At 43.6% G+C, this 288,358-nt stretch overlaps 9 protein-coding genes and 1 pseudogene across 11 annotated transcripts in view; 5 read left to right on the forward strand and 5 right to left on the reverse strand.

Annotated features, from left to right (window-relative positions):
- Positions 1-11,306, reverse strand: part of ciz1b (cdkn1a interacting zinc finger protein 1b) — a 14,470-nt gene extending 3,164 nt beyond the window's left edge. For both annotated transcript variants that reach the window (XM_079516360.1, XM_079516361.1), the window contains exons 1-9: positions 11,225-11,306; positions 2,430-2,560; positions 2,134-2,216; positions 1,625-1,716; positions 1,095-1,250; positions 859-950; positions 680-773; positions 255-359; positions 1-37 (exon numbers count right to left, since the gene is read on the reverse strand). The exon at positions 1-37 is cut by the window's left edge and continues 80 nt beyond it. In XM_079516360.1, coding sequence (XP_079372486.1) covers positions 1-37; positions 255-359; positions 680-773; positions 859-950; positions 1,095-1,250; positions 1,625-1,716; positions 2,134-2,216; positions 2,430-2,560 — 790 coding nt within the window. In that variant the 5' untranslated portion in view covers positions 11,225-11,306. The remainder of the gene's footprint in view (positions 38-254; positions 360-679; positions 774-858; positions 951-1,094; positions 1,251-1,624; positions 1,717-2,133; positions 2,217-2,429; positions 2,561-11,224) is intronic.
- A 249-nt stretch (positions 11,307-11,555) lies between these two features.
- Positions 11,556-14,698, forward strand: LOC306934594 (polyubiquitin-C). The gene is made up of 2 exons (XM_079517231.1): positions 11,556-11,678; positions 12,884-14,698. The coding sequence occupies exon 2, from the start codon at positions 12,891-12,893 to the stop codon at positions 14,490-14,492; it is 1,602 nt and encodes a 533-aa protein (XP_079373357.1). The 5' UTR covers positions 11,556-11,678; positions 12,884-12,890; the 3' UTR covers positions 14,493-14,698.
- A 1,648-nt stretch (positions 14,699-16,346) lies between these two features.
- Positions 16,347-76,439, reverse strand: LOC306934024 (rapamycin-insensitive companion of mTOR-like). Its single transcript, XM_079516437.1, has 37 exons — positions 76,331-76,439; positions 75,967-76,014; positions 72,320-72,417; positions 67,995-68,059; positions 66,486-66,617; positions 65,649-65,712; positions 63,668-63,794; positions 61,990-62,159; positions 59,916-59,983; positions 59,478-59,545; positions 58,841-58,923; positions 58,191-58,278; positions 57,621-57,711; positions 56,170-56,236; positions 55,654-55,734; positions 55,385-55,485; positions 54,586-54,754; positions 53,144-53,245; positions 52,952-52,998; positions 52,304-52,439; positions 51,155-51,354; positions 45,782-45,908; positions 45,040-45,204; positions 43,930-44,006; positions 42,760-42,838; positions 41,705-41,814; positions 41,413-41,500; positions 40,949-41,041; positions 40,739-40,845; positions 40,210-40,439; positions 37,945-39,088; positions 23,825-24,084; positions 22,797-23,009; positions 20,980-21,135; positions 20,450-20,573; positions 19,314-19,452; positions 16,347-18,894 (listed from the first exon to the last, which is right to left on the reverse strand). Exons 1-37 carry the CDS (start codon positions 76,377-76,379, stop codon positions 18,814-18,816), a joined length of 5,247 nt encoding a protein of 1,748 aa, XP_079372563.1. The 5' UTR covers positions 76,380-76,439; the 3' UTR covers positions 16,347-18,813.
- A 1,250-nt stretch (positions 76,440-77,689) lies between these two features.
- On the reverse strand, positions 77,690-91,648 carry LOC306933803 (FYN-binding protein 1-like). The gene is made up of 18 exons (XM_079516128.1): positions 91,553-91,648; positions 88,352-89,195; positions 87,770-87,833; positions 85,880-85,974; positions 85,644-85,693; positions 85,464-85,510; positions 85,197-85,329; positions 84,455-84,620; positions 83,867-83,978; positions 83,705-83,724; positions 83,550-83,592; positions 83,138-83,241; positions 82,929-82,989; positions 81,438-81,537; positions 78,765-78,927; positions 78,640-78,670; positions 78,478-78,512; positions 77,690-78,345 (listed from the first exon to the last, which is right to left on the reverse strand). The coding sequence occupies exons 1-18, from the start codon at positions 91,553-91,555 to the stop codon at positions 78,326-78,328; spliced, it is 2,091 nt and encodes a 696-aa protein (XP_079372254.1). The 5' UTR covers positions 91,556-91,648; the 3' UTR covers positions 77,690-78,325.
- Positions 91,649-93,221: 1,573 nt separating this feature from the next.
- Positions 93,222-102,787, reverse strand: cUnh5orf34 (chromosome Un C5orf34 homolog). The gene is made up of 11 exons (XM_079516421.1): positions 102,457-102,787; positions 101,650-101,739; positions 100,668-101,066; positions 99,671-99,921; positions 97,589-97,684; positions 97,189-97,309; positions 96,678-96,769; positions 95,775-95,844; positions 94,795-94,892; positions 94,300-94,346; positions 93,222-94,123 (listed from the first exon to the last, which is right to left on the reverse strand). The coding sequence occupies exons 1-11, from the start codon at positions 102,670-102,672 to the stop codon at positions 93,939-93,941; spliced, it is 1,665 nt and encodes a 554-aa protein (XP_079372547.1). The 5' UTR covers positions 102,673-102,787; the 3' UTR covers positions 93,222-93,938.
- On the forward strand, positions 101,981-164,939 carry LOC306934443 (rabphilin-3A-like). Its single transcript, XM_079517012.1, has 19 exons — positions 101,981-102,059; positions 143,570-143,673; positions 143,882-143,896; positions 144,813-144,950; positions 146,794-146,923; positions 149,009-149,092; positions 149,748-149,901; positions 150,454-150,495; positions 151,395-151,610; positions 154,973-155,125; positions 160,201-160,280; positions 160,715-160,786; positions 162,902-163,011; positions 163,166-163,292; positions 163,748-163,804; positions 163,969-164,114; positions 164,213-164,294; positions 164,408-164,504; positions 164,620-164,939. The coding sequence occupies exons 2-19, from the start codon at positions 143,597-143,599 to the stop codon at positions 164,748-164,750; spliced, it is 1,911 nt and encodes a 636-aa protein (XP_079373138.1). The 5' UTR covers positions 101,981-102,059; positions 143,570-143,596; the 3' UTR covers positions 164,751-164,939.
- LOC306933231 (kinetochore protein Nuf2-like) lies at positions 107,965-109,181 on the forward strand (annotated as a pseudogene). The gene has a single exon. The product of its transcript is annotated as a kinetochore protein Nuf2-like (transcript).
- Positions 109,204-122,448, reverse strand: vps33a (VPS33A core subunit of CORVET and HOPS complexes). The gene is made up of 13 exons (XM_079515368.1): positions 122,312-122,448; positions 121,954-122,019; positions 121,642-121,769; positions 120,760-120,946; positions 119,220-119,336; positions 118,384-118,558; positions 118,031-118,224; positions 115,572-115,698; positions 114,983-115,050; positions 114,298-114,435; positions 113,930-114,067; positions 112,339-112,507; positions 109,204-110,636 (listed from the first exon to the last, which is right to left on the reverse strand). Exons 1-13 carry the CDS (start codon positions 122,411-122,413, stop codon positions 110,440-110,442), a joined length of 1,806 nt encoding a protein of 601 aa, XP_079371494.1. The 5' UTR covers positions 122,414-122,448; the 3' UTR covers positions 109,204-110,439.
- Positions 164,940-171,822: 6,883 nt separating the features above from the next.
- On the forward strand, positions 171,823-179,993 carry LOC306934444 (group 3 secretory phospholipase A2-like; the record flags this gene model as incomplete). Its single annotated transcript, XM_079517013.1, has 8 exons — positions 171,823-172,156; positions 172,622-172,754; positions 174,481-174,615; positions 176,687-176,853; positions 177,559-177,645; positions 178,912-179,041; positions 179,592-179,711; positions 179,819-179,993. 8 exons carry the CDS (start codon positions 171,823-171,825, stop codon positions 179,991-179,993), a joined length of 1,281 nt encoding a protein of 426 aa, XP_079373139.1.
- A 1,206-nt stretch (positions 179,994-181,199) lies between these two features.
- The window catches only part of LOC306934468 (putative E3 ubiquitin-protein ligase HECTD4), a 109,361-nt gene continuing 2,202 nt past the window's right edge, over positions 181,200-288,358 (forward strand). Inside the window, 79 exon segments of the mRNA XM_079517037.1 lie at positions 181,200-181,356; positions 182,146-182,333; positions 188,634-189,196; positions 192,089-192,178; positions 192,655-192,782; positions 195,906-196,014; positions 197,846-197,984; positions 198,536-198,706; positions 200,431-200,623; positions 201,301-201,462; positions 201,861-201,974; positions 202,111-202,251; positions 205,783-206,018; positions 206,350-206,492; positions 207,841-207,911; positions 208,251-208,356; positions 209,363-209,483; positions 211,742-211,870; positions 213,384-213,508; positions 213,897-214,050; positions 215,758-215,861; positions 216,472-216,676; positions 217,878-217,997; positions 218,783-218,887; positions 224,708-224,871; positions 226,741-226,986; positions 227,669-227,861; positions 228,008-228,112; positions 228,245-228,333; positions 228,478-228,650; positions 229,681-229,816; positions 231,210-231,357; positions 232,069-232,235; positions 233,026-233,172; positions 234,645-234,829; positions 235,399-235,552; positions 237,896-238,179; positions 238,923-239,112; positions 239,671-239,752; positions 240,768-240,970; positions 241,602-241,737; positions 242,416-242,418; positions 242,420-242,443; positions 242,445-242,600; positions 242,805-242,969; positions 243,084-243,253; positions 244,394-244,509; positions 246,272-246,375; positions 246,536-246,697; positions 246,867-247,015; positions 247,277-247,356; positions 248,898-249,061; positions 249,770-250,007; positions 250,824-250,960; positions 252,463-252,589; positions 256,090-256,227; positions 256,923-257,059; positions 257,617-257,777; positions 258,190-258,371; positions 258,929-259,134; positions 259,507-259,637; positions 260,108-260,313; positions 260,840-261,019; positions 262,747-264,188; positions 264,717-264,924; positions 265,090-265,313; positions 265,963-266,108; positions 267,101-267,204; positions 274,061-274,184; positions 275,021-275,211; positions 275,907-276,053; positions 277,711-277,830; positions 278,376-278,531; positions 279,025-279,128; positions 281,602-281,823; positions 282,758-282,924; positions 283,224-283,419; positions 284,946-285,168; positions 288,090-288,358. The exon segment at positions 288,090-288,358 is cut by the window's right edge and continues 2,202 nt beyond it. Of these exon segments, the coding sequence (XP_079373163.1) occupies positions 181,302-181,356; positions 182,146-182,333; positions 188,634-189,196; positions 192,089-192,178; positions 192,655-192,782; positions 195,906-196,014; positions 197,846-197,984; positions 198,536-198,706; positions 200,431-200,623; positions 201,301-201,462; positions 201,861-201,974; positions 202,111-202,251; positions 205,783-206,018; positions 206,350-206,492; positions 207,841-207,911; positions 208,251-208,356; positions 209,363-209,483; positions 211,742-211,870; positions 213,384-213,508; positions 213,897-214,050; positions 215,758-215,861; positions 216,472-216,676; positions 217,878-217,997; positions 218,783-218,887; positions 224,708-224,871; positions 226,741-226,986; positions 227,669-227,861; positions 228,008-228,112; positions 228,245-228,333; positions 228,478-228,650; positions 229,681-229,816; positions 231,210-231,357; positions 232,069-232,235; positions 233,026-233,172; positions 234,645-234,829; positions 235,399-235,552; positions 237,896-238,179; positions 238,923-239,112; positions 239,671-239,752; positions 240,768-240,970; positions 241,602-241,737; positions 242,416-242,418; positions 242,420-242,443; positions 242,445-242,600; positions 242,805-242,969; positions 243,084-243,253; positions 244,394-244,509; positions 246,272-246,375; positions 246,536-246,697; positions 246,867-247,015; positions 247,277-247,356; positions 248,898-249,061; positions 249,770-250,007; positions 250,824-250,960; positions 252,463-252,589; positions 256,090-256,227; positions 256,923-257,059; positions 257,617-257,777; positions 258,190-258,371; positions 258,929-259,134; positions 259,507-259,637; positions 260,108-260,313; positions 260,840-261,019; positions 262,747-264,188; positions 264,717-264,924; positions 265,090-265,313; positions 265,963-266,108; positions 267,101-267,204; positions 274,061-274,184; positions 275,021-275,211; positions 275,907-276,053; positions 277,711-277,830; positions 278,376-278,531; positions 279,025-279,128; positions 281,602-281,823; positions 282,758-282,924; positions 283,224-283,419; positions 284,946-285,168; positions 288,090-288,226 (13,521 nt within the window). The 5' untranslated portion in view covers positions 181,200-181,301 and the 3' untranslated portion in view covers positions 288,227-288,358.

Consider the following 288,358-nt stretch of genomic DNA (forward strand, 5'->3'; position numbering starts at 1 on the left):
TGATAAGCTCCTCCTCCAGAGGCTCCTCCTGAAGAACCTGGAGGAGACGGAGAGTAAATCAAACACCCTCACAGTGCGTTTTAACAGCGGGCGACAGCCAGACGAAATTTCCGAAGTGCATTATTTGTCAATGGGACCCGGCAACTACTGGCGATGTGTGCGCGCACGCACGCACGCACGCACGCACGCACGCACGCACGCACGCACACGCACACACGCACACACACACACACACACACACACAGGGAACTGACCTGCTGCTTGTGTTCTGGTGACTTCATGTGTTCAACAAACTTTCTGGGAGTCCTGAAATGTCTCTGACAAACTGAACAGAATGGACGAGACGACTGCTTACATAGCTGCACGCAGGCAGGCAGGCAGGCAGGCAGGCAGGCAGGAAGGCAGGCAGGCAGGCAGGCAGGCAGGCACGCAGGCACGCACACACACACACACACACGCACACGCACACGCACACACATGGGTCATAATTAGACAGTGGCAGAGGCTCGTCTATAATGCAAGAAATATAATGTATGCAATGCATCACATGAAAACATTAAACCAACCAAGTGAAGATATGAGTATGTGGGAGTTAAATGTTACAGTCAGCCTAAAATAACTTTGTATTTACTATGTTCTTGGACGCATCCAATCAGATCAGTGTTGTCATCAGAATTACCTTGTGTTGTTTGGTCTGTCGATGGATGATGACATCACCGCTGAAATGTGACTGGCAGGTGTCACACCAGCGCTGCATAGCTGGCCGACGCCCCCTGTAACACAGACAACCAATAAGATGTGACATCAGTTACCGTGGACACACCATGTGTGTGTGTGTGTGTGTGTGTGTGTGTGTACCTGCTATGCAGTGCGTGTGATGTGTTGTTGAGGTCTGTGATCTTAGCCAGTCTCTTCTGATGCTCCTGTCCTGACATATGACACTGGAACGCCTGCACGCATATACGCACGCACGCGCACGCACACACACCACACACACACACACACACACACACACACACACACACACTACAAATGATGCTACAAAAGAGTAGAATTGATCACTACAGCATTGACCAGTCGGCGGTGCGTTCTACCTGTAGACTGGGACAGCTACTGTGGCAGACGTGACAGTAATAGCCACCCGTCTGCGTGTCCGTCAACCTGTCTGTCTGCTCATCCGTCTGTCTGAATGCTCGGCTCTCACTTTTCTGTTGAATGATGACCTTCAAACATGACCCCACAGCCTGGATCTACACTCACACGCACGCACACGCACACGCACACACACACACACACACACACACACACACTACATTACCAAATTTGTCTTCCTAAATACTGCATGAGTATACTAAGTTTATCATGTTAACATCGGTCTAGTAAGTAGGAAGGGAAGCCTCCACACTCTACAGAGGGCATTCTTTTTTATGGGATGGCTCTATAGGACGCTAGCCATCTAGAACAGTGGTTCTCAACCTGTGATCGTGCATCCAACATGATTTTTTAGGCTGGGGTTTCCCAGATGGCAGTGAAGTGAACAATTTAAGGACTGTCAGACAATCAGAGATGAGTACAAAAATATGACCTCCTTGGTGGAGGTAGCAAAGTTCAGAGGTGTTCTCACCTCTGCTCCCTTAATCTCCTCACAGCACTCTGCTGACATCTGCTGACCTGGTGACGGTACTGCACCCACCCTGGACAACACCATAGCAATATCTGAAAGACACGCACGCATGTACACACGCACGCACACACGTTACACACGTTATAAAGGAAGATTGTAAACAGTAAACAGTATTCTAATGCTGCGTTCACACAGGCAGATGCAAAGCTAGTCTAGCATTCATTGTCAAAGGAAACCAGTGAGATGAAGATGCAAAGATGCATCCAACGTTTGTAGCTGCTGCAAAAGCTACAACAGCTACAAATACACTGTGCAGCTTTGCATCTTTTGCATCTGCCCATGTGAACGCAGCATAAGGGTGCGTTCAGATATAGCGCACTGTACAATACAACAAATACATGAGTGTGCTCCCGGTGTACATATCCAGGAGTGCAATGTCACTGTGGCTGCAGTTAAGATTGAGAAAAAAATCAATCTTTCAAATTGAACCTGACAACATGACAGATTACCTCCTGACAAGGAGTACCCACTTCCTGGTTGGTCACATGACCCCAACAGGCCTTCATCATCGGCCAATGATCTCTCATCTAGACTGCGAGAGAGACAGAAACAATAATGCAACCTTAGGAAGAGATACAACCCCTAGGACAAGACACAAGTCTTAGCAATAAGGTCTTAGGAGTCACTCAGGACACAAGCCTTAGGACAAGACACAAAAATGTCCAAATGTAAAGCTGTGCAGGATTGAGAATGTTTGTTCATGCTGTCTGCAGAATGCGTCATACACCTCATAATGCTAACTAACCTAGTCATTCTGTGTCTCTTCAGCTCCAATCCTCCCAGGCTGGACTTGTCTTGAGGCTGCTCTTCTTCAGTGGTAGCGAAACATGACTGGCCTCCGGCACTTCCTGTCCCCTGACGCTTCTTGCTGGACATCTGATGAATTGGGGAAAAACACTCAGGGCTATTACCTGGGGCTGTAACACAAGTGAATTTCACAACCCGCATAAGACTTACAATGTGCAAACCATAGGCCAGTCCACACCAATGAGTGTGTGATGCAACTCAGTCCTTGCAACATGCAACTACTTGGAACGACTTGCAACCATTATCCTCAATGGCAGTTACAAGGAGGTGTGTCACAGATAATTGGTGTGGACTGGCCAGTTGCAAGGAGTTGCATCAGTACTGTATACTGGCCTTAAAACGGCTTTGTTGCAAGGAGTTGCGACTTATGCAATGCTTAGTTGCACTCTGAACCCCTAATTGCTCCCGATGTGCAGGTGCCTTGCATGGTTTCCGCAATTTCTTCCATGACCATCACAAAGAGTACAGTATAATACAGACCCTCTGACTGTCTTGGCTGCCGCCACCCTGCTGAGACAGAAACTCCCTAGCCCCTCCTAGTCCCTATGAGGCCCAGCAGGGTCTCATAACAAACAATAGGTGTGACATGGTCTTTTACATAGTGCTTACAAGGTTGATTGGATTAAGACAGGCCTTCAGGCCAAGGTGTCGTTGCTCACAGACACGACCAGACAGAAACAGCATGAAACAATACAATATAGCCTACTATATAGATTAAAGTATTCATATTTCCCAAGCTCCAGGAGGAACTATCAACACCATGCATGTACTGCTAGATTTATTTATTGCTGCGTTTTAGCCCTCTTTTTAGAGTATACTCTTATTTTGCTTAGTTGCATTGGTGTGGACTGGCCTTTAAGATGAAGTTGTGGTCAGTGGGACCTGACTGCTACACTAGGCATGCAAACACTGTATGTAGTCAAGGAGCATAGGGAGAGAGAATGGTGATGTTGCGCTAATTTGTCTAAAAGTGTCAAATTTTGCACACATGTAGCCCAGGGCCTGCTCTACTGATTTAGCTAGGGTGCCCGAGCCACAGTGGCCAAACTTTGTATTGAGTTGTGCTGTCCTGCTTTAGTATGCGAGTCCTGTGTTTACTTTCATCATGCTAGGCTAGCTATAGCGGCTAGCCCACGTGTTACACCGCCATTTGTGACCAATTCAATTCTGTCAATCTAATTTGGAGGGTAGCCGTCAGACTAGCGATTTCATTTGACACTAATTTTTGATGTCAACTTAAATGGGTGCATCACTGTGCATTTGTTTAGTAATAGTTAGACATACCAACAGTCAGACACCCTCCCCAAACCGTTTCATGGTGAAACTTTAACCACGACGTTAAACACCAAACTGTATTTTGTTCGTGTCATAAAACAAATAACTGTAGTCGCATAATTGGATAGGCAACCACTTTCCGTGTAACATACAGAACATCCACTCATGTGGGCAAGTGGCTATGGCTGAATTTAGCCCAAGGAGAGTTTTTCGTGCAAAACTAATGCTTGGAATGGATTCAGAATCATGAAAACCCTCTAGTTTGACATGTCACATGCTACTTAAAGATAAATGAAATTTAGAAAATGTTGCCTTATATCGGTTGTCAATGGTGGCCATATGGATTTGGCCGCTGTGGTGACCCCTGAAGGTCGCCGGCTCGGGCGCCCTAGCTAAATCATTAGAGCATGCCCTGGGCTACATCTGTGCAAAATGTGGTGCTTTTAGACGAATTAGTGCGAAATATCCCTAACCTCCTCAACTAATGAGGGTAGGTACTAGGTTGTAAAATACAATTCAAGTATATTTCATTAGCATGTCATATTTGTGCAAAAACATGAATGACAGTGTGGCATAAGCTTCCAATTATGTCAAATAAAACATGAATAGCTTATTAATGAAAAAAGCAGAAAGCACTTCATCAGGGTTCAGACAGTAAACAGATACTGGATACTGGACACTGACAGACATTTTAACTACCGTATTTATGTTCCCCTCACTGTATATGTTTTTTCCCTTTTTACCTCCTCTTATGATGTCATGATTTGATTGATTTCCTGTTTTTGGTTATATTGAAGTATATATTTGTACGTCTCTAAATTATGAATTGAAAATGGTGGACCCTATTGTATACACGTGTAATGCAATGGTAACAGCTGAGGAGGTACTTAAAAAACTGAGTGTCCTTCAAGTTGAAGGACCATCTCCCACCTCAAGAAGACAGCAGCACTGGCTGCATTTCATCTTTAAATGCATTCACTTCAATTATCCACAGTATTTGAAACAGCTTATGATACCATACACTTCTACACATCAACTTAGACATTGCTCACAGATTTACTTTAATATACCCACATCAGCTGGCAAAAAATAATTTATGTTCAAAGCTCCTTGTGACTGGGATAATCTACCTGTCCATATTCGTTCAATAACATCTTTTCATTTGTTTAAAACTGTGCTGTCCTCTCATTTCGAGACTACCTGTTCATGTTTTCACTAATCATCACTGTAACAGATATCCATGTGTTATGTCTACGTTATGTCCATGTTATGTGAAATGTTGTTTTGTTGCAGTTTTCTTTTTTTTCTTTTTTGTTTGTTTTTTGTTTATCTACCAACCATTATCCTCAATGGCAGTTACAAGGAGGTGTGTCACAGATCATTGGTGTGGACTGGCCAGTTGCAAGGAGTTGCATCAGTACTGTATACTGGCCTTAAAACGGCTTTGTTGCAAGGAGTTGCGACTTATGCAATGCTTAGTTGCACTCTGAACCCCTAATTGCTCCCGATGTGCAGGTGCCTTGCATGGTTTCCGCAATTTCTTCCATGACCATCACAAAGAGTACAGTATAATACAGACCCTCTGACTGTCTTGGCTGCCGCCACCCTGCTGAGACAGAAACTCCCTAGCCCCTCCTAGTCCCTATGAGGCCCAGCAGGGTCTCATAACAAACAATAGGTGTGACATGGTCTTTTACATAGTGCTTACAAGGTTGATTGGATTAAGACAGGCCTTCAGGCCAAGGTGTCGTTGCTCACAGACACGACCAGACAGAAACAGCATGAAACAATACAATATAGCCTACTATATAGATTAAAGTATTCATATTTCCCAAGCTCCAGGAGGAACTATCAACACCATGCATGTACTGCTAGATTTATTTATTGCTGCGTTTTAGCCCTCTTTTTAGAGTATACTCTTATTTTGCTTAGTTGCATTGGTGTGGACTGGCCTTTAAGATGAAGTTGTGGTCAGTGGGACCTGACTGCTACACTAGGCATGCAAACACTGTATGTAGTCAAGGAGCATAGGGAGAGAGAATGGTGATTTTGCGCTAATTTGTCTAAAAGTGTCAAATTTTGCACACATGTAGCCCAGGGCCTGCTCTACTGATTTAGCTAGGGTGCCCGAGCCACAGTGGCCAAACTTTGTATTGAGTTGTGCTGTCCTGCTTTAGTATGCGAGTCCTGTGTTTACTTTCATCATGCTAGGCTAGCTATAGCGGCTAGCCCACGTGTTACACCGCCATTTGTGACCAATTCAATTCTGTCAATCTAATTTGGAGGGTAGCCGTCAGACTAGCGATTTCGTTCAATTTCATTTGACACTAATTTTTGATGTCAACTTAAATGGGTGCATCACTGTGCATTTGTTTAGTAATAGTTAGACATACCAACAGTCAGACACCCTCCCCAAACCGTTTCATGGTGAAACTTTAACCACGACGTTAAACACCAAACTGTATTTTGTTCGTGTCGTAAAACAAATAACTGTAGTCGCATAATTGGATAGGCAACCACTTTCCGTGTAACATACAGAACATCCACTCATGTGGGCAAGTGGCTATGGCTGAATTTAGCCCAAGGAGAGTTTTTCGTGCAAAACTAATGCTTGGAATGGATTCAGAATCATGAAAACCCTCTAGTTTGACATGTCACATGCTACTTAAAGATAAATGAAATTTAGAAAATGTTGCCTTATATCGGTTGTCAATGGTGGCCATATGGATTTGGCCGCTGTGGTGACCCCTGAAGGTCGCCGGCTTGGGCGCCCTAGCTAAATCATTAGAGCATGCCCTGGGCTACATCTGTGCAAAATGTGGTGCTTTTAGACGAATTAGTGCGAAATATCCCTAACCTCCTCAACTAATGAGGGTAGGTACTAGGTTGTAAAATACAATTCAAGTATATTTCATTAGCATGTCATATTTGTGCAAAAACATGAATGACAGTGTGGCATAAGCTTCCAATTATGTCAAATAAAACATGAATAGCTTATTAATGAAAAAAGCAGAAAGCACTTCATCAGGGTTCAGACAGTAAACAGATACTGGATACTGGACACTGACAGACATTTGAACTACCGTATTTATGTTCCCCTCACTGTATATGTTTTTTCCCTTTTTACCTCCTCTTATGATGTCATGATTTGATTGATTTCCTGTTTTTGGTTATATTGAAGTATATATTTGTACGTCTCTAAATTATGAATTGAAAATGGTGGACCCTATTGTATACACGTGTAATGCAATGGTAACAGCTGAGGAGGTACTTAAAAAACTGAGTGTCCTTCAAGTTGAAGGACCATCTCCCACCTCAAGAAGACAGCAGCACTGGCTGCATTTCATCTTTAAATGCATTCACTTCAATTATCCACAGTATTTGAAACAGCTTATGATACCATACACTTCTACACATCAACTTAGACATTGCTCACAGATTTACTTTAATATACCCACATCAGCTGGCAAAAAATAATTTATGTTCAAAGCTCCTTGTGACTGGAATAATCTACCTGTCCATATTCGTTCAATAACATCTTTTCATTTGTTTAAAACTGTGCTGTCCTCTCATTTCGAGACTACCTGTTCATGTTTTCACTAATCATCACTGTAACAGATATCCATGTGTTATGTCTACGTTATGTCCATGTTATGTGAAATGTTGTTTTGTTGCAGTTTTATTTTTTGTTTGTTTTTTGTTTATCTATGAATTGTATTGTTTTGTCTTGTCTTGTTTTGTCTGGTTGAACTGTCTGTAAAAAACGTGTCTTTATGTATGAAGTGTATTTTGTGAATCGCGGACCCCCTTGAAAACGAGATGGTTCATCTCAAGGGACTGTTCCTAATAAAGACATTTCAGACAACATCACAGTAGGCTACAAAACAACATTGGATAGGGCCACTATATTTCAAACTCACTCCAGAGGGCCACAATGCATATAGTCAAAAGTAGCTGATCTACAAGCTCAAAACGTGTCACAGTGAGATGCATTTTGAGCTTGTAGATCTGCTTTTTTGCTATTTTTTAAATTGGAATCCTGAATTATTTTCACCTATTTTTTAATTGGAATCCAGAAAAGTCATATTTTTTATTTAATTTCAATACATTTATGATTATGAACTGAAATGCAAATATTGGACATAAAAAAGGCTAGTACTAGTCATTAAGCTACTAATATAGACTGAAGTAATTAAAGTGGGTCATGTTTGCATGTTTGTAATTGTAACAGCTGAAATCAATAACATATCAGTATTCTGATATTAACCTGCAGACCGCATTAAGTGAACTGAGTCTGTGCTCAGAGAATACATTCTTCAGCGTGTTCACAATAGTCCACCGCCCACTTGCTCTGATCCACTGCATCAATAGCACCCCTCCCCCAATGGCAGACAATCATATGTCAGACACATACTTTCAGTTGATCTGAATTAACATGTGTTAAATTCCTGTGCCGAAGGAATGTCGTACTTCCTGTTCTTTCCAGATGGGAGATGGCCATGACGCATGTTAGATGTTCCTTGCGTAAGTAAGTAAGTAGCCTTGCCGAGCCATGCGGCCTATGTTCCTTGCATGCCTGTACAATACATGTTTTTGTTTGTAGCAGCATGTTTTGAGTTGTTATAACCAGTGCTGCTAGTGAATATCACTGCCAAATATCACTAGAAAACCAATACAGCACAAAAGGTAGTTTTATATTTTATTATTGACATTATTAATTATTATTATTATTTTTTTGAGCGGTCAAGGGGGTCGGGGCCGGGCCTTCAACCCCACAAGGCCACTGACCATGACAATAGAATATTCCCTCAAAATTTCTGCCATCTCTATAGCTCCAATCATCACAAACCTCTCCATCAAACAGGGACAGGTCCCCCAAGATTTCAAACTGGCCAAAGTAACCCAGCTGCACAAGAAAGGGAGCAAATTAGACCCCGGAAACTACCGCCCTATTTCTATTCTTAGCTCCATCTCGAAAGCATACTAGGGCCTTTACTGTTCCTAATTTATGTAAACGACATGACATCAGCTTGTGACTGCAACTTGTTCCTGTTCGCAGATGACTCAGCAGTCAGCACTGCTGGTCTCGGACAGGAACAAACTGCAGGTTGAAAAGGCCCTCAGCTCTGAACTCGGTAGAATCTGCACCTGGCTCACGGATAACAAATTATCCTTACACCTGGGAAAAACTGAATCCATTCTTTTTGGATCAAGCAGTAATCTCAGCAAGGCAGCTGGTGGCTTCTTGATTAGAGTGGGTGACAGTATTATCATCACACGGAAAGATGAAATGACCTACCTAGGTTCCATCCTGGAGGCAAATCTTCCCGGTGATAAACTGGCCACTAACATAATCAAAAAAGTCAACCAAGGAACAAGATTCCTATACAGTATCTCCTCACTGGTCGACAAAAACACCTTGAAGACCCTAACAGGAGCCCTCGTACAAGGTTTCTTTGACTATGCATGCACCTCTTGGTACCACAGCACCTCAAAGGCCCTTAAAACAAGGCTCCAGACTTCCCAAAACAAGGTCAGGCTTCTACTTGGCCTCTCTCCCCGAACCCACCTCACCCCTGCCCACTTTGACAGGCTGGAATGGCTTATCAGTTGACGACATAGTACATCTTGTAATGGGTCTGGTCTACAAGATTCGATACACTACCAAGATACCCATGTACCTGTCTTACTTCCTTAATGTCAATGAAGTTCTCACCCACAACACCAGAGGGAGCTCAACAAACCATGTGCAACCCAGATTCGGCACTAACAAGTAACAAGGGACTAAATTAATTTCGTTCCTATGCCACCAAAGACATTAAGACATGCGAATCCCTTCAATTTTCAAAACCACTCTCAAAGGGCACCTACGGACGGCTGCAATTCGAAACTGGCTCCGTAAAATCTGAATCCCCCGCCTCACCCACCCCCTTTTTCCCCGGGCCTCACCCTATGTTTTTAAGGTTTGCTAGCCCCTCCTATACACAGGTTCAATGTTTGTTTTGTAAACACCATTGACAATGAAGGGAAATTTTACATCATAATGTACCTGAGTCATTGTCATATTGTCTCTTTATTGTTAATGGCGTTTAATGTTTGTGTTGGCACCTAATCAACATGAGTTAGACTTTAATATATTAGCGCCCCTCACTTCACACAGGTGAGATTTTTTCCCCTTTTTACCCCTATGATGATTTCCTGTTTTAGAAGTGTATATTTGTACGTCTCTAAATGTTTTGATGAATCGAAAACGGTGGGCCCTATTGTAAACAAGTGTAATGCTTTTATGGTCACAGTTAACAGTTTTTGTATTGAGTTGTGCTTGAAATGTATTGTAATTCTGCAAACTATTAATAAATACTTCAATCAATCAATAATGCTTTATGGTGTCGTGACTGTCGTCCACAGTTAACAGTTTTTGTATTGAGTTGTTGTGCTTGAAATGTACTGTAATTCTGCAAACTGTTAATAAATACTTCAATCAATCAATCAATCAAAAATAAATGTTCAGTGATGTCCTGCTGTAGTATGAGTCTATGAGAGTCCTGTGTTTTGTTTTTATCATGCTAGGCTAGCTATAGCGGCTAGCCCACGTGTTACACCGCCATTTGTGACCAATTCAATTCTGTCAATCTAATTTGGAGGGTAGCCGTCAGACTAGCGATTTCGTTCAATTTAATTTGACATTAAAATGTAATGTCAACTTAAATGGGTGCATCACCGTGCATTTGTTTAGTTAGACATACCAACAGTCAGTCACACCGTGAGTCAGACACCCTCCCCAAACCGTTCATGGTGAAACTTTAACCACGACGTTAAACACCAAACACCAAATAGCACTTACCCTACCCCCTTAGACAGCACTTCTTAGACTTATATAGCATTTGAAACAGACTTATAGCATGTCATGTAGACAGCACAATAAGTGCATTGTATGTAGTCATAGCACTTCATAGTATATATGTACAGCATAGTATAGCACATATGTGTAGTTTATATGTATAGTGTCATTATATAGATATGTTCTAGTTATAGTTTATATGTATAGTGTCATTATATAGATATGTTCTAGTCACGGTCTTAGCTTACGCATGTTTCGCGATAAATGCATTTTGTTACATATGTGATGTATTCCCATGCTTTTTGTTCTTGCCTATTGTAAGTCGCTCTGGATTAAGAGCGTCTGCTAAATGCCTAAATTGTAAATTGTAAATTGTAAATTGTAAACTGTATTTTGTTCGTGTCGTAAAACAAACTGTAGTCACATAATTGGATAGGCAACCACTTTCCGTGTAACATACATAACATCCACTCATGTCTGTTGCAGTGAGTATTTGTCCTGCTATAATCCCAGATAGAGCTTTGCTTGCTTGCAGCACGACAGTCGGGTACAAACTGCTGGGAAATGATGTGTTTATTTATATCTTATTAATAATGGTTATATTATCTTTATCTTACCCCTCTAGCAGAACTGATAGCTCAGAGGTTGTTGTGGGTTCCTAGTGCTGCGCCAGTGCGCCACTGACTGCCCCCTGCCGACTGGGAAGGAGACGTGCAGTCATCTACCGAGACAACACACTACTTGTTGGAAATCAATCCGCCGTGAATTATACATAATACATTCAAAATTCCGTACTAATAATAAAGAAAAATATCCGTAAAGACGAGGTATAGTTTTGTACACTGATATTTTCCTACGTTGTTCGTTGTAAAGATTATTTATGTCGGAAAAACAAGTTACTTTAACATCGGAACAGTGAGGACTATTTAGACAAGCGCGGAAGGATATTGACACAGGAGGCGGGACTGCGACGCTCTATAAATACCAGTGCTGTAGCTCTTTCCGCTCAGAATCGTACTTCCTGGCTGCTGAGAGAAGACAATTAATTCCCGAACAGACCTAACTCGAATTGTAAGTATTATTGTCGTAATTGCATTATTGCATAATGTATGTTCGTTTTTTTGTGTTGGTGCTGATCTTTTAAAACGCAGTGGTATTCGTGTTATTTCGAAATTCGAAGGTTTTTGACGACGGTTAATTTGGCTACGCAGACTGACGATAACAACAATAGGGGGAAGTGTTTTTGTCGAGTTCAGCTCTGGTGGTCGATCCATATCAGGAGTTTATTTGTTTACGCCTAAATAATGCCACTGGTACGTGTATTTTCCTGGTTGACCCGGTTCGGTTGCACGGGTGGGTTTCAAAAAATAAAACAACTAAACCATATAGGCCTGCTTTCCCTCGTCACCCGAACAAAGACTGTTGGCCTGTTCTGTAGGTGGCATAATTGCGTGGGGGAAAAAGTATCCGTTTGGTTACAGATTGTTATGTGGTCAAAGTGGATTTTTACACAAAAGGTGAAGTTTCGAGAGCCTTCCCTTCCCACCGTGGAGAAATGCCGAGTTTTTGCTGTACGTGTAACTCCATGAGTCAATGAGAAAATAGTACACGTAGTGACATGGAGGGACCCGGGCTACGGTCGAGTAAAAACCAGAATTTCCTGTTCTATCGTAAATAAACTCATTCGTTCGTGATGGTATTATCACCGTGCATGTATTATGCACACTCGACAGTTGACGCTAACATTGGCTGCAGTGACTAGGCGTTTCTTGTAGACCTCCGGGTAAAAGCCTGCCTTTTCTATTCGACGTAAAAATGTTAGTATATCATTTGAAATATTTTCTACGGGCGTGTAAAACTAAACTAACCGTATCGGTCATGTAATTGTATGTAATGAATTTTTTTCCCCCTTCCCAAAATGGCCGATCTCTTATGATGACATCATCATTGATTAGAACAAACAATGGCTTCTATGTCAGCAGTTCTCTTTCCAGGAAGAGAGTTGATAGTTTCTATTAGCAAGCATATACCAGGAAAGACTGCTTGAAATTACAGCTCAGCATAACCATATCCATCTGTTCAGTATTATTTTTAAGACCATTGCTGAAACATGCCCGTTTCATGTTTTAATATGACTTAACAGGTATTTACTAAAACTACAGACACTTGAGTTTTTAGACTAGCCTTGTCATCATGTAACTAGTCATTGGTGTGACTTGCACTGTTTAGAATTTGATAATTATATTTCCTGACCTGATTTTTTTTTTTTTTTACAGGTACAAAATGCAGATCTTTGTCAAAACCCTCACTGGCAAGACCATCACCCTCGAGGTTGAGCCCAGCGACACCATCGAGAACGTGAAGGCCAAGATCCAAGACAAGGAGGGCATTCCCCCAGACCAGCAGAGGTTGATCTTCGCCGGCAAGCAGCTGGAAGATGGCCGCACCCTGTCTGACTACAACATCCAGAAAGAGTCCACCCTCCACCTTGTGCTGCGTCTGAGGGGAGGCATGCAGATCTTTGTCAAGACCCTCACCGGCAAGACCATCACCCTCGAGGTTGAGCCCAGCGACACCATCGAGAACGTGAAGGCCAAGATCCAAGACAAGGAGGGCATTCCCCCAGACCAGCAGAGGTTGATCTTCGCCGGCAAGCAGCTGGAAGATGGCCGCACCCTGTCTGACTACAACATCCAGAAAGAGTCCACCCTCCACCTTGTGCTGCGTCTGAGGGGAGGCATGCAGATCTTTGTCAAGACCCTCACCGGCAAGACCATCACCCTCGAGGTTGAGCCCAGCGACACCATCGAGAACGTGAAGGCCAAGATCCAAGACAAGGAGGGCATTCCCCCAGACCAGCAGAGGCTGATCTTCGCCGGCAAGCAGCTGGAAGATGGCCGCACCCTGTCTGACTACAACATCCAGAAAGAGTCCACCCTCCACCTTGTGCTGCGTCTGAGGGGAGGCATGCAGATCTTTGTCAAGACCCTCACCGGCAAGACCATCACCCTCGAGGTTGAGCCCAGCGACACCATCGAGAACGTGAAGGCCAAGATCCAAGACAAGGAGGGCATTCCCCCAGACCAGCAGAGGTTGATCTTCGCCGGCAAGCAGCTGGAAGATGGCCGCACCCTGTCTGACTACAACATCCAGAAAGAGTCCACCCTCCACCTTGTGCTGCGTCTGAGGGGAGGCATGCAGATCTTTGTCAAGACCCTCACTGGCAAGACCATCACCCTCGAGGTTGAGCCCAGCGACACCATCGAGAACGTGAAGGCCAAGATCCAAGACAAGGAGGGCATTCCCCCAGACCAGCAGAGGCTGATCTTCGCTGGCAAGCAGCTGGAAGATGGCCGCACCCTGTCTGACTACAACATCCAGAAGGAGTCCACCCTCCACCTTGTGCTGCGTCTGAGGGGAGGCATGCAGATCTTTGTCAAGACCCTCACTGGCAAGACCATCACCCTCGAGGTTGAGCCCAGCGACACCATCGAGAACGTGAAGGCCAAGATCCAAGACAAGGAGGGCATTCCCCCAGACCAGCAGAGGCTGATCTTCGCTGGCAAGCAGCTGGAAGATGGCCGCACCCTGTCTGACTACAACATCCAGAAGGAGTCCACCCTCCACCTTGTGCTGCGTCTGAGGGGAGGCATGCAGATCTTTGTCAAGACCCTCACCGGCAAGACCATCACCCTCGAGGTTGAGCCCAGCGACACCATCGAGAACGTGAAGGCCAAGATCCAAGACAAGGAGGGCATTCCCCCAGACCAGCAGAGGCTGATCTTCGCCGGCAAGCAGCTGGAAGATGGCCGCACCCTGTCTGACTACAACATCCAGAAGGAGTCCACCCTCCACCTTGTGCTCCGTCTGAGGGGAGGGCAGTAAATCATTCCATAATCTTAGATTGTCCATTCCCCATCTTGTTCTGTATCTGAGGGGAGGTCAAGTAAATCATTAAGCTTTTTCCCCCCCACTATAAAAGTATATACATTACTACTCAAAAGTAGTGGTCTTAAGAATCCAACATGAGGGGACCTGAGTAAAGTTTTTGTTTTTACCAAATATTGGCTCAATAAAGATTTGAAACTTTACTTAATGTTGTCGTTATTTTCAAAGTTGTTTGAGAATACTATATGAATCTTTTTTTTTTTTTAAATGTGGTTTCAGTGGAGAGAAATTAGTGACTAGCTGACTACATGTCGGGCTTGAATATTTGCTATTTACTGGGACATTTTTGGTGCAATGTATGTGTGCATAGATAAAAGCGCACGAGTCAGCTGAATTTTGTAACTGAGTCAATATAACTGCATGATCTTAGTGCTGTGACTGACTGGTCTGCATAATGTGAGCAATACCAAAATATACATAAGATGGCAACTAGAGGCATTTTTTTCCTCTCACACAAATGGAACGATGCCTGTCTGAGCTAGGTGAATGCATTTTTCTGAGATTGATTTAAAACATGTATTGCCATACCAAAAATGAGCCAACAACTGGCAGTCTATATACCCCCCCCCCCCCCCCCTCCAACTTGTTTACTCTTTTGAAAGTTTCTCCAGAAAACTCATAATCACAAGGCTTTTTCAGGCTTTATTTTGCAACATAATAATAAAATATCTGCTATTTACCGATACCAATATATCAGGGCCAATATTGTCCGATACCGATGTGTTTGCCGATTAATCTCCCATCACTAGTAACTAACAAACACTAGCAAACAATTGTGTACTAGATATATATATATATTCTAGATCTTCTACATAACATATTTTAACCAAAGAAAATTGTGGGGAAAAAATTAATAGCACCAGTTTGATTTCATATAGTGTTTTTGAACTGTTGAGTTTTCAAAAACCCCTGACCTTATTGCTTGTGCCATGCTGGCATGGGTGATGCAAAGTGTGACCTTACCTTTGTAGAATTTACATGAAGAGTGGAAATGTGCCTAAGGCTGGCTACACGATCGCACTCTGGTTGCAGGCTGATAAATGCAGGTTGTGGGTGTGGGCTGACTGCCTGTTTTGTGCAGCCTAGCTGGTCTGCCATCGTCCCTTCGACTCATCTGACACAGAGGGGGGGGGAAAGCATTCATTTGCTTCAAATAGACCTTTCTACTTCTACGTGTACATAGAATGCAAAAGAAAGCTGCGCCATGCCAACAAAACGATCCATTCCCATTGAAAACCAATGCAAAAAGACAGGCAGACAGGCCTGGATTGGACAGTCTGGCATATGCCAGAAGGGTTGGGCAGTCATGGGGCCAGGACTGAGCCAAAACAATAAGAAAAAGTAATTAAAAAAAAAGCATAGTAGAGTCTTTGGGCCGGAGAAGACCACAAATGCCAGGGCCGATTTTCTGTGCCAGTCCGTGCCTGTAGGCAGACACAAGGATAGGTGTGACTGTAGCATAATGGTGATCTCAAACCCCAACCTTGTGCTTAAAAAAACCCATTGACTGCAGCCCCCTTGCCACAAAAGCAAGGAAGGTGCAACTGAGAACAAAATACTCATTTGGCTGGGGACCCCATGGAACCCCCTCACTCTTGGGGGTCCCTGGACCCCACTTTGAGAACCTCTGACCTAGAGGGGTGGGAGAGAGATTGAATATGATTTCTCTTAATTCGGTCTCGATCTGTAAAAGTTGCAATAGAGCATTTGGTTTCCAGCTAGCAATCAATGTGTGACTTGGTAAAGACAACTTTAGTGCAAGCATACAAATGAGACTGGTACAGGTTATTAAGAGTTTGGGTATTTCATAATTTTTGTTTTTATTAACAAGTGTATCCCTTTGATAGGATTGTATGCTTCTTTAGGTCAGCAATGCCCCCAAAACATACTGTACACATTATACAAGGGAAACCACGATTCAGGCAAAAAAAAAAGAAAAAAAATCTTTTTAAATTATAATACAGTCTTGAGGAAAAAATATAAATAACTTTTTTTTCTTCTCTGGTTGAGCTCACTCTATGGTACAGACATATAATAAATAGATCGGTTCTGACATCACTCAGCTGATCTATGAATCATCTCTCTAAGAGTCCATTTGTGTAGCAGCATTAGAGCAAAAAACAAGCCAATGGAAACGAGACCTCCCGTTTCCCTGGAAAACCTTTTACGAATCCCCAAATCGTCGCATTAGCGCGCCCCCCACCCTCCCCCCCATCTCAGCCAATGATGATAGACAGTGATATTGCATTGTGTGAGAAGAACAATCCAGGGATAATCATATCTCTGCAATGTAAATGGCAACACGTAAATGGCAAATCTATCTCAAGTAATAAAAAATAAAAACGAACAAAAAAAGGTTTATAAGCATTTCTTTTTGAAGGACCATGGGTAAGGTGACTGACGTTGCAGCATTGCCATGCGAGGTGCACATGCAGTGGGGTAAGTGTGAAGCACAGAGGTAAGAAGGCATAAGGACAGGTTCAGTAGCTGCTGGGTTGATACGTAGATTTTTCTAGGGCTAGGCAAGTCTAGGAGCAGAGAAAATGTCAGCACTGTTGTAGGGCTGCGATTATTCTATCGATTAATCGAGAAGTGTATATAATATTAAGCTATACAATCGACTAAATCTATCAGTCGATTATTAGATCATGTGAACCTGTAGATCTGCTATTTGTATTTCATTGATTATTTTATTAAAATCGATTATACCAATATTAACTGTTGCAGCCCTACACCGTTGCCGATTTACACTGGGTTTTGCATCGTGTCCTGTGTGGAAAATGGGGGAATTTACACGCTCACACACATTGTGTGCTTGTAGATCTGCTATTTTCAGCTGGCTCGCAAAGCCAAGAGTAACATGTCTTAGTTTCTTCAGCGAGGCAGCAGCAATTGTTCCTTCAGGGAGACCAGAAGCAAAACGATCTCTGTCGGGTGGAAGTCTCATATGTCCGAAACGATCACTTTTCCGGATCAAAAGCAGCATACCATCAAGCTCAAATTGCGGCACGTGCATCTGCAATTTTTGATGCTTTTGTTTGACGCTGTAGTAGTATGATCAAGTAGGGCATTCATTTTCAGAAAATAAAACGAGAACAAACAAAACACAAAAAGTTAGAATTATGGAGATAATCGGTTTCTGCCCGACAGCAACGATAAGGGAAGCGGCACCTGCACAAGGACCAAGACAAGTCTGCAGAGGAGTCTCCTCTTGCTGGACCTTTGTACAACCGGCAAGCACACTCCTCCTAACGCACTGGCTGAAATCAAGGATAGACCCTTACGGACAAAGAAGTGTAGGCGCAATTTAACGGAAAAGCTTTTTGCGCGCATATGTATCGCGTAAGGGTGGTGGATACAGTGCTTTAATAGAAAACACAATACTACTGGCGCTTGATTGTCTGAGACGGAAATGAGAAAAATACTCGGCTGGCAAGTGCTAAAAAAGGAAGCAGGGAGTAGAAGCGAGAGTTTTAGGGCACAGACCTGGCTATAACAGACTGAAGGGTTGGAGGTGGAGGAATGCACCAGGATAGCCTTGGATAGTTTTAACAACAAGAACAGAAATAACTAAATAAAAACAACAGGACCCTCTGTGTAGTGTTTTGTTTCATTAAGTGGGAAGGGAGGAGACGAGTATGAGGTCCAAGAACATCACTGGGTTGACACAACATGCCTTATTAATTTCGTTACATAAAACACCACCTCTGGAAAGAGATAAGATAAAATGTCGATTTTTTGTTTGTTTTAGGTCATTTTTTTGTCCTGTTATATGTTTATTTTTTTGAACACAGCATCAGTCTTGGTCTTAATGATCCAGCTTGTCTGTAAGCAAAAAGTCCCACGTATTATTCAAGTGTGTTGCTTCTTGAGATTGCCACGTGTCCTTCTGAAGACAGTATTTGGTTAAACCGCTCCCCTCTCCTCTTGTTCCTTTAACAACAGTCTGAAACAGCATTAGGCGTGTTGAGTTACAAAAACAAAAAAAACTAAAACCTTTGTTAATAGACGTGGAGATCATTTGTTTACAGCTCTCGTTTGCTGGAAGAAGAAACGCTAACGAACGACGGGCCACCCTTCCTCTCCTCTTCCTCTTGGCCATGCTGCCGTCTCCCGTTGTTATTCAAGTGACACGAACATGCCCAAATCAATGTCTTCTCTGGTGCCTCCTTGTGGCCTTAATCTATCTGTCAGTCAGTTTGTGGTGGTGAGGTTGGAAGGAGGAGGGTGAAGAGAAGAGGGGAGGGAGGAGGGGTTATCAGGATTCTGCAGGAGGGTCGCTGTCCTCTTCTACGGGGTTTGGGGGCGCCGTCAGGATGATCTCCGCCTCCTCGTACATCTGAAAACACATGACATGGCAGTTAGTGTGACACGCGGCGAAATGGTGCACTCTAGATGAGCAGGGCAGGGTGGACAAAGTATATAATAAAGTAAATACATGTAATTAGGTATACATTATGAAGTACATTTTCAGGAATTGTTTACGTAAGTACAATACTCAAGTAAATGCACTTAACCCATTTAGGACTGAGGCCGATTCTAAAAACGCCTTCTAAAAGTGTTCTGAAAACCTTCAAATATTTATTAAAATAAAATATAAAAATAATAATAACTAGAAATGCACTCTGTGGAGATGCCAACTTGCTCACACAAGTAGGCCATGTATGGCCTACTTGTGTGAGCAAGTTGGCATCTCCTTGTGTGCAAGCAGAGCGCGCCATGAGAGAGAGAGAGAGAAAGAAAGAAAGAATCTCTCACTGGCGTGAAGTGCACATCCTGGAAGAGCTCCTGGATGAAGCGTCTGGAGGCGAGGCGGAACATGCAGTGGGCCAGGAGGTGGGACACCTCCGAGTACAGGCAGATGTCATCGAACGCATAGGGGAACTTCTCCTTTATCCTGGAGGGGGAGGGAGGGAGGGAAGGAAGGAAGGCATGTCAAAATGCACTGTTACATAGGGGAACTTCTCCTTTATCCTGGAGGGAGGGGGGGGGGAAGGCATGTCAAAATGCACTGTTACATAGGGGAACTTCTCCTTTATCCTGGAGGGGGGGGGGGGGGGGAAGGCATGTCAAAATGCACTGTTACATAGGGGAACTTCTCCTTTATCCTGGAGGGGGGGGGGGGGGGGGGAAGGCATGTCAAAATGCACTGTTACATAGGGGAACTTCTCTTTTATCCTGGAGGGGGAGGGAGGCAAGGCATGTCAAAATGCACTATTCATTTCGTCGACCACCTTTTTTTCACAGACGAAAACTAAATAAAACTAAGCTATGATGGACTAAAATGACTAACTAATTGGCTATTTGTCGGTGCATGACACGCTTCCATAGTGGAATCCTAAGTAACTGTTATCAGTCGTGGCACCTGAGAACTTAAATCCATGCATATAGATATAGGATAGGTCATACATGGGCAACTGGAGGCCGGGGGCCACATTCACTTAATGTGGCCCGCAGGTTAATATCCAAATATTGATATATTATTTATTTCAGCTGTTACAATTCCAATTTCCAAACATGACCGCTTTAATTACTTCAGTATTAGTAGCTGAATGACTAGTGTTAGAATTATTTTATGTCCAATGTATTTGCATTTAACTTCATAAAGTTAAGTATTAAAGTAATAAATGCATTTAAAATTAAATAAACATGTTACTTTTCAGGATTCCAATTCAAAAATAGCAAAAAATATACAGAAAAAAAAAAAATCGGGATTTCAATTCAAATATAGCAAAAATATCTACAAGCTGAGCTTGTAGATCTGCTGTCAATGTGGCTGCCAATGTGGCCCTCTGGAGTGAGTGTGGAACTATAGTGGCCCAAAGTTGCCTACCCCTGGGACAGGTAATCAACAGCACACAGGCCATATGTTACAGTGATGTGAGGGCCCTTACGTTAGCAGGCCGGTCTCATGGCCTTTGGTTCCTACAGAGGAGCTGAGGTTGACGATGAGACGAAGCACCTCCTTCCTCAGCAGAATGCGGCAGGCGGGGCCGTCTTCCGATATGGACTTGCTACCTAAACAGCAAACCACACAGATTAGAATAGATTAGAATGGTTTTAAGTGTTTCATTGATTACTTTTCGGTTTGTGATAAACGCACATTCCAATGCATTCTTATTCTTATTAACCCATTAAAAGCGGGAAATCAACCATGTCATTTTAGAGTTTAGTGTACATCTGCTATCTTTCAACGTTTTGGAAAAATCTTGAAAGTGTGAGAAACTACTGGTTTAGAATGCATTTTGTAAATGTTCAACGTTTGCCTGTTATCTCTCCTAATGGTACCACATCAATACAGCAATAAGACAAATTTGTATCCAACGACAACAAAATATTGAGGCAAAATCTCATCAAATGGTGGTCCGTGGACCCTTCTTGATATGAAAAGGGTTGAAGATGAATTACTACGTGCTGTCCTCACCTATGACCATGTCACTGGGCATGGGCGTGCTGCACACTGAGCCCTGTGACACGGCTGCGTCGCTGCAGCCCGACACCCCGGAGAACTTGGACTGAGGCATCACCTCCAGCCGATGGCCGCTCTGCCCCCCCCACGACGACGGGAAATCAACGTAGTCTAGAGGAAAGCACACAGGTTAAGGTTTAGACTTCATCACACGACCGTTTGGCAAAAATCTGTGGTTTTCAAGTCTACAGAATTGGCATGGAATTGTGGACAAAATGTCATCAAATGGTGGTCCGTGGCTCAAATACCCAATAAATAATGGGCCTTGATATGAAAAGGGTTGAAAACCACTGTCACCAATGACAACCTTTTTCAGTTGAAAATCCAGCGACACTGTAAAGGCCTGACATTGGTGCAGGAACAGGATAAGTGATTAGGACTAATAATATTTTTCTTTACTTTTAAAAACCAAGGGTCTGAAATTAAAATAAACGATGAATCATGATTTTGCAAAGCATCATGCTATAGGTTCCAGATAGGGCGGACAGAGGCATTAACCCATTCAGGCCTGACGTCGAAATTTAAAAAAAAAAAGGTTTTCTAAATCATGACAATTTTCGGAAAGATTTGAGGCACATTTTAACGATTTTTCAAAAATAGCAGACCTACAAGTTCATAGCGCGCCACTCGGTGGCGCGCTATGAGCTTGTAGATCTGCTATTTTTCAATAGCTAAATTATAACAATGTTTAAAACACCAAAAGGGGTTCCCGCCCCAAAATGGGTTAATGGTTAATGTGGTTAAACGCTAACGTGACATGGATGCGTTCCAGGTCTCAATGGATTAAGAGAATGTTACGACAGGCCCGTAGACTTGCATCGTAAATGCCAACTTCTTATAATGTTTTTATGGCACGATTCTGCCCATCTTTTCACCCAGTGTCAATTATCCAATCCTGGGCGCTCTCTGCCAACCTGGGGAGAGCAACAGACTGATCTCATGCTTCCTTCTGTGCATGACGAGTCCAAGCCGCTTCTTTTCACCTGACAGGGGGGAGTTTCCCTGGTTGGACGTAGCGCATGGATTCAGGAACACGTTATTCCAACCAGTTCCTTTCCCCTCCATCAGGCGCCCCGGCTGGCCAGGGGGAGGCAGTTTAGAGACCAGGATTACTGCATGTTTTTTGTGAGGGTACCTACCCTAGGGGACACGGGGAGAACATGCACTCGGCTACATTGAAAATGAGGGCTCAACTGTATTTCCGAGTATAAATAAAGGTGATGATGATGATGATGATGATGCAAAGAAAGGCCCTTTTGTGGGGTATGGGCACTGATGCCGTGGAGGAGAGAACACGCCCCCAGCGGGAATCGCATCCAGGACCTTCTAGCTGTGAGGCGACAGCACTACTGACTGCGCCACTGACGCCGTGCCCCCTCGTAATAGGCAACGAGAAGAATGTGGAAGTAACGCTTGCCATGGGGGAAGCAATAGTTCCAAACAGCCGTTTAGTTCCAGCGTTCCTGGAACTGTTTAGTACGCTCATTACACAAATCATGTGATCACGGCGTGGGTCCAGCTCAAGCTACCTACATTGAGTTTTTTAATTATTATTATTTCAAAAATGTTTCATGAATTCAAAACAAATTCAAAGATTCTTTTCAGTAATCCATAAATTAGAAAACAAATGTTTAAGAATTAGTGTAAGCTCGTCGTGCGCTTGTGGATGTGCTATTCTCACTAGTTTGGGTGCCACCGGGCAAACGTCTAATTTCTCTTTAGGATCTCTCGACCTGAACAGTTTGGAAACCAAACCACGTGCGTCGTCTTACCTGTGTTGCTGCGAGTGTGCGTGCTGTTGATCTGTGGCTGCGTGGGGTATCCCAGGACCATGGCTCCCACACAGTAGAGGCAGTTCTCGTCGGTGTGCTCCTGCAGGCCCGTCTCCTCTGGGCCCAGAGCGTGGTTCGGGCCCTCCCCCCGGCTGCCCATCAACTCCGATATGCTGAACTGCTGCCTCAGCACTGGGACAGAGGGACGGTCACCTATAGGGAGCGGGGACAGTTTTGATTAGTTCTTCATCAATATTCACATATTTTTGTTTTATTTTTTATTTATAATGTATGCACTTTGCGTCCAGGTAGCTCAAGATTCTGGGTTCAAGCCCAGGCACCTCAACGTATGAGTAGCACGGCTTGTAGCCTGCCCTGTGATTTCTGGTCTAGAGGGGTTCAAAATGATTCAAATTTGCAGGCGAAAACAGCCAGTTGGATCCTATTGGTTCACCGATCTGTGCGCCCGCCCCTAGCTCTAGCGCATTGAAAAGGGGATAGACACCCCTGTTCTTAGCCAATCATGACAATAAGCCACTCCAGACTTCTTACTTCATTCAATAATGTAGCATACGATTTTAAATACAATGGAGACGTCCAACATATTGAAAAATAGCAGATCTACAAGCTCATAACGCGGTACCAAGTGCCCCGCTACGAGCTTGTAGATCTGCTATTGTTTTTAAATCGTGAAAATGTGGCGCAAATCTTTGAATATATATTATTTCAGAATCTTTGCTTCTGGGGGGGTCCCTGGAACAACATATTTTCAGATGGGGGTCGGCTGCCAATTACATATATTTATGGGGGTCCTTGACATGAAAATGTTTGAGAGCGACTATAGAAACATCAGGATTTAAAAGACATTTGTAGAATCGTCCTCAGGTCTAAATGGGTTAAGGATGTTTAAGCATCCTGGCAGCAATCTAGTGAGCACACCATTTACTTCTAATACCTCCGAGTAGTATACTATCTTTAAAGAGTACTTTTTGCTTTCAAAATGTCCGATTCGACGTAGCCTTTTATACCGTCTCCGTCGCCAAACAGGAATTGCTTCCTCTCGTCCGATGGCGGGCTGACCCTCTGCTGAAAGTAGGGCGTGTCGCGGATGTGGAACATGTCGCTAATGTCCATGGGCAGCGCTAGTCCGATGTAGTCGTCGTTGCACCCGTAGGTGGCGCTGGAGACCATGGAGCGTACCGAGGAGCAGCGCTGCAGCGTGCTGTGGTTGATGGGAGACAGCAGCTCCTCCTTGTCCAGGGAGGCGAAGCTCAGCGCCTTCAGGAACCTAGGGAGGGAGAGAGGAGAGGCCGGTGACGAGAGGAACCAGGGGGAGAGACTGGTGGAGGGGAGGGAATGCATGGGGAGAGCGGTGGGTACACAGGATGGAGATGGAGACTTGTTGAGAAGAGAGTTGAAAAGTAAGGCAACGGCTGGCACTCTACTTATAAAGGAGAATTCCGGATGAACTGTTTTCCTATACCTTAGTCGTTTGTTATTAATTATATATCCAATAATGAGCGGTACAGGTGAACACCATCCAGAGTGCAGCTCAGCTCCAACCGCACGCGCTGGGGCTTAGGCTAAATCGCTTCTTTTGATCACTAAAACCTTTATTTAATTTCTATAGATCTGTCTTTCATAATGACCAAAGACGTGCAGACGTGTTTTGTCCCAATGGGGCTTCTGACCCAGCGCTCATGCTCTGAGCTGCAGTCCTCTCTCTGAATGTCTTTTTTTTACCACTCCTTATTGGATATAATAACGTCACACTAAGGTAAGAAAGCGGTTCATCTGTAATTCTCCTTTAAACATTGCGTTTGTTCCAGTGTGCCAGTGAATATTAATTAACCTGTGTACAATTAATCAGAGTACAAGTGCATTGTTTCAATGCTAAGATAAACTTGTATTGATTCCCAAAAGGGAAATTCAGGTGTCAGGGAAATTCAGGCACGAACAGCAGTAGGAGCGAAAAACACAGGAGACACTGTAGTACGATCAAGTAGGGCATTAATTAACAAAAAGAAAAAAAAGGAAAACACAAAAAGTTAAAATATGGATATTAGATTAGTTTAGTTTCTTTGCACATATATTTAAAACATAATATATGAGAAAAATAATATTTTTAAATGATTTTTATTTTTTAACAAAATCAAAACAAGACAAAAAAAAGAGAAAAACATAGGGGCATGTCGAGAGAGTGGCCTTCCTAAAACTATAATTATGCTTGAATTATGTTGTCAATAAATATATATGGGGACTATGTGACATTTATCAACGCGGCGTACTCCCAAATATGGGTGCACGCTGGAATTACCGCAGTTTTCGGCATTTATCATTCCCGCATGAACTTGAACGTGCGCCCGGCCAGATATCACGTCAGGTCGGGAGAGGTCGTAGGCTTTGTCCTCACCTGTTTTTCTGTCGTAGAAAAGGGGAGCAGCATTGTCTGACCAGCTGACAGGCTGTCACAGGCATCTAAACATATGTTTTCACTTCTAAAATGTATATAAAACTAATAGGCTACATATTAATTTATACATGTGAAAAAAAATTTTTTTGTAAAGGCATGTCATATGAAATTGGTAGGATATTTCCAAGTGTACAAGCAATTAAAATCGCAATTAAAAACAATGTTGCAATGCAAGTTAGATGCCTTTTAAACAGTGTTTTGCATGAGAACATACATGCGAGGATTTGCGCTGCCTGGGCTGGAATATCTTTATGACTTGGAGGGACGTTGGAGAGTGCAGAGTGGACTGCTGTCTGCTGCAGTCAAGTCTCCCAACGTGGGTAGCCTACTGTAGGCTAATCTACAGCAGGCCCATGTCTTTCTGGAGTTACGGTATGTGGCAATCTCCTCGTCTCGTCCTAGTTTAAGGATAAACCCGACCAGAGCCGGACTTACCGTTGGGCTAGGGTGGGCTGAAGCCCGGGGGCCCCCAAAAAAATAATATATATATATATATATATATATATATATATATATATATATATATATATATATATTTTTTTTTTTTAATTATAAAATTGTAAAGTGAAATCTAATTCAAGTGAAATGTGTGTATTGTTATTGTATTTAGTTGTATTATGGTTAAACCATTGAGAGCTTCTGCCTGCCTGCCTCTCTTTTTAGGGGCCTGGGTACCCCAAAATGAAAACAAAATAGCCCAAATTTTTTCCGGCCTCGCGGCTGCGCTGCTCGGCCAATTCGCGGGACCCAAGGGGGGCCCTCAAATTTGCTCCAGCCCGGGGGCCCTCAGTAAGGTAAATCCGGCTCTGAACCCGACGCGTCGCTCGAATGCCAAATGTGCCGTGCCACACTGCCAGCGCAAGTGGGGACCGCATCGGGGATAGGTAACAGCAGCCTGCAACCCACCACCACCATTAGCCTACCACATAGGCTACATCAAGGTTTAGGCTGTGCATTCATATATTGACACTCGACAGCCCAGCCACTGCCTGCAGCCGTGCAGCGAGGCAATCTAACCCATTCTGGGCGGGAACCCCTTTTGGTGTTATGCTTTAGCTATTGAAAAATAGCAGATCTACAAGCTTGTAGGTCTGCTATTTTTGAAAAATCAAAGAACGACTGACATAGAAACATAGATTTTTCAGAAAACTGTCAGGATTTAGAAGACATTTTTAGAATCTGATCTCAGGTCAAAATGGGTTAATATAGACTGTCATAAACGTGCATGGTCACGGTGTCACGGACGGACGGAGCACCAGACTACCTAACCACAGTGATAGAGACAGACAGGACAGGAGGGAGGAGATGCACCTATTTGCAAAACAGCAGCGTGAGTGTGTGGCCACGGGCTGTGTGTGTCCAGACTGACAGACTCAGCAATGACATGTGAGCTATATATTTCATTCATGGTTCACAGGTTCAGCTTTTCGTTCACTAATATATCTTGTTGTATATTAAATGAATAAAGACTTTAATAATTTAATATACAACTAACAACACACAGTAACAGTTGCTTGCAAGTTGCGCTATGTGCGTACGTGTGTGGGAGGGGGGGGGGGGGTTCGGGTGAGGCGGGCAGCGAGGCGAGCGGGGGAAACCTTTTTATTGGCTTTCCATCATGTAACTATGGTTTCAATATATGTTGTTTGATCGTATTGCAGTTGTTCATGTCGCAAAAACGGGGGCGAAGCTTGATTTCACAGGGCGTGCCAGATTGATTTCAGCCCTCACATTTATCAACTAGGAACGAAATTAAGGAAGGAAGCTAGTCTACATCTCTACAGAGGTACGGGATGATGAAAACTACTTTGGATCACCCACCAGGATGACATTCTGCGGTACGGATTTATCAGGCCGGCCTCTGGACACGTGCCCCTCCTATCATACAACCTGATAGACACAGCACAACATACACATTTGACCCTTCATTTATAACACAAACAAACAGTGAAAAAATATGGACGTTAGATCGTAGTCGTGACAAATTTCCCACAACATGCCCAAAGTTCAACTTTCCCAATGTTACGTCCTGCCTACCTATCCTGTTTCTCTCTGAAATACGTCACAGTATGGAAGTTAGATTATTAAAAAAAAACAAAAAAAAACATCACAGTACTACAGCATACTTTTCTACAGGTTATTGCTTTGGAACAAGGTAGTGGTGGTATGATTAAGTGTTACTATAAGAAATAAGGTGTGCAAACAGAAAACAGAACAAACACCAAATTAAATGGACACTGAAGACAATGCCACAAGTTCTAGCTAAATCATTCAACAGTGCAGCAGCGCAAACCAAAGTTCACAAGCTCACACTAAAGGACAAGCAAGCCACAACTTGAAGTGAATGCCTATCATTCACGTATGCATCATTCTAACACACACTAGACCTGGAACCTAGAGCTTATGGGGAGGTTTTCCATGGGAGGCAACTACTGTATAAGACGACTACAACTGTATTGTGTCTCAATGGGAGAGAGAGGCACTAGTATGGCGTTAAAGTCGAGGTGAAATGAGAAATGCCCTTTAAACCCTTTTAGATCACATCCTGTGATTCCCGTCATATTGTTGTGCACCTATGTATTAGTAAATGTATTTCATGGAGATACAAACTTTGTATCTTTAGATCAAAATCAAATCATGTTTTCTTTCTATAAAACTAAATATGTGTGCTTACAATAGGCCTGCAACTAAAATATATAATATATACACAGGTATATTGTGACGAGGTCGATATCGAGGTGGAAAACCGATTTGTCCAAAACTGTCACATTTCAGGTTACAAATTCAAAACTATCAAAAGTAGCAGATCTACAAGAGCTTGGGATCCACTCCGACGATTAGTCCGACAACGTGGCTTCACGTGCGGTTAGGGACAGTCTGTCAGACCAACATCGGAATAATGCTCCGTCGGAATAATGACGCTGACCCCAAGAGCTTGCGGATATGCTACGTTTGATGCTTTTGTGTGACAATGTAATATGATAAATTAGGGTATTAATTAACAAAAAAAAACACAAAAAGTTAAAACATGGAGATAAGAGATTTCTGCTACTCTTGAAGTGGCGTTTCATCTGGACTTTAAGGGGAAAGGAAGGGAAACAACCAACCGCCTGGCTTTTGTAACACAGGAGGAGTCTACTACATCCACTAAAAGATGGGTCTATTACATCCACTAAACCAAGGATGGGTCTATTAACATCCAACTTATCCATCCAAGATAAGTTGGATAAGCTGCATGTGGAAATCACCAGCGCAGGTAGCTAGTCTACATCTCTACAGAGGACAGAGGTACGGGATGAAAACTAGTTTGGATCACCCACCGCCGCGGTACCAGGATTTGAGACATTCTGCGGTACGGACTTATGGTGCTGGGCTCTGGACACGTGCCCCTCCTATCATATAACCTGATAGAGACAGCACAATTTAGAATACCAACAGACAGTGGGAAAACAGTCAGATGTAAAATGCAAGTAATGTGTGGCTTCTGCTACTAAGCCTCCTGAAGCAGCATACCTGAATGTAAGGTTGTCACCTACTTCAAATGTTATGAACCAGTAGGTTACTTATGATCACTCGAATGCAATCGAGCCAGCAGGCTCACGTGGAGCATACTGGCTCGATTGTGTTCGAGTGATAAGTAACCTACTGCTGATGATTAGAGTTGTTCCGATACTGATAACGGGTACTCGGGCCGATATCACCCTCAAGTACTCGTACTCGGAACCGGCCCCGATACTCTGACAAGAGTATCGGGAAAAAAATGGTATCGGGACAACTAGTGATGATCGGTTGATTTTTATTTGAATCCGCTAGGGTTGTCACAATTGTCATAATCGTGTCCATGTTGAAACATTTTCATATAAAATATAAAAAAGCAATAGCAGATCTACAAGCTTGCAACGTGCAGCTATTTCCGCTATTCGCGTTTCATGTGGACTTTAAGGGAAGGGAAAAGACCAGTCGCCTGGCCGTTGTAGCACAGGGAGGGTTCTACTATCTACAGCCACTAAAGGGTTTTTAATTTGTATCAATCCATGCTGGTGTCCAAAATCTATAAGCAGCAGCAGGGATAAAGCTGCGTGGGATGAAAACTAGTTTGGATCAACCCACCGCGGTGCCAGGCTTTGAGACATTCTGCGGTACGGATTTATCATGCTGTCCTCTGGACACGTGCCCCTCATATCATACAACCTGATAGACACAGCACAATTTAGAACACCAACAGACAGTGGGAAAACAGTCGGAAACCAGATGTAAAAGGCAAGTAATGTGTGGCTTCTGCTTGCGGTTCAGTCTACTAAGCCTCCTGAAGCAGCATACCTACATGTAGGGTTGTCACCTGCTTTGAATGTTAAGAACCGATAATCACCAGTAGCGTTACTTATGATCACTCGAATGCAATCGAGCCAGCAGGCTCACCTGGAGCATAGTAATAAGTAACCTACTGGTGTTGATTAGGGTTGTTCCGATACTGATAACGGGTACTCGGGCCGATATCACCCTCAAGTACTCGTACTCGGAACCGGACCCGATACTCTGACCCGAGTACCGAAACATTCAATTGACACTAGGCTGAACGATCAATGCAACGGGAGCAAGAACATTTTGGAATTAGATATTTTTTCAAAATCGTTTCAATGGTTGATTTTCATTCGAATCCGCTAGGGTTGTCACAATCGTCATAATCGTGTCATGTTGAAAAATGTTCATATAAAATATTTTAAAAAAAGCAACAGCAGATCTACAAGCTTGTAACGCACAGCTATTTCCGCTATTCGCGTTTCATGTGGACTTTAAGGGAAGGGAAAAGACCAGTCGCCTGGCCGTTGTAGCACAGGGAGGGTTCTACTATCTACAGCCACTAAAGGGTTTTTACTTTTTATCAATCCATGCTGGTGTCCAAAATCTATAAGCAGCAGCAGGGATAAAGCTGCGTGGGATGAAAACTAGTTTGGATCAACCCACCGCGGTGCCAGGCTTTGAGACATTCTGCGGTACGCATTTATCATGCTGTCCTCTGGACACGTGTCCGCACGTACCCTCATCTCATACAACCTGATAGACACAGCACAATTTAGAACACCAACAGACAGTGGGAAAACAGTCAGATGTAAAAGGCAAGTAATGTGTGGCTTTGCTTGCGGTTCAGTCTACTAAGCCTCCTGAAGCAGCATACCTACATGTAGGGTTGTCACCCGCTTCGAATGTTATGAACCGATAATCACCAGTAGGTTACTTATGATCACTCGAATGCAATCGAGCCAGCAGGCTCACCTGGAGCATACTGGCTCGATTGTTTTCGAGCGATAATAATAACCTACTGGTGATGATTAGAGTTGTTCCGATACTGATAACGGGTACTCGGGCCGATATCACCCCCAAGTACTCATACTCGGAACCGGCCCTGATACTCTGACCCGAGTACCAAAACATTCAATTGACACTAGGCTGAACGATCAATGCAACGGGAGCAAGAACATTTTGGAATTAGATATTTTTTCAAAATCGTTTCAGGCTATTATTATTATTGTGGTAATTGAACATTACAGTATCATTACAAGTACAAGGAATGACAATTACATTAAATTTGAGAAAAAGGGGGTAAAATAAGTGGTTATTCAACAAAAATAAAAAGTACTCGTATCGGTACTCGGTATCGGCGAGTACTAAAAATTAAGTACTTGGCCTCGGTCTGAACAAAATGGTATCGGGACAACTAGTGATGATCGGTTGATTTTCATTCGAATCCGCTAGGGTTGTCACAATCGTCATAATCGTGTCCATGTTGAAAAATGTTCATATAAAAATAAAAAAATCACACCCGTGTGAAGTGAGTGGTGCAACTCCGTGTGGGGGAGCTCCAGACCCCCAGAAACGTGCCCAGGGGGCCGGGCCGGTGCTGGCGTGCCGCCCCGCGTCCGAAACGGTTGAGAAATTACGGAGTTAAACAACCATGCTGTTTTCGTGCTCATACATACCCACCCAGCCAGCCAGCCAGCCAGCTACCCACACACAAGTCCGTAAGGGAGTTGTTTGCACTTTGCACCACTCAAAAAACAATAGCAGATCTACAAGCTTGCAACGTGCAGCTATTTCCGCTATTCGCGTTTCATGTGGACTTTAAGGGAAGGGAAAAGACCAGTCGCCTGGCCGTTGTAGCACAGGGAGGGTTCTACTATCTACAGCCACTAAAGGGTTTTTATCAATCCATGCTGGTGTCCAAAATCTATAAGCAGCAGCAGGGATAAAGCTGCGTGGGATGAAAACTAGTTTGGATCAACCCACCGCGGTGCCAGGCTTTGAGACATTCTGCGGTACGGATTTATCATGCTGTCCTGGACCTCTGGACACGTGCCCCTCCTATCATACAACCTGATAGACACAGCACAATTTAGAACACCAACAGACAGTGGGAAAACAGTCAGATGTAAAAGGCAAGTAATGTGTGGCTTCTGCTTGCGGTTCAGTCTACAGGGACAGGTTGAAATTTAAATAGGGGTACCCCTGGAGGAAATGTATGTGCCCCGATATAAAATACCATCATCCTCCCTGTGAATGAAAATAAAAATAGAGTCCCCTCCCCAGGTGATTAAAAAAAAGGAATCACCCTCCCCTATTAATTAACATCACATTCACCTCAGTATTATTTATTCCTAACTTTAATCTGGTAGCGTTTTTAATATGTGAGAAAATAAAGTGACCGCAAAAATCGCGAAAAATCACTGTCCGCTGTGAGGTTCAAACTCACGGCCAACACGGACAATGGTCTCGTAGTCTAACGCCTAACACAGAAAGCTATGCAAACTATTGAAAATTGGGGGTTATAGTGTGTACTTGATTGCACGGCTCACTCAAAATAGTGCTGCTCATGACAGACGCTACCCGAAGGACGGCAGCGATCACAACACTTTAGCTTTTACTACGGATATTTGTCCTAACGCTGTTGTGAGACGCCATAACGATACTTGTTTGTTGTTGTTCTCTGACTAGTTTATAATCTCTAGACGAGTGTGTTCCGGTCGTTTCGCGCGGGCGTCACTGATTGGCCAAATTCTGCACAAGACTACTGTCTGGATAGGCCAAGCACAATGATTGACACATAGGGGGAACACTGAAAACCGGTCCTGTTGAGAAGAACCAAGTGAAAGCAACAGAGGGGTATCGTTGAAAAAAGTTGTACTTTATTTCAGAAAAGCTGTAGTATTAGATATATAAAACCCGGACTATTTTATTATCAAAATTGGATCACCCTCCCTTGGACTCGAAGTAAAATTAGCTCACCCTCCCTCTGACTAAAATTAAAAAGACATGGCCCTCCCCTATTTTCCTCCAGGGCCCCCTTTTCTAAATTTCGACTGGTCCCTAAGCCTCCTGAAGCAGCATACCTACATGTAGGGTTGTCACCTGCTTCGAATGTTATGAACCGATAATCACCAGTAGGTTACTTATGATCACTCGAATGCAATCGAGCCAGCAGGCTCACCTGGAGCATACTGGCTAGATTGTATTCGAGTGATAAGTAACCTGCTGGTGATGATTAGAGTTGTTCCGATACTGATAACGGGTACTCGGGCCGATATCACCCTCAAGTACTCGTACTCGGAACCGGCCCTGATACTCTGACCCGAGTACCAAAACATTCAATTGACACTAGGCTGAATGATCAATGCAACGGGAGTAAGAACATTTTGGAATTAGATATTTTTTCAAAATCGTTTCAGGCTATTATTATTATTGTGGTAATTGAACATTACAGTATCATCACAAGTACAAGGAATGACAATTACATTAAATTTGAGAAAAGGGGGTAAAATAAGTGGTTATTCAACAAAAATTAAAATAACTCGTATCCGTACTCGGTATCGGCGAGTACTAAAAATTAAGTACTTGTACTCGGTCTGAACAAAATGGTATCGGGACAATGGTTGATTTTCATTAGAATCCGCTAGGGTTGTCACAATCGTCATAATCGTGTCATGTTGAAAAATGACAACAGCAGATCTACAAGCTTGTAACGCACAGCTATTTCCGCTATTCGCGTTTCATGTGGACTTTAAGGGAAGGGAAAAGACCAGTCGCCTGGCCGTTGTAGCACAGGGAGGGTTCTACTATCTACAGCCACTAAAGGGTTTTTACTTTTTATCAATCCATGCTGGTGTCCAAAATCTATAAGCAGCAGCAGGGATAAAGCTGCGTGGGATGAAAACTAGTTTGGATCAACCCACCGCGGTGCCAGGCTTTGAGACATTCTGCGGTACGGATTTATCATGCTGTCCTCTGGACACGTGCCCCTCCTATCATACAACCTGATAGACACAGCACAATTTAGAACACCAACAGACAGTGGGAAAACAGTCAGATGTAAAAGGCAAGTAATGTGTGGCTTCTGCTTGCGGTTCAGTCTACTAAGCCTCCTGAAGCAGCATACCTACATGTAGGGTTGTCACTTGTCACCTACTTTGAATGTTAAGAACCGATAATCACCAGTAGGTTACTTATGATCACTCGAATGCAATCTAGCCAGCAGGCTCACCTGGAGCATACTGGCTCGATTGTGTTCGAGTGATAAGTAACCTACTGCTGATGATTAGAGTTGTTCCGATACTGATAACGGATACTGAGGCCGATATCACCCTCAAGTACTCGTACTCGGAACAATCGTCATAATCGTGTCATGTTGAAAAATGTTCATATCAAATATTTAAAAAAAAGCAGATCTACAAGCTTGCAACGCGCAGTTATTTCCGCTATTCGCGTTTCATGTGGACTTTAAGGGAAGGGAAAAGACCAGTCGCCTGGCCGTTGTAGCACAGGGAGGGTTCTACTATCTACAGCCACTAAAGGGTTTTTATCAATCCATGCTGGTGTCCAAAATCTATAAGCAGCAGCAGGGATAAAGCTGCGTGGGATGAAAACTAGTTTGGATCAACCCACCGCGGTGCCAGGCTTTGAGACATTCTGCGGTACGGATTTATCATGCTGTCCTCTGGACACGTGCCCCTCCTATCATACAACCTGATAGACACAGCACAATTTAGAACACCAACAGACAGTGGGAAAACAGTCAGATGTAAAAGGCAAGTAATGTGTGGCTTCTGCTTGCGGTTCAGTCTACTAAGCCTCCTGAAGCAGCATACCTACATGTAGGGTTGTCACCTGCTTCGAATGTTAAGAACCGATAATAACCAGTAGGTTACTTATGATCACTCGAATGCAATCGAGCCAGCAGGCTCACCTGGAGCATACTGGCTCGATTGTATTCGAGTGATAAGTAACGTACTGGTGATGATTAGAGTTGTTTTCCGATACTGATAACGGATACTCGGGCCGATATCACCCTCAAGTACTCGTACTCCGAACAATCGTCATAATCGTGTCATGTTGAAAAATGTTCATATAAAATATTTAAAAAAAAGCAACAGCAGATCTACAAGCTTGCAACGCGCAGTTATTTCCGCTATTCGCGTTTCATGTGGACTTTAAGGGAAGGGAAAAGACCAGTCGCCTGGCCGTTGTAGCACAGGGAGGGTTCTACTATTTACAGCCACTAAAGGGTTTTTAACTTTTTATCAATCCATGCTGGTGTCCAAAATCTATAAGCAGCAGCAGGGATAAAGCTGCGTGGGATGAAAACTAGTTTGGATCAACCCACCGCGGTGCCAGGCTTTGAGACATTCTGCGGTACGGATTCATCAGGCTGTCCTCTGGACACGTGCCCGCACGTGCCCTCCTATCATACAACCTGATAGACACAGCACAATTTAGAACACCAACAGACAGTGGGAAAACAGTCAGATGTAAAAGGCAAGTAATGTGTGGCTTCTGCTACTAAGCCTCCTGAAGCAGCATACCTACATGTAGGGTTGTCACTTGTCACCTGCTTCGAATGTTAAGAACCGATAATAACCAGTAGGTTACTTATGATCACTCGAATGCAATCTAGCCAGCAGGCTCACCTGGAGCATACTGGCTCGATTGTATTCGAGTGATAAGTAACCTGCTGGTGATGATTAGAGTTTTTCCGATACTGATAACGGGTACTCGGTGCCGATACCACCCTCAAGTACTCGTACTCGGAACCGGCCCTGATACTCTGACCCGAGTACCAAAACATTCAATTGACACTAGGCTGAACGATCAATGCAACGGGAGAAAGAACATTTTGGAATTAGATACTTTTTCAAAATCGTTTCAGGTTATTATTATTATTGTGGTAATTGAACATTACAGTATCATTACAAGTACAAGGCATGACATGACAATTAAATTAAATTTGAGAAAAAGGGGGTCAAATAAGTGGTTATTCAACAAAAATAAAAAGTACTCGTATCGGTACTCGGTACCGGCAAGTACTAAAACCTAAGTACTTGTACTCGGTCTGAACAAAATGGTATCGGGACAACTAGTGATCGGTTGATTTTTATTCGAATCCGCTAGGGTTGTCACAATCGTCATAATCGTGTCCCATGTTGAAAAATGTTCATATAAAATATAAAAAATAAAAAAGCAATAGCAGATCTACAAGCTTTGAACGTGCAGCTATTTCCGCTATTCGCGTTTCATGTGGACTTTAAGGGAAGGGAAAAGACCAGTCGCCTGGCCGTTGTAGCACAGGGAGGGTTCTACTATCTACAGCCACTAAAGGGTTTTTGAGTGGTGCAACCACTCCAAGGAACAGCAATGTCTGTGTTAACCTATGTTTGTGTGTGACTATGTTTGTGTGTGACTCATGTGTGACTCATGAGTACCAGTAGGGGCGCTGTTGTGCCAGAGAGAGAGAGATAGTGCTGCACTGTTGCCTGCTAATGAGAGAGAGAGAGGGGGGGGGGGGGGGGGGTCGGGGAGTTGCACCACTCAGTGCACACAGGTGTGATTTTATCAATCCATGCTGGTGTCCAAAATCTATAAGCAGCAGCAGGGATAAAGCTGCGTGGGATGAAAACTAGTTTGGATCAACCCACCGCGGTGCCAGGCTTTGAGACGGATTTATCATGCTGTGCTCTGGACACGCGTCCCTTCCATCATACAGCCTGATAGACAGTAGACACAGCACAATTTAGAACACCAACAGATAGTGGGAAAACAGTCAGATGTAAAAGGCAAGTAATGTGTGGCTTCTGCTTGCGGTTCAGTCTACTAAGCCTCCTGAAGCAGCATACCTACATGTAGGGTTGTCACCCGCTTCGAATGTTAAGAACCGATAATCACCAGTAGGTTACTTGTGATCACTCGAATGCAATCGAGCCAGCAGGCTCATCTGGAGCATACTGGCTCGATTGTATTCGAGTGATAAGTAACCTGATTAGGGTTGTTCCGATACTGATAACGGGTACCCGGGCCCGATACTCGGACCCGAGTATCAAAACATTCAATTGACACTAGGCTGAACGATCAATGCAACGGGAGTAAGAACATTTTGGAATTCGATATTTTTTCAAAATCGTTTCAGGCTATTATTATTATTGTGGTAATTGAACATTACAGTATCATTAGAAGTACAAGGCATGACAATTACATACAATTTGAGAAAAAGGGGGTAAAATAAGTGGTTATTCAACAAAAATAAAAAGTACTTGTATCGGTACTCGGTACCGGTGAGTACTAAAAATTATGTACTTTTTCATTCGAATCCGCTAGGGTTGTCACAATCGTCATAATCGTGTGAAAAAAGCAATAGCAGATCTACAAGCGCAGTTATTTCCGCTATTCGTGTTTCATGTGGACTTTAAGGGAAGGGAAAAGACCAGTCGCCTGGCCGTTGTAGCACAGGGAGGGTTCTACTATCTACAGCCACTAAAGGGTTTTTACTTTTTATCAATCCATGCTGGTGTCCAAAATCTATAAGCAGCAGCAGGGATAAAGCTGCGTGGGATGAAAACTAGTTTGGATCAACCCACCGCGGTGCCAGGCTTTGAGACATTCTGCGGTACGGACTTATCATGCTGGGCTCTGGACACGTGCCCCTCCTATCATACAACCTGATAGACATGGACACAGCACAACATACACATATGACCCTTCATTTACATCAGACAATGATTTTTTTTTAAATTAGATACTGTAGTAGAGTCGTTACAAAATGTCCCAACGTTGCGTCATGCCTAGCCTGGCCCAGCCAGCATGATTTCTGGTATAGAGGGGCGGGTGCCACCGAGATCACAGGCTCATATTGGTTCACCGATCTGAGCGCCGCCGCCCCTCCCCTCCCTGGTAGAAAACACTGACATCACCAAATTTGGAGCGACGCCCCTCTGCACTGTAGTTCACTCCCACTCCTAGACCAGGAAATGTGTCTAGTTTCCACCAAGCTCCCAGAGAGGCTCTCCAATGTTGAAGCACTCTGCCCTACTAGTTAGAAAGTGAACTGCAGGCGGAGCCGTGGATTTATGACGAGGAAACCCCGTGCAGCTGGGCTTTAATATCGAGCGCTCGGTTGCACTTTCACATTTGCCAACCAAAATTTGGTTGGCAAATGCGGAAGTAGAGCGTTCTTCCGGGTGCTTCAACACGCCACTGAGCAACTTCCACTGAAATGAATAGGGGGGGCGGGGCTGTCGCTCCAGGTTCGGCCTCTATCCTTTTATTACTCACAATGAAATCGTTAATCGCAATTATTTCGTGTGACAATTAATCCTCAACCTCAACAAAAAATGTGTAATGTTGACAGCCCCATACCTGCGTGGCGTTAGCCTGGAGTCCAGGCTGCCGGTCTTCATGGTGATGGTGTCTGTGAAGAGCACGTCCTTGGCGGGCGACGCCAGTGCGTCGCTGTGCGACAGCGAGGGGTGTATCCTCTGCTGCTGGAGCCGCCGGAGCGTGGCGTAGCCCAGCGCGTCGCGCGGGCTGGTGTACATGAAGCTGCAGTCGGCCAGGCTCTTGATGGTGGTCACCGAGGGCGACTTGAGGGACTGCGCCCGCCGCGGGAGGGTGTGCGAGGAGCCCGGTGGCACCAGGGAGACCGAGTTGGACTTGGGCAGGTGGTTGGCGTGCGCCTGCGGTGTGGCGAGCGAGGAGAGCGTCTTGACGGTGCCGGCCGACACCACGGTGTTGAGGCTCACGCAGTCCGAGGAGTCGGGCTCGGGCTCGGCGTGCTCAGGGTTTCCCACCGTCTCCCGGGAGGGGCTGGAGCTCATGGAGCTGATCCCGCTGGTGGTGGTGTCCGTGTTAAAGCTCTGACTGCGGCTCTTGAACTGAGTCCCGCCCCCTCCCCCCACCCCGCCGCCCCCTCCCACCCCACCGCCGCCCCCGTTCCCCGTCGAGGAGCCGCCGTCCCCGCCGGCAAGACGCTCTCGGCTGCTCTGTTCTCTCTCGCGGCCGTTGGGGGTCTCGGCAGTCCCGTTCCCTCCCAGAACCCCGAGCGCCAGGCCCTCCGACGCCAGGCCCCCGTCCCGGGTCAGGCGCCCCTCGGCCAGCTGCCCCTCGGCCAGCTGCTCGTCGGAGCTGTCTCTGGTCCCCACGAACGACGTCTCCAGGCTGACGGTGGGACTCTTGGGCATGCCCCTGCCGTTGAACACGGGGGTGAAGACGTCCCCCTGGCTCGTGCAGTAGATGGAGGGCTCCGTCACCGTCCTGTTCCGCCGCATGCCCCCCGTCTTGAGCTCCGTCGGGGTGCGGGAACCAGTCGGAGTCTTGGGGTCGCTGGTGGAGCGCAGCTTCTTGCTAGGGAGCGACAGGGAGTTGAGGAAGCGGTTGCGCACAAAGCGCGTGGAGGCGAGGATGGTGAACGGGCTGCGGTCCTTTACGGGCTTGGAGCGATAGTGACCAGTGTCGTCCGACTGGTCCAGGATGTCACATTTGTCATCGTCCAGGATGTACATACCTGAGGACACATGTGTGTGACAGTTACAACGTAGTTATAGGGGTGCAATGATCGAAACACTAAAATTAGCAGATCTACAAGCTCACAATACAACAACGCAATTGCTTTTAGATCGACTTTTCTTTTTTTTGTAACACCGTTGTACAACAAAGTATAAAAAGTGATTAATCATACTAATCAATTTGATAATTTTCTCATTGATTCGCAAGTTATGAAAAAACACGCTTTTCAATTCTCTGAAACTTAAATCAATTGATTAATCACTAAGAAAATAATTTATAATAATTTATAGTTGCAGCCCTTCCAATAGCCGTTAGAAGAGGATCCACATAATATGACGAATCTGAGACAGTCTAAAGTTAGCAGTAGCAGTTGAGTTTGTCCTAGTGGCTGGGAGCTTCCTCTCAATGAACCTACAGCCGATGACATTCATTCATTACTCATGGTTTGTCAATATGTCTGTACAAATGTGTCCTTGTCCATGGCAATTCTTTTTATTTTGTTTTTAACCCATTTTGGGCGGGAACCCCTTTTGGCGTTAGCATTATGTTATGCTTTAGCTATTGAAAAATAGCAGATCTACAAGCTCATAGCGCGCCACCGAGTGGCGCGCTACGAGCTTGTAGGTCTGCTATTTTTGAAAAATCGAAGAACGACTGACATAGAAACATAGCTTTTTCAGAAAACTGTCAGGATGTAGAAGACATTTTTAGAATCTGATGTCAGGTAAAAATGGGTTAAATAACATTATAATGCTCTTATTTTCAGTCTCCAGGTTTTTCTTCAGAATATGTATGACACTGATTCACTATGACACATTATGCCATATGGTCCAGTGCTTCTAAAACCTTTTATTTTCAAGGACCCCCATAAATCGGAGTGTGCACAATCGGAAACCAAATGGACCCATTTGTAGTTGTACACTCTCAGAGTTAGAGACCTGTAATGGTTCATTTGGACCACCTTCAAGCAACCCCGAAGGTCCCTCAACCCACTTTGAGAACCACAACACTAGTAGTATACATTTAGGGCTAGCTAAGTTTCTGGTAATATTAGTATGTCCGTAATATTAGTATGTCCACCACACGCCGACATGGTGACGAACCCCCGGTCCTACTCACTGGGCTGAGACTCGCTCTCGCTGTTGTGTCGGGAGCTGGTGGACTCCGAGTTCAGGCTGAGCGTGCTCGGTACGGAGGAGAGCTCGGAGACCAGCTGCGTGTCCACCTCGTCCGGAGTGACAGGCCACAGCGTCCTGCGACTGTGCCTGACCGCGTCCCAGCCATACTGTTTCAACACCTCAGAGCCCTGCCTCGTCTTGGAGATCACGCCCAGCACGTACACACACGTCCTGGAGAGGACGGGAGGCAAGTGATCATACATACAAACTTCCAACACATGTCAAAGAATTCAAACTCTTAAGTCAAATGAACTCGAGAAAGTACTGATTTAACAGTGCTCAACTAAGAAAAATAGTACAATACAATGTTTTTTCCAGAATATCTCACCAAAAAGTTCTCACCAATTAATCAGCAATAGCTATGTCTACCACAGGCCAGCTAGGCCAGGTTGACCACGATCGCCTGATCAAATGAAACATTGTGAACCGACTTCCATAAATTCCAGAGAGACGGAGCAGAGAGCTCTTACCCTCGTAAGGACAACACGTCGCAGTGCTGCGCCAACGCCAGGATGTCAGGAATCACGTTCTCCTCCTGGAGGAGATTCAGACCCCAGTTCGAAGAGCCGATGTTACCCTGCGAGAATGAAGAGAGAGAGACCCTTTAAAGCCCTTTGCTCGTGTAGAAAGACCCATTACCCGACGTGTCACGTGACAACACAACTGGTGACGCTACTGACCAGGGCCCAAAGTGCAGCCTTCAGTTGTTTGATTCCCTCCCAGGTGTCCAGCATCGGGGAGCGAACCGTATAGCTGAGGTCAGGAACCACGCTCTGGATGTGACACACCACAACACAAAGGAAGACGAGACAGTTAGCCTGGATCTCCACAAGCAAGCCCTATCCCACCCCTTGTGATGGCCGGGCCCACACCCTCTGGAATGCTTTGAGCTGTGCTGTGCAGGGAAGCTCGTCACAAAACACTCAGTCAGTTTTTGTTTTGTCCTTTTAACCTTTTTATAAAGTTTCCGATTATTGTTTGGCCCCAATGTTATATACAATTGTATCAATAAAGTAACTAATGAACTAACAATCTAAATAACTAACTGCTAACTAACGAGTACCGTAACAAATACAATGTAGTATTATTATTAATTAGTGCTGCTTTGTACAGTAGCTGTGTGAAATTAGCCCAAAGCAATTACCTGAGCCTCCAGTAGATGGCAGCCTGTCTTGTCATGGACGAGCTGACCATACAAGTGCACAGGAAGATAGACATTTGGTCTTTGTAACCTAAAAACAACAAGAGATATCAGAAACAGTATCACCAATAAAGAAAACAACAATGACAATAATAAACCTTGTTTCATTTGTCTAACATCATTTGTATAGTATCTTTGAAACGGGGCAGCAGAAATACTGATAAATAAACGTAGCTACACCCAAGTAAAACCTGTCCAGTTGACGACTAATGGTTTACACTACAGTCCAGCTCACCTTTGGTTGCTGCGTCTGACATAGTTGTCTCCGTCAACAGGTTTGCGGTACGTCGTTAGTGCTTCATTTAGCTGTTCCTCTATCAGGTCCACGTACTTCAGGTTATATTCCTGCAATCCAAAAGTTATCAGGATGAGAGAAAACTACCTCTTACACCGGTAGCCAACCGGATAATGTGTTGTCCAATGTCCATATAATAACAATGTCCCCAAGTCGAGTCTGGTTGGAGAATCCGCCCTGTCTTTATCTCCCTTTCTCTACATAATAATAATAATAACCAGTAAGATGCCCTGATAGCGAGACGCAACCTCGCCCTAAACGTGCACGCATCCGCCTGGGTGACGGCAGACTGCTGGGCGAGTGCTGGCGCTTTGGCATGGGGGGGTCAGATCAACATATGTAAGAACATGTCAGAACAGGTCAGCTCCATATATTGAGATCTAAGGGTGGCAGCGGGGGTAGTGTCTTGAGTGTAGAGGGTTTGATGAGGTCTGGCCATATATGGAGCGTGTCTTGAGTGTACAGGGTTGGATGGTATCCATATATGGAGATCTAAGGGTGGCCGGGACTTCATTTTCAGACATGTTGAGAACTCTAGTTTGCGCCGGCTGCCGGACGCGGCTGCACTAACAACTTTGGGGGCGGGCCCGTCTAGAGTTTGAATGGAAAGTTATCAGTCAAAAGGGAGACATCGAAGAGGAAGGACGGGTGGGCCCGGTGGGGGAGATCAACATATGGAATGTCAGAACAGGTCAGCTCCATATATGGCGATCTAAGGGTTTGAGGTCAGATGGAGGTCAGATAGAGTTGCTGGCCAGCGGCATGATGGACTGACGGCCATATATGGTGGCGTGACACGTCACGAGGTGTGAGGGACTGACGGCCATATATGGTGGCGTGACACGTCACGAGGTGTGAGGGACTGACGGCCATATATGGTGGCGTGCTGGATGGAACGACGGATGGAACGACGGACAGAACGACGGACAGATTGCAGATTTTCAGTAATCTGAGACTGCGACCTATGTTCGCAATATTGTTATTATATGCTGTACCTTTTGCCATTTGTCCAGCTGCTTGCTGACATAACCCCTCTCGTTGAGGTAGGAGAAACCCTTAGGAATGGACAGGAATCTAAACAGCAGGGAAAACATTCACAGAGGTGTCAGCGTCATGTACAGTTAACACAGATAATGTGTGCTTTGAAAAGGTGGGCCATGTAAAGGCAGGATGACAACTAGAATTTGCGGGTATCTTGCATAATATATCTGGACTTTCACAACATTTCACCCTGAAGAAATTATTTACCTGGTCATTTATTAGAAGCTATGCTTTTGAGATTGAATTTTTTTTATTGGGACAGTTCAACCTTTTTTTCCTCAAAGCCTAATACATTGGACATATTTCAATCTTTCATTTTAACACAATTCAAGCCACCATTAAGAAACTGCCCCTCAATGTCGTTTCTGAGATACAGAGCTGTGATTGGTTGGCTTAGACTGGAAGTGGATGCGCGCGCATCTTCAAAATGGCCACGGCCACTGTCTCTCTCGGTTTGTTGTGCTAACGAACGGTAGCGAACGATTTGATCGTATTAAAACATTCATTAAAGAATACATCGCTGTTGTTCATTCTACGTGTCTATGTTCCTGGCAGGCCTCGTGTTAACCCAATCTATGCCAGGAACGTCAGGTTACATTCTAAGCAGTAAGATGACCCGTATGCTCCAGCACTCGTCCTGTAATTGTATATATATTGCATAATGTGATGAAGGATCTCTCAATGCTAAAATAACTCAGTTTTCTTTTTTGGGGGGGACCCGTCCAGTGTAAAATTAAACCAAATGGACCCTCTACACAATTAGATAATGTAGAATAATTGTTCTTTTGATCAACACCTGTAATCTCTCCTATGGTACCACATCAATACGGCATGGAATTGTGGACAAAATCCTATCTGTCGACAACAACGTAATGAACTATTCTATGTGTTGGATCTGAGAGATCTCATCAATGAGAAGTTGAGACGAATAACCATATAAGTCCATACCAATTAATCCATAATGTATAAATCATGGATGGATAAGGGATCAGGATAGAAAACGCCTTTTCGAGGAGGGGTCAGAAGAAATGATGGACTTAGATGGTTGTTCGTCTCAACTGCTGCCCAATAAAATAATGGACCTGGAAATGAAAAGGGTTGAAAACCCCCTGATGCAGACCAACCTGAGGAGCAGCAGCAGGCCCTTGTCTCCCAGGTGGGACAGAGCCGGTTTGAGCTGGATCAGAGCGTGGAGGTTGGCCTGAAGAGCAACGGCAGAGCAAAACAAACCGGGTCAGACCAGACCGTGGCGACGAGCCACGATAGGAAACGCCACCATCAACACATTAAAAACAACCGGTCACACCAAGGACTCTGTCGTCAACCAGCGTACACGCCAACGTCACAAAACTCACTAGTCTAGGGTTATGACTGTGTGTGACAAATTATTTTCCCCCTCCATCTGTAAATACTAAACACGCACTCATTATTACGGCATCATGGCTATAGGAGGAGGCTATAGGGTCAATCTGACTGGAGCTAGATCTCACAAAGCGCTGGACAGATATAAGCACATATCTGATTTACATGATTATGTATAATATTTTGTGAAATTCAACTTTTATCAAATACAATAGTAAAAATCACACCCGTGTGAACTGAGTGGTGTAAGGTTTTATATAGCATGATCAGCTGTGGTCTGACGTAATGAAATCACACCCGGATGTGATTTCACAACTGGCTTTTTTTGTGCAGAAAAAATGAGCACGGTTGCTACGGTCATCCAGTTCACCCGGGTGTGATTTAATTACGTCAGAAATTATTTTGAACATAGCAACCATGCTCATTTTTTCTGCACACAAAAGCCAGTCGTAGGAGTGGTTTACACCACTCAAAAACCAGGTAGTACAACTGGGCACTAGTATAACAAAGTGTTATCAACATGTCTCTCCATATTTATGTACCCTGGTCTAATAGGAATGTCATTTATTTTAAAAAATCACACCGTGTGAAGTGAGGGGCGCTCTTATCATCATCTCATTCTGGCCAATCACAATTTGCGTCCTCACTTTTGTCTTCAATGTTTGTGTTTACACACGTTTGTCTTCAATGTTTGTGCTTACACAGACCCTCAAAGCTGGACATAGGAGGGGCTAGCGCCCCTCAAACAACACCTGCCCTATAGTCTTAAAAAGACTCTGTGTTGATTGCATTGATATATTTCTCTTCTACATGGCTACTGACCCTAATCCAGTAACAAGTGAACACAATATTGGATATAATGGAATATGGACCTTGTCCTCGCAGGCCTCGTCCAGTATGTCCAGAGCCTCCATGGACACAGCCTTGCTGTGGTCATGGAGCTGGGTGACCAGCAGCTCCATGCCCCAGCTACTGAAGAACTCCACGCCGGCACGCAGCAACACGCGCAGGTGCTTGGTGGCGTACAGTCTGCATATCTGCTCGGAGGGAGGGAGGGACGCACACAGGCAGGAGAGGAAAAGAATAATAATGCCGTTACATTATTGTTGTCGTAAACTCATTAAAACCGGGAAAGCGTCTGTGTAATTTACTAATTTTAGATTTAAACCACTTTAACCATTATTTTATACTTTGGCTATTCAAAAATAGCAGATATGCAACCTCACAGCGTGTCAGCGATTTTGTTTTACTCAAATCTTTATCTGGTGGTAACCTCTGGAACAAAATATTTTGAGATGAGGTCCACGGCCAAATGCATATCATTTTGGGGGTCCTTGACCTAAAAACGTTTGAGCCACACCGATTAGGCTTTAGGCAGCAACAACAACAACAACAAACAGCTGATCTACAGCCTCACATTGTGAGACTGCAGATTGGCTATTTTAGCTTTTTTGGAAAATAGGGCTTAAGTGGTTGATGAGATCATGGTGGTACTTTGGCAGACGTGTGTGTGTGTGTGTGTGTGTGCGTGCGTGCGTGCGTGCGTGCGTGCGTGCGTGCATGCGTGCGTGCATGCGTGCGTGCGTGCGTGCGTTGCGTGCGTGTCTCTATTACATCAGTAGCAGCAGTGAGGATCTTGGAGAGGATGACTCTGGCGAGGCCGTCTCTGCTGTAGTCCAGTGTGGACACGGCCAGCTTCAACACGGCATCCTGGTTCTTCACCGAGCTCAGGTTCAGCAAGCTGCACCGAGAAGAACACAGAGAGACGCACAGCGGAAAATCAAGCTACTACTGTGACTGTGAGTAACTCAGCGGTTCCCAAACCTATTTGGTCATGCATCCCCCGTTACGTCCCGACCTAGCTGACGCATCCCCCACATGGACATATAAATTGCATAAGCTATATAGAGACATATATTTCCTATTTATCCACATATATGAACCTGGATATGGCATATATGCAGCATAGGCTATATTCTGCATATACTTGCCATATGTTGGCATAATATGTTACAGTTGGAGGCCATCGATATTGTCCTTTTCTTTTTGCTGAGGTTTGCGTGATCTGCGCAAAAGGACAGTTAACCCATTTTGGGCGGGAACCCCTTTTGGTGTTTTAAACATTATGTTATAATTTAGCTATTGAAAAATAGCAGATCTACAAGCTCTTAGCGCGCCACGCTATTTTTTAAAAATCGTGAAAATTTAGAAGGATTTTTTCAGGATTTTTAAAAGTTTTGAGGTCAGGCCTAAATGGGTCAAATGATAAGGGACAATATCGGTGGCACCCAACTGTATATTTAAAATAAAACCATAGCACCACCATTAGCCTTTTCATGTCGCGCACCCCCTAGAAGGCGCTCACGCACCACAGTTTGGGAACCACTGAGTTAGACTAGAGGGTAGCACAGGTCTACCCGAAACACAATACCCGAGAACCGAGCCGGTTCGGGCCCAAAATATTGACTTGTAAACTATTCAATCCATCCATCCATCCATTAACCCATTCTGACCTGAGATCAGATTCTAAAAATGTCTTCTACATCCTGACAAATCCTGAAAAAGCTATGTTTCTATGTCAGTCGTTCTTCGATTTTTCAAAAATAGCAGACCTACAAGCTCGTAGCGCGCCACTCGGTGGCGCGCTATGAGCTTGTAGATCTGCTATTTTTCAATAGCTAAAGCATAACATAATGCTAACACCAAAAGGGGTTCCCGCCCAAAATGGGTTAATGACAGGCAACGCCAGAAGCAGCTGGTTTATTCTGCTCCTCAGTAAAATATCTTACTACTTTTTTAATGTAATGTACGGACACTAATGTATAAAAGATTATATTATCAATAATACTGATCAATTTAATTAACGTTTTCTCGTCTTCGTGACAGAGTCCAAATGTATTTACTTTAAGGAGAAATTGCCAGTACGTAAACTTAAACACATCAAAACAACACTATGCTATGTGGAAGTGGTATTCACTACACTAGTGATTATTAACGCACTTTAAACGGAGAAATGGCAAATTAATCAAAACTGGTTTCATTAACTAACTAGAAAATACTGTTCCTGAAGAAACAGTGTGGGCTCAGGTAGCTCTCTACTATTGACACACACTCACAGCCCCCCCTCTGTCATCCTATTGGTTGATCCACATTTCCATCACAAAAATTATCCTTCACGTGGGCACCAACGACCGTTCTTCAGAACAAACACGAATCCATTATTCCCATCTTTTCAACCTCCTTGTCAACAGTGGAAAGTCGGTGTATATTTCAGGTCCATTGCCTACGCTTAGTAGCCGCGGCGATGTCCGCTACAGTCGGCTGCTGGCGCTGCATCACTGGCTCCAATTTGCATGTCACGTTCATAACATCCACTTCATCCACAATTTCTATCTATTTTGGGAGCGTCCGTCTTTTTATGCCGCCGATGGCCTCCACCTAAGCAAGCTGGGATGCAAAATGCTTGACCAAAATATACATGACTCTATGGCTCCACAGACGCTGCCAAAAGATTTCACACACGTGTTACCTGATCAATGACTACTAGTATTGTTTACTACAGCTGACTCGGGTCATGCTCCTGTGTGCAAGCTCCGCCCCCAAGCCGCGTCAGACACCTCACACAGCCACCAAACCAGTTCACATAGTCACCACAGCCCCACCTTGTGGTCAGGAGGACTTCCACCTCCCTTTGCGCCTAGATCTCTGCCTGTCAACCACTTAGCCCTAGACGCCCCTCCAAACCCCATCTCAACTGTCATTAGAAACAGGAAATATCACCAAAATAAAAACGGCCTAAATCAAAAAAATCTCCACTCCGTGAAAACTGTTAAGACTGTACTACACAGTACAAACAACCTTAACCAGCTCAAAATTGGCTTCCTCAATATAAGATCCCTAAATAATAAATCCCCTATAATTTATGATTATATAATCGACCATAAACTAGACATGATGGGACTCTGTGAAACCTGGCTCACAGCTAATGATGAACAGCCCCTAATCGCTGCATCCCCACCAAATTTTATATTCTCCCACTCAGCCCGCACCACAAAAAAAGGTGGTGGTGTTGCACTAATCCATAACGCAAAGTATCCACTCAACCAAAAACCCAATACTAATTTTTCATCATTTGAGTTGTTATTAATGTCCTCATCATTACCCAGTCAAAATGCCCTCCCCTTTTCCATAGCCATCCTATACCGTCCCCCTGGTGCCTACACCCTTTTTCTAGAGGAATTCTCTCAATTTCTATCAGACCTCATAATCCGTGCTGACCATCTGGCCATAATAGGAGATTTTAACATTCATTATAATAACAAATCCAACCCACTTAATAAAGCCTTTACATCACTTATTGAATCCCTTGATTTTTCCCAAACCGTCACAGAACCCACACACCGAAATGGTAATACCATAGACCTTGTCCTGACCCGTGGAATCAAAATCCAGAATATAACAGTTTCTTCATCTGCCCCATCAGTAACCGACCACTATTTCATCGACTTTACAGCTTTGATCCCCTTACCCTCCATTAACCACTGCCCCTCAAAAAGCCGCTGCATAAACAATACAGTCAAAATAGCACTAGAATCTGCACTGCCAACTGTCATCACTCCTTTCAATAACTATTCTGGATCTCTCGACAATTTCACAAATGGGTTCAATAATGTCCTCCTCAATACTATAGATTCCATCGCCCCCTTCAAAACTATAAAACGCACATCACAAAATATTTCACCATGGTTCAACAATAATACAAGATCACTCAAACGAACATGTCGAAACCTTGAACAAAAGTGGCGTAAAACTAAGCTTGAGGTATTTCATTTGGCATGGGATGAGTCAGTACACACATATAAACGTGCTCTACAAGAAGCTAAAAACACATACTACTCCACATTAATAGCCAACAACAAAAACAACCCCAGATTCCTTTTTGACACAATCGCCAACCTCACCAAAACCACTCCCCCAGCTCCCCCCCCTTCCATCAATCCACTAGATTTCCTTACATTTTTCAACAACAAAGTGGAGTCAATTAGAGAGCAGACTAAGAGCACTGCTACCGCTTCACCCACAACCGCCTCCCAACCTCCATCTTCCACAGCCACTCATTCCAGCATCACCCTATCACATTTTGATATAATCTCCTATGATAATCTCATTAAACTGGTCTCCACATCAAAATCCACCACCTGCCTACTGGATCCAATCCCCACCAAATTATTTAAAGAGCTGCTTTCTACACTGGGCCCCCCGCTTCTTCATATCATAAATGAGTCCCTAATCAGTGGCACCGTTCCAACAGTTTTCAAAACCGCAATAATCAAACCCCTACTAAAAAAACCTAGTCTAGATCCACACACATTAGCGAACTATAGACCAATATCCAATCTCCCATTTATGTCAAAACTGCTAGAAAAAGTTGTTGCCAGTCAGCTTACAGCCTATCTCAGCAATAACAATCTCTTTGACAATTTTCAGTCCGGTTTCAGATCCCACCACTCCACAGAAACCGCTCTGGTTAAAGTGTCAAATGATCTGCTAATGGCAATGGATGCGGACAGGACCTCTCTCCTGCTGCTCCTCGACCTTAGTGCCGCATTTGATACGGTCGATCACTCAATTCTCCTCGATCGTTTAGAACATCTAATTGGTATCAAAGGTCCTGCACTCGATTGGTTCCGCTCCTACCTCTCACATAGATCTCAGCGTGTGCTCTTCAATAACTCAATGTCCGATTTTTCCAGTGTTAACTACGGTGTCCCACAAGGCTCAGTTCTTGGTCCAATCCTCTTCTGTTTATACATGACACCATTAGGCGACATTTTTAGAAAGTCTGGCATAGAATACCACTGCTATGCAGACGACACCCAAATTTACATCCCCATCACAGCAACTGACCCATCCAACATTCACAAACTTGAAATCTGTCTAGCCGAGGTAAAGAAATGGATGAACAGCTCCTTCCTACTCCTGAACTCTGCCAAATCAGAGATGCTACTAGTCGGTCCAGTCAAGCATACTCATCTGTTCAATAACATAACCCTTAACCTCGATGGCTGCCCAATAACCCACAAACCAACAGTCCGTAATCTAGGAGTCATTTTTGACACATCTTTATCTTTCACACACCACATAAAAAGCATTACAAAATCTGCCTTCTTCCATCTGCGCAACGTTGCTAGAATCCGTCCAATACTCTCACTTCCCGACGCCGAAACCCTGGTCCACGCCTTCATCACCTCAAGAATAGACTACTGCAATGCCCTCTTCTCCGGTTTACCATCAACAGCAACAAATGGCCTCAGATTAGTACAAAACGCAGCAGCTAGAGTACTCACCAGAAAAAAGAAATTTGACCACATCACACCAACACTAATAGAACTTCACTGGCTACCCATACAGGCTAGAGCCGACTTCAAGATACTCCTCCTGACCTATAAAACCTTAAATGGACTCGCACCACCTTACATGTCCAGTTTAATAAATATATACATCCCCCCAAGACCACTACGCTCTCAGGATGCTGGAAAACTCACAGTCACAACACATAATAAAATAACGGTTGGGGGCAGAGCTTTCACACACCGTGCCCCCTGTCTCTGGAACGCTCTCCCTCAGGATGTCAGAAATTCACACTCCCTGGAAATTTTTAAGTCAAGGCTAAAAACACACCTTTTCTCTATACATTACAGTTCCGCTTAGTTTTTATGCACATTTTACCATGTTTTACTATGTTTTTATTGCCATTTGTGTTTGATTTGTTTTGTATAAATGCTGTAAAGTGCTCAGAGACCCCCTGGGGTGATTTTGTACTATAAATAAAATAAACTGAAACTGAAACTGACGTCACAGCCCAGACGGAAAACGGCTCCGGGAATAATTACGATAACAATAGTGGACTCGCTAGTGCTCTCAAACCCACGATTAAATTCAGCCGACATTATTGTTTTTCTGCGACTGCGTCGGTAAACAACTCACCACTGGAACAGGCCGCATTTCTCCAGCAGTTTGACCCCATGCGGGTGTGCCGAGAGAGTCCCCAGGAAGAGGAAGTAGTGTTGGCTGAGTGTGGTGAGCAGGCCGTTGCTCTGGAGAGAGCGCTCCGGCTTCAGCCCAGAGGACGAGGACAGCCACGACACCATGTCCTTCACCAGGTCCTCCAGGTAACCTTGGCCATCCTGGTGGAGAGAGAGAGAGTGAGAGCGAGAGTGAGACAGAGAGAGAGAGACAATGGACAAGAGACGACGATAGATGTAGGAGAGAAAGGGGGAGAGACATGCAAAGAGTCAGATGGATGAGTGAGCACGTTTAGCTCAAGACCCAAAAATAGAGATTATATTAAGATGTTTGCCTGTAAAACTAGTAAAATGGCAGATCTAGGTTTTCTAATTTATGGAATTTCTTAGATTTTCTTCATGAAATTACTGGGGGGGGGGAATCATTGAATTTAGTTTTAATTCATGAAAATGTTTGCTGTTTTAAATGTTTTGAAATAATATTAAAAAGAAAGCGTAAGAAACCAAAAAAAAAAAGAGACCCGTAAAAATGTGTCTGCGACCCACAATTGGGTCACTGTTTCCCAAACAGTGGTATAGAGTGTTTAGAAAGAGAAGAAAGCTCAAAGGATCCACCATAATCTGAATGTGTGTGCGCAAGAGAGGTACATGGTTGTGTGACACGGCACGCAATCAAGGATAATTATACAGGTCGTTTCGAGGAAGTAATCTGATTGGTTGAAACAGCCATCTAGCCGTGCTTAAACGAGCATGATGGAACGCCTAATCAAAACATGAAAATCAGATGCTGTTCTCCCAGAGCGGAGCTGACAGGGTTGCTAGGCTAGCGATTTTCTTTTATTTTTAATTTTAGTTTTAATGAAATTGCGTCAACGAACGTGTGTGTGTGTGTGTTTTTAAGGGTAACTGATGTATAATCTCAATATTACACTCAAGGGTGTAATAGATGGTGTTCTGCGCTGCTCACGGAACTCGCCTATACCGGCTCGTTCCTGCAGCAACGCAGGCGTGCCATTAATGACGGTAAAGCACACCGTCGTCTCGTGTAATATTGCTTATATCAGGCATAAGAGGTAGTGTGGTGTTGTCTCTACACGTGTCCTCCTCTAACCTCGTCCGAGTCCATCAGGAACTCCACAAACTGACAGCCGGCCACGGTGAGCTGCCTGGCCTTGGGGTGGTCCAGCTCCAGCCCTGCATACAGCTTACTGCTGGGCTTGTAGAAGTACAGCAACCTGCGCACGAACCTGCACACACACACACAGTCACACACACAGTCACACACACACAGTCACACACACACACACACACACACACACACACACACACACACACACACACACACACACACACACACACACACACACACACACACACACACACACACACACACACACACACACACACACACACACACACACACACACACACACACACACACACACACACACACACACACACACACAAAAAAGGTTTTCTAAATCATGACAATTTTCTGAAAGATTTGAGGCACATTTTAACGATTTAAAAAAAATAGCAGACCTTCAAGTTCATAGCGCGCCACTCGGTGGCGCGCTATGAGCTTGTAGATCTGCTATTTTTCAATAGCTAAATTATAACATAATGTTTAAAACACCAAAAGGGGTTCCCGCCCAAAATGGATTAATAGCCAACGCTAAAATCTAAAATGACACAGATGCTTTCCCGGTTTCAATGGGTTAATGGTTAAGGCGTTTCGGAGTGAATGAAGGGATCTTACTTGTGCATCTGTTCGTCTTTGTTGTTCCTGAGGTTTACATTGGGCCACTAGGAGAGATGTAAATCATTAGCAGAAATGATTAACGAAAAATACATGTGGTGCTTTGTGTTCTTGGCACAGCCACTGTACTGTACATTCATTGAATCCTTCAAGGATTCATTGAATCCTACTACTGACGACGATCGTCTTTACCTTGAGGATGGTGGCGATCAGAACCCAGTTCCATTCCAGGTTCTGCTTGTGGTTGAGAATGTGACTGTCTCTCAGGTTCATCATCAGTGCTTCCTCGGTGTCCTATCAAACACAGACACAAGCACCAGCTTAAGTACCTGCATTTACGCCATCCCCACTTGGGGTTAGGCCCTTCACAGTTATTACATAATCGTCTAATCGCAATTACTTTAACATGTTGTAGATCAACTATTTCCACTATTATACCGCTATTATAATACTAACCCTTTTTTGGAAAGAAAAAATATATATACAAAAATATTAAATGTGTCAGTGATTTCTTTGAATATTTAAGTAATTTGCCATATCTGGCCTGTGCAATTTGTGATTACAAAGCCTAAAAGGCAAACAGAAATACAAATGTTAACGGTCCAATGTTCAATAAAAAAAAACATACACACAAATAAATCGTTAATGGCAATTATTTGTGTGACAATTAATCATCAACTTAAATGTGTATCGTGACAACCCTAATTAGCCCTTCACTAAGCCCCACCCACTCCACTCTGCGATGGCATGCTCTCCTTCTCACCCATTGAGATGCATGTTACAGTAAGTGATAGGATTTGTAATACCAACAAGTCATTGGCATTCTTAAGTCAAAGATTCTTCTTTTGTTCTTCACTTCTGTTATTATGAGTGTTCTTCAGTACTGTAGTGCCACCTGGTATGGATGTTTGTCTGCAGCCCTAAAGTCACTACTGCTGCAACAACTGAACATTTGTTCAAAGATTGTTGGACAACCACTTCAGAGGCTATATACATCCACATACAGTATGATAGCAGCATTCTAAGGTTGGCAAGGAATATCACCTCAAACACTAGCCATGTGTTGTATGGAGAATATAGGTGCTACCTTCAGGAAGGAGATAATGATGTCCCAGCATACAATAAGGTCAGACTAAAGAGGTCCTTTGTCCACCACCAGTCGACTTTGAGGCTTAATCAGGAGTTGTAGCCAGGGGTAGGCTGAGTGGTGAACATTGCTCCTGTCTTCATGTCTTTATGTATTGTATGTAATATTGTTTTGTTCTTTGTGCTATGTCAAATGTGTGTATATGTGTTCTGCATACATGGCAGCGGTGGCCGAACGGATTGCGGAGCGGTCTTGATACCGGAAGGTCGCCAGTTCGAATCAGCGGTCCGACACGTTAAAATTACCACCACTGAAGTGCCCTTGAGCAAGGCATTGAACCACTACCATGAAATGTTCTATGAGCAGGGCCTGGCTGGAAACAAGTTCTTGAGCTTAGCCCAGATACCCTGGGTAAATATAGTAACTTTGCTTTGCTAACTTTGGCTGCTGGGTCGCAAGAGAAATTTCAGTGTGAACTGACAATAAAGTACCATGTCATTATCATATTGTATTGTTGAGGTTGTAGTTCAGTTTTTCGGTGTTGTACCTTAATGACATAGATGTCCCTGTGCGAGCGCGAGTGCGACTCTCTGCTGCGGCCGTGCGCCGACGCCGACTTGCGGATAATGTGGTCCAGGTAGAGGCTGTGTGGCTTCAGCCCACGTCTCTTCTTCTCGTGAAAGCGCTTCAGATGGTTGACCGCCGCACTCGCCCGACTGGAAAAAACACACAACGGTAAACATGGGGGATGTTTGTGTATGCTCAAGTGTGTGTGTGTGTGTGTGTGTGCGTGTGTGTGTGTGTGTGTGTGTGTGTGTGTGTGAAATGTGTGTGCTCTTTGACAGTTTATGTGTATAGAAGCCTTGGATGAACATCAACTGTTTTATTGATGTGGAAAACTCTCACTCATGCGGATTATATTTTGGGTCGATACGAATTCAATTCATGGGAGGGAGAGGGAACAACATCTCTTCAGGGGGCGGGAAAGGACATTAAGGCACGTTTAACACAATGTGAGAGAATTATAAAGAATGCATTTGGATGGAAAGCATTACATCGATGTCCTCAACACCAACAATGTTTCTGTGTAAGTTCGGTTAGTTTGGGTTGTGCGTTAGAAAAATAAAAGGTGTCAACTTGACTTTCTCAAGGATTTTATCTCAAATTCTCGTACTAATTATTTTTACCGCTTTAACCCAATTTAGTCATTATGCCAATTAACTCACCACACATTTCTGTGTTGTCTGTGTTGTCACACACACACACACACACACACACACACGGCCCTTCAGTTTCTCCACAGGGCCCTTCAGTTTCTCCAAGTGTATGCGTGTAGGTGCACTCACAGTCGCTTCTCCTGGGGGATGTCAAAGGAGGCCGCCATGTTGATGAGGGTAGGAAGGCAGTGCAGGTGATGGCTATGGGAATGAGGAAGGATGGTGTTTGCCTAAACAAGAAAAAAGGAGGGCAGAGGGAAAGACAAGCAAACAGGCATCATTAACATTCAGGTGTTCCAAGCTGGTGTTCTTATTAGAGGCAACTTGCAGTAAGTGTGATAGTAGAATTTCTCTCTTTTTTATGTCAAATGATGAAATGTGTCACGGATATACGCTACCATGTGTAGTAGCTCTCCCAAGAGGATAGTGGCTCTCACAGCAAGCTGCTCATCACTGCTGGTCACCACCTCGACAAGACCCTGCCAAAGAAAACATGAAACTCTCATATTTATAACTTAGAACTATCACACATAAATGTAATAAAAAAGAATGCCGAGTGAAGAATGCAAAGAACAAATAAATTATAAGAGCAGGCCCACAGACATTTCTTTTGAAACTCCAGCAAGCCATTATATTTTATCTCGAATATTTCAACAATGTATTGTAGGGAAACACATTTTCTCCTTTCCATCACTGTCCTGTTGCTTTCCTCTTTAACAAGAGTCATTCACAGACTGTCTGATTTCAGTATGCAAAAGAGAAGCTTACCACAGTATATATTGTTCATTTGTGTAACTACATTCTGAGAAAACAGCATCGGTCATACAGAATATTGACATTTGGTGCTTAAATATTAGCTCAAGTCATATCCAACAGCATTAGGCTCAACGCTGTTTCTCTTGATCTCTCCTCACCTCTAACAGTCCACTGGAGATGAAGGCCGACAGGACCAGAGCCAGGTAGTTGTCCATCAGATCAGGTCTGAATGGAAAAACACTGAGATTAATACATCTATAATGTATGTATCTTTGCTGTCGGGCATAAGCCGCCATATATCTCCATATTTTAACTTTGTGTTTTTTTCGTAAAACTCATTGCCTGCCACCAAAGACTCCGGCGCTCTATTTTATTTTGAAAACCCTTCCCTTTCACTTCCCCAAAAGAAAATCAGGAAGCCAAAATCGCCATTACTAAATCCATCTAGCAAACTTTATTTCTCTTCAGAAACGTTATATATTGTAACCGTGAGGCAGCGAAAAATCTGAAATGAGCCAAGAGCATCCACGTTCTGTTCAAACACCGCGGACGCAGCCTAGATTCAGAGAAAGATGGGTTTTAAGATCGCGCATAAATGGCAGCGGACGGCGGGGAAAACCGGAAAACACAGGGCAAAGCCGAAGCAAGAGTTGCCTAGTAACGGGGCCGCTGCTGGATAATAGCGAAATTATTCCGAATAAATAAAGTAAAACACACGTAAAACATGTTCCTGGTGCTCCTGGCTTTCAATAAAAACACGTAAAATATGTTGGAACAAAGGGAGTCTACCAACGCGCCTCAAGCCTGAAACGGCTGATCCGGTGCTTCACAGGTACAGGGACATAAGTTGCAGAAGGAGAGGACACTGGAGCAGCACGGATATTTAGAGCCTTTTATTAGGGGTTAGTATAACAACGACTAACGTTGCGGTCTTCATCAGAGTCATACGTAAAATATGTTCTTGGCAGTACGGCATCATACTACAGCGTCGCACAAAAGCATCAAAAGTAGCCGATCTGGGAGCTCAAAGCGTGACGCGAACGAAGCATGTTGTGTTTTAACCATTGACCTACTGTTGACGGAATTGACGGATTGAATCAATAAATCCAAACCTTCCGTTGACGGAATTGACGGATTTGTTTTATTCCCTATAACCGGGGGATTAATGTAGCAAAATGTAGCAACATTTAATGTAATCTTTGCGTGCACGGCCGCTCACGCACGCGCGCGGTCTTTATGTGCATAGCTGCGTAAAAAGCGATATTCAGGGCTTGATTAGAGCTTAATTTGACTTAGTTATTAAAATAAACGATGATCGCTTAGCATCCCGGACATCTGACTGTGTAGCAGTGGAGAAAACTAGCGGATGTTATTGTCCGTTGAACCGGAAGTGCTATCGTCAGATTCGCTCTATTTGGTCAAAATCGGCATAATGGTGAAGTTACCGCCACCATCAGGACTGGGTATAATACTATACGATTGCCGTGTCAGAATGAGATGTACTGTGTATATCACAGATTTTTCTATTGGCATTAAAATTACGAATAGAGCTGGCAGAAGGCACTGAAAAGCTGCTATTGGAGTGGCAGTCCGAGGGTTAACATCTAACCTGGAGCGGGCCCGATGGGGCAGGATGACTTTGGCCTCAGCAGCAACAAAGCCATCAGATAGCCTCCAACTGTCCTGAAACCTGCTGGGGTCTGAAGGAGACATAACATGGTCCAGTTAATAATTATCATCATTTATCTCATCAGAAACCAATGTGACAAAAAAAAAAGAAAACTAATTAGTAAGTAATACACACAAACAAGCCGTCAGCCTTTACCGCATTATGATTTGTTCACAAACTGCGCACATAGTAACTGAGTAACAATAGCTAAACATTGGACAGGGGAGACATAGCTATGTCTTGTTTAGAGTAGTCTCCAATACCTATTTTCCAAACTACAGAGGTTTATGCCCAAACCACACCAACGATTCGCCATGCAACTCTTTGCAAACAAACGGTTGCGAGTAGTTGCATGAAACCATTATCCCCAATGGCAGTTGCAAGGAGTTGCATTGGTGCGGTTTGGGTCTTACAATACCTTTTACATTCATTAGAGAAATAGACTAATTTAACTAAAAGAAAAGGTCCAGAAAAGAATGGAAATTAGAACCGTCTTGTTTTTCTTCTTACCAACACTGAGAAGTGCTTCTGTGAAGTCTTGAGTTACAATGGGCAGAGGAAGCCTGAATATCTCATATAACACCTCCAGTAAGCCTTTCTGCAGGGGCAAAATACATTATAGGAATCAGAAAATGTATCAGACAGACATATCGTATTGTGGCATTAAAAATAAAGAAATAAATAAAGAAATGCCTAAACGATCCTAGAAGAAACAAAAAACGTAAGTCTGGATCCTGCTTTTGGTTGATTGATTAATTGACTGGTTGATTGATTAACATTTGTATAGACAGATTGAAATGTGCACACATCTGTCAAAAGGGATACAACTACTGTGGTCCTTTGAGCTACACATTTTGTTTAAATGCTTTGATGTTGTTAATGTGTTGCTGAAGGAATTGCGTGCGTGCCGTGGAATACTATTTTATCGAAGTTAAATAATTTCCAAAGAATAATTCTAAACACACAAGCAATTACAGCAGTCGTATTGGTGCTTTGAGAGAGCCAGCTCCTAAATCATCATTTTGACGGCAGACTTTGGGAAAGGTTTTGTCTGATAATAAATTCTTATTATCTTCCTTAGTTCATAGAAATGTTTGAAAACTATGTCATCCACCTGGTCCCTAACAGATTTGGTGCTATGCAGATGTGTCAATACTCACCCTAACTTCCATATTTGGTACGCAGAGTAAGCCAATTAAAGATTGGATTCCAGAATTCCCAGCCTTGCATAGGTTGACAATTCCTGCATCAAAGACAGACATTCATAAACCACACAACAATACAAGAGACCATGAAACAAACAAGAATCAAGTGCCGCCTACAAATGTGACTTGTACAATAGAGCACCGAAGTCTGACGTTAATATTGGTAGAGGGCGCTAAGTCCACGGGTTCATGTACTTTTTTATTTGCATTGTAATCCCCATATGGGGATTTTAGATCGCCTCATGTAAGAACTGTGTTTGAAAAATAAACAATTCATCCTGGATCTGAAGAATCAACTGACTGAGAGACAACGCTGATGTTACTGCTGCTGAATTAGTTATGTTTTCGCTAGAAACAGACAACATCAAATATGACCGAGGTAAACGATACAGACACCTCCCCGACAATATCGCCAAGACAGTTTGTTTATGCTTATATGAGACGTTTTTAAGATGACCCCATGTTATTCTCCATAGAGAAAAACTTCCGTGAACCAGGGGAAGAGCGAGTGACGTCAGGACTTCTGCGCTCTATGGGCCCAATATAACCAGTGTGATCCTCATGGAAAGAACATGGGGCTCTGGATCCTTACCAGACCAAGAACGGAAGGCTGCGACTATGGCCATTCTACTGGACAAGAAACGGGCCTCTCTGTCTTCCCTGAGAACACACACACCAACACAAACATGAACCCATTAACGCACGGCACGCACTAACCCATCCGTACACGTAGCATAAACACTATAAGAACTCCCCGGCTCGTTCAACACATAATATTACCAATAGTGGAACAGAGAAAACAGTAAACACATGGCCTTTTCAGAAGAGAACACTAAACTCTATTTGTTTATACTGCAACACACACACACACACACACACACACACACACACACACACACACACACACACACACACACACACACACACACACACACACACACACACACACACACACACACACACACACACACACACACACACACGCACACACGCACACACGCACACACCCACACACACGTCACACACTCACTTGAGCTGCCCTTCAGCCGTGTCTGCGTTGTGCCGGTAGTGAAAGTCTGTGAAAGGTGCAAGGATTTGCTGGGAAGGCAGACAAGAACACGCAGAACAGATGGATGAGTACAAAATACAGTTGACGTCAAAATACACACATTGCTACAATGTTGAGGGAGAGGAACCGAAACCAAATATTTTTACTCTGTCACCGAGGTGTGTAATTGTATGAGATGTAACAAAAATCCTGAATCTTGGAGAAAAATAAATAACAACTTTGGTTTCCTTTTTTTTTACATAGTCAACTCCCTTATCAGAAACCCAAGACAACAAAGCCATATTTCACACAAAAAACAAGCAAACAAAACAAAACAAGCTTCAAGACAATTGAGCTACTATAGATATTACATGACCGAGTGGCTATTATGGCTATTATGATTGCAAGTACTGTATATGAGGTGCCACTGTTCTTCTTCCAGGTATCCGTTTACAGAGAGGATGTGTCGAAGGAAGACAGAAAAAGAGAGAGGGGGGAGGCAGAGGGAGGGAGAGAGAGAGGGGGGGAGGCAGAGGGAGAGAGAGGGGGGAGGCAGACGGAGGGAGAGAGAGGGGGGGGCAGAAGGAGAGAGAGGGGGAGGCAGAGGGAGGGAGAGAGAGAGAGAGCGAGGGGGGAGGCAGAGGTAGAGAGAGGGGGGAGGCAGAGGGAGGGAGAGAGAGAGAGGGGGGGAGGCAGAGGGAGAGAGAGGGGGAGGCATAGGGAGGGAGAGAGAGAGGGGGGAGGCAGAGGGAGAGAGAGAGGGGGGAGGCAGAAGGAGAGAGAGGGGGGAGGCAGAGGGAGGGAGAGAGAGGGGGGGGAGGCAGAGGGAGAGAGAGAGGGGGGGGCAGAGGGAGGGAGAGAGAGAGAGAGGGGGGGAGGCAGAGGGAGAGAGAGGGGGGAGGCAGAGGGAGAGAGAGGGGGGAGGCAGAGGGAGGGAGAGAGAGGGGGGGAGGCAGAGGGAGAGAGAGGGGGAGGCAGAGGGAGGGAGAGAGAGAGAGAGAGGGGGAGGCAGAGGGAGAGAGAGGGGGGGGCAGAAGGAGAGAGAGGGGGGAGGCAGAGGGAGGGAGAGAGAGAGAAAGGGGAGGCAGAGGGAGAAAGAGGGGGGGCAGAAGGAGAGAGAGGGGGGAGGCAGAGGGAGAGAGAGAGAGAGGGGGGGGGGCAGAGGGAGAGAGAGAGAGAGAGGGGGGAGGCAGAGGGAGAGAGAGGGGGAGGCAGAGGGAGGGAGAGAGAGAGAGGGGGGAGGCAGAGGGAGAGAGAGGGGAGGCAGAGGGAGGGAGAGAGAGAGAGAGGGGGGAGGCAGAGGGAGAGAGAGGGAGAGGCAGAGGGAGGGAGAGAGAGAGAGAGAGAGGGGGGAGGGGGGGAGGCTTTAGAAGACTGATGTAACTGATCGCTGTAATCTCCATGGGAAAGAGACAGGGAACCTACTGCTGCTAATCCCGAATGGAATGACTTCCCAGCCCGGCTTAATCGCGAACAGTAGCTTCCTCTGAATCCTCTTATTTTTATTTTTATTTTATCCCACGATTTTGTAACCCATTTTTCACCCGTGTCAATTATCGAATGTGATCCTGGGCTCTACACACCCTCCGCCAACCTGGGGAGAGCAACGGACTTGACTCATGCTTCCTTCATGCACGAGTGTCCAAGTCGCTCCTTTACACCTGACAGGGGGGAGTTTCCCTGGTCGGACGCTGCGCGTGGAAGGAACACGTTATTCCAACCAGTTCCTTTCCCCTCCATCAGACGCCCCGGCTGGCCAGGGAGAGGCAGTTTAGAGACCAGGATTACTGCATGTTTTTTGTGAGGGTACCTACCCTAGGCGACACGGGGAGAACATGCAAACTCCACACAGAATGGCCCTTTCGCCAACCCTGCCTCGGGTATGGGCACTGATGACGCAGAGGAGAGAACACGCCGCCAGCACAGCACCCACAGCGTCCCCAGCAGGAAGCCAGGACCTTCTAGCTGTGAGGCGACAGCAATACCGACTGTGCCACCGTGCCCCTGAATCCTCTTATTAGTTCGTTCATAACTCTGTGTGTGTGTGGGGGGTCACCTCTAGCTCGACGTCGGCACGCACGTACTGCCGGGTGCGCGGGTGGTTGAGGAGGTGGAGGATGGTGGTGATCAGAGCCTCGTTGATGCGACTCAGCTGGCAGTCGATGACGCTCTTCAGGATGGTGCTGAGGCCGCCCCGCTTGGCCACCACCTCTGGATTCTTCAGAGCTAAACACAGATGGAGGCAGTGTTGATTTTGACACAAAACTTTGATTTAGTTTTAGTCACAGTCTTTTGAATACAATTCTGTTTAGTTTTAATCGTATTTTAGCCGACTGAAATGTTTGACTTTTAGAAAATATCATAAGATTTTAGTCAACTAAATCTACAGTTGATTTAGTCTGTATCGAAGTGGCTTATTGTCAGTTAGCTGCATGCCGATCTACAAGCTCCAAAAATAGATGGGCTATTTTCGGCATGCAGCTAAGTGAAGATCAGCCATTTCGATGGCATCACGGCTCGTCGACTAAATCAACTGTAGATCTAGTTGACTAAAATCTTAACATATTTTAGTACGGTTGTAGATCTTGTAGCTATTTTCGGTCTGTGACACCTGCGTTCAACCAAACATAAAATGATTTTCCTCTACTGGATCTCTTCTCCACTAGCCCCCCCATCGAGTCTAGTTTTTATTTATTGACATAATTCTGTGAATATATTTAGTCTTAGTTTTAATCGTCATAGCTTAGTTTGTATTTAGTTATTATGTAGTTTTCATTAGTGAAAAAAAGGTAGTCGACGAAAATGTTTCTTCATAGTTTTAGTCAACAAAATCAACACTAGGATGGAGGCAAGCAGAATTTAAAAGGTTAACACAAGTTGATACATTTCAGGCTTTAACGTGTATTATCAACTAAGTTGATAATACACGTTAATTGTCCGCCACACCACCTGCATTTCATGTCAGTCAGTCAGTCCGTCACACCACCTGCATTTCATGTCAGTCAGTCAGTCCGTCACAACACCTACATTTCATGTCAGTCATTCCATCACCCCTCGTGACACGCTCCATATATGGCCGTCTCCACATATGAAGATCACGACACTGACCTCATCAAACCCTGGATAGCCATACATGGAGAAGACTGGATCATCACCTAGATCTGCATATATGGAGCCAGCCCTAAAAGACTAACAGTCTTACTGGTTATAATAGTTCGATAGTTCATTTTTTGTCTGACGATGTCGTCGAATTGCAAGTGCAACATCCCTGACTATTATTTTGTGTAAAGACGGGAGACAACAATAAATTCTGAACAGAACCAGTATCTTTTACAAGGGCCTTTAAATACAGTAGCCTTAAAAGGGCAGCGCTGGTTGGCGGGTATCAATACACTTTTAGACAGACATGTTTGTGCCAGCATGGGTGATTAGATTTATTTCTTGATCGGATCTTGTCTTGATTGTTTAAACAGGACGTCATGGGCCGCTATGCTCGATAACTGGCTTGATAAGCCCAAAGCTTATTGATACCGGGTACTCAATAAGCTTGTTATTTTTCGGGTGTCGTTTTTTTTAAGCTCCATCCCAGTCGTTACCTGTGGCGTTTCTTTATCTGCATCTTGTGTCTTCTTTCAATGCACCGCAGCGAGGCCAATGACTAATTTCCACAGCGTGTCACAATAAAGCTTCCATTTCATCCACAACCTCGGTTGGACAGACCCACTCATGCTCACCTAGCTCACAGACGATGGCGATGGCAGCGCGTACCATGCGGTCCCTCTCCTGCAGGCCGTCGGTTCCCACGGCAATGAGGGAGTTGGCGATGGATGTGGGGAACAGCATTGCATTGACCGTAATGATCTATGGAGAGAGGCGACACGAGGAAAATAATGTAGGTGAATCGTCAAACAGGACGTCATTTTCAATGCACTTCAACTCCATTATAACGTTCACAGGCAAAAGTGTCGTCAATATCGTTAAAATATGAAGTGATGGAATGGGAGGAAACATCATTTTTGCATATATAGTTTAGGAAATGGAACGTACAGACAGTAACTGTATGTATCACTGCCTGCATTGCCGGCGGTCATTTCCTGAAACCAGAGCCTGCCTGCCTCTTTGCGTGAATGTGCGTGTGAGAGATTGAAGAAAGTTTACAGTAAACTACAGAAGAAGGAGCTATAAATATCCCAGCCCGCGGACACGTACACACACACTGTCACCAATGCAGTGCTCTGGTGGTGGACGTGTACACACACTCACACTCACACACACACACACACACACACACACACACACACACACACACACACACACACACACACACACACACACACACACACACACACACACACACACAGTCACCAACGCAGTGCTCTGGTGGTGGACGTGTACACACACACACACACACTGTCACCAACGCAGTGCTCTGGTGGTGGACGTGTACACACACACACACACTGTCACCAACGCAGTGCTCTGGTGGTGGCACTACATGAGCACCAGGCTAAACAAACAGCAAGAGGCAGGGGGCAACTCCCTCCAGAAATGTTCTATCGTCTTTTAAAAACAATTCATTTTCTATGTGTTCGGGAGATTGTATGCATTGGCTTCCCTGATTGGGCCAACCCAAACTGTCGGCTTCACGGATTGGCGGAGCGCCACGTCAGGTTTGTGCCGCTAAGCCAATATAAGTCCCTGATTGGCTAACATTTGTGCCACATACTGTAGTAGTATAAATGGACCGACTTGCATCGTTTGCGATACATGGCCTCAAGTAGGCCAGCACCCAAAGGGTCCTAGTAGTAGTAATAATAATAATTGTAGTAGTAGAAAATAATGAAGTGTCAAAATAAGAATAGGATGGGATATCTTGCTTAATATTGAGAAAATAGTAATGTAGAGTTTACTGTGGTGAAAAATATGGGATCACCAATGAGTTTAAGGGACATAAAATCTCCTGGGAATGTGCCAAGAATGGTGTCAAGCTCCTCTAGAAGAGCTTTGACTGTAGAAAAAAAGACAGCATGTTATATGACTGCGGCAGTGCTCTGCGGCTGCTGCATGTCGAGTGCTCCGGTGCAGCAGTGAACACACCTGTGATTAATTGGGCTGATCGACTGGTGTTCTTTATAAGGCCGTCAGTAAGCCATCTATCTCTGTGCTTTACACTTGCAATGCCACGTTGATGGAAAAACGGATTTGATGTAAAGGACTTGGACTCTAGTACTAAACACTAGAGTGCTAAAGAAAACGTGCTGAACAATGCTGTCATGAGCATTTTCTCTTCTCTTCAAGACAACGTTAAATACAGTTGGAGGCCATCGATAGTCCTTTTCTTTTTGCTGAGTTTTGCGTGATCTGCGCAAAAGGACAGTTAACCCATTTTGGGCGGGAACCCCTTTTGGTGTTTTAAACATTATGTTATAATTTAGCTATTGAAAAATAGCAGATCTACAAGCTCATAGCGCGCCACCGAGTGGCGCGCTACGAGCTTGTAGGTCTGCTATTTTTGAAAAATCGTGAAAATATTTATTTCAGAAAACTGGAGGATTTATAAGGATTTTTTTTAAATTTTGAGGTCAGGCCTAAATGGGTCAAATGATAAGGGACAATATCGGTGGCACCCAACTGTAAATACACTGCATGGTTTCAACTGCACAAGCTGTCTCTAGACATTCGACCCGATCTTACTCTGAACTATAGTCAACGTACCTTTCTGACCAGCCTCAGAGCCTGGGTCCTCTCTCCCTCGTTGCTTTGTTGGATGTCGATGCACCTGAATAACAAAGACAGCAATCAGCAGCCATCAACAATTTTGTGCAGTCGTTGTTTTAATATTGCTGTCAAATGACAGCACGTTAAACAGACTCAAGTGAGGCTCAAGCACAATCACAACTAAACAAAGGCATTGACAAACAGAGGAACAGGGTCATTTTCATTTGAATTGCGAGAGGTTTTCCAAAAATAAGGACTAAAGCTGGGAGACACTGTTTAAAATGTTTTAATTGTGATACTTTTAGACCAAGAGTTTATGCTGCTTGCACAGGAACAGAGTGCACTTCATGACAGTGGAAAAGAAAGTACAAACACAGTGAGGTTTGAATCGATTCAAAACCTTTTTCACTGCCAATGGAGATCGAGGCCTTCACTTGTGCACGCCTCCATCGCAGTGCTGCTTGATCTCGCCAATTTATCCTAAAAACAGCTGCTTTAATCTTATTGACAGCAAATGGAAGCTGACTAATGCGCTGTTCGACATCAAAGTATAACCTTCTGTTGGCGACAGCTCACCTTGACCCGTTCATTATATTGATAGATTCTCATTATAAGGCTGTTAAACACAGCCGTACGTGTTCACACAGATCCACTCCATAATACACACACATGTGTAATCCGAGAAGACCCGTACTACTATGTGTGACCACGTGTGCATGCGCGATGCGCTGCAATCACGGAACGGTTAAGAATTGCATCAAATTTCCGTGATCCGGGTTTGGGAGCATTTCTTTGAACCCATGAAGAGCTCTAGGTCAGAGAGTGGCTGCTCACCTGGCGATCAAGTAGTCCACCCGTAGTCTGAGGACTTTCTGCAGAACGCAGCTGTCTCTGATGATGTACCGCAGTGCCCGCAGGCCCGCCGCACGCACCTCCTTGGCCTCATTCAGAAGAGCTAGCCGCAGGCTAGTAGGAACACAAAGCACACAATCTGATCAGCACTTAAGGCTTTGACATTTACTTCACACTTATAAAGATCTACCATCAGCCCATCTCTTAGACGTTAACCCATTAAGACCTGAGGCCGATTCTACAAAATGCTTTCTAAAGCAGTAGTTCTCAAACATTTTTTCGTTTGGGGACCCCCTATTCTTGCGTAGCCAGACAACTATTCCACAATCTCCGAATGCTATATAGAGTCTGGAACTATACCTCCCGAAATGTCATTTCCGTTCACGGAAATATATAAAATATCTTTACATTTTATGTTTTTATTTCCATTTCTGTTAACCCTTTCAGCGCTATCATTTATTGAAAAATTAGGATCTAATTCACGCCAGCATTTGAGCTCTTATTTTGAAAATCCGCAATTTCCGCTCCACTTACAGTAGTCCTAAATTAGGAATTTACACAGAGCTGGGCCGGCCTTGTTTACATTGTGAATCCAGACCGGAGCTCTGCAGAGCTCCAGATCGTCAGCTCTGTGCCGTCAAAGAATCGCTGTTTTGACCAAAATGCCATCTGGGACAAGGAATAGGAGATACAGGCGATTGAAAGAAATGGATAGAATGGATTATTATGGCGACGACGATCTAAGATGGGCGATCCAGTGCTGTGCTAACAACACAGCTAGCTAACCGGCTCAGGTAAGCAGCATTTTGGCTCGAGCAATCGAACGCACTATAAAAGCGCAATTGCCGAAGGGCTTCGGCAATGGCGTTAAGTGTTAGTATCAAAATTAGGCTTCAATTGACAAAGGTTTTCGGCAATGGCGCTGAAAGTATTAAGCAGCAAGCTATATATATGCTTAGATGCTTTCGATTTATATTAGGGTAAATGTATGCGTCTGCGTGTATGAGTTCATGATCAGTGCTTCCAGACTGTATGACGGAAGCATTTGAAAACTGCGAGAGGCAACAGTCTTGCCATGCAGCGAGACTAGGGACCCCCCAAAAGACAAAATGATTCACAATCTTTCACACTTTCAAGAGTTTTCTAAAATGTCTAAAAAGCTCGCAGCGGGCCTGAAGTGACGTGTCGTGAGCTTGTATATCTATTTTGAGAACCGCTGTTCTGAACCAATGTTCTACAAACATCCTACGTTTTCTGAAACACGTGTTGCTATACATGTCCTTAATGTCTTAAATCCTAAACATCCACAGGCTAAATATTTTACTTGGCTGCGCAAAGGTGTGTCGCGCAACAAGTTCAACAAGCTCACAATGTGTCGCGGCACAACAACGTGCAATAAAACTGAAGCCATTATGGAAAAATGAACCACTATCCAATATGATTGCATGTATGTCACATATTACGGTCTGTTGTAGACACCGCAAGCCTTACCAAATTATGATTTCTTCGTACGTAAACCCAAACTTCTCCTCATGGTGGCCAACGCTGCATAGCAGCTGTGATACAAAGAGAGACAGGGGGCAGGAAGATCAATATAACAACACACTTTAGCAGTGCAGAAACATAGCTTTCAGACAACATAAATCCCAGCTCAAACAACTCTGAGAGAGGGATTATTTTCTTCCAGTCATTATGGTGGTGACGAGGCTCTGCGTTCACGGCAAGTTTGGTCATGTGAAACGTTAAGAAAGACTATCCCTTAGCAGAAAAACGTTACATTCTCAGTGGGCTATTATTGCTACTTAGTTACAACATAAAAAATGGTGCACTTCAACAGTTAGCTCTAGGGCTGAAATAAATTCTTATGCCCTCTACAGTAAATGGCAGAGGGGAGAGGGAGGGACGTTGGGATGGGTGGACAGACAGACAGACAGACAGAGGTTGGGGGGGGGGGGGTATAGGAGTGATGTCAGGGCCCAGGCAGGCAAGAGGGAGGTGGGGGGGGGGGGCTGAGGGGTATGTGACACTCTCCAGGGGTATTAGGTCACCCACTCTGTCCTGGAATCCTTATAAGGAGACACTGTCCCGGTGTTCTCCAACACACACACACATACACGCACACACACAACTGTCAACGGTATTACCCTCCACTCACTCAGCTGTAAACAAGAGCATCAGATGTACCAATGACAGACGCACTTAACTTCAGCCTGCTCCAGTTTGCCTAGTTTTTTAAAAGCCCCCCCCCCCCCCCCCAAAAAAACCACTCTGGCTAGACGGACGCAGATTATCGGTCAAAAGGCATCATTTGCGACCAGCAGTCCGAAGCGTTTCGAGGCAGTCAGTCCCTCGCTTGGAGTCTGAATCACAGCATCGGTTGGCGGCCGGCAGGCGTTATTATGGATCCCAACGCAGTTCTAGGAAAGCCCCGCTGTGATTGGCCAGTAGTCGTTTTTGCAACTATGCCTAAACCTCCGTAAAACTAACCCTAATCCTAACCTCAGTAAAACGACACCTAAACCTAACCTTAACCCTAAACCTAACCTTACCTCAGTAAAACTATGCTTGCCCAGGAGCCAACCAGACACATGTTAAGGCGGGTCTAACCTAGAACGTTGGTGCGATTCATCATCACGCGGCCGGGCAGCAGTGTGTTAACACTGCAGACAGAGCCGGTCTGTCTGCAGTGTTCGGTCATCTGTATATTTATTACATTTCTAAATTGAATAGATCGGAAAGTGACCGAAAGTGAGGTGACAGGTTTCCTCTCATGCTCACCGTTATGTTTCACCATTTCCCCCCAATGTATGTTGAATCAGTGTGGGCCAGATATGTGCACATGTCTGACATTGAATTTAACAAGATTCACTTGATTGTTTCAAGAAAGCACCAAGCAAGCGAGGTAGTCATTAGTGTTGCTGTTGCCAAAATCAATCTCACAGGCTTAGGGCAGTCTTGGTAGGCCTAATGCCTCATTTATGCTCTGTCACACGTGTTGTGGCACTCAGACAAACAGCTGATCTACAAGCTCAACAGGTGCAACAACGTCAAACAACAACAAGGTATGAATCGGGCTTAATATGCCCATAAAAACCACAGCTGGCTAGCAGAGATTTGGACAGACTTCCTGTCTTTTGCCGTCTTGACCAGACTGGTAGGATGTCACCACAAAAACAATAACAGTACAATTTTCCAATGGCTTCCAAAAGACAGAGAAAACACTTGACAGTACTGTACAAGAAGCTGTTTCTGTAAATTAGGGCTGCAACTATAGATCACCTACTTAGCGATTATTCTATCGATTATTTTTCCAATTCATCAAAACATCAAGATGCAAGTTTTTGTTTTTATATTTGTTTTTTACCCACTTATCCCTGTTATACTACATCACGCAACAGTGTCATGCCATTCTATCTTTTGAATAGGTTTGCATATAATGACATGCCCAAAATAGGGATCTATTATGAATCTATTATTTTGATGGGCTACACAATATTTCTTACCATTATCAACAACTAATGAAAAGCACAGACGCGTGCTCATTGCTAAACGGTACAGATGTAGACTTATATATAACAAACTGACCAAAAAATAGACTGCTAGTTCGTATCCAGGGACGACAGGTCACGACTGTCAGGAATATCATCCTGACAACCATCCAATAACAGACAATAATATTCAGTGTTGACGTCCATCTGGGCTATAGGACTGTGGCCATGACTACAGATCCCATAGCCCACTGGTTCCCAAACACTGGTTCACGGACCAATTTTAATGGGTCACGACTCCGTTGATAGTTGTGTGCGTGTATAAATTCCATTAAAAACAAACAAATCAAAGAAATTCCATGATTAAAAAAATTATGAAATAGTGAAAATAGCCAATCTACAAGCTGTGTGCTTGTAGATCTGCTATTTTCACTAGCTTGGGTCCCCGGGCAAACATCTAGGGCAGTATTATGCTTATGTTTGGCCACTCAGAATAGCCAAATGGCATTGATCACGCCTCCAGGTCTTAAGTTAAGTAATAAGACCTGGTACTTAAGACACGCATAATATTGCCCATGATCTCTCCATTGGGTCTCGACCAGAAAGGTTTGGGAACCACTGTCGTAGGCCCGTAGCCTATGGCAAAAATATGAATACACAGAATTGGCTTCCTCACTCCCTGCATGTGCAAGTGTCAATGTGCAACATTTCAGATTGATTTGTCAACCAACTGAGGAGAAAATAGGACAGACCGACAGAATTGTGTTCATTAAATAGTAGACCGCAAGATATTGCTCTCGGGCAGAAATACTTCCACAGTATGTAAACTTTGTGTTTTCTCAAATGAATGCCCTTACACCGGTTCTTTTTTTCCATTTCCTGAAAAGTAACGATTTTTGACATCGGTTTCCAACCGACAGCAACGCTAAATAAAACGTCTGGGTTTCCGAGGCTACAGCAAACGTTAACTACTGTACATGGTGACTACGGTTCAAAAGAGCAACAATAACCAGAAATTGGAAATCTCTGGTTTCAAAGTCAACAGTGCTGGTGTTGACGCACCATTAGGTAAATAAAATAAACGGTAAAGGCTGCATTTATATACCGCTTTCATCCAAAGCGCTCCACATGGATTGTGCATTACATTCACCCATTCACACACACATTCATACACCAATGGCGGAGGAAACCAATCCACGCAAAGGACAAACCTGCACATCTGGACCAATTAGGGGTCCAGCGTCTCGCTCAAGGACACTTAAGACACAAATTCTGGGAGAGCCCAGGATGGAAGTGGGAACCTCACGATTCCGTCCGGTCTACCGTCGTCCACTCTACCCCTGAGCCAGTGCCGCCCCTGGTTACAGTTGCTTTCCCACACATTTCAGCCCGTGACCCATATAAGAGAGATGAGATGTTTGCCCGTGACCAAAACTACTGAAAATAGCAGATTTGTTTTCTAATTTTTGGAATTTCTTAGATTTTTCTTTGATTTCTTCTTCATGAAATTACTGGAAAGAAATCTTTGAAGTTGGTTTTTAATTCATGAAAATCTTAGCTTTTTGGGCAATGTTTTTTGAAAATGTTTGGAAATTATAATTAAAGACAAAATGTAGTAAACAAAAAAACTCATAAAAGACCCATACAAATGTGTCCGTGACCCACAAATGGGTCCTGACCCACAGTTTGGGAAACGCAGTGCCTTAGAGCTCCCGTTACACTCTACTCGCTGTCAGCATCACAATGACAGGCACAGTTACAACACCCAGGAGGAGAGGACCAAGGAGAGGTCACTCAGTGGCTATGCTAGCGGTACAGTCAGAGAGGAAAGGCAACACAGGCAGCGAGTCAATCTCTGCAGATCACTTAACAGAGAGTCACTCTCCCTACGCAGTGAGCTATGCCACTGCAACCACATCCTTAGCGCAGTGGTTCCCAAACTTTTTAGCCCGTGAACCAAAAGAGAAATTTGAATGTCTCCCCCAAACTAGTGAAAAATAGCACATGTACAAAGATTTTCACTACCACTTAAACATTTGTTTTCAAATGTATGGATTTTTTTTTAAATATTTTTACTGGAAAACAAATAATTGAATTGGTTTTTAATTCATGAAAATGTTTTGAAATAATAATTCAAAACTAAATGTAGGAAATAAAAAATAAGGGGCCCATAAAAATGTGTCCTTGACCCACAAATGGATCCCGAGCCACTGTTTGGGAACCAGTGGCTTAGCGTTCTCCCTCTCCTCTCGTTCTTCTGCAGTGATCCAAGGAACAAGGCAAAACAAATGGAGCGACACACGGTGACATAATTTGACAGCACTATACCTTTATGAAGTTGTTCAGGTGGCCCAGTTTTCGCATGTTACTGACTCCATGAGGCTTGGCCACATTTTGAAGTATTTCACGGAAGTTGTCAGAAGGTTCTACAGAAGGAGAGAGAGAAAACAAAAACACATTGTAACCAAGACAAGGATTTAGGTAGTATTTCCATAATATGAGTCATCCACTGAACCGTAATTGATATGTTGCAGGAAGTAAAGCCCGAGTTATGCTTGGTTTCGCGAACTAGAAAACAGACAATCTACAAGCTCTCAACACGTCACACTCCAACTTGGTGTGAGCTTGTAGATCTGCTATTCCCGTGCGCTACACAGCGTGCCAGGTATAAGTCAGGAATAAGATGCTTTTGCTGTACAGACTGACTGTGTACAGTGTAGACAAGCTGAGAACCGACACATTGAATGAAGGAATATGGGATTGGTTCCCAAAATGTCGTTTGAATGAAGGATGTTGAAGGATGTGACACTTTAAATGTTTCTTTTTAAGAATGAGTTCCCAAAACAGTGAGAAGATGATTAGCTCTAGTATATATTTCACCTGATACATCAGATAGCTCACGTGAGATTAAGAGTGTAACTATGTTCATGTAAATACTGTATGAAAAGGAATACATACAAGTACACTATTTTCTAATGAACCAAATAGTTTACCAAATATTGCATGTAAAGACACCTTGGCATCAGACTGAAATTTGATTATTTGCTTGGTTGTTGACTAAAAGGCATCAATGTTTATAAAAAAAAATAGAACAACAATAAGTAAATGATGCATTTATATTTTATCCACTGCGCTTTACATAGATTGTGCATTACATTCACCCATTACATTCACCCATTACATTCACCCATTCACGCACACATTCATACACCGATGGTGGCGGAAACCATGCAAGGCACCAACCTGCACATCGGGAGCAATTAGGGGTTCAGAGTCTTGGTCAAGGACACCGCAACACTAACTCTGGGGGAGCCCGGTGGGATCGAACTGGGAACCTTGTGATTCCCATCTGGCCGCTCTACCAGCCACTCTACCCGTGAGCCACTGCCGCCCCTTGTGTCATGCAACTCTCGCTACTGTATACAGCAAGTGAATTTGAGAAAACCCTGCACTTGGGAATGACAGAACACATTGACGTAGAGTCTGTGGGGGCCAGGGGGCCTCGGCCCCCATGAGGAATTGGACCAGGGGTCTCGGCCTCCATGAGGAATTGGACCTGATATTCGCCTCGGTTCGTCCCGTTTGTACCGCACCAGGTCACGCCGCGCCCGTCCACGCAATTCTCGTCTTGCATTGACTTTGTATGTAATCGCGCCGCTCTAACCATCCAAGTCTGGCACCTAACACCTCTTTTTTCCTCACTGTCCGGGGCGGGGGGTGCATGGTGGGGGGTGGACCGCGTTGCCTGTCCCCTTGTACACATGCAGATCAGGCATTGAAATGCTAATCTGGGTGCTTGTTTCACCTGCCAGGTAGGTAAGGGTATGCATGCAATGTGCATGTACTCTGCTTAGGCTACTTGCTCCCAAACAGGAAGTTCTAGATTTGCCAAAAAGACGGTGCCAATGAAACCACCACCAGCAAGAACACCCTGGCTGGCAACAGCGATGCCAGCCTGCCGTTGAAACCTTCCGCCGTCCGAGCGACAGAACACAGAACCTGCCAAGGCGGACAGGACTAGCCTGCAATCATGGCATTTAAACATGCTCTTCTGTTTAATCTAAACACTGTGACATGTTTAAAAAGTGTTACAAATAAGTGTTTAGAACCTAAATGCTTGAGTTTAGTGTGAAAAAAAAACAGCATGTTCTGTCAGAGACGAAATGTTAGTAGGCGAAGTCTGTAGGCGAAGTCTTAACCTGAGTCCATGATGAACTCAGGTTAAGACTTTGCCTACATTCGTTTAGAAAAGAGACCTGGCAACCGGAAAAACACCCATACTACATGCATGTAGTATGGGTATGCATATCCAATTTAAATAGAAAAGCCAGCGTGGGGATTTGCTTCATATTTTGAGTGGACTTTTCTCATGCCATGGCAAGACTGAAGAATTCAATCCAGGCTTGTGCAAATAAAACAGAACATTCAATGCTACATAGTCATGCCATGTGTACATCATTAGCTACTATTTATATGCACGTTCACTCGAACAAAGAAGTTGACAAAAAATGCCATACAAGCTCGCTCAAACATCCTGACATATGTATCTTCAGTGATAGCAGACAAATACCTATGATCCATCCCTGATAAACAGATTGCATATGCTGATGCTGATGGTGTGAGACTGTGTGTACAGTATATGACTGTAAAACGGTCCTACGAGGTTGTAAATGTAACACCTGGCACTCACAAAATGACAATACAAGATTGCGCAAACATCCCGTCATATTTTCAGCAACAGCAAACAAATAGGCTATACCTAGTATTTGATTGATTCATTGGTTTGATTGAATACTTTATTAACAGTTTGCATGGACAAGCACAGGGATAAGTACAGTAAAACACACACAGGGTCTGCTAAAAGGATCAAACCAAGAAAACCTTCTTTCGGCTTGTTTCCATTGGTGTCCTCATCTCAATGAATCTATGTAAACAGATCACCTATGATGATGCTGAAGATGTGATATTGACCTACAAGGTTCTTAATGTAGCAACTATAGTCCAAAATCCGACACAAATTAAATAATAATTGATCATTGCATTGGAGATGCTGTGTGTTGTTTATGTCCATCCATTCCACTCGCAAGCTCACCGCCTCCCAAAAAAACCTTTCATTGATTCAGCCAACAATTAGCAACAACAATAACCACCACCGCCGCGGCCGCCGCAGTGTAACGCAGGGCAGGTTGTGCTGCTAAATAGCATCATCAGGCTTGTGTGTGAAATGTGTGATCTGTCCCATTCACACCAATCAAAACAACATGGCTGGCTGGTTATAGCTGAGCTCTGCTGTGGCAGCTATAGCTAACGCTGCTGCTAACCCAAGCTATAGCCCCAGTTAGCTAGCCCCTAGCTCGCTGTTATTATATGGCTGTTGTTACATTGTTGTAAGTAATAACCTGCGGACAACAACAACAACAGCAGCACCAGCAGCCAGCCAAGGAGGAATCAATGATCCTCCGACACACACTGTCCAAGACAACACCGATTAACGTATTAGCGGAGGCTATTAAGGGCTTTTCCACGTATGTCATTACACACACACACACACACACACACACACACACACACACTACAGTAGCATACAGGGGGCTCATTCACTGCTTTGCAGCCAGAAATGAATGATACTCATCCATTTTGGACAATAATCGCTCTCACTGTTGCTATGTGAAAGGAAAGCAGGGGACTGGTTTATGTTATGTGTTTAAATATATAAATATATATGTATTATATATATATATATATAAAGACATTTTAATATTATTTTCAACTGAGTAAAACTGTTTTCTCCCGCATGCATGCACGCGTTGGGACAGTTTACACTCACGTTAAAAAATAACGTCATTTTTTTAACGAAGGGGGGCGTCTCGTGCGACCAACAGGGAAGGGAAAGAGGGGGGAGTCTTTATTTTTATTATAATTGCTTGTTGTTTGATTGTAACGTTATTATGACTAGTGCTGCTGCTGCTTCTTACCTCTGGTCAGATCGAGCGGTACGTTCTCTTCCCCGCTGTCATTCCGACCTGTCACACACACACACACACACACACACAGTCACACACACACAAATAAAACACACAAACACACAGGTTAAGAGGGGGAGAGACACAGACAGACAACGGTTATTAAGAGAGAGAGAGCAAAGAGAGGGGGTAAAAAAAAGCAACGGCCGCCGGCCGAGGCCGTCCGTCGCTCGAGCGGCACGACTACGTATTAAAAATCTTAATTTTCCCCACACACAATATCCAACAAGATGCCAGGCGACGGTGTCTTAATAAAAAGCTTCGTTTTCTCCCCCGTTGCTTTCATTCTTGCTCTCTGTTTATTTATTTTTTTTACCTCGCATCCGAAGACTTCGGATAGGACGGCCGCGGAAGCTGGCCGCCATGTTTGTCCAGGAACATAATACAACACACACAACACCGGAAACTTCGTGACTTCTCGCGAGAGCGATCGAAGACGATGATGATGATGATGTTGATGATGATGATGATGCTTTTACAGTCTATGTGATGTGATGGTGATGGAGCCTGGCTTGGAGCCTCCAGGCCATAGGTTGGAGGCATGATCGGAGTAGGCTGAAGCTGAGAAAAGCCCGGTTTTAATTAAATACACAGACAGACACACACACACACACACACACACACACACACACACACACACACACACATTTTAACCATTTATTTATGTCCACACAAAGGATATGCATACAAGGACACAAATATTATAGGTGTATTAAAGTTACATCTGCAAAGTCATGGCATGTGTTTTCATGATACAACAGGCATGTCACTCAGTACTCTATGGGTATAAGTAACAGCGTCTCCGCCATATATGGCGGCTGCATATAGCTGAGACACCACAATACTTTGCCAGGCTTTTTGCCTCCTTTTTGGGCATCCCAAGTTGTTGGAACCCTCTAACAACCAGTCTGTGCGTATGCCCTAGGCTGCCAAATATAAAGACAAATAGTCTGCACCTATAGCCCAGCTCTGAGATGTTATGTAGACGTGGTTGGTATTTTATGACCTTGGTCATAAAGGCGTCCTCTAGGCTGTGGTCAAAGGTGCAGGCTATCTCTAATACAGACACTTCTCTGGACTCTTCATCAACCACAACAATATCTGGTGTATTAGCTGCTAGAGATGTAAAGGTATCTGAGTTATCACAGAGTTGGAACATGGATGGAATGACCCTGGAATGTTTGTACACACACACACACACACACACACACACACACACACACACACACACACACACACACACACACACACACACACACACACACACACACACACACACACACACACACACACACACACACACACACACACACACACACAGACTGACCCCCACCCCACCCCTTCAATCTCAATAAAAAACATCTGATTTGACAACAATGTTCATTGCTCAATGTGGAGCAGTGATTATTAGTTATTTTCAAGGACCACAACTTGACAGGCATCATGGAAGGCCATGGACATTTTAGGTAGGTATAGTAGAGATAACAGTGACATTCTGAAATAGCCTTTCTTGTACATTCTTTTGTACAAGAATGTACACAAGGACCCCCACCCAGACGGACCCCACATTAAGAACCACTGATGCCATCTACTTCTCATTACAGATGCATCATTGCATCTGTAATGCCATTTTTTCCATTGATGGAAAAAAGAAACAAAATCATGTTTATTGAAATCAACAATATGAAATCTTTATTGGCTACATTTGCAGGAAACATCAATCAGGAAATCAAAAGCACGACCACATGTAGGCCTATTCATCATTAATATGCAGAAATATTTATACAGGCTGTCTACTGGTGAATCATGGTATTGTCTTGTTTCCATTTTTAAAAGTCAGTTTGGTTTAGATGAGTTTAGTTTGCAAGATGCTTATTAGCCAATTTCCAATGATAAAACAGAGTGCAAACCTATAGAAACGGAATGCACGCGCACACACACACACACACACACACACACACACACACACACACACACACACACACACACACACACACACACACACACACACACAGGTATTGACACAGAGCACAACAAAGTGTTAAAGAAAAGAAGCAATATTTGGGAGTGAAAAATGAAAATAAATTATAAAATGATGACAATAATCATAAATATAACCTTCTTTTTCCACTTTGTTGGTTTATGAGTTAAGTTAAGTTATATTTAAACTAAACTGCCACTACCCAATGGCAGTTTCCAGAGGAAGCGCACCAGCTTTTCTTTCTTAACCATATAACCTCTTCTTGTTGTTTCAGCCATCAGTTATAGATGCATTCTACCATATAACCTCTTCTTCTTGTTGTTTCAGCCATCAGTTATCATAGATGCATTCTTTGGGGGAAAATTAAGAGACATTTTGAATGAGTGAATCCTTTGAATTGTGTTTGTTTGTTTGTTTGTTTGTTTGTTAACAGCACAACTATGCTGAAATTGAAATGAGCAAATTCAAACACTGACACATACCCTCTCCGATGTCGTCATAGATATCATCATTATGCCTGTTTAAAATGAAAAAAAAAATCTGTCAATGGACATACACAGAGACTAGGCCATATTTTGCATAATCATGTGCATATTGTCTCTGAGCTGGTTCTGTTTCTGTGTGTGTGACACAAATAAACTCACTGTTCAACATTCACCAGTGCCACATAGCCAACTGAAAAAAGAACAGCATATACGTTTTTAAGATGTACACACCCACTCAAACCAACCTGTTATAGTGTCAAATAATTGTAATGAAAGAAGCTTACATTTCCCTTCTCTATTCCTGCCAATCAGTTTACCATCAACAGCTTCTTGAATGACATCAATCTCTTCTTCTGGGTTCAGAGGCAAATCCTTGTTCCCCAATTTCTTATTGGTCAGAGTCGTTGCTATAGTAACACTGTACAGCACCTGGATTTTGCCTTCAAACTAAAACATGAAAAATGACAAAAATGTCAGCAACAAACAATAGATGATGATGATGATGAGGTTAAAACAAAAGTCAAGACTGTATGTGGAGAGGTTTGTTTCCTAAGCCGCCTATTTATTCCTTTAAAAGAGCCCCTACTCTGAGGGATAAACTCATGCACAGCTACCTTCCACCTATTAAAAAACAGACCTGGCCTAACAAACCAATTGGTATGTTCAAATGCATGTGTTGCCCCCACTGCTCCAATGTCTCACAGACTAAATCATTTATAGATTTTAAAACACAGAAAACCTTAAAAGATTAACGACTTTATCAACTGCAATACTACGTCATATATTGTTTGACATGTACCTGTCCTAATATCTTTTATATTGGCAGGATAAAGCGCTGCCTCAGAGATAGATTGGCTGAACACAAATATGCTATTAGCATTAACAATATAAATTACCCTATTGCTAGACACTTCAGCCAATGCCATAACAGCAATAACACCATTTTTAGAATCTTTGGTATGAACCGGCCGGGGATTGAACCCCTACCTCCCAGTCTCATGGCGGACACTCTAACCACAAGGCCACTGAGCTGGTTGGGAGGCTGTGTGGACGTGTGAAAAGTCCAAGGTATATGGAACGGAGGTAAAGTCACAGACGTCATTTTCGCTATCATGCAATTCCAGACAGCAGATTTGTCGCACCATGGGAGCCAAACTACACCCGGAATGTGGAATGCATTGCAGTCAACAAGAGCCCAGTGTGACCAGCTCATGGCATGAACAAACACTATTTCTGAAGGACTGAGACCTTTGTAAAGTAATCGCTTCTGGAAAATAACAGAAGACATATAACACATTATTGTCTCCTGTGTTGCTTTTCGAAATGTACACTGTGTACCTTTATAGAGGTATCTAAAGCGCACAAAGTACGATACTGAACGTACCAAGTATCGCAAGACTGTCCACCGTTTCCTGTCTGGCAGCCAAATCTTGCGATACCTCCGAGACAGAAACGATACCTGCCACTGTTTAGAGATCCTCAAATAAAATGATGTACTGTACACATCGAAAAGCAAGTTATTAGAAAACAACCTGTGATGTGTCTTCTTTTATATTCCTGAACCGATTATATGACAATGGTCGCAATTGTTCATAAATAGTGTTTGTTCACGAGCTGGTCTAGCCGGCTCCATTCACTGCTGTGTATGTCATGGAACTTTCAGTGCGAGGTTTGCCACCCATGAAAGCGTCAATGATAGTGTCATGGCGTTTTGGTGACTTTTAAGAAGATAAGTCTTAAAAAGACAAAAGAGTGGCCGCACACACTGATAGCCAAAGTGCCAATTATTTATTAGGAATACGAGACTGCTCGCCCCTTTACCAACTCGCCAAACCCCCAATTGACTGCCGAGTGTGACCGTGGACCAGGCCACTTCATGGAGCCCACCAGAAGTGTGACCGTGGACCCGGCCTCACAGTGCACGACCTGGACCAGATGTGGACCAGGCCCCTCCATGGAGCCCACCCTGTCTATCTCTCTTCTATTCTTTCTTCCTATTTCCCCCTCTACCCCCCCCCCCCCCCCCCCCCCCCCCGACACGGTCGAGGCAGATGGCCGCCCACCCTAGAGTCGGGTTCTGCCTGACGTTTCTTCCTAAAGGGGAGTTTTTCGTTACCATTGTCGCAATATTGCTTGCTCTGGGTGGATCTTTGTTGGTTGTAAAGTGTCTTGAGACAACTTGTTGTGATTTGACACTTTAATAAAATTTAATTGAATTGAATTGAATTGGTAATCTAAGTAAATTATGCTTAAACGGTTAAACCTAACCGTATTCCTAACCTCAACCTCAGTAAAACAATGCCTAAACCTAACCCTATTCCTAAACTTAACCCCAGTAAAACTATGCCTAACCCTAAACTTATTTCTAACCTTATTCTCAGTAAAACAAAAAAAAGAATACAAGAACCGCTGCACCAAGCTGTCGGCGTGAGGTCGGCGGAAAAAAGCTGGGGCGAGATGGAATTGGGGCGACCTGACCTGTTACCTTTATTAGGACGCAGAGTAAAGGCACATTCATAGTATGGACTTTCGGTGGTGAGGTGACCAAAACAGAGAGTAAAAACAGAGAGAAGGACTGGGGAGAGCGGTGGTTTGCTCTTCACCGCGGCTCAGTGACGTTATGTTTTTCTTGTAACGCTTTAGAAACCAACATTTCGGCAGATGCAACTGCCTTCTTCAGGGTATGAAGACCCTGAAGAAGGCAAGCCTCTTGTATTGTATTGTATTGTATTGTATTGTATTGTATTGTATTGTATTGTATTGTATTGTATTGTATTGTATTGTATTGTATTGTATTGTAAATTGTATTGTATTGTATTGTATTGTATTGTAGAAAAAGCAATACAATAGTATTGATTTTTCTGACCTGTGAAGCACTTTGGTACAATGAGAGTTGTTTTTTTAATAAATGTGCATTATAAATACTTTTGATTTGATTTGATAGCAAGAGCTCTTACTTTAAACCTCCTCCTGAACGCCTTTTCTTCTTTGTCAAATGTCTTCTTCTTCTGTGGATCCATCACCTCTATCTTTCCTTTAGTGGTACTTTGTGGGAGACTATGGAAATAAAAAAATACATACAATGTATACAAATGAAGAAAAAATACACAATTGCTCATTATTATAAATAGCAATGTCCATGTGTAACAAAACCAACTTTTCAGTATGACCTGTATTGCCACTAACGTTATCGGTGTATGATGGTTATGTGTATACTGGGGACTTCATTGTGACCGTAAGTCGCAGAGTACTATGAAAACCTGCAAAACCTGTCAGTCAGTCCGTCACACCACCATATACGGCCGGCAGTCCGCCACACCTCGTGACACGGTATATGGCCGTCTCCATATATGAAGATCACGACACTGACCTCAGCAAAATCTGGATAGCCATACATTGAGAAGACTGCATCATCACCTAGATCTGCATATATGGAGCCGGCCAGCAACTCTACATCTGACGTCAAACCCTTAGATCTCCATATATGGAGCTGACCTGTTCTGACATTCCATATCTTGATCCTACCCCACCCGTCCTTCCTCTTCGATGTCTCCCTTTTCACTGATACCTGTCCATTCAAACTCTAGACGGGCCCGTCCCAAAGTTATTAGCGCAGCCACGAGCCGGCGAAAACTAGGCCCGGAAATTAAGGCCCGGCCCTACCTTGACCCTAACCGGGTGTGGCCCGAGGTCCCACCTGCCCTTACTAATTAGCACACATTTTTCACCCTACCCGGCCTGAAAACGTTAAAAAAAGAAGAAAGGTCCATATTGGTGTTATGTTGTTGTGTGCTATGTTGTTTTGTGCAATATTTTTATATGTGTTTTTCTTGTTGGAACAGACTGAAGATGAATATCCCTGGGACAATAAATACTATATATTGGGGGCACGGTGGCACAGTTGGTAGTGCTGTCGCCTCACAGCTAGAAGGTTCTGGGTTCGATTCCCGCTCTGGGCGCTGTGGGTGCTGGCGGCGTGTTTCCTCCTCCGCGTCATCAGTGCCCATACGCGGGGTTGGTGAAAGGGCCCTTCTGTGTGGAGTTTGCATGTTCTCCCCGTGTCCCCTAGGGTAGGTACCCTCACAAAAAACATGCAGTAATCCTGATCTCTAAACTGCCTCCCCCTGGCCAGCCGGGGCGCCTGATGGAGGGGAAAGGAACTGGTTGGAATAACGTGTTCCTTCCACGCACTACGTCCAGCCAGGGAAACTCCCCCCTGTCAGGTGTAAAGGAGCAACTTGGACACTCAGGCATGAAGGAAGCATGAGTTCAAGTCCGTTGCTCTCCCCATGTCCCCCATATATGGGGACTAGGTTGGTGGAGGGTGTGTAGAGCCCAAGATCACATTAGATAATTGACACAGGGGTGAAAAATGGGTTACAAAATCGTGGGATAAAAACAATTATAGAATAAATACTATTATTATTATGTGTGCCTCTGAGGCTTACCAGTTGAGAAGCGGTGGTGGGGGAAGAACGTCCTGGGATCCAACATCATCATAAAAATCATCTGAGGACAAAAGCACGGTTTATTTGACTTTACTTCAGTCAACTCTAGCAGTAATTATAATAGCAGAACTTTGAGAGTTGTAAATCACAATAATATGTGATTTACAATGGCATTGGTAAAAGCTGAATTCAAATGTTGACACATTTACCTTCATATCCAATCGGTGGTGGTGGTGGTGGTAGTGATGGTGATAGAGGAGGAGGAAAGCCTCCATATCCAATTGGTGGGGGTGGTGGTGATAGAGGAGGAAAGCTGAAAAAGAGAGTTGTTTACTATTGACTTACATATACAGTATGTAATTATCTATAGAGGTTAAATTGCTCATACATTTAGAAAGTTCTATTGGGTGTGGTTTGGTTTGGTTTGGTTTGGTTTAAAAGCATGAGAAGAAACCTCATACTACAGAACGGTGGTTGCAATAACAGTGCCAACCAATAGGTGTCTCTCAAACACAAGAATATCAAATTCTAAAGCTAGAGAAGGGATAGAAATTGAATGATCTGTTCTCCATACAACCTTTAATGGTAGTGGAAATAGTAGTATTATATTGATATTATTACCATTCCTCTTCGACCACAACATAATCGTCATCGTCATCCTCGCCTGTTTTAAAAAAGTGTAAAAATGTTATAACAAAGAAAACATATTATTTGATTACAAATAAATGAATAATACATGTCGTTGTGAAGGAGATTCCAAATAACCCATCACTCACTATTTTGGCCTTGTGCATCACTGAAAGAAAACAGGTCAAAGAAAGATTACTGAAATGTCTGAGGGTTGGTTTTAGAGAGCTTTTGTCTCTTAGAAGTCAAATTAATGTTTCAGAAATGTAATCTCATTGCTTGTTTTGGTGGCATTCTTCTTTTTTACCAACCTGGAGAAATCAGATTGGGCCGCAATGTCATCATAAACTTCAGACGAGTTAGTAGACAGAAGCGCATTTGATCTGTATCGTGTGTCAATAGTATCAGTCTTCACGTAGCCATCTGAAACAGCAGAACACACATCTCATGAACACACACTGTGTGTGTGGTGTGTGTGTGTGTGTGTGTGTGTGTGTGTGTGTGTGTGTGTGTGTGTGTGTGTGTGTGTGTGTGTGTGTGTGTGTGGTCCAAACACTCATACAGTACTTCACAATCAAATTAAAACATAATAGCCTACAATGGAATTCTACCATTACATAGGTACAAATAATTGAAGATTTTGGTCTTCATACCTTCTATAGATTATATCATGTTTTGGTTTACAATCACTTTACAAACAAATTACAAACAAAACATTGTATATCAAATTACTCATAGTTCAAACACTTCTTTACTACTTTACACTGCTTCCTTCAATTTCTTTTTAAAGCTTGATTTATTGTCTATGCTTATCATATGTGGCGGGAGCCCATTCCAAAATGTGTTCCTGCTCTATACATTGTGTGTGCGTGTGCGTGCATGCGTACTGAGTAACTTACAGCAGCCATCAGTGTTCCTGGCCAGCCAATGCCCCTCTGGGTTGTCTGTGATTCGTATTATCTCTATGGTCTCTCCTTTCTTCAGAGACAGGTGTGTCTTTCCTCTTTTAGGCCTACAGTCTAGTCGTGCCGTTGCCTCGTGGAGTACCTGGACTGGCCCTTTAATCTTTAGGCGTGGAAAAACAGCTGTCAACTATCTTTGCTACTTGACTTGAATTCATACAACTTTAACACAAGGTCTATATGTTTCAAACCATTGAGTATGAGTGAATGAATGCAAGAATAAAGTAAGTCATTTCATATTATATTGTGGTGATATTTAAAGTAATATTTAACTTTGGTAGAACCTTGTGCTGTAAGTCAATACATACAACCCAGGGCATGAGATAAGTCCAAATATTGTTTATCATCTTTATCTATTGTTTCTGTGCTCTATGATCAAGGAACCAGAAGTAGATATTCCTTTTGCTCTAATTTTATAGTGAGAATGTCTCAAATTCAAACTTTTAGCACATAAATGAATGCAAACTGCTTTGTTTCTTTTATATTAGTATATTTGACAGAATGCACTTTGTTTGTATTCATTTTAAAGTGTTTCAACGTGCAATGAATAATAGTTGTATTTATATCAAGTCCATGTAACCACTAACCTACGGTCCTACCAAAGTTGAATATTGTGCAAATCCAGTAAAGTATAAATGATATAACATAACACGTCTGGAGAGTGGGCTTATCCCTTTACCTTAAAAGTCTTTTTGGCTGCTTGTTCCCTCTTCTCGTTGGCTTCCTGTAGTTTCTTCTCCTTCTGTAGCTGTTTCTTGTCCTTTTTGTTAATTTCCTTTGGTATGTTGGTTTCAATCGTCTTCAGCACTGGCCTGATTTGTGAAAATAGATTGGAACATAGAACTAAAAACAAGATATTGCAATTTCCAGCTGTACACAGTACTGTACTCAGTGTACTGTATGTCACACACTGTTGCTAATATATATGTCTGTGCTAAATACTCACATTTCATCAACATAATCATACAAATCCTCCCCATCGCTGGATTCCGCCTGTAGGGAACAAGATTATTAACCCATTAAAACCAGGAAAGCATCTGTCTCATTTTAGAAAGAAAGAAAGAAAGGGGTTTTCTTTTCTATTTCATCTGGTCTTTAAGGATGCCGTGTGTGGAATAATGATTACCTCAATCTGTTGCGATAGATGCCCTGCAGAAAATCCACCTGTTGGTGGCGCTATAACAGGCCAATGTGAAAAGGGTGGGAAAGAGAACAGAACACATGCAGGAGGCGTAATATGACAATCGAGTTTCTTAATATTTCTCATTTTAGTTTTTGGAGTAAAATGAAATACATTTGTGTTGTGAGATGTCACTGACAGACAGGTGATACTTGGTGTATTGACTGAAAATTGACTGGCACCTCGAGAGGGAAGAGACGGTGTGGGCTGAACGACCTCATCAACATCTTCATAGTTGTCATCATCAGAGCTCCACTCCTGTTCCACCGGTGGGCTCCTACAACACGTCGAGACAGGAAAGTTGCTAGTGTAAGTAATGTTGCCAGGAGACATTTGAAAATCCTTCTTCACATCTGGTCAGCTCAAACTGAAAATAACCTGAGCTGAACATTGTGTAACATAGTTATTGCTAACTGGAAAAAAAAAATCGGATTGTTTGGTCATTCCCATGGAAATGGTTACGGATATTAAACTTTCAGGACAGTCTGTTATTTTTTACTACCTGAAGCAGTGCGTATGGATAGCCTACTGTAGCTACAACAGAAAGAAAATCTTCACAACTGGGTTGTTTACACGTTTACACAGATTGATTTGTTCCTCAATACTCATTATGGAAGTGTCAGACTGCTTGTGTGAGAGATACAGTATATATAATCAGCTTCCTGCGTCAAACAGAAGACCTATTCAGAGGCCGCTGTGGCCATTCAATATTAAGGTCAGAATCTCAGCATTAAAACAAATAAAGGACTGACAGAGCTAGGCTTGAAGCAAAGCTAAGCAAAGTTACTATATTTACCCAGGGTATCTGGGCTAAGCTCAAGAACTTGTTTCCAGCCAGGCCCTGCTCATAGAACATTTCATGGTAGTGGTTCAATGCCTTGCTCAAGGGCACTTCAGCGGTGGTCATTTTAACGTGTCGGGCCACTGATTCGAACTGGCGACCTTCCGGTATCAAGACCGCTCCGCAATCCGTTCGGCCACCGCTGCCACCGGTGAAGCAACACAATACAGGGCGACAATAACAGCTTCTGTCTGATTGTGTGATTATAGGTGTGTTTTGCTTTTCAGAAACCCACACATCACTTGCGATGAAGGAGAAACAGTCACTGCGTGTACTGTATGTACAATGTCTCTGGATTCATTCACTAAAACACTCATTTATGATGTGACATAATACAATAAATACATGGTTTGGCTCGCCCATTGCCAGCACTGATTATTTAGCAATAATTGTAAATAGTCTGACCTATATGTTTGATATGACAACTGTAATGAAAATGATACAGTATATTTTGCTGTTGGGCAGAAATCTCTTACATGTATCTCCATATTTTAAAGATGGAGTGCCACAATTTTTCCAGTTTTTCATGTGTCTATGAGGTGACAGTACTTCATTAGACACCCTGGAGTCGTTTGTATGTGCAATGATGTCTTCCCTTTGTATTTAGGGTTTCTTCCTGGAGGCTGAACCCTTGACAGTCAAACGTGCCAATGAAAAAAACTGTAATATAGTGACATCACATTATCAGCCCCTCCCCTAACCCCTCCCCCTTTATCATTACAACCACAGCTGTGGGTGCGGCTTAAGTTCAGGTGGATCTTCATCACCACCCACCAGGCAAACCAGGCATACAATGAACTGGTGGGGGTGCCCACATAAAAACGACATTTTAACAAATACTGTACACTTTTTTGAAAAACTTCTTCCTCCTTATATAACAATAAGACCTGATGATCATGTTTTAGGGTGGAAAAAAATCATGGCACTCCATTTTTAACTATTATTTTTCCATTAGACAGCAACGATAATATAAAACACTCAAATGCATAACTTTCTACAGAGTTCATTTGGTTCCATTTGTATGCTCTCAGAGTTACAGATCTGAAAGGGTCCATTTGGTTATTATTAACCATCAATAATTTAGCTGGAGACCCCTAGAATCCTCACCCACAAGGACCCCTGGGGGTCTCTTGACCCCACGTTGACAACCAGTGCTATATAGCATTTGTGCAGCAATATGCTGACAGCATTATAAGACATTCTACTCTAGTATTGTGCTAGCTGTACTTACATGGCAAATGAGTGGACACCGTTGTATGCCTTGGTCTGGAGACATCCTGTTGTATTGCATGGACCTACAGTATCACATACAAATATTAACAAAAGTCAATCCTGTATATTACTCCACAATGCGTGACTATGAATCCCACCACAGCTTTAGGATAGACCCAACTGATTGGCTCCCGGGAAGGCATAGTTTAGCTTTTACTGAAGTTAAGGTTAGGTTTAGGCATTTTACTGACGTTAGGTTTATGGTTAGGTTTAGGCATAGTTTTACTGAAGTTAGGTTTAGGGTTAAGTTTAGGCATAGTTTTACTGAGGTTAGGGTTAGGTTTAGGCATACAATAGTGTCAAAAACGAGAACTAGCGACTGCTGGCCAATGATCACAGCAGGGTTTGCGTAGAGCTGCAGTGGGATCCATAACGCCTCCACAATAAACCAATGTACTTTAAGGAACAAGGAACAAACGACCAGACTACCAACTAGGAAAAAATAAAAAAAAGTTTCCAAAATGTTTGGCTGGAATGTGTCATATTACTTTAAAAAAATGATTCAATTTTACAATCTCACATCAATATTAGGCTCTCTCACCATCATTCAGAGATACTCCATTCTCTTGAAACCACCGTAAGTCTACATTAGGTGGCCTATTAGGCTTCTGTGGAGGCAGAGAAAACATATTAGGAAGGGGATTCTTCTTTGGAAGAGAGGGATCCGTTCTCTCCGTAAGTGGTAAGGGTTCATCTGGTGTTCCTGACTTTGGTTTTTGAGTTGTCAGAGGTGTGGGGATTACAGAAGTACTGGGGTTCAAAGTTCGGAGAACATCTTTCAGCGCAGCAACACTTCCTGTTACACTTTGCTCTTTGGAAAAATAGTTTTGTGGCTGCGAGGGAGGAGAAGAAGGTATAAAAGTTGGAAGTTTGGGTTTGAGGGCGCCTGGGAGGGGGACGCCTGGGAGTTTGAAGGCATCTGGGAGTTTGAGGGCATCTGGGAGTTTGGCGGCGCCTGGGAGTTTGGGTTTGGGGACATTTGGAAGATTAGGGGAAACAGCGGTAGATTCTGACTGATGATCTTTCCATGGGGGGTTGCCTGGGGCAGGAAACACTTTGGCCTTGTTGTTGAATGCTGCGTTCACTGGTGGTTTGAGCACTGGAGGCCTGGGAAAGGGAAACGTGGACGTATCTCTGTTTCCAGGTGTTTCTGCAGGCTTGCATCTTAATGCTGATGGCTTGGGGAATGGGGGCTCAACATCCTCCATGCGAGAAGCCTCAGTTGTGGCACCCTCTGATAGATTCCTCTCCAGAGCGTCCATCTTGGCTTGAAGGGCAGATCCTATCCTGGGCTTAGTTGCCAGTTTGGGCTGAACATTCTCAATAGCAGGGCTGCCTCCTGTGTTGAACTGAGCCATGCGCGCCATTATGTTTGAATCTCTTTCCTACAAAGAAACAACAAGACAATTTTTAAGCCTCGAAAAGCTTACCCTGATGTCTTTCCAGCTCTCTCCTCGTACATCTTTTGTTCACATTTTTAGGGATGAAAATGTAAAAATAAACAATACATTTTACTAACACATGTGCATCGCTGGTGACAGGCAGAAACCTCTTATCTCCATAATCTAAGTTTTTGTTTAGTTTTATTTTCTCCCCAGTAAATGAATGCCCTACTTGATCATACCACAGCATCATACAGAAGCTAGCACATATGTATATAAGCTATATATTTGAGCTTGTAATGTCGATCTGCAAATTTTATTTGACAGTTTGGCACAATTAATGAATTAATTATTTATTGGCCAAGTAACTTCACACAGAGCTGTACAAGGAAATTTACTTAGGCTTGAAGAAATGATATACAGCAGACAAGGGAATAAATAAAGGTATAAAAAAGTAAATATAATTAACGAATATAAGGATCAATTGGCACAGATTGTCATTTGTGGTATCTATGCAGCGTGCACTAGTCTACCAGGCTCAAGATTTCAAGTTTATTTCTCTGAGTGGTTATCCACATGAACTCAACGCTTTGATCTCGCCGCAAAGCGGGTGCCTATGGGCGATAGTTCCAAACATTGCTCCTATGGCTGGAACTATTCCATTGAGATAGAATGAGCACTTCCGCATTCCATTGTTACAATGAGAGTCAACGGGAGTGTCATTACTCTCTTTTATACTACTCTGGTCCTCGCTTTCTTCAGATGGATTACATATGGCATCAAAACACGTAACAGGGGCAACAGGGCAATGCCACAAAGGGGCAATCACTTCAGAGTGTACATTTCAGAGGGAGAAAAAGAAGAAAGAGTGGGCAGAAAAAAGAAAAAAAAAGAAGACAATGACAAAAAAAAGAAACGAAAGTATTTACATTATTGCTGAGGGGAACAAAAAAAACTGCTTTGGACTTCGACCATGAGAAGAGGAAGGGTGTCTTAAACATTTTTTACAAAGATCATAAAGCAGGCAATTAGGACCAGTGAGATCACACAAAGTCTGCTCTCAGTGGGGCAATATGTACTATCCAGTTGTTCCAAATTTGGTAGAAATTGTATAGTCTAGTTCTTAGGATGTATGTTCATTTTTCCATTTTGAAAATATCCAGGACTATCCCGTGCCAGTCGTCCATTGTGGGTGTGATTGGGGTTAGCCATCTTCTAGTTATTGACTTTTTGCTGGCTGCCAAGAGCACCTGCAGTAGCTTTGTGTCTCTCGTCTGGTTAAGACATTCAATGTGGCCCAGGTACAAGGTTGTGAAGTTAAAAGGGATTGGAGTATTAAATACTGAACACAATGATTTGTGAATATTGTTCCAAAACACCCTCAACTTGGGGCACCCCCAGAAAATGTGAAAGTGGTTGGCTTTCTTTGCCCCACACTGCCTCCAGCACAGCCTATCATCACCTTTGTGTTTTTCCTGATACGGGGTCTTAAAATATCTAATAATATTTTTCCAACAATGCTCTCTCCAGTCCATAGAACAGGTTGAGGTAGACTGGAACTGCCAGATCCCTCCCCATACTTCCTCTGAGAGTACAATTCCCGCATCCCTCTCCCATCTCTCTTTGATGTACATCGTGCTTTCATTTTTAGCATCTGAAATGGCACTATATAACTCAGAGATGGATTTACTTGGCTCCACTGTAAGGGCTGACTTCAGTATGAAAAAGAACTCGGATTCAACTGCAGAAAACTCTTTGAATGTACATTCTTGATTGATATAATACCGCACCTGGAGATATCTGAAAAAGTCAGTCTGTTCCAAACCATGTTTGACGTGTATTGATCTGAAACTATTGATTTAATTTCTTTGTATAAATTACATGTAAGTTGTGACTTTCTCTATCCATGACTTAAATCTTATGTCGCCTCTGTTTGGGGCAAAATCTTTATCGAAAGCACACCATCTGAAAACATTTTTTTTAAACCACATGATCTCACTACCTTTTGCCACACAGTTAACGTATGGCTTATCCATGGATTATTGATCCTCTCTAATCGGTCCACCAATCAGATTTTATTTTCATCGATATGGGACCATAGTTAGCTTGCCTCAACTTTGAAGGGTCTTTCGACTTTTTGTCCTTTTCAAACTCATACTTGTTATATGTATATACAGTATTGCCACAGATTCAAAGAAAATAAGGATAAAATAAAACATCAAGCAAGAAAAAAGAAACAAAAGATCAAGAGGCAATCAAGTGAAGAGAGTATGAGACAAATCATTCATTTACCATTACACACGTGAATGAAAAAACATGACAGCATCTTTACAATGCAACAGGAAAAAAAATGCACATACCATTTAATTAATACGTTGAGAGGATCTGCTCAGGGATACTGATACTACACTGTCCTTCACAGACACTGTTCCAATGCAGGAAGTGCAAAGAATATCACTGTTAAATGAGAAGTAGATTCTATGAATATTCTTCTTCTACGTCACAGATACAGCCGTGGAGCAGCATGGACTACACACGAACATTGTCAGTTTTACAGTATAGTGACAAACAGTGGCTTCTGTACAATTCGTTTTTTTGGTTACTAAAATGTAGGCCTATTGTCCTTTATACACTACACTACACATTACATGCAGAACTACATGTGACAAATCATTGCCTAATAAATTACATGTTAAAATGTAAAATAAACAGTCTCACCATCATCCCAAGCAAGAGAGAAGAGCAGCTCACTGAGGGTGCACGTACGAACTGATCTACTTCTTCAATTCTGACTTCACATGAGTCAACATCTTTTCTGAAAGACATGGGTGGTATATACGTTTCTGTGCACAGTGCATGTGTGTGAGAAGAGTGAAGTAACTTCCTACATTCCTACAACAACAACACACACACACACACACACAAACTGCCAAAATTGTGTTGGCAGTCCATGTATGTAGGCACTATAGGCTCCATTTTCGTCACCGCTAAACCCCTTTTCCCTAAACTTTTTTAAACAGCAGATAATGAATGTGTCCAAGACAAATGTACCTTGGAACAATACGCTATCTTAACTTATCACATACACTGTATGGAACAGGACTATGCCATTGTCCCTCATTAACGTCTGGTGCTTATTTTTGTTTTGTCCAGTTTTGTGTGCTCATCCAGAAGAACCAGAGATAGCTCCACGGCAGCATTCTTCCCCATGAGGTTCTCAATGCAGTCAATCGTTTACAAAGACATTGGGTTACTACTGTTCCCCCACAGGCTGAGGAAAAGTAGTTTCTTCCCACAGGCTACCAGACTGTTACATTATAGTGAAAAGTGAATGTGCAAGAACTCTTTATACTCTCTTTGACTGTTATTCTTGCCCTGTGTTTGAGTGTTTAGGTCTTTTTTGTTTGATCATGTTTTTATGATCATGTTTTATTGTATTCCCCCCTGCTGGACATTTCCATGCAGCCAGAAGGGAGAGTCTGGGCTCTCTCGGGCAGAGACGATGTACTCCGAACCAGTTTAGTCCAGACTCCAGAGTGATATGCGGCCGCTAGAGGCGGGATCAACGTGAGACTGATGACATATTGAAGCACTGTCACAGCAAAATGATTATGGAGATTCTGCCTGAGAGCCCAGATGCAGGCAGGAAGAGGGAACTTGTGAACTCAATACTGCCGCAATCTGGCGGAGTCAGGTTACCTAAACAGTGCATCAGTGTCAATAAAGTGAATCTGAATCTACATTGTCTAACCACAATTTGTCACATTTGGGTTGATGGTGCAAACTAAGCTGCTAACTCAGCACAAAGTTGTTAACTATGTGTATAAACATTGTTGGTTTTCGATAATAATATCAGTGCTTTAAACAGTCAGAAAAGAATGGGGAGGGGAAAAAGTATGTTAGGTTGATGCAACCATATATAATATGACATATATATGGTTATATGTATATAATAATATATATATTTAGTCTTCAAACATGTGCATTTCTTACTACAATAGCTAATTATTCAATCACTGAGACTTCTTCTTGATGGTAATACATTTAATATTAAAACAAAATACTGTATGCATTTATGATTGACAGGTACCTAAAACAGTTGTCATACATCTCATCATCAATAAGGAAATGTATTTAATGGAATGGGTAAACATGACATTATATCAAAAAGGTGCAATCACTAACCCAAGTACCAACGGTAGACTTTGACAATGAGCAGAATATTCTTTTTTGTAAGTATCTCTATTAAAGGACCACTTCACCACTTTTCAACATCTCTTCATATAATTGGTCCTCACTAATGTTCATGATAAAACACCACCATTTTTTCCTACTCAGTCTGTGTCTCATAGGAGGGCTTTTGGGCAGTTCGGACACCCGTCCACCAGTGACATCATCATTAGGCAGATTTTTTTTAAACAAGATTTGTTTTAAAATATATTTAGATTTTTATTATCGTGAGAACGATGGCTTCAACTTTTGCATTGCAACTTTTCAGGAAAAGAAAGCCTGCAGTTTCTATTAGCTTGGATTCACCATCGATGATGTCACTGGTGGACAGGTTTCTGAACTGCCCACAGCCATCCTATGTGAGACACAGACTGAGTAGGAAAAAATGGTGGTATATTATCATGAACATTAGTTAGGACCAATTATAGGAAGAGAAGTTGAAAAGTGGTGAAGTGGTCCTTTAAGCAGCACAGTTTCTGCGAGTTTGGTTCCTGAAAAGAGTTTGTCAGAAGTGTTTCAAAAGAGTGTGGTTGCTGAAAGGAGTGTGTCAATGTCCTGTATTGCTCTGGATGTTCTCTGCAGTGCCGCAGCAATGCAGTCGTCATCCACTGGTTCCCTAGAAGCCTCTGCTTCCATTGCGCTACCCATCCTCTCATGAGAACTTTTAGGAGTTCCAGGCAGATTGCTGTTCTCCAGCAGAACTGGTAAGACGTTAAAGAACATGTTTATTCAGTAGTGTGTACCAAAGCTAGGACAATATAAGGGCCAAATCAATTAGTATAGAATGCTAAATACAGAGCTTGAGTTAAAATGTAAACCCCCACCAAAACATCCGTTTATGCACCCAGCCCAAAACCATTTCAAACCTGAAGGATACAGTTAAATCGTTTTATCTTCTCCAGTTCTGTGTCTACAAGGTTTGACCTGAAATTGGAAAGAAAGTCAGTCAACAAAACAGCAGTTCCTCTTTGTTAAAAACACCCCTGTACGCCCCATATACTATCACACAACAAATAGTGGTATATACTGTATAATGCACGTCGCAAAGCAATTTGTTGTGAGCTTGTAAATCTGCCAAAATTGAAAAAAGGAATAATAATTTAACCCATTTTGGGCGGGAACCCCTTATGGTGTTAGCATTATGTTATGCTTTAGCTATTGAAAAATAGCAGATCTACAAGCTCATAGCGCGCCACCGAGTGGCGCGCTACGAGCTTGTAGGTCTGCTATTTTTTTTAAATCGAAGAACGACTGACATAGAAACATAGCCTTTTCAGAAAACTGTCAGGATGTAGAAGACATTTTTAGAATCTGATCTCAGGTCAAAATAATTAAAAAACATCGGAACATTTTCCAGTGAAACACCACCTACCGGCTTTGTTCCATCTGTGGCACTAAAATGCCATGGTGTAAGGCTGCACCACTGCATACCTCTTGTTCTAATGACACCGGCCGAGAAGAACGTCTGCTCTGTACACAGGAGGAAAACGATTTTTATTCATTTTTGGTTGTAATATAAATTATATATTTTTATTGCACATGTAGCACATAGAATGTAGCTCATTCATGGAACGCCCTACCAACAGCCATTAAGACATGCGAATCCCTCGACTCCTTCAAAACCGCTGTCAAAGGGCACTTACGGACGGCTGCAATTCGAAACTGGCCCCCGTAAAATCTGAATCCGCCCGCCCACTTTCCACCTTACTGTATATGTTTCCTTTCCCTTTTTACCTCCTTACATGATTTCCTGTTTTTTATATAAAAGTGTATATTTGTTCGTCTCTAAATGTTATGATGAATTGCAAAAGGTGGACCCTGTTGTAAACAAGTGAAATGCTTTATCAGTGTGTCGTCCACAGTAAGGGTCCCTGCACACTGGACGCGTTTTCTGATTTTTACCTGCGTTTTTCCGAAAAACGCATCTTCGGAAAAACGCATTTTCGGAAAAACCTTAACAGTCTTTGTATTGAGTTGTGCTTTCATGTGAAATGTACCAATGTTCTGCAAACTGTTAATAAATACTTAAATCAATCAATAAATCACTCAAGGGGCTTTAATAGAATGTAACAAAATTAGAGTTGACAAAAAATGGTCAAACAAATACAGGACCTGTTTTACAGAAGTGTATACATATGCAACACTACTGATAACACATCTGTTATCACATCTGTCTGCAATGCTTAACATTCATGTCCACCCGGGTTTTAACCACAAGATTTCTCAATAGAAGATCTGAGCAGGGAGACCAACTACAACAACAACCACAGTTTCTATGTTAGTTATATCATTTTCTACCACACAGATTATTCACTAATAAAAAAGTTATGGATTGTAGATCAAGAGTCTAACCTGTTCCAAACAGCTGGGTGCGACTGGAAGCGTTAACGAGACACTGGCCTGGTTGTAGCACGTTAGGATCCTGCAAACAATGCAACACGGATGAAAGAGTGCTGCAGTTGGCATCAAATCCATTCGACTGTGCTGTTTTAGGCTCGTCACAATCACAATTCATCTAATTAGCCTAATCAATTAGCCTAATTGCAATTATTTGAGATAATCTCAATCATTTTTGCATAATGGAATCATTTCCATGCAATTTTCATGCAATTTTGTAAATGTCCCCGTTTACGAATTCAAAAAGGCAAACAGAAATACAAATTGTAACGTTCCAATGTTCAACTTAAATTGTATTCATTTTTCATGAACAAGAATAGACAAAGACATACAGAAAGCAATAAGACAAATAATTGGACACTACAGTATGTGTTGCCAAACATCAATTCAGGAAATAAAAATAAAAATAGTAGACAAATGCTATAATTGCTGGAATTCACACACAGACAGGATAATAATAAAATGGAAACAATATATGAACGTTCCAATGTTCAATGCAAAAAAACGCAATTAAATCATTAATCACAAGTATTTGTATGACAATTAATCGTCAGCTTAAAGTTGTAACCGTGACAGCCTTAGTGCTGTTGGCATTCTAGCTCACTGGCTCTCAACATCGGGTCTCGGGGCCCCCAGGCGTTCTTGAGGGGGTTGCCCTGACAGTAGACCCTTACATGTCCGTAACTCAGAGAGTCTATACATTTTGGTAGCAGTTGTACAATCTATAAGTTAAATTAACAACAATTTACACAAACATAAATCGTGATCCTAGAGAAAACATTTTTTTTATCAAATGGGGGTCTGTGATCTAATGGATCCTTGAAATGAAAAATATTAATAGTCTCTCTTCCAACTTACCTGCTTGCAAGACTCACAATAGAGTCCACAGAGTACACCTGTCCAGGTACATCCGGTGGAAGGCTGTTTAGATGATGCGTTACCTCTTTCACCTAGAAGACAGTTCACCATGCATATTCATTTATAATCATTTATATTGTGAAAGTATGATATTGTTTTTATTGTGGCGCGCTACGAGCTTGTAGGTCTGCTATTTTTGAAAAAACGTGAAAATATTTATTTCAGAAAACTGGAGGATTTAGAAGGATTTTTTTAAATTTTGAGGTCAGGCCTAAATGGGTCAAATGATAAGGGACAATATCGGTGGCACCCAACTGTAAAGTAGCAGATCAGAGAAGATCAGCCCAACAGCAACAGCTAATATGATGCTGAGGTGTTCCCGGCTTGCCTTGAAAAGTAACTACGTATGGGTGTTAAGATCTACAAGCTCACAACGCATCTCATGAGCTTGTAGACCGGCTATTTCTCCCTATTTGTGGTACGACAGTACCGTATGTACATGACAGTTTACCTCCACTGAGTGGGGCTCAGTTCTGTGGTGGGTGAAATAGCTGTTAAGTGCACCGTTAGACCGGATGACTGATCCGTCACCTGGGGAAACCTCTATCACTGGAGTACTTCCACTGAGGATCCTACATAGGACGCACGCACGCACACAAACACATCCAAGCCACTTTACATAGATGCATTATTATTCACCCATTCACACACATTCATACACCAATGGAGGAGGAAACCACACACACACACACACACACACACACACACACACACACACACACACACACACACACACACACACACACACACACACACACACACACACACACACACACACACACACACACACACACACACACACACACACACACACTTTTTTTTAAACAAAATCTGAAAGCTCAGTACAGTACCTGTAGATCACTCCTTGACACCACATCACTTTGATCAGCTCCGATGGAAGTTCTGAATGTTCTCCGTCTGACAGGAAGAGATCGTTGAACTTCCACCTAACACAGATGATTAGATTCAGATTCCAGTTGAATGTATAAACCACCAAAGAATCACATGAATGATCCCCCCCCCCCCCCCCTTCCTTGAAATGGCATAAACCTATCCTAAAATGACCCTATTCAGTATTCAGTTATTAGTACTCTCGTCCCATTGGTAGCATGTGTCAAGTGTCGCCTGTGTCGGTGTCTGCAGAAACACTTCTGCCTGTATTAAAGGGCCACTTCACCCCTTTTGCAACCCAATCTTATTTTAATGATGAAGAAACACTTTGCTTGCGTTTGTATGTGTGTAATATGTGTTTTTTAGATATTTTAGTCATGACACCATGTTCATGTCCAAAATTTGACATGAAAATGTGGTCTCACTTCCTTCCTGGACTACAAGTCACACCTCCATGCAGCCTCACCCCTCTCCACCTTAGAGTATATATGAATAGAGACGGCACCCGGATGAAACCCTGAGGCGAAATGGACATAGTGGCCGAATTTGATATTGCAGCGTGGGCCCAAACACATGAACGCGCTGGTCCGTTGACTATCATTGTGCACGTTCACGATGACACGTGAACGCTGAATGCCTGCAATGATAGTCAGCGGCAGCGCGTTCATGTGTTTGGGCCCAATCCATCCCAGAATGCACTCTGTTCCTACCCAGAATGCACAGTGAAATCGCCTCATGCGCTTTTGAGCAACTTAATGCAAGTGGATGGGAGGAGAACTCGGGTGCCGTCTCTATTCATATATACTCTAAGCTCTCCACAAGGAGGGAGTGCACCAAAGCATTATGGTCATCGTAGGAATCCAGCAATCCAGTCAAACCCTAGTCAAACACACTTCATAATTCTTCTGGCCATAGGCTGCACATTTCAAATTGTGCTACTGTTATCTACTACAAATACTATTAACATTGAGTGACTGCCGTTTCTTCCAGCGGTGAAATGTCCCTTTAATCATTTGTGGATGTTGTATACATTTCTGGATTTTATTTTGTGTACAGCTCCAAAGCGTGACTAAATCTCAGGTTGGCATTCCCCAGTTGGCAAGAACTGAAGGAGAGGATGGAGATGAAGAGTGACGAGCAGTTGGGCTGCTTTCCGTTGCACCTGGTGACTTATAGGCACCAGAAAGCTAGACTTGGTGGGGTTGTGATTACAAGTAACAGACTTGATGGGATTCTGGATTTGTGGGGATTTCACATGAATCAGATTAAACTTTTTCAAAGATTTCAATAGATAGATTCATACACAGATAATTAGATTCAGATTCCAGTTCAATGTATAAACCACCAAAGACAATTCACATGAATGATGAATTACATGCCTAAAGGTATACTGAGCAGGTTACCCCCCCACCCCACCACTAATCAGATTAAACTTTTTCAAAGATTTCAATAGACTAGATAGATTCATAGACTTGTTTGACAGCACTGTCATCAGTGTTGTTGCGAACGCAGTGAGCATTTACTATGAGACCCAGCAGATCATGTCTGTCTGTCTGTGTGTGTGTGTGTGTGTGTCCACTTAACCACTTAAACCCTATATCTTGACCTTTCACTCTGTACTTGGACTGCTCTTTTTCCCTATATACCAAACCTCTTTGCTCTGTATTTCTGTTTGCCTAGGTAAGAATTTGATTGATTGATTGATTTAATACTTTAGTAACTAGTTTGCAGGAAAGAAACACAGAATAGGTTTTATGTACTGCTATTTTGGTTATTAGTTAAGTAGTCAAGACGTCAGGTTTCCATAGTTGTTATGGAAGTGTTATTTGATTTTTGGTTAAATTTATGATTTGGTTCCAGCTCAACCCTCTTGCACTAGCTCCTAACGTACATACGTCGTCTTGCATTATGTTTAAAACTGTTTCAATGTAATAAAACATAGTTTTTGCAACCCCCCCTGCCCCCCAGCTTGTAGATCGGCTATTTTGCTGAACGTATGAAGTGGCCTACGTGGTTAAAATCGGTAAGTCTATCCCTTGTACCTGTGCTGATGAGGCGAGGTGCAAGTGAGAGGAAGTGCCTCTGGAAGACAAGATTTCCTCTCTTCTTCACAGGATTCCACTGTCGTGTTCATCGTCCTGCATGTCTGGCTGGAGTCTACATCTCCAGGAGGCTTGGAGCGACGAATGGCCCTGTGGTGGCGAGCCAGAGAGACAGGGTAGCGCCACATGGGGGCGATATGAGCGCAGGAGCAATGCTGGACCACTGCAGTGGAGCGGTACATCTTCTCCGGCTTAGATGATGGAAGGAGAGTAAAGTAGCAGAGAATATACGTAATAGAAGATTAAGATGAAGAGAACAGAACAAAGATAACAAAACAATATAAACAAGAGTTCACCCGTAGAGTAGAATGCAAACCTCTATCAAGGCCTAGAAATCGCCCCAGTTTGCTTATCATTTAGTATCGTAAAGTTAGGCCTGCTGGTGGCGCTAGACAAGATGAAAGAACAATTAATGTGCACAGCACAATTTGTTTCTTGTATGCAAAAGGGTAAACTCAACCCTCAACGGCTTCTGACAGAAATATGCCCTACCGCTCCCCTACTGGGCGGGGATTTTCTCTCTTTTTACATGAGTTGGGCGTTGTCATCTTCTACTACAGACTGAAAACCCATTCTGCCAGCCGCAGAATAGTGGTCTAGTGACTCGACTTTCAATCCACACCTCCTGGGTTCGAATCCTGCTTGCGGCACTATTTTTGTGCCAACCGCAAATAACTTTTTTTTGCCGATAAAGTGAAGTTTTAGACCGTGACGGAGTCTGTGAGGTTAGTTAGGGTTAGTGTTAATGTTCAGAAATACATTTATCACGCTGTATTTCTATGAGAAATGCATTAATCAGATGATCATTCTATCAGAAAGACATTTTATCACACTGTATTTGAAGGTGAGGGGGGTGTATGTGAAGGTGAATGTTTGTACAGTATGTTTGTACACATAAATATGAGACATGCAGAATGCATTGCAGGGGGGCCTTTACCTTGGGCTGAGCAGTGCGGTGGGTGCTATTCTGTGGAGAACAAGATCTGTGCACCTCCTCCTTCTTATTTCTCTTTCCTTTAACCTGATTCTGTTTGCTTTCATCATTATTGGTGGTCTGGGGGTTGCTCTGTTGGTGGTGGTGGTGATGCTGACCGACTGATGTGCCGTCAGGCTCTCCTCCGCTTAGAGCACGCGACCCGTGGTGGTGCTGCTGATTTGGAGCCTGACTTAGACTGCACATGAACTCTACAGAGAACTCCTCCCCTGAGGATGACAGCGTCACACTGGCCCTCCCATCCACTGACCTGATGACGGTCTCACCACAGGCTCCGAGCTCAGCAGCACCACAGGAAGACGACTCAGGCCACTCCACATATGAGTCAATACTGAAAAAAGGCTAAAAGGAGAGAAAGTAATCATGATTTGCTGGTGGAAGACGATCCATGAATCTATTATTATACCACCTGGATTAGGCTTGGACAATCTGTCAATATTATATTGATATCGTGATATTAGATATTTTGATATAATATTTGATATAATATTGTGATTGTTAGTGGCATAAGTGTTGCTTTTACTATGTGTGTGGTATAAAACATATATTACAGGTATGTATGTACACCGTATATCTAGGTGTGCACTGCGATCTTTTGGCTATGAAAAGTGTGCCATGGCAAGTGGCTACAATATATACCTTATAAATTGCCTATTTTTGTACAAATTTGAAACATTATATAGAAAATTGGTGTCAAAATATTGTGATTTTTGACCACATGGCCCAGCCCAACCTGGAGGATTACAGAGCGAAGTCTATGAATATGAAAAACTTTAATCTGCAACACAATTTTATACAATATGTAGTGGGGGTCCCTTGCTGAGTGGTCCTTGGGCTGAAAAACGTTGACTTTAGGCAGAACAACAAAAGCATACCGTAACTATGTGAGGAGGAAAAGACACTGTACAATACAAGCCCTTGTTACCTTTATACGAGCAACAGGGGTAAGTTCCTCCGGCAGGTATGGCCAAAGGGCATATTTATTCCTGAATGCCAATATATCCACCAACAAGTCCTACAAATCAAAAGGTCATGTTGGAGTGTCAGAGTGGGTCACAACATCAATGCCATTTGTTTTAGTAGACTTTCTGTACTTTACTTGGGAAACATATGATGTAGGAGCCATTAGGAGAGGCATTATTTAGATTATTTCCAGTATTATGTTTGACCACTTGGTGGCGGGCTTGAAAGCACAGCACTGGGTGTGCATTTATAAGGTGACACAGGTGCACTGAGGGGGCTAGACACAGGGATTGGGGAGCCAAACCGTTCCTACCAGCAGCACTCAACAACCACAAACAGACAGAAAGGAAAGAACCATATTCAATATAACTGGTATGTTTGTCATTTCAACTGCTTTTTTTTTTTTAAATTATGGTATATTGTACTTGTATATATTGTACAATTAACACATATTTGACTGAGCAACTTTCAATTGTAGTGAAATTAAGTAAAATTAAGTACTTAATATATTAAGTAATATCTTTACAGTATATACTTTGAGTCTTTGACTCAAGTACTGGGGTTCTGTAGGCTACTTTCATGTCAGTTTTCTTCAGTTTGTTCAGTTGGAATTGATTGATCAGTGATCAATCAATGCCTTGCAGTTTTCCCTGGTCACAACTTAAGTCAAGTCTTAGCACTGAAACATGTGGCTAGTCAAGTCTGTACTCTGTAGTCTGTATGTCATGTAATAATGATGACCTAGCTTGGCTAGCTACTTCTGTAGTACCTTGTAGGTGCTGATGGCAAACCTGGTCCTCTGCCGAACCTTCTCAGAGGTGTGCAGAGGATGCATGGCCGGGTCAGGGGCTTTGACCAGCACGAACTCAGAACCGCACGGCGACAAGAGCACACGCGACCCGTCCTCATAACGTACATCCACAGACTCGTCCTCGTACATAATCATCATCACAGCGGCCACGTTGGAACTTATTGTTGCCGTCATGTTCAGTTCTTCAACTTCTTCTCCGAGTTGACAACAAACACAACAGCGTCAGCTTGACAGCAAGCAGCAGATAGCAGTTATTTTGCAGGGGCGGGGAAACTCAAACAGCGTGACGTCATCAGACAGAGACATTGGTGTGTGTGTGTGTTTGATTGATTGAAGTATTTATTAACAGTTCGCAGAATTACACTACAGTACATTTCAAGCACAACTCAATACAAAAACTGTTAACTGTGAGTGGACGACACCATAAAGCATTACACTTGTTTACAAGTGTAATGCTTTGGTGTTAAGTTGGGTTTTTTTTTTGTGCGAGTGAGTTGGGGTTGGTTTGATTCTCTTTAATCTCTTGTCATGGGACTATAGCGGATTAGCCATTAAAGACATTCAGTCTTTATTGCTTAACTTAATTAATATCAGTAGGCCTATAGCCTACATTCGGTTGTTTTACCATAACGTTATATGGCCCAGTGAAAGACACATGTTTTTGTATACAAAGTTGAGGATGCCCCTGAAAACTGTTAAAATTAAAAAGAAAACAGACCAGACTGATTTCTTTTTTTTTTCAATGTATTTTTATTGAGGCTCTGAGATTTCACAACTGTTCAATCACAATTCAATGTATATAGAACCACACATTTTTATTTTTTCAACGTAACATAGGAAAACAACAAGAACCACAATACGGACATTACAATGCACAGACAAAAAACACACAAACACAAAAAAAAAAGACAAAACGAGTACACCACAGTCTTGACATGATTACATTACAGGTCACCAGAGTCTTTGTTATTCACTACCGTTCAATAAGGTACATTGAAGCAGTCTAGAACAAGGGTCCACTGTATCTAAGACTGGTTCCCATACCTTCGTGAACCCTTCCATGTTATCACGGAGGAGATAAGTCAGTTTCTCCAGAGGAACCACAGTCATTACCTCCTTGTACCAATCATCCAGTGTAGGAACGTCTCTATGAATCCAAAGCTTGAGTATAGTCTTTCTCGCTATGTATAAGAGTATTCCAACCAATTTGGCGTTGTCTGGTCCTTGCACTGGATACCTTAGCTGCTAGTACACAAGGTGACAAGTTCAAATTATATCCAAGCAAGGTGTCCAGCTCATTCTTCACCTCGTTCCAAAACACCTGTATCTTTGTACATTTCCAAAGCACATGTGCATATGTACCAACTTCTGTGTCACATTTATTACAGTTAGGAGAGTTGAGACCAAGCTTGCTTCTCAGTAGAGGTGTATAATGGAGTCTGTGTAAAATTTTGAATTGTCTTTATCATCATTATTGCAACTCAAAATAGTAAGTGTATTTCCTATAATTGTTGTCCAAGTATTGTCTTCTATCTGACATTCCAAGTCAATCTGCCACTGCCCTCGAATATGATCAGTGGAGTGGTTTGAACTTATATCAAAACATTCATACAGATAGGAAATAAATCTTTCTGGCACAGGTCGTGTAAGAATATTTTCTAGGAAGGATGTCCTAGGGGCTTGCATGTTCTTTGTTACATAATGACGGATTTGTAAAAATCTGAAGAAATGTGACTGTTGTAATGAATATTTATTCCTTAGATTCTCAAATGACTCCATTGTGCCTCTGTTATATAGTTTAGCAAGCTGGTCCAGTCCCTTATCATGCCAAACCCTGAATACTGGGTCTTGATATGAGGGAAGAAAACCTGGGTTCTTCCATATAGGAGCCAAAGGTGAAAAATGTTTTTTAAGTTTAAAATGGACTTTGATGTTATTCCAGGTGTTCAGTGTATTTAAGACAATGAAGTTTTCCTCAACCTCCAATTTAGCTTTGTTATGATTCACAAAGGGGCAGACCTCAAGTGTTAACATAGGCCTACCACAGTTTTGAGATTCAATATCGATCCATGTGTTTGTTATGTCTGGGTTCACCCCCATTCATATATGTACCGCATTTGTGCTGCCCAGTAGTAAAAACGTAAGTTCGGAACCCCCAATCCACCCTCATCCTTACTTGAAGCTCTAGGCTCTAGCTCTGTGTAAAATTTTGAATTGTCTTTATCATCATTATTGCAACTCAAAATAGTAAGTGTATTTCCTATAATTGTTGTCCAAGTATTGTCTTCTATCTGACATTCCAAGTCAATCTGCCACTGCCCTCGAATATGATCAGTGGAGTGGTTTGAACTTATATCAAAACATTCATACAGATAGGAAATAAATCTTTCTGGCACAGGTCGTGTAAGAATATTTTCTAGGAAGGATGTCCTAGGGGCTTGCATGTTCTTTGTTACATAATGACGGATTTGTAAAAATCTGAAGAAATGTGACTGTTGTAATGAATATTTATTCCTTAGATTCTCAAATGACTCCATTGTGCCTCTGTTATATAGTTTAGCAAGCTGGTCCAGTCCCTTATCATGCCAAACCCTGAATACTGGGTCTTGATATGAGGGAAGAAAACCTGGGTTCTTCCATATAGGAGCCAAAGGTGAAAAATGTTTTTTAAGTTTAAAATGGACTTTGATGTTATTCCAGGTGTTCAGTGTATTTAAGACAATGAAGTTTTCCTCAACCTCCAATTTAGCTTTGTTATGATTCACAAAGGGGCAGACCTCAAGTGTCAACATAGGCCTACCACAGTTTTGAGATTCAATATCGATCCATGTGTTTGTTATGTCTGGGTTCACCCCCATTCATATATGTACCGCATTTGTGCTGCCCAGTAGTAACCCATGTACCTGTCTAGATACTTCCTTAATGTTAACGAAGTCCACACCCACAACACCAGAGGGAGTGCAACGAACCATGTACAACCCAGATTCGGCACAAACAAGGGACTAAATTATTTTCGCTCCTATTCCACCAAAATGTGGAACGCCCTACGAACAGTCATTAAGACATGCGAATCCCTTGACTCCTTCAAAACCGCTCTCAAAGGGCACCTGCGGACAGCTGCAATTCGAAACTGGCCCCGGTAAAATCTGAATCCCCCCCCCCCCTTTTTCCCCTCACTGTATATGTTTCTTTTCCCTTTTTACCTACTTTATGATGAATTCCTGTTCTGTTCTTTGACTATATAGAAGTGTCTATTTGTACGTGTCTAAATGTTTTGATGAATTGAACAAGGTGGACCCTCTTGTAAACAAGTGTAATGCTTAATTGGGTCGTCCACACAGTTAACAGTCTTTGTATTGAGTTTGTGCTTGAAATACTGTACTATAGTACTGTAATTCTGCAAACTGTTAATAAATATTTCAATCAATCAAAACCGGGAACACCCACTTAAAGCGATTTTCTCCGGGGAAAAAAATCACTTCTGTTGGATAAGATAAGTGAGATCAAAGCATAATGCACCGCGTAGTTAACATCAAATAAGTTAACACAATGAATTCATCAGATCACCCTCAACTAAACAAGGGACAACAATGATCCATTTTTGTGATTCTAAAAATAAGATATGCTTTTGTAATATGCTGTGTATTTATTACTATTAACAATTGTATTATGTTCACACATAGGCTACAGGTTCAAGTTCACATTAAAATGCAAAACACTGCAAAGCCAAATAAAGTCTTCTTTAATAACTTCACAATTGATTAAAACCTGTAAATCCCACAATACACTATTTATACTGACAGTCTGCAGTATTATTTTTTGTACTTCGCAACCACAAAATATGTAGTCCACCGAGCTAAGAGAAGAGCTCCAAACAACACTGTGTAGCTGAAGAGAACAAATTTCAGGACTTCTCTGAATGTCCGAAGGAAGCGGATTGCCAAGGGTTCCACATCGAATGTTATCACCCCTTCCACATCCATAGGAACATATTGCTTCTGCTGTCTGCGACCAGTGTGTTGAGTAAGATGTCCCATATTCTCTCCTCGTCCCATTGTTCTGTAATCAAACAGATACTTCTGTCATGTCTCCCCATTTGAAATCTAATTGTTGGGAGTTATGTTAGAACTCGATTAGAGTTAATGGACTACTACAGTAGTTAACGAAGTTGAAGTTCATTTCAATCAGAAATGAGCATAGGCTAAATGTGCAGGCTCTGATCATAATGGCTTTTATAAGTGAAGCCACGGCAGAAGAGCATTATTAATAATGTATTTGTAAATTGCACAAAATGGGTTCAGTATTGATCCTTTCTCCTTTAATGTATACCCAGGAATAACCTAGGCTACTGAATACTTAATTGCATTGTACTTTGTACAACACATTCTCTACTTTTTAAGCTTTTGTAAGTTTCTTGTAGAAACAAACACTTTTACGTTACTGATCAAAGCACTAAAAAAACACCAGTTGATCGCACATTTAAAGCTATTTAATTACTTATCCTATGAAATCAAACATTGCCACATGTACGACTTTGCACATTTCACTTTCTGATGTGTGTGCCAGTGCCAGACAAAATGCTGAAGAATCAAATATATGCAAGAATAAACATATATATTTTAATAATCTTACCTTTTTGTTTGTGCAGGACAGCAGTAAATAGGCTCCTGTGCTGCGAGCCCAGAAATACCAGTTGATGTCTGTTGCCTCACTCGTTTCAAGTCCTTATGGCAGAGGGGGAGGAGTCTGAGGCAATTAAACTGATTGCAAGGGTGAAGGGTCTGAACCTCTTGGGTTTTTCCTAACAGAAAGTTAAGCCGTACAGTGTGCACCTGCTCCTCAGAGAAATCCTAGAATAAGCCATTATCGATTTTTTTCTCTTTTTTAATGCTACTAGTATTTACTTTTACATTGAGCTAAATTATATTGTAGTTTGCTAGCCTGCAAATAAGCAAGGGGCCGCTTACACATTAAAGTAAGATACCTAAAAAGGACATACCCAGTCAAGTATCTTTAGTGGGGGGCTCTCTGCATCTCCCGCTGGGTTAGGAGCCCTTGTGCTCATGGTGTAAGGCACGGACTCCCTATCGATCGGAACAAGAGATCAAACCCGCTGCTCAAACGCAGTTATCTTCCTACCGGAACATGGAGCAAATGGCTTCCTAATTCAATCAGTGTCCTGCACTGTCAAATCATGGGCCACTATGGGCTAAGATCTCCAGACGGCAGAGGGCCATTATCGGCTGATCGGGAGGCCTGTTACTTGGTTAATTGCTCCTTCAGAGAGCTGGACCGCCGCTGATGGATACACTCCCATCATCATCCTCTCCTTTCTGTCCCTTGCTCTGATCACCACTGCCATCTTACCTTTCACCATACAATACAGTATGATGCATACAGTGGATGGATGCTACGTATCGACGAGTTATTCAATTACACGTCTACGATTACGCGAAACCGTTGTATTTACATATTTTATTCAGCATAATAGCCAAACAAAATGAAGGAAAAAAACGAACAAAACTGGGTTGTAATAGAAAAGAAAAAAGTCTACCTAAAATTAGCAGTGGTTCCCAAAGTGGGGTCCGGGGACCCCTAGGGGTCCTTGAGAGAGTTCCAGGGGGTCCCCAGCTAAATGATAGTTTGGAACCAAATATACCGTTATGGGTCTGTAACTCTGAGAGTGTACAAATGGAACCATTTACACTCTCAAGAGTTAAATTAACATTGATTTTACAATTTAAATTGGGGTCCCTGAGATAGAAATGCCATTCAATGGGGCTGTAAAAACCTTCTCTTACGGGGGTCCCTGGCATTATAGTCTCTTCAAATGGGGGTCCACAGGCTAATTAGTGTCAATTTGGGGGTCTCATGAAAAAGTTTGGAAACCACTGATCTGGAGCAGCAAAACATACAATATTGTTTTTAAGCGTCTCATAAATTACATTTTCTCCAACATTTCAAAAGTTTCCATCATACATACAGTATATACATACATACAGTACACTGCACAGTGGAGCATGTTGACAAAAGCTGAAAATATAACACACTGTACTGTAAATATAACACACTGTACTGTATAAGCTAGGATTAATATGGATTATTATAGGGTGCAGTGGAACATTTCAAAAGCTTAAGCCTGGTTTCACTCTCCTCCGTTTAGCTGGACCAGACTGCGTTGAACACGTTTTTGCTTCGCTGTTTTCCTTTAATTTGAGTTACTTTCACTGAAAACAAACAACTGAATGGCATCATGGACTATCTTCAATTCAGGAAGCAGAGGATTGAATTCGTTCTGGAGCATGAGAGCAGATTAAGGGCAGATATAGACCGTTTCCAAACCCATACCAGAGGCGTTAAAGAAGCCGAGAGGAGGTGAAGCTGGAGATACTGACGACCATTCCACCAGAGCAGCAGGCTGAGGCCAGAGAGCTGGACTCTGCACTCACTGAACTGCATGGCGACAATGCACACAAATTCCAACAAGTGACTGCATTGAAAGATTCCGTCGCAGAGTGGAGGAGCAGGAGCGCAGAGCGGACTCAGGCCCTGACCAAGCTGAAGGTGGCTGTGAGCACCAGGAACGAAGACAACACCGCCCTCCAGTCTCAGATCCTGCAGTCTCCAGAGGAGCTGAAGACCCAGATGGAGAAGATCCGTGAAGGAGTCCGTGAAGATTGAAGAACATCAAGGCTGCCACGGTCAAGGCAGATGAGTTCCTGGTGGAGCTTCATAGCAAGCCTCGGGTTCTGAACAACGCCGACTCTGAGGTGCAGCTCATGATCTGCACTCTGCTGCAAGACCTGCACACTGGCCTGGAGAACAACAAGCAGCATGTGGTGGAGGTGGACAAAAGCGTGGTGGCGTTAGAAGGAACTGAAGAGCCTGACCACGGATGTGGACAGAGAGAAGAGGTCACATGCCATGAAGTTGGACAAGACGTCCAAACAGCAGCTCCACCGACAGAATACGAGGGAGACGGCGGAGCGCCACCACCAGTCTGTCATGAAGAAGTGCGACCAGATCCTTGAGAAGCGACAAGAAATGGTTGACGAGAACCAGAAAACCTAGGAGAACCGGCAGCTGAAGGCGAAGATCCAAAGCCTGGTGGATACTTGCAACAACACGTGTAAAGCACAGGATCTGTAGGACCGTCTGTCTGCCGCTCTGGATCAGCTGCACAAACGGCTTGTACGAAAAAACAAGACGTTGTCACAAGATTTAACGGCACGATTTCCGGAGTGTTTAACCCATTACAACCGGGGAAAGTATCCGTGTCCGGACTGTCCAACTAGAGTTGGACGTGAAGGACTGTTACTGTATTTGTGTGTGTTTTATTTGTGAATGCTCTGGGGGTTATGTTGTGGTACAGGACTGTTACTTTAAGTTGGGCTGTATTGGGGGGGGTGGGGGGGGGGGTACACGCATGGTAAGTACAGGCACTGTACTAGTTCTGGTGCTGAGAGAGAGCTCGCAAAAAGAGTTCTGTGGATGTTTCCATGCTGTTGCTATAAATAATAAAAATCACACCTGTGTGAAGTGAGGGGCGCTCTTATCATCAATTACAACATAATGTTTGTTTAAGCAACGGGTGCTAATGTTTGTTTTAGTCCTCAAAACAAACAAAATTTCTCTTTATTGTCAATGGCGTTTTCTTAAACAAGCATCGTTGAAAGACAAACATTAAAGCTGTATATAGGAGGGGGGGGGGGGGGGGGTACGTAGTTCCGCGGCGGTGTCACGCAACAAAAAACAGCCGATCAACAAGCTTGCGGCGTGGGTTTTAATCCACTGTAGACATCAATGAGACACCTGCAGAACACTGACATGGACACAGCAGGCAAGGTCTTTTGGTCTACAAGGGCGTTTGATGCATCATCCAGCTTTGTGTGCAGTGCACTAACGAGCGTGCATGTACCTCCTAACTGGGGGGGGCGAGACTCAGACTGGGTCCTGCGACTCAGGCCGGTCCATGAGGGATTTGATCCAGCTGGTGCCATTAATCAGTTTGGTGGTGGCGATGATGTATTCCATGCCGCTGTCTTCCATCTGAGAAAGGAAGCGCAGGGCGGCTATCTCTGCGTACGTTACTCCTCCGAGGAAGAACACCAGTGTGGTCCGGTTCTCCCCCTGTTGGCCTGTAAGACGGCGAGAAAACAGAAGGTGATCAACATAATGGCATTATTCTCATTTCATTAATATCTAAGCAGCAATCCATTCATATTTTTTTAGTTAATAAGACGTGTTATTGTATCCAATCTGTATGGTAGAACAAGGGTTCCTGAACTTTGCAGGTCGCGACTCACGACCCCCCAAAATAATCATATTTGAACTGGGGACCTGCACCTTGACAAGCACTATACTACAAGCAGAAATTGTAGTAGGCATTACATTTAGTTTGACTCGGTTCCACAGATCGTGAAAATAGTCAAACTACAAGCCATGACCCAGCACAAACACTTATGGAATACTTTCATTGCCGTAAGAAAGGCAATACTTCATTTTGTAATTACTTTTGGGTAAATTTATTAAGGTATTTATACGTAGCCGTGTAATAAGCGGCATAATTGACACCGCGCCGGTCATTATTGAGAAATAACTCCCAAATCCAAATGCGGCGGTTGGAGGTGGTCAACCTGTGGTCGGGTTGGACCACACCGTCTTAGAACCTGTGGTCGGGTTGGACCACACCGTCTTAGAACCTGTGGTCGGGTAGGACCACACCGTTACTGAATGCCAAAAGATATTGCACGAACTAAGCACTCAAAGCTGAATACTGAATACAAAGCAGACCCTTGTTTTGACTCCATCATATTCAATCAACAGTTCAACACTGTAAAATCCTGTGTCAATTACAGTGGAGTCAGAAGTCACTACACAGCTATACCTGGGAGCATGTGCTTACAAAAGGAGAAGGGAAATGAGGACTGAAAATCATTATACAGTATGTCAAACATCATTATTCAAACATTATACTAGCCTGTGCAAATTCTGCTCCATCATTCTACAACACTAAAATTCAAAAGCAACACCATCCGGTAAAGTACTGTATTTTGTAATCTGACTGATGAATAAATAAACTAAACAGAGAGACCTCTATTATCACCTTTTAAAATATGAAAGAAGGGTACAAACAAGTAGAAACAAGCCCGCTCCCTTATACCCAAAAGCATACTTCCAATTAGCACATTTCACATGGAGTGTATAATAAAATTCACAATTCAACATCTGGACGCGCCCTACGGCTGCAATAGCCAATAAGGAAGGACTGAGACGAATCCTAACACTGGATCTCAGTGACAAATGGGCAGTTGACAGCGCCTTTCTCCTCATCCTTCTCTCCAGTATCAAGACAAATGAAACACAACACAAACAGAGACCCCGACAGTCGGCCCCATCCCATTGTCAGCTGCGTGTTATAAATTATCAGTTGACATAGTCGTGTCTTATCTACAAGCCGCACACCAGAGGTCATTCGCTTTTATTTGGATGCCTGTTTGGTGAGCAACAAACACAGCAACAAGCACCCTAGGGTACATGCAGTAATCTTGGTCTCTATACTGCCTCCCCCTGGCCAGCCAGGGTGCTTGATGGAGGGGAAAAAGGAACTGGTTGGAATAATGTGTTCCTTCCATGCACTACGTCCAACCGGGGAAACTCCCCCGTCTGGTGAAAAGAAGCGGCTTGGACTCCTCATGCATAGAAGGAAGCATGAGATCAGTCCATTGCTCTCCCCAGGTTGGCAGAGGGAGTGTACTAGCGCCCAGGATTACATTAGATTATTGACACTCGTGGGATTAAAAAAAGGAAAAAAAAAAGACAGTTTCTGCTGGTCCTCACGTTTCTTGTGAAGCCCAGCGGGCAGCTGCTGTCTCTCCTCGAAATGAGGACCCGGGAGCATCTTCAGAACCTCTTCGATGCTGCGCCAGCCGGGCCGGGCCAGAACCTGGGTCAGTCTGATGCTTAGGGGCGCGTAGCCACTGTACACATAGGAGATGTCGTTGGGGTTCTGGAGAGAACAAAATTAAAATGGAGAAGATGATGAACTGCTCTTTGTTTGTGACTGGCTCCTGTAAAAAAGTCTAAGCTTATCACTGGAATTTACCCCCACCCCATTCTGTTTTATTACTACTCGTATATATGATGTTTTTGCATTATTGTTTGTCTAAATGTCTCCATGAATTCAATACACAGGACCTCAACGGAAATAAGCCCTTGGGCTTTTTTGGGTTATCCTTTTAGCATCCTTTTTTTTTAACCACTCACCACTGTGCCTTTTTGGAAACTATTCAATCAATCAAAATGAACAAACCACTGGTTGCCAATTCTGGCTCCTCTGAGACCTTTAGTAGATAGATAGACCTTTATTGATCCCCGTGGGGACATTCAGCTGCCATAGACCCTTGTTGGTTTTCTAGCTTACCAGTTAGTTGATTGCATTCTCCTAGTGTCCGTGCCATGTTGGCTTCTAATCATGTCTAATCATGACTTGTAGTGAGACAAAGAACACCAGGGACCTAATTTAGAATCGTTGCGTGTGCACAAGTCCGGACTTGAGAGATGTGCACTCCGCTTCCCACACAAATGTTGGGATTTATAAAATAAGACATGGCAAGAGAATGTGCCTACCTCTATGGAAACTCTCACCGCATGTGTGAACATTCAAAGTCAAAGTCGTACGATTAGTCACACACGAAATTTCTCCACATTTGACCCATCTCTTGGAGCGGTGAGCCGCAGCGTGCGCCGCGCTCGGGAATCATTAGTTGATTTGACCCCCAATCCAACCGATTGTTGCTGAGTGCCAAGCAGGGAGGCAGTGGATCCCATTTTTACAGTCTTTGGTATGACCCGGCCGGGGATCGAACCCGCGACCTCCCAGTTTCAGGGCGGACACTCTAACCACAAGGCCACCATTCTGGATGTAATTATTACAAACTACTACATCCGTCCGATATTTCATATTCCATCCTAACTGACCTGGCAGAGACCTGGAGCACATTTTCTAGTTTACAATATCATTGTCATCAATATCATACAATGTCATTGTCTTAAAACTTAAATACTTTTTTATACAAATACTTGCCATTAGTAAATAAAAATAAACGTTTAACAGAGTGATCACACATAGGCTATTATAAAGGCTATTTATTTAATATATCTATTAAGATTTTGACTTGACCTTCGACGTGCCTTGAGTACAAAATGTTTGAAATGTCTATGACAAGCAGCTCATCTCAACCACTGCATTATGCATCATTAGCATGGAACTCAATGCAGTTTTATAAATGTAGCCCAAGATGAACACAATCCACCTGGAGAATCAGGCATAACCTCAGGGGTAGTGTCATAAACCACTGCTTCACAGATATTAAATGAATTAAATGACCATAAACAGAATGAATTCCATTGTTCTCCTCTCCGGGCTCACCTGCTCATTGGCGTCCTCCATCCACAGTTTAAGGGTCTTCCTAATGGTGGGGTAGTTGTTCCTGGAGGTCGACTGGGGTTTTAAAAGGCCCGTCTTCTCAAGGTTGTTAAGTGTCAGCATGTGTTCATAGCCATAGGTCTGCGTCAAAAGGTAAACCATAGTCATGGAGTTGTTTCACTGCCATCAACATTATAAAACAATACAGTTAAAGCAATATTAAACTTTGGTGGTATGTATCGCTCAGTGGTTTTTGAACTTTTTGTGGCATTTTTGAAAATGTTCACTTATCCCCTTTTCAACAGTATAGCAAATGCTTTTAATTGATTTACGCTATATCGTTACATGCCAAGAAAACACTTGAATTCTACCTGCAAGATTTCCCTTTTGTAGTAGTCCAACACCTTCTGCTTGAGGCCATTGTTGCAGACAGACTGCATACACACTAGACGCAGAATCTTGATCAAGGGATCCTTCTGGGCAATGCAGTCTTCTATATAAGTGTTCACCTGTGTTGAGAAACAGTCAAGATGATTTAACAAGTGGAAAACAATGTGCAAATGCGTTTATTCCAACACATTCTAACCGTACAATATTAGGTGAGAATGAGATCAACTTAAAAGATATACCCGCACACTGCCACTTGCACGTTCAAGAGAAGTTTGTAATGTAGGCAACGTTTCGGCCGTGTGCCCTCAGGCATCATAACATTAACATTCAGGCTACATGATGCTCTTGTCTTAATTATATATTTAAACTGGAGCAGAAAAAGAGGTTTCTATTCTTTGGAACCACTTCTCATGCAAATGCAAACACAGATCATGAATACGTTTTTTAGAAATGTCTAGTATAACCCATTCTGGGTGGGAACCCCTTTTGGTGTTATAACCCTTCTTGGGGTTCTGTACAGTATATACAGTATTCAAAAATGTTAAATATTTGTTAGTTTTTCAGAAAACTTAGGTCAGGATTTAGAAGGCGTTTTTAGAATCGGCCTCAGTCCAAAATGAGAAAACAAATTAGGATCAACACGGGGTGGGTAGCTACGTACTGTACCTTGTCTGTGTCGACCCCTGTCATAAACTCCTGCTCAACTGTCAGATTGTCAAAGAAGGCCTCTGAAGCTGAAACAGGAGACATTGGAAACGATAAATGCTATATACTGCTGGGACTGCTGCCTGGCTCACAAATGATTATATAAAATGTATTCTTGAGCAAAGAGAGATTGATTTTGGCTGCAAGTAGCAAAATGTTTACCAATATTCCTAGGAGACAATCTTTTGCAATGCCAAAGTGGTGTCTTTTCGCTTTATTGGATTTTTCGTTTTTCTTTTTCTATCTATTTCACAGTATAATAGAAGAAACCACATCAGATTGGATATGGTTGCCGTGGGGAAAAAGACCCCTTGAGATGTACCATCTCGTTTTCATGGTATTAATGGTTTAAGCCCTGTTTTTTATACAACTGTATTGACAAAAATAGCCAATCTACATCTTCAAGCTCACAACGCGAGCTTGTAGATCGACTATTTGAGCTTTTTTTAAAGCTGAAAGCTGAAAAGTAACGGACAAAGTTTCTGCCCGACAGCCACGATATGAAGGAAAGGACCACGCAGGAAGGAAGCTTATACTGTAGTGTACATACTGGTGATGTCCTTGATGAGCTCAGCTATAGAGGTGTGGTTAGCCAGCGAGCTCCTTGCAGCCTGCATGTGAGGCAACTGGGACACAAACTGCTTTATTTCTCCCACTGTTTTAGCGTTGTGGCGTTCCTGTGAGACAAGGGAAAACAACATTAACGAAAAACAGAGCCCGAGACCTCAGACAGCTCGTCATCCAGCATGTTAAAACGCTTTGTGTGCCCTTTCAACATTTTCAAAATAGTGACCCAGGGTGCCCAATGTTATTTTTGATATTGTATATTAAAATAATATTTTTATATATTTTCTTTTTTCAAAGACGTCCCCAGACGTCCTGGGCACCACATTATCATCATAGCAGTAATTCCCAGGACGTATGTGGACGTCTTTGGCACAAAATGTGTTAACTCGGACAAAGCAGAACATTTTTGGAAAAATCTATCACAAGCCAACAAGAAGCTAATTTAAAAATCCATCAAACAGCACGCCAGGAAATGAAGAACAAGTCTGGGCAAGTCAGGCAATTAAGATGTTAACACCCCAAAGGTGACAGAGAGAAATAGAGATCTACTTATCTATGTTAGCTATTCTATCTATATTAGATCATAAAATCTAGTAGTGTAGTGTGTGTGTGTGTGTGTGTGTGTGTGTGTGTGTGTGTGTTTGTGTGTGTGTGCAGACAGTGAAATATTAAATAATTAAGATATACATTACTGTATATGGCGGCTTAATTCATTTCCAGATCTTTCTGAATCGCAACTCACAAATCGCCTGTCTAGAATATAACTAAAAAGAATAGAACTTGCACTCTTTGCTCAAATAATATATTGGAGCATACTGTAGGAGTGTGCAGGTTCTATTTTTATGAAAATGATCCAATCCTAAACCAGAAGTCCAGAGCCATGACAACTTAAATGTGTATTCAAGACTTTTTAGGATAGAACTATAAAATAACATAACAAAACAAATGAAACCTCGACTCCAACACTGACATTTAAATAAGCTAGTTACTGAAATTGGTAACATTACCAAGAGCATCGGGTTGTAAAGTTTGCTCATATTAAGAGTTCATCAGGAGCTCAGGCCATGCATTTGCCACTAGGAATAGCACAGGTTTGACTGCAATCAATACTTTTGATTACAGGGCTGCATCTATAAAAGGAAAACTAATTAGTGCAAGATTTGGACGGTATTGTATCTTTTAGTAATTGTCATCACCTGTCCAGATCTATTGGTTTTCTGTTGTGCACTTGCCATAGAGATTACAATCAGATTGCATTAGTTGTGGCGTCTTCTTGACCATGTAAAGCATTCGCTTATACAACCTCTCCCTTGCCCAGTCCATAGTCCCTGTACCAAAGAACACCTCCCTGGCCAGCCTGAATGCAATGGTTGCAATGACCTCTGCTTACGTACTGTAACCATGCATCACCAGGCTTTCCACACAGAGAATAGCCTGAGTTTCATTCCAAACTGACCATTGTGATCCAGTCTAGGCAACAGCTAGTCAAGGAAGAAAGAAAAAATGGTTTCCGGTTCCCCACTCAGCTTGGAATCACTTGCAGACAGCTTAAGGATCTTTTAAAGTCATCCAATTTGATGGCAGACTCCACCGGATAGTGCACCTGCTAACTACTACCTCGATTATGACTCTTAACCTATTTTAAATGTTTGCTTTATGTAAATGTTGGTTTATGTTTTGTAAGTTGCAACTATTTGCTACCCTAAAACAGGGCTCCCTCGTAAAAGAGATATTTTATCTCAATGGGATAACATAGGTTAAATTATTTTTCCCATCTAATTTTTTGGATCAATCCACCATCAGATAATATTAGAGCTACAGCTAGCGCAGCAGAGTGGGTGGACGAGTGGGAGCGGGTCATTCTGCAATCTGCATGTGTTAATGCATTAACATTTTTAGTGCATTCATTCCTTAAATTAATCATCCCGATTTAATGCACAAATTTTGGCAGCCCGACTTTAATTACAGTCCAGTACAAATCCTATTCTTAATATTATCTTGTGTATATTGTATTGCTCTCTGCAGTGCTTGTACCTGTACCTGTATAAATTAATAACAAATAAATAACTCTTGAGTCCTTAGCTCAGACGTTTATAATATCGTGCTCATGTTGCATGAAGTAAGCCTTGCCGAGCCATGAGGCCCATAGGGCAGGAGCCTATCTCCTGTTTCTGTAGCGTGAGGCAGCTTGATGTACAATTACTCCCTCTGGACATGACGCTAGTATGTCGCAGGGACTTACCCCCAATCCAACCCTTGATGCCGAGTGCCAAGCAGGGAGGAATTGGGTCCCATTTTTCAGATTCTTTGATATGACCTGACATGACCCAGTCCCAGGGCAGGGCTCTAACCACAAGGCCACTGAGCTGGTCTGGTTGCATGACAGTAGCTTCTAAATACGTATACAAAGTAACGGCGGATGCGTGCGGAGGTGAGACGCACCTCGAAGGCAGCAGAGATGATTTTGGCTTTCCTGCTGAGCGCTGCACCAACAGCGTTGAAATTCTTGTCGCGGATCTCGGCGTACAATTCCTCTGCAGAGTTTAGCTGCAACTTCTTGGCCTCTGTGGGTAAATCTTTACCTCCTTCACCTTGCTTCTTCTGAGCAAACTTCTCAGGAGGCAACTTGACATACCCTAAGTTACAGGAGACATAAATTGTTATAGAAGACTTACCCTACCATACAGGAGACAGAGAGAGACCGAAAAATGTGCATAGGCAGAAAAATAAATAATGTAACAATGAATAAGCATAATACACCACAAAAACGCATTAATAATGAATCCATTCCTGACCATTAGTGATCCCATAGACCTCATCAATGAGTCCCTCGTAGGTGAGCTGTGTGGCCAGCGGGGTCAGCAGGTCAACATTACGGTCTAGAAGCAGTAGAGTATCGAACACTGGCAGGATCTGGCTCTGGCTTCCAGCAAACTCCCTCTTCATTCTCAGCATCATATTGGCTACATGCTGCAAACCAGAAAAAACGTTGTTATTATCTTCTTTTAAAGTCATGCTGTGTAGGATTCATTTCAGTAGTCTTTTGGGGCGACACCTATCGTAGGTCCTAGGACGCCTTGGGCTAGCGTATTGTCAGAAATGGTATTGATCAATGTTCAAATTAATAAATGAGAGTTAATTTTTGAGATAGTCATGGCGGCAAGACTAACTGTTCAGGAGAGGAGAAAAACACTCAAATGAGTTAATAGCACAGGCAGACTCTTCACATACTAGAGCATGTCTGAAATAAATGTCACAGATGAAATCGACATGAAATAGATGCTTAAACATGTAGCTAGGTGTAATGTTAAGAGTCCACAGAAGTGAACAGTCAATTTGAAGCTATGATTCCCTGCTTCCATATGACATAACAAAATCCAATGATTTAGCCTCAGTCAAAAACGGTCACAAATTAATACATTTCCGCTACATAGATTATATATGTCATTTTGGTGCGATTGTTGGGGGCATACACTCACACAAAGAAGTGTTTAATAATGTTTATTTAGACCAAGTTGTCAATAAAAAACATTTATGTGGAATGGTTATTATAAAAAATATTAAAAAGCTTACACAGTATGACTTAAAAGTGAATTTATATCCTAGAACTAGACTATTGCACCATACTCACCCGTGCACACTCTCCTTTCCCATAGATCTGTGGTATTGTACCATACAGTGCCTGTAGGGTCATGAGGCCTTTAGCAGTGTGGTATAAACTTGTTTGATCGTTCTCAAGATAGCACTCCTACAGGAGACAAAATGGGGGTTAAATAAGGTGACATTCACACCAGAAAGCTTTGCTGCGATTACAACGAATCCTGCTGCGCATTGTCAGAAAGTGCACTTCGTTTGGCAGGTGTGAAGGCTCATTTGAATCCTAATGCGTATCAAAGAACCGCATTCTACTCCGAGCAAAAACGGGGGTTTCACTTCGCTTCCAATCGCACTTGATTAAGATTCGGTGCAGGTGTGAATGCAATCCGCAGTAAATAAAGGAAATGAAGCAAACAATGTGGCGGGTGAGGAGCTGAACACAGTTGGAGACTGAGAAGGCATATTTTACGCAGCGCAAAGATGTCCCGTTAACGTGGATAGACGTGGTCGAATGAGGAGACTGAAGCCCTGATCGAAATTAAATTAGGACGAGTACATTAATCAATTGCTTAAGGAAACACATATACAAACACTGCAGTGTATTATAGCCTACACTACAGAATATTCTGTCTGTCTGTCTGTGCGTGCCGTACACATGGAGTGCTGTCACTGTGTGGGGAGTAGGGACTTTCATCTCGATAAACTTGTAAACATTTTGCGCTGCTGTCTGTTATATCAGTGCGCTCAGCGCTGTTCCTTCCATGCCCAAAAGAACAGTGCGTGGCTGCGTGCGTATAGAGAGAGAGAGAGAGAGAGAGCGAGGGGTGGGGTGGGTCCAGTCCCAGACGGCACGACACATGCACGTTATGAGTATAATTTGAATCAATTTTGATCACCATATATTTCACTGTGTAGGCTATAGTTTATGAATGGAACACAAAGGTCCCCCTGCTGCGTTTCCATAGCTGCGGATGACAGTGTGAAGGCAAACCGCAGTAAATTAAATATGCAAGAAGTCCCAATTCTCCTCCTACACCCAAAATATGGGCGTAAACAGCTTGAATGAGTGAGTGAACCGGGCCCAAAAGGTTTCTGCCCAACGGCAACGATATGCTGCAATAGAGCACCGAAGTCCTGACGTAACTCGCTCGTCCCCTCGATTCCCCTGGTTCACGGAAGTAATTTCTCTATGGAGAATAGCATGGGCTCATCTTAAAATCGTTTCATATAATCGTTGTGGTCCAAAAATAAACAAGCTGTCTCTGCGTTATTGTCAGGGAGGTGTCTCTGTATAGTTTGATATATGATACAGTCTGTTTCTAGCGAAAATGTAACTAATTCAGTAGCAGTAACAATAGCGTTTTCTCTCAGTCAGTTGATTCTTCATATCCATATGAGTGAAGCGGCCTGGATGATTTTCAAACACAGTTCTTATATGAGGCGATCTAAAATCCCCCTATGGGGATTACAATGCAAATAAAAAGTACATGAACCCGCGGATCTGCTCCCTCTACCGATATTGACGTCAGACTTCGGTGCTCTATACATTTGTGCTATCTAGAGGTTATACACACCCTGAAGGCACCCTCAGATTCCATGGAGAGTAGGTCACCGTCGTAGGGTATCAGGTCCAGGATGTACTCATCAATGTTGATGAAAGAGCCGAGCACACCTTGCTCTTTGAGCCTCTGCTCACAGAGCATGCTCCGTCGTGGAACAAACAGGATGTGGAAGTCACGTGGGGAGTGCATCTTATCCTCACTAGAAGTATATGAATTAATAGGGTTTTTGTTCACGTGTCATCATACAGTACATCCCACATTGGATTACAATAGTGTTCCCAACCTTTTTACAACCGCCTTCTTACATCTGACAAAGCTGAGACTCTCCCACACACGCACGCTACTGTGTTTTCACAGACATTTAAAGCCATTTACTCAAACAATGTTAGTGTGCTTCACAATGATGTTACAATACACATGTGGGAGTTAAAAATAGACTTTGTGCAGCGTGTTTGCAATGTTGGACCAGCTCCAAACAGAAAAGCCCTCACACCTATCAAGATTAGGGTAACAAATGTACATATGTGCCAAAAATATAGCTCTACAAGCTCACAACGCACCTCGAAATGTGATGCATTGTGGAAAGATTAAAGATTTTCAATATATATTAGCCGGTTAATTGCCCAGCCACACCCCCACTTTGGCTGGACGGTCTCGGACCCCAGGTTGGGAACCACTAGACTACAAGATACAAATGAAATAATACAATAAAAAGTATAGATTTACACATTATTGTATTTAGTACCATTGTAATAGATACAAGAGATAACAAGAGCAAAACTATTAAGTTAATAGTTGACACATGCATTGCTTGCCTCTCGCGTGCAGGAAAACAATGTTGTGTTATTTGAACAGTTCCCAGTGCCACCGAAAGCTAGATGTATTATTACAAACCTGAAGATATTCTCAGCAATAATGTCCATAAGCTCCAGTCTGGGACGAACAAAGAAGATGATGTTTTTGACATCGGCAGATGGGAGGCGCCCTCCCTTGAGGGTGAACATCTTCTCCACTTCATGTTCCTGAAAAGCAGTCATTGTACAGTTGTACACCGGTCCTTAGCTATAGTCAAGACTGCATGCGTTCAGAAACATGATGGGACAAAATAGCCCTTTAAGTCCATTTAGGTTTCATCAGTGTCAGACACATTAGCTCATAGTCATAGCAACAAAAACAACAACAACAAACAAGCAGCAGAGATCTCACCTTCAGTAAAGAATACTGGGCTATCAGTCCAAAAGGTCCTGTGAGATATTCATCCCAAACTATGGCCTAAAGTAAAATGACAAATGACAGACACACAGTTTACATGGAAGTGCTGGGCCAATAGCCTACCAGATATCTGGTATGGTATGGTCAGAGTGGGTATGGTATGATATTATTATGCCGATAGTTGTAATACAACATATATAAAACATAATTATATATTTTTGTATTGTCACTGTTGGACAAGATAATTTGCAGCTGCCTGGTGCCCTGAACAGTTCCACCTTGTCTGTCACATCATAACAGTTTAGATTTCAAGCTTCTTTCTTTGTAGATTGTTGGTGTTGTTGTCACTTACCTTACTCCCTGCACATTTGTCTAAAAACTCCCGAAGCTCCTTTCTTGCTGCTTCTCTCAAGATGTTTAGATTGACTCTTCCGTATGACAAGTGCGCTGCCATTTTTCACTCCAGCTCCAAACCAGTAGCAGGAGCGAGTCAGGTGACTTCAGCCCAGCTATCATGTGACCCAATAGAAACACACAACACAGGGTTCGATTTAATTCCAACCTGTGGGCCGAGGCCCACTGGTAGGCCGCGAGTATGGAAGTCCATACTCCATAGGTCTAAAAAGTAAATAATAAATACCAAAACTTGAATAATAAATACATCAATGGGGGGGGGGAAACAATTAATTAAATAAATAATACTATAGTATTTTTATATATCTTTTTTTTAATTGTGTTTATTGTGTATTTATTTCATTGCAGTATTTATTATTAAGGTTTTGGTATTTATTATTACATTTTTGGACCTATAGTCTGGACTCGATGCTGGGCACAAATAAAAAATAAATACAAAAACACAAAGATTGTAATATCTGTGCTGTGCATGGCCTGGTCCAGAAAGGGTTGTAGACCCATTTCATTCCATATAAACAAGTAAAGGACAAATAAAGGACCCAAATAGAATTTATTTAGCTGTAAAAAAGATGGTCAAAAGTTTTTTCCCCCAGCTGCTTGCCTTTTCCGTAGACAATAGCGCCGTCTTCTGGCCAGAAGTGCATCTGATGAGCTTTTGTTTATGGAATATGGAAAATAATGAGGTGAAATCCTGGGTGAAATTAATCTGGTGACACTTTCTTGTGGAAAATAACATGCCTATGGTATTTTACAGAATAGACCCAAAAGTAAACGAAACTTATTCAGAATGTCATATTATATTACAATTTGTTTGAAATTTAAATGCTATGCAGGCTAATTTGTATTCTGACCTCACGTGAGCTCTAAATATAAAAAACACATTTGGCACAGTGTATATCCATCGGTCTACACACGTTTACGTCACCGTCTCGCTGTAATGCACAGGCCTACTCTGTCCGTTAGATGGCGTAATGTCTTCATTTCATTATATGAATGGTGATGAATGAAGTTGCGCGGCGCCACATCTATCTACACATTTTTTATGTTGAATATGCTTTGCCTTTTTATTGTTATCTCTTGTCTAGGCCTATTAGACAACCTGGACAACGTTGTCCATCTGCTATAGGCCTACTTGTTATCCTTTTTTCTTTATATTTTTCTTCATTCTTTTTTTTCTTCATTCTTTCTTAACCCCGTAAGACCCGGATATATTTCTACTTGCAAAAAAGAGATTTCAACCTTACTACTACTTTGTACTACTAGGACTGTTAAATGTTGAATGTTAAAAAAATATGTTGAAAAAAAAAGTGTAATGAAAATTGTATGCACATTTATAATAATTATTAAAATAATAATAATAAATTCATAATTTATTTTTAAAGAAATTTGAATCCAGGCCAGTGAAATCACTTAATGCGCTGAAGCCATGGAGCCATACTAATTAATAGGCCTATACTGATTTAGTAAAGTTCCCCGTCCTTCAATGTCCAACTTGCATACTGTGGTATCTGGAACCACAGTTCACATTAATATAGCATAAATAACCATGTTTTAAACTAGTGTAAAACAGTGTAAACCTGGATCTTTGTCAGTTTGTCTCTCATGAGTGAGATAGTGACATGTTTAGACAGGATGCATGGGCAGCTGCAGGGGGTAGGCTACCCTGTATGCTAATAGATCGATCAATTAGGCCAGGACACATATTGTGCCTCCTAGCTCTGTGCTTCCTGGTGACCTAATATTAGCATAAACCCAAGAAGAATAGTTATTATGTAGGCCTATTGAGCTATAGAATAGAGGCGGGCACCTGCTAAATTGGAGCAGGTGTGCCCAGTTGAGCATCAATGGTTGGTTGGCTAGCAGCCTAACATCAATAGACGATACAGGGGTTTCCTTCCCAGGGTACCAAGGGCTTCATCATCTTCCACGGAGGAGAGTAGGCTACGGCAGGACGAGCAGCACGCAGCGAGCCCACGCAGAGCGCTGTGGGGATGAGCCTCTAGCTACACAATACTCCACAAAGCTACTCCTTCAGGCAAAAAAAGAAAGAATAAAAGAACAGGATTCGGTGACTGGCACCATGCTCAACGAACGACGTCTGACTTTGTAGTTGGGTCCAAGAAGTGCTGCACGAAGATCTAGTCCGCACCATTCCCTGTCAGTTTCTACACACAGAGAGAGAGAGAGTGCGCGCTGCTTCATTCACACTCACAGGTAGGTTCTCTGGTTCTTCTCTGACCGCCTCCGTGCGCTCGCTGTGTCGAACATCGCATGCATTTTCTTGACTCATTGGAGGAGGATATTGCATTTAATTGGTATGTTGTTCAATTAATTATGATTTTTCCATTGACGAATTCAGTGCGTTCAGTTTTTCATTCACCGCAAACGAGATTGTAATTGTGTTTTACAATGTATATTATATATATTTTTTACTAGCCTATTATTAAGTCTATCTCGTGGCATATAGATTTATTTAACATTTCATTCTGGATCAATTTGAATTTGTAGCCTAAAAAAGAACGTTTCTGAATGTATGCGAAATGCGAAGAGAATGTAGGCTAAGCTATAGCAGTCTGAATGAGGATAATTATGTAAATTAATAGATTACACTATAAGCTATTGTGTGTTTCCTGGAAAAATAAAAACGTTTTCTTGAAGCATGAGCAATATACTGTGTAGCTCAGTGGCGTCACAGACACAGCTTTAAGGTTGGGATGAAGCTGCTTTCATTCTTTTTAAATGTTACAATGAATGACATGTATCGTGTTTAGATGGCATTGGTTCAGAATGGCAGATATAAATCCATTTAATACCTGAAAATGATAAATATATATACAAGTACTCGCATGGTGCATCTTGACAATAGCCCAACAAATACCGCCCCCCAAAACACACGCATACACGCGCATACATACACACATGCACGCACACACACACACACACACACACACACACACACACACACACACACACACACACACACACACACACACACACACACACACACACACATGCACACACACAGCTTTAAAATGGGTTTGGTGGCTCACTGCTCTTCTGCCACAGGGAAGGGATGCTTCCTCCTTGTTGCAGTGCTCTTGTAGGAAAAACAGACCTGGGTATTAAGTCATTTGGGAGATTCTTGTGTGATCGTCCCTGGGCGTTGCTGCAGGTTTTTCTTTTCTCAGGATCACATATGGGGGGGGGGGGGGGGGGGGGGGTTGATAAATGCCTGCAGGCTTGGAAGGAAAAGACCATCAGGGTGAAATTATATGTCTGTTCCTTCCAAATGCTTAAAAGGGGCTGGGCCGGCGCTGCTGAGCCGTATAGCTGTGGTGCTTATGAGAGAGCTGGTACAGCAGCAGCATGCTTGATGTCTTCTTCTGAATCTGGCAATCTGCACCTCATTACTATTACACTTTATACTGACCAGATAGGTGTGTGTCAACAGAGAGCTAGAGAGAGGGGGGGGGGGGGCGCAAGACTATCTGCACAGAGTGACCTCGGTAGCCTAAAGAAACTGATTTGTTGGATATTCTGACTTTTGCTTCGGCAATGTAAACATATATGATTTTCCATGCCAATACAATACATCCCTTTGAATTGAATTGAGAGAGAGAGAGAGAGAGAGCATTTCATGGTTCTGTGGCTACTAGTCCCACTGGTCCTTTGCATGAAGAAGGGAGGATGGTAGAGGATGGTAGAATACGAGCTACTGTACTGGGCTATAGGACCCCCCCCCCCCCCCCCCCCCCACCAAGCCTCTCCTCCAACTCCTCGCACAGACCTGAAGCATGAGGATTAAATGGGGGAGGGGAGACAAGACAGATGCCTTCTCTCACATGAGCAGCCACCATAGCGATTGGACGACACCCATGTGCTGTATAGCCTACTGTATGTATAGCTCTCTCTCTCTCTCTCCCCCCTCTCTCTCTCTCTCCTCCTCTCTCCCCCTCTCTCTCTCTCTCTCTCTCTCCCCCTCTCTCTCCTCCTCTCTCTCCCTCTCTCTTTCTCTTTCTCTTTCTCTCTCTCGCCTCCCGTCACAGTGCTGTGTATACAAAGATTGGATTTAGGCAAGAAAGAAGGTAAAATATGTGCAAAGGGAGATTGAATGAGGCAAGTGGGGAAGATGACATTCTTAGAAGACATTAGGGGAGAGAGAGAGAGAGATTGGGAGGGGGATGAGGAAAGATGCGCGTTTATGGTAGAGGTGGAAAAAAAGAGAAATGGGCAAAGAAAGTAAGTGCCCTGCTCACCAACTGCATAATTTAAGGCTTGAGGCAACGAGGCAGCAGCTGGAACCTAGAATCTTGTATTTTCAGCTTGTCGTCAGGCCCTGCCCTGCTGTCTTCTGGCAAAAGGCTCTACATTTGTATTACTTCTTAATTAATGCCATTTAATGGATTGCTGAGTGTCAGTCAAGCATCAGTTGTGACTCATTTCAATATAGGTTGCATTCATGAGCTCTGAAAGTTGGCACAAACACACCACCTTGCATGAGAGCACAGATATCCCCACCATACACAAACGCACGCACGCACGCACGCACGCACGCACGCACGCACGCACGCACGCACGCACGCACGCACGCACACGCACACATACACACATACACACACACACTGTTTAATCATTCTGATTTCTTCCTTTGATCTTGCTGTTACCATGGTCACAGTTGGTAAAGGTACATGACTCCTTTATGTTCCTCTTAGTTCCTCCTGAAGCCCAAATCATACCTTAGCCTCTATATTATGGAACTATTGTGCTTGCATATTTTAGCACAGTATAGTCGTACATGAAGATGACTTCATCTCATCGTGTAGTCCTTTTTTATGCGTGTGCGGCATGCACAGCCTCGACAGGGAGTGGCTGCCTCCTCTTCAGAGTCTCATCAGGGAGCATTAGAATCAATACATGATTAGAAATACCAGTCCCTCTGACACTCGTCATTAGGACCACCTGTCTGCTCTGTCCTACATTGTATGAGACACGTATTCAATTGAATTAAAATGGCCTCGGGCCACATACTCCCACAAAACAGTGGGGGGTTGACCAGTCTTTCATCCTGAATTTGGAACTGCGTTGAGTCGTTTTCAGTGCTGTTAGAGTCAATTAAATAAAACACATTTTAAGCAGCTTCTTGGCATATTGCTGTTGAGACACTGGTATTTAGCAGACTTTTTCAGGATTAGTGAAGCATATTTAGGCTATTAGCTTGTGAGATGCTCAAGCCGCATGGATCATCATCAGCGAGGGTTGCATACAGTGAGGACATACCACACCGCTGGATGTTTTGTTGAAGTAGCTTATTGTTATGCCTTGTATTTTACAGTATTCTGTTTTTATCAGAGCTGGCATGTGTTTGCAAACATTGCTCTGCTGAAAACACTCAGGGGCATTCTAGCCTACTATTTGGCTGGTGGTGTAAGAGGGCGTGTCAGATTTCTGGCAGCTGAACAGTGCCAGATCCTCAAAGTTCGCTTCTTGCCATAGGGGGCAGAGTCACAGCAATCGCAACGAGGGACCAGAAGGAGAGATGTGAGACATGTTTCTTATTCATTCTGTGTTATATCAGTCATGTAAACTATCTCAACAGACCAACAGCTGTAGTGTGATGCTTTTGAGTAGCAATTAGATGCATGGTCACTTCACAATGGTCGTTTAGCTTGTTGATTTACTGCCTGATCATTCTTGTTTCCCTGAGATAAGCTGAGCCTAAATTGACGACGACAGGTTGACCAATGCATCAACAGCTAATTCTCCGAGTACCACCTCTTGACTCAGAGACATAGTAGGGATGATTCACCACCAGCTGTGCAAATGAAACACTAATTAGTAGGCACAATAAGCTTAGGCTTCAGCCTACACCTTTTTGGTCAATATTTATTTTTGCAAAAAAAACACAAAGCAGGCACTGTATTGTTTTTAATGACCAAAATAAATAAACTCTACTAGGAACTCTACTAATTGGAGGCCTTTGGTGGAATGCGGTAACATAGTGTTGATGGCACCTTTTTCTGTTTTTATTGTGCAATGAAGTATAAATTATCCTATTGTGGTGGCACACATACTGCCATTTTTATTGATTTTGAGAACTGTATGCTTTTTGAAAATGTAGGCTGCTATAGATGGACTGCATAATGTTCATTTTTCCATTTCCCTCCCTGTGTATTGGATGAAGCTGCCATTGGGGCAGGGCAGAGACAGCATGAGCGCTTGTTGGTCTCTGGGAGGCTTTTCCTGTTTGTTCTCCAGCGATGCAGGACCTGGAACAATGCCCCCACAGAGGATGGAGTAGAGTGGCTCAGAGACATTTTAGAGCTGAAGTGTTTTCACAGATGGCTTCACAGATGGTCCCCGTCAAGCCAGTAGTATGAGGGATCATTTGTCCATGCCGATGATTCACTCCCCAGTTCATGTAGAACCCAAAACTTTTCCTCATGCACAACATAACTCGTTGAGATACATACGAGCAGTCTAGGCAAGGCAAAAAGCAAAGCAAGACAAGTTCATTTGTATAGCTATTGCATTCACAATGGCAATTCAAACTGTTTTACATCGCCTACTACATAAAATAAACATAAAGGTATAAAAAGGGAATTAAAAGAGAAATAACAAATGAAAGGAATAGAGAAATTATGGACAAATTAAAAAGGCTTACCGATACTTGTATTCATTGGGAGATTCGGGGATTTGCGTATTGTGGAAGGGTGTGCATTTTTCTGGTCCGCCGCCAACTTGTGACATGTATTGTGACCGTGATGTCATTAATATGTTTGTGTTTTCAAAACACTCCATTTGCAGAACATATTTGGGCTGGCAGCAGGGTTTCCCAAACCTCCTCTGAACAACAGAGCTTATGGGTGTCCCATCTGTTAGTGTCTCCCTGAATACTTTATAAGCACCCTCAAAGTATTCGAGTGTTCTTTCATGCATAATCTAGGCTTCCCACTACATCCTCCACTACCCCCTTCTCCACCTTATTCCCCCTCGAAGCCTAATGTAGGTGTCGCAGTCAGACATTGTAGCAGCATCTGCGTGTCTGACTGTGTTTACGTGTGTGTGTGTGTCTCGGGCTGCGTCGGGCATAACTCAGACATCGTCTGACCGACTGACCTCAAACTTGACATGTGTGTCTAGGATGAACCTAGGGTGTGTGCAGTGCTGAGTGAATTCAGTCGGACCAGCGGTTTCCCTCCAAAAAAACTAAAATCACGCTTGTGTGAAGTGAGGGGCGCTCTTATCATGTATCATGTATATCATCATACATCATCTCATTCCGGCCAATCACCTTTGGCTTCCTCACTTCTCTGTCCTCACTTTTTGAGGGCCCCTCCTATATTCAGCTATAGTGTGGATTTTTGTCCTAACGCAAACATTAAATGCCATTAACAATGAATGGAGAATTGATGTCATATGTAGACGAGCAAATCGGTATTTTTGTTAAATTCCCATATTGACAATGAATGGAGAATTTACGTCATATGTGTCTGAGCAAATTGACATGTTACGTCATAATGATGTACGTTGTCCGATGATAAGAGCGCCCCCTCACTTCACATTCCGTGCTCAGCCAATCAAATCATCACTAATGGGTACACACAAACACACAAAGCTGCGCCCCTCAAAAATACATTGGCTTCACGGATTGAACAATCGTCACGTTTGTGCTGATATCATTATACCATCATTTATGGTCAATCAGTTATATGGTCTAGTCACTAGACTCTAGTGGGTATCGCACTGGGTACTAAATGGGTACAACGGGTAGGCTGACAACAAGTAAAACAAGTAAAAGTAGAGCACCAGTCTAGGAAACAACAATAACAAATCGCTCTGGATTAAGAGCGTCTGCTAAATGCCTAAATTGTAAATTGTAATTGTAAATTGTAAATAATAAATAAGAATAGCAAGTTTCAGAAGGTAAAGAAAAACAGCAAAGTATGTAAATTAATGATATCACAGTTAGAGGTGCTTGAGATGTGCATGGTTCCTATATTTCTAAATATTATCCATATGTGTGTGTGTGTGTGTGTGTGTGTGTGTGTGTGTGTGTGTGTGTGTGTGTGTGTGTGTGTGTGTGTGTGTGTGTGTGTGTGTGTGTGTGTGTGTGTGTGTGTGTGTGCTCTGCGTAGTATGTGTGTGTAAATATGTATTTACATGTATACAGTATTTATGTGTACGGTATGTACATTTACATGTGCATTCACCTTGGCCCCCTGAAAACTCCCAGGGGTATTGTACCCTTTTGGTTTGTGGGATACGATAGGACTATATGCATATCTATCTGATATCTGGCACACACAGCAAAGCCTTAAAGGGATGACTTATAGAGAACCAACTATATAGGGCCCAAGAGCAGCGATGCTGGGAGTTTTAAATAATTAAGAAATGCTGAGTGATGTTTTTCTCTTGAGGTAAAGTGAGGGCTACATCGTGGCGCAGTGCCTTACACTCCTGTCCAAATGCAGGCCTCAGTACTGTTGCTATCTTGGCAATTTAACTTCCTGCCCCGAGGGGATGGAATGGTGCCATATATGCAACCAGGAATGGCCGGAAAGGTTGGAGTCGTCACCGGTCTTTTGTACGCCATCTCCCGCTTGACCCTCATGCCAGCAGAAGGAGCATACGGTCAGTCGTTGCAGTGAGGGAGGTTGCTGAACAGAGCAAAGATCAAATGGTTGGGTCTAATTAATAGCCGCTGACTTTAGGAGACAACAGCCCATTCCAATCGCAAATCATCCCCTTATTTGCTGAGCAAGGGAAATGTATTATAAACAGGGTGGCTGTAGCTCAGTGGGTAGAGAAGTTGTCTGATAATCAGGAGGACACTGGTTCAATCCCCGGCCCTGGTCTATCACACTTATAGCCCCCCTAAATGCTACTGTACCCCTGGTCTATCACACTATAGCCCCCTAACTGCTACCCCTGCTCTATCACACTATAGCCCCCTAACTGCTACCCCTGGTCTATCACACTATAGCCCCCTAACTGCTACCCCTGCTCTATCACACTATAGCCCCCTAACTGCTACCCCTGCTCTATCACACTATAGCCCCCTAACTGCTACCCCTGCTCTATCACACTATAGCCCCCTAACTGCTACCCCTGGTCTATCACACTATAGCCCCCTAACTGCTACCCCTGGTCTATCACACTATAGCCCCCTAACTGCTACCCCTGGTCTATCACACTATAGCCCCCTAACTGCTACCCCTGGTCTATCACACTATAGCCCCCTAACTGCTACCCCTGCTCTATCACACTATAGCCCCCTAATTGCTACCCCTGCTCTATCACACTATAGCCCCCTAACTGCTACCCCTGGTCTATCACACTATAGCCCCCTAACTGCTACCCCTGCTCTATCACACTTATAGCCCATCTAATTGCTACCCCCGAGTCAGAACCACCTGAGCAATCATCAGCTGGGTGAAGCTGAAACAGAATTTCCAAAACAAAGGTCTCCCTTTCCTTTTCACGGCCTCGCCCATATACTGTATCATGAACACCCAATCAACCCCTAATTGGAAATGTGGAAATGCATGTTGAGGGGCCTCTACAGAGTGTACCTCAAAAAGCAATTCTGACAATAGTGGGCACCACAAATGCGAAACGTTTTATGTCATAGAAATATTTTACAACTTCCTTGGGTTCTGACGACTGCAAGCCATGACTTACATGCAGTGCCCCTGCCTAGGCAATCCCTGTTGGAGATTTGCAGTCCACAGAGTGCCCCTTTCTAGTTTACTCTTTTAATAGTGACTGATGCAGTCATTGTTGCATTTTCCATGTGAAAATCAAACATGATAAAGAATAGATTTGGTTTAGGTACAGACAGACGTGTTTTGAGTGTTCTGCAGATCTCTGTTTGTTACTCAGGGGGGTTGTTGTGAGGGTTCATTGCCTGACTGATACAGATTGAGGTACAATGGAAAGAGAAACAACCACTTAATCTTAAGAGTTCCTTGAGGCAAATTGAAAAAGTGCACGGTGAATCAAAATGGAAATTTTAGAAAGTAATGCTCCACTTACGTAAGTTCTAAAACCTAATTTGTTTACACTGCAAAGTAGTGTCTGATTTAATCTAAATAGTATTGTTGTTATTCAGCAACACTTGATTTTGTGAGCAGGCAAGTTTGACTACTGTTTGTTAGATAGATATAAAGATATATAAACATCCAGTCATTCTGTATTGTCTGGTTGGCCAAAGGCCAGAACACCATTACTGCTGTTCAGGCTAGACTCTGGGAATGGCCAGGAGGGCCCGCAGGGATCTGAGATGTAGCTCGGAGCACAATCCTTCAACATGAGTCTTTTCCAAAAAATAAAAAGTGAAACTAAAGTCCATAAAAGTAAGTCCATATCTATCTATAGCTCATGCTTTTTTGACTTTTTAGGGACTTGAGTTTCAATGCGATATATTTAACCATATGAACCCTAGCATCCCAAATGTCTCACATTCAGCTATACTTGCAATTCTCTCCCCCCTCTCCGTCGTTGTCGTCGAGTGTGCTGCTGTTTGACGACGTTGCGTATAGGATGGCCCTAATGGGCAAAAAAGGTGGCTGAAATGTGCCTGAATAATGGAGTTTTATATTAATTATACAATATGTACAGTATATACATTAAGGGCGGGGAGATGAGCCTCTAGATCAGGGGTGCTCACACTTTTTGACTTGAGAGCTACTTTCAAAATGACCAGCTCGGCAAGATCTACCCACCAAATCTATTATTATACCATTGCTGAAAATAGTTTAAATATGTACCTGAGGGGGCTTCGGAATAGTAGAGTTCGTGTTACATTCTGTACAGTATAAGACAAATGCACTTGGAATGGGAAATAGAGGGGGAGAAATGTTTTTGTTTTTTTTAATCGTTTTTTTTGTCATGTGATCTACCTGCACAGCCTTTGTGATCTACTGGTAGATCGCGATCTACCTTTTGGGCACCCCTGCTCTAGATCATATCATAGGCAGAGAAGTAATAAATAGTCTGTGGCAAATCTGGAGGCAGGTGGAGTGCTGGTAAGCCCGGGATGAGCGGACGCACACAATGACGGGGCCTGTCTATGGTTCTGGTAGTTTCTGAACTATCCACAGCCCTCCTCTGAGACACAGAGTGAGTAGACAGAAAATTGTGCCATATTATAAAGAGCATAAGTGAGGACCAATTATATGAATCTGAAGTCGTCCTTTAATGAGAATGCCAAATTCTAGTACATTCTTGTTTTTCCCCACCTTATTTGAATTCCCAGTGTTTAACTAGAAAAAGTGCCCTTCTGGGCACAGGTCTCCACCAGGAGGATAGGAGTGTGTGTGATGTTTGGCAAAATGTTTAGGAGTGATATAAACATGTTTGTTTGTTTTTTGCAACAATTTTCTTCATTTTGTTGAGGAAATGCAGAGCCAGATCACTCATAGCATCTCTGAGGATAGAATTCTGGATGAGCAGGACATGTGCAGCATTTTGTACAAAACGGGCCACTCCTGAAGACTTTGGAAGTCAATCTTAGCCAATCAGTGTAGAATCTGAGAAATCAAACAGACTCGTCTTGATCACATGACTACAGAGATCATGTATACCGATTTGCATGAGATTTGGATGAAATCTGTGCGACTAATATAAACAATGTGTTTTGCAGAAATCGGCCTCATGGTGGCGCTATAACCGGCAGATGTGGAGGGATGCAGGGAAAATGTTTTTCCATGGCCTCTAGGGAGTGCGCATACAAAGTTGTACACAGATCGATGCAGTTATAGGTAAAAACAGGAATTGCCCTGTTATAGCGCCACCATGAGGCTGGTTTGGAAAATAAATTGTGTCATGTCGTCCTCAGCCTAGTGGAAATGTGCGTGTATCATTTCACGGAAATTGCACACTGTGTTTGTGATTTGTGGCATTTTGTTCGAAACGGACCAATCATGTGAGCTTTGGAAGCGAATGTTAGCCAATCAGGAAAGAAGATGGGAAATGGTGCAGATCCGTGTTGATCACATGACTATGGAGATAGTGTATACCGAATTGTGTGATGTATGGATAAAATGTGTACGAGTAATCTACAGAAATGTGTTTTGCCTAAATCGGCCTCATGGTGGCGCTATAACAGGCCGTTGAGGAATATTTGGGGCAGAGGTTCGTCGTTGGCATCCAGAGAGTGTGTGTGCAAAGTTTGGCATGGATCGGGCCAACGGTGCCGGAGATTAGCTGGTAACAGACGGACGGAAGGAAGGAAGGAAGGACGGACGCACACACACACACACACGGACGGAGTGCAAAACATACTCTCTCCCCATGCCTTCGGCCTGGTGGAGACAATAATGATCTGCATGCTGCCCTGTCAGCTGAGGACACAATCTAGAAGGTTCCATGAAGGGGGTTAAAAATGGACCCTTACAGGTACAGTATGTAACTCTGAGAGTTATGGGGTCCTTGAAATTAGTTTGAGACCCACTGCTCTCTAGAGGTTGCCTGGTCATAATGGCCCCCCTGAAGTTATACACAGTGAACCGACATAGCTGAGCAGCTGGTGTTTGTTCTCATAGAGAAAATGCCTATGGTTGCACTACGGCTGTTGAGTTTTTAATGGGCTTCGCATCACTGTGTTAGAGCTGAGCAACTATTGCGTCTCACAACATCCTGAAAAAAGTGTCTACGGCTGCACTTAGCTTATTGAGTCTTAAGCAGCGTGGATATGCTGCACTGATGTGAACATCAATTCTGGCTTCTACTTACCTTCAGTATTTTTCTAAAGCCATTGCAGGCCAGAGCACTGAGCAGTTTGTCATGATGGTAGCATTTGGGGGACTGTGCAGCAGGCAATGGCAAAAGCTCCCGCAAGGCTGTGTCAGCGGCCTGGAACAATGCGGTTGGCTTTACCTCAACCATGTCATCATCAATCCTGGACATTATAGTGAGAATGCTGCCCTGATATACAATATGTATTATGATTAATTAAGTGGAAAAAAAGTGAAAGCAATCACGGGAGTTGATCTGAGAATCCCATTAATCTACTTCAGATATAGAGGAAAGCAAATAAATTCTTGCCCTTTAAATCTAATTGTGGTATAACAGGTTGATCCATTGGTTTGCTTTACAAGTGCATTGCTGTCTCCACCAGGCCGAAGGCACTCCATCCGTGTGTGTGTGTGTGTGTGTGTGTGTGTGTGTGTGTGTGTGTGTGTGTGTGTGTGTGTGTGTGTGTGTGTGTGTGTGTGTGTGTGTGTGTGTGTGTGTGTGTGTGTGTGTGTGTGTGTGTGTGTGTGTGTGTGTGTGTGTGTGTGTGTGTGTGTGTGAGAGTCCGTGCGTCCGTCCGTCTGTTACCAGCTAATCTCCGGCACCGTTAACCGCCTGTTATAGCACCACCAGGAGGCCGACTTGAAACACACATTTTTTTATATTACTCCTCCAGATTATGTCCAAAATTCCCGCAAATCGTTACACACTATCTCTATAGTCATGTGTTCAAGACTAATTGGCTAACATTGGCTTTCAAAGTTTGCAGGATTGGCCCGTTTTGAACAAAAGGATTTTTGCAAAACACATTTTTGGAACAAAATGCCTTAAATCATCCAATTTCCATCCAAGGCGTAAGAAGAAATGGCACCCTTTTCACATTGGCCTATTATAGCGCCACCAGGAGGCCACAACCTGTAGACCTGTGCCCCGAGGGGCACTTTATTTAGTTGTTGTTGTTGTGTAAAACATATATGTTCCTCCATATATGTTCCTCATGCTTTTATTTATATTGGGTGGATTCAATGCTCACTGTAAATAGCCTATTAATAATATTTACTGAAAGTGACAAAGTACGAATTGTGCTTTACAGTGAAAGCCTAAGAAAATCTACTCATTCAGCAGATTTTAAAACGCTTCTTTTCCCTTCCATCTTTCAGTAAGATGGCATAAATCCTGTGATATTCATGTTCACCAATGTCATTGTGTGTTGTTCATTAGTACTAATACATACAAAAGTGATGGTTAAGACCTTGCTGTAACACATCGTTTCCATCGATCCCCCTCCAAGGAGACTGAAGATGACACTACTCCCTTCGTCGCCATCCCCCTCTGAACCCACTGTCCACAAAGATCCATGCCGGATTGATTCAGCCACAACACTTCCGTCTCCGCTGTCACTCACTGTGTCTGATTTCGTCTATTCTTTCTACCACTGAAGGCTTTAAACACGTTGTACTACTGTAGGGACTGTGAACGAAAGACTTCTCCTTAACGCTATGGTACAGTTGGGTGCCACCGATATTGTCCCTTATCATTTGACCCATTTAGGCCTGACCTCAAAACTTTTAAAAATCCTTCTAAATCCTCCAGTTTTCTGAAATATATATTTTCACGATTTTTCAAAAATAGCAGACCTACAAGCTCGTAGCGCGCCACTCGGTGGCGCGCTATGAGCTTGTAGATCTGCTATTTTTCAATAGCTAAATTATAACATAATGTTTAAAACACCAAAAGGGGTTTTGCGCAGATCACGCAAACCTCAGCAAAAAGAAAAGGACAATATCGATGGCCTCCAACTGTACTTTCGACTTCCTGCGCAAGCATGACACTGAAAATAAAATGACACTGCATGTCGACTGCTGCAAAAATAAAAAAGAGCACTTTCGTTAGTGGAAGTACTCCACTCACTACACGTATAAAATGCACTTTTTGGCCAGAAAAGACAATATTTCACCGGCTCAGAGTCCGTTCACTAGGGAAAGTAGGCTTTCGACACCACAAAACCGTCTTTGTATTGGTGAGTACTGAGTAGCGAAATCGTTTTTTATTTTTGCAGCAGTCGACAGGCTGTGCTGCCTTTCATGCGTGCGCAGGAAGTCGAGAGTTAAAGAAAAGTCCTTAACGCTATTGACCAGAGCTAGAGACTGTGCCAGTTCCCCTGCTTGTCCTATACCTGTCCAGTCACACATGCTTTATTTAATTTTGCCTTTATTTTAGTCGCATTGAGATCAGAGAACTCTTTTTCAACTCATACCCATGGACTAAATGGCAACTGTTAAGTGGCAGCGGTGGCCGAACGGTTTGCGGAGCGGTCTTGATACCGGAAGGTCGCCAGTTCGTATCCCCGGACCGGCACGTTAAAATTACCACCGCTGAAGTGCCCTTGAGCAAGGCATTGAACCACACCATGAACCAGGCCCTGCTCTATGAGCAGGGCCTGGCTGTAAACAAGTATCTGATGCTTAGTCCAGTTACCCTGGGTAAATATAGTAACTTTGCTTTGCTTTGCTTTACAGACGCATAGACAACACACAGAAAAACATAAAGGGTAGATGATTGGGATGGGAGGGTGGCTCGCAAGCCAGACTGTTGAACCTTGTTGCCTCCCACAATTTTCAAATGCTTCCGTCATACAGTCTGGACCACGGAAGCGCTGAAAATGATCTTCATGGGGATACAGCGGATGTGAAGCATCCTCCCCGCTTCGGATCCGTCTTTACAGTTGTGCTAATAAATCAAAATGATTCAAGCTTGTTGTTTATTAGAAATGGAAATTCAAAAGTAAAACGTAAAGATATTTTATAATATGTTTTTGTGAACGAAAATATGGAACAGATGACAGCTTCCTTTCTCGGCTTCCGGGAGGTGTAGTTCCACACTTTAGCATTAAGAATAGTTCTGAAATGACATTGACGTATTATAGTGACATGCGTACCACGGTAAAAAATAAACAAAGGTGTACCAGTGTAGCACAAGTCAGGGACGGCCAGTTAATGCTGCAGTAAATGGAGTTGTTCAGCATTGAAAGACAAAACATCGGATAACATCTCATCTGCTATTCTGCTAATCTGATCACACAACTGACAAGTTACAACTCTGTCCATATACTCACCTGCTCGGCTGATTTCAATCTCACCCACCTGATAACAACCCCCCCCCCCCCCCCCCCCCCCCCCAGTTCACCTGTCACTAATCCATCTTCCATCTGATAACAACTACTCCCCCGCTCACCTATAGCTGTCACAAGCAATATAAAGAAGACTCCCAAACTGTATAACTTACAGTAGGTGCCGCCCCTTTAGGAGACCAGAAATAGGTTGTGAGTCTATTCATTCCAACGGGAGAAGTGAATATATCTTAGCTACTACTCCCTTTTCTCCTCCCCTCTTACCATCTAGATGCTTTTCCATCAAGAATTTTCGAAAATAGGAAGCGAGTAAGTAAGTAATTCAAAAAAAGAAAAGCGTATTTTCTTGTCAAGTGAGACGCGTTTATTTTACCGTTTGATGTTCTGTTAAGACACTACCCGATCTGAAATCTGAGAGCATCACACACTACAGGATAATCTTAAACGATTATTTTATCATGTCACACACACAAACACGCACGCACGCACGCACGCACGCACGCACGCACGCACACACGCACGTGTTGTTTCCATTCAGGATTTTATTCGCAAGAGCCTTATTGCACAAAACCACAGCTTTATGGAAACATGCTTAGTGAAGTGTACACCTCGCTATGTCTAGCTGTCTGTCATTTGGGCTTTGTATCTATTTCATATTCAATAATTTAACAACCCTACAATGATGTTTAATTTGAAGGCGTGGTCTTTTAATGATTTACTACTTCCGTTACAACTCCTACAAAACATCACGGACAGGTACAGTTTGTGCAAGTGACAGATAACACGTTAAGCTAGCTATTAGTCACGCGCAATGTATGCATTAGTGCCATGTGTGTCTAAGGGGAATGCAGGTCACATGTTACTAAAAATGGGTGGAACATGTTTTTGCGTTTGGCATGCGCTGGGACCTGGGAGTTGCGCGCGACGTCCCTGAAGTGCATCCTGCAGTGATGCAGATTTGTATTGACTATCCTCTCAGGCCCTTGTGGTCCTACCCCCCCATCACATATTAAATGCTATATGCTATATGTGGACTGTGGAGGACTTACAGTACAATGCCACGGCTTCATAATCCTTTAACCACTTAAACCCCATAGTTTATAAAGTATATTTATTGGTTTTAACAAACTTAAAGACAACAAACAGACATTACACAACTAGAACATAATAACAAACAACAAAAGAAAAGAAAAACAGCTCAGGCACAACACCATTATAAATAAAAAGATTGAACATACAAAGACATGGCAAGGACAATGAACCATAATGACAAGTGGCTCTTGAGTTTTGATAGACTCCCATTCAGGAAATACATCCATACAGTATATAAATACATGAAAAAGGCAGACAATACAGTTATCATAGGCACCAAAACATTACAATAAGAGCAGACCCATGCATACTCCACTCAAAGGCGGCAACCGTCCCCCCTCCAGGCGGCAGGGCCACCGCCCCAAGAAGCTTAAACCCCATAGTTAATTGACTGGAGTCCCCCATGGCTCTATACTTGGGACCTTTCTGTTTTCACTGTACTGTAAATTCCAGATCAACAAGCTCACAATGCGTCGCAAGGTGACATGCTGTGAGGTGAGCTAGCTTGTACATTCTGCTATTTTGTGCAAAAGGTTTGCCCCAGAATAGGGATGCCAGTGTTCAAACAGTGTTAAAGCACATAAGGACTGTACCAGTCCAGTCCTGTCAGTCCAGTCACACATGCTGCAGAGTCAGACTACCGATCTGAATCACTGCCACTCTGGTGGTGTTTCCTCCAGTCACCGTCTGGTCTTTCTCCTTTGCTCTGCCAGAGTGCATTTACCCCAGAGAGACGGCTGATTTGCTGTTGGTTCCCGGGTCCCGCTCTGACGATTGTTGCCTCCGGAGCCATCTTCGCTTAAGCTTCAAGTTGTCTTTTGAAACACGCAAGCAAACACCAACTGCTCTTTAGAGGATATCACCTGTCTGAGTCATCATATTATGACGAGGAGGACTGTGTGTATAGTGGCAGAGTCATAGATGACGCACGTTAAATCGTGTCACTTCAAGGATACAGCAATCATGACACAACCGTGCAATTACACATTGACTACCATATTTTACTAAGTTGTATTTTCAACATTTAAAAGGTTTTGCTCTATGAAACTGCAGTGTGCTGGCTGATGCCTTTGACTGACAGATGTCAGAGATACAGTATATGCAGGCGATGTCATTCATTCATCTATTCAATATTTTCGGTGCAATTTCTACATAGATTGTTCCCTCTTCAGCAAGGGTATTCATCTCTCTCGGCTCACTTTGCTGTGACAAAAGCAACATCTATATCCGTTGGGTTAGTTAGAGAACTGTGTGTCTCTTCGGGGTGAGTGGTTATCCACTATCTGTCTTGTCTGCGACTGAATGCCTCTCTAGTACTGCTTTCCTTTCCATCAACCTCCCCAGGACAATCATGTTGAACATAAGGGGGGGTAATTCATTTTTGTGCAGGGAAAGAGAGTCAGGGTGGCCGGGCTTAGTGTGTGGGATGCATACAGTCAGAGTAATGTACCCCCAGGGTGTGAGAATAAGATAAATGCACTCCTCTCTCTCCTCACCATTGAGGAGAGGCAGTAGTATCAGGGAGCTGCCCACACCCATATTGTCTATTTATAGCAACATTTGCTGGTTTCTTTTTTCTTTTAGTGAGTGCTGCGGGCAATATAGAAACATGCGTTCGTGACAGAACCGTGGGTTGATATGTAATAGAGCATATTAGTACGGTTGAACACGCACCAGGCCGAGAGGCTCTCCTCATTGTCAGCACTTAGTTGTATCTGTGGTCATAGGATTAGAAAGTGGAATTCACTAACGTGTCATATGGCCTCCCTCAGTCTGTCTTTCTCTCTTTTCCGATCCCTTCCCGCTAGTCTTGACTTATGTGGACGGCTCACTCGCAAGAAACCGAAGACAAATGGGACCTATTGATTTTCCCTTTTCCGTTATCCTTAAGCTCTCTCTTAAGTCCTCTCCTACAAGTCTCTCCACCCACGATGGCTCTCTCACCGGTCTCGACACAGTTCATCGCAAGCTTTGTTTACCTGGAATGGAAGCACACGATACATCAAAGTCCCTCTGGAAGGGACCGTCCCTGCTCTTGCTGGCCCACACTGGCCTTATGTCCCACATTGTAAAATCCTTGGTGTTAATTCAACTCTGAATGTGTGAACATTGACCCAAATTGACCCTCAGGGACCCTTTAGTGTCCAGGCTCCTGGCTCATTCCCCAGGGAGATGTCCCTCAGCTGAGTCTACTGCAGAACCACTCCCAATTGACTATATTGATTCTCATGGTGGCATTCTTACAGTATGTCGCACCCCCATAATAATAGCGAAATGCCCACTGTGTGAATATGATATTCACTATCGAAGTATTGCACTAACTAAGCTGCACAAGCACCCACTCACACAAATACAATGACTTCATCGCTTTTCTCTTTTGTCATTGCAACCTCGGAATTGCTAAGTCGTTGCGTCATATACGTAGACTATATGGGCATTATAAATTGATATTGATTGTGAGATTTAGATACATAAAGAGTAAGATAGATGGCTTTTTGACGGCAATTCAATTTGACAGTCGATATCACAACAAATCTACAAAGTACAAACACAGATCACTCTTGCTTTGTAAATCTGTGGCCTACATTGTTGCATCATATTTGAATCGGTCTTTAGGCAATAAGATAAAGTGCACCTGGTGACCAGCCAATGTGAGGTCAGCACTATGCTGCCTCACAGATTTCGCCATTTCGGGAGCAAATGTCATCATTGATGAGAGAACAGAGCTACGGTCGTTCGTGCTCACGTTAGTGCTGCATAAGCATAAGAGATAAAGCTCCGAGATTGCTATTGCTTGCCTGCCAGCAAGCATATTAAAGTACCTTCAGGTTTTGTGGCAAAGATGTGATAAGTGATTACATTGCAAGATATAACTACAAGGTGCAGTTATCTAATTCAGTGGTTCTCAACCAGTGGTATGGGGATCACCAGTGGTCCTTGAGGGGATTCCAGGTGGTCCCCAGCTAGACGATGGAGTTGGTAACCAAATGGACCCTTGTATGACAGTGGTGGTAAAAGTATTCACATTATTTTACTTAAATAAAAGTATCAATAGTGCAATGTAGAAATACTCCAAAAGTCTGCATTTGCATTATACTGAAAGTAAAATTATTTGACAGAATGTCCCAAATGTTTCCAAATGTCTAAAAATGCTTTGAAAATAGCAGATCTACAAGCTTGTAGATCGTCTATTTTCAAATAGCCTAAGTATATGCATATGGGCTGAAGTGGATAATGCATGTCTTGTAATAATAATAAATCGAAATCTACAAAGTAACTAGTAACCAAAGTTTATAAATAATTGTAGTGGAGTGAAAAGTACAATATTTGCCTCTGAGATGGAGAAATACTCTAATAAAGTAAAAAAATACCTCAGAATTGTACTTAAGGGCCTGGGCCACTGGCGTAATGGTCCGGTCACCTAGGCTCCAATGTGTGGCCTGACAGCACCGCTGTTTTTATCCCACGATTTTGTAACCCATCTTTTCACCCATTCACGGTGTCAAGTATCTAATCAATCCTGGGCTCTACACTCCCTCTGCAAACCTGGGGAGAGCAACGGACTGACCTCATTTTTCCTTCAATGCATGAGGAGTCCAAGCCGCTTCTTTTCACCTGACAGGAGGGAGTTTCCTGGGTTGGACGTAGCAGGAACACGTTATTCCAACCAATTCCTTTCCCCTCCATCAGGCCAGGGGGAGGCAGTTTAGAGACCATGATTACTGCATGTTTTTTTGTGAGGCTATACTGTACCTATAGGGGACACAGGGAGAACATTAAAACTCGACACACACTCCATTTCCTGTCTAACTTCACTTCATTATCAATAAAGGCATAAACAGTGCTATTAAAGAAAAGAAAGAATTGGACTTGAGTACTTAGTTACTTTACACTACTGGTTGTGTGACAGTGTCGCATGCGGTGAAGCCAATGGACATTCTGATCTATACTAGCAACCAGTTAGAGCTGCTATTTTTGCCATTTTTGAAAATCATTATTATTATTATTTTCTCCAAAGATAGTGACACCAGGTATAAAATGTGGTTCTAATGTCTCTCTCTCTGTGTGTGTGTGTGTGCGTGTGCCTGCGTGCGTGCGTGTGTGCGTGCGTGCGTGCGTGTGTGCGTGCGTGCGTGCATGCGTGCGTGTGTGCGTGCGTGCGTGCGTGTGTGCGTGCGTGCGTGCGTGCGTGCGTGCGTGCGTGTGTGCGTGCGTGTCTGTCTGTCTGTCCACCTACAGCCTGTGTGACAGTGCAGTGCAGCAGCCATGACGGACGCGGTGATGGGCGGCAGCTCGGATCGCTGGGTATCCAACGACAGGAAGAGGACCGTGGTGCATGCCAAGTAAGCGCGGGTGGCAGAGAGAGAGAGCAGCATGCTATATGCTTGGGCACGGCAAGCGCTGTGCTATAATCACTATGAAAAGCTGCTGTGTGGTTTTATTAACCACCACCCCACCCCGCCTCCCTCCGCATCCCTTTTCTCTGGCACTAATCTAGTGTATTCTCTTTTTCCCCCCCCGTTCTCCCGCCTCCTTTCGACGCGTGATCAGCAGCGATAAGGAGCAGTGAGTTGAAAAGCTCTTTACTCCCAACTCTTATCTCTCCATATCCCTGTGTGCTGTGTGTGTGCAGTAGATCAACTCTGACAACACTGGAGCATATAATAGTGTAATGTGGGGATGCTGCGGTGTGAATGCATATTTATTCATGAATGATTTGTGTACAAGCTAGCCCTACAAAGCAGGGGGTTACTGCAGCGTGCTTGCACAATGTGCATGTGTCCATTACTCACTCACACACATAAAGATCACTGTACAGTATGTATGTACAGTTACTCTACTATGTTCCTGCCTCCGGTGTTTTCATCCGACACATTTAACCCGTCGTCGCCTCAACAACACTGAATGTATTGAATGTATTAATTGTGGGTGTTTAGTGCATATTATTTGAGTGTAATCAGCTCCCTGTTAAGCAAGGAGACACTCGTGTAGGGTGTAACAGTTAATCAAAATCAATGTAATCGATTATTTTAAAAAATGTATTCTTTTTTAATATTCATTTATTTTTGAAATACAGTTGTGAGCTTGTAGATCAGATCTAATTATTCTTGTGTGACACCATTTATACAATGTTTAAGTCAAAAATCAATATCATCATAAATATAAATCATTATGTACAGAGTAGAAAAAAGGGGGGATCGGGGGAAAGAGGGTGGTGGGTCACAACCTTGTCAGGAGACCAAAAGGGGAGGTAATATATCACTTCTCCCTTAAATATTATTTATGGGAGAAGTGATAAATTGCCTCCCCTTTTGGTCTCCTGACAAGTGGCCTGTTTTAGAGGAAGCCAGTGAACCACATTTTGTTAAATAATAAGTGATTAATTTAGTCGATTATACAAAATATAATAGCTACGAAAATAAACAATAGCTGTCGCCCTACAAGTCATTGCAGATGAATTAACCACGTCTGTGGCTTTCAGGGACAACTGGAGCATGCAGGCGGGCCCGGGCCCTGGATCAGGACCTGCTCCAGACCTGACAGATGAAGAGAAGGAGATTATAAACAATGTGATTGCCCGCGCTGAGAAGATGGAGGCCATGGAGCAGGAGAGGATTGGGTGAGATTTCCCTTACCAGGAGGACCATGGACTGTAGCCTGGAAACCAGACAAATCTACCACAGCTAAAGTGGAACAATAGCCAGATAGGCAGATTGGTCATGACACTCCTCAGTTTGAAGTACATTTTGAGTTGTGGGTGACCAATATTACTATATCTATTCAAAGTAGCTTTTCTTTTTTTTTTCCTTTTTGCTGTGACGTTTGAATATGGGGGCGGCGGTGGCTCAGAGTGGCTGGATGGTAACCGCAAGGTTGCCAGTTCGAACCCGGGCTCCCCCAGAGTTAGTGTTGAAGTGTCCTTGAGCAAGACACTGAACCCCTAATTGCTCCTGATGTGCTGGTTGGTGCCTTGCATGGTTTCTGCTGCCATCAGTGTATGAATGTGTGTGTGAATGGGTGAATGTAATGCACAATCTATGTAAAGCGTCTTGGATAAAGGCGCTATATAAATGCACCATTTACCATTTATGTTTGTATCTGCCCCTTGGAAATGCATCTTTCACACCGAAGTTCTAGACTAATATCTACGTAGTGATATGGCCATGCCTGGCCTCTCAGAGGGAGGGGGTGAAATGGGGGGAGGGGTGCAATGGAGAAAGCTGTATGTGCACAGTGTTCACAGTAAAATCCTCAGGGTTAATTTAACTCCGAGAGTGTACAAATGTAACCAAATGGACTCTTAAGGGTCCTTTGGAACGAGAGAGGGGGTGGGGGAGGGGAAACAGAGTCGCCAAGAACCTGGAGAGGGAAAGAGAGAGCTTATTTCACCAAGGCAATAATCCAGCCAATGCTGGGTCCAGAAACATGCTGATCGACGGGTCGCCTTGTGGCGCGGTGTCAAAGCAATAACCCTGGGCAAGATGATAATAATGTGTGAAGAGTTTGTGCTGTTCAAAGATGTGTGGACACATGGGAGAGAGCCATGTCTGTCTCCAAGTGTATGAAGACACAGGCTTTTTTCTCCAGGAGTGGAGGTGTTACGGTGTTACAGGAGTGGAGGTGTTACAATTTGAATTGAATTAAATGCCAGTGGGATATGAGGAAGGGGGGAAAAAATCACAGTGTGTCTCAAAGGCAGATTTCTTGTTAAAACTCGGATTGACAATCTCTACAACAATGACATTCTATGTACTGTGTAGTGCAGTTGTTATTAACGTGGGGTCCTGGGACCCCCGGGGGTCCTGCGAGGGGCTTTGCAGGGGGTCCACCTCTAAATTATTAATAGTTAGAAACCAAATGGACCCTTATGAGTCTATAACAAGAAGAGTGTACACATTTGTAAAATCCATTTGTAAAACAGTGGTCCTTGAAATACAAAAAAAATTACACCTGTGCGAACTGAGCGGTGTAGGCTGTGTGTGTGTGTGTGTGTGTGCTGCAGTGGTCAATGTGTGCGTGCGTGCGTGCGTGCGTACATACGTGCGTGTTAGGATTCTCAACAGTGACACTTTATGTCAGCCAGCGGTATTGCAGCTGTTTTTATGAAATGAAATGAAATGATTACTATATTTACCCAGGGTATCTGGGCTAAGCTCAAGAACTTGTTTCCAGCCAGGCCCTGCTCATAGAACACATTTCATAGTAGTGGTTCAATGCCTTGTTCAAGGGCACTTCAGCGGTGGGGCACTTCAACGTGTCGGACCGCTGATTCGAACTGGCGACCTTCCGGTATCAAGACCATTCCACAATCCATTCGGCCACCGCTGCCACTAAAGTCTAAACGGATATACATACTATAGGGACATACATATACATATACACACACGGCCAGCTATATAGAGAAGAGAGGTGATCAAGGAATGCATTTTGTTTCGTTCCGCACTCACGCCATCCCGTTGCAGGCGCCTGGTGAACCGTCTGGATGACATGAAGAAGACAGTGTGTGGAGATGGCGTGTCCCGCTGTCTGCTGTGCGGGGAGCAGCTGGGATCGCCCGGGGTCAGCTCTGTGGTGTGTGAGGACTGCAAGAAGGTATAGTACGTAGGAGAACCGCCGGGCTAATTACCAGTGGGTGAGAAAAAAGTACTCAGTACTTACTAAGAGTAAAAGTAGCAATACTGGCCTGGGCCATGGCTCAGTGGTCCAGGCACCTTGGCTGGCAGTGTGCCGCGGGTTCGACTCCCGATCCCGACGGCCTTCACTGCATGTCTTCCCCCCATCTCTCTCCCCATTTCCTGTCAGCCTACTGTCTGTCCCTCCATAAAAAATATAAAATAAAGGTGAAAGCCACAAAAAACCCAAACATTTAAAAGTAGCAATACTGCAATTTAAGGCCTACTCTATTACTATTACAAGTATAAAGACCAGTATGTGCAGAATTTCCCATTTAAAGTTTTTAAATATTTATACATCTTTTTAAAATAGCAGATCTACAAGCTCACAATGCGTCGCATCGCGACGTAGATCGGCTATTTTCAAATGGTCGAAATGTAGGGCTGAAGTGAAGAACCTAGTAACGTTAGTTACTACTGTAGTAAAGTTTTCAAATAAATGTATAGTAAAAGTACAATATTCGCCTCTGAGATGTAGTGAAGTAGAAGTAAAAGTAGGCTATTGGAAATAGGAAATACTCAAGTAAACTACAAATACCTCAAAATTGTACTCTAGTACAGACAGTAAGTAAATGTACTTAGTTACTTTCCACCACTGGCTATAATGACTAATGAGCAACAGAACAAAAACCTCTGTGTGTTGCGGCATGCAGCTGTAGGGTCCAATAAACCTATCTACGAAACACAATCCGTCATCATATAACTGTATTGTTTTATTGGGCCTTAAATGGTTCTAACCAAGGAGCACCACCCATTTTCAACCTTATGTTCATCTAATTGGTCCTCACAGATGCTCATTATTTAAGCCATGCAGCTCAGTGGCCTTGTGGTCAGAGTGTCTGTCCGCCCTGAGACTATACGGGGTCGATCCCCGGCCGGGTCATTCATACCCAAAGAAATGGGAGCTAATGCCTCTCTGCTTGGCACTCAGCATAGGCCAGGGCATAGCAGTGGATTTTTTTTTATTTTATTTTTTTTAATTCTTATTCTTATTCTTATTCTTATTCTTATTCTTATTCTTATTCTTCTTTCTTCTTCTTTATTCTTTTTTCTTTTTACAAAATCAAGGTTTATGGTCATGATTCACCAGGATCTTGGATGGCTTGATTCTAGGCTTAAATTATTATTATTTATTTTTTAAATCTCTATGTTTTTACGCCACTACTATGCCCTATAAGGGTGAGAATGAGAGATGTGTTGGGGTCAGCGGTGAGTCGCTTATATCACCACTACTATGCCCTATAAGGGTGAGAATGAGAGATGTGTTGGGGTCAGCGGTGAGTCGCTTATATCACCGCGTTGAGCAGGTTATCGCCTAAAACGTTTAAAAGTGGATTATGCGTGTGTCTTAAGTCCCTGCGACATGCTAGCGTTGCTGCGTTATGTCCAGAGGGTGTAACCTCAGGGCTCGACATTATGGCATAATTTCCATTTGCAATACTGTGTCTCAGTGGTTGTCAGTTCAGAAACCTGCCTACCAATGACATCATCATTCCATCCATGCTAATTTAGCATGCTGAAATAGAAGCCATTGTTCTTGCATCAATAAAACAAAAACAAATTAAAAGGTTTGAAATCATATTGAAATGACCACAGATGATGGCAAAAGATTTTACCTCCACAGTCCACCTCAGAGACACAGAGAGTGTAGACAGCAATGATACTGTACTTTATAGTGACTATTAGTGAGCATTAGTGAGGACCCATATGAAGATGATGTTGAAAAAAAGGTAAAATGTTCCATTCCCCAATTTATACGAAAAACTGGAATCCCGCACACTAATACCCGATGAAGGTCTGACCGACCGAAACATTGCTGCTTAAATACATTCTGTAAGGAAGCAACATTCCAGTTTTCTCCTACTTATCCGACACACCTGTCCCCTGTAGGTTTTTTTCTTCATACTTTGTTGTACAAAAGATATTCTGAAAGGGTTGAAAGTATAGTTTAAGCCATACGATACGTATATAAACTTGATAATCTTGATTTTCTCACCTCACACAGAACATGTGCACAAAGTGTGGAACACAAACGAACAGCCGGCCACGCTCCGTGTGGCTCTGCAAGATCTGCAAGGAACAGCGGGAGGCAAGTGTCGCCTTTGTGACTTGTTTTCAACTGTGAAGCAATTCGTAAATGTACAGTTGGGTGCCACCGATATTGTCCCTTATCATTTGACCCATTTAGGCCTGACCTCAAAATTAAAAAAAAATCCTTCTAAATCCTCCAGTTTTCTGAAATAAATATTTTCACGATTTTTCAAAAATAGCAGACCTACAAGCTCGTAGCGCGCCACTCGGTGGCGCGCTATGAGCTTGTAGATCTGCTATTTTTCAATAGCTAAATTATAACATAATGTTTAAAACACGGGTTCCCGCCCAAAATGGGTTAACTGTCCTTTTGCGCAGATCACGCAAACCTCAGCAAAAAGAAAAGGACAATATCGATGGCCTCCAACTGTATTCATAGAAGAGTGCTTTACTAATTAAGTTATTGTTATTGTTTTATTAATCAATTTTTGACTACAAAATGTTGAACAAAACATAATGCTGTATGTCGGCAGTCTATGAGATTTGTTTTCAACTGTGAAGCACTTTGTAAAAAAAAACATGTTTATAGAAAAGTGCTATAGGCCTATAAGTAAGTGTTTATTCTTTTATCTGGTTTGAATGCAAAATCTAACTAAAGTGTATCCATGTCTGCTGGGAAGCCTATGACAGTAATATTTGTTTTCTTCCCCAAGGTATGGAAGAGGTCTGGTGCCTGGTTCTTCAAAGGCTTCCCTAAGCATTTCCTACCTCCTCCTATGCCAATCTCCAAACCCGCGGAGGCAAACGCCCAGCAAGCTGCAGACCCCCAGGGTCCCCCAGCGTCTGAATCCCAACCACAGCCCCAGGGTAGCTAGACTCATTTTTCTCCCCCTGTCCCTTAGTGCAGGGGTTCTCAACCCGTGGGTCGCGACCCCTCGGGGGGTCGCCAAATTAGTTTGGGGGGTCCCCAAATTATTAAAAAAAAAAAAGGGGGGGGGGGTTTTTCAAAAAATTTCAAAAATAGCAGACCTACAAGCTCGTAGCGCGCCACTCGGTGGCGCGCTATGAGCTTGTAGATCTGCTATTTTTAAATAGCTAAATTATAACAATGCTTAAAACACCAAAAGGGGTTCCCGCCCAAAATGGTTTAAGGTTATTGTAGCAGTCAATTTATATTGGGGGTCGGGAGGGGGCGGGGCGGGGGTCCCGAGACGTTGCCAAAGCATTTCCGGGGGTCCCCGGCCAAAAAGGTTGAGAACCCCTGCCTTAGTGCACCGAAAGACCGAGAGAATAAAGAAGGGCCCAGATTTGTTTGAGTAATATAGTCTGACATATAGAGGCTATTTTTCATGCCCTTTGCTTTGCTCAAAAGCTTTTAACTTTCCCTCCATCCTTTCTGCCATTTTGAACTTCTTTCAGGTCAGACTCAGGTCGCCGCCTCTCAGCAGCCGGCTGTAACAGGCAAGTTATTTCAACAGCCATTAAAAGATCTCTAACCTTTTACTCCACCTTTTGTGATATGTGTATACCGCCAGAGCTCTGCCATTTCCCTTAAGCACCACCTCTTTAGTCTCTCAACCCAGCAGCATCTGCACGTGCGCACACACACACACACACACACACACACACACACACACACACACACACACACACACACACACACACACACACACACACACACACAACCAACCCCTTCGCCATCCTCTCATTACTTTTAAACCCCCCACCGCATACAGTATACACCATATTTCCTTTGATCCGCTTCCCAAATTTGTCAGCTCCGCCTCCTGTTGCAGAGGGAGGAATGAGGCGCAGAGGCTCAATTAGAATGTTGGGAAGTGCATGCTGTGACACGGGGAGGTGTGCCTCCGGGCGGCCCCAGTGTGACGGGTCACCAAAAAAAAAGAAAAAAGAAAAGAAAAGAAAAGAAAAGAAACGGACGCTTTTTTGTATGCAATTACCTGTGAAATGTGGAATGCACATGACAGAAAGTGGAGAAAATGCATATAGCTTTATAGGCATATAGGCAGTATAGCACTGTATGTAGGTCAATGCCTGTGCAAACCGAAAGGCTGCAACATCAAAAGTATCCAGAGAGACTGGGTGGGGGGGGGGGGGGGGTATTACAGATTTAACTGCAGTGGAGGCGGGAAGTGGTGTGTGTGTGTGTGTGTGTGTGTGTGTGTGTGTGTGTGTGTGTGTGTGTGTGTGTGTGTGTGTGTGTGTGTGTGTGTGCGTGTGCGTGTGCGTGTGTGTGCGCGTGTGCGTGCATGAGTGTGCGAGTGTGCACGCGCGCATGATTTTTGTGCGAGCGCATGTGTGCGGGGCGAACCCATGCTAATTCGCATTCGTGCATGCAGGCGCCGACTACCCACCTGTGGCCTCTAAACCGCCTGTGGCCCCTAAACCACCTATGGCCCCTAAACCCACAGAGGTGCGTAGCATGGCCGCTGCTCCGGGAGGATACGCGCGGGGCAGTGCGGGCCAGGCCAGCCCTGTGGTGATGAAGAAGGCTGTGTCCGTCCACAATTCCAGACCACCGCCGGCGGCTGCGTCCGCCACCGGTACCCAGCCAGGTGAGCAACAGCACAGGACTCATCGCGTGGGACATGCGGGAACGCCTATACTGAGTGGCACAAAACAACTTTCTGGCCTTGACAGCCCATACGTCCAATCTGATTGTATTAAAGGACCACTTCACCACTTTTCAACATGTCTTCATATAATTGGTCCTCACTAATGTTCATGATAAAACACCACATTTTTTTCCAGTCTGTGTCTCATAGGAGGGCTTTGGGCAGTTCGGACACCCGTCCACCAGTGACATCATTAGGCAGATTTCTTTTTAAACAAGATTTGTTTTAAAATATATTTAGATTTTTATTATCGTGAGAACGATGGCTTCAACTTTTGCATTGCAACTTTTCAGAAAAAGAAAGCCTGCCGTTTCTATTAGCTTGGATTCACCATCGATGATGTCACTGGTGGACGGGTTTCTGAACTGCCCACAGCCTTCCTATGAGACACAGACTGAGTAGAAATAAATGGTGGTATTTTATCATGAACATTAGTTAGGACCAATTATAGGAAGAGAAGTTGAAAAGTGGTGAAGTGGTCCTTTAAACAACGTCAAACTCACCAACATTGCAGCCGTATAGAAAGCTTGAATTATCCTCTTACTATCTGCAAAGTTTTTGCCTCATAAAAATCCACCATAGACATGTTTGTTAAGACTGAGCCACTTTCTGCCAAGAAATTATGTGCAGGTGATTATTTGTGGATGTCAGAGTTTGGAAGCGCTTGTTCTCAATAACGCAACGACTTCTGCTGCCTCCTGCATTATGTGCAAGCGCTTCCAAACTCCAACACTCCTTGCTGCGCAATTTTTTTGCCACCCAGTTTACATGAGGGGGGGGGGGGGGTGTCCCGGTGGAAAAGTGATGCATGTGCATACTCTATTCGGGAGATCCCAAGAGTCACGCATATATAGTCTTGCGTATAGTCAGACTGTCGCATTTCAAATGCTTCCGTCATATAGCATTCGCAGATTGTGTAATATCTGGCTACACGGGATGAGGGGTAGGGTTAAAAATAGGATTGAGAAAGGGCCTTAGTCTCTGTTTGGTTTGACCTATGTGATGGATACCGTTGCTGTCGGGTGGAAACCCTGTATGTCCAAAACTGTTTCTTTTCAGGAAATACCCTTCCAGTAGATCCAATGTACCCCAAAAAATAATTAACCACTTTCTCTTAAAAAGGTCAAACACACCCATTACAGCAAAAAACAGCAAATATACAAGCTCAAACCATGTTGCATTGCGACTTGTGTAGATTAGACATTTCACATTCTTGTAAGACAAAGCACAGTGTACCCTCAGCACTTCCGCTTGACTTCCTCCTCCCGTTGGAGACAGGTTGCTCCAACCAGAGCTGTAGTCGCCAAATACGCTTTGATCTCGCCGCAAAGCGGGGTGCCTCTATGTGCTATAGCTATAGTTCCAAACATTGGAACTATCCCATTGAGATGAGCACTTTCGCATTTCCCATTGTTACAATGGGAGTCTGTTACATAATCGGTGATTGTATATATATATATATATGTGTATTATATATTATACCGTGATTATATTTATATATATATTATATATACAATACAGTGAATATAAATTGTGACTCAGTCTGTCATACTGAGAGCACACTGTCCAGGGGAGCTACACCTTTGTAAAAAGTCAACACTGGGGTCTCCATATACCTGTGTGGAGGTTCCTGAGTGTATATATCTCTTGCCTGTCTCGCTGTGGTGATGTTACAAGTAATTATATGTACATTGATTTAAGTGGTAAGGTATAATTTACAGGAGTATGGGAGCTTGCTTTTTGTAACAGTCATTATTTTGTTAGGCATTAGGTAGAGTAGAGAGTTTATATAGGTTGGTTGGTTGATTGATTGATTGATTGATTGATTGAAATATTTATTAACAGTTTGCAGAATTACAGTACATTTCAACTCAATACAAAGGCTGTAAACTGTGAGTGGACGACCCAATTAAGCATTACACTTGTTTACAAGAGGGTCCACCATGTTCAATTCATCAAAACATTTAGAGACGTACAAATAGACACTTCTATATAGACAAAGAACAGAACAGGAATTCATCATAATGGAGGTAAAAAGGGAAAATAAATATATACAGTGAGGGAAAAAGGGGGGAATTCAGATTTTACGGGGGCCAGTTTCGAATTGCAGCCATCCGTAGGTGCCCTTTGAGAGCGGTTTTGAAGGAGTCAAGGGATTCGCATGTCTTAATGACTGTTGGTAGGGTGTTCCACATTTTGGTGGCATAGGAGCGAAAATAATTTACTCCCTTGTTTGTGCCGAATCTGGGTTGTACATGGTTCGTTGCACTCCCTCTGGTGTTGTGGGTGTGGACTTCGTTAACATTAAGGAAGTATCTAGGTACATGGGTATCTTGGTGGTGTATCGAATCTTGTGGACCAGACCCATTGCAAGATGCTGTACTCTGTCGTCGACCCTAAGCCATTCCAGCCTGTCAAAGTGGGCAGGGGTGAGGTGGGTTCGGGGGGCGAGGCCAAGTAGGAGCCTGACCAGTTTGTTTTGGGAAGTCTGGAGCCTAGTTTTAAGGGCCTTCGAGGTGCTGTGGTACCAGGAGGTGCATGCATAGTCAAAGAAACCTTGTACGAGGGCTCCTGTTAAGGTCTTCAAGGTGTTTTTGTTGACCAGTGAGGAGATCCTGTAAAGGAATCTTGTTCTTTGGTTGACTTTTTTGATTACGTTGGTGGCCATTTTATCACCGGAAAGATTAGCCTCCAGGATGGAACCTAGGTAGGTAATTTCATCTTTACGTGTGATAACATTGTCACCCACTCTAACCAAGAAGCCATTTGCCTTGCTGAGATTACTATTAGAGCCAAAGAGAATGGATTCAGTTTTTCCCAGGTGTAAAGATAGCTTGTTATCAGCGAGCCAGGTGCAGATTCTACCGAGTTCAGAGCTGAGGGCCTTTTCAACCTGCAGTTTGTTCCTGTCCGAGACCAGCAGTGCCGAGTCATCTGCGAACAGGAACAAGTTGCAGTCACAAGCTGAAGTCATGTCGTTAACATATATTAGGAACAGTAAAGCCCCTAGTATGCTTCCTTGTGGAACGCCACAGCTGACTGGGAGGGGGGGGGGACAGTGTTCCATTCACCTTCACCATCTGTTCTCTCCCCTCCAGGTAGGATTGCATCCAGCTCATCCTGATCATTTGTAACCATTCTTTTCCTTTTGTTGGTTAGGATTAGATAGAAGGTTAATTTGCATTAGAATAGGTATAGTCTTTTTTGTTTGTTTCCCTGGGTTGCCCCATACAGCCTTTTGTTCTATTATATAATTTAAATACCGGGAGAGCTCCAACGAACTTAATATCAATGGTTTGCAGGTCCAATGGAACCAGATGCTTATCCATCGGTCGCAGCAGCAGCAGCGCCTCCTGCAGCGCGGGAGGAGACAAGGCGGGCCCCGGCCGCCCGACAGCAGCCTCCACCCCCAGCCGACACGGACGACTTCAACGACTACGACTCGGACGAAGGCAGTGAGTTGTACACAGTGGTGGAAAATAACTCACATTTTGTGCTTAAGTAAAAGTATCAATAATGCAATGTAAATGTACTCTATTACAAGTAAAAGTCTGGAATTCTAAATTTACTCGAGTAAAAGTACACCGTTGTACTTTTATTGTCATCAAAATGTACTTAAAGTACAGCATGTCCCATTTCATGTTTTCAAATGTATACAAATCTTTGGAAAATAGCAGATCTACAAGCTCACACTGAAGTGGTTCATGTATGTTTTGTAATAATAATCAAAATCTATAAAGTAACTAGTAACTATAAAGTTTTCAAATAAATGTATAGTCGAGTAAAAGTGAAAAATTTGGATCCGAGATGTAGTGGAGTAGAAGTAAGTATTGGAAATTACTCAAGTAAGGTACAAATACCTCAAAATTGTACATAAGTACAGTACTTAAGTGAATGTACTTAGTTACCTTGTTTACACCACTGGTGAGTAGTAGCTATAGTACACCATCTGTTCATCTGCTCATTCAGCAAGCTCCGCTGATGTCCGTGCATAATGGCATGTTCTTTAGTTTTACAGCGTGGCTCAGGAGGTAGATCGGCCGCTTGGGAAATCGGGGAGGTTTGGTGTGAATGTGTGTGTTAATGGATTAATCTAAAGCGCACTGTGGAAGCGCTTCGGATAAAGGTGCTATTATAAATGCATCATTTACGGTATGCAATATTGTTTTTTTTCCCCCAGGAGGGTTGGGGATTGATGGATTGATGGATTGATGGATTGATGGATTGATGGATTGATGGATTGATGGATTGATGGATGGATGGATTGATGGACTGATGGACTGATGGATTGATGGATTGATTGATTGAATACTTTATTAGTCAGAAATGTAAACAGCACGTGGTACAGTAAGACATTAAAGCTAAAAGGATAACACAAAAAGGTCCTGGGGACTTGTTTCCATTGTGGTCCTATGTACTGTATTCAATTCATCAACATTAGAGCATACCAAATTTACACAATATAATACATGACATCAACAATATACAAACGAGATGGGGAAATTACATTTACCTCCCCTCTACTGTAGGCCTTAGATGTTTTTTTTCCAGGCCAATTTGGAAACATACCAGCGTTACCCATCCTTTAATAATGGATGGTGTCAGGGCATTCCACATTTTGGTGGCAGAGCAGTAGTATGAGAGCATTCCCACTAAATCTGGGTGGTACCACATCACGGTCGCTCCCTCTAGTGTTGTGGCTGTGTGGGTGACTGGGTGTCACTCCAATTGACAACTGACACTCTTAAGTAACTGGGTGCGAAGACTTCAACTGACATGACATGTGAGTGTCTCAGATTGGGGGGGGGGGGGGGGGGGGGGGGGGGGGGGGGGCTCCTTTTGGGTCACGTGATATCCTATTCTGTCCGACACGGTTAGCCAACCCTCGACGGCACACTCGTTGACGCAATGCCGTCGGCTGCTTGGCGCGGGCACTAATTGACCTACTGTAGCAGCTTGCTTGAGAGCGCCTCACGAGCCTTAAGGCCTTGCTGTCAGCGTGCCTACCTTGCTGTCGGCACGCCTACCTTGCTCTTAAGTGATTTGAAAAGCCATGAATTTCTTGTAAAACACAAAGCCCCAGTCATCCTCAAGCGAAATAGCGTACAGCATGACTCAAGTGATATCTTCCCATTTGTTATCAAGCAGAATAATTTAATTTAGTCACTTAACATACTGCGGCTATTATCATACGACATCGTGAATTTTTATTCAATCAATTTGGCAGCATAGACATTTCCCTTTTGTGAGTCTGAGTTAAACCATGTCCAAGTTTGATTTCTTCTTCACTATCGTCCACCCTGGCAATATTTCATGCTGATAAATTGTCCAACGCACGGCACGGCACTATAGCAAACTGGAAGCACCTGGCAGAAATCAAATCACTGTGCTTGGTAGGAGATGATAGATGATAGGCACCATGCATTATCCAAGCACAAATCAATATCCTAGGAGCAAAGGAGAGAAGGGAATAAAATAAGTCAATGGTGAGATGTGAGCTGTAAGATGACATTTGTGTGTGTACTAGGCCCTTGAGTGATGAGAATTGTGTCATCATGTCACTTCTAGCCTACTTCACGTTCCGAGCCGGCGGCAGCCGGCAACCTTCATTCTCTTCCCGAGGGATGAGGCGTTACCTATACGGAGCTCCGGGAATACGGAACGGTGCAAATAATTTAGGATACAACAGGGCTGACGGAATACAGATTCCCCTTGTGATTGAATTTGTCCCCTAGTGAGAACGGCGGAAATTGCAAAAAATAGGAATGGTTTCACTGTGTCTCTCTGGAATTGGGGAATCTTTTGTTACAGATACAGAGTTGGTAGCTAACTGTTGGTAGGCTATATGTACTTTGAATAGAGTTTGGAGTTTGTAGAATAGAGCCTATATGGCCTTGATCAGCCAATCAATCAGTCCTGACAATAATTATGATTGACATTCTTTATTAGGAATAACCCCTTGAGATGTATAGCATCTCATTTTGAGGGGGTCCTAGAAGAATAACAAATAGAATACCCTGTCCCGAGGACATTTCATTACATTACATTACATTACATTACATACAAATTAAATATACAAAACAACACCATATTATGTTGCCGAGCATTTTTAACACAGATGCGAGCGATGCAAGCTTGTACATCTGCTACTTTTTAACATTTTCTAAAAAGTCTTCAAAGAACTACTGGTTTATAGAAGGCATTTGTAGATTTGGTCTCAGGTGTGTCTTGCTGAGGGACAATAGCCGAGCCAGGGACCAAACAGACACCTTCTGATTCCCAGATGGCCTCTCTACCCACTCTAGCCATCTCATCAAATCTGTCCTGTGTGGGTGTGTGGCTACTGGCTAGGTCTATTTTTACACCTCTAATAGTAAAACCGAATGAGTAGTATAGTTGCTTTGCGTCTGCATTATTTTTAACCACAGGCCTTGTGGACCAGCCAGTTGGAGACTATAGATTTGACACAGGGATGTGTACACTTATAGAGGCAATATTATAAAGACAATAATATTCTCATACAATCCAGCACGGGAGGTCTTTTCAGGCCAGTGTGTCCTAAATCCTTTTGAGATTGATTCTGATTCTCATTTGATTCCCTTTATATTATATATTATATATATACTGTGTTGCTTTTCTTAAAAGAGATTTCCTGCCGGGTCCTGTAGGTATAGGCATAGGTTATATGAGCACATGACGTCTTAATATGAACACATGATGTGTTAAAAGCACATGACGTCTTGTGAACACATGTATGCTGAAACACCAGTGATCTGATGTCCAATGTCCACAATTCATCCCACGCTAATTCTGAAATAAATTCATTCATTCATTCAACCTTTATTTAAATTCTCGGAGAGACCATTGTATCATTTACAATGATGCCGAGATTACATACAGAAAAAAACAGTAATACAACAATATTAGTTACAACAAACCGTTAATTACAATTATAATGCAATCAGTTAAAACAGCAATACTTTTCTCAGCCTTCAAGGACCCCCAGTTTGATACGAATTAGGCCACGGATCCCCATTTACGATTCTTGTATGTCTGGGACCCTCACCGGTCCATTTGGTTACATTTGTACACGCTCTGAGTCTGAGGGTCCATTTCATTTGGATTCAAATATTCCAATCATGTAGCTATGGGACCCCCCTGGAACCCATTCAATCATGTAGCTACGGGACCCCCCTGGAACCCATTCAATCATGTAGCTATGGGACCCCCCCTGGAACCCATTCAATCATGTAGCTATGGAACCCCCTGGAACCCATTCAATCATGTAGCTACGGGACCCCCCTGGAACCCATTCAATCATGTAGCTACGGGACCCCCCTGGAACCCATTCAATCATGTAGCTATGGGACCCCCCTGGAACCCATTCAATCATGTAGCTATGGGACCCCCTGGAACCCATTCAATCATGTAGCTATGGGAACCCCCTGGAACCCATTCAATCATGTAGCTATGGGACCCCCCTGGAACCCATTCAATCATGTAGCTATGGGACCCCCTGGAACCCATTCAATCATGTAGCTACGGGACCCCCCTGGAACCCATTCAATCATGTAGCTATGGGACCCCCTGGAACCCATTCAATCATGTAGCTATGGGACCCCCTGGAACCCATTCAATCATGTAGCTACGGGACCCCCCTGGAACCCATTCAATCATGTAGCTACGGGACCCCCCTGGAACCCATTCAATCATGTAGCTACGGGACCCCCCTGGAACCCATTCAATCATGTAGCTATGGGACCCCCTGGAACCCATTCAATCATGTAGCTATGGGACCCCCTGGAACCCATTCAATCATGTAGCTACGGGACCCCCCTGGAACCCATTCAATCATGTAGCTACGGGACCCCCCTGGAACCCATTCAATCATGTAGCTATGGGACCCCCTGGAACCCATTCAATCATGTAGCTATGGGACCCCCTGGAACCCATTCAATCATGTAGCTACGGGACCCCCCTGGAACCCATTCAATCATGTAGCTATGGGACCCCCCTGGAACCCATTCAATCATGTAGCTATGGGACCCCCCTGGAACCCATTCAATCATGTAGCTATGGGACCCCCCTGGAACCCATTCAATCATGTAGCTACGGGACCCCCCTGGAACCCATTCAATCATGTAGCTATGGGACCCCCCTGGAACCCATTCAAGGACCCCTGAGGAGGTCCCACGTTGAGAAGCAGTGCTGGAAAGCACCACCAGCCTCTAATACAGTTGGAGGCCATCGATATTGTCCTTTTCTTTTTGCTGAGGTTTGCGTGATCTGGGCAAAAGGGAACCCCTTTTGGTGTTTTAAACATTATGTTATAATTTAGCTATTGAAAAATAGCAGATCTACAAGCTCATAGCGCGCCACCGAGTGGCGCGCTACGAGCTTGTAGGTCTGCTATTTTTGAAAAATCGTGAAAATATTTATTTCAGAAAACTGGAGGATTTAGAAGGACTCCCAGCCAGCACTAACAGCCTTCATGGCTCTCTATGTAATGCTTTCTCTGTGTCTTTTTCAGCCACCCTGGGTGCTCTAGAGTTCAGCCTGCATTATGATCAGGCAACCAACAGCCTGATCTGTAGCATCATGAGAGCCAAGGTACACTGCACTCATCTCTGCACACATGTTCATCATCAATCATCATCATCCTATAAGTCACCAAATCTCTCTTCCATATACTAGGACGGTACCAGCCTAGTATTATAAAAGGTTGCAATCTGTGATTGATTAGTTGATTGAATACTTTATTAGTCAGAAATGCAAACAGCATCTGATACAGGCAGACATTAATGCTAAAAGGATAACAAGTCCTGGGGACTTCTTTCCATCCATTGTGGACTTATGTATTCAATGCAACATATCATAACAAAATAACACAATAATAGCCTACATGTCACCAAAAAATTCAAACCACTATATTGTACAAAGGAAAACTTTTTAAAACGGCGGCATTTTGAAAGAAACCAGGGATGCACATCTTTTAATGTGAGGTGATGTAAGTGGACACTCTCTCGTCACTCTCGTCTCTTCAGGGACTGAAACCCATGGACTCGAATGGACTGGCAGATCCCTATGTGAAGCTTCATCTGCTGCCAGCTAGCAAGGTGAGTGAAGTCACCTGGGGTGCGGGGGTGGGGGGAGGAATGTCACTGTTATTTAAAGCAGGACTCAAGCTCAGAAAAGAGTAGGCAGGAATTTAAGGAGGAAACCACAAGTTTCCTTCTTCACACTTTCTCAAGCTAAATGAGGATAAGACAGAAGTTCTCATAATCGGTTCTAGTGAGCAGAAAGAATCAATAATAAGCAGACTTGGCAACCTGACTGTAGAAAGTAACAGTACAGTAAAGAACTTGGGGGTCATTATTGATTCTGAATTTAATTTTAATTCACACGTTAATCATGTTATCAAGATTGCTTTTTTTCACCTTAGAAATATTGCACGAATCAGAGCCTATTTGTCATTGGACGATGCAAAAACGCTAATCCACGCCTTTGTTTTTTCTCGGCTTGATTACTGCAATGCACTTTTTTCTGGACTGCCTAAGAAAACAACTGACAGATTACAACTTGTCCAAAATGCAGCAGCCAGAGTTTTAACTAGAACTAAGATGAGAGAACATATTACTCCAGTTTTGGCTTCACTGCACTGGCTACCGGTTGTTTTTAGGATTGATTTTAAAATTATTTTACTTGTTTATAAAGCTCTCAATGGTCTCGCACCTTCCTACCTACAGTACATGACTGCCTGCCTAAATATGTCCCAAACAACTAAAAAATATGGGGAAGCAGCGTTTTGCTTCTACGGGCCGACGGCGTGGAACAAACTCCCACTGTACCTTCGACAGGCAGCCTCTGTAGACATTTTTAAAGCGCAGCTCAAGACCCACTTCTATACTCTTGCTTTTAATTGATCTTTTAATTTTTTTTGTTCATGTCCTCACTGTATTGCATTATGCCTTGCTTTTCTTTTTTTTCTCCATTGCTCTGTAAAGCACTTTGAGCTGCATTTCATGTCATGAAAGGTGCTATACAAATAAAGTTTTATTATTATTGTTATTATTACATAGGCACAATACAGGAACATACCAGCAGGCGGCAGGGGGTACAGTCACAGACCTATGTACAGGCTGGCAGACACCTCAACAGAAAAAAAAGGGAAAAAAAGAGTCCGGTAAATAGTGAGACAACACGAGAGACTGTCAGACATAATGACAGACTAACCAGCAGGCCAACGGACTGAGAGGCCTGGTCAACGTCATTATTTTGACGGCGCGTTGGTCAGAGTCGCCCCATTACTAACCCTGTCCCTAACCCTAACCGCACGGCACATGCAAAGCCACGTTGTCAGATGAATGCGCCGTCGGAATTACGAGCGGATCCCGAGAGGTCAACATACAGATCATGAGCAGACAGACTGGGAAACAAACAGACACGGACCAACAAAAGAGCAGGGCTTATCCACGTGATCCACATGAGCCTAGTATAGAAAGACAGACCCCCGGGAGACCCCAGTCAAGGAAGTACAGGTTAAAATGGTTAAATATACACGCAGGCTAACAGGACACAGGTGACTGAACACAATCGACACAGGTGTAACACATGACAGATGAGGGGGATGGATCATGAGGGGAGAGTGACATCTGATGGGCAGGTAGGGGCAGGACAGGAGGAGACTGGAAGGACATGGAGGATCTGTGACATGTCAGTCAGTGATTCAATCTACTGTTAGAGGAGGAGAGCTTCCCGCAGGCACAATTCTGACACCTTGTGGTGCATGAATAAACCTGTAACTGCTTGCATTTCATAGAAACCTCATATGTCCAAAACTGTTACGTTTCATGATTCAAATTCAAAAGCATCAAAGCATTGAAGCATTGAGCTTGCGGATCTGTTACTTTTGATGCTTTTGTGTGACACTGTAGTATTATGATCAAATAGGTTACGAAAAGAACACAAAAAGTTAAAAGGGTGAATCTTTTGCTAAGAAGCCATAATATATTGTGCTTAATTATACAACTCTTTTGGAGTCACTACGGTTTGCATTGTGTTTAACACCCTCAGGCACCCTGATGGCCGGATGGTCAAAACATTATAATTCCCACATACAACAACAGCCTCTTGTGTATTAGTGCTTAATAATTAAGCAATAATACATAATATATAGGCCTACATATTGCCAGTTCCTGGACCTTATTTCCCCTACTCCCCTTATCCAACAGTCTACAAAGCTGCGCACAAAGACCCTGAGGAACACGCGCAACCCCAACTGGAATGAGACGCTAACCTACCACGGACTTACAGATGATGATATGCAGCGCAAGACCCTCAGGTGGATTCCTCGAGCCATCAAACATAAACCTGTCCACTTAACGTCACGTCATGCTCAGATGATCATATAATTTATGTCCTCATCCTTCATATAGCGGATTGGTGTTAAAAGATGACCTTTAATGACTAATGCTCTCTCGTTTTGATTTTTGCAGGCTGGCTGTATGCGATGAAGACAAGTTTGGGCACAATGAATTCATTGGGGAGACCAGAGTGGCTCTGAAGAAACTTAAGCTTAACCAGACGAAGAACTTCAGTGTGTGTCTAGAGAGAGTCGTCCCTGTAAGTTGCACTCGTATACTGTATACTGTAAGTATGCCGTCGCTGTCGGGTGGAAACCTTGTATGTCCAAAACGGTTACTTTTCAGGAAATGTTAAATGATCTATTAGTATGTAGTAGTTATTATTTAGTCACAGGCTCTTTGTTATTACTTTTAATTTGTTAAATATTTATAAAAACCCAAGTCTTAAATAAATACAATAAAAGTAATTGATTGTATTTTCCCTATTCTTGCGCAACACTCTTGTACAACAAAAACCCAAATATTTGATATGGCGATACAAGGTTTATTCATATATACTCTAAGAGTTTATGCCTGATAGCAACGATATATTATTCTCGAGAATAGGTCTAGGTAATTTTGCATGAATTAATCGTCACAGTCAACTGTGGTACTGTATTCCCATATATCTCTAGATTTGGTAATTAACCTGCAGTCATCTCGTTCCCTTCACAGACGAAGAAAAACGCAACAGCAGGCTCATCTCGAGGCATCACACTCTATGAGGATGAGGTAACGCCTCAAAAACTGGCGTGCCTAAACATGACAGATTCCTCACTAAAGCATATGCAAATCGTCTCATGAAGCTTGCCCGAGCATCTCTCACTCTCTCATTTGATTTCCTTCTCTCCCACTCGTCTACCCCTTCCCGCACCCTTTCATCTTTCACTCTCCAGCCTGGAGCGGAGGTAGAGGAACGTGGCCGAATCCTGATCTCCCTCATGTACAGCACCCAGCTTGGTCGGCTTATTGTTGGTGTGGTGCGCTGTGTTCACCTGGCCGCCATGGACGCTAACGGCTATTCTGACCCGTTTGTCAAAATGTAGGTTCCATGATTGCTGTGATTGCTGTGATTGTTTAGACAACCTAAACACCAGATCAGCTGTGCCAAAATGTTCACAGAAAATATTTAATTTGCAGAGTTCTGAAACCTGACATGGGGAAAAAGGCTAAAAACAAGACACAGATCAAGAAAAAGACCCTAAATCCAGAGTACAATGAGGTTCGTTTTCCAAATCCCCCTGAAAGCCAGAAATCAAAACAAATGGCTATTTTAAAATTGTGTTACTATTCTACTCTGGAATTGTTCATTGTATCACCTCCTTCACATTTCAGGAATTCGGCTATGACATCAAACACCCTGAACTGGCCAAGAAAACTTTGGACATCTCTGTGTGGGACTATGACATTGGGAAATCCAATGACTACATTGGTATGTTATTTTCTTGGATTCTTTGATCAGTGACACTTTCTGAAACTAATTCAATTCTCCAACTCCTCTGCACTTTGGCAACACGCCTGACTGTTTGTTTTCCTATTTGTGAAAGGTGGCTGTCAGCTGGGAATCACTGGCAAAGGAGAGAATCTGAAGCACTGGTATGAGTGCCTGAAGAACAAGGACAAAAAGATTGAGCGTTGGCACACCTTGTTGAATGAGAACCAAGTCTCTAGTGATTAACCACTAGCCTCCTAATCTGCATGAACTAAAATCTATCCCCTTCAGTCCAGTTCCCTCTCCCCCAAGAGACCTTCATCTTCATCGCGTTCAGGCTCCATTTCATTCTGCCCATACTTATTCCCTGCCCCATACCTTAACAAAAGAAAAAGAGGCATTGCTCCCATGCCTTTCCCTCCCCAGATGTAATATTTTAACCTATTTCTCTCCTGTCTATTTCCCAACTGTTTCTCTGCCTGTGCTGAAATGTATGGCACACTTAAAAAGTCAAAAATGGCATACTTAAAAATACATTTAGGATTGAATCAGTGCAAGATAGATAATTAAAAAGCATCTTAAGACATTCTACACTAAAAAGTTCATCATCTTTACATACAGTTGCATAAAAGGCCCGTGAATTAAGTTGAATGGTATACTGAACTTAGTACACTCCAAAGTAAAAGAAAGTTAATTTAAAAATTCACAGGCACGGGGCAAGAAGAATAGCAATATGTTGTGGTGTTTATCTATGTAGCCACTTAACAACCTCCATTAAATCTTAATTATTAAGTTCATTAGTGTGGCTGTGGCAGGGTATAATGTTTTATTTCCTGTGAAATGACATCACTATTTAGTCTAACACTTGTATGAGCATGCAAGGCCAGAGACATGATGAAACACACAAATGCACCTTGAAATATTTCAACTGTGCCCAATGTCACTGACATAATCTTGTGAGAAAAATGTTTACATATTGATACATTGCTCAGGTTAGGATAGAAATTAGATAAAGCTGGTCTGTCTGTATATGATTCACTATTCATATATGGATGGACTATATGAGCTAGATGAAACACATCTTTCATCAGTTGCTGTTAATTTGTGTCTTAAATTTATAGCACACCTAGTACAATATTAGGCTATCTTATTATGAATCTGTAAGTCTGTTTAGTCGTGACATTTGAGTTTGTGGGAAACGATTTAGCTCTTTGTCGCGGGAAACTGACCAGTGTGAACAGATATGTTTTAGTTTTTTCTCTCAGTTGCGGTGAGAGCTGGCAGCAAAAGGGACTTCTCTTCTTCTGCTAACTAAGCTCTGTACCTCTCTAAAGCACGTGGCACGCTCGTCCTGACGGCCCTGAGGTTTTCTACTGCAGACATTTTTTATACTGAATGCATTACATTTCTTACTCTCAGCGCTCAGTCTGCTCCGCTTAAACAGGTAGAGAAGGTGAAGTAGTGTCTATATGTCATAAGTATGTGCAGCTTTACTTGCATGCACTGTGCTCGTGACGTCCATGTGCCTGGAGCAACCGTGGCCCGCTTTAACCACATAGCCTGATCATATTTCGTCGTACGACGGTGTCGCAAGGCAAACGTAGCCAGCCACTCTACAAGCTCACAACAGGGTCATCGATAGGTCATCAGGCAAATGTGTCAGTTGCAAATTTAAGCTTTTATTTTTTATTTTGATCATGAGACCCAAATACTGAACGTCAGTCTCCAGGTTTTCTTCAGAATATGTATGACACTGATTTCCTTTGACACTATGGCACATTAGGAGTCCACCTAATGGTTCTCGGATGTGTGTACAAATGGAACCAAATTTACAAATGTTCCATCTGTACACATTCAGAGTTACAGACCTGTAATGGTTCATTTGGACCACCTTCAAGCAACTCCGAAGGTCCCTCAACCCAGTGGACCACATCACTTGTTTACATATAGGGCTAGCTCTGTTTCTGGTAATATTTGTAACGATGTCCAAAATTTAACAAAAATGTCCACCACAAGCCGACATGGCGATGAACCCTGCTCACAACACATCGTGATGTGACACATTGTGGGCTTGTAGAGCTGCTGTTTTCGGAAGAAAAAAATTATAATAATTGAAATTTGAGGGCGGGGGGTAAGCCAGTTACCCCCAAAGCAGGGCCTACCACACTCACAATCAATCGAAAGCGTGTGGGCTGTTCAGCAATCACAATGATCTGAGGAAAGCACACCTTACACAATGGAATGACCTCAATTTATACAGACATTGCAAGATAAAAAACAATGTAAAATAAATAAATAAATAAATAAATAAAAGAAATAGAAGAAAAGAAGGCAAAAATAAAAAAAGCTATGCATGAAATGTCTTGTGGTTCAAGATATATACATATACTGTACACTTTTAAGAGAAATCTAATGCTATTATAATTTAATCAATGTTTACACTTCTTCCCCATAACATTCCTCTTGATATTTTCTATAAGAAAGGGCATAGTAAAACAGATGCATCTATGCTGCATGACTATCAGGATGCTTTAGTGGTGAAATCTGCACAAACCAGTCTTTAGGGTAAACTGCTGTAGCATTGTACACACGGCCGGTGAATGAAAGTGGATGAGACCAACAGGAGTGATTTATACAACGCGAGACAACTGAGCACATTAGCGAAAGCATCTTTACCATCCCTATCAATCACATCATTCAGTGGTTCTGAAACATTTTCATGTCAAGGACCCCCGAATGAATATGTATTTGGTCCTGATTGACCAACTAGTTGATTTAGCATGGGGGCCTCCAGAAACCCCCTATGGGTCCCTGGTAGGGCTGTCACGATTACAAATTGAAGTTGACGAATTGTCACACAGATAACTGTGATTAGCGATTTAATTTTGTTTTTTGCATTGAACATGATTGGAACATATGGATACAATTTATATGTGTTTCTTCTTTAGGCTTCATGATCACAAATTGCACAGGGCAGATATGACAAATAACTTAAATACAAGGAAATTGCTGACACATTTATAATGATTTAATTTTATACTTTCCTTTTTTTTTTAAATAGCAGAAATAGCTGATCTATCTACAAGTTTATGACACGTCACGTAAGCTTGTAGATCTGCTATTTCTGCAATTTTTTTGGAACATATATGAAAATATTTGAAAAATATTTGATACCATATATTTGAAAATATATGGATACTTTCCAATGAGGAAACTATTATGACGGTTATGCAAAAGGTGATTATGTATAATAATTGTGACAGGCCTAGTCCCTGGACCCCACTTTGACACTCTGCCCCCCAGTGGTTGAAAATCCAATGAGTGCATAATCTTGACATAATTGTTCACATGCATTAGATCAGTGCTTCTCAAACTCTTTCATGTCAAGGACCCACAAAATAATATGTATTTGGCCCCAATCTGAAAATGTGTTTTGTTCCATGCCAGGGACCCCAATACAAGATTTGTGTTCCAAATTTTAATTTTGTATTTTCAAGATCTTTTGAAAATAGCACATCCACAAGCTCACAAACACGTAACAAGCTTGTAGATTGGCTATTGCCAAATATCCAATGTATATAGGTTTAAAGTGCTTAAGCTGTTTTTGATGCTATATTAACTCATTTAGCTGGGGACCCCTTGGAACCGCCATCCCCCAGACCTCACTTTAGACCACTGCAGTCCATACTCTTCATTTGTTTTGGTTTCCTGCAGGCATATCCTCAAGACGAACAACAGCGCTATTCTATTTAATTCTGCCAATTCATTGGAATGTGTGCTGTTTTTTTTGTCCTCTGTATTTGTAAATAGATAGTGCATGCACTGGAAAGATGTATGTTTGCAAATAACTTTGCATGTAAAGATTTTACAGAGTTTACACAGATCAATAAAAACCTGATCAAAAACGGATTCATTTGCATGCCTGTGTGGTTTGCAATATTTTATTTGATTGTATAATCATGTAACATTGTGTTGTTGACTTTAATCTAATATTTATTTTACACCAAAGAATACTTTAGCCTACAGTAGGCTGTATAAGAAAACACAGGCAGTCCTGGCAGGAGGAGGGTTTGTGCTATGATATATATAGTGTATGTATATATATATATATATATATATAGAGTGACTCAGAGCCTCAGCCCGATGGTCCTATAGTGCAGTGGTTCATATCAAGGCCCATGATTTATTCAGCATTTGAGCCACAGACCACCATTTGATGAGATTTAGACTCTCAGACCCAGAACTAAAGAATATTTTCGTTATTGGATAAGAAGATAATGGGCAAACGTTGATCAAAATAATAATTATCTAATTGTGTACACTTTGTGTATAGGCAATGCAGATGTTTAACAATAATTTAACTCTTGAGAGCGTAAAATGGACCCTTGTGGGTCCATTTGGTTTCATTTAACACTCTCAAGAGTTAAAGATCTAATAAGGGTCCATTTCATTTGGTTACCCAACTCTCCATGATTTAGCTGGGGACCACCTAGAACCCCCTCAAGGCCCTTGGTTAAGTTATTGTGGTTAAGATATTGGACTTTCACACAGGAGACCCGAGTTTGAATCCCAGGCGGTTACATTGGTGCCATGACCCGGATCGGGTTTCCCCGGGCCGTACGGGAGGAGGTCAAAAGGGGGGTGGGTGTAGTAGAGTGGCTCAGAGCCTTAGCCTATGCACCTCAAACATCTATTATCTCCCCTGGTCCATATAGGGATATCCCTTTGGTCTAGTGGTTAAGATACTGGATTTTCAAGCACGAGACCTGAGTTCAAATCCTGGGTGTTACATATATATATATTTAAATAAGTGTTAGCACCTATTTTTGTTCAATACAGAGGTCTCACTGTCTTTACACCAATGATTTGCGACGCAACTCCTTGCAACCATTATCCCAATTGATTTGCATTGGTGTGGACTGGCCTTTTTTGTTGCAAGGAGTTGCTTTGGTGTGGACTGGCCATAAAACGCTTTTGTTGCAAGGAGTTGCTTTGGTGTGGACTGGCCTTAATCCCTTTAATAAACAGAAAATAAATGTGCAGGTCAGGATGCCAATTATATCCAATCAGGAGAGAGAGAGCTCATACAGGATACAGGATAAACAAGTGAAATTGCAAGCGACGAAACAAACAACAATCTGATTGGATACAAATTGTATTCCGATACTGAAATCATTTATTGTCTGTTTACCAAAGAGATGGAGAGATGACAGAGATCCTGTCACCAACATCTCATCAGCCATCTTCCCTACTGACTCTCTCTACGTGCCCAAGAGACAGTGGGTGCTGTAGCACTGTAGCAGGGATCTGATCAGGCCTTGGTCTGATCAGCCTTGGTCTGGTCGTGGTCGCCTGGAGGAGGGTGTTTGTTGCAAGACCCGAAAAACACCCAGAGATTCCAGGAAACAACACTGATGATGTATCCAAGTTTGTGCATCAGTAGATGTATTGTTAACTGAAACCTTCTGGGAGTGAGTACCAGTGACAACGAGGAACAGACTGGGTAACGACCACGAAGAGCCATGGTGACATCTGGAGAGATTAGGCCTGGAGGAGAGTGTCTGTTTCAAGAACCAAAACACCCAAAGGTTCCAGGAAGACTCAGGAACACTGATGATGTGTCCAAGTTTGTGCATCAGAAGACGTATTGTTAACTGGAAAACAATGCTCAGTGACTACAATAGGAATAGGTAAAAAAATAAAAAAAATAAAACATGTAATTTACATAATTTAATTTATACTCCTACATGGTGTTTCTCAAGGTGATACTCCTACATGGTGTTTCTCAAGGTGATACTCCTACATGGTGTTTCTCAAGGTGATACTCCTATGGTGTTTCTCAAGGTGATACTCCTACATGGTGTTTCTCAAGGTGATACTCCTACATGGTGTTTCTCAAGGTGATTTATACTCCTACATGGTGTTTCTCAAGGTGATACTCCTACATGGTGTTTCTCAAGGTGATTTATACTCCTACATGGTGTTTCTCAAGGTGATACTCCTACATGGTGTTTCTCAAGGTGATTTATACTCCTACATGGTGTTTCTCAAGGTGATACTCCTACATGGTGTTTCTCAAGGTGATACTCCTACATGGTGTTTCTCAAGGTGATAGTCGGCTGTCATGTCATACTAATACTATAATGAGGGTTTTAGGCACTGCAAAATACACAGAAAACAAAGAGAAATTGTCAGACCAATATTAAAGTGTTCATTTGATTTTGTGTAAAAAATAAACTCATACATACTCACACTGAATAAGGAGTATAGGCTTTTTCACCATTTTCTGTTCTCATGGTCTGCATAAGCACAACATTTCAGCTATTACTGTATAAAATGTATTGAAAACCTGACACTGTTCCAAACTTAGGATGCGTAAAATATAATTTGCATACACTGTAAGTTCATGACGCAAGTTGTTCCAACGTTTAAGGGCCCCTTTGTAGAATATAAAATAATATAGTCAAACACTGACACTTCCCTGCCCTTGTAAAGACACGTTTCTGGATTGACTCTATATACAGGGAGTAGTTACTAATTATACATAACACCTTATTGACAAGGTGCCATCCCTAACATTAGAACAACCTGATGCTCAGCCCCAGGCTAGACTTTGAGGTTATGGCTAAATGAATGGGATCTTCATTTCCAGTAAGAAGTATACAAGCAAAACAAAAAGAGAATAGCTGCATCCGTCAGATTTCATACAAAATCAAATTGCTCAACACGCACGCACGCACACACACACACACACACACACACAGAGTCACAGTGACACACACACACACACACACACACACACACACACAAGCGATCGAAGTGCAGGTGGGTTCAACTGAACTTTTTGAGAGTCACACAAGCGATCGAAGTGCAGGTGGGTTCAACTGAACTTTTTGAGAGAGGTGATCGTATATCACATTTCTCATTTTCTCAAGCCATCAATCAGCTGAGCTCGGTTCCTTGCAGCACGTGCCGATAAGAGTGCAACTGTAGGTATAAAAGCTCAAATGATTTAGCCCAACTGATTTCATTTCAGCGATTTAATTCGACATTTCGGAATCAGGTTATTTAATGGCAATTTCAATTTGAGCGGACAACTCTCGTAGCTGATACTTGCATTAAAATGCACCGTAGAGCTGAGTTTGCGGTTGTTATCATAGCCGTATTTAGTTTGTCGAATCCGCAGGATGTGCCTCACGACGTTTCACATCATCACTTCTGTCACAGAACGAGCTCCGCCGGCGACGGTCTGACGCGACTCACGTTCCTGCGGGAGACGACAGGAATCGGCCATCCTCGTCCAGTATTATACAAGAGCATGTGGTCAGAAGACATGCAACTTGTGAGCTGCTCGACCAGCGATGATCCAGCCGTTACGGAAAGTTACCTCAATCTGTGCGATCATGGAACAGACACTCCAGAGCAAGAACATCGCTTCAACATCAGTCTGTTGCTGCTGGCCGCGGACTACAGTCCCTGCGCTTTGAACTCGTCCTCGGGCGGGCTGAAATCGACCAAGCCAGGGGAAAGGAGCATTAATTGGGTTTATGATCCGCAACTAGTGGTCAAATCCCGGAGGAAGCGGTCGTGGTTGTTTCCAGGGACGCTGTGGTGTGGCACTGGAAGCAGAGCCATTGCATACGAGCAGTTGGGTAAGGGTCGTGGACGGTGGATGGACTTGCCATAATGATCTCATACCTTGTGCGTACTGTGCGTAAAAGCCAATTGGATGTGTGTGTGCGCGCACAATCGTGAGTTGAGCACTTACCTCTCGTTTAGTGTCGTGACCTTAGAGTATATACTCTAAGATCGTAACTCGTGTATCTTTCTCTTGATAATAATAGCCTATTATTTTGTCTCACTAGAATGATGCATATAATTGTAGCGGCTATACACCAAAAGCTGTGGAATTCTGAGATATTCTATTGCGTAAAAGCCAAAAGGCTTAAGAGAAGAAAATATATTCATAAAATGGAAAGTACGGTATTGACAGGGGCTGGAACATATCTAATTTAGCCGGCTACCTATCTCAGAGTCACAGTAAAGCCATACCACTACCACTACCACTACCATAAAATGTTGTGAACAGATTATGAGCCAACTTCTTGTGCACACAGGGATGTTTGAGAGTGCAGACAAATGCTGCCGTGAGCATGACCACTGTAAGAGCACCATCCATGCCTTCAGGGTCAAGTATGGAGTCTTCAACCCCAACTTCTACACCGTCTCGCACTGTGACTGTGACCAGAGGTGAGTCTGTCCTCATGTAGACTACCTATGTCTGCAGTGATGGAAAATGTACTTACTTTTTTTTAAGTACTTTACTCGATATCAATACTGCAATGTAGATGTATACTCTGTTTAAGCAGTAGTAGGCCTACCGTATTCAAAATGTACAAAATAATCATATACCTAAAGTGCTAAAATTAGGCTACTCATTATACAAAATGTCCCATTTCACAACTTCAAAATGTATTTAAAACATCTTTTGAAAATAGCAGATCTTGCATTGCATCGCAACGCACCAGTGGATGTCAGATTATATCTCAACCCCTCAGGCAACCCTTTCCACCTTCTGCAAGCAATAACTGAGACTAAAGTAAGACTTGTCTGAACTGAGATACCTAGGTTTGGTTATGGCATTTAATATAATCCACATCTGTCTATACGAAATAGGAGAGTCACACGTGTAATACAAAAATCTATTAGGAATGTTTGTGTCAGGTCAGATGGTTCTGGCATTGTGCCAAGACATGGATTTAGCAAGGATGTGATAATAGCCTACTTTTACTACAGGAACAGAACACGCAGGACATTGTCTGAATTAAACAACTTAAACAAAGGTGCAGATGATCAGAAATCAGCAGAGAGTGATCGACACTACTCTATGCCGAATTGAAGTCGGTCCCAGACTTTTTTGTTTCTCCCTGGAAATAAAAACGTCTGGGTTTCCGAGGCTAAACAACTTTTGTCTTAAACTATAACAGTGAACTGTATGTTTTTAAAAATATTTCCCAGGCTTCTGTGTTTAATCCAGCCAGAGGGAAAACTCTATATGCAAACATTACAAATACAAATTCCTATTGATAAATTTAAGACATCAAATTGACTAACTATGTGTTCAGCCCTAGACATGAACTTTTGATGTCAAGAGTGAACATGCCTGGTTAACCACTGTCCCTGAAATGTGATGTCAAGGGCTATACATGCCATGCATCTTTTTCAATTGGCAGGTTAAAGGAATGCTGTCTCTTTCAACATCTCTTAAATGTGATGGAAAGGACCATGCTTCACTAATTCATTACTAAGTCATATTCTAATCACAGTTTCAGCCATGTATTGTACATGAATAATAGAGCCAGCATGTTTCAGCTAATGGCTTTATTTTTCGATTTTACATTTGTTTAATAATACATTTTCTCCATAGTCATTAAAATGTTACCAAACCTACTTGAATAATTGAATCAATATTGGCTAAACATCACTGTGCCCTTAATCAGACATGGATGTAATTTTTTGTTAAAGAAAAATCTATATTTTGTCCAGGGACTATTTCCACCTCAACTTTTCTATTCAGTCTGCATGTTAAAATAAAATGCATTAAAATGCAACAAGAACACAACCGAAGATAATAGGCTAGCATAGTGACATAGAGTGTGTTGGATTACCTACACTACAGTACTATCTCATGCACGTTTCAAGTCTCTGCAAGTAGATTTTCATACTGAAATGAAATCACGGATTGCTTTGGAATTGTCGGCAGTATTTCAATTATACGATCGATAAGCTAAACATGCTAGAGCACTGGTCTGGTAGTGCTATGTTCCTTTATTTTTTTTCTAAAGATGGATCAGGTATGCATGACATGGAGAAGCTTCTACTTTCCCTACGATACATTTTCCTATGAACTCTGTTGTATGATATCACTGTCAGTGAATAACTTGGTTCTTCTCAATCTTCTTCTGTGTATTTCTAGGTTTCGGCAGTGCCTCCACAGTGTAAATGACTACATCTCCAGCATGGTGGGTTACAGCTTCTTCAACATCCTCAGGGTGCCCTGCTTTCACGTCGTACGGCAGAGACGATGCACTGAGAAGTACTGGTGGGGAATGTAAGGAAAAATTGTTACTTACAGTACTTAAGCTTTTTAATGGGTACTGAGGAATCCTTAGAAAGGTTGGCTCGATGATATACTGTCTGTTGTCTTGTAATGACATGTCTGACACTCTGCCAGCTCCCTCACAATGCCCAAGGCCGTGCAGCCACGCCCCTGCTCTGTTTCCACCCGCATCAATGTCTATCCGTTTGCGATCTTTCTCTTATCAAAGGTTAATGATTAATACGTTGCCAGATATTCTGCTATTATACTAACAAAGCCATAAGCAGTCATCAGAATCTGAATTGTGATTTATTGACCAAACATGCTTTTACATTATGTAAGAAATCTGACTTCCGGTTCACAGTAACTCACTAACTTGTCATTCAACAATGATCATACAATAGCTGCAATAACAAACAACAGTAAACAGTGCATGCCATGCTATCATATAAGATGATTTTGTGCATATGCATTGATATACTGTACTTAGTAGATGCAAATTAATATCTTCTTCTATAAATCTATAAATGCACCAAGTCGGAGTTTGCATGTTCTCCCCATGTCCCCTAGGGTAGGTACCCTCACAAAAAAATGCAGTAATCCTGGTCTCTAAACTGCCTCCCCCTGGCCAGCCGGGGCGGGGCGCCTGATGGAGGGGAAAGGAACTGGTTGGAATAACGTGTTCCTTCCACGCGCTACGTCCAACCAGGGAAACTCCCCCCTGTCAGGTGCAAAGGAGCAACTTGGACACTCAGGCATGAAGGAAGCATGAGTTCAAGTCCGTTGCTCTCCCCATGTCCCCCATATATGGGGACTAGGTTGGTGGAGGGTGTGTAGAGCCCAGGATCACATTAGATAATTGACACAGGGGTAAAAAATGGGTTACAAAATCGTGGGATAAAAAATATATTAAAAAATAAATAAATGCACCAAGTCTCTGTACAGTATGTGTGTAATCCACGTAACTCGAGAACCGTTCGCCCCGCGACTTCAAATTCGACACACGCGTTCCACCCCCCCACAGGGAGTGCAGTGACCCACGGTTGTCCAGAACAGCACAAAAGCCTCTGCCCAGGCTCTGGACAGGGCCCCTGTCCAGGCTCCATATATGGAGCTGGCCTGTCTGACATCACAATGATGTTCTGACATCTGCATAGACTCCATATTTGGGCATGCCTGACAAAGAATTCCATATATGGGCATAAAAGGGACACAGACATAATAACTGGGTGGGGCATTCATTTTCAACTTGCATCGTTCCAAGTAGGCCAGTGCCCAATGGGCACCGCTCTAGTAAAAAAGTAATAATGAATGGTCAAAACAAATCTCTATAGCAGGGAGAGGAAAGTAAGTTTGGCCTTGGGCCAGTTCTTTCTGGAACATTCGACATACCACCATATACACTATATATATAACTAACTATATTGCTATAAAAGGTAATAATAAATACATATGTGTGTGGTATAATAACTGCATAATGTGTGTACTGTAAATGTTACAAGTGAAGATATAAATGCGCATGAAATGTGCATTCATTTTGTGCCGAATGTGGCACCTTGACTATATTTAGTTAATTAAAAAGTTTAAAGAAAGAACATTTTTATCCGGAGACAGTTTATTTCATTGTTCAAGGTCTCTTGTTAGATACAGAGAGCAACAGTTTAACGCATGTGAAACACCAAAGGTCAATAAAGGAAAGTTGATCGTCGACTATCTATTTACAAAATATTTTGCCAGTTTTGGCCCACGGGCCACCTGCTGCCCTATAGCATTGCACTATGGTATTACTATTAGAGTGTTTAGGAAAAACTCTTTTCCTACCTTTTCCATTGCACTATAGTGTTGAGTGTTTTTATTTTCTATGCTATAATTATCTTGGAAGTAAAATGCTAATTGCAGTGCATGACAGTATATATCTAAAAATGGAGATACCAAGTTTACCTCTGTCTGAATTTGATAAATATGTGTGGAACATAGTCAATATTTGCAAAGTGAAAATATGTATTTTTTAAATAGAGCAGTTCATGAAAGAGCTTCTGTCTTGGCAGGTTTGATTTCTAACTTGTTTATTTACACGGTATAGGTGCAAGGTAGCCGGAAAGGCCCCATATGCTGTTTTCCAAAAGCCCATGCCTTATAACTCCACCAGCGTTGCAAGCAAATATGATGTCACTGGGGCCGGCCACAAGTCAATAAGAACCAATGGAATGGAGAGGCCCCGGACTTCTCAAAACAGAACCCCACCCAAAGGTGAACACCGAAAGCTATCCGTTTCCTCTGACAGATGCACCCCTATGGTTCCATCCAGAGCTGATTCTTTCCAGGGGAAAAAGAGGAAGGGGAAAGGATGCAAGAGTATCAAAGCCTCTGCAACCGCAACCTCTGCTCCTTCAACTCAGACACCTGCATCCCTGTTACACACAACTGCCATGTTGACGTCACAACCAAAGACAGCAGTCACAGCTGCCGCGTCCGAATTCAACACGACTGTATCAAATGGAAATAAATCAGGTAAAAACAAGGGGTCCAGGATGAAGCACAAAAGCCAAGCTTCGTCACAGGCAACCATAGAGCCACGTCAGAAAGCAACCACGCCACAAAGCTCCTCACCCATGTCACAAATAACTTTCACCACGGCGACCACAATAACCACCACTGGAAACAAACGGCAACGCTGTGGACCCAAGCTGCCTGTGAGGGGTGACACGTTCCAGTCCCGGCGTAAGCCTTGTGCGGACCGCAAAACAACATCTCGCACATCAACAGCAAAAGTGTCACCCACAGAAAAGACTTCAGCAATCTTCTGGAATTCCACTACTACTAGTAGTAGTACTACTACTATTACTACTGCTATTACTTCTATTACAACAACTACTACTACTACTACTACTATTACAAAACCCATCAAATTAAAATTAAGGCCTGGACCTTTAACACAAACAACAACAATGCCAGTTGCTCAGCATGGAAACTTCCGAAAGCAGACAAATACCTACCCACTACGGGACGGGACAAACCAGGAGATGGCTGCGATGATAACAGGTATATCAAATTCCTGAGTTCCTTGTCTATGGAGGGAGAGTCTAACCTAAGTGCATTACATAACAGTAACACTACATGAGAACAACGGCTGTTGCTGTAAAGTGACCTACTGTACTGTAATGCACTGTAATAACCCTATACATTTACTTATAATATTACTTGCACTGTTTGTGAGAAGTGCCAATATAGCATCAGTTGTACTCACATGATCAGTTATATTCCTCAAAAACGCTGCCTATTTGATAAGAGGCCAAAACATTCAGTTACAATCGTTTTTAATTGTTTTATTATTTCAAGTGGGTGTCAAATTTGTTAATTAAAATGATTAATTCCAGCCTGGAACGCTAGCGTAGCGGGCTGGGCTGTAGGCTACAATGTAGCCTGGTATATATATCTCATATACCGGTATATACTGTATGTATATATATAGCCGATATATATTCCAATGAGGGAATCTAACTTCAAAACTTATTGTTGATTGATTGATTCCTAGAGCATTCTCTAGCATAGAAGATAGAATAGAATAGTCCCCACTCCTTTGGGTGGTTTTTTTTGTCACTGTATAATGTATATTTGCCATTTGCACATATGTGAAATTTGTCTTCTGCATTTACCCATTCTATAACAACTAGGAGTAGTGAGTGGTGCTCTGGGAGCAATTAGGGGTTAAAAAGAGCCTTGCTCAGACACATTGCTGGCCTGGAATTGAATCCAGGGGCTCTGGCTCCCCAAGCAGGCCACTCAGCTAGCTTCAGTTCTCACAGTGCATGGGAACATGATATGAGAAATAATTTTATGATCCCAGATTGTATTGTCCACGTTTGTGAGTGATGCACTTATGTAAGTTGGTAGATGCCCCAGCCAAGATAGCTTTGTATATACAAACGAAATGGCCAGAGATGACTGATTCATACACATTGTGTTTGTTACAAATCGTAAAGCAGCATGATATAATGCGTCTAATGTACAAAGATCGGATTCTGTTGCATTCATGTATAAAATATCAACATAATCTAAAGAGTAGTAACCACTAGCTATACCACTAGCAAAAAGGTGCTTTTGATTGAAAACTGAAACAGGCCTTTCTAAATGAAGTTTAAGTTTGTTGTTATTGTTTTGCTTTGTTGAATATAGAGTTCAAAGGAATAAAGAGTTCACCAAGAAGATTCATCAGGTTCATCAGAACCTAGATAGTTCGGCTAATAGAAGAATTGGTTAATGTATCAGATAATCAATGTTTTATTTTATATATTTATTTATTTGCAGATAATCTGAGACTTTGTGGAACACTTAAACATTTGGATGATTGTAAACACAGAATCCAACCTTTGGAAAAGAAGTATAATCTACAGAACATGGAGTCAAAGATTGTCTATCACTGTGATTGCACCAGCCGGTGAGGAAGTAGCACAAATGTATGCCACATTTATGAACCTAATGTATGCCACATTTATGAACCTGTACAGGTTACCCAAACTCATATCGTCTCTGTCGGGTGGAAACCTTATATGTCCAAAGCTGTTACTTTTCAAGATTCAAATTCAAAAATACCAAAAGTAGCAGATCGACAAGCTCAAAAGAAACACATCGCCACATAGTTTTGAGATTTTCTATGTTTGCTACTTTTGTGTGACTCGAGTAGGGCATTCATTTATGAGAAAAAAACAACACAAATCATAAAATGTTAAAATATGGAAATAAGAGGTTCTGCCTGACAGCAACGATAGGCCACCATAAAGGTGTGACCTCCTTGGCAGCTGCATTGAACTACTGTCTCCATTCTCTCTTTCTCACGCACGCACGCACGCACGCACGCACACACACACACACACACACACACACACACACACACACACACACACACACACACACACTGTTATTTATCTTATTTAGTTGTTCATCTATTTCGTCATGACTGAGTGAAATGCTCTTTGTATTTCTTATAGGTTAGCTGGTCAGATTGAAAACTTCAGGATGCCGAATATTCTTCGGTCTCTCCTGGTGGGCTTTGTCTCTGAAAACTGTTTAAACCTGCCAAATGGGAATAACTGCTTCAACAGAAAAAGGTTTTAAGCTATGACACGCATTTTTGTGTCATTACCTTTTCTTATTTTCTGACCAGTTGTAATGAAAGGGTCTTTCCATTGATATTTCTATTCATTTATTTCTACAGTAGCTGTGCTTCTGGTTTCTCTAAAGCCTCCAGCCTCTTTCAAGCACTCAAGAAGATAGAAGAAAGAAGCACAGCTGGAGATCAGAAATTGGACAGAGATGTGAAAAGAGCGATGCCTGTTCGTCTTTATAAGCGCTGTCGAAAGATTCTTCGTCCGAGGAAGAAAGGAGCTTAGCATATCATTTGAATTAATTGCTCACGTGTTATGCTAATTGCATTAAATGCTTTTGTATCTGTGAAATGGCAGATTATTAGATCTGTATTGTATTGAAAATCAACCCTCACCTTTCACATACTTTTTTTTAAAGAAGGGCTTTGATGTGATGCATATTTAATATATTTATACATAAGTGTTGTTATTTTTTATTAATTTATGAATTAAAATCTCAATAAAACAAGTCATTTTTCCTGATCAATTGGAGGACACACTGTAACAGAAAGTGCATTTTTGACATTTCTCACAGGGGGGCGCCCTAGGATATGCAATGTAAAGCCAACAATTGATTTTTCAAAATTATTCTTCCTTTCTCCAAAGTAAACTAACCTATAATTTGCTACAATTTACAAACCCTCAATAAAATATTAGTCATATCCACTGGTTTATTATCATCCAGCTTTGAATCAGGAAAAAGAAAAAGATGGTCGTTATTTTCTCCAAGCACTGGAAATGCCCACTCCCACAAAGTTATTTTAATCTCTAATTATTATTTACATATAAATGGTCAGTGTTGTAAAGTAACTAAGTATTCAGTACTGTACCTACTTAAGTACAGTTTTGAGGTAGTCCTATTGTAGCCTACTTGAATTTGTATTTCCAATTTCCAAATATGCCTACTTTTACTTCTACTTCACTACATCTAGGAAGGATCCAAATATTGTACTTTTACTCCACTACACTTTTGAAACATTTGAAAACTTCAGTTACTTTTACTTAGATTATTATTACAAAACACACATTAACCACTTCAGCCCTATACATTTTGGCCATTTGAAAATAGCCGATCTATATTGTGAGCTAAGCTTGTAGATCTGCTATTTCCAAATTATTTTTAGACATTTTATACATTTGAAAACTTGTGAAATGGGACATTCTGCAATCTGCATAATGAGTACTTCCACTTTTGCTACTTTAAGTACATTTTGATACAAACACTTTACTTTAGTTTAACTCAAATACATTTCTAATGTATTTCTAATTGTAACAGGGTCATTCTACACTGCAGTATTGCTACTTTTTATTATAAGTAAAACATTTTGAGTACTTTTTTCCACCACTAGGTAGAATCACTTGTATTGATTTTTGACCGACAGGTCATTTCTGCTCGCCTCGCAGTGCATTCTGGGACCACCAGTCATTTGGCCTTGGAAACATGGCGTCGCACACTGACTGACTGGGAGGTTCTCATTTATATCTTTTAGCCAACCATTAATTCCATGGTTGGGCTGATAACGGGCAGCTGTCCACTTTTCATTCTTCATGTGAATGGGTTTTGTGGCCATCCTGTCTTCATCAGGGGGAAATGAGTCGTTCTTAAACGGTGCGTTCTTTAAATAACGGATTTATTAAAATGTAGAGTGTGTGTCACGCCCACTCTGGGTCCGTAGAACGTTAGCGCTAGCCTTTAGAATAGGTTCCAAGGAGGAGACAGTGACGTCACAAACAATCGGAACTTGGAAGTGTGTGAAAATTTGTATTAATTTCATGAGGCCCTTTTTGCTTGACAAAAAATATATTAAATAATTATTCTTCCGGTCGCAAAAAAACCGATCTATAAATACACAAGCTCACGTACACATATGGTGCGATGATGTGATTGCTTTGTGAGCTTGTAGATCTGCTATTTAAGATTTATATTAAATGGTTCATTCATTTCATCAGGCAACACTTTGTTGATATTTCTTTTATTAAATCTTTTTTTTGTAGATTTACTTATATCTTCTTTGTCTTTATTTATTTTTGACAGATTTAGAACACCAGTTGGAAGTGAATATTTCCGCTAGTGACGTCAGTGTCGAATCCATGATATCTTTCTTTATTCTAGGCGTTAGCTATTACCGTAGCGTTAGCAACATACACACACACGCGCGCACACACACACACGCGCACACACACACACAGCTACACACACACACAGATACACACACACACAGTCACATACACCATCACTTTAAGTGGACGGGGCGACCGATAGATATGTTATTGTAGCTAGCCCAGCACAGCACAGGCTAGCTAGCTTGTTGGGCGTTATTCCTGTCGTTATTTCCAGATTTCACTTTCTATTTTATTATTATTATTATTTATTTATTTTAATGTTCAACCCCTTTAGCATCATCTTCTTCGTCGGCGGAGGAGAGAGCAGTGATGGGCTCCGGCGGCGGGGCCGTGGATTCGTCCCAGTGGCTCTCCGTCAAGGAGGAGACGATCTTCCTCCACGACGGGCTAATTCGGGTCACAGATCTGGCCGAGCTGCCCAGTGAAATAGGAGTGTCAGAGCAGCAAGACACCGAGCAGGAGGTGGGTGTTACAAGTTGACAACAACACATCACACTGCACTACACACTACACTGCACTGTGCTGGTAACACACACACACACACACACACACACACACACACACACACACACACACACTATATGATTGATGATGACAATATGATGGATGTTTTCAAGTTTTTTTGTCATGTCAACATGCACAGACAGACAGACAGACAGACAGATAAGGATACTAGCTAGTATTGATACCAACCCTGCCTACAGTACCATTACAACTGTCACTCTAGCAACAACTCTAGTTGTTCTGTATTCATTTCCTGTCATGGGTGTCAAAACAAAGGGTAGTCGTCATCATTGCTGGAACATAAACACGTGAAAGTGGGTTAAATTAGTATACTGAAAGTATGGATCACAAAAGTACGGAATAGATTATTATTATTATTTTTACGTAGCTCCTGGCAATATTTTCGTATATAGCCTATCAATATCTTTTGCAGATTGGTGTGTATTATTGAATGCAAGCATACCGGTATTTTCCATACTTTTCAGCCCCCCCCCCCCCCCCCCCCAGGTATCAATCTATTGGATGATCCTAATATGCAAAATGTGTAGCATTAGCATATCAAAATCCTTAAATAAGTGTAGCAGACTAGCAGTACTGTAGCAGTCTGGCAGTGACAGAGCTATGACAGCTGCTCCAATGAAAAGAATGTATGAAACTCAAGTTGTTAATGATGTGTAGCGTTGATCCTACTAGCACCATACCATACCAATCAATGGCCTTTAGCCTGGTATCAATCTCTGGTGGTCATATATAAATAATGTTGGCTGCCTAACACAAGAATGAATATCTGGTGCATCATGCCTTCTTTACACATAATCTAATGTCACCTTTGTCCTTTATAATTAATTCCACAGGCATTGTAGTGTCATGTTCTATACTAGTGCTGCACGATTCTTGGTCAAATTAGCCGCAATTTGCAACTCTATATTTTTTTACAATGGGATGAATATAGAGTTGCAATACCCTCCATTGACTCCCCACTCATCATATTGCGTTTGCGATCTGCTGGTCTTAAACGACGTTAAACTCACCAACATTGCAGCTGTAGTCCAAGCTTGAATTATCCTCTTTCAATCTGCCGAGCTTGTTTTTCATAAAAATCCCCCGTAGACATGTTATGAGCTACTTTCTGTCCAAAATATTCCACAAGTGATATTCCTGCCGTAATATTCAACCTGCCGTAAAACAAGACGTGTGGGAGAGCGCTTATTTAATAGAAGGCTGTGCGTGACGAGGCGTCGCGCTGCGTCGGCCTCTTCTTTGGGTGTCTTACCTGCGCAGGTAAGATTCTATTAAACAAGCGCTCTCCCACACGTCTTGTTTTACGGCAGGTTGAATATTACGGAAGGAATATCACTTGTGGAATATTTTGGACAGAAAGTAGCTCATAACATGTCTACGGGGGATTTTTAAGAAAAACAAGCTCGGCAGATTGAAAGAGGATAATTCAAGCTTGGACTACAGCTGCAATGTTGGTGAGTTTAACGTCGTTTAAGACCAGCAGATCGCAAACGTAATATGATGAGTGGGGAGTCAATGGAGGGTATTGCAACTCTATATTCATCCCATTGTAAAATAATATAGAGTTGCAAATTGCGGCTATGGTCAAATATGATTTATTTTCCATGAATATATTTATTGTCTGTAGTCTAGTGGCGGAACATTAGTTACATTACATTACTATGTTCAAAATGTGGCACCTAGAGCCAACTAGTACTACTGTGGCTTTAAACAGACAACATCAAAGTGTTTGAATCTCTTGAACAAAAACACAAGAGTAACTAAAATGAATTGGACATACTGTAGCCATTAGCCAACTAGTGCTGCACGATTCTTGCTCAAATTTAGAAATAAGAGGTGTCTGAATCTAGATCGCAATCTTTTTTTGATAACCGTGCAGCAATATTATGTACCGTCCTTTACACGAAGAAAGCTCATGGACATGGACACAGCAACAGTCTTATGAATACCTGTCAGCATTGCTGCCTTGGCTTAAGTTGGCTAGCCTGTATGTAAGCACAGAGGCTTCTCCTATTTGGAGTCACACAACTGTTAGCTATTTGGAGAATGTCTGAGGACCTCTCGCCACCTCTTTAGTTTAGAGCTTCTTATCTACCATCTTGTTTTCTGTTTCATGCTACACATTGTTAGGATAAACGCACGCACGCACGCACGCACGCACGCACGCACGCACGCACGCACGCACGCACGCACGCCACACACACACACACACACTTACGATAGTAGAATTATGGCACAGAGGCCGACACTTGACAGCTATTGCTGTCAAGTTAATCCCAACATCAGAAGATATGGAAGAGGTTCAAAATGATGGGATAATAAATATTGTGATCGTAAGTTTTCTGAGGAGTTTATGTGCATGAATGTAAAACTCAATTGAGCATGATCTGATTCAAATGAGAATTGCAAATGCCATATGCATATGCATATCCTAATCCTACAGAGAACATGATTTGGCCTGCAGTCCGTAATGTGCTTTTCAACAACATGAAAACAAAAACATTATTTTGCAATAGTACTTGTTTGGGGTATGTGTGTGTGTGTGTGTGTGTGTGTCTATAATATGACATGCCCAGAATAGAGACGCTAGGGTTCACGTGGTTAAAATATACCAAGGGATCTATCTATACTATGTCAACTAATGTTGCAACAATATGTTACTATTTGTGGGCATAACTGTTTTAGACCAACTCAATGGCAAGTCCCCACAGCACTATGCTGGGAAAATACACATGGCATGACATCTGGTTCCACACCTTGCTGTGAAGGATGTTCCTCGTGTTCACTGGATGTGTTGGCCATGAGGGACAGTTAGGAAGCATGATGTGCATTTTCTAGTAATAATGCATGGTGTTGTAGAAAAGCCCTATTTATCCTCTTAACTGGGGGAATGGAGATTGTTCAGAAAGAGAACATACCATACCACTACCACTTTTATCTATTTAAAATTAACATATATATTTTTAAACTCTTTCTTTTGCTTTTATGCCTTTATTGATAGGACAGTAGACTGACAGAAAATGGGAAGTGACACGCAGCAAAGGTCGTCGGGATTAGGACTCGAACCCGCAACATGCTGCCAGGCTGACATTGCAGCCTAGGTTGCCCGGACCACCACGCTAGCGGCCCGGGCCTTTTAAACATTTCAATTTGCACATCTAGACCCAAATATATGATTTGTGCAAATAAACATTTGCCCCAATGCAAAGCTCAGCAGCACTGTGAGGTATGAGTGAGCGCATGCATAGCCTTTGAACTTTGACTTAAAGTTATACAGTTCCATAACACATAAGGACTGTACCATGGAGTTGCTGAAGAAGCACACAAGGTCCAGCAGAGTGCTATTCTCTGTTACGTTTAAACTTTATGTCAACATTATTTTCACCCCTCGAGCTGCACTAAGGTTGTCAGCAAGCGAGAGGTTACAGATTACATATTCTAATTCATCGTACAGTCCTAATTCATAACTCATTACACCATTTTAATAGCAATACGGAGATGTTTTGGAATCGTGAGACCTGGAAGCAGTGCCATGCAATGGATGTTTAAACAAACTGAGTGTAGAGAAAAGCTCTTAACAGACTGTGGTGTTGGGAAAGTCAGTGGATAGTTTTGCAACATTTGCTACTACTCTGGTATATAACTGTCACCACTCACTTACCTTCAGTATCAGGCTGACCTCTGTTGAGCTATGTTCAGATTGGTAGCCCAAATGCAATTTTTTTGAATCATTTCTGAACCATCCACCAACCAAACCACATGGCAACTGTTTTATTTTTTTTCAACATTCCTAGGTGGTTTGAAATGCAAATTACAAGCTCACCATGTGTTGCTTAGCAATGTCATTTCCACAGCAACCAATACAGATAGGTGGACGCAGAGCGTCAATGAGGGAGCAGAAAACGGCGGCGGTCGCGTGGTTCGTGTAACTCGAAATGGTGACAAACGCTCATAGACTGTCCTGAAGCGGAGGTTTACGGAATGCACTGTAGTACAGTGCATTCCGTAAACCTCCGGTTCAGGACTTTGTCACTATTTGCCGAAAAAAAGTCTATGTAGAAGAGCAGCCATTGGACTGGCCCGATGAAGTGAACGGATGTTACAGTGTCTGAATACAAATCGGATCTGATCACTCATTGACATCACAACTGTGGACAGGTGGGGCTAAAATTTGCACTACCCCATACCCCTTATCCCTAAACGTATTTGCAATTATTTACTATTTTGAAAAACCTTTTAAAACGGTTCAAATCTAAGTTCACAACGTGTCGATGTAGATCGGCTAGTTGAACTATTTTAAAATATTTTTCAAAATTGTAAAAAGAAAAAAAGTCAAATAAGTTAAGGGATATGGGGTAAGGGGTGGCGCAAGATAGGGCCCTTGGTCTTAAAGATCTTGGTAGAGAAACAAATAAGATTAGGCTGCAGTCTGAACAAAGGCAAGGCTAGCCTAAGATAATGTATTTTACGGTTGTGTGGTTCATGGTTATGGTGACGTTTATGAATAGTGTGTCTTTAGATGAAGACACTTGGATGGGAAATTAATGTTGGGATGTGTGTTCTACTTCTTTTTATATTTGGAAATTGGAACGTGAGACCATTTAACGCATCCTTCAAAGTGATCCTTCCTGTTTTAAGTTTTATACACAAAAATGGTATATCAAAATGGACAAAAGTTAGAGCTGAGTTTAGAGCTGAAATATGGAATATGGAAATGGGGATGGGATCATTACTACAGCGTAGACTGTGAGGAAAGAGGGTCAGTGGACAAAGATAGCTCAGTTTAAAACAGGACAATAAAGCTTGGTAAATTGAAACACACATGACGCTGAATGAAACGCTGAATATGAATTCTATATTCCAAAGTCAAAGTATGAGAGAATTGGGTTATTATTGACTTACTACCTCTCTCTCTCTCAAAAAGAGCTCATATCTAAGTTTGTGAACAAACTTCGGACTCAAGAGGACTGGTGTTGGTAACCAGTGACCACCGTATTAGTCCTGCGCACTCTTTATAGTGGCCAATATCTGTGTTGTACCCAAATAGGAGATTCCTATTTGACATGCAGTGTCATCATCGTTAGCCCATTGGCTGTTGAGATTTGGACTATTTTTATCCACATGCTGCAGCCTTTGAGCAGAGCGAGGTGGTGGAGAAGGCCCAGTGTCCAATTAAGGAGCGTTACCGTAACATTAGTAGCATTTCTGAAATGGAATCAATACAGATTCTGCCTGCTAAATGGCATAATGGATGGATGTTGTTTCTAGCCTGTGATTCTTGGGCCATGCAGTGTAATCAATATCTGAAATGCTCGCTGCCTAAGTGTGAGTGCATATGAAGCATATGTTGTTCTTTCTCCAGATAGGTTAGTACAAATAATTCCCACCAATACTTTTTAACCGGCAATCCTGGCTTGGCTTTTCTGCCTGGAGAGTGGAGAGACAGAGAGAGACATGCAGCAAAGGTCGTCGTGAACGGGACTCGAACACGCGACGCGCTGTCAGGCCAGACCCTATATGTGGTATGCACCTGGACGGCTAGGCCAGCGGGCGCCCCCTTTTTGCGGTCATTTTGTGACGTAACGGGAATACTTAACTTTTAAAAGTAACGTTCCCCAGCACTGGTCATGCAGCAGCAGTGTGTGATGTACACACAAGTTCTCAAGTCATCGTCGTTTTTTTAAACGGTTACTGGTTGACTGTTATTCTGTTATATCAATAAACAGGACATTTTCAATTATAGAAATGTCAATTATTCTTCAGGTGATCATTTGGTAAACACAGTTTGCTGCATAAATAAGGCTAATACATTGTAATACATTGTGCATGTGCAACAGTCGGCATACCAGTGGAAAACTATTTTTGTCCAAGGCCACTTTGTTGTACAGTAGCTGTTGCAGTTTGAATGAAACTCATATTTCAGAGGTGAACCTTCACTCAGTTCTTTGTTTTTCATCTCAAATCCATGTCGTTGAAGTTCAAACAGTCCAGTCCGGTGCTTCTCTCTCTCCTATTTGATTTAGCTTCATACTATCTCTCAGTGAGTCTGCACTCTTGACATTAGCAAATTGGATTTGTGTGAAGTCAGACCAGACCTATGCTTGACAGTCATTATGAAGCGAATGCACTCAACAGTGTCGTCATCATTTAAACATCTGTGCCTACAGTGTATTTTACGGGTGTTTTTTTCTGTTGTGACTGTTAATGTTAATTTCTGTCTGTCTGTCCCTCTGCTAGATACTGACGTTTGAGACCAAGAACCCGGCAGAGCTCGCAGAGCGTCTGCGCGCTGTCTGCGGCAACCAGAGCAATGCGTACGCGCGTCTGCTGGAGTACCGGCTCAATGCCCTGCGCGGCCTGTGGGGGGCGCAGCGACAGCTGGCCCTGGAGGAGCAGCAGGAACGGGAAGGGGTCGGCGGCGCCGACGAAGAGGCCCTGGCTCTGCTCAAACGCCAGGGACTGCTGCAGCAGCCGGAGCAGGCGCCCTTCACCTCCCGCGTGGGCCTGCTGCTGGTCTTCCCCCTGCTGCAGTCCCAGACGCGCAACGACCCGGCGCTCTGCGGGGTCACGGCCGAGGTGCTGCTCTCCTGCCTGCGGGACTGCCAGCCGCTCAGCCTCAGCAAGGAGCCCGCCGACTGCCTCAACGGCCTGGAGGGCCTGCTCTGCTCCTGGCTGGAGGACGGAGCCCAGCAGCAGACGAGCCAAGGAGGGCTGGACCAAGCTCACCATGCACTGAGTCTCCAGGCTCACAGGCAGAGAGAGAATGCCGCTGCTGCCCTCGTAGCACTCGCCTGTGCCAGGTGAGACCAGAGGCCTGTAGCAACAGGAAACACGCCGGATGGTTTTAGTGACTTTCTAAGGTTTCTCATTCATGTCCCACTCTGTTCGCTAAGAACAAATGAAGCTTCAGCCTTGTCATTGCCTTGTTTTGTTCAAACAGGCAACCGCTGCGCAAAAAACATTGGCTGCTGAACTTCATTGTTCCTAGACCTTAAGAGAACTGGAAAGTCTGATACACTGACACCACGGCGCGTAAACAGCGCCTCAAACTGTGACTCCGCCCACAAACGGGGAAGTTGTGATTTTCGCTCGTTCACTGCAATGCAATTTGCGGCATTTTCAAAACAATATTGAGCAGAGTAGCGATTATCAAACGTATTTGCAATGCCATACGTTGAAAGATCTGTTGCCCGTGGACAAGGCACGCTACCTCCGCAAGTTAGATAGCATCGGCATAGATGTTTGTCCGTATGTGATTAAGGATTGGACCAAGTTGCATTGGCAGCCATAGAAAATTCCGGGGTAAATTCTTACCCCGGATGTGACGTTTTTGGGCGTTCCTGTCTAGCGTGGTGTCAGTGTATATATTATACTTAATCGTACGATGGTGTCCAATGCCACAAATCTCTGCCAGTTTAGTATTTTAGCATCTGTATTGATGTGTCATTGTGTGAATGTGAACAACAAATCACTGCAGTTTACAGTTTCTCTTGCAGCTGCCATTGTGGAAGAGTGGAAGAGTTTGCACCAGTGCTAGTAGATACAGCACTGCAATCACCCACAATGACGGAGTTTATGTTGTTTTGGTCATTTATAATTCAAAATGGATTGACACAACGCCTCCACCAGGGGCCTTGTATTTTCGTGTTTGTCTTCTAGCCATTAGGAAAAAAAACGAAAATGTTTTTTTCATCTGACGCTTCTGCCCTACGGCCCTACGCTCTCCAGCTTCTGTTGGTGACAACAGTACTAGACGTGTCAAGCCCAGAACCCTCCACTCTTTGTGTGTGGCCTCTTTAGGGGCCGGGAGGGAGCTCATTGTTGTAGGGAAGCATCCAGCCCATACAGTTGGGTGCCACCGATATTGTCCCTTATCATTTGACCCATTTAGGCCTGACCTCAAAATTTAAAAAAATCCTTCTAAATCCTCCAGTTTTCTGAAATATATATTTTCACGATTTTTCAAAAATAGCAGACCTACAAGCTCGTAGCGCGCCACTCGGTGGCGCGCTATGAGCTTGTAGATCTGCTATTTTTCAATAGCTAAATTATAACATAATGTTTAAAACACCAAAAGGGGTTTCCGCCCAAAATGGGTTAACTGTCCTTTTGCGCAGATCACGCAAACCTCAGCAAAAAGAAAAGGACAATATCGATGGCCTCCAACTGTACCAACGGCGGGTAGCAAATGAAACCGTCTGCTCTGTCTGTCTGCGGCTGTCCCCCCTCTGATGGCGTTGAGGTGGTACATTTCACTATGTGACAGTCAGGCATCCAGTCCAGAGAGTGAAGTGCACAAAATGACCATGTCCATTTTGCGTTTCTTTCTCTTTGCGTTGTGTGGCACCACGAGTTGATGATGTATTTTCCCAGTCAGTGTATGATGAGGACATTCTCCTTCCAAGACTGACTCACACCTCTCTATTTATTGTGGAATATGACTCAGACGAATAACTTACCGTATCACACTGGCCCGTTCCCCTCTAAATGCAGTATTTCACCATCAGCCCGTCACGATGCGTTTCCTTGTGAGCTTGTTGATCTGCTTGCTGTTTGTTTGTTTGTTTGTTTATTTAGGGGGGAGAGAGAGAGTCACAAAAATAATTTTGTCGCCTATTTGAGGTTTTTACAAGAAAACAAACACAAGTTAAAGAAACAAACCAAAAAACGCCCATATGTTACAAAGTAAAAATTACAAATGGACATGACTCAGACTTAGATAGGACAACAATAAATAGAAACTTACACATTCATTAATTTGGTGGGCGGCGGTGGCTCGGTAGGGAGGCCAGATGGGATCGCGAGGTTCTCAGTTCGAACCCCGGCTCTGGTCCCCCAGAGTTGGTGTCCCGATGTGCAGGTTGGTGCCTTGCATTGTTTCCTCTGCCATCGGTGTGTGAATGTGTGTGTGAATGGGTGAATGTAATGCAAAATCTATGTGAAGCGCCTTGGATAAAAGCGCTATATAAATGTCCCATTTCCCATTTTGGTGGGCATACTAGCATTATCAACAACTACAAGGCCACAAGGCTACAATGAACCCATGAGAAAAAAAGAAATGGAAGAATCCTTTAGTGGTCCTTTAGATCAAGGTATGCAGCATCACTTCTATGAAGAAACCCAGTCTTATTAGATGGTTAATTAACAGACAGTGTTCACAACCAAAATGTGGAGATGAATCACAAACTATCACTGATAAAATGATCTTTTTGGTCTTTTCTCTTCCGATGTAATCAAATTGGTATCCCGACCTGAAAGTTGGTTTTCTGTTTACTAAAGTGCTGGAGAGATGTTACTGAACAAACAAACACTCTATACTATAGCAATGATTACTGTCAGAGTAAAGTAAATAACCAACCAACTGTCCCCATGCCATGTGTTAAGTCAGGCCTATCTCCTGTGTCCGTAGCGTGAGTCAGCTTACCGCAATCCAACCTTTGATGACGACTTCAAAGCCGGGAGGCATTGGGTACCATTTTTATAGTCTTTGTTATGACTCTGCCGGGGATTGAACCCCGACCACCCCCCCCTCCCCCCGTCCCAGTGTCAGGGCGAACACTCTAAACATAAGCCACTGAGCCGGTTATCTTTTCTTTTAACAAATTACAATACAATTTCTTGTTTTAACCCCAAAGACATCAGTTCCCGTTCATTTTGTGGCCTACTTGTACTAACGTCTGGCTGTTGTGCAGGGGTTCCCTGAAGACCTTCATCCACACTGTTCATCTGCTCCAGAAACAGACAGACCTGGGCCAGCTCCCCGTGGCCGATGTGCTCTACAGGTGAGGCTGATTACTCTTATTTTACTCATACTGTACATGAGTACTACTGTACCCAAGTCATTATCTGTTTATGTATGTGTAGGACTGCAACTATTGACTGTTTTCTTAGCGATGATTGTATAGATTACCTTTTCTATGAATCGAATAATTGGGAAGCGTGTTTTTTACTATATTTGATTTTTATACATGAATAAGTCGATTTACTGCTTAAGCATTATTGTACACCTTCTTCACACAATGGTGTTGCGCTAAATCGTTGTGAGCTTATAGATCAAAGATCATCTATGTTTATTGAAAATGTTTAAAGCATTTCACCTATTGATTATTTAATACAACAATCGATTAATAATCGATCCCTATGATCGATTATTAATCGATTGTTGTATTAAATAATCAATTCGATTTTTTTTTAAATAAAGGATTACATCGATTAGCTGTTGCACACCCTAGTTATGTGTAACTTTTCTTCATTCTAGACTCTTGGTTCTGGAAGGCGGGCCGGGCTCTCCGTCTTGCCTCTTGGGGGGCAAACACAGCGTGTCGTGGGGTTTCGAGGACATGCTCCCCACACCTGACAGTTCTGCTGGAGGGGCCGAGAACAAAGGTAGGTAGCACTCTTTTGAACGTTCGTCTTCTTGGATTATTCGGACAAAATTCGGTTGCCTTCGGAAACCTTGTATGTCCAAAAACAAAACATTTTGCTAATTTTGTGTGACACTTTTGTGTCATACGATGATGTATAAGATAGGCCAGGGCATTGACGATGTGTCTTGGATGGTTATCTTTCTGGTCCTGAGTTAACAAGGCCTGTCCAAGGCCTGTTCTCATAACATTGCAACGCCGTTATTATTTATTTATTCACATTTCGATTATTTATGCTTCCTCCTTTTGTCTGGAATGCCACCAGTAGGAAGCAGCAGAACACATTGCCATGCACAGAGCTCATTTAGCCTGGCTGTAGCTTTCGTGGATTAAGGTACTCGGCTCATCTGGATTCCATAGAGGCCACCTTGTCTTTCTGTTGGCTGAATCTAGGCTTTCACTAAGTTGTGCCCCTAAAATGACAAGCTACAAGCTCACAGATGTGCTATTTTCCATACAGGACACGGTGCGCAACCAAGTGTAACCAAGTGTAACCAGGTATAATCATAATAGTAATTAAAAAAATCGATTCACTCAAATATCGGGATTTCACAATTGTCACAATTTAATTATTTTGTTTGTTTTGCAATGTCAGAAAGACTGACTGATGATTAAACTTTCGTTTATATAGTTTATAATTGTTTTAAAATGTTGCTAGTATAAAAAAAGTAACATGGGGGAACAAAATCGCCAAAAATCCTAATATCGAATCACAACAATCGTTGAATCGCAGGATCGCAATATAACTAAGATTCACAATACACATCAAATCGGCACCCTAGGTATCGAGATCGTATCGGGAGGTAAGTGAATCGTCCCACCCCTAAACCCTATCGGTAATCTCTCAGCAAAGAAAAGATTGCCATAACCTAAACCTGGTATGTGACTGGTAAAGTCAAGCCCTACAGTAAAAATGGATGTTAAAATTATTTTAAGATTAATTAAAGAGTATTTGAATTAAACTAGCAAAAGTGCATCAAGGGTGACTCGAGTACTGTAAGTACCTGCAACATACAATACTAGCGGCATGTCCATTGTTCAGGGGGCGTACTTGTACAGTACATCAAGCTGCCTCATGCTACAGAAACAGGAGATAGGCTGCTGCCGTATGGGCCTCAGGGCCTGACATAAGGCTTACTTACTCTTAAAGGTTACAGCCTCAATCTGCAATTTATTCAACTGGTTGGCTGTATGTAGAGCAGCAGGAATATACAGTAGATTAGAACAGGGGTTCTCAACCCGTGGGTCGCGACCCCTCGGGGGGTCGCCAAATTATTTTAGGGGGTCCCCAAATTATTTAAAAAAAAAAAAAAGAAAAAGATTTTTTTTTTTCACGATTTTTCAAAAATAGCAGATCTACAAGCTCATAGCGCGCCACTCGGTGGCGCGCTATGAGCTTGTAGATCTGCTATTTTTCAATAGCTAAATTATAACAATGCTTAAAACACCAAAAGGGGTTCCCGCCCAAAATGGTTTAAGGTTATTGTAGCAGTCAATTTATATTGGGGGTCGGGAGGGGGCGGGGCGGGGGTCCCGAGACATTGCCAAAGCATTTCCGGGGGTCCCCGGCCAAAAACGTTGAGAACCCCTGGATTAGAACGATAATGCCAAAACATACATTTACATATATTGTACTAACAGAGTGTTAGTGTGCAGTGGCCCTTTTACGCTGTTTCACCTATTGCAGATTAGGACTTTTTTTGAGTGGTGCAACCACATATAGACAGCTATGTGTGTGGCTGTGTCCTTGGGTCTGTCCCTGTGTCCCTGGCTGTGTCCGAGCACGGAAATAGCGTTAGCGTTTGTTCACCACCAAGTGTCACTGTTGCATAGCCTAACACACAGACACATACACACACACACACAGGCCAGGGAGGAGGGCTTATACAGCACAGCACAAGGTCAGTTAAAGCAGGGGTTCTCAACGTTTTTGGCCGGGGACCCCCGGAAATGCTTTGGCAATGTCTCGGGACCCCCGCCCCGCCCCCTCCCGACCCCCAATATAAATTGACTGCTACAATAACCTTAAACCATTTTGGGCGGGAACCCCTTTTGGTGTTTTAAGCATTGTTATAATTTAGCTATTGAAAAATAGCAGATCTACAAGCTCATAGCGCGCCACTGAGTGGCGCGCTACGAGCTTGTAGGTCTGCTATTTTTGAAAAATCGTGAAAATAAAATAAAATAAAACCCCTTTTTTTTTTCTTTTTTTTTTAATAATTTGGGGACCCCCTAAAATAATTTGGCGACCCCCCAAGGGGTCGCGACCCACAGGTTGAGAACCCCTGAGTTAAAGTACAGCACCACTCACTTCAGACGGGTCTGATTTTGTGTTTTTTTTTGTGTTGAAATGAATGGAGTGAAGCATTGCAACTGTGAGAGGTTCAGGGTACAGAACAGGGGAGGGGAGGGGAGGGGAGCGTGGCTCTCTTTCTCCCATCGATCAGCTGACCTTGGAGAGCTTTGCAAGTCGATCAGGGTGGTATCCACAACTAGGTATTTTAGAATTGGAGAGCCTATGTGAAGACGGTTAATTTAAAAAAATATATATCACAAATCGTACATCAGTGTCTTTAGTGCTGCCGAACTGCGCAATGATGCATTTACATTTTTATTTAGTGCAGTTGATATTTGCAGAATACAAGTAAGCAATTCGTTATTTGATTTAATTATTCATTTATATGTTTATTTTTATTTTTATCTTTATCAGAGCAGCATGTTGTCCACAAAGTAATTTTCTTACTAAAATATCCTGACTACTAGTCATGATTGATGTACAGTAGTGCCAAAATCATTAGCATTCATTCATGACTGAGAATACTTTCTTACTGTACATATAGTTCTGTGGTACCCCTTCGCCCTTCCCAGGGTGGAAGCCACTGCGTGCGTGCGTGCGTGCGTGCGTGCGTGCGTGCGTGCGTGCGTGCGTGCGTGCATCAGCATGCAAGTGTAAAATCTGCCATTACGACGCCATCGAAGCCCGCTATTTTATTCAAAAGACTACGACGAAAAAGAACAAAATAAAATATTTGCTACAGTAAAAATCAACACTTCTTTTCCACCTCTCTTCCCCGTTGTCTTGCAGACACAGACCTGGGGCGCTGTCTGGCCACAGACGGCCTCTATCTGTACACCACCAATTCCTTTGGGAGAGGACTCAGCAAGCTGGGCTCTGGTTTACACGGAACACTGAGGTAATACGACACGACGCCGCCTGACTGCTTGTATCTCTGCAGCAGCACTCAGAGAAGACCCAAAGAAGTGTGTGTTTGTGTGTGTGTACTTGTGTTACTAACTTACTATACTTGTCAGGGCCATATGTCCCCACAGGTAGAGTAGAATTAGACAAATGGACACTTTTCCTGGTCCTCACAAGATAAATATGTGTTGTATTGTTTTTTTTAGGCTCACGATTAGGAAAAAGGTTGGGGTTAGGACTAGGACGTTTTACAGGTTGGGTTTAGGCGCTTGATTTATGGCTGATTTAGTATTTGCTGCACGCCACCATCGTGCACCGAAAACAGAAGGGTGTAGGGGTTTGAAATGGCATTTTCTTTTAAATGGCACTCACTGATAAATTCGCTGTCGTAAAACGTTGTTGTCCTCACAAGTATAGTATGTGCGTGTGCACGCGCGGGATACTAAAAATACCCTAGAACCTTTGGCCCTTCCCAGGGAGCCATGTAGTCACTTCATGTCATATGCAGTGCTTTTTTTCAGTCAAAGGCCCTCGTGATTTCAGTTGTCTTTGTTCAAAAAGGTTTGATTTGGGAAGAGAAAATGTAAATTGTGAACCACCTTGGGCCTTTTCCCTCAGAAGTTCAATAAGTTAATTATTCTACTTATGTATTGGCTCATCTATACAAGACTATAATTGATGCAAATGTGCATTGTTTGCTACGTTAAAACAAAAGAACGATTGGGGTCTAACACCTACTGTAGAACACAACCACCTCCATCCCACAATGAAGCGAGTTCTATGAAAGTTTTACAATGAATGGGCACTAAATGTAGATTGCTAAACATCTCGCGTGCACAATATGCAGCACAGTGGTTTTCTCTTCCAATACCAGCCTCCCGCTACGTAGTAAGTAAATGCTTGTTTGGCAAACAGTATCGTCGCTAATATCAGAAAAAAGAAAAGAAGAAGCACTTCGTGGGTCCTTTATGTAGAAATCTGCAGACTCAGGTGCTCTTTGGATAGGGTTTCAATACTTCAGCACAAGAGTTCTTTAAAAGTTCTATACCTTTGAGTAAAGATCAATGTGGAAGGAGGTAAGAAGGTGGCGAACTTCAAAGAGGACCCAGCAGAGGGCAGGTTTTTGGGCCCGGCCAATCAGAAGAGGGCAGGTTTTTGGGCGCGGCCAATCAGAAGAGGGCAGGTTTTTGGGCCCAGCCAATCAGAAGAGGGCAGGTTTTTGGGCCCAGCCAATCAGAAGAGGGCAGGTTTTTGGGCCCGGCCAATCAGGCCAATCAGAACAGGGCAGGTTTAGGGCCCGGCCAATCAGAAGGGTTAAAAAGACACGTTTCGGCCTGCATGGGCCGTCATCAGGGTCAACTGGTTGCTATAGAACTTTTAAAGAACTCTTGTGCTGTTGTATTGTCGCTAATGTTGTCTGCATTTGAGAATCAGTAAATGCAGTCTGACAAATTGCCTGACGAGACAACATGTACTATCTGCAACCATGTGAAGCCACACACGTATTGATCTGAACAAGCAGGAATGCAGGATGCAGAAGTTATATATGGGAAGTAACCTAATAGGAATGCGAAATGTGACACAAAGATTCTATTCATAAGGTAGGTGCTTTGCCATTACTTGACATATAAATGCTTTGTTGTTTCGTGGCAGACCACATGCGGAACAGTGTGTGTCTGTGCCTGAAGGACAACAACGTGTCTGGTTTCTCGGCACTCTGAAGATCGCCATCTCAACCAACAGCCTTCAGAGAACACGTTTGCTGTTTGTTGAATGTGGTTACGACGAGGAAAGGTCATTCAATGTGCTGCTTCTTGTCTGTTCAGGGGTTTCGTGTACTGTCGAAACGAGGAGCTGGAGCCCGGTTGGGTGGTGTTCAGCAGTGGTCGTCTACTCCACCGCCCCGCCTCGTTTGATGGCAAACCTCACCAGCTGTGCCAGGTCATCGACCCCTTCACCCTCCAGGTACGACCTCCGTCCGCACAAGCAGCTAAAGGCTGATGTATGCTCGGTCCATGGCATATAGAGTCTATATGAATACTTAAATGTTCTTTACATTACATTATTCGAGTGTCTATATTATAGACACTGAAGATACTACATATAGGCACTTGCTGCACTTGTTTATCTGTTGGATTTGGATATTAAGTAGCCTTTGAAAAAAACATTATTCCGGTAGAGTGTCTCAGCCTTTAAGGCGTCTTACTGGTTAGTCAATAGTCCATACTACTAGCAATGTGGGGGTGATAGGGATGTGCGCACGCAAAATATTTGCAGACTTTTATTTCTGTGCGTGGGAAAGGTGTGTGTTCCTATGATTAGATGTCTGCTTAGCCACGACAGTTACCACACACACACACACACACACACACACACACACACACACACACACACGGTGCAGCTCCATGTGATTCACAGTGTGGCATCTTTGTCCGCAGCCAGAATTAAGGCAGAATATACACTCTATATACATTGAGGCCCAGTAATTCTGAAGCCTTTTTACGTGTCCTTTCCAGGTGTGCCAGATTGTACCCATGCCAGCGCACCATTTCCCAGTGGGCAGCAGCATGACCACGCTGCACCTGTGCTCAGACGGGACGTACCTGTACTGGGTGTGGTCCCCCGCCAGTCTCAACGAGAAGACCCAAAAAGGACACTCTGTCTTTATGGATGTCTTTCACCTGTCGGTGAGTAGCGCACAGGCCTGAGGTCATCAATATGTGTCCGTACACGGACGAATGTGTCCGTGGCATATTTTCGATTTGTTTTTTTACACACTTTATAATGTAATATTTTGATCATAAGACCCAGTTACTGAATGTCTGTCTCCAGGTTTTCTTCAGAATGTGTATGACACTGATTTAGCTATGACACTCTAGCCTGGCCCAGCCACCGTGTTTTCTGGTATAGAGGGGCGGGTGGCGCCAGGAGCAATGCGCTGGATCATATTGGTTCACCGATCTGAACGAAAATAACAGCCTGGGTAACGAGGCTACTATGACACCATGGCACACTAGTACACAAACGTTTTGTTGTCAAGGACCCCTATAACTGATAGAAAAAAAAAAAGAGGAACCAAATGGTCATTAGGGCTAGTGTTTGTCTACTCATTTTGTATGTCCATGGCAAAAATAGAATTGATTGTTTTTTAAGAATGTATAATTTTTGTCTCCACCAGGCCGAAGGCATGGGGAGAGAGTATGTTTTGCACTCCGTTCGTCCGTCCGTGTGTGTCCGTCCGTCCGTCCGTTACCAGCTATTCTCCGGCACCGTTAACCCGGTCACATTCCCTAGATGCCAACCTCTGCCCCAAATTTTCCAGAACGGCCTGTTATAGCGCCACCAGGAAGCCGACTTTTGTAAAACACATTTTTTGATATTACTCCTCCAGATTTTGTCCAAAAATCCCGCAAATCTTTACACAGTATCTCTATAGTCATGTGCTCAAGATTGGCCCAGCCAATCAGCAGAGGGCAGGTTTTTGGGCCCGGCCAATCAGAAGAGGGCAGGTTTTTGGGCCCGGCCAATCGGAAGAGGGCAGGTTTTTGGGCCCAGCCAATCAGAAGAGGGCAGGTTTTTGGGCCCGGCCAATCAGAAGAGGGCAGGTTTAGGGCCCGGCCAATCAGAAGTTAGAGCCCGGCCAATCAGAAGAGGGCAGGTTTAGGGCCTGGCCAATCAGAAGAGGCCAGGTTTTTGGCCCCGGCCAATAAGCAGAGGGCGGGTTTTTGGCCCGGTCAATCAGAAGAGGGCAGGTTTTTGTGCCCGGCCAATGAGAAGAGGGCAGGTTTTTGTGCCCGGCCAATGAGAAGAGGGCAGGTTTTTGGGCCCGGCCAATCACAAGAGGACATGTTTTTGGGCCCGGCCAATCAGAAGAGGGCAGGTTTTAGGGCCTCTCTGTTCGGAGGCACAAGCGGTCTGTCCTCACTCAAAAGTAAGAGAGCAGCTCTGTGATTTGTCTGATATTTCATATTCCATCCTAATTGGCTAACATTGGCTTTCAAAGTTTGCAGCATTGGCCCATTTTGAACAAAAAGCCTCAAATCATGAACGCAGCGTGCAATTTACGTGAAATCTTTCACGCGCTTTCCTACTAGGCTGAGGAATATAGCCCACCCTTTTCTCATTGGCCTGTTATCGCGCCACCAACGGGTGGATTTTTGCAAAACACATTTTTGGAACAAAATGCCTCAAATCATCCAATTGCCATCAAAGGCGTAAGAACAAATGGCACCCTTTTCACATTGGCCTATTATAGCGCCACCAGGAGGCCACAACCTGACCTGGCCTGGTGGAGACCTGTGCCCCGAGGGGCACTTTTTCTAGTTTTCTAATCGATTACATTGATTATTATTTTGATTGATGTGTAGCCCCGATCTTGGTTCATGTCTCACAGCTCTCCCCTCTCTCCCAGACCCAGACAGGGCTGTGTGTGGCAGACATCTTGCAGGAGAGAGTGATCCTCGCCCGGAAGGAAGGCGAGTCCTCCAAGTGTTTGAATGAGCTTCTGCTGAGCCGCATGTCTCGCTTCCGAGCCTCCCATTCAGCCACGCTGGCCGCTCTCACAGGCTCTGCTATTACTAACACAGTCAAGGAGGAGCAATCCGGTAATTCATACAATATGTGGTGTTAATATTGTACTATATAACAGAGTCCTGAAAATATTGAATAAGGTTAAATGTAACCATGCATATTTTGTGTGGAAAGTGCAATTGGCTCTATGCAAACAGAATATCTCTTCCTACTTCCAGGACCTTTCCCTACTTCCTTCACACGTTTTACCAATGACACTAATGAAGGCTCTGTTCCATTCTGGTTAAACAGCACAGGGTGATGTTATTGTGAATGTTGGCTCAATGGAAACACTCTGCTACACCAGTGCATCTCAAATAGTGTCCTTAAGTGGGTTCCAAATAGCCCCACACAGATGTGTAACTCTGACAGTGTACAAATGGAACCAAATGTACACTCGCAGACTTATGGGGGGGGGTCCTTGAAATTAAAAAAAGTTTGAGAACCTCCGTACATTAAATGGAACAGAGTCTTAATTAGTATCATCGGTAACACCTGTGAACGAAGGGAAGGGGCCCAGAAGTGGAGTGGAGAGTTAATTCTGTGTGCATAGAGCCTATTCTAAACTGTATATTTTCGGTCTCAGGGAAGATGCAATTCAAAATTGAATATACTTTACCCTAGTCAATGGTCACTCAAATCACCAACATGTATTCGGTTTTTTTGGAATACCTTTGTCACGCATGTGCTGTGCTGTGTGTCATTAATACAGCTGTCAACACCAGCTGTGGTCTCCCTCTGAAGACGTTGAGGAAGACTCCCATGTACGTGTGTGGCACCTCTCTGGTGATGCTGGCCTCGCCTCCCGGTGTGTCTGGGAGCTCCGCTACGCGCTCTCTGTTCGGAGGCACAAGCGGTCTGTCCTCCCTCAAAAGTAAGAGAGCAGCTCTGACACGGACTACATCAGTAGTGGTTCCCAAACACGGCATGGGTCGGGACACATTTGTGGCTCACGGACACGTTTTTATGGGTCCTTTTGGTTCCTACATTTTGTTTTGAATTATTATTATTAAAACATTTTCATGAATTGACAACAAATTCAATGATTTATTTTTCAGTAATTTAATGAAGAAATAAAAGACAAATCAAAGAAATTCCATAAATTAGAAAACAAATGTTTAAGATGTAGTGAAAATAGCCGATCTAGCTATTTTCACTAGTTAGGGTCCTGGGCAAACGTCTAATTTCTCTTTTGGGTCTTGAGCTAAAACGCTTAGTGCAGCCTTTATGTCCTACTGAATGAATGAATGTTTTTGTTCGTCCTGTTCATAGTTCTCTCATCCAGTCTGGTGTTCAACCTGGCCGACGGTCAGTTCAGCAGCCGCGCTGACCTCATCGACGCCCCGGGCAGTTCTCTAGGCAGGGGTGCCCAGGTGGCAGGACTCGGTAAGCTACCGGCTTTGTGCCACGTTTCGCTTTCATGTTTAACCTGTAGGGCAGAGTCACACAACTCTCAAAGCGAAGCAGTCTGGTGTTACAACAGGATGTCAGTGACATTTAGCTGTCTGTGCTGTGTCTGTAGGAGCCTGCTACGACGCTCTGAACAACCTGGTGTGGACCTGTTCCAGTGACTACATGGACCAGTGGTGCAACCCCGGGAACCAGGCGTTCCATCACGTGTGCCATAGGCTCGGCGTCAGCCATGTTATTAAAGAACCCAAAGGTAAACGACGAGCCGTGTAACGCTTTGTTAATTCATCATTGTTTTATGTGTGTGGGAAACTCACGTGAAACGCAGAGGCGCTGTTTAAAACATAAACAGTGCGGAGTTTCGCACAAGCTGTTTTCTTACCGTATATGAAGACGCGTATCCATTAGTCATTAAAAAAAAATGTGGGTCAAACGCTAGAACTCCTATTCAATCGCGCAATTGGTTTTAGTTTTTTGTTTACATCTGATGATCTAGACGATGTGACAGGTTAGTCCATGAAGTGTTGTTGCTGCACTCTTCCTGGTCTACGTCAAGGACTGTCTAAAGAGGACGAGACGCGAAGACCGTACGGGCGACGCCATGTTGCTCACATGGTGCTCCATGGAAGGAAAGAAACATGCGCAGTTGAGACCAGGAAGTTGGACATGACAAATCATAGATATGGCACAAATGGCCCAGCAGATGGCGTGATGCCACTGACAGGAGATATGCTTGTACATATCATGTCACATCATTGCATTTGACCTTTTATATTAACGTGTTAACAGCAAATGGATAAGTAAGTCCCAGCATGGATCATCACACAGACAGTAATGTTGGTCGGACGTGACATATGTACAAGCATCTCTCCTTTCATTGGCATCACGCCATCTGCTGGACCATTTGCGCCATATCTATGATTTGTCATGTCCAACTTCCTGGTCTCAACTGTGCATGTTTCTTTCCTTCCATGGAGCACCATGGAGCAACATGGCGTCGCCCGTACGGTCTACGGTGGCCTTCGCGTCTCGTCCTCTTTAGACAGTCCTTGGTCTTGTGCTGGCGTTAGACCCCTCCTACGCTTTTATTAAAGGACCAGCGCCCTATATCTTTATTTATTTTTTAATATATATTTTTTTGGGTCAATATACATATTATCCACTTACTTTTGTAAAAAAAAGGGTTAGGGAGAAATTCCCCTTTAACCATGTGAATCTCAGCATCCATATTATGGTCAACATTAGCCAAAAAACGGCAGTTCTACAAGCCTACAATGCGTCGCAACGTGACCGGTAGACAAAAGTGTTCCAAGTTTGCCTGGCATGGTCACACTAATATCACTGCCTACCTTGTAGATATTGGTCTGGAACTTCAGTGTGGAAGATTTATTTCCAAGGGGTGGGTTACAAACAGATTCCAACGTCACAGCAAAAGCAAGTCTCACTTTGAATAGTGGGCTCTGAGTGGCCCCCCCCAAACAAAATGTCATTCATCACACTGAGGAGTGCCAGACCAAGCTCCCCAGGGATTCTTTCCCCTGTGGCTGTGGCAGATTCATTTGGTTTCCAGGCTAGGTCCAAGTATAGTTGTGAGTCAAGTCGGTTTCACTAAGACTAGAGGGTTTATGTGGCTAAACATCCATCCCACAAGGCCTGCAGAATTATTGCGCTATCATAGAACTTTGAACGGCAGATACACAGTTTTTGTTCCGCGTCACCGGCAGAGGCGATAATGTCTGCTGCTCGCAGCTCCTGCTACTGAGAGGAACAATACTAGCAGAGTTAGTGTTTCAAATTGACATAACACAATGCAGGTTTAGGGCAGGAGAATGGGGCTGTTTCTTTGCACTTTGGAAATTGGGCCTTTAACCTTTTACCAGCTGGTTCCCTACACTGGTTAACTGTCTGTTGTAGGAGTGATATTAATACTTTTCTAAATGTTTTTTTTTTTTTTGTGGCTTTCGCCTTTATTTTATATTTTTTATGGAGGGACAGACAGTAGGCTGACAGAAAATGGGGAGAGAGATGAAGGGTGACATGCAGTAAAGGCCGTCGGGATCGGGAGTCGAACCCGCGGCACACTGCCAGACTGGATTACCAGCCAAGGTGCCTGGACCATTAAGCCATGGCCCAGGCCGATATTAAAGGACCACTTCACCACTTTTCAACATCTCTTCATATAATTGGTCCTCACTAATGTTCATGATAAAACACCACCATTTTTTCCTACTCAGTCTGTGTCTCATAGGAGGGCTTTGGGCAGTTCGGACACCCGTCCACCAGTGACATCATCATTAGGCAGATTTTTTTTTTAAACAAGATTTGTTTTACAATATATTTAGATTTTTATTATCATGAGAACGATGGCTTCAACTTTTGCATTGCAACTTTTCAGGAAAAGAAAGCCTGCCGTTTCTATTAGCTTGGATTCACCATCGATGATGTCACTGGTGGACGGGTTTCTGAACTGCCCACAGCCTTCCTATGAGACACAGACTGAGTAGGAAAAAATGGTGGTATTTTATCATGAACATTAGTTAGGACCAATTATAGGAAGAAGTGGTGAAGTGGTCCTTTAATACTTTTAATACTAATGTATCAGTGTAAGAGTATGAAGACAATCTCAGACTGATTAGAAATATGTGACCAAAGGTCGAAACTTAACTATGATCTCATGTCCGTCCCATTCTTGTGAACGTGATATCTCAGGAATGCCTCGAGGGCGTTTCATGACATTTGGCCCAACTTGGGCTCAAGGACGAACTGATTAGGTGGTCAAAGGTCAAGGTTGCGACGTTCATTCACATACATACATACAGTATACTATGTGAGTCTCTTCACTGTCCTGTAAAGTAAAGCAAAAACGCCTCACAAAATACATCTTTAATATACGGTAAGAAGAAATGCCCTTAGTTTTACTTTTTCTCGTTACCAACAGTAAAGGTCTCCAGACACCGTGTGCGAATCGGATGCGAATTCGGATTTTTAGCGCGTTTCTCCATCGGTTTTCCAAAAAACGCGGCCGGTGTGCAACCACCTTAACTGAATATTTATTTTTAAATGGTATCTTTTGTTGAGTTTTTATTACACAATAGGCCAACTTACTCTGACCTTTTTTGAATCCTGCACCTGACAAATAACCCAATAATAAGTATGAAAAAAACTAATGGCCTTTTCAGACGTGGAGCGACTGACACACCTAGTAATTCATTTTCAGTGAGATGCATGCGTTTATTTTGGACCTGCAGAGAAGTTGAGGGGCAATTTCACAAGCGTATTTTCATGGGCGCGGTCCCGTGAAATTGTCACGCGCGTGCTAGTTTCGTGCACACGCCCGCGGGCGACTGCACCTGGATTGTAGTGGGCTTTTCTTTCCTTCATGTTACACGTCCCGCACCCCTCATGAGCAGACCTGGAGCAGGCCTAAAGTTTTAGACGAACTAAAACTAAACTATAATCAAATATAATCACACCCGTGTGAACTGAGTGGTGTAATATAGCCTGTCTGACGTAATGAAATCATGTCTGACGTAATGAAATCACACCCGGGTGAACAGGGTGAACATAGCAACCATGCTCATTTTTTCTGCACAGACTAACAAAGCCAGTTGTAGGAGTGGTTTACACCACTCAAAAATCACACCCGGGTGAACAGGGTGAACATAGCAACCATGCTCATTTTTTCTGCACAGACTAACAAAGCCAGTTGTAGGAGTGGTTTACACCACTCAAAAATCCCCAAACCATTCTAACCATGAGTCCCTTTGGCCCTCTGATTCCACAGAGGAGACGGTGGCCACGGGGGAGGTGATCAACCAGCTGCTCCACCATGTCGGGGCCATGTGCATCCACCAGCTCAACCTGCTGGCGGCCAGCAGCAGCAGCCTCCCGCTGGGAGCACTGCTGGCCAAGCAGCACCCCATCGAGGTGCGCCACTTCAGCAGCATCTGTGACATCATGGAGAAGGCCATGGTCAACGGAGACACGTGCATCATCCGCTGCATCCTGGTGGTGTTCCAGGTCAGTCTGTGAGCGAGCACGTGATGTACAGTATGTGCCGCGGAAGAGATGGATGGTCTACCTAAGTAGTACCTACGTTTTTCTATCTAGATGCTATCTAGGTGCTACACTCTTGTTCCAGGGGGTGTTCAGGTTCTTGTTGTGCTTGTTCTCCAGGGGGTGTTCAGGTTCTTGTTGTGCTTGTTCTCCAGGGGGTGTTCAGGTTTTTGTTGTGCTTGTTCTCCAGGTGGTGTTCAGGTTCTTGTTGTGCTTGCTCTATAGGTGGTGTTCAGGTTCTTGTTGTGCTTGCTCTATAGGTGGTGTTCAGGTTCTTGTTGTGCTTGCTCTCCAGGTGGTGTTCAGGTTCTTCAACCCGCAGTCGGAGCAGAACCGGGAGAGCGTGCGCCGTGCGGGCCTGCTGCTCTGGCAGCTGCTCATGGCTCCAGTGGATCAGATAGGAGAGGAGATCCAGGGAGAGGTGTGCCTGGCCATCAGGTAACACATCAACACACCCCTCTTCTTCTAGTGCTTAGTCGCTCTGGATTCAGAGATGTAAATATTTTGTAGAAGCACAGATGATTATAATATATTATAATCAGTAATAATAACTACTGTAAGTTGAAAAAGGCATATAATACGCATATAATAATTTAATAATTAAAGTTCAAAAATATTAAATAAAATAAAATAAAGGCATATAATAATTTAACTTACCTCACAGAGTGAGGTAAGTTAAAATGGTAAATGATGGTGCATTTTTATATAGCGCTTTTAGCCAAAGCGCTTTACATGGGTTGTGCATTACATTCACCCATTCACACACACATTCATACACCGATGGCGTAGGTCAGGGGTTCTCAACCCGTGGGTCGCGACCCCTCGGGGGGTCGCCAAATTATTTTAGGGGGTCCCCAAATTATTAAAAAAAAAAGAAAAATAGATTTTATTTTCACGATTTTTCAAAAATAGCAGACCTACAAGCTCGTAGTGCGCCACTCGGTGGCGCGCTATGAGCTTGTAGATCTGCTATTTTTCAATAGCTAAATTATAACAATGCTTAAAACACCAAAAGGGGTTCCCGCCCAAAATGGTTTAAGGTTATTGTAGCAGTCAATTTATATTGGGGGTCGGGAGAGGGCGGGGCGGGGGTCCCGAGACATTGCCAAAGCATTTCCGGGGGTCCCCGGCCAAAAACGTTGAGAACCCCTGGCGTAGGTAACCATGCAAGGCACCAACCTGCACATCGGAAGCAATTCGGGGTTCAGTGTCTTGCTCAAGGACACTTCGACAGTGTCTGGGGGAGCCCGGGATCGAACTGGGGACCTCACGGTTCCACCCTACTCTACCCCTGAGCCACTGCCGATCACTTTACTGTGAAGCAGCCTTTACAACCAGGAAAAGACGTATCATCATGATAATATGATATCCACAATGGCCAGACAATACATACAGTAGTCTCCTATGGCAATATCAATGTAATATCTATATATTGCCCAGCCCTACCTAATTGAATGACTGAGGTCCATGGTTTAATAATGATGATCTGCCTAACCACGGCATGTGGCATTGTTTAACCCATTTTGGGGCGGGAACCCCTTTTGGTGTAAGCATTGTGTTATGCTTTAGCTATTGAAAAATAGCAGATCTACAAGCTCATAGCGCGCCACTCGGTGGCACGCTATGAGCTTGTAGATCTATTTTTGAAAAATCGAAGAACGACATAGAATAGAAACATAGCTTTTTCAGAAAACCGTCAGGATTTAGAAGACATTTATAGAATCGTTCCCAGGTCAAAATGGGTTAAATGGTCTGTTTCTCTTCCCTTCCTCTTCCATTCCTCCAGCTCTGGACTGAATACGTTGTATCAGGGGGAGGCGGAGCTCAACAAACTGCTGAAACTGGTTCTGACGGAAGGTGAGCTCCACAGCTTCTTCTGTGTGTATCTACTGTATGTGGTGGTTTTACTGTAGGTAGGCGTCACACACATTGCAAAAATAGCCGTTGTACAAGCTCACAACACGTCGGCGTCGACGGAGTGTGTGTGTGTGTGTGTGTGTGTGTGTGTGTGTGTGTGTGTGTGTGTGTGTGTGTGTGTGTGTGTGTGTGTGTGTGCGTGTGTGTGTGTGCGTGTGCGTGTGTGTGTGCGTCAGGTGAAAGGAACAATGGTCTATCGCAGCACGTAAAGGCGCTATATAAATGCACCATTTACCGTTTGTGTGTTTGTGTTTGTGCGCATGTGTGTGTGCACGTCAGGTGAAAGGAACAGCGGCCTGTCGCAGCTCCGTGACGTCATCCTCAACAACCTGGCCGACCAGCTGCAGAAGAATCGATTTGGGAGCGAAGAAGACGACCATTACAGGTCAGCTGTGCAGCAGCTCATCCTGTTCTGAAGGGTTAGGGTTACAGCTCATCCTGAAGGCACACGCCCCGACGAGTATACTCGTTCTAAGGCATTTTATATCGATATAAGAACGCCTCGCTGTTTTCCATTTTTGGAATCGCTCTGAAACTACGTCGCTGTCCGTGGTGTTGATCAAATCGGATATTACGTTTCTAGAGAAAGGATGGACATCACCTTAGCTCGCTAGCATTAGCGCTTTTGCTTGCGTCATAGTAAGATCTGCCTCTGATTCGGTGGCACCCAAGCGCTACCACTTTTGTCCACAAGGTAGCACTAAGTGTTTAAGCTCTCAGTCGCCACAGAGATCGCCACGGATTTCAGAGAAGCCAGCACGTCTTCTATGGAAGCATGTTACACAACGAAAGTATATTACGGTATTTTCGGTGATTATTTCAAGATAGGAGAATTATTTGGAAGTGGTCAAACCCAGCAATATGTTTGGAAGCATCTATCATAAAAACCCTAGTGGTCTGGGATATTTTATAAAAGCAAAAGTTAAAGCCTCTCTCTCACTTATTCAGCTGGTTGGCAGTATGTAGAGTTGAACAGCAGCAACTACTAAAACATCATAGTTTTACATAATGTGTTAATTGTTTAGGAAACGGCACTAGTGTGGGGGCCTCCTTTCACGCTGTTTTCACAAATCGCACATTAGGACATGGCCCGTTTTTTCATTCGTGGCATTTTATTCTACTCGTAATCTGTGCACGTTGACAATTGTCCTTCCAGTTGAAAATACTTGTATGTTGTTGTTGTCTTCGTCGTCGTCGAAACTGTCATGTGACACGATGGCGTACAAATTGGCCTTAATTCACTCACTGGAAAACAGAATTACATTTGGGTCCTATGATCTGATAGCATGACTGCTGTGACACTGTTGTGTGTGTGTGTGTGTGTGTGTATGTGTGTGTGTGTATGTGTGTGTGTGTGTGTGTGTGTGTGCGTGTGCGTGTGTGTGTTGCAGACTGAGTGACGAGCTGCTGCACTACATCCTGAAGACGGTCGTGCGAGAGTCGTGCGTCCTTATCACCAAATGCCAGACGGTGGCCAGGGACGACTTCCAGAAGCTCCTCTCAACCGTCCCAGTATGCATTATCAGACCCAGTCCCGTGAACGCCCCTCTCGCTCTCAGTGGCATCCATGTGAACCACTTCAACTAGTGGCTTTTCAAATCTTTTTCATGTCAAGGTGCATTGTTTATTGGGCATTTTGAGCCACGGACCACCATTTGGTGAGATTTACCCAAGACGTGGAATATTTTGTTGTCGTTGGATAAGATTTTGTCCACAATTCCATGCTGTTTTTTGTTTTTTTATTACACTCACAACAGTTAAAGATCTACAAGGGCATTTGGTTACCAACTCTTAGCTAAGTAACCTGTCCTTAGCTAAGGACCACTGGTTTTCAACCAGTGGTCCTTGAGGGGGTTCCCAAAAAAACAAACATATTAGAAAGGTATGGTATTATTTGATAACTAAAATTGAAATGTACACATTTTCGGTCGGTCGCTTTATCCGATTTACCACTTTAAACCTGGTGTTCCTATTTCGGGCATGTCGATATAGGTGACAATTTGAAAAGGGCCAAAATTGAGCAGATCACAATGGGGCGGCAGCGGCTCGGGGCTAGAGTGGTCGGTAGAGCGGCCGGATGGCAACCGCAAGGTTCCCATGCAGTTCCATCCTGGGCTCCCCCAGAGTTAGTAACGAAGTGTCCTTGAGCAAGACGCTGAACCCCTAATTGCTCCCGATGAGCCTTGCATGGTTTCCTCCAGCCATCGGTGTGTGAATGTATGTGTGAATCTATTCTATGTAAAGCCATTTGGATAAAAGCGCTATATGAATGCACCATTTACAATGCAACGCGTTGTGAGCTCGTAGATTGGCCTTTGTCACCACGTGCCACAACCACACGACAAAGTCTAAATTTACACAACTTTTGACGGGGAATTATTCAAAATAAAGGCGCTAGAGTCCCGGCAGATATGGCAGATTTTACTCCTAAAAGCCCCGCCTTCCGCTCCCCCCCCTCAAACCGGGAGGCATAATCTTACGTTCTTAAATCACGCTGATTCATCTAAACGTTAGATGAATCATCTCGTTTGGAATATAAACACTTCTAGAGAGACTTTAGATTCTAATGTCTCTCTAGAAGTGTTTATATTCCAAACGAGATGCATGCTGAAGTCAGAAATGAAGACGGAACATTGCGCTTTTGGTCAAAACCATGGAGAGCTCCCTAGATTTAGAGTAACAAGCCATTCTAGTGGAGGCGTAAACAAGGAAGTGAACGGCAGTGCGCATGCGCAAAACACAAGGAGTACACTGCAGAAAGAAAGGCCAAACAAAAAAGATATATTTAAAACATTTTATATCAATAAAAATACCTAAGGACGCCTATACATGTCCTTTTTATTCCCAGGACGTCTACACACAAAAAAGTGTTAAAATAAGACCTGAATATATATTCGCCTCGGGTCATCCTGTTTGTGCTACGCCAAGTCGCACTACTCCCGTTCGCGCAACTATCGTCTTTGCATTGACTGTATGTAATCGCGCCGCTCTAACCATCCAAGTCTGAACGCAGCTTAACCCATTCTGGTGTTTTAAGCATTATGTTATACTTTAGCTATTGAAAAATAGCAGATCTACAAGCATGTAGTTCTGCTATTTTTGAAAAATAGTGAAAATGTGGCGCAAATCTTTGACTATATATTCTTTCAGAGCGAACCTTTTTAGCTTAAATCTTTGCTTCTGGAGGGTCCCTGGAACAACATATTTTCAGATGGGGGTCCACGGCCAAATACAGATAATTCTGGGGGTCCTTGACATGGAAAGGTTTGAGAACCACTGACATAGAAACATAGGGTTTTCAGAAAACTGTCAGGATTTAGAACAATTTTTTTTTAGAATCGTCTAAATGGGCTAAGTCAGGGGTTCTCAACCCGTGGGTCGCGACCCCTCGGGGGGGTCGCCAAATTATTTTAGGGGGTCACCAAATTAATAATAAAAAAAAAAAAAAAAGATTTTTTTTAAATTTTATTTTCACGATTTTTCAAAAATAGCAGACCTACAAGCTCGTAGCGCGCCACTCGGTGGCGCGCTATGAGCTTGTAGATCTGCTATTTTTCAATAGCTAAATTATAACAATGCTTAAAACACCAAAAGGGGTTCCCGCCCAAAATGGTTTAAGGTTATTGTAGCAGTCAATTTATATTGGGGGTCGGGAGGGGGCGGGGCGGGGGTCCCGAGACATTGCCAAAGCATTTCCGGGGGTCCCCGGCCAAAAACGTTGAGAACCCCTGGGCTAAGTGGTTGTTTTGCCTGTCCTCCCCACCGTGCAGGCGGTCTCCCCCAGCCTGCGCTACCTCATGGCCGTCCAGAACCACCTCCTCAGCAACAGCGTTCTGATCCGGCCGGACGACGGTGACGACAGCGACAACTCCCTGCAGGGGGAAACAATCAAGGTACAGGTAAACAAACTTAAAACTCCCCCCCTACCACCGCCTGTCCATGTAGAGCGGTGGTTCTCAAAGTGGGTGCCGTGACGCACGTCCAGGGGGGCGCCTCGGAATACTTTGACAATATCTGGAATTCTTCAGCATCACTTCAGTTTAACCACTTAAACCCTCTATACTTAGTATAGTGAGATGGGCCACCAAACCTCCTTTTCAAAAATAGCCGATGCGTTGTGAGTTTGTAGATCGGCTATTTCTGTCGAATATTCCCCTCAGGGTTCAAGTGGTTAAATGTCAAGTATGGAGTTATTTTCAATCTGTCGTAACGGAAATTACTATTCTCTCAAGTTTAGGGGCAAAAATGTACAATGTACAAATATTTACGTACCATAATATTATATGACATATAAAGAATGACTTTATATGACTAGAAGTAACATAACAATGTAATTCACGGGTGCCTTCATTGGATGAAAAAGTTATTTACAGGGGTGCCCTGAGACAAAAGTTTGAGAACCACTGATGTAGACCCCATCTGGCCATCTCTCTGTCTCTCTCTCTCTCTCTCTCTCTCTCTCTCTCTCTCTCTGTGTCTCTAATCTGTGAGAGTATGACACCATGGGAGACATGGATGTTCTTCCATAGCACTGTTTCCCAACCCGGGGTCTGAGCCCCCCCGTGGGGTTGGGGTGGGGGTTGAGGCCATGTCTGTTTGGAGCTAGTTCAAAAGTGGCACAAAAATGATTTGCATTTATCCAGTGTCTGCCTGAATGTTCTCAATCGCTCCAACTTGACTATATTATCCTGTAACTTTTAACAAACTTGGTATAGTAGACGACTCCTACATGTAACACTGTGGGACACACATTAATAACATCGTTCAAAAAATGGAGTAAATAGACAATCTACAAGCTCACAGTGTGTTGCGATTCGACGTGGTGTGAGCTTATGGATCCGCTGTTTTTGAGTGGTGCAACCACTCCAAGGAACAGCAATGCCCCTATGTCCCTCCCTATGTCCTAACCTATGTCCCGATGTTTAGAGTACCAATAGGGGGTGCTGTTGCACCACTCGCTTCAGACTGGTCTGATTTTTAGCTGTACGATAAGTACAGTATTAACTAAGGGCACGAAAAAAGTGTCTCGGCCTTTGACAAATATAGGAAGGGACGGCTCTGAGGAAAAAAAGGTTGGGAACCACTGTTTTACGGCACAGCACGGTGTAATAATCTGTGTTTAATGCAGTTGTATCAATAACCTCTGCAATACTTACTTGATTCCCAGTCAAACACGTGCAGTTTGTAAGTATTGATTGTGGCGGGTATTGATGAGAGATGCAAAGAACAACACAATCTATACGTTTGTTTATTTATTATTCTTTTTATCTTTATCCCTAGACGTGAGGCTGAAGTTGTTCTTTTATGTTGATGCGTGCGTGCGTGCGCTTGCTTGGTAGTATTCCCTAAAATGTACGGATACAGCCTTGGTGTGGATTTGTGTTACGGAAGTGTTTGTGTTTTTTTTTCCAGGAGCTTCAGACCAGCATCCTGTCGTTGGCCACCAAGATCCTGGTGGGCTGCGACGAGGTCCTGGAGACCCTGCAGCAGGTGACCACCACTCTCATCAACAGCGACATCACTGACAGGGAAACCAGGTGGGCTACTAATAATGCATTATTGCATGTTTATAACGCTTACAGTGGTCCATCCATTCATAACTTTTAATTTTATTTTGTCCACTAAAATGTATGTCGGCAGGCGTTGATGGCGTCGCAATGCCAGATTACACTTGGCTGATTTACACTTGGTTGCATGATGAAAATAGCCGATCTCCACAATTCCCTCCCTAACATTTGAGTCTAGTTTTTATTTGAGAAAAAAAAGAAAGAAATATATATATATATATATATATATATATATATATAATAGCCGATCAAAAAGAAAAGCTATGATGACTAAAAGATTTAGTCATCATAGCTCGGTTTTTATTTGTGATCAGTGATAATTCAGTGTCTTTCTGTGTTGGTTAACCCGGCCATGCAGGTTGAAAGGTCTGGAGCAGGTCACCAAAGCCACCATGCTGGGCCACCTGCTGCCCGTGCTGCTCACGTCCCTGATGCACCCCAACCTGCAGACCCTGACGCTGGCCGACGCCCTCATGCCCCAGCTGGTCCAGCTGGTCCTCTACACCAGCCAGGTGGGTGGTCTTATAGGAGGAGGGACTAAGGACAGGTGGGTGGTCTTTTAGGAGGAGAGACTAAGGACAGGTGGGTGGTCTTATAGGAGGAGGGACTAAGGACAGGTGGGTGGTCTTATAGGAGGAGGGACTAAGGACAGGTGGGTGGTCTTTTAGGAGGAGGGACTAAGGACAGGTGGGTGGTCTTATAGGAGGAGGGACTAAGGACAGGTGGGTGGTCTTTTAGGAGGAGGGACTAGGACAGGTGGGTGGTCTTTTAGGAGGAGGGACTAGGACAGGGGGGTGGTCTTTTAGGAGGAGGGACTAGGACAAGTGGGTGGTCTTATAGGAGGAGAGACTAAGGACAGGTGGGTGGTCTTTTAGGAGGAGGGACTAGGACAGGTGGGTGGTTTTAAGCCCCAAACCACACCAAAGGGTCGGGTTGGGACAAAACGTTTTTTAAGGTAAACCACTTAAAAAACGTTTTGTCCCAACCCAACCCTTTGGTGTGGTTTGGGCTTTATTGGAGGAGGGACTAGGACAGGCCCCAGCAGGTGCAGCTGGTCCTCTACACCAGGGGTTCTCAACCCGTGGGTCGCGACCCCTCGGGGGGTCGCCAAATTATTTTGGGGGGTCCCCAAATTATTTAAAAAAAAAAAAGGTTTTTTTTTTCTTTTTGCAACTGAATGGCTGGAAAGTGGAAATGAAGAGTTTACATATAATACACATAGTACATGCATACACCTTCCCTAATGATTATATCTGGTTTCAGTATTTATTTATGGTGTATTGTCTCTATTATTAAGGTTATTGTAGCAGTCAATTTATATTGGGGGTCGGGAGGGGGCGGGGCGGGGGTCCCGAGACATTGCCAAAGCATTTCTGGGGGTCCCCGGCCAAAAAGGTTGAGAACCCCTGCTCTACACCAGCCAGGTCGCACACTTTGTTCTGACAATGGATGTTGGCCTTAAAGGACGACTTCATCCATTTTCACCCCATCTTCTTATAATTGTTCCTCACTAATGCGCATGATAAAATAGTACCATATTATCATGAGAAATAGTGAGGACCAATTGTATATAAAAGTCGTCCTTCAACCACCCCTCTAGACTTACAGTAGTAAAACAGTCTCTACACCAAATCTATTCACTAAAAGAATAGCCGATCTAAAAGTTCACAACGTGTCACAATGTGATGCGTTATGAGCTTGTAGATCCGCTATTTTTGGCTAATATAATGTTTCCACCACAATATGAATACTGGAGTTCATGTGGTTAAAATATAAAAAAAAACACTTTTTGTGGGCACTAATTCAGAGTTTGTGTTAGTTTTCTCCTGTTTTCTAGACTTTTTGTGGCTTTCGCCTTTTATTTTATTTATTTTTATAGAGCGATAGGTATACAGTAGGCTGACAGGAAATGGGGAGAGAGAGATGGGGGGGTGACACGCAGTAAAGGCCGTCAGGATCGGGAGTTGAACCCGCGGCACACTGCAAGACTGGATTACCAGCCAAGGTGCCCAGACGGCTACGCCAGCCGCCTGGGCCAGTCTCCTCCTTTCTACCTGTTTTCTAGACCGCCCTGTTACTGAAGAGCCAGCCTCCTCTTTTCTACCTGTTTTCTAGACTGCCTAAGTTGTTACTGACGAGCCAGTCGTCTCTTTTCTACCTGTTTTCTAGACTGCCCTGTTACTGAAGACCCAATCTCCTCTTTTCTACCTGTTTTCTAGACTGCCCTGTTACTGAAGACCCAGTCTCCTCTTTTCTCCGACGTGTCTCCAGTGATGGGTGGCTCCTTCGCACAGGGAGCAAAAGCGTCCATCTCTGAAGACAAGTAAGCTCTTCTAACCCATTCAATCCGAGAAAGCATCTGTATCATTTTAGATTTTTGCTATATATCGCCTGGTACGCATAACATTTTCGGGTTTCTGAGCCGGTCAGGGGTGGATGATAACTTACTTCATTTTGTAGTCATTGGTTTTTAGTTATCAGGACGGAACCACCTTCCAGAACCTACCCAATAAAAGCCAGGGCCTACCCAATAAAAGCCTTGATGCTTTTGAAGTTTCTTCAAGTATTTCTTGGAATAGTTTGTTTGGTATATCCATATTTTATTCCAACTCGTAGCGACTGGCAAGACTTAAAGCAAACAGGGGGGGACTAAAACAAAGCGATGCCAATAAAAATAAAATACGATTTTTTTTTCCCTTTTTTTTTTTCATCGGATCACACAGGCAATTTTGGAACACAAACCAGGCTTTCCTCCGAGGTCGAAAGTCTGGTGACGCGAGGTTACCAAATATATTTAACATTGTTTCTCATTTTTATAATCGGCCTCGGGTCTTAACGGGCTAAAGGCGTCATTATGTTTCGAGGTGTAATTAAAGCCAGTTTTCTCCCAATAACACGCACCATTTTCTTGTTGCGTCGATTTGTTCTTATAGCTTCCGAATACTTGACGAGCGGGAGGAACCGGGCTTCCTGACGGGGCTGAAGATCCCGGCGCCGTGGGCTGCAGGGAAGACGGTGGAGACGGTGCACCCGGTGCGAGACAACTACAAGTTCAAAGAGACGGTGCACATCCCGGGAGCACGCTGTCTGTACCTGCGCTTCGACTCGCGCTGCTCCTCGCAGTATGACTACGACAAGGTACACCAACAGCACACACCAGAGAAATGACGTGCTCCTCCTATGTGTCTTGAAGCCACGACATACAGCGTGTGATAGGGTTTTTGAGCGGTGCCCACAGGTCCAATGGCTGGCCGGCTCGGTGTGTCTATGTCTCAATGTATGTCTGTCTGTTTGGGGTACGAAAACAGCTGCAATACCGCTGGGTTGATTGGGGTCATTGACCCTGCTGTTTAGAGACTACGACCTACAGTATTGACCCTGCTGTTACGCACGCACGCACGCACGCACACTCACTCACCCATTGACCACTGCAGCACACACGCACATGCACACGCACACGCACACACACAGTAACTAATAATAAAACTATAGTTGCACCGCTCACAGTTCTCATGGGTGCGATTGATTGATTGAATTCTATATTAGTCAGAATTGTAAACGGCACATGGTTCAGTAAGACGTTAAAGCCAAAAGGATAACATGTCCTGGGGGCTTGTTTCCATTGTGGTCATATGTAATCCACGTGGTGTGGAGATTTCCCCACAAACATATATAAAGTATAAATGTTTTATACTCTTTTACTACTATCTATACTATTTATTTTCCAGTAGTTGTCCGTTGTAGCACTCATCCTCATGGAGGTATAATGTCCCACTTGGTTCGTGTGTGTGTGTGTGTGTGTGTGTGTGTGTGTGTGTGTGTGTGTGTGTGTGTGTGTGTGTGTGTGTGTGTGTGTGTGTGTGTGTGTGTGTGTGTGTGTGTGTGTGTGTGTGTGTGTGTGTGTGTGTGTGTGTGTGTGTGTGTGTGTGTGTGTGTGTGTGTATGTGTCTCGAATTAGACGCATTAGAAATCAGCAATGTTGCAGTTCAAAGTCACGCCAAATTCATCAGCTAGTTTGTTTTCATGTCAAACTCTTACCATAAGGAGGCGTGTCATTTGTGAGTGTGACACGCCAACTTATGTGGGAATGGGATTTTACAGTAACACCTGGACTCCTGCAATACTGTCAGTCTACTGAAGTTATTACAGTAAAAGGGGGTGGTTGGGACAAACTCGGAGCAGAACACATCTACGACTTTTCTTAGGCCCAGGGGGGCTCCAGTGCTGCCAGTATGGCCTCATCAAACACATTCTTTAATCGTTCCTGTGTCATATCCGAACACTCTACGTATTTGACAGCCTTAATGGCCCTCACTGAATGGCGTGTTTGATCTTTCAGTTGGTGATCTACGCCGGGCCGAACACCAACAGCCGCAAGGTGACCGAGTACGGAGGAAACACGCTGGGGTACGGCAGTCGCAGTGTTCTGGGCACAGGCTGGCCCAAAGACCTGGTCAAGGTAAGAGACAGTGTTCTGGGCACAGGCTGGCCCAAAGACCTGGTCAAGGTAAGAGACCGTGTTCTGGGCACAGGCTGGCCCAAAGACCTGGTCAAGGTAAGAGACTACCAGACAGACAGCTACACCAGCGGTTCTCAACCTGTGGGTGGGGAAGGGGGTCCCCACATTATTTGGTGGGTGGGGGGTCCCAGATGACAGTGAATTGACAATGTAAGGCCTTTTTATGACCTTTTCTCACTTACCACCAAGGACATTTTTTTTTCAAAGGCGCTCACTACCACGGACATCTTTTTTTTTTTTAGATTTAGTTTTTTAGGCTTTTCTGCCTTTTATTGACAGTTTCAAGTGAAGATTGACAGGAAAGAGCGAGAGACATGCAGCGAACACGCAACGCGCTGTCAGGCCAGAGTCTATATGTGGCATGCGCCTGAACCACTCAGCCAGCGGGCGCCCCCCATGGACGTCTTTTGACGTCTTTTGTTTCTCCATTAGATGGCGCTCTTAGCTAACCTATCATCCACCATTCAACAACCTGAGTGAAGCGAGGAAAAAGAAAACCACGTGGTCGGGGGGGGGGGGGGGGGGGGGGGGGGCACACGGCCTAAAATGGTTGAGAACCACTGAGCTACACAATGGATTGCATAAAGAGTCCAGGAAGTGCTAAAGCGTGTTTCTGTGTTTGCACTAAAGGTGGAGGGCGACACCGTGACCTTCTCCTTGTTGACCTTCTCCTTGTTGACCTTCTCCTTGTTGACCTTCTCCATGTTTCTGTGTTTGCACTAAAGGTGGAGGGCGACACCGTGACCTTCTCCTTCGAGATGCGGAGTGGCCGAGAACACAACACCCCCGATAAAGCCATGTGGGGGTTCTCCTGCACCGTCAGAGCTCAGGTGAAATGAACCCGCCTTCCTATTATTACCACTAGTTGCTTTAGCGCCACGGAAAAAATAAATGATATAAAAATAAATAAAGGAACAAATATTATTCTGTCCTTATCACGTGCCCATTTATGTGACGTGACAGATAGTTAACAACAACAGCTCCAATAAAGACAGAGACGAGTTTCTTCATTGGTAGAATGTTTAGTTGTAAAACTGCAATCAAAGAAAGAATTGTATTACAGTCATTGTACATAATCTTCTCACATTAACACAAACTCAACATCAAAGGCAGTCAAATTGGTTCCAATTGAGGTCAAACACCACTGCACTAATTAGTAGGATCCACAACAGGTGTATCTCCAACAGACAAAGTCTAATTAGGCACAAGCCAGCATGGCCAAACAATTGACATAAACTTAAATTGTACTTTCTTACAATTGGCAACATACAGGCAAGTTACATTTAGTAAATAATCAACAAACACAAATCCCAAGCGGTTTCACAAACCCTACTGTTACCCATGTTTTGATTGTAATCTGTAATGTCTTGAAACAAACTTATATGTCATACATTGCTTCTTGTCACATGTCATACATCTTGCTGCACAGTACAATCATTTTAAGAACCCTAAACAACAGAAACTTACAGATTCATGACTCTCAAGGTCCTGTGTGAGGAGAGAATAATTCTGCTGCTGCTAGCTCTGAAGCTCAAACCAGAATGACAAAACAAGGAAGTGTTACAAGTAAAGGCTCCTCCTACCTAGAGGAACTAAGTGTCCATAAACCAGTATAAGGTCGCCCCCTAGTGGGCTAGGTGGCCATGGGGCAGAACACTCCCCGCCATGGTATGATGATCATTATGCCATTAATCCTTTCCTTTTGAGAAAGCAAACTACTTCTGAGATACGTCTCAGTCTTTATGGTCTTCCATTTGACCTTGACCTTCCGTACTCTGTTGACTTTGCTTGGCATTGTCTCAGAAACCACGCCAAGTGGCCATACATTCCTCTCCGTTAGGGAATCTTTGAGCAGGACTACATCTCTCACTCGAAGATTGGGTTCATGACAGGCATTTGCGAGACTTTGCATTTGCCTCCATTGTCTTGAGTAAAGGTCTGGGGTGCTGAAGTCTCCTGAAGGTGCAGGAACGTTTCCTGTCTTTTGATTCAGGATCATTGCAGGTGTCAGCACTGCTGGCATGTCTGGGTCTGTTGAGACAGGTACTAAGGGTCTGTGGTTAATTACAGACTTTACTTCCACCACTAAGGTGGCCAAGACTTTGTGAGTCGAACGGCCTCCAACTTTGAGCAAAGAGTCCTTTTGCTGTGCACACTTGAGGACAGTGCTTTGTGCTTGCATGGCAAGGTCAGTGTCATTTTTGTTTGCTTGTTGGATTTCTGAAGTTTGTTTGAACACCTCGAGGATGCTCATCTCATTGAATGCGTCAGAGTCATTGTAGTTCTCTTTTTTAAGAAGGTGTCTGGGACAAGGATCAAGATGAGTTGGATGGCCATTACTGTGGATGATCGTTTTGTGGGCATTGACGATAGTAGACCTGTGAGCTCCTTGTATACAGATTTCTCCCACAACAACCCAACCTAAGTCGAGACGTTGTGCGAATGGTAAGTTGCGAGGTCCATTGTACTGCTCTCTCGCCTTGTGAACTTCAAGGACATCTCTTCCGAGCAATAACAGGATGTTGGCGTCAGGATCAACAGGTGGAATCTGGTTTGCAAGATGTTTGAGGTAAGTATAGTGACTTGTGATTTCTGGGGACGGGATTTCTGACCTGTCATCAGGTATACTGTCGCATTCAATCAGGGTTGGCAGTTGAACGTGTGTATTGCCATCAAGTGATTCCACTATGTAATTTTGTGCCCTTCTACCTGTTGTTTCAATGATGCCTGAACAGGTCTTTAAGGTGTATGGAATAGACTTGACTCCAATGTCGAAGATGTCGAAGAACTTCTTCCTTGCCAAAGATTTGTTACTTTGGTCATCCAATACTATGTATACTTTGATGGCCTTTTCTCTGTGCCCAGCCGGGTACACTTTTGCCAAACATATTTTGGAGCACGATCTTGCTGTAGCTCCTGCACCACACACCTCTGTACATTTAGATGTGACGGTTGACACTCCATCCTCTGTATTGTCACTTTGCTGGGGCCGGTCCAGGATGTAAAGCAGACTGGTGTCTCTCACTGTTGCATTCATGACAGTATATCGGCCAATCACAGTCCTTTGCGCGATGTTGTGTAGACGAACAACATCTGAAGCATATGTTTCTGTCTTTAAGAAACACTTTGCGTTCATCCAATGTTTTGTTTCTGAAGGTTCGACAATTTCTGAGAGGATGTGGCAGGTGATGAAGAGGGCACTCTTTTCCTGGATCGTCGGTTGCTTTCTTTGGTTGACTCTCTGACTCTGATTCCACATCTGTCTTTCGTACTGTTACGGCAGGTCTGTAACCTTGGTTCTCTGTTTTACAGCTACTGTCACTGCCTGATGCTAAAGTGGCAAAACTGGGGTCGTTTCGTATTCTTGCTTGCTCACACACAAATCTGACAAACTCTGAGAATGGTGGGTAGGTAACTAAGTAATCTCTCTTATACCTGGAGCCATGCATTATCCACCGTTCCTGCAAACTGTATGGTAGTTTTTCGGCTATTGGGCTGACTCCTCTTGCATTGTCTAGATAGGTGAGGCCTTGCAAGTAGCCACCATGCTTTGCTGCTTCAATTTCAAGAAGTATGTCTCCCAGTTCCCTTAATCTCTGATTTTCTCTGTTTGCAATTTTTGGAAAGCTTTCCAATTTCTTGATTAGTGCACTTTCTACGACCTCAGGTGCTCCATACGTTTCTTCAAGCCTCTGCCACAGAAGGAGGAGTCCAGTTTCCGCGTTCTGGACATGCAGTGACCTAATTCTTTTAGCATGCACTGATGATTGTGGCCCTAGCCACTTGGTCATTAGATCAAGCTGTTCTCTGGCTGTTAGGTTTAGGCCTTTGGTAGCACTTCGGTATGACTCCTTCCATGACCAGAAATTCTCTGGTTGATCATCGTAAAGCAGAAGTCCAGAGCTTACCATCTCACGGCGCAGCAAGTATTTTGCTAAGTCAGATGCTTCGGATTTAGTCGGTAGGTTATGATCTGGTGTACTGTAAGATTGTGGCTGCTGGGGCCTAGAGGAGTACCCCTGTTGAAGGTTATGACCTGACGTGCTGTAAGACTGTGACCGTTGAGGCTCAAAGGAGTACCTTTGTTGGCTATATGCAACGTGTGCATCATGGTTTTCCCTGTGAAAGCTGACACTTCTCCTGTGTTCAGTTCTCAAGTCTGTATGAAAGGAGGGTTTCGCCTTTGTGACTGGATTAAATGAGGGCACACTGCGGGTTTGTTGTTGAAGAGGACTCGACTCCATCGATGTACTGCTAAAGGAATGATAATTCAGCTCATCATCATCACAATTATCGTCCATGTTGTAATGTGTAGTGGAGTGTTGCATCTGAGTTGAGGTAGGTTCTATCTTCTTAAAGTTGGTGTGTGAAGGGTTAACTTCTAGTGACTGTTGCTGCATATGGACAGTGTGTGTAGGGTTACCTCCTAGTGATAGTTGCTGCACATATTCTTTGGTGCGTTCAACAGGGTCAATCGGTGGCGTTTTATTATTTAGTTCACGGAATGAACCTTCTCTTTCGTTCTCTACAGCTTCTTCCAAGAATTCAGCTTCTGCCAATGCTGCAGTAGCTTCCCTTTCAGCCTCAAGTACGTGCAAATCTGCCTGCAATCCAGCTTGTTGCTTGAGTAGGTCGGCTTCTCTTTTAGCAAAAGTAAGCTTGACCCGGGCAGCAAGAACTTTGGCGCGTGCCTTTGTAGCCGCTGCACTTACATTAGATGTGTTGGATCTACTAGAGTGTGTAGACACCTTTGATCTTGTCTCAAATGTCTCTTCTTCTGATGCATTTTCTTTTAAATCCATGATGTGCGGGTTACAGGAAGTTGTGTCTGTGTTGCAGTGTTGAACTTATCCTTCCTCTTGAAGCGACCACGTTGAAGTGAATCTTTTTACTATTCTGTCCTTATCACGTGCCCATTTATGTGACGTGACAGATAGTTAACAACAACAGCTCCAATAAAGACAGAGACGAGTTTCTTCATTGGTAGAATGTTTAGTTGTAAAACTGCAATCAAAGAAAGAATTGTATTACAGTCATTGTACATAATCTTCTCACATTAACACAAACTCAACATCAAAGGCAGTCAAATTGGTTCCAATTGAGGTCAAACACCACTGCACTAATTAGTAGGATCCACAACAGGTGTATCTCCAACAGACAAAGTCTAATTAGGCACAAGCCAGCATGGCCAAACAATTGACATAAACTTAAATTGTACTTTCTTACAATTGGCAACATACAGGCAAGTTACATTTAGTAAATAATCAACAAACACAAATCCCAAGCGGTTTCACAAACCCTACTGTTACCCATGTTTTGATTGTAATCTGTAATGTCTTGAAACAAACTTATATGTCATACATTGCTTCTTGTCACATGTCATACATCTTGCTGCACAGTACAATCATTTTAAGAACCCTAAACAACAGAAACTTACAGATTCATGACTCTCAAGGTCCTGTGTGAGGAGAGAATAATTCTGCTGCTGCTAGCTCTGAAGCTCAAACCAGAATGACAAAACAAGGAAGTGTTACAAGTAAAGGCTCCTCCTACCTAGAGGAACTAAGTGTCCATAAACCAGTATAAGGTCGCCCCCTAGTGGGCTAGGTGGCCATGGGGCAGAACAAATATAAATAAAAGTGTAATGCAGAAACCTGTATAATGATGTTAGTAGATGATGGATGGAGCCCGCACACCATATAGGTATATCAGGTTCATCAGGTCCCTGATGAAGATCAAATAGATCGAAACGCTGTCAGAAACTTCAATAAAGAAAGTCTTTTGTACCTATATGGTGTGCGGGCTCCATCCATCATCTACTGAAGTCTCTTTAGCCCAGCACCCAGCCTGTCGATGTGCGTATTCTACGTCCGCTCCTGTAGAATGATGTTACCATAGGTGCGTGTCGCCGTTTGACGACGTTGCGTAGAGTGGTCCTATTGGGCAAAACAGGTGGCTGTAATGTGGCTGAATAATGTGTTTTACTGTATATTAACTGTACAATATGTGAAGACATTGAGGGTGGGATAATAAGCCTAGAACCTTGGCAGAGTACTTGATGAATAGTCTGTGGAAGTGTGGAGGCAAGTGGAGCGCTGGTAAACCCGGCCCTAGCAACCAAGACACCACGTCGTCGACCCTACAGTTGGAGGCCATCGATATTGTCCTTTTCTTTTTGCTGAGGTTTGCGTGATCTGCGCAAAAGGACAGTTAACCCATTTTGGGCGGGAACCCCTTTTGGTGTTTTAAACATTGTTATAATTTAGCTATTGAAAAATAGCAGATCTACAAGCTCATAGCGCGCCACCGAGTGGCGCGCTACGAGCTTGTAGATCTGCTATTTTTGAAAAATCGTGAACATATTTATTTCAGAAAACTGGAGGATTTAGAAGGATTTTTTTAAATTTTGAGGTCAGGCCTAAATGGGTCAAATGATAAGGGTCAATATCGGTGGCACCCAACTGTATTCTGATTCTGGTAGTGGAGTGATAATGAGGTCAGGCCTAAATGGGTCAAATGATAAGGGTCAATATCGGTGGCACCCAACTGTATTCTGATTCTGGTAGTGGAGTGATAATGCCATTGCAGAATGTGATCAGCAGCAGGCAGCGCCAGCTTTATCCTGACATCCCGCCATGTGTTTGTTCCAGGAGTCATCGGAGGACGTCTCCGGGGGGCTTCCCTTCCTGGCGGACCTGGCGTTGGGCCTGTCGGTGCTGGCCTGCTCCATGCTCCGTATCCTGTACAACGGGCCAGAGGTGACGCCGGAGGAGGAGGCCTGCCACGATCTGCTCTGCTCCAAGCTGCTCCAAAGGTGACGGGGCAACATTTAACTCATTGAGACCTTCTAAATCCTAAATCGTATGTCAGTGGTTCTCAAACCATTTCATGTCAAGGACCCCACAAATCTGAAAGTCTGAAAATATGTTGTACCAGGGACCTCCCCCCCCCCCCCCCCCCCAATAAAAAGCAAAGATAGAAGTTTTAAAAAAAAACGTTTGCTGTGAAAGAATATATATTCAAAGATTTGCACACTTTTTCAAGATTTTTCAAAAATAGCAGATATACATGCTCGCGACACTCGGTGCAGCGCTATGAGCTTGTACATTCCAACAGATACAATACTGGTTAAAGTGGTTCAAAGCTAAGGTGACACAGATGAGTTAATGAAAAAAAAATTATATATATATATATATACATAGCACAGAGCCTTCACTGAAGCAAGGGATATTGATCAGGACAAACCATGCACTGTAATGTAGGAAGCAGAACCCACGAAGCTCTGTGCAATTCAATATAGCTCAGCTAATCATGTTAGGTTAGGTTTCTTTCGTGCTATGTTGTGTTGTGTTGCCCTACATGAAAAGTGGAAGCCCTGTCATGATCACGCTGTCGAGCATAACCCTCTTATCTCCATATTTGTTCGTAAATGAATGCCTTGGTCACACTATACTTGATCATACTACATTGTCACACAAAAGCATAAAAAGTAGCAGATCTATAAGCTCGAGGTGCGACGCGAAGCGTTTTGAGTTTGACCATCTGCTACTTTTTGCTGTTCTTGAATTTGAATCCTGAAAAGATTTTGGACATAGGAGGTTTCCACTCGACAGAGACGATATAGCAATCACTACAGAGTTCATTATAAGAGTCAGACTTATAAAAATAGTTTTTCATTTCATTCTTTTATATAATAGTGTTTAATGTTTATATATTATGCGAACAAGAAGGCACTGGAGCAGCTCAGACGATTTAGGCCCTTATTTTATTTGTAACAGGGTGCAAGTAAAAAGCGACAACGTTTCGATGTGTCAATTACATCTTCGTCAGGTCATAGCCCGAGGGGGCAACATAGTAAGGCTTAAGTACACACATGGTGCAGGGGGCAGGCCCTTGGTTAACCAATGTCACACAGCCAGCAATCATTAGTTCATACATAATTTTCACGTGGAATCTAACAGTGAGGGATTATCCAGATGAAAGTTAAAGTGCATTGAGACTATAAATATACAGACTATAAATACACAGGTGTAGAAAGAATAGTACAAAAATAGAACATATTTGGTTTTCGAGACAACTATCAAGTTCATATTTAAGTAAAGTGTCGAGTACAAAAATAGAACATTTATATATTATATTTTTACGTAATGGTTGCTATTTCAGCATCAACAACAAGAAACAATTGCTTATCTGGAATTGTCATCGGCAAGGATTAATCAGGCCCAAGAGGGCACAATTTCAATGTGGACAGACCTAATATCAGACCTGAAAGACTTACTGACCCGGTGATGTAATGGATGTGTTGTGGGTTGATTATTCTGTGAATAGGATGGGGGGGAGGGAGGGGGTTTTGTGTGTGTGTGTGTGTGTGTGTGTGTGTGTGTGTGTGTGTGTGTGTGTGTGTGTGTGTGTGTGTGTGTGTGTGTGTGTGTGTGTGTGTGTGTGTGTGTGTGTGTGTGTGTGTGTGTGTGTGTGTGTGCGCGTGTGCGTGTGCGTGTGCGTGTGCGTGCGTACGTACGTACGTACGTACGTACACGTGTGCGTGTGTGAGTGAGTGTTTTGAGTTCAATTTTGTACACTGTAAAATGATTATGCTGTTTGTCCTTGATCAGAAAACAAATAAAAAATTGAATGAGAAAAAAAAACAACAACAAACAGTATTTGGCCTTGTGATTGCGTCCAGGTGCCAATGGCAGGTGGAGGCAAACGGTGCCATCTCTCCAGCGCTGACGCCCAGCCCCTCCCCCCTGCCGCTGACCATCGACGAGGACCGGGAGTTCACCTACCCCTCTGACGTGCTCATCCCGCCGCCGGGCCTCATGCCGGGGGCCTACTTCGACCTGCCGCGCATCCGCCTGCCTCCGGGCATCATGGGGAGGTTACGGGAGGTGTCCGGCAGGGCTCGACCCCAGTTCCGTCCCAGCATTAAGTAAGTCTGGTCGTGTACTGTTCATGGAATTATACATATGTTGTCGCGCTACGCGAAATATCTGATCACAAGATTCACAATGTGTCGCATTGCAACACGCGTTGTGAGCTTGCAGATCATCTATTTTCACCACACGACACCAGCGTACAGCAGGCTATAAATTATGCCTATAATGATTAATGACATGGCATAGAACAACGAAATGGACAAAGTGACGCCATTGGTTTCTACAGACTGTAGCTTTCAAACCCCCCATCTTTCTCTATCCGGTCAAGAAATGCAACGGAAACAAATGCTATTGGCCGCAACCGCAGCGAGGCCGGCTCGGAAACATAGCCTACTTTATCATTAACTTTAAAATGAATGTGACCATAATTTACTAAACACATATCATGATGATTTAAAGTGATTATGAAAAGGTTTACTAAGATAATGAAATCAAGTGTAAAGTTCGACCAAAAGTGTCATTGAGTCACATTGAGCTTACAATGTCTTGACACCAGTAGAAGGTGAAAGAAATAGCGACATCTGCTGGGCCATTATAACAGGAACAGCAGCTTCCCACTAGTGCCTTCATTTCCAGCGAACAAAGCTAGCCCCTTGGCATAGCATAAAGAAGGTTTGTATTCGCGTGGTTACCTCCGTGTCCGGTATGAAGATGTACTTTAATCCCGCTTGTCAGGGAGGTGATCAGGCCAGACGTGATGGAGGAGGTCATCGTGTCGTGTGTCATAAAGCACCTGACGCTGGTGGACGGCCTGCAGTCGCTGGTCAACTTCCAGTACCGCGAGGAGCACGCCGAGGAGTACGACCTGGTCTGCAAGATCATGGCGGAGACCTTCAAGAAGATCAACGCCATGCAGCGTCAGCTGCAGGTAAACGCTGATAAAAACTAAATATAGCAAAACAAATAATAAGGGACCCATACAAATGTCTCCACGCCCCACAAAAGGGTCCCGACCCAGTGATCGGGTTAGAATGGTCCATCCTTGGTTCCAGTTGTGTATGTGTTGCCTTTCAGAGCGTAGCGGAACTGGAACAGAAGTGGCAGAATGAGGTAGACGAGGCCCAGCAGGGGAAGCTGGAGAACAATGCTCCGTTCTTCCACGACTACCATTTCTTTGAGGTACGCGTGCTGCCGTCACCGCTCGCTGCCTGCATGCCACCGTGCGGCCATCGCCCTCCTGAGAATTATGTGCAGCGTGGGCCGTGGCGGGAGGCGCTGATTGCTCATGATTTATCGTTTTGTTTAACCCAGAACAAAATTAAGGAGCTGGAACTGCTGTGCTCCCTGAAGGAGGTCCCCCTCGACTTCAGCGATTTGGAAAATGTTGTCCTTGCACTGAGGTAAATCGATTCAAATGAATACAGCTGTTTAGCCCGGGGACGGGGGTGGGGGTGTGCTTCTTGACCTGAGGTATAGCGTCCAATTACCAGGAAGGACGAGTCTCACTCCAGTCTCCGCTGTCTTTTATCTGAATGAACCGACAGGGAGAAGTTCTTCCAGGATGTAAACTCCATCCACCTGAAGAGCAGCACCCCGCTGGCTAAAACCAAAGCTCTGGTGAAGAGCCTGATGAACCGCACTGAGCTGCTTCTGCACGTCACCATCGGTCCTCACAGCAGGAGTCTGAACAGCACGCCCGCTGGCACACCAGGACCAGGTACATTTTAACCTTAGGAGGACACAGTGGTTTTCAACCCTTTTCATGTCAAGGCCCATTATTTATTCGCCATTCGAGCCACGGACCACCATTTGATGAGATATAGGCTCGCGGACCCAAAACTAAAGAATATTTTCTTATCGTTGGATAAGATTTTGTTGGTACCATTAGGAGAGATAACAGGCAAACTAACAAAAATAACAATTCTTCTACATTCTCTAATTGTGTAGACTTCTTGTAAATAAAGTAATGCAGATTAACACCATGGAGGCCCAGGGCGGAGATCTCCGTCAAGTTCAAGGTCATTGTCAAGTGCCCAAGCCGAAGATTGATAAATAGGACAAAGATTAATGATATCAAAACCGATCGCTTCGCTCCACAGTCTAGGAGCGCTTGTTGCCCAATCCGATGACGTGTCAAACAGTGACACGTCATCGAAAATGTTCCCTGCCTGTTTAGCTGACGAAAACGAAAATCTTAAAACGTTCATAACTCGCGATCTAAATCATCCCGTCTAATTATGAAACAATATCCTGTGTTAGACGGCGCTCCGCGGTCCAGTCGCTAGTCTCGATAGATTTATTCTTACCTCCCGTTGTCCCGTTGTCGATCGACTCTAGAGTGGTGTGGCTATTGTTAGCTGCTACACAGACATTGACAACAACTTCCGGTGCGCCGGTAAAAGTGGTCCGGGAGCTATAAATGATGGGCACATGGATTAAATAGGTCCGGGCAAGCAAGGTGTTAAGATTAACAATAATTTAACTCTCAAGAGCATAAAATGAAACCAATTTTTTTTTTAAATAGATTATCAAAAAACTAGCAATGCCTGAGCTTCTGTCATTTTGCCTCAACTCTACAATTCTAAGTGCTTGTCAAGATGGGGGGGGGTGATCCCCAGTTCAAATATGATCATCTTTGCGGGTCACCGCCTGAAAAGGTTGAGAACCAATGCTGTAAGTGACCGTATCCTAAATCAGGCATTAATATGTATCCAATCCCTGGATATTCTCCTCATCCACTGTCCCAGCCTCGAAGTCTGTGTCGGACGCCAAGACGACCAACCCCATGGTCAAACAGCCAGTCTTCCTACGCAGCATGTCTGCTCCCTCTGATCTGGAGATGATCGCCAACCAGGACCTGGAGTTCACACACGCCACTCAAAGGTTTCTGTCTTCTTTTTCTTTTGTTCTGGTAACATATCTGCAAAAAGAAAACCTTGATGGCTCTGTTGGCTTAATGCACACACCACACAATCTCAATGTCCTGGGTTTGTGACCTTCTTAACACTCATGACGCTAAAACGCTTCGGAACCCGTCACATGACGGGTTAAGATTTAACCCCGAAGGTCGCCATATACCCGTCATATGGCGGGTTGTAAGGTTTATATCAATTCCAAGCAGCCGAAGCTCAACATTAACCTTTCGTGCTGCCCAGGCTGCTAGACAGTGCCTACGTTCTTCCCATCATGAGGATCAATGCGCGCGCGCGGATCCACTCATTGTCGTTTCTTTGCTGCTTGTTTTCTCAGGAAAATACTCCAAAGTTATTGTTTTTGTCCAATCCGCCCGACGTTCAGATGTAAATAGTGATTTTTAGGGAAATTACTTTTCTGCATTCACCCAGCAGAGGGCTGCTCAGAGGAGCACACAGGGGGAGCTGTTTTCACCTGACTGAAGCCTGACTGAAGACTGAAACGCTTGCTACACAATCACAACGTACTTCGATCTGGGATCTCTGTAGCCCAATCGCTGAAGAAAGCCGTCCCTTTTTCTAAACTACGTGATAGGTTTGGATGGGACCGTCCGTCAATCATATTATTGATGCGTCTACATGACGTATGGTAATTGCGCCAGCAAGAAAGTAAACAACCCCCGCGAATGACAAAAGTGTTAACGAACGCCTGATCGCATTAGGTTCAACACTTTTTAGAAACCCCTCACGGGGTGCATACTTAGTTTAGACTAGTCATTGGTTACTGGTTAGACATGGGTTAAGGTTAGGTTTAGGTGTGGGAGGTTAGGGTTAGGGTGAGGGTTTGAGATAGGTTGTAGTTGTAGGACTAATGACTGGTCTAACCAAATGACTAGTCTACTCTAAACTAAGTAGTACTGCACCCAGCCCACCCCTCACTATCGTGTTGGATGTAGGTTATGTCTTCGCTTGCTCTCAACAATAGAAGACGATTTTCAAATTTTAAGGCGATAGGTAATACAATTGCAACAGGTGCATCTCGATGGCGTCACAACCGGTCTCGCCAAGATCCCGCCCGTATAGTTGCCACTGATTGGTCCATCCCGCCACGGCCGGTTTCAACGCCCATCCCTGAGCGATCCCATTGTGAACTTGTGAATCAATACCGCCCCACATCTGGCGGAGTCAGGTTAGAGCTGTTAGAGGGTTTGCTCATGGACGCTTTGACGTGTTTAGTGTGGGCAAGCTAAGGGTCGAACCAGCGACCTTCAGATTTACAAACAGCCTCAGTCTCTACTCTCTAGTACCCACTCGTCTGCTGTAGGGCCGCCCCTAAATATGTGCATGCTCAACTCATCTTCCAGGAGGCGCCACCGTGACCCGACCAGTCACCGCAGCAGTTCCTTCACCCTGCTGCAGTCCTTGGCCATCGAGGACAGCCGTGACAAGCCCACATACAGCGTGCTGCTGGGACAGCTCTTCGCCTTCATTGGGACTACTCCCGATCAGACTGTAAGTAGACCAGTGTCGGAAACCTTTTGATTTAGTGTTAGTCACAGTGTTTGGTCATCTGAAATGTATTAGTTGACTAAGTCTACAGTTTATTTTGTCAACAGAAATGTGCTCAGATCGGTGATCCAATAGGATCCATGTTTTTCGACTGGCACCCGCCCCCTCTAGAGTAGAAATCACACTGGTTGGGCCAGTGTAAATGTTGTCCACATGGTGGTCAACACATGTTGACCCCTGCTTCCTCCTCAGGTGTCCAGTAATATAAACACATGTTGACCCCTGCTTCCTCCTCATAGGTGTCCAGTAATATAAACACATGTTGACCCCTGCTTCCTCCTCATAGGTGTCCAGTAATATAAACACATGTTGACCCCTGCTTCCTCCTCATAGGTGTCCAGTAATATAAACACATGTTGACCCCTGCTTCCTCCTCACAGGTGTCCAGTAATATAAACACATGTTGACCCCTGCTTCCTCCTCAGGTGTCCAGTAGTATAAACACATGTTGACCCCTGCTTCCTCCTCACAGGTGTCCAGTAATATAAACACATGTTGACCCCTGCTTCCTCCTCACAGGTGTCCAGTAATATAAACACATGTTGACCCCTGCTTCCTCCTCAGGTGTCCAGTAATATAAACACATGTTGACCCCTGCTTCCTCCTCAGGTGTCCAGTAATATAAACACATGTTGACCCCTGCTTCCTCCACAGGTGTCCAGTAGCAGTTTCCTGGCGGCGGCCCAGACGCGCTGGAGGCGCGGCAGCACGCGGAAGCAGGCGCTGGTGCACATGAGGGAGCTGCTCACCGCCGCCGTCAGAGTGGGTGGAGTCACGCACCTGGTGGGGCCCGTCACCATGGTGCTGCAAGGCGGCCCCAGGTGCGAGAGCAACACGCAATACACCTAGATGTCACTCAGATACATACCTTATACCAGTGGTTCCCCCAAACCTTTTAGATGAGACATTAGGCCTTTGCCCAGGACCCAAATTAGTGTAAAATAGCAGATCTACATATCGTATTTTTCCAAATAGTAGCCCGGGCGTTTAATAAGCAAAAGCGATTTGGACCCCGGGTGTTTAAAAGGAACTAGGTGGCTATTTGAGGCAGGGCTACTATTTGGAAATATATGGTCTTATGCATTTGAAAAATTGTTGTTTCTTTTTAGTTGTTTTTTAATTGATGAAAAGTTGTGTGTATGGGTTTTTTTGTTAAGATTTATTTTTGGGGCTTTGTATGCCTTTGTTGATAGTAAAGTAGGTACACAAGAAATGGGGAGAGAGAGATGTTTGAATATTTATTTTCACGATTTATTATTACATACAGTTGGAGGCCATCGATATTGTCCTTTTCTTTTTGCTGAGTTTTGCGTGATCTGCGCAAAAGGACAGTTAACCCATTTTGGGCGGGAACCCCTTTTGGTGTTTTAAACATTGTTATAATTTAGCTATTGAAAAATAGCAGATCTACAAGCTCATAGCGCGCCACCGAGTGGCGCGCTACGAGCTTTGTAGGTCTGCTATTTTTGAAAAATCGTGAAAATATTTATTTCAGAAAACTGGAGGATTTAGAAGGAATTTTTTAAATTTTGAGGTCAGGCCTAAATGGGTCAAATGATAAGGGACAATATCGGTGGCACCCAACTGTAACATTATGAGGTGTTTTCTCAGGATTGAAGAGCTGACCTGTGGGGGCATGGTTGAGCAGGTGCAGGAGGCCTTTGGGGAGACCATGACATCTGTGGTGTCTCTCTGCGCTCGCTATCCCATCGCCTGCGCCAACAGCATTGGAATGCTGTGCACAATCCCCTACACCAGGCAAGAGCATTCATTGGATGACAATTTTGATTAACCCTGCATCAAGAACTGAGGCCGATACAGAAAAAGAATCTTCTTAATCCTAACAGTTTGCAGAAAATCAGTGTCCTGCGAAAATAGCTAGCTAATCACTAGCTGATCTACAAGTATTCACTGCATAGCAGCCCGTTGAGCGGGTAATGGATTAAATAGGTCTGTCACAATTATTTCATAATCGCTTAATCGCAATTATTTGAGATAATTGCCATTATTTTGCATAATCGTCATAATTGTTTCCTCGTTGAAAAATGTTCATACAAATTTCAACTTTTTCCAAAAATAGCCTAAATAGCAGATCTACAAGACGTGTTGTAAGCTTGTAGATCAGCTATTTCGACTATGTTAAAATTCTTATAAATGTTTCAGCAGTTTCTTTGTATGTAAGTTATAACTTATTTGTCATATCTAGCCGTGGATCCGTTTTTGTCACTTCGCTACTCAGTCTGGCCAGCAGGTAGCATTTCATAACGTCACCTGTTACGTCATCAGCCAAGCGCCACTCTGTCTATGCTTTTCTCACTCGGGACTTGACTAGTAAAACCTACGGTAAAAAGTAAACACAAATTTGACTCGGTAGTCCACTATGTCAGATTCAGTAGTACAAAAAAACCCGACGGCTGTGTGGGGTGAGTTTAGTGAATGATACGTATGGTGCAGGGCAACAGCGGTGCAGCGCAGTTAGCTGCGCAGTGCGCATTGATATGTCAACGTGGTCTTTTTTTTTTATTACCCGCACCACAGACCAATCAGAAGCCATGGGTCGTTTACATGTCCCGCCTACCTTGGAGATAGGACTCTTTCCAGACTTGAGTAACGAAGTGACAAAACAGATTCACGGAACGCAGCGATTCAGGCTGGAACCCAGGCTATGACATATCTGCCCTGTGCAATTTGTGCTTATGAAGCCTACAAAAAAAAAGAAACTGCCCGTAATGGCATTTATTTGCGTGACAATTTATCGTCAACTTGAATTTGTATTGGTGACAGCCCTAGGATTAAATCATTGCGCCCCCTTAACCCATTTTGGGCGGGAACCCCTTTTGGTGTTTTAAGCATTATGTTATACTTTAGCTATTGAAAAATAGCAGATCTACAAGCTCATAGCGCGGCACTCGGTGCCGCGCTATGAGCTTGTAGATCTGCTATTTTTCAATAATCGTGAAAATGTGGCGCAAATCTTAGAATATATATTCTTTCAGAGTGAACATTTTTAACTCAAATACAGATAATTCTGGGGGTCTTTCACATGAAAAAGGTTGAGCACCACTGACATACTTATAGGATTTAGAAGACATTTTTTAAGAATCGTCCTCCGGTCTAAATGTGTTAAGGCCTATTCACACCTCCAGTTTTAGGTGATGAGGTGACCTTGTCACCTAAATGTGGAGTATGAATAAGCCCCTTACTGTACTCCTCCCTCCCACCCCCTATAGGAGTGAGGAGCAGTGTCTGGTGCGCAGCGGTCTGGTGCAGCTCATGGACCGTCTGTGCAGCCTCAGCGGACAGAGGGAGTGCAGCTCCAACGAGAAGCAGACCAAGAAGCAGAAGGTGGCCACCATGGCCTGGGCTGCCTTCCAGGTGCTGGCCAACCGCTGCATCGAGTGGGAGAAGGTGGAAGGTACCGTATTTCAGCCTCATTCTTGCTGCTTTTTGTAAAGGCCTGTCATAATTATTATTATGTAATCGCCTAATCGTGATTATTTGAGATAATCTTTTTTACATAATTGCTATAGAGGGTATGCAGTATGCACGTGACAACATCATCAAACCCGGAAGTTATGCAGGAATGCCTACTGAGTGGCAAAAAACTACTTTCTGGCCTTGACAGCCCATGCATCCAAACAGAAAAGTCCTATCTGATTGCATTAAACAACATTAAACAATGTTAAACTCACTTTGCATGTTGCTTTGCCACTCGATTTGCCACTCGACGTGCCATTCACTTTAAGCATGCGCATACCCTCTATAGTCGTCATAATCGTTTCCATGTTCAAAATGTCAATATACTTTCAAAAACTTTCAAAAAGTGGAAATGGCAGATCTACAAGCTCAAAACGTGTCACCATGCAACATGTTTTGAGCTTGTAGATGGGCTATTTCCGCTATTGTTTATTTTTAAGTGTTATTTAATGTGTTACTTGTCATATCACAACAATGCTCCTCTCCCCTGTTGCTTCTCAAACAAAGGTGGCTCGACGGACGCGGTGCACTCGGGTCTGGCGCGGCAGGTGTCCAGCCTGCTGACCAATCACCTGGCCCGAGCCACGGAGTGCTGTGGCAACCAGGCGGCGGGCAACGACGCACTACAGGATGTGCTCAGTCTGCTCAATGACCTGTCCAGGTAAACAGTTGGTACTGTGCTGAGTACAATGACCTGTCCAGGTAAACAGTTGGTACTGTGCTGAGTACAATGACCTGTCCAGGTAAACTGTTGGTAATGTGCTGAGTACAATGACCTGTCCAGGTAAACAGTTGGTACTGTGCTGAGTACAATGACCTGTCCAGGTAAACTGTTGGTACTGTGCTGAGTACAATGACCTGTCCAGGTAAACTGTTGGTACTGTGCTGAGTACAATGACCTGTCCAGGTAAACAGTTGGTACTGTGCTGAGTACAATGACCTGTCCAGGTAAACAGTTGGTACTGTGCTGAGTACAATGACCTGTCCAGGTAAACAGTTGGTACTGTGCTGAGTACAATGACCTGTCCAGGTAAACTGTTGGTACTGTGCTGAGTACAATGACCTGTCCAGGTAAACAGTTGGTACTGTGCTGAGTACAATGACCTGTCCAGGTAAACTGTTGGTACTGTGCTGAGTACAATGACCTGTCCAGGTAAACAGTTGGTACTGTGCTGAGTACAATGACCTGCCCAGGTAAACTGTTGGTACTGTGCTGAGTACAATGACCTGTCCAGGTAAACTGTTGGTACTGTGCTGAGTACAATGACCTGTCCAGGTAAACAGTTGGTACTGTGCTGAGTACAATGACCTGTCCAGGTAAACAGTTGGTACTGTGCTGAGTACAATGACCTGTCCAGGTAAACAGTTGGTACTGTGCTGAGTACAATGACCTGTCCAGGTAAACTGTTGGTACTGTGCTGAGTACAATGACCTGTCCAGGTAAACAGTTGGTACTGTGCTGAGTACAATGACCTGTCCAGGTAAACTGTTGGTACTGTGCTGAGTACAATGACCTGTCCAGGTAAACAGTTGGTACTGTGCTGAGTACAATGACCTGCCCAGGTAAACTGTTGGTACTGTGCTGAGTACAATGACCTGTCCAGGTAAACTGTTGGTACTGTGCTGAGTACAATGACCTGTCCAGGTAAACTGTTGGTAATGTGCTGAGTACAATGACCTGTCCAGGTAAACTGTTGGTACTGTGCTGAGTACAATGACCTGTCCAGGTAAACAGTTGGTACTGTGCTGAGTACAATGACCTGTCCAGGTAAACTGTTGGTACTGTGCTGAGTACAATGACCTGTCCAGGTAAACAGTTGGTACTGTGCTGAGTACAATGACCTGTCCAGGTAAACTGTTGGTAATGTGCTGAGTACAATGACCTGTCCAGGTAAACTGTTGGTAATGTGCTGAGTACAATGACCTGTCCAGGTAAACTGTTGGTACTGTGCTGAGTACAATGACCTGTCCAGGTAAACAGTTGGTACTGTGCTGAGTACAATGACCTGTCCAGGTAAACTGTTGGTACTGTGCTGAGTACAATGACCTGTCCAGGTAAACAGTTGGTACTGTGCTGAGTACAATGACCTGTCCAGGTAAACAGTTGGTACTGTGCTGAGTACAATGACCTGTCCAGGTAAACAGTTGGTACTGTGCTGAGTACAATGACCTGTCCAGGTAAACAGTTGGTACTGTGCTGAGTACAATGACCTGTCCAGGTAAACAGTTGGTACTGTGCTGAGTACAATGACCTGTCCAGGTAAACTGTTGGTACTGTGCTGAGTACAATGACCTGTCCAGGTAAACTGTTGGTACTGTGCTGAGTACAATGACCTGTCCAGGTAAACAGTTGGTACTGTGCTGAGTACAATGACCTGTCCAGGTAAACAGTTGGTACTGTGCTGAGTACAATGACCTGTCTGTCCAGGTAAACTGTTGGTACTGTGCTGAGTACAATGACCTGTCCAGGTAAACTGTTGGTACTGTGCTGAGTACAATGACCTGTCCAGGTAATTTATGTTAGTACTGTTGAGTACAATAACCTGTCCAGGTAATTTATGTTAGTACTGTTGAGTACAATAACCTGTCCAGGTAAACGCTGTGTTTATAGAGTTCTCAAATTCTGCCCGAACCCGACCCGACGTTTTTTGGACCTAAATGTATGCTAAATTAGTAGGGCCCTACTAATTCTGGTCTGTCCGTTTGTGTATTTATCTATTATGAAGATGGTGCTGACTGGCATTTCACTTTTACTCTGTGATAGAGTTCTCAAATTCTGCCCAAACCCGACCCCACCGTCGACGTTTTAGGGTCGTTTGGGAATGTATGCTAATTAGTCGGGCCGGCCTCGGGCCGGACCAGTTAGGGCCGCGCCTTAATTTTCAGGCCGGTTGAGAACTCTACTCTGTTTGCACCGTTGTGTTGAGTACAGAAAACATATGCACCCAAAGTAATTATAACAATTCACTGTCAATCCACCATGTTGTTTTGTGTTTCATTATAGGAGCCACATAGGCAAAGCCATCCTGAGCCAGCCGGCCTGCGTGTCCAAGCTGCTGTCTCTGCTGCTGGACCAGAGACCCTCTCCCAAGCTGGTGCTGATCATCCTGCAGCTGTGCCGGGCCGCGCTGCCCCTCATGAGCGTGGAGGACTGCGGGAACGTGGCCCTGCCTTCCTGGAGCTACTCCATCAGCACGCTGGACGCCCTGGAGCAGCAGGACGCCACGGACCCCGCCTCGCGCATCGCTGCCCTGCTGCTGGCCAAGCTGGCCGACTACGTGGTGCCAGGTACTGTATAGCAGTGGTCCCCAAACTTTCTCATGTCAAGGACCCCCAAATTGACACTTATTAGCCCGCAGACCCCCATTTGAATAAGATATTCCAGGGACCCCCATAAGAGAAGATCTTTACGGCTCTAGCAGTGATTCTCAACCCGTTTAATTTGAAGGACCCCCAGTTTTACAGTACATGCATTTAGGCTATGGTCCCTCATTAAATGGCATTTCTATCTCTGAGACCCCAATTTATATTGTAAAATTAGTTAATTTAACTCTGAGAGTGTACAAATGGAACCAAATGGACCCATTAGGGTCCATTTGCTTCCATTTCTACACTCTCAGAGTTACAGACCCATAAGGGTCCATTTGGTTCCTAACTATCATTTAGCTGGGGACCCCCTGGAACTCCCTCAAGGACCCCTAGGGGTCCCCAGTTTGGGAACCAAAGTGAGAGTTTTTAGGTGATAACCTATTCACCGCGGTGGTTGGGAAAACTACAACATGATGTCACTGAAGCCGCGGTGATAATCGACTCACCCACTGCTCACCCCAACACATCTCTCTTTTTAATAGCCACCGTTGTGGTTAGTAATATAAATAAAATATAATATAATAAAGTATAGTAAAAACTTTTGAAATATTTATATATTTTTTAAATGAATGGGATTTTTACTCGACTCATAAACATTGCTCCTGGCCCACTATTTGTGAAACAGTGATTTATCAGAATCTCTCTGTGATGTTCTGTGGCAGGCTGCCAGACGCTGCTGTCACCCAGCTCATCGGAGCCCGACACCAGCCTGTCCCGGGCCAGCTCCAAAGGAGCTCTGAAATCCGACAAGGACGGCGGGGAGGAGGGCGAGGCCGTGGACGGAAAGCTGTCCATCTTCATCCACAAGAGAGAGGACCAGTCATCTCACGAGGTCCTGCAACCGCTGCTCAGGTACCATTCAAACGTTTTCATGCCGAGGACGCCCAAATTGATATATTTGGCCGTGGAGCCCAATATGAAAACGTGCCCCCAAGGACCCCCAGCAAAATTATTCAAAACGTTTCAAACACTTTCATGATTAAAAGCAAAATCGAAGATGAGACTGATTCTTTCCCGGTCTTAATGGGATTTTTGGTGCTATTATGCAACACTCTTGTATGACCAAACAGGACAAGTCGACAAGACAGTGCGAAAACAACATGTGCAAAGTATAGTGAATAAATATAAAGTGCAGACAGTTCAAGTGTTCAGGTCAGACAGCACAAGTCAGTCCATTCCACTCTGAGTGGGGGTGGAGGGGAGGGAGGATAGGAGGGGGTCAGGGGGGGACACCAGCAGCATTGAGGAGCCGGATAGACGTGGGGAAAAAGCTGTTTGAATGTCGGGCCTTCATAGTCTTTAGGGACCGCAACCTCCTGCCAGAGTTATAAATTCCCACCAGCCAAGGTTTTCAGTGCTTGTCTGACGTGGCTGCTCTTGCCTGCTCCTCCTCCTCCTCTTGACATGCAGCAGTTCAGAGGGACGGCCCTTCCGCCTCGGCACAGGAGCCAACATGGAGAAGGTGGTGAAGATGGACAGAGACATGACCAAGGTGAGAGGATTCACTATGACCCAAGAATCGGCCGCAAATCAAGCTGATTTTGATTAGAATCGGAATCTGGGATTAGAATCGAGTCGTGACAAATCATGACAACAAACACAATTTTTGGGGTCGAAAACATAATTAGAAAGAAGAAGAAAACGGCAGGTTACAACACTTTTTTTGTTGTTTTTCTTCTTTGTAATTATTTGTTTGGTCCAAAATATTGTTTGTGTTGTCATGAGTTGTCACGACTCGAGTTGGCTTTGTCCGTGGCGTAACCGTCTTTAAATAAATACTAATGGAAATGTCTATGGGAAAAATGCATTGGGATTCATTTCCTGGTCCATGGTAGGGGGCGGGACTGCGACGCTCTATACCTGTCTTTGGGAATGTGTTGTTGAAAAGGTTTTTTGTGATTAACCGTTTCCGTCCATCCGACGTGTCCACACGTCATAGGGAATCCAACCGACGCATGCATTGGACGTGTGTAGTGTACACGTCCTAGCGCATCCTCAATGATATCAGGCGAGGGGAGAATATTCTGAATTTTCTTTCAGTCGGACTCTCGGCCACCGTACTTCGCTCTTCAGTCATATTAGCTTACCGTTCACTAGCCTGTTAGCACGGCAGAAAGAATGCCTCGTATCTGCTCATCTAAGGCACTCTCCGTGGTTTTGATCTGATGGATATACTAGCGCTTGATTTCTGCTCCCCATCCGCCTCTCGTTCAAAATATGAACGCTTTTTGGATCATGTATCGTATAAATGAAATCGAGAGCAAGGTAAGCTAGCAATATATTTCTCTGTTTTTTTTCCCGGATTGTTTCCGGGGGGGGGGATGGGTTCAGAGTAAAAGCGGCCATGTCTTTCCGGCACCCCAGAGCTTCTATTTTGAAGGAATCCCAGCACTGATTGTGTTAAATGTTTTTAAATATTTTTAAATAACGTATGTATTGTTTTATGTAGGAAATGGTAAAACGTGCCCTAACCCCCTGCTGTTCTTTTTTTCCCCCGACCTGCTCAGAGCGGAAGCTGTGAGGTGATCACAGAGGAGGCGTCCGCCGCCCTGCGGAAGGCCAACAAGTGGGCCCAGTCTGGGCTCATCGTGAGCGTGGGACCGCCCGTGGAGGCTCTGGCCCCGGAGGCCGCCGGAGGCATCAGCACCGGCGACAAGAAGAAGACCGCTCAGACCGCCGTCTGCAGGGACAGGAACGCAGACCTGGCCAGGTAGGTAACCTCTGCAGTGTGGAGGGATTTTCATACAAACAAATGTCAAGGACAGCTGAATTATTTAGACTGAAATCTAACCTGGCTTTGCTTGTGACCATTTCTTACTTCTTATTTCTTACCATTTCAACACATTTTTTTCACCCAGTGTCGATTGTCTAGTGTAATCATGGGCGCTACACTCCCTCTGCCAACCTGGGGAGAGCAACATGAGGAGTCCAAGCCGCTTCTTTTTACCTGACGGGGGGGGGGACGGGGGGTTTCCAAGGTAGGACATACTGTAGCGCGAAGGAACGCGTTATTCCAACCAGTTCCTTCCCCCTCCATCAGGCGCCCCGGCTGGCCAGGGGGAGGCAGTTTAGAAACCAGGATTACTGCATGTTTTTTGTGAGTGTACCAACCGTAGGGGACACGGGGAGAACATGCAAACCCCACACAGAAAGGCCCTTTCGCCAACCCCGCTCAGGGTATTGGCACTGATGATGCGGAGGAGAGAACACGCCCCCAGTGTCCCCAGCAGGAATCAAACCCATGACCTTCTAGCTGTTAAGTGACAGCGCTACCGACTGCGCCACCGCTTATGATCATTTCTGACTCTATCTCTCTCTCTCTCTCTCTGCTGCCTCTGCAGGACAGACCCTGTCAGGCCATTCATCAGCGGCCACGTAGCCAACAGCATGGCGGCTGAGGTGATCGCCCTGCTGCACAGCCTGCTCACTGCCCCCGAGTCCAACACGGCTCAGATCTGGACCAGCACTGCAGAGAAGGTAAGGCAGCGCCAGTCATCAGTCTTCTGCCACCCGCGGGGCCACGCTTCTACTCGGTATAGCGGGATATGTGAACAAGAATTTGGTTAGACCTTTGTAGGGAAAGCTGGGGGTGGGGGGGGTTTAAAGACCAGGGGGGGTTTAAGAGACATGTGATGTCTCCCCAGGACCGAAACCAGTGGAAATAGCCGATCTACAAGCTCACAACGTGTTGCGGTGCGGTGCATTGTGAGCTTGTAGAGCTGCTATTTTCACTACTTCTTAAAAAGTTATTTATTTTTGTAAATGGAATTATTTTGAAAACCCTGAAGATGTTTGATTTTTTTTTTTTTTTTTTTGTATCTTTTTAAATAATAATTAAAAACTAAATGTAGGAAATAGTCGAAAAAATCACACCCGTGTGAAGTGAGTGGTACAACTCCGTGTGGGGGTCCCGGGGGGGGGGGGGGGGGGGGGTCCCCGGAAGTTCCAAACCCACACGAACACACCTAGGGTGCCGGCCCGGACCCTTTCACTCAACAAAAAAAATATTTATTTATTAAAAAAAAGAAAGAAAATGTGTTCAGTGACACTTGCTGAAATGGTTGTGTGACTATTCATATTCAGTTTAATTTGTCACTGCATGGCGGCTCATTCTTTCCAATTCCTTTTCATCACCTAACCATGGGGTTGTTCCAGGTCCCTCTCCCGAGCTCTGATGTTCATTACCTCAGCTGGGGAAGTACGCTGAGAGCATCCTGGAGACCGGCAGCAGCAGCGGCAGAAAGCTGGCCAAGCTGCAGGCCATCGGCAGGCAGGCCGTGGCCGCGCTCTGTGCCCTCGGAGGCTTCAAAGAAACCATCAAGATCGGATCCGAGGTCCAGGTGGGTGAGAAGAAGAGAGACAAATTGGTACAACCATGCACTGTAGCCTATGTAGATGTCTGCCAAAAACGTGCTATAATTCACTGATGAAAGCACACCTCCTCTCTGGAAAATCAAAGCATTATGTAAAGCCGTCTCCCTCTGAAACCGAGGGACTCTAAAGACTTCCTTTCTTAAAGATTTCCTTTGATCTCCGCCCCGCAGGTGGTCGGTAAAGGAGTGCTGGGCAGCGTCGGGGTAGTCATGTCCATCAACGAGCAGGAGGGCATCGCTACCGTCAAGTTCCCCTCGTGCGAATACAGACGAGCGTGCAAAGCCTCCGACATCCTGACGGTGCCCATATCCCGCCTCTGCACGCCAAGATCTGAGGTAGTGGTCCCACCGATATCAAACGCCACTGTAGCGCTGCGATCCCCCCCGCCCCTCTTTGATCTGAAATCATAGAGCGCTTGTCCTTTTTCTTCCCCCTCCCCCTGACGACAGGCCCTCCCCCTCTACAAGCTGTCCATCACAGAGAAGGTGGTGCAGGCGGTGCAGTCCTTGCTCCTGCCACAGGAGGGCAGTCTCTCCATACACACCTCGCTGCCCGCCACTGGAGACGGCTCCAGCCCCGTCATGGCTGCGGTGCGTCTGCTGGCTGAGATCAGAACCAGGTGCAGTCATTTAACCCCATTATTAAGACCTAATTAAGCCAAGGCCCATTCTACGAATGTCTTTTTCAACCTTTTTCATACCAAGCTCCATTATTTATTCGCTATTTGAGCCACGGACCAGCATTTGATGAGATTTAGCCTCTCTCAGCAGAACGAAAATCTAGAATATTTTGTTGTCGTTGGATGCGATCTTTTCCGCAATTCTGTGCTGTATTGATGTTGTATCATCGGAGAGATAGCAGGCAAACGTTAGGCAAAATAAAATAAAAAAGTACATTCTCTAATTGTGTAGCGAGATCTATAAGGGTCCAATGGTCCATTATTTAGCTGGGGACCACCTGGAACCCACTCAAGGACCACTGGTTGACAACCACTGTTCTAACTAGGCCAAGCTACATCAGGCTTTTCTTGCGCGTTTCTCGCGCGTTTTCTCCCGCGTGTGCGTTTAATTTAGGTCCAGTCCTATTTAAAAAACGCACGCGTGGGTCGCACGTTTAGGGTAAACGCGCGAGGAAAGCCTGGTGTAGCTTGGCCGTGAGTCTGTTTGAACAAGTTTGAGAACCACTGTTATAGTGACATACATTTTTCAGAAAACTGTATTGGCCGCAGACCGCCATTTCAAAATATTTTGTTCCAGGGACCCCCAGAAGAAAATATTTGAGTTAAATGTCTACTTGAAAACAATCGTATATATTCAAAGAATTTCACAAATTGTCAAGATTAAAAATAAATAATCTACAATATCTGTATACCGGTATCTGAATAGCCAAAGTATAAAATCTAAAGTGACACAGATGCTTTCCTGGTTTTAATGGGTTAAAAAGAAAAACTATTCAACCAAATATCAGTGTGTCAGCAGTCACCAAAACACACAGAAATCCAGATTAGAAAAAAGGGGGTTCTATTTCAAACCTACTGTTTTCAACACCTGGATATACATCGCGCGCACGCGCGATGTATATCCAGGTGTTGAAAACACCGCCTCTGGCGGTCATCCGGTATTCATAGAACCTTAGTTATATACCGGTACATAACTTTCGATTTACGTAGCTGTATAGCCTGGATTGAATATAGATCCCTTGACTCAAATCCACTGAATTTGAATGAAACTCTAATAATCCAGGTGTTGTGTGTTGTCAGGGCGTGCCTGGTGATGGCTCAGCTTCTGGAGGACAGCTCCTTCTGTGAGGAGTTCATCCAGCAGTGTCCTGCTGCTGTGGAGGTGCTGAACCTGGTGGCGCAGGAGTGCAGCCCCGGTGAGCTTTGATCACATACTGTCAGTATTAGGGCTGTCACGATTACAAATGTAACCTTTTCCCCGCTAAAAAATGTAGTCTGCGTTATTTGTCGGGAAGCAACGCTGCCAAAATGCGTATCTACGTTTATTCAGTTGTATAAATGTGTTTGATTCAATCTAGTGGAAAGGCTACTCACTTTAGCTTCGAATGGCTATCTGTTGTTAGCTTAGACCCTGGGCTGCGCCATCTTGGTTGCATGGCACACGCATGCTTTCAGTCGCTTTAGTCTCCAAAACCCCCTCCCAGGCGGCATTTCTGGTCAAAATAGCGCTTATTGCATGGAGCCTGGCGGTCGCAGTAATGGCGGCGGGCACTGCTTCTCATGCTCCAGGCAAACAATAACATCCCGTCGAGACAACACACACCATTAAGCTGACACAACATCCGGTCGCAGAGTTTTGGATCTTCAAAATAAGGGTTGAATGGTGCGATATCCTATTCCTGGCATGTTGTTAATTAATCCTGGCGGGATAAGTGTAACCAAATAACCAAAAGACACAACCTAAACGTGAGCAAGCTAAACTAACCTTATCAAATCAGAAGAAACCAAACGACAAATTGCTAACCGAACGAACACCTAATCAAAACACAGGAGAAAACAAGGTCGACATAAACGCTACCAACCCAGGCTGTTAAAAATCAAAGAACACGTCTTTCAAACATTACTCAAAGAGTGACAGGGTAGCTGGCAGTCTGTCTGGCAGTTGAGAAAGAGTGACAGGGTAGCTGGCAGTCTGTCTGGCAGTTGAGAAAGAGTGACAGGGTAGCTGGCAGTCTGTCTGGCAGTTGAGAAAGTTAAGTCTGCAGGAGCTGAGGAAAGCCGGCCTTTTAAACTCAACGCTGGAATGGCCGAGCACACCTGCAACCCATCACAGTTCACACGTGCGCATTGCGTGCGTGCGTGCGTGCATGAGCTTGCGCATGCGCACGTGTGATGGGTTGCACGCACGCACGCACGCACGCACGCACGCACGCACGCACGCACAACAGAGAAAGTCATCTCCACACCTACAGTACAGAGAAGATTAGAAACACATACAATGAACAAAGTCATATGACCTCGGGGTGGAACAGTATCAGTATATCTATTCACCCGTGTTTAGATCTTTCAAACCAGGATGATCCTGCCAGTAGCATATTCTTGTCTCAAAGATTATGCCATGCATGTCTAAGTACAAACGGCTTGTACAGTGAAACCATACACAAGGCTGTGTGGACTTTGCTAAAAACAGATGCACAAACACTATAAATCAGATGTACGGAATGATGGATGGAATGTTCAACAGATTTTACAGTCTAGCTCTTGACATAATGTCAAGAGCTAGACTGTCATAATGTAATCCAATTCCCAAACTTTTTTGCCCGTGATGCAAAGTACCGTAGTTTTGTTTTGTTTTGTTTTCTAATTCATGGAATTTATTTAATTTGTATATAATTTCTTGATGAAATTATGAAAAAAAAGAAAAACATTTAATTTCATTTTTATTTAATGTATTCTTTTAGGGGGCAATGTTTTTTGAAAATGTTTTGAAATAATAATAATAATAATAATAATACTTATACTACCAAAACGTAGGAAACAAAAAATAAAGGGACCCATAAAAATGTGTCCACTGGCACTACCCAGAAATGTCCCGGTCACGCTACAGTATTATTTAGCTGTGGAGGTCGTATGGATACTGTGCACTGTGTGTTAACAATACAGCATCCTCTTGTATAGGGGAGCGTCTAGGTATGGTGGAGGCACAGTGCGAGAGAGTGAGGATGCTTTACCGTGACTGCGCCCGCCCGCCACCCCCACCCCTGCAGACAGACCGCCGTCAGGTACGGGAGAGAGAAAGGGAAAAAAAGTCCATTGATTTGAGCAAATCTAATTGTAGATATAAAAACCTTTCTTTGTGATGGATGGAAGACGTTCTGTATTCTGGGGAGCAGCCAACCAGCTAGTTGTTAATCCATGTCCTCTGGACTCCACCTCCATTAGCCCAAGGAGATCACGTGGTGTCCGTCCAGGGTGTTCCCTCCGGTACGCGCCTGCATGTTCTCCTCCCGGCTGACCTCCGTCACCTTCCTGGCAGACCCCAGCGCTGGCGGAGGTCTGCCCAGGGGCACCTTCATCTACGCCACCTCTCCTGTGCCAGTTCAGGTGGGTAGACGGTTTCTGCTTTACTCTTATGTCGCTTTCACTATTTCTGATTGTTGAAAATGTGCTCAAACTATGGACGTCAGGGTTAAGGTGATTACTGGAGAGCGCCTTGTGTCAATATTAGTACTTTACTCTGCCAATGATGTTAAATGCTAAATGCCTCGTCTAGGCTCCTTCCTTCTACTGGGAGATAGAGATCGTCTCCTATGGAGACTCGGAGGACGACAGCGGCCCCATCGTGTCGTTTGGCTTCGCCACCGAAGCGGAGAAGAGAGACGGAGCGTGGACCAACCCCGTCGGCACCTGTCTCTTCCACAAGTAGGTCCCCCCAACCCCCCCCCCCCCCCCCCCCCCCCACACACACACACTCCCGTCCCGATGCACACCAAACCGACGAAGCTCGAAAATCGACGAAGCTCTGACTCCTACAGAGTTGCTTTCCTATAGCGCTCTCTCTCTGTCTCTGACCTGATTGCTGACCTGAATTCCTCTCTCTCTCTCTCTCTCTCTCTCTCTCTCCCTGTTGTCTGCCTCTCTCTCTCTATCCCCCTGTCCTGTCTCTGTGTGTGTGTGTGTCAGTAACGGCAGGGCCGTGCACTACAATGGTTCCAGTCTCCTGCAGTGGAAGAGTGTGAGGTTGGACGTGGCTCTGCTTCCCGGTGAGACAGCAGACCAACATGTCTAATGTTATTATGATTTCCTTCTCCCCCCCCCCCCCCCCCCTGCTCCACTCTGTATTCGGTCCTGTATAAATCCATATTACATTATGTTATGGATTCGATCTAAATCTGCTCTTTAAAAATTAGGAATGGCGTCTGTCTGCTCTTTCGATAAAAGCACGTTCTCCAATGCGTATCTTGCTTCCATAACATAACCTTTGACTACTGACTCCTGCACTTGCACATAGACCAGGGGTTCAATCTCAACCCGTGGGTTGCAAATTAAAATGAATGGCTGGAAAATGGAAATTAAGAGTTTACATAGTACACATATGTGCATGCATAAACTTTCCTTAAAGGACCACTTCACCACTTTTCAACCTATCTTCATATAATAGGTCCCCAATAATAATCATGATAAAATGGCACCATTTTTTTCTACTCAGTCTGTGTCTCATAGGAGGGCTGTGGGCAGTTCAGAAACCTGTCCACCAGTGACATCATCGTTAGGCAGATTGTTTTTTTAAACAAGATTTTTTTACAAAAATATTACGATTTTTATTATCGTGAGAACGATGGCTATATCTGGTTTCAGTATTTATTTATGATGTATTTTCTCTATTATTAAGGTTATTGTAGAGGTCAATTTGTATTGGGGGTGGGGAGGGGGGGGTGGGGCGGGGGTCGCGAGACATGGCCAAAGCATTTCCGGGGGTCCCCAGCCAAGATCGTTGAGAACCCCTGACATAGACTACTCGGATGTACATTGCAGAACATTGACAGATTTAGCCTTAATTAGAACTGTTGTTGAAAAGACTGTGAATACTGTGTGTAAGATTGTACATACAGTACGTTCATACAGATAATGCTGGACAGAGCATATTTATATATTCATTCTCATAATAATTATTCACTGTTGATAGACCGTATTCCCTGGTAGTAGATGTGTAGTGTTAAGATGTATTCATTCATACATTCGGTATACATTTATATTTATTCATAGACTGTACATGTTCACTCATTCAGATATCTAGTGCCCACATCTCAGTATTTTATTACATCTTTACTTTTATTCTTATTTATCTTGGTTTTTAGTTCTTGTCTCTCATGTTGCGTTCACACAGGCAGTCTACCATTCATTGCCAATGGAAGCCAGCGACATGAAGCTACGAAGCAGCTATGATGCGTGAAGCTGCCGCAAGTTATGCTGTGATGCCTTTTTGCATCGTTTCATCTGCCCATCTGAACGCAACATTACTCACCTCTCCTGTGTTGCATTCTTATGCTGCGTTCCCACGGGCAGATGCAAAAGATTCAAAGATACAAAGCTACACAGTGTAATTTGGGGATCACATTCCACATGTTGAAAACAAATAAATACACATGCGATTACTTGCGATTAAAATAATCAATCACGATGAACATAACAGTGAGTTAATCGCGATTAAATGAGTTAACTCGGACAGCCCAAACTTTCACTTTACCATTGTTTTTTTTCGTTTGGGAATCACAATGGTTGCTCTTTCCTCACATGACCACAGGTGACGTGGCAGGCATCGGCTGGGAGCGTTCGGAAGGAACCCCGCCGCCCCCCGGTCAGGCTCCCAAAGGGAGGGTCTACTTCACGTACTGTGGCCAGCGACTCAGCCCCGTCCTGGAGGACGTGGCTGGGGGAATGTGGCCCCTGGTTCACATCCAGAAGAAGGTGGGTCACCGTCGGTCGAGACGTATGCAGTATGCGTTTGTGTGAACACAAATATTCCTCTGCTAATCTGACGTGGCATAAAATTGAGACTCATTAAGACGAATAAAAGGCACATTAGACAAGGCGTTTGCCGTCACCACTGTTGATTCTCCCAGTTTATTATAATACGGAATTATAACTAGAGCCCCCAAAATGAGGCAGTGTTTCTTGTCTGTACCTCACCAGGTAGTCTCGCCTAGCCAGACTGTTGCCTCCCGCAATTTTCTACAGTTCATACAGTCTGGAGCAGCGGAAGCTCTGATCATGAGCAAGCCTCCTCTCCACTTCTGTTTCATCTTTACAGTCTTTGCATATTTATCCTAATTTAAATAGACATCCTAATATAAATAGACTTTGTTTTCAAGAATGTTGCGCACAAATGTCAGTAGCACGCAAAGTTATAAAAAGAGAAACCTACCAATTCCATTTTCCCTCTCCATTTCCCATTCCAAGTGCGTTTGTGTTATAAACGCTATTCCAAAGTCCCCTGAATACAACTATTTTCAGCCAATGAGACAATTGTTTCGGCGGGTAGATCTTGTTGAGCTGGTCATTTTGAAAATAGCTCTCAAGACAAAAAAGTGTGGCCAACCGTGAAGCCACTAGAGCAATTACAGTCTCCCATGATGCAAAATGCCAATTGCATTCAAATTGTCGTCTCTCTTCTAGAACACCAAGATTCGTGCCAACTTCGGGTGCCGTCCGTTTGCCTACGCAGAGGGCCAGGCGCACCGGAATGCTGCTGACCTGTGTGTAGACCTCGCAGAGGAGATCAGTGCTAATTTTGAAGCGCTCCCCTTTGCCATGGCCTCAGACAGTGACAACGACGCCGGTGCCAGCGTGGCGTCTGACTCTGGCTCCCACGGCCCCCCCTGTCGGATCGCCGCCGTAGCAGTTGCCCAGCAACGTACGTCTCTCTGTCCACTTTGCTTAATTCTCTAGGAATGCTTTTCCTGTGTCTCTCTTGTGTTTGCTGAACCGCTTAAAAGGACCACTTCACCACTTTTCAACCTATCTTCATATCATTTGTCCTCAATAATGTTCCATGATAAAATACCACAATTCTTTTCTACTCAGTCTGTGCCTCATAGGAGGGCTGTGGGCAGTTCAGTAATCGGTCCACTAGTGACATCATCGATAGGCAGATATTTTTTTAACTCTTTTTTTGCGAAGTAGTATATATTCATACCCCCCCCCCCCCCCCCTCGGCTATGGGACGTTATCTACTAGGTACATATATATTCGTACCCCCCCGTATACTCCATATATGAAGTGGTTGAGAACAAGAGCAGCTTTAACATTGATTCGGTTGCTACGCCTCCGTCACCACCAGCTATGGGATCTTACAACTGCTCTCCACCAGAAGTGGTGGGGTTTCAACTGGACACGGTGTTGTGCCCACTGAAACTGGGCACGGTGGTGGACCACCTCTCTCGAGCATCTCCCTAGGGAAGTCCTCGATGCACATCCCACTGGGAGGAGACCCCGGGCCAGACCAAGGATCAAATGGAGGGATTATATTTCTAAACTGGCCCTGGAACGCCTCAGGATCCCCCAGGAGGACGTTACTAATGTTGTTCTGGAGAGGGACGTCTGCAGCGCTCTGGTGGAGCTGTTGCCCCCGCGACCCGACTACAGATAAGCAGTTGAAGATGGATGGATGGATGGAGAGTACAACAGTGACTTGTCATATAACATTGTTTGTTGTGTTTTGTTTGGACAGAGTACAACAGTGACTTGTCGAGCCACTACAAGGTGGAGCTCAGCTATGAGAACCTGGTGACGTCGGGCCCTGACCCCCACCCTCCACCCATCGCCGATGACGAGAGTGACGACGAAGATGATGAGGATGCCCCCAGAGTAAGACGGTCTTGATTTTGACAGCAAAGTTTGATTCAGTTTTAGTCAGTCTTTTGAATAAAATTTCATTTAGTTAGTTTATTATTTTATATTATTTATTTTAGTCATCTGAAATGTTTTAGTGTTAGTCTAGTTTTAGTCGACTAAATATCGTAAGATTTTAGTCGACTAAATCTAGAGTTGATTTTGACAACGAATGTATTTTGGCGGGCCTTGATGACGTCGTAATGTTTGATCTTACACTTGGTTGCATGCTAAAAATAGCCGATCTACAAGCTCGCAGCGCGATGTGTCTTTTAGTTCTACTGGATCTCTTCTCCACTAGTCCCACCCTAACATTTTAGTCTAGTTTTTAAATTGTCAATATATTTATTCTTAGTTTTTATTTCGTTTTCCTCAGTGAAAAAAGGTAGTCGATGAACATTTTTCGTCATAGTTTTCATTGACGACATCAACACTGGATTAAGGCGACGCCTTGTTGATTTGGTCATGGCCGGTAATTATCAGCACCCTGCACGGTCTTCGTTTCGCTGCGTTAAAGCGTTTCGTTGGACGGTTTTAAACCATTTCGTCTGACCGAGTTCAAACGTTTGGTCTGACCGAGTTAAAACGGTTGGTCTGACCGAGTTAAAACGTTTGGTCTGACCGTGTTAAAACGTTTGGTCTGACTGAGTTAAAACGTTTGGTCTGACCGAGTTAAAACGTTTGGTCTGACCGAGTTAAAACGTTTGGTCTGACCGAGTTAAAACGTTTGGTCTGACCGAGTTAAAACGCTTGGTCTGACCGTGTTAAAACGTTTGGTCTGACCGTGTTAAAACGTTTGGTCTGACCGTGTTGAAACGTTTGGTCTGACCGTGTTAAAACGTTTGGTCTGACCGTGTTAAAACATTTGGTCTGACCGAGTTAAAACATTTGGTCTGACCGTGTTAAAACGTTTGGTCTGACCGTGTTAAAACGTTTGGTCTGACCGAGTTAAAACGTTTGGTCTGACCGAGTTAAAACGTTTGGTCTGACCGAGTTAAAACGGTTGGTCTGACCGTGTTAAAACGTTTGGTCTGACCGAGTTAAAACGTTTGGTCTGACCGTGTTAAAACGTTTGGTCTGACCGTGTTAAAACGTTTGGTCTGACCGTGTTAAAACGTTTGGTCTGACCGTGTTAAAACGTTTGGTCTGACCGTGTTAAAACGTTTGGTCTGACCGAGTTAAAACGTTTGGTCTGACCGTGTTAAAGCGGTTGGTCTGACCGTGTTAAAACGTTTGGTCTGACCGTGTTAAAACGGTTGGTCTGACCGTGTTAAAACGGTTGGTCTGACCGTGTTAAAACGTTTGGTCTGACCGTGTTAAAACGTTTGGTCTGACCGAGTTAAAACGTTTGGTCTGACCGAGTTAAAACGGTTGGTCTGACCGTGTTAAAACGTTTGGTCTGACCGAGTTAAAACGGTTGGTCTGACCGTGTTAAAACGTTTGGTCTGACCGTGTTAAAACGTTTGGTCTGACCACAGGAGGACCACTATGCCCTGCTGGTGAAGGCGTGGGAGACCAAGGTGTTCCCGACGATCCGCAGGCGCTTCCGCAACGAGGCTGAGAGGAAGTCCGGCTTGGACCAGATCAAAGGAGCGCTGCAGCTGGGTGAGTAGCAGTAGCATGTTTTACATGCTATGAGATGTTTTCAACATCTCTTCATATAATTGGTCCTCACTAATGTTCATGATAAAACACCACCATTTTGTCCTACTCTGTGTCTCATAGGAGGGCTTTGGGCAGTTCGGACACCCGTCCACCAGTGACATCATCATTAGGCAGATTTTTTTTTAAACAAGATTTGTTTTAAAATATATTTAGATTTGTATTATCGTGAGAACGATGGCTTCACCTTTTGCCTTGCAACTTTTCAGGAAAAGAAAGCCTGCCGTTTCTATTAGCTTGGATTCACCATCGATGATGTCGCTGGTGGACGGGTTTCTGAACTGCCCACAGCCTTCCTATGAGACACAGACTGAGTAGGAAAAAATTGTGGTATTTTATCATGAACATTAGTTAGGACCAATTATAGGAAGAGAAGTTGAAAAGTGGTGAAGTGGTCCTTTAAGTAAAAGTATCAGTATTGCAATGGATAATACTATGTTTCAAGTAAAAGTCCGGAATTCAAAATGTACTTGAATAAAACTATTGGTATCAAAAATGTACTTAACTCATTCCAGGCTAACGACTTCTTCAACTTTTTAATGAAATCCTGCACCGCCAACTGTAAACTGCGACCTACGGTCGCAATTATTGAATGACGATAGTATTTAAAGAACGGAAAGGATATATTTCTAATACATTTCATGAATTTTCATACGTACCGTACCTATGTACTGCAGTTACTAAGTGACTGCAGATTTGTGTGAACGCAATGAATTAGTATTATTACATTATTACAAAGCTATTACAGTATGCCGCTTCCCAACATCACTGTCAAGTTGTGCTACATCGTTATTTCCATAACCATTCGATAAGCGCACAGCAGTCAAGCAGTCTTTCAATTAATTACATTTCTTGGCATTTCTCTTGCCCCCCCCCCCCTCCCATTCACTCTGCTGGTGTGAACAAAACTGAAAGAAGCTTAGCAGCAAATGATTCACGCCTGTTACTCAAACCTGTTACTATTTCCATTTCCCCATCCACTCGGATGCATAACCAGTGATGGAAAGTGACTAAGTACTTTAACCCATTTAGACCTGAGCACGATTCTACAAAATGTCTTCTAAATCCTAACAGTTTTCTGAAAACCCTATGGGCAGTATTATGCGTGTCTTAAGTACCAGGTCTTATGACTTAACTTAAGACCTGGAGGCGTGGTCAATGCTGGTTGGCCACTCAGAATAGCCAAATGGCATTGATCACGCCTCCAGGTCTTAAGTTAAGTAATAAGACCTGGTACTTAAGACACGCATAATACTGCCCTATGTTTATATGTCATTGGTGCTCAACCTTTTTCATGTCAAGGACCCCCAGAATTATCTGTATTTGGCCGCCGACCCCCATCTGAGATATGTAGTTCCAGGGACCCCCCCAGAATCAAAGATTTGACTTAAAACGTTCGCTCTGAAATCATTTATATTCAAAGATTTGCTTGTACAAGATGAGCATGTGCATCTGCTATTTTTCAATAGCTAATGTATAACATAATTCTTAAAACACCAAAAGGGGTTCCCCTCATGAATGGGTTAATACTCAAGTACTGTACTTAGGTAACATGTTGAGGTACTTTTACTTTACTGGAGTATTTACAATTTCCAATACTTCTAGTTCTACTCCAAATATCCAAATATCAAACTTTTGCTCCACCACATTTATTTGAAAACTTTAGGTACTGGTTACTTTACAGATCTGGATACATTAACCACTTAATTCCGGCCATTTGAAAATAGCCTATCTACGAGCTCACAGTGTGTCGCATTGTGACTTGTCATACTTTAAATTCTGGACGGGAACCCCTTTTGGTGTTTTAAACATTATGTTATAATTTAGCTATTGAAAAATAGCAGATCTACAAGCTCATAGCGCGCCACCGAGTGGCGCGCTATGAGCTTGTAGGTCTGCTATTTTTGAAAAATGTTTTCAGAAAACTGGAGGATTTAGAAGGTTTTTTTTTATTTCGAGGTCAGGCCTGAATGGGTTAAGGACTTTTTGATGTCAATACTTTTGTACTCGAGTACATTTTAAATTCCAGACGTTTACTTGTGTGTAACAGAGTACTTCTACAGTATATTGCAGTATTGGTACTTTTACATAGCGGTAAGTAAACGATGTGAGTACTTTATCCACCACTGCATAATCTGGCTGATTAGTATTCCACTGTTTGAATTGCACTTCTTGCCACTTAGCACCTCCGCCGCGCTTCCAGTTGTGTAATCTGTCTGAGAGCCATTCTGATGTGTGGTCTCACTACGCTAACCGCGGAGCACAGTTACTGCACAAGTGGAGATGGAAACTAATTAGCCTTGTACAAATCATGACAAGGAAGAAGAAAGAGAGAGAGGGGGGGAGGGGAGGATTATACATTCCACATGAAAGAGATTTGGCAAGAAGTTGATAAATGATGCAATGAATGTGATTAAAGCACCAGTGAAATGCATTACAATTGTGTGTGTGTGTGTGTGTGTGTGTGTGTGTGTGTGTGTGGTGTGTGTGTGTGTGTGTGTGTGTGTGTGTGTGTGTGTGTGTGTGTGTGTGTGTGTGTGTGTGTGTGTGTGTGTGTGTGTGTGTGTGTGTGTGTGTGTGTGTGTGTGTGTGTGTGTGTGTGTGTGTGTGTGTGTGGTCGTGTCTACGAGTTCATTCTGTCAAGCGTGGTGGAGTTTCTGTACAAATTCTGCTTGTCACTTCATAGCCACGTAATATTGGTGTTCTGTGTGAATGTACTGAACACATTACACACAAACAAACCCCCCCTATAAGGAACTTCACTGTGGAATGAGGGTGACCACTGGTCACATTAAAGATGGCGTGCCGTGATTTCTTTCATGTTTTGTATGTGTCTATGGAGTAATATGTCTTCCCTGTGTATTTTTGGTTTCTTGCTGAAAGCTGAAAGCCTTTGAGTCAAAAGGTCCAATCGAAAACACACCACTTTAGTGTCATCATAACCACGGCACTCCATCTTTAAGCTCTCAATGCGTCACAATGACATGTGTTATGAGCTTTTTGGAACTGCTATTTTTTTTTAAAAACGCTGACAAATGTACTATTATGGGAGTCCCTGGCATAGCATTTATTTCAAATGAGGGTCGCTCCATGACCAAAATAATACATACAGTTGGAGGCCATCGATATTGTCCTTTTCTTTTTGCTGAGGTTTGCGTGATCTGCGCAAAAGGACAGTTAACCCATTTTGAGTGGCGCGCTACGAGCTTGTAGGTCTGCTATTTTTGAAAAATCGTGAAAATATTTATTTCAGAAAAATGTTGAGGTCAGACCTAAATGGGTCAAATGATAAGGGACAATATCGGTGGCACCCAACTGTATACATTTTGCGGCGCTCTCTTGACTTGGAAATGTTTGAGACCCACTGACTGCTCTGCTTCCGTGGCTCTAGGCATGGTTGACATGTTTGAGACCCACTGACTGCTCTGCTCCCGTGGCTCTAGGCATGGTTGACATCGCACGGCAGACAGTGGAGTTCCTGTACGAGGAGAACGGTGGCATTCCTCGAGACCTCTACCTGCCTACCATCGAGGACATCAAGGACGAGGCCAACAAGTTTACAATTGACAAAGTCCGAAAAGGTATCTCTCACCCACAGAGTCTGCACTAATGAACCAAATTAATAAACGAGTCCAGCTGAAAGATTTCTGCCTATAAGTGGAAACTCATGTGTGCACCATAACATTGGAAACAGCAATTTTTGTCAATTGGATTTTAGACTGTTGGAGATGCATCCTTAAAGATAGGGTAAGTGATATGTGTTGGTTAAAACTAAAGGTTTTTTGTTAAAAGGTTAAATCACTATATTCTGATAATAGTAATCATTGCTATAGAGTGTTTGTTCGGTAACAGGGCTCTTTAATAAACAGAAAATACATTTTCAGGTAGGAGACACAATTTCAGCCAATCAGGAGAGAGTAGCCATTTATCAGCTTAATTTATAGTGTTCCAGTTCCAATTGTGTCTGCTCATTTCTTTGTGTCATCACTTACAATTACACTTGTTTAATCTGTAACCTGACTGCGTTCTCTATCCTGATTGGATAAAATTGGTATCCCGACCTGAAAAGGCATTTTTAATAAAAAGCCAGAGAGACATGAGAGACTCCTGTTACTGAACAGACACTATAACAATGAGTACTATCACAATATGGAGCTTTTTTTACACTTATTTTAACCAAAGAAAATCACTTGCCCTACCTTTAACTATGGGGACGTTTTTGAATTGGAAAAACAAGGGATGTGACCTGTTGATGCGTTTTTGCGTAAACCCCCAGGCTTGACTGTGGTCATCCGCTGCCCGGAGAGCAACAACACCAACACCACTACGGGGGGGACGGCCCTGCCCAAGTTCGCCATCCGGGGCATGTTGAAGACCTTTGGACTGCACGGGGTGGTCCTGGATGTGGACACTGTAAGTACAGTACCTGAGACATCAGGTAGGGGTGGGCGATATGGGAAAATATACTATCAAGAAGTGTCACGATCCACGATATTATCACGATTCTTTGTCATGGTTACTTAACAGTACAACCACCTATCAAGGTAACACAAACTAAAAGAGAACAGAGTAACAGACAGACATTCAGACCAAAATTCGTGTTATTTTTGGCGAACGAAACCGTCGTTCTACAGACGTATAAATGACGGTATGGAACTGCAAATCATAGACTGTGCATTCACTGTATCACGACGGATACAGTACGATATCTCTGAAAAGGCATATCGTGGAGACATTGTATCGTCTCAATGATATTCATGGTCAGCCTGTGTGTGTGTGTGTGTGTGTGTGTGTGTGTGTGTGTGTGTGTGTGTGTGTGTGTGTGTGTGTGTGTGTGTGTGTGTGTGTGTGTGTGTGTGTGTGTGTGTGTGTGTGTGTGTGTGTGTGTGTGTGTGTGTGTGTGTGTGTGTGTGTGTGTGTGTGTGTGTGTGTGTGTGTGTGTGTGTGTGTGCGTGCGTGCGTGTCTCCAGGTGAATGAGCTTGTGCAGGTCGAGACGTACCTGCGCAGTGAGGGCGTACTGGTGCGGTACTGGTATCCCATCGAGATGCTGGAGCGCCCTCCGGCCGGGTCCCGGCGCACCGCGGCCAACGGCTTGGTGTCCCTTGACAGCAGCAACATTCAGATTCACAGGTAACGGGGTTGCGCCGCATACCATACAGTACATACTCAGGGAATTTATAATGTGCACACCAGGCACGGAACTTCCCCAAAAGGGCCACAATGGCCCCCTTTTCCACCCTGGTTGAACCGGTTCACTTATGTTTTCCCCTACCTAATAGTTTCCACTGAAAAAAAATAGTTCCGAATCCTAAAAGTCGGTTTGGAACTGAAACCAGAAAAGATGGCCGCCGGTGTCGTGAAAGCACCAAGGTTCCAAGAATCTAGAGCGAACCAGTTCTAGAACCAACGTTCTTTTGGTGGAAAAGGGGCCATAATGTAAACAAGCCTTCTGGCTTTTTGTGTGCTTTATATCCTTTTTGTTGATTTCTAAAAGGTGTCTGTGAATGATGAGATAAACTTGAATGTCACTGCTTGTCTTCAGGGAGCTGCTTCGCTGTGAGAGTGCTCTGGCGCGGCTGTACTGTCGCATGGCCCTACTCAACATCTACGCCCCCAAGAGCCCCCACACCTTCACACGGCTCTTCCACATCCCCGCCATCCGTGACATCACGCTGGAACACCTACAACTTCTGTCCAATCAGCTGCTGGCTCCGCCTCTGCCCGGTAAGCGGTGAATTTGTTTCTTGGCGAATTCACGCGGTTCTCAAAGTGTTCGTCGACTACCTTTTTTTCGCTGTTAAAAACTAAAATCGAATCTATGATGACTAAAACTAAGACTAAACATATATTGAAATTTCGTCAACAAATGAAACTATACTAACATGTTAGCGATTGACTAGTGGAGAAGAGATCAAATAGAACTAAAGTACAAGTCATTGTCTTTTAGTTCTGCGACACGTTGATAGCTTGTAGATCAGCTATTTTCAGCATGCAACCAAGTGTAAAATCAGCCATTACGATGCCATCAAGGCCCGCCAACATACATTTAAATCGACACAATCTGTAGATTTAGTCCACTAAAACCGTATGATATTTAGTCGACGACAAACTACACCAACACTAAAACCTCTCAGATGGCTAAAAACATGACTAAATGACATTTTATTCAAGAGACCTACGACTTAAAAACTAAACTAAACTAAAACAAAATCAAAACGGGCTCGTCAAAAGCAACACTGTGGCTGTGATGTGTACGTGTAATGTTGTGGTTGGTCCTGCAGATGGCACCCTGGGCTCGGGCTCCATCCTGCTGGCCCAGTCTCTGCTGCACAACCTGCAGGGCCAGAGCTGCTCTCCCACGGAGCTGTTCTACCAGGGCAACGCTCAGCCCATCCGCGAGTGGCTGGCCGTGGCCATTACCCGCGCCCTCCACCAGGGGGAGGACAGCCTGCTGGAGCTCAGCAAGCAGATCTGCTGCTTTCTGCAGGTATTAGTAGGGCAGGCCTGTCACCGGTACGACATTTTATAAGTGGACGATTCATTGTCACGCGGATAGGATTTAATTGTGTTATAAATCCAGGGGATTACTTAGGGTGGTAAACCCAATGTTTTCATTGCCAGCTACTGTAACACTACTGTAACATACTAGGTTTTTATGTATGAGATCAATTGGCTTAATACGAAAACTACATTTTCACTATGGTTTAGTGAGGTTTGTAAACAAATTTAACTACTGTATACAACTTTAGTTACCGTTTTTATTTCAGTTAACAAAATTGTGTATAGCGACCGCGATGTGAAGCGATTTTGCTGTGAAAAGCTGCTTTTGACACAATGCTTTTTGTCCAATCTGCACCAGAATGCGCCAGAGCAGTTCACGTCGGAGGAGTTCCCGGTGAGCGAGTCAAAGGTCAGCATGGACGTCAGCTTTCCAGGCGCTGCGTTCGTCATCGTGTCCTGTAAGGAGAGCACGCTGGGCTGCCGCAAAGAGTGAGTCCACATTCAGCCATGGTCAGTCAAAATGTACTTGAGTAAAGTACAAAGGTATTGGCATCAAAATGTATACTTAAAGTGCCAACAGTAAAAGTACTGATTATGCAGAAGCTCCCATTTCACAAGTTTTCAAATGTATAACATGTTTAAAAAATCCTTTGAAAATAGCAGATCTACAAGCTTGTAGATCGGCTATTTTCAAAGTTTTTTTTTTTTTTAATAATAACCAAATTCTACAAAGTAACCAATAACTCTAGTTTTCAAATAATTGTAGTGGAGTAAAATTACAATATTTGCCTTCGGGATGTAGTGGAGTAGAAGTAAAATGATGTTAAAGTTCCCCAGTAAAGTAAAAAAAAAAGAAGAAGAAAACTCAAAATTGTACTTATGTACAGTACCTGAGTAAAATGTACTTGCAAACTTATCAGTTTACACGTATGTCATTATTGTTGGCCTCTCTCTGTCAGCTCCAGCCTGTACAAGGCTCCCTGGGCACGGGTCATGGTGTACGGCCTGGGCCACAAGGTACGGCGGAATGGCCAGCTGAACCTGATGGAGGCCATGTGCTATCCCCTGGACGCCTCGCCCACCAACACAGGCCTCACGCTCCCTCCCACCACCAACCAGTACCCCTCTGTCATCATCCCCACCGATAAGGTCCACATCAAACTGGGTGAGTGAGTGAGTGAGTGAGGATCTCCCACCACCTGTCATTCCCATAACATCCATTTGGAGACTCCCAATCTTCCGCCGTAGTCTGACAACTCAACCTCTTCAGACTCTGTCTTAGCCCGTAGCACTTGCCGTAGCACTTGCACTAGCCTCGACGACCTGTATGCAAAGGCTAAACTTATGTAATTTAGATAGCATTTTATGCTATCTAAAAATAAATATTACGGTGGATAAAAAATCACACCTGTGTGAAGTGAGGGGCACTCTAATCAATTATTGACCTTATACCAACCTTAAAACATACCTTAGTTACGTCACCAAGAATGGTGGTCCCCATATTGGCCAAGGGTTTCCACCGACATACCGACAGACATACCGACACACACATATGACGTAAATTCTCCATTCATTGTCAATGGCATTTAATGTTTGTGTTAAGACAGAATCTGCACTATAGCTGTTTATAGCGCCCCTCAATAATAAGGCTTATGTGTTGAGTAAGTCACGTTGGGGTCTTTTCACTTCAGGAGTGTCGCCCCCTCCTGGTGCTGTGATGGTGCTGCACTCCCTGCCGCTGGAGTTCCCTCTGGCGCTGGCGTTCGCGGAGCAGCTGCTGACGTGGAAGCTGGGCGAGAGCAGCGACCACTCCGAGGACGAGCCGGACACCGTGCCCTCGTCTGTGCTGCTGCAGGTGGTGGAGCTGCTAGGTGGGTGGTCTGTGTACTACAGTGTGGTTTTCGTCGACTAAGACGAAGACGTCGTCGGCTACCTTTTTCCACTGACAAAAACTAAATGGAAACGAAAAAAAACAAAAAACTAAGCTATGATGACTAAAACTATGACAATACTGACAATTTCGTCAACACATAAAACTAGACTAAAATGTTAGGAAGGGACTAGTGGACAAGAGATCCAGTATAAGTCATTTTACACTTGGTCGCATGCTGAAAATAGCAGATCTACAAGCTCACAACGCGTCGCAGCGCGACGCATTGTGACCAATGCGTGAGCCGTATTGTGGCCAATGCCTGAGCCGCATGGATTGCCACATGTGGGGCAGATGAAGTCCTCAGATGAGGGGAGGTCCCCTGCAGCACGGTGGTGTCGCTGTGCACGCTGCTGTTTTCTCCTCTCTGTGGTCTGCTCCTGGAGGTGTGCGATGCCCTCGTGTACACATAGTACATGCATAAACTTTCCTTAATGATTATATCTGGTTTCAGTATTTATTGTTGTATTTATATATGTTTTCTTTTCATGTATTTTCCCTATCATTAACCCATTTTGGGCGGGAACCCCTTTTGGTGTTAGCATTATGTTATGCTTTAGCTATTGAAAAATAGCAGGCGCTACGAGCTTGTAGGTCTGCTATTTTTGAAAAATCGAACGACTGACATAGAAACATAGCTTTTTCAGAAAACTGTCAGGATGTAGAAGACATTTTTAGAATCTGATCTCAGGTCAAAATGGGTTAAGGTTATTGTAGCTGCCAATTTTGTATTGGGGGTGGGGAGGGGGGCGGAGCGGGGGTCGCTAGACATGGCCAAAGCAATTCCGGGGGTCCCCAGCCAAAAGAACCCCTGTTGTACAGTACAGGTGGTGGAGCTGTGAGGTGGGTCATGGGTGGTCTGCGTAGTACTGTTACTTACTTACTTACTCCTCTTCGTCCCCTCTGGGACATGAGGCTTCAATGAGGCGCTCTCCAAGGCATCCGATCCCTGGCAGCATGTTGCGCCTCTCCCCAGGACAGGTTCATCTGTTCCAACTCTTGACAAGCACATTTTGATTTAGTTTTTACTAGTCGTGGTCTTTTACTGCATGGGTTCTCAACCTGTGGGTCGCGACCCCTCGGGGGGTCGCCAAATTATTTTGGGGGGTCCCCAAATAAAAAATAAAAAAAAAGTTTTTTATTTTATTTTTTTCCCAACTGAATGGATGGAAAATCAAAAACGTTGAGAACCCCTGTTTTACTGTACCAGTGTTGATTTCGTCAACTAATACTATGACAAAACATTTTCTTCGACTACCTTTTTTCACTGACGAAAACTAAATGAAAACTAAGCGAAGATGACTAAAACTAAGACAAAAATATATTGACAATTTCGTCAATTTTAAATTTCAACAAATAAATGGTGTCAGACCCCAGGCGTTTAAAAGGAACCGTCAGGTGATGGCGGCCTGCTCACTCCTCATTGAAAGAGGCTCAGTTCGGGGCTCTCCCCAGGTTGGGGAGTCTAGCACCCAGGATTACAGTTTAGGCAATTGGCAACGGGCGAAAAAATGGGTTACAAACTCGTGGGATATAATGTTAAGGAATAAATCCAACCATGAGAATTTCAATCAATCAATCAATCAATAAACCAGTCAAACAAAATAATGATCTATATTTAATATAAATAATAACTTTAATGACATTTATGTCTCCATGTTATTTCAGGCGGCTTGCTTTGGACCACGGATCTGGCACCCTCCATAAAGGAACTCACCTTCCACCTGCTGGCTGAGCTCTTCCGTAAGATCCACCACCTGGAGCAGCGTAAGAGCCCGGCCGGCCTGTCCAGCTCCATCGCCCTGCTACTCAACCCCTGCCTGGCCGTGCTCATGGCTCTGCAGACGGAGCTGCGCAAGCTCTACGACCGCGAGACCCAGGGCTGGGGCGCCGCCGGAGGGGGGTCCGGAGGAGCGGGCGGCTGCTCCTCTTCCGGGGGCGCTGCCTTGGCCCTGGGAGCCGAGCAGAGCCGCTTCTCCACCTACTTCCATGCCCTGATGGAGGTGTGTCTGGCGGTGGCGGAGGTCACCCTGCCCCTCAACGTGGGCAGCTCCTCCGTGGGGGCCCTGTCCTCCACCAGCGCCCCCAACCTCAGCGACTCATCCTCGTCTTCGTCCTCGTCCCCGGGCCAGACGCCCCAGAGCCCCAGCCTGCTGTCCAAGCGCAAGAAGGTCAAGATGAAGCGCGAGAGGGCGGCGGCTGCCGTGGCGGCCGCGGCCTCCGGCAAGCGCGGCAGCGGAGGCGGCGCTCGTCTGTCAGAGAGCGACGGCGCCCTTCTCAACATGGCGGGCAGCAAGCCCGAGGACATGCTGTGGTTCCACCGCGGACTCACCCTGCTCATGATCCTGCGACACCTCGCCAACAAGGACCCCCAGGGGCTGAGCGTGACCAGTGACGCCGTGATGGACGCCTGCCAGGCGCTGGTGGGCCCCACCGCGCACGGCCGCCTGCTCGTGCTCTCGGGCATCCCCACGCACCTGGAGGAGGCGGCGGTCCGCAGCGCCATCCGCAGGGCCTGCAACGCCCACGGGGGGCTCTTCAAGGACGAGATCTTCATCCCCCTGCAGGAGGAAGAACCCAAGAAGCCCAAGGCCGCTGCGACCGTGGCGTGCAGCCCTCAGGACGGCAAGGTGGGCCACGAGCCCGAGCGTCATCAACCCTTCCCCAACAACGCCGGCGGTCCCCCTGAGAGCCCCGACAGCTCCAGCAGCGTGACCCCGGCCATGAGCGTCAGCGCCTCGGCCTCCACCAGCCAGACGTCCATCTGTAGCTCCTCGCAGGGCGGGGTCTCTCGCACCGCCAGCGAGCTTTCCGTGGACCAGGACCCGCTAGCCGCCCCGCCTCTCACTCCCGCCGCCGCCGCAGCCGCCTCGGCTGTGCCCTACCCGCCGCAGGGACCCCCGGGGGACCCCCACACGGTCTCCAGTCAGGAGAGCCTGGACATCTCCCTGTGCAGCACGGGGAGCCTGGGGAGCCTGGGCAGCCTGGGAGAGCCTCTGGACAGCGCCGAGACGGCCTCTGTGTCCGACGGAGGCTCCATGTACACGGTCACCTCGCTGGACAGCAACGCCGTCATGGCCCGGCCTATCAAGGGCTACGCTGTGATCGAGGTGGGTTGCGTCATTTTGTCGTTTTATCTGTCTTGACCACTTTCAACCTGGTATCCTTATTTTGGGCCTGTCTTTATAGGTGAATATTTTCAAAATGATATACTGCTCAAAGAGATGCCTCAATGTAATATATTCCATAAAAAATATTTCTCATCAAAATTTAATACAGCAATACATGGCAACTTGAGGTACTATTTCATCAAAAAACAGAAATAGGGGGGCCTATCATAGGGGGGCAAAATCCCATTCCTGGGACATGTGAGAATGGTCCAGTGAAAAAAAATAAGAAAAAAGCCCATTGTGGGTCTGGGATTTTTCTCTATCACTAAACGCGGACACTAAACCTGCCTGTAGAAAGAAACATAGATGTGGGCAGGGAAACAAACCTACCGCCTATGAATGTCACTGAGCATCATGAAGGTACTGAAAAGACCCACCTCAGACATCGGTGAAAATCGCCCAGGTTTTAGTGTTCTAGGGTTCAGACTGTGTCCTCACATCCGTGTCTTTCTCTTGTCTTGCTCGTAGGTTCGCTCCCGGGCCAAAGTGGAGAAAATCCGTGCCAGCCTTTTCAACAGCAGCGATCTGATTGGCTTGTCCAGTCTGGAGGGCGAAGAGGAGTTGATGGAGTTGACCAACGAGGAGATCCTCACCGCCTCCAGTGTTAACCAGAGCTTGTTTGATACGCAGGGCAGCTCTGCACTGGAAGACTACTTCGTCGATAAGTCCATCAGAGGTCTTTTACACTATATACTTTATGCTTTCCATACACTTTTCCCTCCGTCCTATCCCAACATTCGTGTTTATTCTGTCGTCCTCTCCCAAATAAAGCAGGAATGCCTAAAAGGAACTCTCCATAACAAAGAGCTATACAGTAAATCATCTGTTTTTCTAATCCAAGGGGACAAGCTTGTACCAGCAGCCCGAGATATCCTGACGGACATCTTTAAGAGCTGCGTTCACTCGGAACAGATGTTGAGCCTCACACCAGCCAAGCCCGTTAAAGTGTCCGACATTTTCCTCAGCAAAGAACAGATCAACTCTCAGACCCCTGGCAACCTGCTGCACGTTTTCTTCACCAACATCAGGCCTCCCAAGAAAGTGCTGGAAGACCAGCTAACTCAGGTATGAAAAACATATGTTGCTATATATCAGTGGTGCTCAATCATTTTAATTTCAAGGACCCAAATTTCAGAGGACACAAATTTTCACGATTTTTCAAAAATAGCAGATCTACAAGCTCATCATAGCGAGGCATGAGCTTGTATATCTGCTATTTTTGAATAGCCAGCCAACCTAAAATCTAAAATGTCACAGATGCTTTCCCGGTTTTCATGGGTTAAGTAGGATAGATTGTTCAATCAACGATCCAGCACTGCCACTATAAATGACAAAATTCCAACCAAAATTATAAAGTCTTATCTCATGAGTCAGACCTATGGTTTGCACTTTGTCCAACATCTTGTCCGGAGAATATTATACCCGCTCTGGTGGTATTGCATCTCCATTATGCATTACCAACGCAACAGTCTCTGTAACCGTTACCAAATCCAGTTGGACATTATTTTAATAATACATTGGAAGAACACCTTTTCTTCCAATGTATTATTATTAAAATGTTTATCGCCATGAAAAGGTGACACAAACTGAAAGGTATGAAGGAAAAGATATATTAAAAAAAGAATAATGTGAAGTATTATCGTCGGAGCATTTTCATTTTGTCAGAGCACGGCATTATTTACCCAGTGAATAAACAAAAGTGTCCCCTTGGCAGATCCTGAGAAAGTACGGCACACCCAAACCCAACAAGAACAAGTACAGTAAGGCGGGCAAGGAGCAACACGCGGGCAAGGTGGTGAGCACCAAACGACCCATCAGCAAGCCTCCCACCAAGGAGAAGTCTGTACTCAACAGTGTCAGGTGAGTGTCAACAGTGATGGATGAAGCATGTTTTACTTAACAGTTTGACGGCCGCTAATTGTTTAATCCAGTGTTCCGCCGCGCGTAAAACGTTATAAAACGTTTAATGCGTTTAATTCGCCGTTTTAAAATAATTAAAAAGAAACAGCGGATTTATCCGGGACCTGATGACGAGGCCGTCGCGTTATGATGACGAAACCGGAAATCAAGTCATCATCTGGGCTGCTAGGGCTTCTGGGAAATTGAGCTCAATGTAAGTGGACGGGGGATTTGTTTGGACTACAATGCCTCATGGAGGCGGATCCTGTAGCGCATTGTAATGGCCGCTGGTACTGATGATCAAAACATGCCGACGGACCGGATTTTCGTCGCTGAAAGCTGCAAATACTTCAGCGTATGCTCTAAAGGTAATAAAACAATCTCGGCAGCGTAGAATATTTGATTAAATAGCGGGTAACGCGTTTTATGGAGTCAAACTGTTAAAGGAGAATTCTGGACTAGCGTTTTTCTTACCTATTTACCTTCGCCCGTGCCACAATCTTTTCATTCTGTGCTCGCGAATGAAGCTGTTTTTTTTAATTAAAAACGGAATCTGGGAAAAGAATCCGAGATAAAAGCATTTGAAAAAATTGAAACAAATGGAGGTGGATGGAGGCGGACTTTTTACTTCCGTTTAATTTCCGGTTTTATCTAATATGGTTTATTTCTCTTAATTGTTTACTTTTCCCATGTTAGAGTGCTATTTTAATCTCAGGTGTTATTCCCCGGCACTGCAATATTTAGCGAGCTTTCTTCCACACTTTGCCAGACATGTTTCCAATTGGACTCGGTAATTGAGCAAATTTGTTACTTAAAACCCGTATCCTGAAGAAATTAAGCAAAAGTGTGTTCTATAACTTAGTGACTCGTCACGCTCCCTTCGGTATACTCGACGCCCAGGCTTTGAGGAGCCTTTGTCTGTGTAATCATAGCGATGTGTTCGTCTCTGCCAGGACTGCGTTGAGTGAGAAGAAGGCTGTTCTGAAGCCCAAGTCTCCCGAGAAATCAAGACCCGACGAGAAAGACGTGGAGAAATCTCCTGCCAAGAAGCCCGAAGGTAGGCCCCCGATCTGCACCGTTTAGTCAAACACAGACGTCAAATTAAAGCAGACTGTCACGTCTTCGTACGGACAGGAGGCATAATAAAGATGATAAATAATTAAGCAGATTTGAGCATTTAGGGGAAATAAATGCTCCTGAGATAGATTTAATATAGTCAATTTCCTACCACGATATTGCCACATGAGCTCTTAATTTTTGTAATGAGTGTATTTCTATTGCAGACATGCTCTCAGGAGGAGGCCTCGTTCTGTTGTCTATTTGTGCTGTTGCGGCCTGTTTTGTCTCAGCCATTGTTCTCAGCTTTGGCTCACTGTGACTGCATTTGCAAACGTGGGAATCTTCTCGCCATCCTGATGGTTTGACATGCAGTACACTGAGTACAGTAGGGTCTAGAGCAGTGGTTCCCAAACGCTTTAGCCCGTGACCCAAAAGACGTTGGATGTTTGCCCCTCCGGGAACCAAACTAGTGAAACGACACAAGCTCACAACACGTTGCTTCGCGTAGATCGGCTGTTTTCACCTATTTTTATTCATGAAATTACTTTGAAAAAATCTTTGAATTCATGATTTTCTTATTTTATTTTCTTTTTTTCTTTTTGGGGAATTTTATAATAATCATTAACTCTTTGAGAGTTTCAAGGATTTCTATATAGTTTTTAGACTTCTCTATGGCAGAATGGCGTTTTTGAATGATTTATTGAAAATTCTCTGCTGTGAATGTGTGACAACGAAAGACCTTCAGAGAAAGCTTGGCTTGTCTGCTTCCAGGAAAAAAATGAACTGAGTTGATAAAATGTTTAGTTGTGGTGTTGGAAGCCATTTAAAAGAGCCTGCATTTACACTGGGTAGTGTTTCTAGGACAACAAAAAAAGTTATGACCGGTTGAAGTTTTATTTTCTAAATAACTTTTTTTCTGCTGGGCGTACATAGCCATGCAATATCTCATTTTAAAGGGTGAGTTGTCTAGTTCAATTAAAATAAAATAAAAAGTTTCTCACATGTACCACTGTAGATATTTTGCCATCTATAAATAGCATGGTCAGTCATGATCAATCTGACCTATCCAGCTAAAAGTCCCCCTAGCTCTGAAATGGAACATCATATAAACTCAATTCTTTTTTGGGGTAAAATTAGACATTCTAACGCACATTTTGATATATACCATGTTTACATAGTCTTACCAGTACCGTGTCTATTCATGCATGTATCTCAAAAACCTGTTGTGAAGAAACAGTTTTGATAAAAAAACTCATCCAAGGACATTGTTTTGATATGACTTTGTGCCCATGATATGTATCAAAATATAGACTTGAATGTATACTGTATTATAACAAAAAAATTGGGTTCTTACCATCTACCGTTACAGAGTAAATCACAGTTGAAACTCGCTTAGTCAAACCATAAACCTCAGACTAGTGAACAAAATAGCCATGACAGGTCTAACTCATTGTAAAAGCTTGTCTTTTATTTTTTATGACTACTAACATAATACAATTATAATAAATATTACAGAAAATAAATAGGCCTACATACAAAACAGTTGTCCCCAAACTCCCCAGTGTCCCCAAACCACTGCATTCCAGTTGTTCTTGACGGTGTGTGTGTGTGTAGGCTAAATTTAAAAAAAAACAACAACTGAAATGAATGAATGCATCCGGTTCAGTGTCGGAGAACTCCATCGCAGTCTTGACTCTTCGTCTTCATCATCATCATCATCATCATCATCATCATCCTCCTCCTCCGATGCCAGTTCTAAATATATAAAAATAAACATTTAGCTGTAGTCAGCCCGGCCAATAGCCAGTTGGGGGGGGGGGGGGACGTAGGCTATCTGACATCATCGTCATCATCATCATCACACGGAGACACACTAAACAATGTACAATCATGATTGTATACAATATACAATGAATGCAATTATCATGCAAGCTCAGACGTCAATGAAACGTCATACAGATCTTATATAATACGCTACTGTTAGCTTCACTCCCCGTCCCCCCTCCGATCCTTGTAGCAACGTCATCATAACCACGCGTTGCTTCAGTAAACGATGCATGTTTGTTCTCCGTCTTTGTAGACAGTAAATAAAAGGAGCGAACATTACTCTAAAGATCAGATCGCCTATAAGGCACGCTACAATATAAAATACTTGTACTGCCATGCGTGCATGCCTGCTACGATACATTTGTACTGCACCAACCAACCGATCGACACCAACCCCCCCCTCCAGCCCTTAGCCAGCACCAATGCACCGACCAACACCATTAGCCAGCACCTTCGGTGCTGGCTAATGGCTGGGGGCCATCGTGGTGAGTCATTCTGGCGTCATGATCTGACTAGTAGTAGTAATTATCCAAGCATCTATTTGTAGCGATCATCTTATGATTTCTGATCACTATAGAAGGGCATTTTCTACAATAAGATTACCTCAAAACATTCCGGGTTGATCGTCTTCTTCAATGGTTTCCCGGTATAGCTCATCGGACGACGATGGGGAGACAATGAAAAAAGGAGGGAGGGAGCAGCGAGTCTCGCTGTAAGCACTGGACCAGGGCTACTCCGCCTGGAGAAGGCGACTGGGACGCGTATGGATCAATACTACTACCACAAAACTCGCTCAAATAAATAGTACTGCTTTCAACTTTTTCTGCTAGAAAATCGCTCGGGCGAGACGGCAAACAGGCAAAACAATGAAAACTATGAAGACTCCCTCTGCCCCCACTGTTTACAGGGGGTGGGACCAGCTTCCAATGGCAACACGTACACGTGTGTCACGTGACACGGGTTTTCTGGGTAATGTAGTTGGAATATAAGCTCAGGAATTTAAACAGCGCTTCGGAGCATATTAATATGTTTAGATTCATCAAAAACTGTGAAGACGCCAATTGGCGTCATTGATCATTTACGGAATTCTGATGAAGACGCCAATTGGCGTCTTTCATCTTCTAAGGGTTAAAAACTAAATGTAAGAAAACAACAAATAAAGGACCCTAACCCACAAATGGGTCCGACCCAGTGTTTGGGAACCAGTGGTCTAGAGCCTAATCATCTATTTTCAGCAAGCAACACTGTTGTACAATTGAACCACGTGAACCTTGGCATACCTGTTTTGGGCGTGTCATTATTACTGGTGAACACCATCGTCATGGAGTATACACTCAGGATTATGTGCTTAAAAGACCAATTTTCAACCTTATCTTCGCAAATGTTCTTTATAAAGCTGCGTTCAACTTCAAACCTGAATGTATATATTCGCCTCGGTTCGTCCCGTTTGTATCGTTCCAGGTCGCGCCACGTCCGTCCGCGCAATTCTCGTCTTTGCATTGACTTTGTATGTAATCGCGCCGCTCTAACCATTCAAGTCTGAACGCACCTTAAGAAGGCACCATTTTCTATCTCTATCTCTAAAGTACAAAGCAACGCGGCATGTCTCTTCCATAGTGCAGGGAATCATTATCTCAATGACCAATTTCCAAAGAAAAAAGTAAATTCCCGCACACACTAATCAACGACAAAAACGTTGTCCCAAGGACCTTTCTCAAGACATTCCTACCATAATGTGACATATGTACTGCTGAAATACATCCCATAATTACAAGATGGTCCACAGCTGTGTTGGAGGTGTTTCCACAGTCACACATGCACACACACTTCAAATCAGCTATGAAGAAGTGGGGCTTGACAGACAGGCTCGCCACATAAAACTCGCAAGCTGCACTGAGCATTCTGCCGAACACATAATTAACACCTGCCCCCTGCACAGACCACCTTCGGAGGCCGACCTCTTCCAAGTGGGACCAGACTGAGAAAAGGGTGTTACTACACAACACTGACTTGGACATTTGAGGATGATACACGAAAGAAGAAGACACGCGCGCGCACACACACACACACACACACACACACACACACACACACACACACACACATGAAACATAGCCCAAGCCTACAGTATACAAATGGCCCCATGATATGTTCAGATTAATGTACACACCAAAACAGATTTTCAGGATGTCAGAAAACGGTAACAGAAAAACAAAGACAATGCATATTATGTCCTGGGCGTGTGTGTGTGTGCGTGCGTGCAACATGCGTGTAGGGGTGGGAGACTAATTCTCAACATGTTTGACACACTTGACAAGATGCCTTTAATAAATTAATATAAAAAGAAAAATCTTTTTCAATAAACAGATGCGTAAAAGGAGAGAGAGGGAGAGAGAGAGCGATGCTAAAATAGGATTCAGTTGTAGACAGGATTTCTAGCAAGCATTCTAATGGAGAGCAGAAAGGCATTATGGCGGTCATAGTTTGGTGTTACATCTGTTCCCATAGCCTTACTAGCAAAAAACATTACCACAAGTATTTTTTTCTTGCTTCTACTAGGGATTTTCTACACAAGGCATCATCAAGATCTAATTTGTTGTCCAAAAATTGTTTAATTCTTCTAGACCAATTAGCCCTTCGCTAAGTCCCTCCCCAACCCGTCCTTGTCCAATAGGCACGTTAGCAGCGAAAGAGACAGGCGAAGCTGCCCTTCTCACCCATTGAGATGCATGTTAAATGACAGGATTTCTCCATATACATTTTGGATCATTTCAGAAGCAAAACCTTCAAAATGTCTTCTAAATCTAGTCAACCAGGCCTGCTGTAGGCTATGCACTGGACAAATGTGCATGACATTATTCAAATAAACTAGAAATACGAGGAAATGACAGAGGGAGAAATCAACTTTTAACGAACGCCTGACAGGAGTTTTCATGTTGCACGGTAAGACTACCGTCATTAGTATTATTGCCATTACCTGGGTGGGTCAGTCGTGTAACTTTCCCGATGTTAAGCCGTGTAAATGTTCAACAACACAGCCATGCAAAATAACATTGACAGCTATGAGGTGGCAAAAGTTGGACCTGCATAGCAACAGTTGCTAAACTATTTGGATTGGCATTGGACAATCGCTTTTTGGGGTGGGATTTAGCGATGGGCTAATTGTTTCAAACGTTTTGTGCCCAAGACACAATACTGGTCAAAATCTCAAGGTGCGCTTGTATTCATAGCCGGAAGTCGAAAATAGCAGAGACAGATGTTATTAAAGCAATAATAATAGCTTAAAGATGTTTGTGACATGCCCAAAATATGGATGCCAGGTGGAAAGATGGTTAAAATATTTATTTTTCGGGTGCAGAATTTGCCTCTGTCTGGGGAATGAGTGAGCACAAAGTACTGCTATAGTAAATAAAAAAGGTAATTCATAAATCTTTGTACAATATTGCAATAATAATAAATCCCAATGCACATCTGGACTCATCACGGTGCCCCAGACACCGTTTATAAACCACTGTAATTATGGAATAGTTACAAAACATCTTAGTATAAAACACTCAGGTTAATATTATAAAACATGAACTTTCTCAATAGCAGTATATATAGTGTGAGGTCGGACAATGTTTTTATGTGCAAAAATAAGGCCTGACCTTGATTAGTCAAATAGTCGACTAATCAATCGAGGGAGTCTTAATCGACTACCAATCTCATAGTCGATTAGCATGATTCGACTTAGACATTGGCCTAATTTGTTATATTAATTAACAAATAGTTTGCCAAAAATAGGATATATATCATGATTTAGTGGGAGAAACCAATCAAGTATATGTTAAATCACAAATGGTATGGTTTTTGGTAATGGTTTTTTATGTTATGCAATCAGACTGATTCGACTGCCAATCTCACAGTAAAATCATGCAAAAAATGTTATAATACTAATAATCTCTAGTTGCCTATGATAGTCTACTACCAGACAACATTTGGTCAATCAGATTTGACTATACAAATCTTTAGTCAGGGATAGCCCTAGTGCAAAACGAAGGGCAACTGGACTGTTTACATTTCTGATAGAAAAACGTTGTTCTGTCATTCTAGTCTTCAACGTTCTAGCCGTCATGCCGACAATGACACTTGACGAGGTACAATATACCTCCATTTCAATGACACTTGACGAGGTACAATATACCTCCATTTCCTGTATAGCTACTACTGGAGACGCATTAAGGCTCCGGTAGTTATACAGGAAATTGTGCCCAGAATCTTGTACTCTTTTTTCCTGTTACAGGATGGAAGAAGGAAATGCCCTTAGTTGTGTGTTGGCATTGTGTGCATCGACCACATAATAAATTACCTTCCGGTAAGGGTGACCCCAGTTGAGTTGGTTCAGTATAGAGTTACCAAACTGTCTTTAAGGTTTCTTCCTCTACCAATGGTTCTCCCTGAGGGTTCTTTAACACAGTTCACCAGCTTGTGGGTCACTGCACTCTGGCCTTTCCCCCCCTCCCCCCCTTTGGGCTTGAAATGTAATTTGGAAAGATAGTTTCAGATTTCAGTGATTTCACTTTTTTCAACAGTCCTGTGTTAGGCACCAAACAGAATAGGGTTGTCACAATTATTACATAATCGTCTAATTGCAATCATTTTTTTTGCCATAAATGTCATAATCATGTCCAAAAGCAGAAATGGCAGATCTACAAGCTTATACTTTTAAGTATAATAATACTTTCTTGGTATATTTCTGTTATTTGTCGTATCTGCCTTTTATTATGAAGCCTAGAAGCTAAACAGAAATGTAATTTCTATTCATAATGTCCCAATTCCCAATGCCAAAAACACAAATCGTTAATCACAATTATTTGTGTGACAATTAATCGTCAAACTTAAATGTGTAATCGTGACAGCCCTAACTCGGAATGAATCAGCCTTAACATGTTTTTGTTGCATGTGACATTTCCTCATAAAGATTAATAATAATATAATGTATCTTTTACTATACTGTTAAAATGTGAGTCTCTCTCTCTCTCTCCCAGTCCCAGAGGAGAGGTACCTCACACTAGATGGCTTCCACAAGTTTGCGGTGGACCGCGCCAAGCTGGACATTCGTAGCGTGTGGAGGGCAATTCTGGCGTGCGGTTACGACCTCCACTTTGAAAGGTGAGACCACTGCCGTGTCCCCATCCTCAACCCCAAGTCCGACCCGGTCATAGTTAACATTCCTCGTTGACACGTGCCGCGATTGTGTATTACGTGTACTGCCCATGACGTGGGAAACCACCTGCACATGTGCTCAGTTGCACTCTTAGCAATAATATTTGATAACACTTTCTAGAAGCACCTTTTCTGCAATTCATCACAAACAAACATACTTGTAATTCATTACGATCTGCTTATAATGCTGTATAATTCTAATTATAAACACTCATAAGGACTCAAATAAAAGATCCGGGCACTCAAAGTTAAAAAGAGGAGGAAAGCCTTTTATGTTTATGATGCATTATAGACATGGGCTTCATAGAAAGCATTACCATACTTTTTGAGTGGTGCAGCCACTCCAATATACAGCAATGTGTGTCCCTGTGTCTGTCTGTCTGTCTGTCTGTTTAGAGTACCAACAGGTGACAAAGTGGCGCTGTTAATAGTCTGACAACCAATAGTCCGGCACCCAAATAGTCCGACAACAAATAAGAGTCCGGCAGCCAGTAGTCTGACATGCCAATGTACTAAGAGTCAAGCAGCCTTTAATCCGACAACCAATAGACCAGCACCTTTGTAATGAATTAACAAGTACAAAGTAGTAGTACAAGTCACACACTCCACTGAACTGTCCTCTCTCTGTGCTCCAGGTGCACGTGCATAGACACTCCACTGAACTGTCCTCTCTCTGTGCTCCAGGTGCACGTGCATAGACACTCCACTGAACTCTCCTCTCTCTGTGCTCCAGGTACACGTGCATAGACACTCCACTGAACTGTCCTCTCTCTGTGCTCCAGGTGCACGTGCATAGACACGCGCCACGCCCAGAAGGCGTGCAGGAAGTGGAGTCTGGAGATGGACGTGGCTCTGGTGCAGTACATCAACAGGCTGTGTCGACACCTGGCCATCACGCCGGCCAGACTACACCCCCACGAGGTCTACCTGGACCCCAGCGACGCCGCAGACCCCCGCGTGGCCTGTCTCCTCAGTAAGCAGCGACAACCTGTTCATGCTTTTAATACTGCTTGTGTTTAGGTTTATTTCTAACTTTGATACAGGTCATAGTACCGTTTTCTCCATTTCCTTTTTGTTCTAAAATGAGTTGAGGGCTGAGAGTGTGGGTGGGGGGATGGTGAGCAAGCTAACTGCACCTGTGTGTTTTGTGTATTTGTAGTACATGTAATGTTTTACCTATGCGTATTTATATACACATTGTGTATTCGTATTGTATGTAATGTTTTACTACTGTGTAGGGTAGGACCCGGGACCCCCTCTAAATGAGATCTCAAGGGGCTATCCTCTCTAAATTCTGAAGGTTTGACCTTATGGCCTGTCACAATGATCACCCGATCGCAAGTATTTGAGATAATGAAAATAAAATGTTTTTTAATTTCTTCAAAAAGTAAAGTAATTAAATGTGTAGGCTATGTTATTTGTCTTATCTGCCCTGGTCAACTTTTGTTTCCAAAGCCTAAAAGCCAAACAGAAATGCAAAGTTTTCATTCATACTGTTCCAATAATGTTCAACGACAGAAACACAATTAAATCGTTAATCGCAAATCATCATGTGAGCGACAATTAATCGTCAAATAAAATGTCATAATCGCGACAGCCCTACTTTTTGACCCCCTCTGCAGCGCGATACATCTGTTTACACGCCGTGCTTTGTTTCCCTCTCCGCAGACGTGCCTGTGGAGAGCCTGCGTCTGCGCTTCGCCCTGCTGCAGTCTCTCAACAACACCCTGGAGAGCTTCTTCCTTCCCCTGGTGGAGCTCCGGCAGACACACACCTACCAGAACAGCATCGCTGCGCTGCTGTGCGAGGCCAAAGGTGAGAGGAGACATCTACAGTACAATGCCTCAGCACATGATACAGTACATCTAGAGAGGTCGGGGGGGGGGGGGGGGGGGGGGGGGGGGGGGGGGGGGGGGGGGGGGGGGGGGGGGGGGGGGGGGGGGGGGGGGGGGTGTTCTGCAATCTCACAAGGCACAGTGACACTTGGTGGTGAACAAACGCTATAACGCTATTTTCGTGCTCAGACACAGGGACACAGCCACACACATAGCTGTCTCATAAGAGTGGTTGCACCACTCAAAAATCCTGACAATTTTATTAAATTTTTAAACTCAAATGATACTCGTGTTGTAGTTTTCGGTGATATCGGTGGTCACCTCATCACCGAAAACTGGAGTATGAATAGGCCTTTACTGTGCTTGTTACAGGACTGGTCTTCTATGACACCAAGGTGACTGTAATGACCATACTGTGCTTGTTACAGGACTGGTCTTCTATGACACCAAGGTGACTGTAATGACCATACTGTGCTTGTTACAGGACTGGTCTTCTATGACACCAAGGTGACTGTAATGACCATACTGTGCTTGTTACAGGACTGGTCTTCTATGACACCAAGGTGACTGTAATGACCATACTGTGCTTGTTACAGGACTGGTCTTCTATGACACCAAGGTGACTGTAATGACCATACTGTGCTTGTTACAGGACTGGTCTTCTATGACACCAAGGTGACTGTAATGACCATACTGTGCTTGTTACAGGACTGGTCTTCTATGACACCAAGGTGACTGTAATGACCATACTGTGCTTGTTACAGGACTGGTCTTCTTTCTATGACACCAAGGTGACTGTAATGACCATACTGTGCTTGTTACAGGACTGGTCTTCTTTCTATGACACCAAGGTGACTGTAATGACCATACTGTGCTTGTTACAGGACTGGTCTTCTTTCTATGACACCAAGGTGACTGTAATGACCATACTGTGCTTGTTACAGGACTGGTCTTCTTTCTATGACACCAAGGTGACTGTAATGACCATACTGTGCTTGTTACAGGACTGGTCTTCTTTCTATGACACCAAGGTGACTGTAATGACCATACTGTGCTTGTTACAGGACTGGTCTTCTATGACACCAAGGTGACTGTAATGACCATACTGTGCTTGTTACAGGACTGGTCTTCTTTCTATGACACCAAGGTGACTGTAATGACCATACTGTGCTTGTTACAGGACTGGTCTTCTATGACACCAAGGTGACTGTAATGACCATACTGTGCTTGTTACAGGACTGGTCTTCTATGACACCCAAGGTGACTGTAATGACCATACTGTGCTTGTTACAGGACTGGTCTTCTATGACACCAAGGTGACTGTAATGACCATACTGTGCTTGTTACAGGACTGGTCTTCTTTCTATGACACCAAGGTGACTGTAATGACCATACTGTGCTAGTTACAGGACTGGTCTTCTATGACACCAAGGTGACTGTAATGACCATACTGTGCTTGTTACAGGACTGGTCTTCTTTCTATGACACCACGGTGACTGTAATGACCATACTGTGCTTGTTACAGGACTGGTCTTCTATGACACCAAGGTGACTGTAATGACCATACTGTGCTTGTTACAGGACTGGTCTACTATGACACCAAGGTGACTGTAATGACCATACTGTGCTTGTTACAGGACTGGTCTACTATGACACCAAGGTGACGGTGATGAACCGAGTGCTGAATGCCACCGTGCAGCGGACAGCCGACCACGCCGCCCCAGAGATCACACTGGACCCTCTGGAGATCGTAGGAGGTCAGGAGGCATTTTAGTCATTGAACCACGTGAAGCCTGGCGTCCCGATTCTGGGCGCGAAACATAGGGGCGAGAATAACCAACCTAGAAACTCAAATGTGACCACTTTTCCCACAGGGTTGAACCGGTTCCGTTCTTTTTTCCCGCCTAATTTTGAACCAAATTAATTGGTACAGATCCCTAAAAGTTGGTTCGGAACTGGAAACAACAAGTGGGTGTGTCACTATTCATGTTGGAAGATGGAAGATGTGATATAAACCATCGAAAAAAGTAAAGAACGGAACCAGATCTAGAACCAAAGTTGTTTTGGTGGAAAAGGGCCACTGTGAGCTTGTAGATGTAGAAGACATAGATCAGCTTTTTTCTGCAAATATGTTCGGTGTAGAAAAGGGGGGCTAATATAGACCTCTGGGGGACTAAATATGTTATGTTATGTTGTTTGTGCTCAAACGTGTGTGTGTGTGTGTGTGTGTGTGTGTGTGTGTGGTGTGTGTGCGTGCGCGTGCGTGTGTGCGCGTGCCCGTCTCACTGCATGTGAACTGCAGGAGAGATTCGAACCTCAGAGAACACGTACTTCTGCCAGGCGGCTCGTCAGCTGGCGTGCGTGCCCTCGTCCCAGCTGTGTGTCAAGCTGGCCAGCGGGGGAGACCCCACGTACGCCTTCAACATCCGCTTCACCGGAGAGGAGGTCCACGGCACAAGTCAGTACCCCTCTGTTCTCTCTCCGTTTCACTGCTGCCTCACTTACACGGTCTTCAGTTGGGAGTGTTTTTATTGTTTGCTGGTCATTTTTAGCCCATACTCCATATCAGATTTTCTTTTGTGTTTTTTGTCCAGCACATATCATCGCTGTCGGCTATTTTTGCGTGAATTCCTGAAAAGTAGCAGTTTTGGACATGGGGCTTGTCACAATTATTACATAATCGGCTAATCGCAGATAATCGCAATTATTTTGTCATAATCGTCATAATTGTTTCCATGTTGAAAGATGTAAAAGTTATAAAAATGGCAGTAATTTCTTCGTATATCTCATATATGTCACATCTGCCATGTGCACTTTTTCATTACGAGGCTTAAAAGCCAAAACAGAAATGTAATTTCGTCAACTTAAATGTGTAATGTTGACAGCCCTAGTTACGACATCAACGATAACTTATTGTCATACTAACTGTGTGTGTCTCTCTCCCCGTGCAGGCGGCTCCTTCAGACACTTCCTGTGGCAGGTGTGTAAGGAGCTCCAGAGCTCGGCTCTCCTGCTGCTGCTGCCCTGCCCCAGCGCTGCAGCCAACCGGAACAAGGTACGCCCAGCAGCACCGTTCACTTCAAACCCCACATCATCAGAGTCACTATTATCTGCACCGTAAACAGTACTGAACAGCACTCCTATATACTACGTTATACTTTAGCTATTGAAAAATAGCAGATCTATGAGCTTGTAGATCTGCTATTTTTTTTTAAAAATCATGAAAATGTGGTGCAAATCTTTGAATATGTATTCTTTCAGAGTGAACGTTTTGAACTCAAATCTTTGCTTCTGGGTGGGATCCCTAGAACAACACATTTTCAGATGGGGGTCGGCGGCTAATTGCATATAATTTTTGGGGTCCTTGGCATGAAATAGTATGAAAACCACTGAAATAGAAACATAGGTTTTTCAGAAAACTGTCATGATTTAGAAGACATTTGTAGAATCTAGTCTCAGTCCTAAATGGGTTATTCAAACCCCACATGACATTCACTATTCTGCATTTTTTTTTACTTTACTGATGATAAAAGACAAAACAAAGAAACAAGATTGTTATTGTTATGCAAATGTTACAACTGTACCCCTAAATTGGTCCTGCATGTAAGATGTACAACAACGAGGGGTCAAAACACACAGGAAGGTTATAAAGTCTCCACCTTCAAACCATGTAGGTCAGTCAGACCTTCTACCTCCTTCTCACCCCAGCATATATGACTTCTTCAAAACACAGACTTGTGTGGAGGAACATGAAGCCTGAGGGGGGCTTCCACTCTGTTACAGGACTGTTTTGAGCGCACTCACTGGGATCTATTTTCACAACAACATGTAGAAGACCGTACATCCACTGTACTGTTTTATATACAGAACTGCACTGATAATGTCTGTCGACATATCAGTTGCTTTACAAACGATGAGTGTTGGTTGACTAGGGAGTCATTGAAAGTGCAGTGTTGGACTCGTATAAGACAGCGATGAGTCTGCCTAGAGAGCTGAAATGCTACGACCTGTCAGAACGGTGCTCCATTATCAACTTGGCACTCCATCTCTCCGAGGCAAAAGAACTTGTGATTGATGTTAGGAATAAGGAAACGGGAACGTGCTCCCTTGTGTACTGGTGTCTTTCTATCGCTGCTCTATCGAAAGAATACTCACCCGTGTTCTGTATGGTGGACGTGTGGTCACTTCAGCTAACTGCACTGTGGCCATCACAGCAATGGGAGTGTTTCTGTGGTTTTGCATAGATTTGGCTTTAGAATAGCATACGCGCAAAATAGACTAATAGTCATTATAATGCAAGGTGAGGCTTACAGTATGATACTTGCTTAATGTAAGTCGCTCTGGATTAAGAGCATCTGCTAAATGCCTAAATTGTATTAACAAACTATATTGTAAACATGCTGCTTCATCTTTGTATTGTGTTGGTTGTATTTATTTTAGATTTGGCATACATTGTCCTTCATCCCAGTGGCTATTACAAAAGAACAATAGCAAGATGTTAGATAACAGTGAATAACCGATTCACAGCAAGCAGTGAATGTGCTCCATTCCCGCCCGGTTGCAGTAATTATCACCCCAGCTGATGTTGCTTGTTACTTTTTTAAGTTAGTTTTGACTTTGATTAAAACTTCAAATGACGTACTGCCGCTGAGCTTTGTTGGGCTTATGGGGTTTAAACAATTGATGTTAATTTGCAATGTTCCAGGCATCCTGGAAAAGCCAAGTTGGCTGCCTATAGTACAACCGGGCTGGGCCAGTAACTGCTGAGAAGCATCTGTCTGTCAGGCTGCTAGGCACTGCTTCAGTGAAATCCTCTTCTGGAGAAGAGAGGCAGTTGTTCCGTATCTGTTCCATCTCTTACATCAGTGAAAACAATCCAGCATTCCATAAATAACCTTCACTATACTGGTTGGTAATGACACCATATGAAAACAGGGGCTTCTTTCGTCAATCATTAGCAGCATAAAATGCAATCTGCAATCACACTTCAAAGTTATTTCCAGCCCTCCCAGTCAGCCTCATCACGTGTCAGTCAGTATTTTGTCCTTAGATGGACTTCGCCATCGCACAATTTGGACTGTGGTCCTAAACCACAGTTTTACAAAGGGGGGGTTTTGGGCTTGGACTGACACCTGGGCTTTCCCCATAGAAAGCCCAAGTGTCAGTGCTATGGGTGGGGTCAAGCCCTCAGGGTTCCTTGAGCGGGTTCCAAATGTCTTCTGTAACTCTGAGAGTTATGAGTGAGAAGCACAGTGTTAAAGGCTTTGCTGCTTTTCAGACAGGGAGCGAGTGACGCAGCGCGACGCGTCTGCTCATGAGGGGCTTGGGACGCGTAGCGTGGAGGAAAAAAAGCTCACCACAATCCAGGTCTAGCCGCCCGCGTGCACGCGACAATTTCACGGGACCGCACCTCGACGCCCCTCAACTTCTCCGCGCATCCAAAATATTGGCCTCTCATTGAAGATGAATTACCAAGGAAGGCGCATCATCTGAAACAACCTTTAACGTGTGTGTTTTTCTCCACACAGGGTAAATACATCCTGACGCCGTGCCCAATCAGCTACACGGAGGAGCAGCTGCTGCACTTCTTCGGACAGCTGCTGGGCATCGCCATCCGAGCCGACGTGCCGCTGCCTCTGGACCTGCTGGGCTCCTTCTGGAAGGGTCTGGTGGGCGAGCCCCTGGACCCCGAGCAGGACCTGCAGGAGGCCGACCTGCTCACGTACAACTACGTCAAGAAGTTTGAGAACGTAAGGGAGAGGCATAATGTGTGCACAATGTCGTTTCCTCCCGTTCTAAGAATTGAATGGACTTAATTTTCCATTTTCACAAGTGCATAGGAATTCTTTTTGAGCTCAGCTCCCAGGGTCAGCATTTAAAAATACAGATATGACAGATAAGGGGGAAAAAATTGAACATACACTCCTATTATGTCCTACCAAAGTAAAATAGAATAAATAAGTACTTCATAGTCTACCTAAAAACAGTACAATAATTGCAACAGTGCAATTCATCTATCGTAATTCAGTTCATCTGTCATGATTCAGTTCATCTGTCATGATTCAGTTAATCTGTCATGATTCAGTTCATCTGTCATGATTCAGTTCATCTGTCATGATTCAGTTCATCTATCATGATTCAGTTCATCTGTCATGATTCAGTTCATCTGTCATATTGACTACCGTCCTTAATGTCCTTGGCTACTGTTAAAACAAAGTGTGCTGTGTGGCCATGGGTGGAGATGCTAAAAGCTGCTGCACCTCAGTTCTGTGTACACATCCTAACTACTGATGATGTTCCACACCACTGTTTTGAGGTGCACAACAGAGCTTATTACTTACGCAAGCAGAGCGTGAAAGTACTGCGATCGGCTGGGTATGTATGTACTATGTACGTATGTCGGGGTATGTATGTCGGTGTCCTCTCTTGTTTAAGACCGTAGCCCAATCAGGGACCAGCATCATCTCTGGCAACGTCATTATAATATCATAATATATATCTTCTTTTTTTTTTGAAGTAGTGATGCCAGTGGTGAGCGCACCTCATGGCGCAAGTAGGCCATGTATGGCCTACTTGTGTGCAAGGCGCAAGTTGGCAGCTCGACAGAGTGCATTTCTACCAGCAGCAGCAGCAGAACATTTCACCATATAACGCTGTGGGTAAATCCCAAACCTGTGACTTCAGGTGAGCGACGAGGCGGAGCTGGAGGCCCTGTGTGCAGAGATCTCGTCCCAGCACCACTCCGGGGAGAGCCCCGACTCGCCCAGCAGGCCCTGCTGCACCTTCACCTACGTCACCATGACGGGAGAGGACGTGGAGCTGTGTCAGCGAGGACGGAGCATCAGCGTCAGGTAGGAGATGCTTTCCTGTGCTTAGGATTTTGTATATGCATTTTGTCTGTAGACCAAGGGTTCCCAAACTTACCAGGCCCCCGAAGACCCCCCCCCCCCACAAAATAGTTTTACCGTAGAGAAGATATATAGCGGCTGTTTAAAAAAAGAAAGAAATCCTGTATATTTGTTTCAGGTTTTCTGGGTGAAAAATATATCTTCCAATGCACTTTTTGAAGATGATAGATTTTGTATACGTCATGCTGTATGGCTTTGTCATCTTTGTCTGAACTCTGTGCGTGTGCGTGCGTGTGCGTCAGCTGGGAGAACAAGGATGTGTATGCACGTGCGGTGCGCGGGCTGCGTCTCAGGGAGCTGCAGAACGTGGAGTGCATGACGGCCGTGCGCGCCGGCCTGGGCTCCATTATCCCCCTGCAACTGCTCACCATGCTCAGCCCCCTAGAGGTGGAGCTGCGCACCTGCGGCCTGCCCTACATCAACCTGGAGTTCCTCAAGGTAATTAAAATAGGCCGATCTACATATAGACACGTTGTGAGCTTGTAGATTGGCTATTTTCTCATTAACACATTTCTTTATTGATTTTGCAACAATAAAAGAACAATTATAACAGACAGATGAAACAGGTCAGTTTTTTAACAATTAAAAGCACCTGAAACAAAACAGAAAAGAAATGAAAAATAACAGAAAGCAAAACCAAGTTGAAAATGGTCAATGGACAAGACGAACAAACAAAATCACTCATTCATCCAGGGGAATATGGAGGAGAACCGGGGGGGGGTTCTTGCTCAAGTGCATTCTTCCAGTATGGTAAGCGTGCCAATGTGGTTCAGAAAGGGCTGCCAGTTTGCACTTTTTTGTTGTGTATACATTTTATACTACAGAAATAGCTGATTTACAAACTTTCAACATAGACATGATTATGACGACTATGACAAAATAATTGCGATTAGACGATTGCTATGTATTGTAACAATCGCCCTTTGAGCATTAAGGCAAATCGTTAACTAAGGAAAAAATTAACAACAGGCTCGTAGGGTTATATCTGTAATATTTATATAGAGACGCCACAAAAGGTAACTGATAGCCCAAACGGTTCACCGTTAAACCAGTGCACTTGGCACTGCGTCTGTCCCTATCTCTCTCCCTACAAAAGAAAACAAATACACAGGCAAACCAACTTACATCAACAAACAATAATACAGTTTCACAACCCCTCACGCCCCAAACAAGTCCCGACGCTCTCAGAAACACTTTGCGTCACAACGTCAACAACAAACAATAAACAATAACACCCCCCAAAGTCAACAATACACAACCGTGGTTAGTGTTAAATAACTAATAAAGTCTGCGTCCTCCTCTTCTCTTAAATGAAGCGCTCGCCCGCGATATTCAGTTCCTTTATCCAAGGGTTCCAAAGAAACGAAATGCGCGTCCGCTCTAAACAGTCTGAAGAAGAAACTAAATGTTCGGGGTCCCCCTTAATATGTACAATCCAGCAAACGTTTGGACAGATCTCACCGTTGGCTCTGACGGTCACACGCACGCCAGCGACGGTGATTCCAAACGAGGGCCGCTTCTCCAACGGCAGCAGCAAGCGAGATACTTTTCCGTTGGACTCGACCGTTCACAAAGGCTGCAGATACACGCAATTAACCCTGAATAATAGTTAGTTTGCTATCTGGCGCCTGGAGCTCCACTCATGCCGTGCAGGCCTACACCTCTCTTGAGTTTTTCTTTCCCTCCCCGTGTGTCACTTCCTCCTATATGAAACCTTGGTTGGGTGGCGACATCAGTCTCTGACAGCTGTCAATCACCCCTGTAGGAGGTCCATTACCTTTCTCGTGAACAGGAAATAATTCTAATATAATCAAAATCAGCACCACACGTTACATTTCATTTCAAAATAGATAACATGCACAGGAAAAAATAAAGCAGAATAACATAGAAATGTGCTTCGTCACAGTATTATGTAATAATTATGACAACCCCCCCCCCCCCCCCCCCCCCCCCCCCCTCAATAGGCTCACACCATGTACCAGGTGGGCCTGATGGAGACGGACCAACACATCGAGTTCTTCTGGGGCGCCCTGGAGACGTTCACTCAGGAAGAGCTGTGCAAGTTCATCAAGTTTGCGTGCAACCAGGAGCGCATCCCCTTCACCTGCCCCTGCAAGGACGGCGGGCCCGACACGGCGCACGTCCCCCCTTACCCCATGAAGATCGCCCCGCCCGACGGAGCGGCAGGTAAAAAGATGACCGATGCACACTCAGACCTTTTTAAGGGTCCGTTTGGAACCCCCTTCAAGTAACCCAGAGGTAGCCTGGCTAATAAGCCAGACCGAATCAGCCGTTGGCAAAAAGAAATTGCCTGCCGGCGGATTACGGTCTGGAGAGGCTCAATTGTACGCCCATTTCCTACACCAGAGAACTGGTGTGGCCAATCGGGACACGGTATGCAATATGGGCGGGCTTTGGTACAGTGACGTTCAATGCTTGAGAACTTTGACTGACAGTAGCTCTGACCAATTGCGTCAAAGAGAAAATGTTTGAACCCGCCCCCCGGGAAACAAGATCCATACACAGCATCTCCAGACTCAAATACCACACGACAGTGTGATTTGAGTCTGGCTTATTAGCCAGGCTAACCCAGAGGGTCCCTGTACAGTACCTGGGAACCGTTACGGAATCGGACGTTTAGACTAGAGGGAATCTTCAAGGAACTGTAATGGTTCAAATCCTAAACGATCCCAACCCCAGCGACAGACTGAATTCCAATGTTGCATTGTAATGAAATAAAGATAACAAATAAATACGATAACAAAGGTTAAAACATACAAGCGAGAAACACACTCTAACCTTCTGTAAGGAACACATGTACTTTAACCTGAGCAGCAACAGGTGAGTAATGTACAGTGAATTATGTTTATAGGTTTATAACATTTGCATTCTATAAATCTACTGTATTACATCAGCGTTGTACATCAGCGACAGGGTTTTTTAGTCCCTTGATTTCTTTGTGTAGTAACGGCCGTGTATATGACGAGAGTTTAATTCCATTCTGGGCGGGAACCCCTTTCAGTGTTTTAACTAAGCATTATGTTATACTTTAGCTATTGAAAAATAGCAGATCTACAAGCTCATAGCGCGCCACCGAGTGGCGCGCTACGAGCTTGTAGGTCTGCTATTTTTGAAAAATCGTAAAAATGCGGCACAAATCTTTGAATATACTGTATATTCTTTCAGAGCGAACGTTTTTTTTAATTTGACGTCAGACAGGCAGTTATTGAATATTCAGCCTTTATGTACACTTTGTACAGTCATCTTTGTGCTGGTGGTGCAGAGACTGTGAGAAGCCCTGATGATAGTGATTATCATGCCTGCTTTACTGGGCATTGTCTCAACCTCCAGACCTACTTTGAACGTCATGTTTACTATTTGTATCCATCGGCGGCACTATTCTAGTGTCTCAAAATGTGTGTTTGTTTTTTGGCGATATATAGAGTGGGTTTTGTGCTTGAGCTGAGCAAACAACTGCGAGGCGTGCTGCTGTGTATCTTTCACTGAATGTTATCAGCATAGAGTACAGTGCACTGGCGTGAAACAATGTCGTCCTTTAGATCAGGAACAGGCTTTGTAACCGATTGAGATAAGAGATTGGCCCTGTTGTTAACCAGTTGTTATCACCTGAGCAAGATGAGCTTATCGCACGCCGTTACTAACCCTTAGCACTGGTTCCTACGCATCCTGTAAAACCTGGACATGCCGTTTTCCAGTCATGGGAAATTACAACAACAACAACAACCTTGTAGGCCCAGGGCGGAGTTCTCCGTCCAAGTTCAAGGTCATGGTCAAGTGCCCAACACGGAGATTGATAAATAGGATGGAGATTAATGATAACAAAACCGTTCGCATCGCTCTAGAGCCTTGGAGCGCTTGTTGCCCGATCCGATGACGTGTCAAAAAGTGACACGTCATCGAAAATGTCCCCTGCCTGTGGTGTGGCTATTGTTAGCTGCTACACAGACATGCACACCAGCTTCCGGTGCGCCGGTAAAAGTGGTCCGTGCGCTATAAATGATGGGCACATGGATGAAATTGATTAAATAGTTCCGGGCCTCCAAGGTGTTAAAATGTCCTAGAAAATATTGTGTTGTGTATTAGAAAAGTAATTAATGCAGATTAGGTTTTTGTATGGTAATCATGCAGGAATCGGGGTAGAGGGTATGTTCAGATACATCCTATCAGATTAAAGCTGTTGCCAAATTATGTAATTTAGCCAGCAGCAGGGTGGCTTAAAATGACATGACCATACCAACAGGTTCATACGTTCAATGTACGTTGCAGTGTATCATTTATTTATGTGTCGTGCGTGTGGTACAGTGTATGTGCGTAGTTCTCTCATTTATTGAGAACGCTTAAGCCTTCTCAATAAATAAGAATGCTTATCCTGAGCCAGTCTTGCATCCTTCATTTTGGAGTGCCACGTTTTCCACTCCGGTGGTATTCTGAACCTAGTTCTATTTATAGCTGAGCACCCGCTGCCTAAACAAAAAGGCATATCCATGCAGAGGAAGCGCACCTGCTTCTTAAGGCCAGTTGCTGTAGATACAGTAGCTGTTGTTATGGCCGATGTTGCATAAGTCAGATTTGTTGTCAACATAATTTTGCTGACTCACCCACATATGGAACAAACGCCACACCCGCAGGGAGGGAGTCGGTGACAGTTCATAACACTTGGGATTCTTGGCAGGGATGGGATCATTTCATAACAGACCGAAAGCAGGACTGGAACTGAGATGGTCAGCTTTGATGGTGTCCTTTATGGCACCCCACACAATAGTGTGTGGGGTGGGTCTATGATAGAGATAACAGGCAAACGATCAAAATAACAATTCTTCGACATTCTCTAATTGTGCAGACTTCTTGTGAATTAAGTAATGCAGATGTTTAACAATAATTTAATTCTTAGTTAATAATTTAGCTGGGGACCACCTGGAACCCTCTCAAGCACCACTAGTGGTCGCGAACCACTGGTTGAAAACCACTGCTTTATGGTGATATTATACAGTGGCACATTTACATAAAGAACTCTAGGTAGGTTAGGGTTAGTTCATTTTGTTTTGCTCGTGCAAAGACACATGTATGTTTTTTTTTGTGTCCTCCAGGTTCTCCGGACTCGCGCTACATCCGCGTGGAGACCTGCATGTTCATGGTGAAACTGCCCCAGTACACCTCCCTGGACGTGATGCTGGAGAAACTGCGTTACGCTATCCATTACCGCGAGGACCCGCTGAGCGGCTAGGAACAAGACTTGACGACATCTCCCCATACTTACTGCTTGAACACTATGTCCAACCTCTGTCCCTTACTCCATAACTCCTCTCCTCTCCCCATGCCCGGCTTCACCTCCACTCTGAGACAGCTTTTATTTTAT

The sequence above is a fragment of the Electrona antarctica genome, assembly GCF_951216825.1.
Source record: "Electrona antarctica genome assembly, chromosome: 12".
Classification (NCBI taxonomy): domain Eukaryota; kingdom Metazoa; phylum Chordata; class Actinopteri; order Myctophiformes; family Myctophidae; genus Electrona; species Electrona antarctica.

Coding starts and splice junctions, on each gene's coding strand:
- LOC306934594 (XM_079517231.1), top strand. CDS start 12,891: ATGCAGATCTTTGTCAAAACCCTCACTGGCAAGACCATCACCCTCGAG.
- cUnh5orf34 (XM_079516421.1), bottom strand. CDS start 102,672: ATGACGGCAACAATAAGTTCCAACGTGGCCGCTGTGATGATGATTATG. Junction 101,067..101,649: donor CCCCTGTTGCTCGTATAAAG/GTAACAAGGGCT, acceptor CTCTCCTTTTAG/CCTTTTTTCAGTATTGACTC. Junction 94,347..94,794: donor CCACAGATGGAACAAAGCCG/GTAGGTGGTGTT, acceptor TTCCAATTTCAG/GTCAAACCTTGTAGACACAG.
- LOC306934024 (XM_079516437.1), bottom strand. CDS start 76,379: ATGGCGGCCAGCTTCCGCGGCCGTCCTATCCGAAGTCTTCGGATGCGA. Junction 76,015..76,330: donor CCGAAGTCTTCGGATGCGAG/GTAAAAAAAATA, acceptor TGTGTGTGACAG/GTCGGAATGACAGCGGGGAA. Junction 62,160..63,667: donor CGCCATCGTCTGTGAGCTAG/GTGAGCATGAGT, acceptor ATCTGTGTTTAG/CTCTGAAGAATCCAGAGGTG.
- vps33a (XM_079515368.1), bottom strand. CDS start 122,413: ATGGCAGCGCACTTGTCATACGGAAGAGTCAATCTAAACATCTTGAGA. Junction 122,020..122,311: donor ACAAATGTGCAGGGAGTAAG/GTAAGTGACAAC, acceptor ATTTTACTTTAG/GCCATAGTTTGGGATGAATA. Junction 112,508..113,929: donor TGGAGGACGCCAATGAGCAG/GTGAGCCCGGAG, acceptor TGTTCTCTCCAG/AACCCCAACGACATCTCCTA.
- LOC306933803 (XM_079516128.1), bottom strand. Junction 85,694..85,879: donor ACCGTCTCTTCCCTCTCGAG/GTGCCAGTCAAT, acceptor GGCCTGTTATAG/CGCCACCAACAGGTGGATTT. Junction 78,671..78,764: donor CAGGAATAGAGAAGGGAAAT/GTAAGCTTCTTT, acceptor TTCTTTTTTCAG/TTGGCTATGTGGCACTGGTG.
- LOC306934443 (XM_079517012.1), top strand. CDS start 143,597: ATGACGGACGCGGTGATGGGCGGCAGCTCGGATCGCTGGGTATCCAAC. Junction 160,281..160,714: donor GTAGCATCATGAGAGCCAAG/GTACACTGCACT, acceptor TCGTCTCTTCAG/GGACTGAAACCCATGGACTC. Junction 164,505..164,619: donor GAAATCCAATGACTACATTG/GTATGTTATTTT, acceptor TATTTGTGAAAG/GTGGCTGTCAGCTGGGAATC.